The sequence below is a fragment of the Diceros bicornis genome, chromosome 8 (genome assembly GCF_020826845.1).
Source record: "Diceros bicornis minor isolate mBicDic1 chromosome 8, mDicBic1.mat.cur, whole genome shotgun sequence".
Taxonomy (NCBI): domain Eukaryota; kingdom Metazoa; phylum Chordata; class Mammalia; order Perissodactyla; family Rhinocerotidae; genus Diceros; species Diceros bicornis.
In genome coordinates, this window is record NC_080747.1 from 38202947 (window position 1) to 38454077 (window position 251131).

General features: G+C 36.2%; 1 protein-coding gene across 1 annotated transcript; it reads right to left on the reverse strand.

Moving 5' to 3' along the window:
- Positions 1–106532: 106532 nt before the first annotated feature.
- Positions 106533–234681, reverse strand: LOC131409587 (cytochrome c oxidase subunit 7B2, mitochondrial). Its single transcript, XM_058546995.1, has 3 exons — positions 234644–234681; positions 190440–190495; positions 106533–106940 (listed from the first exon to the last, which is right to left on the reverse strand). The coding sequence occupies exon 3, from the start codon at positions 106879–106881 to the stop codon at positions 106636–106638; it is 246 nt and encodes an 81-aa protein (XP_058402978.1). The 5' UTR covers positions 106882–106940; positions 190440–190495; positions 234644–234681; the 3' UTR covers positions 106533–106635.
- Between the last annotated feature and the right edge of the window lie 16450 nt (positions 234682–251131).

Sequence of the window (251131 nt, forward strand, 5' to 3'; positions counted from 1 at the left end):
GACCTACACCCACTAGATGCCAACAGCACTCCCTGCCCCAATTGGTGATAACCAAAAATGTCTGCAGACATTGCCAAATGTCTCCTGGAGAAAAAAAATCACTCCCACCTGAGAATTACTGTTCTAGATATTCCCAATTCTCCAGGCTTCCAGCATCACCTTTCCCTTGATTATCCAAATCAATATCCTCAGCTCCCATTCGATTAAATGCAGGGTTTGCTTGGTAGTGGGGCTTGAAGTTGCTCCTGATTCCATGCATGCAGCAGTCTGAGCCTCCACTGTTACCTCTCCTGTGATTGCCCCAGCTCCTATGCTTGTTGACATGAACTCTCTTTTCTTTCAGTCTTCCCAATGTGCCAGTAAACCTAAGGTTGATATGTTTGACCGATTTTATAGAGCATTGATATATAAGAGAATAATTACATCAAAGGGCAAGAAACAATTTTACATTCAACATCAATCATCACTGTGTCTGCAAAATTATGGACTGTTCCCTCCATCAGGAATTTCTCCACATATCATTCTCTATGATTCTTCTAACATTCTGTTATTGATAAGTGCCTCACCTTCAGGCCTTCCTCACATCTTGCTTAAGTTCCCTCATTTCGGACTATGCCCAGAGGGATCATGCCATGTTCAACCAAAAAAGATCCATCTGGACCTATCAGGGTGTTTTTCTAAATATTAGAATTAATCAACCAGGAAACGAATTGTGGCCCTGCTCTAAATGTTTAAGTAGCATCTCTCCCTAAAGAATGCTCTACCTCAGCTCTTCACTTTACTCTTTTCTTCTCCTCTTCCAGGTCTCATTTTAAATATCATCTCCAGAGAAGCCTTTCTTGACTCCCTGACTATACAACAAAGTAATTCCCCAACTAGGCTATTCTCTTTCCTAGCAGCCAGTTCTTTTCCTTCATTGCTCTTATCAGAATCTGTAACTACATATACATATGTGTCTAGTTCTTTATTTATATGTTTTTATTAATCTCTAAGCTCTGTAGGGGAAGGCACACATTTGTTCTTTTCAATTATGCCCAGTGTCTAGTGTTTAATAAATGTGTTTTTATTTATTTATTTTATTTTATTTTTGGTGAGGAAGATTGGCCCTGAGCTAACATCTGTTGCCAATCTTCCTCTTTTTGCTTGAGGAAGATTGTCCCTGAGCTAATATCTGAGCCACTCTTTCTCTATTTTGTATATGGGATGCTGCCACAGCGTGGCTTGATGAGCAGTGTGTAGGTCCATGCCCGAGATCCGAACCCGCACACCCCAGGCCGCCAAAGCGGAGCAGGCGAACTTAACCACTAAGCCATCAGGCAGGCCCCAAATACATTATTTTTTAAATTTGAGAAATGAATAAATAAATGCTATAGAAGTTTGCAGTGGGAAAGAAGGGTGCTGTAAAATATACTCAAAGACTAAATATAGGCTTTAGTGACAGAATTAGTGGGTTCAGAATATGAATCAAATGAAGATATTTCTAAAGTGACCCGGAGCAGGGAAGATAAAACAACCATCCAAAAGGATTTTAATAGCACTACAGGTACCATCCTGCAAAGAATGTGATGAAAAATCTGCTACAAGCTCTTTTCCTTGTAATTAAGTACTAGGTTGGGTGATCCTTTTTAGCTCCAGTGAAATATACAAGGGAGATTTCTATAATGATCTATTTAAAGAATCAATAATAATTCTTTAAGAAAGACTAATGATTGGAAATATAAACAATAACTCCATCTTGCATAGAATCTCTCTGAAGCCAGTATTTACAATCTCTCAAAATGTGAGTGAATATCAAGGGAGAAAAGAGAAGAAAGAAGGGAAAAGGTAGCCTCTGGACTTGTCCAGCAGGGGAATTAGGCTAGGCAGAAGCCTGAGGCTCCCCCAGGGCCAGAAGAGATGACAGATAAATATGCAAAATGGCTGCTGTTCAAATACCCCGTCAACAGTCTCCCTTTGCACCTAGGACATTTGCCGATAGCTCTGCCAACATAAATCAATAGATCAAAGCTAAATTCATTCCAAAAGAAGCATTTAATTTCAACACCAAAAATAATGTCTTCTCTAAAGATAAATTTTCCTTCAGGAGCCCCCACATATATACCTAAAACAACACACACACACACACACGTACATGTAACATACACACACATACACTTTAACTCAGCAGTAGCTAAACAGTGCCAGCTCAATTTAAGCTTAGAAACAGACTGCTGGATTTTTAAGGATTTTGTGGGATTTTGAGTGTTTTACACACACCCTCGCCTTATTTTAAAAATGAGGAGAAATTGGGGCTCTAAAACTTGGAATCACATGTCCAAGGTCACTCACCAAGACAAAAGACATGCTAAAGAGAAGTAGAATCCCAAGCTTCCAAGGCCTCATGCATCATTTTCCTACAACCCCGGCCCCATTTTCCACAAAGCTTGCGGAGAAACATATGGTTGGCACTGAATTAATCGACTGCTTTTTTCTGTACACGTGTTACTACCCCATGCTAACTAGTGCTGTACTAGATGAGGATACTGGAACTAAAAAAGGGATCTATTACCTGCTAGTGGGCACATAGCTATCATGGCGGCAGAGTTAGAGTGGTGAGCACAGGTCTCTGAATAAAAACCCACATTGTTCCCAATATAAAATTATAAGGGATAAAATAAATAAAATGTTAAGGACTATGTTCAAAAAATTCTATTATTTCCTGTTCAAGATGTTATCCTGCTTTATTCTCAAAACTCCCCTGAGAAAAGAAGAAATACATAAAATTAAATCCACAGCAGTGAGGAAAGTAAAAGGATGTGTTACCACGGAACAAGGGTTTGCTGGATGGGCCCATTTGAAAATGAAAGCCCAAAGAGCTGACATCTGCAATCCCACACATTGGAAAGAGGCTTCCAAGCTGAGAGTCGAATAACTGGGATCCTGCTAAGGTAAGAGCTACTGGGGTCTAGGAGAAGGAGTGAGCTTGGGACAGAACACCAGGTAATTAACCAAAGGATAACAAAGTTCTGAAGAAAAATGCACATTAGAACTTGGAAATGTGCATCTACTCAATCTAGCTTCAAATGCAGTGACACTGAATATAGAGGTGTTTTTAGACATTGAAGAATTCAAAAACGGGTTAATGACAGGAAAAGACCGTGAGGGCTTTTCTGGGCTGATGTTAATGCTTTATATCTTGAATGGGGTGGTCATTACATTGATGTGTCGTTGACTGTAAAATTCACTGAATGCTATATTTAAGATTTTCACACTTACATATATGTAAAAGCTTCCAGAAAAAAAGAGATTATACTTTGTATGATATATATAGTATAATATGTATATGTAGCAACTACATATAAGTATATATTTTATAACCTTTTTATGCATTTGTCATTTATTGTGACTACCTGTCCATGTCAATAAATACACTAATATAATATCAAAAACTGTCATGTCTTTCATTTATTCATCTGATTAAAATCTGAATCATTCTTTTAAGTCCAAAGTAAATGGTACTATTTTTTAAGTGTAAAAAATTAAATGGAAATATATACAGTATAGCAAATTGCCAAATTAGCGATATTTTGTGTGAATTCTCTTTGAGATATGTTGATCTCAATATTCCTGAGAAATAAAATAAATCCAATGAAATGATTGCAAGGAAATTTAATTTTACATTTTTTTCTTTCTGGGTAAGTCATTTATCTTTAAGATAGGAATAGCGTCATGACTCATAAATTATTAGCTAATAGTGGAAAGTCAGCTTTTATGAACTGAAGACAATTAGGACTTCTGTACAAAGAGTGCAGAACATTCTCAGACCAGAGTTTCCAGGTAGAAACACAAGTTGGAATAAAGTAATGTATTTTTAAGTAAATTAATTGAGACATTTTCTTTTCTTCCTAGACCTAGAAAAGTTCTATTCATCCTTCAAGATACCGCTTAAATGCTATCCTTGGAGCACCGATCCTGCACATCGACACATGTTCCTCCTCTCCATCCTACTTGGGATAATATCAATCAACACCACTGCTGCATGCCTAATGACTGAGTTCTTACCTTTATTTATTTATTTTTTTGTGAAGAAGAGCGGCCCTGAGCTAACATCTGATGCCAATCTTTCTCATTTTTCTGAGGAAGATTGGCCCTGAGCTAACATCCGTGCCCATCTTCCTCTACTTCATATGGGAAGCCGCCACAGCACGGCTGGACAAGCAGTGCGTCTGTGTGTGCCCAGGATCCTAACCGGCGAACCCTGGGCTGCCGCAGCGGAGCGCGTGCACTTAATCGCTTGCGCCACCGGGCCAGCCCCCTTCTTACCGTTATTTTAAAGATTTGTTTTAATTGTATGTATCCATCTCTCCTTATTAAAGATGCAATCAGTGAAAGATATTGGCTTACATAGGCAAATTTTTGGGGTTCAGGAATGTCTACCTTATCCTCCAATATCCTCTCTCATTTCTTCAGATTATGATTTGCTTGATTTTCCACAATTACTAAAAATAATTAACACAAACATCTTCAGAATTGAATTTAAATTATGTCAAATCTTTTCCAATTATAATGCAATAAAAAACAATAAAAATTTAAAAATTATGTCAAAATCTTTCCTAAGAACAGGTGTGGGCAAAGAGAAGATGGGGGAAAAAACCTGGAGTGAACGTAGCACCTGTTGTGGATGAGAAGAAACCTGAACTGAGAACGTCCCTTAGAAAGCAGACTGAGGCTAGCAAAGCATTTAGGAAGGAAGGAAACGAGTGTTTACTGAGTACCTACTATACATATGTCAGGGAGACGTCTTCATAAACCTTTATTTTACAGATGCTGAAACAGGCCCAGAAAAGGCCAGAAACTTACTAAAGTTCTCCCAGGTACCTAGATGTTAACAGATACCTCTAAACTTATCTCTAAAGCCCATCTTTTTTTTTTCACATGTTTGCCTTGCTTTGTTGGCAAGTGATATCCAGGATAAGAAAATAATTCACAGCTGAAATGTATAAATGTAAAATATATGATTAAAAAGAACTTTATTTGAATCATTTGTTGTTGTTTTTCAAAAAGTGCCTCAAAATATTCTGTAGTGATTTTAAGTAGCCTTTTTTCTTGAAATATATTAATACAGTTACACAGTCAGGATGATGCTGGGGACAAATTTGGCACATAGAGAATATGTTTATTATTTACAGAGATCAAGTAGGGATAAGACATCTGCACACTACCTAAAAGTATTTATCAGGGAAAAAAAACAACTGGGTCACTTTTGCAATGTTACGCACTCCCAGATACATCTGTGCAATCCACACATACCCCAACTCATAAGAGCCAGCTGCTTTAAGGAACCATTGTCGTTGGTAGCTTTGTAACTTAAACTCAGTGTTTTGTGGCACAAAGAAGTTTGAAAAACACTGCCATAAAAACACATTCTAGAAGTCCTATCTTCAATTTAATTTTGTTTATTTCAAAGAAACCACCTTTAACAGCCTGCTGCTAGTAAATCTTCCAAGGAAAGCTAATTTAGGTTTCAGAAAGAGAAAACAACCATTCAGAACCATTTTTCATTTGTCTCAAGAGGCATGTCCATGATGTTGATTTGTTCCTGTGGTGAGAACACTAATAGAAGGTAATTCCAAGAAGTAATTCTGGCCATGGGTTGAGTAATGGCCACCTCTTAGAACTTCAGCCTCCTTATTTTTGAAAAAAGAATAATAGTGTCTACCCCAAACAGTGGGCTTGTGAAGATTAAACAAATTACATAAGAGAATGTGAAGTAACTGGAGGTACTTCAGGTACAAAGGCGTTGCTCGATCGACCGGAGGTGAGGTTGAAGCGGAAGCTGACACAATTTAAGGGCGTGTTCTCCAGAGGAAAGTATGGGAGGTCTGAGGAAAAGCCAAACTAGTTCTTTTAAAGCAATTTTAGAGACATTTAATCAGCTTAATACATAGACGGTGAATCACTCATAACCCAGTACTGATGAAGAAGCGCACAAAATGATAAGGCTCAGATGCTTAAGATGTTATAAGATATAAAAATGTTATAGTTCATATTCAAAGTATGATTTCTGTCATTCTCTATTTTTTAAAATTTTTAATTATACCTCATGTAGTATCTCTAGCATCCTGAACCATATTTGCTTTTATCCCAAGCCATCAGGCTTGGAACCTCAAGAATTTCTGATTTATATATTTCTCTTTTACCTATTCCCACAACCAACCCGTTGCACATTTATATGTCGCAAATCCCTCCAGTCTGTTCCGTTCCCTCTGTTACCAGCCTAGCTCAGGCTCTCATTCGTATCACCTGGATTACTATGACGTCTCCTGAGAGTTTGCCTTTTACTGTCTCTCAATTGTCCAACTCGTGTCATGGTGTCACAGTAATCTTCAAATAGTACAACAGCAATCACATCACTCTCTTGCTCAAAGACCTTCAGTGCCTTCCAGTTTCCAAATAAATCAATTTCCGATTTTTCACTATGGCATATAAGGCTTTCCAAAGTGTAACTTGAATTTGTCTTTCTGGCCTTACCTTCAACCATTCCTACGCAAACGTTATATATGCTGGTTCTATACTATGACTTTGAACCTGCATTCTCATTTTAATTCTCACAATAGCACTGTGATCAGGTAATTAGCATTCCAATTTATAGAAGTATAAAATAATATTATTTATGAGTTTACTTAATATTATTTATATGTTAACTTCATATTTTTATATTCTTATTGTATATCTTTATATTTTTATAGTTAACATTAACTTGATCAAATCCCACGTAGAAAACCATTGCTATGATTCAGATTTAGATTTAGATTTTTCTAACACCAAAGTCCTTGGGATTTCCAATAAACTTAAGTACCCAATTCTACCAAGTCATGATTCCCTGACAAGACATCCTAACTGGATTCTAGGACTTGGCTTCCAATTTTTTTTGGCTAATGAATAAAAGCATCCCTCTTACACACTTTTCGCGTATGTTTAGGGCCATGTGATTTATTTGTTAAGATCCTTTGGGTTGCAAATAACAGACATTGGCACTGGACAACCTACGCAAAACAGAGATTTATTGGAAGGATATTGGGGTCACTCAGAATTAAAGCAAACGCTGAGTCTTCAAGGACCATAATGACAAAAACTAGGGCAGCTCCAGCAATCTCAGCAGCTTCTACCATCTCGTGAGTCAGTTTCAACCATCTCCGTCTTTGCGTGTCTCTGCAATTTTTCAAAAACCTGAAAGGTAGACTCTGTCCTAGGTTGGGTCATAAGGCAGAACCTTGGATCATTTAGCCATATCCAGAGGACAGGAGTTTTAGCATAGATATGGCCTGTTTTGAGCCAAGTAGTCGCCCAAATTTGTGTCTAATTACAGATGTTGGCTCTGCAAAGAGGTAATGCAGTCAATACCATTTATCTGTTTTGCATCTACTCATTATAAACTTTTAAAGGAGCTTTATATAGGAAAATCTGTGGGATCTTAACATACATTTTCTCACTCTGACTGGTATAAATATACTAAAAATAATTATAAGACTGAGTTCATCCCTACAAAGAACAAATAAAAACAAATGACATTGAAATCACTGAAGAAAATCCAATTCATCCATTCAGTCAGTCAGTAAAAAAAAAAATGGGTGCCTAAGGTTTGTCTTAGGGATATATTGATGTATATATTAAAAAAATAGTACCAAATTCATCAAAGCGGGAAATATGAATCAGTGAGCTGATCTTCGCACCAGTCTAGATTGTTAAAGGGAAACAGGAAACTGGGTCCAGCTGATACTGAAATCCTTCCTGTAGCAAGAATGCAAACATTCTCCATGCCGTGTGTGTGTGTGTGTGTGTGTGTGTGTGTGTGTGTGTGAGCCTGCATGCTTAGATTTGAATTTGCAGTGGAACACATCTGCCAGACTATAGCATGGGAAGGATCCAGTCAAGACAAATTTAGTGTTCATGAGAATGTAGCTCAGCAACATCAGAAAGGGAGGTGGTTGGGATCACTTGAATAAATGGTTCAGAAAGACACAAATTTCTGGGGACCTTCTGGAGCTTCAGATGACTATCAGCCCCCACAAGCAAGACAGAATCACTTGAGGCAAAGGGACAGGCAAGTTAGCCTCTGGAGGCTAGGAATTGCAGTCAAGAACTATGTCTGAGTTCCTCAGCACTTCTCAGCAATCCATAAAGAGGCTTGAATCAAGGATACAGAAAGGTCACCCAGAGAACCACAGAAATATTTGGGGGAGAGGACCCACTAAGGAAGATAAGAATTTTACTAATCAACAGGTAGTATCAGGGAGTTAGTATAGTAATGCATATGTGACCTCATTTGTAACCAATGCTGATGAAGTTAGAGGCACACCCATAGATAGCTTAGACCCCAATAAAAACTCCACTGCTGTCCATCTTCTCTGCTCCCATTCTTAGTGTGTTCTCTGATGGTATTACTCTCTAAACTCTGGCCAAGAAAAGGTATTTGTCTATTAAGTTCACTTCATCAGCCACCTTCTCCATAGCTTTGCTCCAAAACTCACCACCAAGATATAAACAAACAAATTATTTCAATTACAATCACAGTTCAGCCCAGGCACTATTCGAGGAGACATTGTGTACTAGCAACCTCATTTGTAGTTTCTTTTCCTTTATTTTCTTTTTTAAAATTTACTCTGTCTTGGGTTCATCGTGATTTATTTGTTTTATTCTCTCCCCTGCAGGGTGAACTCGTTCAGGACACAGTCTGTCTTGTTCATATTTACATCAAATTAAATGAAATTGAATGTTTGCATGTATACAGGCCTGATGTAGTAAGGCCATTTTTCTGGAAGGATGATTCAAAAACCTGGCAAAAAATGTCTTATTTTCAGGATACCAAGAAAAGAAGAAGCCATAAAGACTATTCCTGTGTGTGTTTCCTGTGTCAGAGAAAACCAGGAGGTTACTAGAGGAACTCCCCAGGAAAATCAATGTGGATGGACATAATACTTTGAAACATATGTGCTTATAACAGGACATATTTTGGAAAATGGAAAATCTTTCAAAAAATATCTTTATTGAAAGAATAAAATAAAAGTTATGGGACTATTATAGGACAAAATTGAAACTTTGTTAAGGAAAACTCCAAATAATGTGATCAAGAAATAATATTGAAGAGAGAGCTCTTTGGCCCAGACTGATGAGCAGTGAGTGAAAAGACAGGCCACAGAGTGGGAAAAGATATTTTGAATACTTGAATCATTCAAAGTACTTGTATCCAAAATATGTAAATAACTCTTACAAATCAATAACAAATGACAATGCAATTTAAAAAATGGGTAAAAGACACTAACAGGCACTTCACAAGAAGAATTGAGTCTCCATTGTGGCTGCTGCAATAAAGCAACCTCATATTGGCCTTTTCTCTTTTTTTGTCTCACTGTTTCCATTTTCTCATCCTCTTTTCTGGGACCACTTCCCAAATAATCAAGTTATTGTCTCCGGCTTTGCTGTTAGGAAAATCAAACTAATGCAGAATGAGATCAAGAGTAAAAACCAGCAAGTAGAGGATGGCTCTTCTGCTGAGATAAAAGAGACAGAGAAAAACATGGTGTGGTAGGCTTAAAAATAGCCCCAAAAGATATCCATGTCAAATTCTTGGAACCTGTGAATGTTACCTTATTTGGAAAAAGAGTCTTTTCAGGTGTGATTAAGTTAAGGATGTTGAGACGAGATGATAATTCTGGATTATCAAGGTAGGCTCTAAATCCATCACAAATATCCCCATGAGAGAAAGGCAGAGGGAAATTTGACACAGACACACAGAGAAGAAAGTAATATGAAGACAGAGGCAGAGATTGGAGTGTTGTAGCCGCAAGCCAAAGAAGCTTGTAACCGCTAGAACTAGAAGGGAGTATGGCCCTACTGACACTTTGATTTAAGACTTCCGGCCTCCAGAACTGTGAGAGAATAAATTTCTCTTGTTTTAAGTCACCAAGTTTGTAGAAATTTATATCGCAGCCCTGGGAAAATAGTATCCATTAATTGACCCCTTTATTATTACATAATGTCATTCTTTATCTCTGATAACTTTCCTTGCCCTGAAGTCTGCTCTTTGGAATTATTACAGCTACTATTGGTTTCTTTTGATTAGTGTTAGGATGGTATCTTTTTCTCTATCTCTTTACTTTTAATCTATACGTGTCTTTAAGGTTTCTTGTCAACAACATATACTTGCGTCTTTTTTTTTTTTTTTGGTGAGGAAGATTAGCCCTGAGCTAACATCTGTTGCCAATAATCCTGTTTTTGCTGAGGAAGATTGGCCCTGGGCTAACATCCGTGCCCATCTTCCTCTACTTTATATGTGGGACCCCTGCTACAGCATGGTCTGATAAGCGGTGCATAGATCCATGCCCGAGATCCGAACCTGCAAATCCCGGGCCGCCGAAGCAGAGCGAGCTAACTTAACCACTACACCACTGGGCCAGCCCCATGGGGTTCTGTTTTTCAATTGACTCTGACAATCTCTTTCTCTTAATTGGTGTCTTTGGACCATTGATGTGTATAGTCGGATTTATATCTACCATATTTGTTACTGTTTTATATTTTTTGCCATTATTCTTTGTTCCTTTTTGTTTTCCACAAATTTTCTGCCTTTTGTGGTTTTAACTGAGTATTTTACATGATTCCATTTTCTCTCCTTTCTTATCATATGAATTATACTTATTTTTTTTAATGATCACCTTGAAGTTTGCAATATACATTTACAACTAATCCAAGCTGACTTTCAAATAACATTATACCACTTCATGGGTAATGCAAATACCTTATAATAACAAAATAATCCTAATTCCTCCCTCTCAATCTTTGCACCATTGCTGTCATTCGTTTCATTTGTACATAAGCACATATAAACATATATACATACACACACATAAGCATATATAATTGAATATACTGTTGCTATTGCTATTTTGAAAAAAAGTATTGTGTGTTTGATCAATTAATAAGAAAAACAAGTTTTTATTTTACCTTCAGGTATTTCTTCCCCAATGCTTTTCTTTTTTTTATGTAGATCTTAGTTTCTGACCTATATCATTATTCTTATCTCCAAAGAACTTCTATTAACATGTTGTGCAAAGCAGATCTACTAGCAACAAACTTCCTCAATTTTTGTTTGTCTGAGTCTTTATTTCTCCTTCACTTTTGAAGAGTAATGTTGTAGAGTACAGAATTCTTAGTTGGTATTTTTTTCTCTTCATGCTTTAAATAGTTCACTTTACTCTCTTCTTGCTTGCATGGTTTCAGAAGAGAAGTCAAATGTAATTCTTATCTTTGCTCTCCTATAGGTAGGGTGTTTTTTTCCCCAGCTTCATTCAAAATTTTTTTTTTATCTATGATTTTCTGAAGTTTAAGTATGATAGGAGTAAATATAGTTTTTTGACATTTTTCCTGCTTGGTGTTCTCTGAACTTTCTGCATCTACAATTTGGCATCTTACTTTAATTTGTGAGAAATTCTAGTCATTGTTGTTTCAAATATTGCCTCTGTGCCTTTCTCTCTTTCTTCTCTTCTAGTATTCCCATTATATGTATGTTATACCTTTTATATTTGTTCCGCAGTTCTTGGATATGGGGTTCTGTGTTTATCAGTCTTTTTTCTTTTTCCTTTTCAGTTTTAGAAGTTTCTATTGATATATCCTCAAGCTCAGCCATATCCAGTCTACTTATGAAACCGTAAAAGTCATTCTTTATTTTTGTTACAGTGTTTTTGATATATAGCATTTCTTTTTGATTCTTTCTTAGAATTCCATCTTTCTGCTTCCGTTACCCATCTGTTTTTGCATGTTTAATGGCTTCCATTAAAGCCTTTAGTATATTAATCATAGTTTTTCTAAATTCATGATCTGGTAATGCCAACATTTCTGTTACATTTGAATCTGGTTCTGACGCTTGTTAGTCTCTTCAAAGTGTGTTTTTGACTGTTAATATGCTTCACAATTTTTTGTTGAAAGGTGGACATGATGTACCATGTAAAAGAAACTGCAGTGAATAGGCCTTTAGTAATGTGTTGGTAAGGTATGAGAGGAAGAGAGCATTCTATAGTCTTACGATTAGGTGACAGTCTTTTGTTGAGTCTGTGCCTCTGAACTGTGAATTTCAGCAGTGCTTCTCAGTCTCCTCTTCCCTTCAGTGGGAGAGGATGGCTTACGGAGACTGGAATTGGATATTTTTCTTTCTCCTCATGGAAGATAGAGGAAGCTAGAGTTGAGTATTTCCCTTCCTCCCAGGTAGGTTAGGTTCTGATTAAACCCCAACAGGTTAAGCTATGGTGTGTTGGAAAACTGGAGCTGGTATGTCTAGTTAGGAATACAAAGATTATAACCTGCTGAATGAGGAGGCACAAGCCACCTACACAGCGTCAGCAGGTAGCTCCCTAGGCATCAGAGCTCCCACTTTAGGAAAATGAAAACCCCAGGGTTGTTTGGTTGAAGGAGTATTTCAATACACTCACGCAAAGGAAGTAAAGTCACAAGGTTTATTACTTACAAATCGCAGAACTGGGGCAAAATAAGCCAGGGGAAGGGAAATATTCCAAAATGGTTCCTTTTCCCTTCTCCCTGCTAGAAGCTTGAGGAAATTTTTTTCTGCTATTCACTACGAGGACCTGTAGAGTTCCCAGAGGTAAAACTCACAAAAGTATGGGGATTCCCTACGACCTGGTCCCTTGGAGATTTTCTCTCTCGGTCTTGTCCACACCGAGCCTCCAGCAATTCATTAATTACGGTTCAGGTTTCCCTACCCTGATACTGGTTCCTGCAGAGGTTTTAGCTTACAGGTTTCTACTCTGGCAAGTTGTGATTCTCTGTACTGCCTGTCAGTCTCTCCATTTTTAGTCACAGAGGTTTGTCCTGTTACCTCACTTCTCTGAGGGATCTAAGGACAGCTGATTTTTCAGTTTGTTCAGCTTTCTACTTCTTGTTAGGAGGGAGTGACAATTTCTATGGCAGACCAAACCAATTATGTTTCTTTTTTAATCAGCATCCTCAAGTCTCTCAAACTCTTATCTTTCCTTTCTAACCTGCCTTTCCAATTATCACCAATTAATTAAATCACACATTGAACAAAAGTTACTAAATTGGAAGCACCTCTTCAAGTTGAAGGAAATCAGACAGTAACCAAGATATATATTGTGCCTGCTTTCATGATTTTGCAGCCAGAGAAAGAAATCATCAATGAATTCCTTCCATTTCTATTACCTGGCTGTTAAATCTAGTTACTAAATCATTTGGTCTCAGATTGGATTATATATTTTTCAGGTGGAATATGGTATCATGTAAGGAAAATTTTAAGTTTTTAATGAAAATTATTTTCAGCGCTACATGAAACAAAAACGAAGTTAAGACTGTTTTGGTCCTTGGCAGTAATTTAAAGAATGAATTTCAACAAGTTTTCAACAGTTCCAAATAGGAAATACATAAGCAATAGAAGGACAATGCACTGGGGAGAGATAATTTAAGAAAGCTAGATTTCAGTACCAGCATAGCATATTTTCTTTTAAATAGAAAGTCACTACTTCAAGTTAAATCTAAGTTTCAAGCAAAACAGTCTACGATATTTATTATTTATGTACTGAGAGGTAGGTAGAACACACAGGTAATTTTAGATTTGGCTGGGGTAACGAATGTGAAATTACCATAGGTCTGTCTTTCATAGTAGAATGACAGACCCGATCCTCTGATAAGAAGCACTACTAATATTTGTCTAGAGGTTCTGCACAGAGACTAATTTCGAATGTTTAAATCTGCCTACTAGATGAGAAGTTTGCAACAAGAGAAGCAGTTTTAGCCTTTTCAGAAATTATAATAAGCTGAAAATATTGTAATACATTTGAGTATTTTCACAATTAATTTTCAAGATTACTTCTCTTTTACTTATTTTCCAAGTGAAACACCTTCTATAATTCGTTAGGAACATTGTACATTTGTCTTAACAAAAACTTAGGTGGTAAAAGTATTCATCACATGCATTTAAATAATTACTGCTCCTAGCCTATGTGACAGATCTTTCCCATAGTCAGTTTTTTCCACTACAGGAATATCTGTTTTAATATGTTCCCCTCCTATCATATCAGGCATTCAGGACTTTCGCATCCAATTATAATTTAAGTAAAGTTCCCACATTTTTTATTATGAAATTAGTAATTAATTCTCATATTTAATAAAAATAAAATAAAACTGCTTGTGGTTTTGAGAACACATTGGTAAATTGAATTAATAAACAGTATATTATGGAATAAAAACTATGACAAAAGTTAAGCAAGTGTATGCTTCATCTGTGACTTCCAATGTCCTCACATGTGCACACGGCTCTATGCAAATAACAAGCCTCTCTCTTAATCAATCTTTCCAAATGTAAAAAGGACATCATCATTTGCTAACTTACTTAACCATCATTTAATGAATACTTAACATGTATTCAATAGTTTCCAGGTACTGAGGATTTAATGGCAAATTTGGCAAATCAGATTCAAGCTGTTTCCCATATGGGTCCTTTGCATTTATGGTCCTCATAGAACAGGAAGGCAATTCCTCTGGTCTTCATTTGTCAACCACCTCATCATTCAGTTCTTAGTTAAAATATATACCCTTAGGCCCTCTGTGATCATCCTATTGAATGCTCCGTTACTGCACCCCCATCATTTTCTATCACAAAATTGTGTTTGATTTGCTTAATTACTTTCTGAAATTATTTTATTTACATTTTTGGTTACTTTTTTCTTGCTTTTCTACCCAAGTAGAATGAAAGTCCCATTGAGTAGACCCTTGCAGCATCTCCAGTAAGGTGAACAGTATCTTATACATGGTAGATTTTTCAATAAATGTTTCTTGATTGAATTAATTAATTAATCAATAAGAAAATAGTAAAAGTTCCTGCCATTGTGTAGTTAACCTCTGTTAGAGCCTCCCATTCTAGTGGAACGATTATTATACAGGGGCTGTCTTCAGATGCTGTGTCATCAAAAACCAGAGAAAAGAGAACCAACTGAACCCCATTTGCTGAACACAGTTTCACTTATCAGATAGACTTCAAGCCACTTGCTTTTCTGACCAATATCTCCATAAGTGACTCTACAAAGAAAAATAGCTATGTACAGTTATTCTCCAGCCCTCATTTTTCTAAGGTTCTTTCTTCCATTAAATAAGATTCTTCATTCATTCTCTTAAATAATGTGAGTTTGCGTATGTGGGATGGGGGAGAGGGGAGATTAACAGGTGGTAATTATGGAATGACTGTAGCTGTCAGGCTTGAGTTGTGCTCCATTTTATCTCCCTCTAAATTGTGGCCCATTTTTCTCTCCCACCTCTGGTGTTGAGGATGGAGTCAATTTTTCCCAAAGATCTTGCATATGTGATAAAGCAATGAATACCAAATTTAAAAATGCAAAGTATTTGTTTAACAGGTACCCCACAAGGTCTAGTATATCCCTGGAAGAATTAATCAAACTATTATTACCAAAATAAGCTCACAAATTTTTGAAAAAAATCAAAGAAATGAGTTTTTATATTCTGTTCTATTTGCAAGTTCATGTACATTAGTGAAATGTCATCTTAAGAAGAATAAAAATAGGCTAATTGCAACTTTACATTGCCACTTTCAGTCCTGGAATTTTTATGGTTCTTTAATGTCTTCTGTAATTGCTTAATTTCTCCATGCGTCAGTAGTCATGGCTAATGCATGTCATATAGCTGTTGGGAACGGAGTGACCTGAAAACTGCCCAAGTCATTGAATGAATAGCAACTTTGTAAAGACAATTAAATATCGGAGAAATTCTCTCAGGGAGGGTCGAGTTAAGGTGTTCAAGAGTGTCCTTGTAAGTTTAACCATAATTGCCATTCCAATGTCACCTAACTTTAAATATAGCAAGATATAGAAGCTCTGTCCTGTGTATGTATTATTTAGATATTTTTGCCAGAACCTTCTTTATAAATATAATATGCTCAGTTTTGGAGTGTTAGCTTTGGTTCTGTTGATGATTATTTACATGATGGTTTTCTTATCTGTAAAATGAGTAGGTTGCACAAGATCATCATGAAGTTCCAACATTCTGCCAGACCACGTATTGCTAAAACACGTCTATCATGTTATTCCCCTGTTCAAGAAGCTATGGAGACAGATAGGAGGAGTCTGCATTTGTAGCAGAGGAAGAGTGAGCCATAGCAGGAAATCGATAGAGAATGCCTAAAACTGAAAAATCAAGAAATAATAATACTTGTTTGTAAACTAGAGATGTGGAGGAAAATACCAAAACTATCAGCCCAAAGAGATGGCAGAAGGAGAGATGAGGAGAAAGAAAGAGAGACTATAGATTTGTTTTTGTAACAAACCACGAGAGCTTTTTGATTCTTGAAATTATCTATGTATAACTTTGAAAAAACAAAACTAAAAAACAGATAGAATCCTTGAGGGAAAAATGTTAGTGGAATTATGGGTATTTACCTCTGCTTCTGTATACATTTTATATATCTCACATTTTCTACAATGATCGTATATCTCTTTTATAATTTGGGGGAAAAAATTAAAAATGTATTGGTTGATGAGAAAAAGAAAAAAAAGAAGTTATGCTGGCTCCCAAATACCTGCTACTATAAGTAAAATTCCTCTGTTTGTATTTCAAGGCTCTCCATTTTCTGGAGTTGCTCTCTGTCATGTTAACTGTCACTCCTCTAATACACACACACAGTGTACCAGAGAGATGGCTCAGGATTTAAATGTGTCTTCAGGAACTATAACTGAGTGCCACACCAGTGCTACTCAAAATGTGGTCAGTGTACCATAACTGGTCCATGAACGATTTCTTACAGGCTGAGACAATATAAGTGCAGGAACAGAAGAGTATTTAGAAACTTCTCTGGCAACTTGACATTGTCATGACACCGAGCACATGATCAATGCATTTGTCTTTTTGAACAGTTCTAGTATTTCTGAACTGGCACAGTGAGTAACATATAGCAGGATCTGTATGCTGGTCCTACTCAGCAAGACCACATTACAGTATTCAGTTACTTAGTTTGACAACTGTAAACAAAAATTGTATGAATATATTAGAATATCTAAACATTTATTTATATTTGTAACTTATTTTTAGAATAATTTTCATTTTTAATCAAGCCTGGTTTTAAATTTACAGTTTAACATTATTAGCTCAATTTAGGTGCAAAATTTCTACTATTTATTTTTAACCTTAATTTAATTATGGTGATGAAAGCAAGCTTCACTGGACATTTTTGTCAAGAAAACATACACCTTTTTAAAATGCTGCAGTAGGTATAAACTAAATTATGTTCATGAAAGGGATTCTGGAGAAATGAAAACAAAAAGAGTTTATATTATAGTAAATCCTGTTTAGTAGTCACGATCGATGATGAAGTGTTAAAACTCCAGTGTGTTCTAGCTAATGTACTGGCTAATGGGGCAATGGAACCAATGAAATTTAAATACCTTTTAAATTCAAAACATAAAGAAATGTTCAAAACTAAAAGTATCCTATAAAAAGAAAGGGTATTGAGTTATAGCTGATGGAAGTAAATGTTTAATATTTTATGCATAACCATTAGTGCTTTGTGGGCTTATTATAAGAAGCACTATGAGCTGCTAACACTAAAACTGTATGTATACATAACTGCTGAGTTTTTAGCACAAGACCACTTCATAGGCATTAGATTGAAAAATAGTGGGTGGAGTTGCAGCCAAGAAGATAGATCAAGGACCACTTTTCAATGAGACCACACATTAACTCCAGAAACAAACTAATGTTTTGGAATACCAACTCATAGAAGAAATAGAGCTAGTAAAGTGTTTTTCATTGCAACTTAAAGAATCCAGAGAAATTCTCATCATGGCAATACTTTCAGTATATTTGAAATTTGCACATGAACATTTTTTAGCTTCAATGCTAAAAAACACAACTAAACATGAAGCGTATGACATTATTCAGTATGGAGTTCAACTTCTGTGTACAAGTATGTTTTGGTGGCACACTTACAAAGGCTAGAAAGCATTCTGGAGTAATTACCCAGATTTAGGAGCTAGTTCCAGAATATTAACCCCCACACTCCTTACTTCTCTGGAATGTTTTGATACTAAAAAACAGAAAGCTAGGTGTACTAAATAATGTGTGTAGTGATATAGGAAAAATTGTGAATCACTAAAAACTGAAGTGTCAAATCTGAGATTATTCTCTTTATGAGGAGATAATTTGAAAGCTGATCTCAACTATTGTTACATGTTGAAGTACAATGGCTATCAAAGAGAAAACTTCTGTTGAGAATATTTGGATTGCAGAATAAAATCTAGTATTTATGCAATACAAGAAGCCAGTTTGGTCTCAACATTTCAAAGTCATGAATTGAGCATTCAGACTAGTTACTTGCTTGGCACCTTTGGTATTTTTTATGATCTTAATACATCCATGCAAAGGAGAGATGCAACATGTTTTTCAACAGCAGATAAGACTTAAAGGTACAAACACTAGGGAGAAGCTTGAAAGAAGGAAACCTCTACAGAACAATATGATGTGGTCGAGAATTTACTAACAATTATTATGTAGGTAGGTAGTGATCTTGATAATTTTTTCTGTGAAAAGTTGTCAGCAAGCACCTTATAAATTTGGTGGGATGATTTAAATTATTTTTCCATCAAAAGAATATTCACTTATCAGATATTAATGGAATGCAAAACCAATTTCTTTCATTATAAGTTAAATTAAGTTTAGCAATAACTTGCAGGACAAATTGTCTACACTAGTTACTGATGAAGCATTGAAGATAAATTTTGAAAATACGGCATCCTGGATTAAAGTCAAAAATGAATAAACTAATGTTACCACAATAAACAAACAAACAAACAAAAATGAATATCTTGAGCTTGCTGAAATTGCTTTAAAATCACTTCTTTACTATCAACATATCATTGTGAGACTGATTTCTCTACGATGAATTTATAAAAAATTTAAATAGTTTAGATATGTTTTTCCCCATGAATAGTGTTGTTGTCAATAGAACCTGTACTAGATAAATTAACAAGCAAGGAACAAGTTCATTTGTTATATTGAAAGCTTTATATTTTGATGTGTAGGATGTCTCTTCAACATGTGAAGTAGGTATTCAATATGCAGAATCACTATTTACTCATAACTTTTTCATTTCTATTATAGAACTACAGCAAGTTCAAGCAAAATAGTGATTATATGAATCACAGTACGCAAACTTGCAATGAACAATATGTACAGTTTTTCTTTTCTCCTCTAATATTTGTTCTGATTATATTTATTAAATGTAATGTTTTCTTCTGTTGAGTCTAATAATAAAAAAATTGGCTTTTTTGGTCTTTTTTTAAAATTTCATTTTCCTGGTTATTCATTATATTGAATTTTACAAAAGGTTTGCAACAGAATAGAGATTTTTAAAAAACTGATTTTTTGCTCTAGATAGTTGAGACACAGTGTCCCATACCTCTGTTTTTGCCATGAATGATACAACGCTGGAACATGATAAATGTCAGCAAATACTTGTGGATAAGATAGATTTCTATCAATAAATTGGGTTACATTTTCTGAAGGGAATAATTTTTCCCAGTGGATAGCTATGTCTATAGAGAGATTCTTTTCATCCACAAGTTTCCAGGGGGAGAAATCACTAAAGTACACAGCAGTAATCTCACCATTCTTTTGTCACTGCTCTATTTTAATGCTACTGCAGTATCAGGCCATTCCATTCTAGAGAAAGCACCTAAGGCAAGCCACAGAATCAGCCCTCAAGTGGGTAGAAAGAAAAGTATTAGGTAATCTATTAATGGGAACATGAACAAGTATACCTGGCCAATAATATCTTACAAATTTTAGGCTTGGACGTGTGTAAGCCTTGGGCTCTTTAAGATATTTTATCAAAATGAAAATATCCCTGGAAACTTATTTTATCATTGTTTTATCATTTAGGTAACTGGAAGGAAAAAGGGGAGAAAGGGGAAGAAGCCTTTCAGAGAGAAGATTCACCATCCTCACAATTTCTCTGTGAAAGTATATAACTGCTCACAGGGTCATGAGGCCCAATCTCGGCTTCTAATTTTCCATGTGTCATGGAATGTGTTATGGACTTCTTGCTTCTGTTAATAGCTGGTTAAAGTACTTGTGTGGACCTTCCAGCTGGAAACAAAATAAAACTAAACTGTCAGCATAAAATTACACACACACATACATGTACATATGCATATATATATATTTAAAATAAATTAACATTTATATATAATATATATAATTCTCCAAATGATTCTCTCTTTGTTCTCTAAATGATCTAAACATGTATTACATATAATACATATCAACATATTATAAATATATACATATATTGTAGTTATATTAAAGCATTGAAGAGCTGAAAATAAAATATCTCATTTAACCTTCATAGAAATCTGGTAAAGCAGGGATTATCAATCCTTTAGAGATGAGCAAATAAGAGAAAAAAATCAAAACAGAAATAAAGCTTTTTTAACGTTGATATTTTAAATAGGACCTACTTTAACGCCTCATTTGAGCATGAAAGCAAAAACATAGGAGTTATGGTTGTTTGTTATGCCTCAAAATGGGAAATAACCCAGTTCTGCTAACAATAGAATAGAGGCATAAATTGTGACATATTTGTCAATGTTACATTATACGGCAATGAGAATGACCCATTTCTACTTTCAACAATATGACTAAATCATGCAAAAATAATATTAAACAAAAAAACAAAAATACATATATTTGGATTCCATAGTTACGAATTAAATAGAGGCAAACAAAACTATATTTTTAGAGATTCGTATAGAATTGGTATGAGTATTTTATAATTTTATTTTATTTATTTTTTCCCCCAAAGCCCCAGTAAATAGTTGTATGTCATAGCTGCACATCCTTCTAGTTGCTGTATGTGGGACACAGCCTCAGCATGGCCAGAGAAGCGGTGCGTTGGTGCGCACCCGGGATCCGAACCCGGGCCGCCAGCAGTGGATCGCACGCACTTAACCGCTAAGCCATGGGGCCGGCCCAGTATAAGTATTTTAAAAAGAGAAGAAGTTATTGCCACAGCCAGGATAGTGGTTACCCCTAGGGTGAGGAAGGAGGCTGTAACAGAGAACACTGTCACCAATGTTCTTGTCTGTCACATGGGTATTTGTTACACAGCTATGTGCCTTAAAACAATTTATTAAACTTTATTGATAAGTTTTTCACAGTTTTGTGTTTCACTTCCTTCTAAAAAAAGAGTACTATATATAAAGAAAGAAAGTCAGTTTTTCCAAGTTTTGGAAGAAAAATAGACCTTTCTAAAGTATTTTTTATATATCATGCATGGTAGTAAACACTTTATATATATACGATTTCATTCTCATAGAAATATAGTGAGCTAAAGAGTATTGTATTGACTTTAACAATAAGAAAATAAGAGGAAAAACAAAAGACAGCATACGAAATTTTTGTTAAAAAATATAAAAAATCTCCATATTAGTTGTGAATTGAGGCAAATATAAGAAAGAAAGAGGCATAGTTACTTGTTCCAATGCTACCTATGTATTTGGACCAGTCACCACTAAATACAATATTGATTTAATTTCCCTACCTGTAACATATGGTATCGATTGTGAAAAATAAGCAATCAAATACAAGTAATTTATTTTAAATTTCTTATACCCTTTTATGAGTGCCTTAAACCTAAATGAAACTTAGTCATATATTTATTTATTTTTGTTTAGATTTTAAAATAACTGTACACTTTATACCAACAAATTATTCATTCTATATTTCATATTAGTTTCTGACATGAAGATAAAATTCACTTTCCTTCATAGGAATTTTTCACCTTTTTACTTGAAGAATTGATTTCTCTCCCACTGGTTTGTGGTATTTTCTTACAATAAATTGGAAGCCTTGTTCATGTGCAAACTGTTCTTATCCAAATTTCAGGTTGCTAGTACTCATGAATTTAATTTAGCTTTGTTAAAGTTAAGAGAAAATCTTTTGTTCCCGTTACTTTGCAATCTAACTGAAAAGAATTTATTCCTGGGTTATTTGAGAGCTGGGTAACTTTTGCCTTGCCAGAATATAATAACGGTATAAATTTTCCAGTTTTTGTAATGTCCTACAATATACTTGATCTCACAAGCGGTTGTTTGTCTATTTCCACCCCCAATCACGTTGCCATACTGGAAATTGTAGCACCAAGGCAGACATAGTAAAAGATATCAATGTGTGAATAAATCCCATAAAGCTAGGCTCTTGTAATAGGAGATTTGCTTGTAGCAGTCTGGTCAGCAGGGCTGAAAGCTTCTAAGAAAGGGAATGAGATCCACAATGATAGCATGTATAATTCATCATAAATTCTGAAATGTGAATGAGCATGATGTCGTGTCAAACTGCACAGAGATTAGTACCCCTCTGCACAAAGCAAGCAAACTTTCTCTTATCTACGAACCTTATAAACCATTATGCAGATAAAACAATACCATAGAATGTCTGAAAAGTAGCAGAGTGTGATGTGATCAGAATATTCTCAAAAAAATTTTAAAAAGCAAAACCCCCGCTGCCTTTTGTGCTTGAAGATTTGATGTTAAGAAACTAGCCAGGCTGAGTTTTTGTTTGACCAAAGGTAAACAAAAGAATACACATGAAAGGGCAAAACGAAACATTAAACCAAGGCTTCTGCATTTAATTATCAGTCTCATCCAGGACTACAAAGTCAACGTATTTCTATGGAAGTCCATGAGAGAAATGGCAAAAACAAACTAAAGCAGTTGATTGTCCTTGATCTCCTCTTTAATACCTACAGCTCTCAATATTGGGGAGTTAGAGAAAACTTTTGCTTTAGACATTTTTTTTTTTGTGAAATCAGTCTTAAGGAAATCACTTTCTGGTCAAGTTCAGGTAAGAACTTGAAGTGATTAGGTAAATTCTTTTGCATAAAATTTTTAATAAAAGTCAGTTCTTTTGCATAAAATCTTTAATCAAAGTCCTTAATGTCTTCTCCACACTTGGCTTGTATCAGAGATTCTATAAAGGACAATTGAGTATGCTCATTTCCTCCCTGAAGTGGACAAGGTAGGTGCCATTACTGTTCTATAGAATTCTTACCTTGCTTTTCCAATTGCAAGAATCAAGAATATACTTTTTCTCTAAATCATCTAAAATGTGGTTTGTTTTACAGTGACTGTCATTTGGGTATATGCATAATTGAATGACACAATGGTTTTCAATAACCGATCAAGAAAATTCATTAGGGGATAGAATGCGGTCTCCTATTTTTTTAAATTGGGTATTAATGTGAATCACTATAGCCAAATTCTGTTTCTTTAGTGTAATTAATAGAACTTGCCAATATGGCCTATTATCATGTCAAGATTAATGCAAAAGAGCAACCTGAGCATGTTAGGACAATTTAGATACAGGAAAGTATTCCTATCAGAAGCCCAGGAGAGTTTAGAGGGAGAGAAGACATAGGAGCCTCTTTCCTCAGCAAGCAAATCCTTTTTAGACAAATCTTATGTCTTGGGAAACTATATAGGTTAACATCCTCCCTCGTCTCCTCTACTACTCACTCCTATGTAGTCTAATAACTGAAGGATATTATTTGGTGATGTGTAAAATGCTTATTTATATCTTTTAAAAATTTTTCTTATAATATCAATGAAAGGCTTTCAATTAATCCAGCCAGTTGGATAGAGTGGGGGAAAATTCATTGTACTCGAGTGATTGCCATATAATAAACCCATTCTGGATCCTCATCCGTTGACATTGCCGGAGCCAAAATGTTAAATTATTTTAGACAATGCAAAAATAAAGTGTTTTTGCAATATTTAGAAAGGAATGTATCTGCTGCAAAGCCTAAGAGAGTTTATAAAATTTACACAAAACCTTTATTGAAAAATAATTGGAAGACATTCAGGGCATGCTAAAAAAAATTCCAATTTTCTATCCTTTTTAATTCTGACACTGTTAGCTTTCTTTGTCTGTAACATGGAAATTTAAACACAATAGTTTTTGCCAAATGTTTGACAATATAGAATCTTGTTATATTATTATAGGCCCTTATTCCCATTCTATGAAAATAATCTAGAATTTCTATTAAATGATTAAAATCTTTTTTATTCTCTTCTTGTTCATTTAATAATTTCAAGGATCATCCAAAACTAGTTTACACATCAATCCCTACTTTGCTGTAAATGAACACAAATTTAATATCTACAGTTTATCACATCATTGAGCCACAGTTTTCTGAGAAAATGCACAAGGCCCTATGTCAAGTAAATAGCAGCCTTTTCAAATCTGTAAGCAATTAACTCATTGCTGTATATTCTATGGGCCCCCTGACTGGGAATAAAACTAAAAACATGCAGATAAATCTACATTTCTTGATCAGGAAACAATGTGAATTTGCTGATTAATCAAATACATACATATATTCCTATGTCAAGCAAAAAATCAGATGCACTCTTGCAAACCGTGGGTCCCTTGAGCATACTTAGAATACATCAAAAATCCAGTTTATGATTTTCTTTATTGACATAATTGGTGACCTATCAAACTATGTAATATGTAGGTCAGTATTAGAAGAAATTATCCAAAACAAAATCCAGAAAGAGGAGGAGAAAACTCTTTATTTTAATGATAAAGTGGAAAGAATAACTGATATACTTTTAATCCTTTACTTCTCTGAACTAAATCACTTAAATTTCTCTTATCTGGCAGAATAGATGGAAATGTTTGGTATAGCGATTACTCCAATATCCTTAGATTCGATTTCTGAGCACATTTAGCTATTTTCTTTTTCTTATTTCTCTTCTTGACAGAGCGGGAAGCTGTGCTTTTCCCTAAAGACAATCCACGTACAACCACCTCTCTTGTGGCCCACTTTGGTCCTTACCCATCTGAATTTGAAATGCTATCACAAGGTTTCTTCTAAATCACCAAAAGTTAACAGGCTATTTTCTCTCTGCATTTCTACTTGCCACTTTGTACTTTGACGCTGCAATACCAATTCAGACTTTCTCTTCTCTCTCTGTGCCTAATATAAAAGGTTTCTCTGTCAGCAAAATTGGTACCACTGTTTTTATCTTAATTTTTAATATAATGAATCATTTAGATTTGATTTATCATTTTAATTTTGAAAGAAAATAACCTATTTGCCATTTACCACCTAAGAATAGTTTTTGGTAGTTTGTATCACCACTGAATGTTCATGTAAAAGAGGGATTATTTTAAGTTATATTTCTGTCAATATGAAAAAAGAAAATATTTACCAGAGGCAATAGTTTGGGAGAGTCGAATCTCTAAATGCATTTGCATGTGAATTGAGAGTTTTGTAATTACAGTTCCAAGACCATAATGTAATTGGGGAATATTTCATAGAAATTAATATTTCCATTTTAAGTTAATTTAGTTACATGGCCCATTGGCAAAATAATTACATTGGTATTACATGTGTAGCAAGACACAAAGTTTCTTAAATTTTAAAATAAAATACTAGTAACTCAAAAGTTTGATTGTATTTTGGTACATTTCCAATAAAAAATTAAAAGTAGAAACAAAAGAGAGACAAAAATGAAAATAGCAAATTAGATAAAGATATTTAGAGGTTCCAATTTCTTAAAAACATTGTTATCGTCAGTAAATACTTAATAAAACAAATTCAAACACTTTATGATTGAATTTAAAGCCCTTTTCCTGTTTTCCTACTGAATTGTCTTAGTAGTGTGGTTATGTTTGTACTTTTTCCCCACATTTCATGATATTTGATTACATTCTAATCCACAAATTGGGTCACATTTGGCCTTTTCCCTCTCTTTAAATCATACCACAGCCATTTTTCTATGTGGGTCTTTGGCCCTTGGGAAGACGTGAAAATGAGAGGTAGGGTGAATTATCTCCTTATTTATCTGTTAAAGATTTTATTTTGTATTTAATGCAAGGTAAGGACAATGCGACGGTGCTAATGGTCACGGTTAACTGTTGCCAATTCTTGCTGGTATGACACAGATCGTGCTCTATTTCCTCTTTTCAATGCCAACTTTGTAGAAAAAGCAACCTACACAGACTATCTTCACTCTTCTACCAGTTCAATTCTAAACTCTTTAGATCTACCATCGACCTTCACTACTGTGTTAAAATTGCTTTCACAATATCTAATTAATAAAATATAGTTGTATATTTCCATCCCATCCTCCTAGATTTTTCTAAATAATTTAGTCTTCACTAATCAAATTCTTGAAACCATTTCTATCTTTAGCTCTATTTTGTTTTATTTTCCCAATAAACAGGAGCTCTTTTTGCTGGTATCTCTTTTTGTTGTTGTTACTATTGTTATCTTTCTACATCATAAAAACTGACATTTTCTAAAGTCTGTTTCTCAAGCTACGTTCCCCCCCTGGACTAATCCAATCAGTCTTACAGCTTGAATTAATATTTTATAAGCAATGGAAATTTATTTTTCACAGTTCTGCAGGTTGGGAAGTCCAAGATCAAGGCACTGGCAGATATGGTGTCTGGTGAGAGTCTGCTTCCCGGTTCATAGTCAGCCATCTTTTTGCTGTGTCTTCACACAGCAGAAGGGGTGAAGAAGCTCTCTGAGGTCTCTTTTACAAGGGCACTAATTCCATTCATGAGGACTCATTAGGTCACCCTCATGGCCTCAACGTCTCCCAAAGGCCCCATTTCCCAAAACCATCATACTGGGGGCTAGGATTTCAACATATGTATTTTGGAAGGGACACAAACATTGTCTATAGCAGTAAAGATGATAGCTTAATTTTCTTAACTTCCTCATCACGTTTAGGATATAGTGCCTTCAATATATTGAGTGAATGAACTGAATTTAATCTTTCAACTTTCTCACTATTTTATTTGGAGACTTCAGAAAAGTCGGTCTCATAAAACAATCTGTAATGTAGTTGTGGAGAATGAAAGAAGTTGGACAGCAGATGTGATCTACTTTTGAGATAACTGGAGAAGAAGGCAAAGACGTGAACCAAACTGAGATTGAGAAGTAACTATTTACTCCAGTCACTGGAGAATTCAGTTTGTAGTCTATCCAAACCAAGAAAAAAATCGGGTGGAACTAGAAAGGAGCCTGAACACTCTAGGTAGATAGGTGGCAACAATCGGACCTCTGTGATGTAATCGAATCCTTAGGATCAAAACTTTCCTACAAAAAACTTATTTGCCAGTATTAGTTGATTATATGTCCTGGTTTGCCTTGGGATAGTCTATGTTTTCACTGTTGTCCTTGAATAATTATTATTGACCCTCTCCTTTAACTCTCAAAAATGTACAAGTTGGAATGACGAATTTTATGATCATCTTCACTAGAATACACAAGGCTGGGTAGTTTATTTGATCTATATCTCTATGGTTACCAATCTGTGACCTTATAAATTCACACACTTGTCACATTTCTAGCAAAGTGGCCAACATGAGCGGCCTAGTAATTATGAATTAATGGAGGGTAAGAATCACTATATTCCTTCCTTGGCTGTACCTAATAGTACTTGCACATTATTGGCCTTTCCTCAGGATTTATTGAATTGGACTCATGTTCTAGGCGGCTGTCATTAGAGGCTCCCATTAAGAGAGTCCCTGATATCAGGGGCTCTGCATTAAGTCACACATCTAATACTCTCTCAGAAGATTTTGCTTTTTATCGAATTGAAGAGAGCTTTGTAGAGAAAGAATTTGGATGCCTAATTGAAAGTAGATATGCCATCTGACTCACAACACTATTTATTTTGGAGAAAAAAAATGTTCAAGGTACCATTGCTTTTTCCAACAAAGTCACATTTAACACCTTTCAAACTAACTCCCGCCCAAGAAGAGCTCGTTTGAAATATAATAACCAGAATTTACATGATACCTGCCAGAGATTTTTGTTATTTAATTATTTGGAGACTGAAGATTCAACTCATTAAATTGAAGCTGCAAAGCAAAGACAGGATTAAATTATAGAAGAATAGGATTGGTCAGATTCTACTATCTTTCTCCTCCCTTTGAGTAATTTTCAATATTATCAAAAGATGAAAATAAAAGAAGAGATCTATTTGCTTCACTTTCAACTCTTTATCGCCCACCCATTTCTAAACAAGAAAAAAAGAGGCAGCAGCTCTTTCCCTTACACCAACCACCACTTTTAAGATCTCACTAAATAAAAATAAATAGATGTCTTCATTGAGTGTACAAAATTACAGCTACTCTGCCACCAAATCCATTAACCTCTCCAAGGGGACTCTCTTGATGCCGACATTGATAATGCCCGTTAGGCTTACGTGCTGGGAAGAAGACAAATGAAGATGAAAACAGAGAAATGATAGAAGCGGAAGAGAAAATTTGGCATCTGCCTTCTCATCTGCAGCGCTGGGATTTCCTAGACAATAAACACACCATCAGTCATGTCAACTGATTCACACTACACCAATCCCCAGCTAAAGGATAGGCAACCATAGATGAGGGGAAGTACAGCATAACATCAGACATGTTAGAGAGAAGGCTGGGCAGAAGTGCTCACTTAAATATGCAGTCCTGAATGTACAGCCACTGTTGCAGTAGCCAATTCCAAAATGAAATCTGGTTACCATATGTCTACCAGTGTTTGAAATTCACTATACAGTAAAAAATGATTCCCCATGTAGGTCCAGGAGATAAGACAGGATTCAAAAACTGAAAGATTGTAGCAAAGGGCTAAAAATGGACAGCTCAGGGGACAGAATCAGAATTCTGATTTAAAAATATTTCTTGCGACTTTTCTTTAATTACATTTACTCACACATGTTTTGCCCCTACCGCTTTATGCAGAGCATTGGCATGTGGAGGAACGAAAGAATGAAATGTTATCTAAAAGCACTTATGCTATATTATATGAGTTTAATTCTTTGGCAGAATAAATGAGATGTTTAGATGTCTTCTGCTTCTCCCCTAGCCCCAACACACACCCTCTCCTGAATCCCTGCCTATTTGGTTTCAATCTGCACTTGAAGATAGGGTAACTGTGCTATCCTCTTCCTTTTCTCACCCTCCTACTTTTTACTCGAGGTGGCTGAGACGGTGTGGAAATTTGTACTCCATCAAGAATTATGAATATCTGGAATAGACATACCAGCCTATGTCTCAGATGGTGGCTAGAGTGATATTCTGCTAGAATTCAAGACTGGCATCTAACCTAATCAGCTGGTACTCATGCTGGATGCCGTATTACATATTTTGAATATTACCAGTGGCGAGTGGAGTGTATCTACTTCAAATTATTAAAGAACTATTAACACTAAGCATTTCTTAGTTCAGAACTTCCCTATACCCTATTCCTTCCCCGACCCAAGATCACAAAAATTATCTCCAATATATTCTTCAAGTACTTATAAAGCTTTACCTCATAAATTTAGATCCTTGATCCATTTCAAGTTAATGTTTTTATAAGTTTGTATGGTGCCATGTATCAATGTTCTTTTTTTGTTGGTTTTTGCATATTGATACTTTGATATTCAACTTTTCCAGCACCAGTTGCTGAAAAGACTCTCCTACATTGAATTACCTTGGCGACTTGGCCAAAAATCAGTGTGAGTCTCTATTCTGTTCCATTGATCTCTATGTCTATCTTTATGCCAGTATCAACACTGGCTTAACTAATGTAGCTTTAAAGTAAGTTTTGAAATCACTTTGTTCTACTTTCAGAAAATTTTTTTGGATCTTCTAGGTCCATTGCCATTTAAATTTTCAGATCAAGTCGATAAATTTTTAATAATTTTTTAAAGTTTAAAATAGTTTTAGATTTATGGAAAAATTGCAGATACTACAGAGCATTTCCATGTACCTCATATGTAGTTTTCCCTGTTATTAACAACTTACATTATTATGGTACATTTGTCTCAACTAATGAACCAGTATTGATGTATTATTATTAATTAAAATCCATCCTTCATTCGGATTTCTTCAGTTTTTCCCTAATATACTTTTTCTGCTCCAGGATGTCATCCAGGTTACCATATTACATTTAGTTATCTCCTTAGGCTCCTCTTGCCATGACAATTTCTCAGACTTTCCTTGTTTTTGATGGCCTTGACAGTTTTGAGCAGTACTGGTCAGGCATTTTGTAGAATGCCCCTTAACTGTGATTTACCTGATGATTTCTTATGATAAGACTGGGGTTATGGGTTTGGAGGAGTGAAATCACTGGAGTGAAGTGTCATTCTCATCACACCATATCAAGGATACATACTATCAACATGACATCCTTATTGATGTTAACTTTAATCACCTGGCTGAGGTAATGTTTGTTAGATTTCTTTTTGTTTTGTGAGGAAGATCAGCCTTGACCTAACATCATGTCAATCCTCCTCTTTTTGCTAAGAAAGACTGGCCCTGGGCTAACATTCGTGCCCATCTTCCTCTACTTTATATGAGACGCCACCACAGCACGGCCTGACAAGCAGTGCATCTGTGTGCACCTGGGATCCGAACCCAGGCCACCAGCAGTGGAGCTCGAGCACTTAACCGCTACGCCACAGAGCCAGCCCCTGTTAGATTTCTTTATTGTAAATTTTCTCTTTTCTCCCCCTTTCTATCCTATACTCTTAGAAGGAAGTTACTATGTGAAGACTACATTAAAGGAGTGGGGACTTATACTCCACGGCATTGAGTGGAATATCTAGATAAATTATTGGGAATTTTTCTGCATAGGAGATTTGTCTATTCTCCCCCATATATTTATTTATTCAGTCAGCTCTTTTTATCAGTTTGGACTCACGGATGTTATCTTATATTTGGGGCTGCAATCCATTACCACTTTATTTTATTGCTCAAATTGTTCCAGGTTTGGCCTTTAGAAACTCTTTTGGTTTACTCCTGTGTCCTTTGACATATTCTCATCATTTTTGTTGTTGTTTTAGTTTTGAGCACTTTTGAAACAAAATTATATGTAAATTTGTATGGAGCACTACAAGTTTGTCTCTTTTAGAAAGCATATAGCAGGATCTTGCTTTTTCTTTTCCTTTTTTTTTTAATTGTATATGACAATCTCTTACTTTTGATTGGAGTACTTAGTTCACTCAATGTAATTAGTGATATGGTTCAGTTTATATCTGTCATTTGCTATTTGATTTTTATATGTCTCTTATCTTTTTGTGTCCCTATGATTCTTCTTTACTTCCTCTTCTGTTGTAAACAAATATTTTTATGCTATTTTAATTACTCTGCTGTTTTTTATCTATATTTTTGAGCTTTTCCTAGCAGTTCTTTTAGCTATAATATGCATCTTTAACTTATCATAATCTACTTCTGGTTAATACTGATTTAATTTTGGTAAAATATAACAATTTTGAACCAGATTAGCTTCATTGCCTCACCCTGATTTTATGCTAATATTATATATATATATATATATATACATATATATATATATAAACTATAAATTGTATATTATGTTATCTCTACCTACACATTACATTTACCTGCATTATTACAATATTCTAGTGCTCCTTAGCTTTTTGCTACAATCACAAGTTACCATCTGGGGTTCTTTCTTTTTACCCTAAAGGATTAATTTTTTTTGTAGTGAATATCTGCTAATAAAAAAATTATTGTCATTGCTTATCTGACAATGTCTTTATTTTGCCTTCATTTTTGAAAGATTATTTTGCTGGGTAAAGAATCTTGATGGACAAAATTTCTTTGTGAATGGTATCCTGCTGATTTCTTGACTTCATTGTTTCTAATGAGGAAAAATCATAACATTGTTCCCGTGTGTGATGAGTTGTTTTTCACTTGTAGCTTAAGTGATATTTTCTCAATCTTTGACTTTTACCACTTTGATTATGATGAGCAGAGGTTGTGCTCAAACATCTCAAACCCATAAGACTTCCACCCTCTGCCAGTGGAGCAGTGTGTGCGTTGAGAGATGCATTCAAAGTTGTAGCCCATTCTTTTTTTTTTTTTTGAGGAAGATCATCCCTGAGCTAACATCCATGCCAATCCTTCTCTTTTTGCTGAGGAAGACCAGCCCTGAGCTAACATCTATTGCCAATTCTCCATCCTTTTTTTTTTCCCTTTTTCTCCCCAAAGCCCCAGTAGATGGTTGTATGTCATAGTTGCACATCCTTCTAGTTGCTGTATATGTGACGCCACCTCAGCATGGCTGGACAAGCGGTGCGTTGTTGTGCACCCAGGATCCGAACCCAGGCCGCCAGTAGCAGAGCGTTCGCACTTAACCGCTAAGCCACAGGGCCGGCCCTGTAACCTATTCTTAATCTCCCTTGTCTTTCACATTTTGCCAGGATTTCTAGAGTCTTCTTCATACAAGCAGGTTTAGCAAAGTCAGTAGTCACACAAGAAGGTTTAGTAGTCACACAAGGTTTAGAAGTGAGAGATGTTCTTACTCCTATGGTTCTTTCATATTTATGTTCTCTCCAATAAATTTCTGGCTTGCCAATTGCCACAAACCAGAATGCAACCTTGGTCTAGCATAGCTGCAGAGTTTCCCTGCGATTCCAGGCCAAATTTGCCAATTAAGGTCAGCAAACTGCAAGTTTTCACTCTCCACCCAGAATTGTGGTTGACATCTCTGCTAGAAGAGCTTCTTATTTTTTAGGTAAAGTTATAGTTCTTCCATATTGAGCTGGGTGTACGTTGAGAGGAGGCAGAGAAGGGGAGCACCTCTAGGCAATAAGACCATTATCTCCCTTCATTCTTATTTGGAGCTTTTGTAATTTTTTAAATAAACATCCTTAACTCGTGATATGCCTTTAGTCAATAGTCAATGGCCTTAAATTGTTGTTTTTGACCATTTTATCCTAAAGGCTAAATAATAAAGACCTTTGCTGCGCTTGTTTATACTTGTTTTATGCAGAAGGGAATCACCTAGCCCCTCTGGAACCAATATCGGAAGCCTTATCATTATTAAATCATTAAACGGTGTTCAGTGAAACTGCTGATAAAAACAAAATGTAATATCTAGTCATGAGGGAAGGGGGAGTGATCCAGGTGTCTAAGCCCTAAATGAAAATTGAATATTGCTGTGAACCTGTTGAAGACATATGCTTGTTCTCCATAGACCCCATGCTTAATACCTGTAGATTAATAAAAGTTTATGGCTCTTCTATGAGCCTGATTAGATCTGCAATTAAGAATTTATTTATTTTAATTTATTAGTTGCAGATAAAAATGAACTTGTTTTTTCTTTTCTTGTGCATTTGTAGACACTGAAAGTTTAAATAAGATTTTCTAAATTCTCCAAAGTCATAACTCCTAAAAACCTACCAAAATACTCCTTACTTTGCTTCAGATCTTTGGGATTGCTATGGCTCATGATATGGTAGAAATATCATATTTTTTCTGCTAGCCACAAACACAAAAAATCTTTGACATTATATTTCACAGACATAAATCAAGGACAAGGCCCTTATCTGCATCACTGTTATTTTTGAAGAATGAATGATATACTAAGGTAGCAATATATCATGGTGACCTCTTCTTTGCTCTTATGTATATTTCATGATCCTGCCCTAATTGGAAAACTACATAGTTGGGGCAAATTGAGGAAAAAAAATGTATAATAGACAGATAAAATAGAATAGAGATTATAATAGAGCAGTCTATATGTATTCTGTCCTGTATAATCTCAGCCTTACTAAGTAACTCCATTAGCAATTTGGAGATCTACGGTACATTGGGGAAAATGGCATAATTTAACTGAATAGGGGAAGGAAAATTTTCTTTGACATTTTCTAAGGGTTATCTCCTATTATATTAAGAAAGTGCGGCAACATTTTATTGGAGCCAGCAAAAGAGATAAATTTTTTGCTTGAAACCCCAATCTCTGGTCCAGGAAAGGTCTTTATTATTTAGCCTTCAGGAAAATGAAACTGACAGATTGCAACAGTCAGTAGATACTGACTCTTTTTTATGTTCCCCTACTTTTCCGATTCCCAGTAGAATAGAGAACTGATTAAACTTTGACTTCAGAATGTGAAATCAAGAAGCTTCATAACCATGTGAGTGCCTTTAGTGTGCCCAAGTGTTGCCATGGAGATCAGAATTTGTTGAACTTGACATTATAATCTGCAGTAGCGTCTCTAAAAATAGTTAAATAGATGTAGTGTCAGAAAGCTGATAATTCCAGTTATATATCTTGAATCCCATCATTCACCCTGATTTTTCTATCTTCTTAAATTTACTTTGCTGTTTCTGTTTATTGCTATAGTATACATCAGAGAAGATATATATATGACAATCACCTTAAATTGTCTATGTTAATAGGCTAGCAAATAATCTTTTTATGGGTATCACCATTCAATTCAGGGGATTGTAAACCAGAAATTCCTGGCATCAAAATATCTATAATTTAACTACAAAACCAGCAATAGGTCAGGTAAAAGTTAGGGACTCTCTTTAATTAAGACTTATTCATGCTTGAAGGCATTTCTTTTTTTCTTTCTTTTTCCTTCTCAAGGTCAATTCAATCCTCAAAGCATGCTCTATTTTCTATATTATTTCTGGAGGTTTCAGTTGGAGAACTTTAGCATCCCAGCGCCTCTGAGATTAATTTTGACAAGCGCTTCCAGGCACACCCTCCCAAGGTCATTGGGTCAGTCAGACAAGCAGCTAAGGAGTATACAAGAGTTGTAGACTTGACCCTGGGATAAACCACCACAGTACACTTGGCTATGAAGCTACTCATTAAGAATCTTTAACTTCCACCCTAATCAAAATCATGACTCCTCTTCTTTATAGCTTTTTTTTGTGCTAAACTCTTGCTGTATTCAGATAAAAAAGTTTTAACATAATGTGCTTCTTTTGAAGGTGCTCGGGTTGAGCAGGGCACCAGTATAGCACGCTTTGATTTTCAAAAGAAAAGACATATTTAAAAGCCATTTCTAATTGGCTGACCATGACTGTCCGTTGGTCTATTTCTGTATCCAGCTCTCTGTTCTCACAGTGTAACTGTGTCATATTATTTTTCTTCACATGATTACCCTTCATTTTTATTTCCTGCCCAGATTTGTGAGTTCTGAATCCTTACGGTTTACTTTCTCCTTTAGTGAAAAATATATCAGGAAGAACAAGAAACTTCTCTATTTCTTACTGTTTTCTATATCTGCCCATTTCTGAATGGAAAGAGAGGAAGTCACATTTCAAATACATGTGCAGCTATAGAGCACAAGCATCCCAGGCCATAGTATTTTAAGGCTTTAAAATATTTTCAGTGACATTTTACTTAGATTCAAGTCCATTTAGTTCATAATTTGCATTACATATCTTCAAAAAAATTTACTAAAATTTGGATGCACGTGGTGCTTAAAGCTTCAATGATTAATTTGGTAGTTCTGTCATATATTGGTATGTTTGAATTTTCAATGTTGATTACTTAATGACAAAGACGAGGGTGTGGAGTTATGGGAAGAGAGGAAGAGTGATTTAAACGGATCTTACTAAAATCTTAAATGCTGCTCTTTCACTCCAGCAACTTCTGAAAGACCTGGACGTTCCAGGGCATAGCCAGTTAAGATTTTCAGAAGCATAGGCAGTGATTTTAGCTGAATTGGCAGAAATTTCCCCTGAAACATTGGAATAGCTCCTAATTTGCCTCGTACACATGGATATTTTTTATGTTAACATTGGAAAATATTCTGACTGCTGATTGCCTGGAGCTGTGTGTTGCAATTGATGCTGAGACTCCACTAGGAAGCGCGCTCCACGGGCTCTCTCTCACAGTGTGGTCCCTGTGCAGCAGAGTGGGGATCAGCTGGGCACTTGTTGGAAATGCAGTTCTCAGATGCATCTTCAGCCCTACTGAATCAGAAACCATGAGACTGGGGCCTAGCAATCTGTGTCTTAACAAGTTTTCCAGGAGTCTCATGTATGCTAATCTTCAAGAACCACTGCTCTAACCCATTAATTATTTCTGCTCTGTGTGTGTGGTGATGAACCAAAAGTCATTACCTTTCTAGATTGGAAGAAATAAAAATAGTGACACAGTAAAGAATCTCCAAGCCACTAAAGTTTTAAAAATTATGAAATGTTTTACCCTCATGAACTTTGCATTGTGATTGTCAGTGAATTTAAAATGAAAGAAAAAGCTAAAGTAATTTCTGGTGAACAACTGTGGTAAGAACGTTTACTCTTGTCTGCACTGAGTCTCTTCTTTTTCAGAACAAGCCCTCCTTACTCCGTGATTCTATTTAGGCTGTCATGTCAGGGCCTGGCAATTATAAAAAAATTAGTACCAGGAACAGAGTATCCAGAGACAGATGATGAAATATGGCAACTTGAGTGGGTATGGAGACCCATTTTCCTGGCTGAAATTTAACAAATCCTTCTCATAGCAAAAACCCCGCTTAATGTTTTATCTATTATATAAGATTCAAACCCTGTGTCTATTACTGCTAGAACTTCAGGGGACTTGGCAGAAATCTGTGAGTCTTAGAGTGTGCTGTGAACTTTTTGTGGACATCAATAAGATTTTAGAAGACTAGATTATTTTATCTAAAGTGGGAAATTTTAAAACAGAGAGAGTAGGGGCAGTCCCGGTGGCGCAGCAGTTAAGCGCGCGCGCTCTGCTTCGGCGGCCTGGAGTTCGCAGGTACAGATTCCAGGCATGCACCAACGCACTGCTTGTCAAGCCATGCTGTGGCGGCGCCCCATATAAAGTAGAGGAAGATGGGCACAGATGTTAGCCCAGGGCCAATCTTCCTCAGCAAAAAGAGGAGGATTGGCAACAGATGTTAGCTCAGGGCTAATCTTCCTCACACACACATACACAAAAACAGAAAGAGTAGCATACAGCCTTGCTGTCTTCCTATAGTTAGTAGTGGCTGATGGTGGGGAGTCAGACATTCATGTGTTTTGTGGGAATAATGGTGAAATTTCCATTCCCAATAAAGGTTAGTATAAGCAAAGTCCAGTAAGTGGGAATGTATAGGAGATAATAGTGGAAACCAGGGCCTTTGCTTACAAGGCTCATTTCCCAGATGTCTGCATGCTTCACTCTCTCCTCTCCTCACATCGACTCAAATGCCAGCTCCCCAGTCAGGGCCACTGAGACTGTCCCATTGAAAATTTCCATCAGCCCTCAAACCTCCCATCACTCCTGATCCCACTTAGTCTGCTCTATCGTAATAGATATCACCTATCCCCTTCTAACTCACAATAAAATTTACTTGCTAATTGTGTTTATTAGTTTTTGTGTATGTTTCTCAGATAAAATGTAAGCTCTCTTATGGCAGGGACTTTTGTCTATTTTATTTATTTATGTATCCCCTGTGCCTAGAACAGAACATGGCACCCAATTGGTGTTCAATAAGTAGTTGTTGAATGAATGAATAAATCTGTATCCATTAATTACATGACCATCAAATTGCTTTGCAATAACTTTGGAACTCTGAGTCTATAAAAAGTACCTTCTTTAAAAATGTATTTAACTCATATACATTGTATATACACTGTGTCTGATACAGGGATATGCACTGTAGGAAATAAAAAAAGTTACTAAGAAAGGGGGTGCTACGGACTGAATTTTGTCCCCCCAAATTCGTATGTTGTCCTAACCCCCACTACCTCAGATTGTGACTTTATTTGAAGATGGGGGTCTTTAAAGAGGTAACTAAGTTAGAGTGAGGTCATTTGGGTAGGTCCTAATCCAATAAGACTGGTGGCCTTATAAGAAGAGGAAATTAGGGCACAGACATGCATAGAGGGAAGACAACGTCAGGACACAGAAAGAAGATGGCCATCTATAAGCCAAGGAGAGAGGCTTAGAACAAATCCCTCCTTTAGGGCTCTCAGAAGAAATCCACCCTCCCAACACCTTGTCTAGACTTCATATTTCTGAGAAAACAATTTTCTGTTGTTTAAACCAGCCTGTCTGCAGTACTTCATTATGGTAGTCCTAGCAAACTAATACAGTGAGTTTACATACAGCATTAGAATCAGGGAAGATTGATATATCTGCCCAGCAAAGAATGTATTTTACTTTTTTCACACTACGATGTTAGGGGAAGAACTTCTATTGAGAGCCCTCCTGTGTGTGGATTTTTTTTTTTTTTTTTTTTTTTTTTTTTGTGAGGAGATCAGCCCTGAGCTAACATCCGCCAATCCTCCTCTTTTTTTTTTTTTTGCTGAGGAAGACGGCCCTGGGCTAACATCGGTGCCTATCTTCCTCCACTTTATATGGGACGCCGCCACAGCATGGCTTACCAAGCAGTACTTCGGTGCGCGCCCGGGATCCGAACCAGCGAACCCCGGGCCACCGCAGCGGATCGCGCGCACTTAACCGCTTGCGCCACCGGGCCGGCCCCTGTGTGTGGATTTTTGTCTCTAAAATCTGTGCTCATGTTCTGCTGCTCTCAGGCCTATACTTTTCTAAAGGAAATCCTAAATCACCCATAAGAGGAAAATTTTAGCGGGAACTAAGTGTTCAGAAGTTGAATTATGAACTGGCTTTGACCTTCCCCATATGCATTCAAACTCTGCTTGTACCTACAGAGAGTAGATGTTATGAGTTGACTAGGACAGTGCTAATTGTAATTGCATTTGTTAATCATAATAAGAGCAATCCATAAGGATGATGGTATAATAATTACAACATGCACACATAAAACATAGTGGTATTGGGCTAATAGTTAACCTACTTTCATGGTTCAATTATCAAGGAGAGTAAAAGAAAAAGAATGAGTGGGCTGTACATACTGAGAGTGTCTGCAGACTGTTTACATGTATCTGCATTTATATGAGATGAAACTGGCTGAAGATTCAGTGGATTAGTTAACAATTGAGCATAGAGTCTTTGCCTTAACAAAACCAAAAAGCACTCTTGCTGATTTGATATGATTTTCTCACTCACTATGTCTTAGATATAGCAACTGAATAAAATGGACAGCATCTCTGCTAGAGCAAAGACCTTTGGCAATAGAAAGGATTTTTCACCTCAGCTGCACCAAATCAGCTCATATGTACATTAAACATCTTCATCTCAAGCTCAAATATATCTCAACCTTCTCTGACAACAATTGATCAAGAAAAAATAGCAAAAGGAGAGATCTAGTCAAGAGTCCTGGATTTCAACAAGGGAATCTTAAGAAAGTTACTTAGAGATACTTCATCCATATCCACACTGAAGTTAAAATGTCCCTCTGCTTAGCACAGCACAGAGATGGCCACTCTAAACAGGTATTTTGTGACTATAAACTGTGGTACAGAAAGGTGTGCACATGTGTCTGTATGCATCCGTGTGGATAACTGAATATTTATTCTCTCGAAAATTAGATTTCTCTGTCCAGTAGTGTGTATGAACTTAAGTTTTCCTTTCTAGGTTCTCTCAGTTATAAAACTATTTCTCTTTTGTTTCGCATAAACTCTTGCTTTGTCTGTTCAATTGTCCACTTGCTTTAACCCTCCATGATTTCCTTCTTTAGCTCTGGCTTTTTGTTCAATTGATACACGACTTGTTCATTGCTTGATGCATTCCTGGTAACTCACCCCCTCAGCTTAGCATCACCCTACTCCCACCATTATTGGCAATTATTAGCCCTGTAGGAAACCTTGTTAGATAAAATAAGTCTCCATCATTCTCCTACCTATCTCCCAGGCCTTCAAAAAATTTATCTTTCAAAATAGACACCAATATATGATCTTTCCATCATTATTTATATTAGCTAAATAGAAAGGAAGTTAGGTCATTAGGTAGGTAGGTAAGTAGATAGATGGATAAAATCGCATACGAAATACATATATAATACAAATCAGAAAATATATTTTATATTTCTATAATATATGTGTTGAACATCCACATTCTTGTAATTTCTGTACTGAGGGTTTATCAAGAACTAGAAGAATAGATCAAGTAAGGGATTCAGAAATAATCTGAACTCAACAAACTATGTTCTCCAAAAGTTTGCCTCCATTTAGAAAAGACAAAGGCAAATGATAGTGGCTCCAAAGGATTCATTTGTGTTTATGCTGGCAATGCACTTTTAAGAGTAGTAGTCAGAGTTTATCATTGACCCGTTATTAAGCTAATCCACACAGACCAATTGGGATCGATATTGCTCTATGCATCACCATCTTGAGTGCTGTCGTGTAACGTCCTGCCAAAGTGAGGAAATTAAAAAAGGGAGAGGGGAAAGCAATGAGCCAGGGTAGGAATTTTAAATAAACAATTAAATAATCTCTTACTCGATAGTGTGAAAACTACAAATATGGAAGAGGATCACTATCTTATTTTTTGATTCTTCCCTTCAATAAATCTGTACTGTAACAAGGAGAGAAATAAATCTATAGCTGCCAATAATCTGCAGAGGACTCAAGTAAAGTGCTTTTTTAAAAACCCATTGCTAATTGCTTATAAATCACCTAAAATCCTATAGGATTTTCCTTTCCTTTATTTCTTACTACATTTGCAATATTTTATACATCTTATTTTCCAAGTCTAAACTTGTGATATTACCTATTTTCATTTCATGTTCTCTATCTATAACCAGGATACACTGTTATTAGTTGATCTCACCCATCCCAGTGGCTTTCAATACTATCTATATACTGATGAATCCAAAATTTACATCACCAGCCCCTACCATTCCTTGAGACACAAATTTTAATTACTTATTGAGCATCTGTATTTAGATGTTGAACAGGCACCACAAACTTAACATGCCCTGAACTGAACTATTGATTTCACCTCATACTTGCTCTATTTCCATAGTATCCTTTATATCAGAAAATGGCATCACTATTCCCTTAATCACTCAGATCAAAAATATCTTTCGCTCACACAGCAAATCCAGTTCACAGTGAACCCTACTGATCCTGTTGATTCTACTTTCAAAATGTGTCCACCTCAACAGCTACTCCCTAGTTCAAGTTAAAATAATTCCTGACCTCCTAATGGGTCTCCCTGCTTCCACTCTTTCCCCTTCTATAGTCTCTTCTCTAAACAGCATCCACAGGAAGCTTTTTAAAATGAAAGTCAAATTATGTACTACCCCACTAGTAGGCCTGCATTAGCCTCCCATCACATTCAAACTCACAGCTAGAGACCTTACAACAGTCATCAGAGTCCTATATAATCTGGCCCCTTGATCCCTCTCCAGTTTCACCTTTATCCCTCGTATTCACTGTGCTCCAATCACACTGGCCTCTTTGCTTTTCCTTGGACACTGCATGCTTCTGCCCAGGATCTTTGCCTTTGTGGTTTCTACTGCCCGGAACATTTTTTCTCCAGTATCAGCATGCTTCATTCAGTTACTTCTGGTTTTGTAAATGCCACTCCCTCACAGAGGCCTTTCTCAACCACCCCATCTAAAATACAGGCATACCTCAGAGATACTGAGGGTTCAGTTCCAAACCACTGCAATAAACTAAAAATCACAATAACGTGAGTCACACAAAGTTTTTGGCTTCGCAGTACATATAAAAGTTATGTTTACACTATACTGTAGTCTACTAAGTATACAATAGCATTATGTCTAAAAAAACAATGTACATACCTTAATTAGAAAAAACTTTATTGCTAAAATTGCTAACCAATGTCTAAGTCTTCAGCAAGTCATAATCTTCTCGTGGTGGAGAGTCTTGTAAAAAATGCAATATCTGTGAAGCACAATAAAGTGAAGCACAATAAAGTGAGGTATGCCTGTAGAGCTCTGCTACTCTTTAGCCTTATTTTAAAATATAGTGTGTTAATAAAAAATTTGAGGTATAGTAAGGCCAACAGATCAGGAGACGATTGCCAGTGAAAAGACAGTTTATTACTCATAGTTTCCAAGAGAAGAGGGCACACCACACCATGGAGGGCCACACAGAGAAGCACCAGGGTTGTTCAGAAGATAGAAGGAAAGGGTAAGGGAACTGTGGGCAAGAACCTTTATTGTGGTTCCCTCAGGAAGGAACAGGTGAGGCAGATTAAGCAGGCTTGGGATTGGCTAGTTTGAATAATTTTAGCAGTCTCTGGGGCATAGGGGCTGTATCTAGCTGCCCTGGGGTGGTTAGGGCAGGTGGATAGTGGTCCAGAGTGAGAACCCTACTGAGGAATTGGTTGAGGGTAGGGGCTTTGGATTGGTTAGTTTGCATTTAAAAAGCGTGCTCAATGGCAAGTTGTTTACCATCTCTAGAAATTGGCTAACCCTGGGAGGGGCAGTCTCTCCAAAGTCAGCAAGTCCCAGATGTCAAAACATCAGAATACAGAAAATAAAAGACATGATTAATACAATCCTCATACTCAGCTTTATTTTCTTCATATCACCTCTCACTATCCTTACATTATGGATCATTTTATTTGTTTGTTCTATATCTATTCTTCCATAATATAAGCTTTGTTAAAGACTTGTCTGTTTTATTCATTGCCGTATTCCTAGTACCAGAACAGTGCCAGACACAGAGTAAATGCTGAATAAGTCATTTTTTAATTACTTGATAAATGAATGAATGAAAGTTGTACATTAGTGTTTCTCAACTAGGGACAATTTTGCCTCCCAGGGACATCTGGCAATGTCTGGAAATATTTTTAATTGTCACACTGGAGGCAGAGGAATGCTACTGGTATATAGTGGGTAGAGGCCAGGTATGTTGCTAAACATGCTATAATGCAAAGATAGCCCCTCAAAACAGAATTATTCACCCAAAATTTCATTAGCGCCAAGGATGAAAAATTTCTACTGCAGTTAAACCATATTGCTTTGATTGGGTTCTAAAATGTACACCTTTTTTTAAACATAGTAATAATTGTCAATAGTTAATGATTCTGGTCATAAGCATGATTAATTTAGAACCAAACTCTCTCACTCAAATATAATTTTTTAATGTATCTTCATTAAATACATAAACATAATCATCAACTGCTGTTATTACTTATTATATTTCAACAAAAGTTAAACCATGAAAAGCAATTTATTTACTTGTCAAATTTTTTCTTATTTATATCCTACATCACTGAATGCAAAAACAAAAAAATGAGTTATAAAACAGGATACTTTACAATAGCCCTTATGATAAAACTCATAGTAATAAATGATTATGATTCCATGAAAATAGAAAATATAGATTAGAAAATAAAAATGCCAAGGTCACAGTAATTTTTTAAATTGATAATGCGGTCTTGATTTAACAGTGATAATATGTAATACTCATTGAATCTGCCATATTCTAGGAACCTTGATAAGTGTTTTACATGCCTTATTCTCACATATTTAAAAATACTTGTGATCCATTTATTGTGTATGAGACCCTATTCTAGGCTCTGGGATGACACCAGTGAGTAAAATCAGACTACACCATTGATTCTCTCAGATAGCAAGTAAAATGAATAATGTAACACATGGAAGATAATTGGTTTGAGGGTGATGATCCTCAGGCCCACTTTTTAATAGAGGTACTATTATTATGTCCACTTTAGATTTAAGGAAATGAAGGTTTAGAGAAGATAATTGACTTGCCTAAACTCACACAGATAGTAAGTGGGGGAATGAGGATGCAAGTATGAATCCAAAGTCCATGTTTTTTTTTTTTTTTTTATTGGTTTATAACATTGTAAAAATTTCTGGTGTACATCATTGTACTTCTATTTCTGCATAGATTACATCATGTTCACCACCAAAATACTAATTACAACCCATCACCATACACATGTACCCAATTATCCCTTTCACCCTCCTCCCTCCCCCCTTCCCCTCTGGTAACCACCAATCCAATCTCTGTCCCTATGTGTTTATTTATTGTTGTTATTATCTACTACTTAATGAAGGAAATCATACGGTATTTGACCTTCTCCTTCTGACATATTTCACTTTGCATTATACCCTCAATGTCCATCCATGTTGTCACAAATGCCTGGATTTCATCGTTTCTTATGGCTGAGTAGTATTCCATTGTGTATATATACCACAGCTTCTTTATCCATTCGTCCCTTGATGGGCACTTAGGTTGCTTCCAAGTCTTGTCTATTGTGAATAACGCTGCAATGAACACAGGGGTGCATGTACCTTTGCAAATTGGTGTTTTCAAGTTCTTTGGATAAATACCCAACAGTGGAATAGCTGGATCATATGGTAGTTCTATCCTTGATTTTTTGAGGAATCTCCATACTGTTTTCCATAGTGGCTGCACCAGTTTGCACCCCCACCAGCAGTGTATGAGAGTTCCCTTCTCTCCACATCCTCTCCAACACATGTTGTTTCCTGTCTTGTTAATTATAGCCATTCTGACGGGCGTGAGGTGATATCTCATTGTAGTTTTGATTTGCATTTCCCTGATAGTTAGGGATTTTGAACATCTTTTAATGTGTCTGTTGGCCATCTGTATAACTTCTTTGGAGAAATGTCTGTTTAGGTCTTTGGCCCATTTTTTAATTGGGTTGGTAGTTTTTTTGTTGTTGAGATGCATGAGTTCTTTATATATTTTGGAGATTAAGCCCTTATCATAAGTATGGTTTGCAAATATCTTCTCCCAATTGTTAGGTTGTCTTTTCGTTTTGTTGATGGTTTCCTTTGCTGTGCAGAAGCTTTTTAGTTTGATGTAGTCCCATTTGTTTATTTTTTCTATTGTTTCTCTTGCCCGGTCAGATGTGGTGTTTGAAAAGATGTTGCTAAGACCGATGTCGAAGAGCGTACTGCCTATGTTTTCTTCTAGAAGTTTCATAGTTTCAGGTCTTACATTCAAGTCTTTAATCCATTTGGAGTTAATTTTTGTGCATGGTGTAAGGCAAGGGTCTACTTTCATTTTTTTGCATGTGGCTATCCAGTTTTCCCAACGCCATTTGTTGAAGAGACTTTCTTTTCCCCATTGTATGTTCTTGGCTCTTTTGTCAAAGATTAGCTGTCCATAGATGTGTGGGTTTATTTCTGGGCTTTCGATTCTATGCCATTGATCTGTGTGTTTGTTGTTGTGCCAGTACCATGCTGTTTTGGTTACTATAGCTTTGTAGTATATTTTGAAATCAGGGAGTGTGATACCTCCAGCTTTGTTCTTTTTTCTCAGGATTCCTTTAGCTATTCGGGGTCTTTTGTTGTTCCATATAAATTTTAGGATCCTTTGTTCTATTTCTGTGAAAAATGTTGTTCGAACTTTGATAGGGATTGCATTGAATCTATAGATGGCTTTAGGAAGTATGGACATCTTAACTATGTTAATTCTTCCAATCCAAGAGCACGGAATATCTTTCCATTTCTTTGTGTCTTCTTCAATTTCTTTCAGAAATGTTTTATAGTTTTCGGTGTACAGATCTTTCACCTATTTGGTTAAGTTTATTCCTAGGTATTTTATTCTTTTTGTTGCAATTGTAAATGAGATGGTATTCTTAATTTCTCTTTCTGCTACTTCGTTGTTAGTATACAGAAATGCAACTGATTTTTGTATGTTGATTTTGTATCCTGCAACTTTACCATATTCGTTTATTACTTCTAAAAGTTTTCTGGTGGATTCTTTAGGGTTTTCTATATATAAAATCATGTCATCTGCAAATAGTGACAGTTTCACTTCTTCCTTTCCAGTTTGGATCCCTTTTATTTCTTTCTCTTGCCTGATTGCTCTGGCTAGGACTTCCAGTACTATGTTAAATAGGAGTGGTGACAGTGGGCATCCTTGTCTGGTTCCTGTTCTTAGAGGGATAGCTTTCAGTTTTTCACCATTGAGGATGATATTAGCTGTGGGTTTCTCATACATGGTCTTTATTACGTTGAGGTACTTTCCTTCTATCCCCATTTTATTCAGAGTTTTTATCATAAATGGATGCTGTATCTTGTCAAATGCTTTCTCTGCAGCTATTGAGATGATCATGTGATTTTTATTCTTCATGCTATTAATGTGGTGTATTACGTTGATTGATTTGCGAATGTTAAACCATCCCTGCATACCTGGAATAAATCCCACTTGATCATGGTGTATAATCTTTTTAACGTATTGTTGTATGCGATTTGCTAGTACTTTGTTGAGGATTTTCGCATCGATGTTCATCAGTGATATTGGCCTGTAATTTTCTTTTTTTGTGTTGTCCTTGTCTGGTTTTGGTATCAGGGTAATGTCAGCTTCGTAGAATGAGTTAGGGAGCTTCCCCCACTCCTCAATTTTTTGGAAGAGTTTGAGAAGGACAGGTATTAAGTCTTCTTTGAATGTTTGGTAGAATTCACCAGGGAAGGCGTCTGGTCCTGGACTTTTATTTTTGGGGACGTTTTTGATTACTGTTTCAATCTCCTTACTGGTGATTGGTCTATTCAAATTCTCTACTTCTTCTTGATCCAGTTTTGGAAGGTTGTATGATTCTAAGAATTTATCCATTTCTTCCAGATTGTCGAATTGGTTGGCATATAGCCTTTCATAGTATTCTCTTATAGTCTTTTGTATTTCTGAGGTGTCTGTTGTAACCTCTCCTGTTTCATTTCTGATTTTACTTATTTGTGCCTTCTCTCTTTTTTTCTTGGTGAGTCTAGCTAAAGGTTTGTCAATTTTGTTGATCTTTTCAAAGAACCAGCTCTTGGTTTTATTAATTTTTTCTATTTTGTTGGTCTCTATTTCATTAATTTCTGCTCTGATTTTTATTATTTCCCTTCTTCTACTGATTTTGGGCTTTGTTTGTTCTTCTTTTTCCAGTTCCTTTAGGTGCATTGTTAGATTGTTTATTTGAGATTTTTCTTGTTTGTTGAGATAGGCCTGTATCGCTATAAACTTCCCTCTTAGAACCGCTTTTGCTGTATCCCATAAATTCTGGCATGTCGTATTTTCATTTTCATTTATCTCCAGGTATTTTTTGATTTCTTCTTTGATTTCTTCGTTAACCCAGTCGTTGTTCAGTAGCATTTTGTTTAATGTCCATGTATTTGTGGCTTTTCTTATTTTCTTCCTATAGTTGATTTCTAGTTTCATACCGTTGTGGTCAGAAAAGATGCTTGGTATTATTTCAATCTTCTTAAATTTATGGAGACTTGTTTTGTGGCCTAATATGTGATCAATCCTGGAGAATGTTCCATGTGCATTTGAAAAGAACGTGTATTCTTCGGTTTTTGGATGGAATGCTCTGTATATATCTACTAGGTCCATCTGTTCTAGTGTGTCGTTTAAGGCCAATGTTTCCTTATTGATCTTCTGTTTGGATGATCTATCCGTTGGTGTAAGTGGAGTGTTAAAGTCCCCTACTATTATTGTGTTACTGTCTATTTCTGTTTTTATGTCTGTTAATAATTGCTTTATATACTGAGGTGCACCTACATTGGGTGCGTAAATATTTACAAGTGTTATATCCTCTTGTTGGATTGTTCCCTTGATCATTATGTAATGCCCTTCTTTGTCTCTTTTTACAGTTTTTGTTTTAAAGTCTATTTTGTCTGATATGAGTAATGCTATCCCAGCTTTCTTTTCATTGCCATTTGCATGGAGTATCTTTTTCCATCCCTTCACTTTCAGTTTGTGAGTGTCTTTAGGTCTGAAGTGTGTCTCTTGTATGCAGCATATATATGGGTCTTGTTTTTTTATCCAGTCAGCCACCCTATGCCTTTTAATTGGAGCATTTAGTCCATTGACATTTAAAGTAGCTATTGATAAGTATGTACTTACTGCCATTTTTTAAATTTTTTTTTTCTCAGTGTTGTAGTAGTCCTTCTCTGTTCCTTACTTGTTCTATACAGAATTGATGGTCACTTTAGTTTGACCTCTGTCTGAAAGCTGTACTCTTTAACTCCCCTCCTCCCTCCTTTTATGTTTTTGATATCATATCTAACCTCTATTTTGTGCATTTGTATCCATTATGTTCTAATCATGGAAATAGATAATTTTTCCTATTTGTAGTCTTCTCTTTTCCCCTTAAATCAGTCCCTTTAACATTTCTTGTAGCACTGGTTTCTTGGTGACAAACTCCTTTAATTTTTGCTTATCCGGGAAAATTTTGATCTCTCCTTCCATTTTGAATGATAACCTTGCTGGGTAGAGTATTCTTGGCTGTAAGTTTTTTTCTTTTAGTACTTTAAATATATCGTGCCATTCCTTTCTAGCCTGTAAGGTTTCTGCTGAGAAGTCAGCTGATAGCCTTATGAAGTTTCCTTTGTATGTAACTTGACATTCTCTTGCGGCTTTTAGGATTCTCTCTTTATCTTTAATTCCGGACATTTTGATTATGATGTGTCTTGGTGTGGGCCTCTTTGAGTTTATCTTGTTTGGGGCTCTCTGTGCTTCCTGTACCTGGATGTCTGTTTCCTTCCTTAGGTTAGGGAAGTTTTCATCTATTATTTCTTGAAATAGATTCTCTGCCCCCTTGTCTCGCTCTTCTCCTTCCGGGACACCTATAACACGGATGTTAGTGTGCTTGATGTTGTCCCAGAGGTCCCTTAGACTGCCCTCACTCTTTTTAACTCTTTTCTCTTTTACTTGTTCACCTTGGGTAATTTATTCTAGTCTTTCGTCCAGCTCACAGATCCGTTCTTCTGTATCCTCTACTCTGCTTTTGAGTCCCTCTAATGAATTTTTCATTTCCAGTATTGTATTCTTCATTTCTGATTGGTTCTTTTTTATATCTTCCATTTCTTTGTTGACATTCTCACTGAGTTCATCTATTCTTCTCCCCAGATCAGGGAGCATCCTTAACACTCTTAGTTTGAACTCTCTGTCAGGTAGGTTGCTCATTTCTGTTTCACTTAGTTCCTTTTCTGGGGTTTTGTCCTGTTCCCTTACTTGGAATGTATTCTTTTGCCTCCTCATTTTGCCTCTTTCCCTGTGCTTGTGTCTACGTATTAGGTAGGTCAGCTACGTCTCCTGCTCTTGGATAGGTGACCTTATGTAAGTGATGCCTTAGGAGATTTCCAGTGTGCTTCCCTCAGTTCTCAATGTTCCAGGGGTGACCCCTATGTCGGCTACGTGTGTCCTTCTATTGTGGCCTATTAGCTCTCCCTATAGGCGCCCAGGGAGGCTGAGTTATGCTCCTGGCCAGCTGTTGTAATGCTCAGCTGCTTGTAGTTGTTGTGGGCCCTTCAGTCTCTTTATCAGGTGTGGGGAGCCCCAGCACAGTTGGCTGCAAGTTCTAATACCACATTTGTGTTGCAGTATTTCTTTTAAGTGAGTAGGCCCCCAGTGTGGCAGGTTGTTAGGCTCAGGGCCTTACAATTGCTGTAAGCCTCTAGCCTATTAGGTCTCCTGTCAGCTCTCTGAGGATTGCAGCTGGGTGGCGCTGGCCTCAGGCACAGGAGCACCCAATTGTTTCAGGCTTTGGAAGGTGGGGCAAACCTCCTATGTGGGTCTTTGAGAAGCACAAGTCTTCTGCAGCTGACAAGCCCTGTTGCCCACAGGTCCACACACATAGTCAACACAGTCCTGCCCCGTGTGAGCGCCCCGACCCCCAAGCGGACCCAGTCTCACCACGGCGGGAGCCCCACACACTCCGTCACCGCCCCACACTCTCCACCTGCTCCTTGTGCACACCCTGCCCTGCTCAAGTTGGCTCAGTTGCCAGGCTGCAGAGAATCCAGTCACCAATCTATGTAGGCCCACACGTTGCCTGAGGGCTTGTTGTTGGGTGGAGCCAGTCTCTAGGGTGGGCTGCCTGCCCTGGTTGAACTGGATTAAATCGGTGCTCTAGCGGGTGGGGTGGGGCAGACCCTGGGCTAGCAGGCCTCAGGGAGAACTCCAATGGCGTCTGTGTCAGCACGCTCACACCAGGCCACAACAATGGCTGCCGCCAATGTCTCAGTCCCTGGAGAGGTCTCACCCCTCACCGAGATGCACTCAGGGCCTATTAGGTGAGTCTCTTGTCACCAAAGCACTGTGCACCTTTCTGTCTGGTGATTTTAGGATGCTTTCTGGAACGGGTGAGTTTGTGCGTGGGCCCTTTAAGAGCCAGTTTTAGTTTCTTTGTGAACCGGGTTTTCTGGGGGTGCTCCCCAATGTTTTAGCAGCAGGCACAGTCAGATATTATGCCGCTGGTCTTGATTGTGCCGGGTCCACAAAATGCCTACAGCGGGGGCGCTCCTGGCTCAGGGCCCCGCGCCTCCAGGGAGGCTGTGTACCTGTGAGCTGCTCCCGGCGGCTGTGAAGCTGGCGGCTTGTGAAGGCGGCGTTTTTCCTCTCCAGAAGGGAGTCTCTGCCTCTTCTACCCCAGTTAGGATTGTCCATTGTTGCAGGAGTTCCTCTTATCCAGTTTTCAGTTCTGTCTCAGGGGTAATTTTTCCACGAGTAGTTGTATATTGGCTGGGTCCACGGGAGGAGGTGAGTTCAGAGTCTGCCTACGCCGCCATCGTGACTCCGCCTCCACAAGTCCATGTTTTTGAGTCCTATTCTCTATGGTCCTCTACTCCAGATGTATATGGGAAGGGGCTTTCTTCCATTCAGTAATTTAGAACCCCAGTTTCTTTAGTATGGTGGCTCTGCCCTCCCCTAAGTCCTCAAAGAGCCATGAATCCAGCAGGTGAGAGGGGAAGGATTCTGAAGGTTTAAGTACATGACGTTTTTAGGGTCATGTCTGGTAAGTTGTGTAAATCACTTCTGCTCACATTCCATTGGCTATGGCTCAGTCACGTATGTGTATCTAACTGCAAGGAAGTTTGTGTGCCCAGGAAAAAGAAGATATGGATTTGGTGACAGCTAGCAATTTTTGCTACAGATCCTCCTTCTTAACACAAATTATCCATTTGCATTTTTCTTTCAAGTCTTAGAAGACACGTACATCAGTCCATGGGGCTGTTATAAGAAAAACACCATAGACTGAGTAGCTTATAAACAATATAAATTTATTTCCCACCATTCTCGGGGCTGGGAGGTCCAAGATCAAAGCACCGGCAGATTTGACGTCTGGTGAGAGCCTGCTTCTGAGTTCATAAACAGCCATCTTCTTGCTGTGTCCTCACATGGCAGATGGGACAAGGGAGCTTTTGGGGATCTCTTTTATAAGGGCACTAATCTCATTCATGAGGGATCTTCCCTCATGACCTAATCATCTCCCAAAGGCCCCACTTCTAAGTATCATCACATTGGGGATTAGGTTTCAACATATGAATTTTGGGGAGACACAGTCAGTCAGTCTATGGCAACACGCATTCCTATCTTAAGGTAATCAACCCAAAGCCCCACCGAGTTACTGATTCCATCTTGAAGTCTAGGATCTTTAGATAATGTGCTATCTTCTTCTTTAGGTCCTAATATAATTCCTTGTGGTGTGGCAACATATAAACTGAAATGACAAACTTGCTGCAGGTAATATAAACAAGCCAATATATGATAATGGAGAAGGGACAAGATATACTCAATAAAAATTCCTAATCAAAAAAGTGAAAAGGGGGTGGGCCTGCCCTGGTGGCATAGTGGTTAATTTCATATGCTCTGCTTTGGTGGCCCGGGGTTCATGGGTTCAGATCCCAGGTGCAGACCTATGCACTGCTTATCAGCCTTGCTGTGGCAGGCATCCCACATATAAAGTAGAGGAAGATAGGCACGGATGTTAGCCCATGACCAATCTTCCTCAGCAAAAAGAGGAAGATTGGCAACAGATGTTAGCTCAGGGCTTATCTTCTTCACCAAAAAAAAAAGGGGGGGGAATGGGAAATACACAGCAGTCACTGATCCATAGCAATGATGGAATCCTGCTGGGCAGGCATTTTGAAGAATCCTCCTCTGCTCTTTGCTTAGACCTGGATTTGGTTATCTTGAAGGAACCACCTTGTCCGTTGTACTCTGTAGCTCTTGGCTCTGCCCGCTGGGAAGTGTAGGGGAGTTTGCTCTTTTTAGAGGATGGGGACTGCATAGTTTTTTCAGGCTACTTCTGCTTATGGCAAGTTGGAAGTGTGAGCTAAGAATTGGTTGACAGTCACAAGTTATTTTTGGCTAAGCTCATGGTTTCCTCAGCATTATAGTTCTGTCAAAAACCTAGACTACAGCAATATAGTTCCATTAAAAACCTCACCTATTTTTTTTCAGCCAGTTACATGGTAAGAAACCACACCCAAAAGTTTTTCCTAGATTAGTTCTCAAGTCTTCCTTGTCCCTCTCCCAAAAAAGCTCAATTCCTACCACCTTGAGGGCAGCTGAAATAATAGGCTTGGAGTGAAGGACAATTCTCTTTATCTTACGTTGTCCTATGAGTGAATCATATCTTTTAACCTGAGAAGTCGAGATGGTCCTTGTGCCCTCCATGCCTTTTCAGTCTTACTTCCTATTATTTGAAATCCAGAAACTAATGATCAGCTTTTACAATCACGTGAAATTACTGCCTTGCATTCTCTGATTAAAAGCTAGTCATTTATCGTTTCCAGAAAGAGGTAACCCAAATATCCTAACATTCTGGCCCTTTCCAACAACTTTCCTAAGAGCTACCGGCTGAGTAAGCATTTAATCTACCTTCCAAGTTATCACAGGTGACAGTTTTATCAAATCTTTTGCTATGGTAAACAGAGATCTCCATCTTTATAGCCTTCTATATCCGCTACCCACAACCAGACTGCTAAGCCAATGCCACAAATTTTAGTGTTTCCTTATAGTAGCACCCCACTTCTGATAAAAATTTCCGTATTGGTTGGGGTAATATAGCTACTGTAAGAAATAACCACCAAATTCCAGTGGCTTAACAGAGAGTAAAATTATTTCTCAATCACATAGCAGTTCTACTATACATACCTTCTTTGTTGCTTTCCTCTACATGATAAATCAGGGACTCAGGTTACTTCCATTTTATGGCTCTGCCATCTCCTAGATCTTGAAGTTAGTTCTCTGCATCAAGCTGCTGGATAGGGAAGGAGTATGAACAATGTGTGTGGGAGGACAAAGAGATCAGCTTTATAACTATTTTAATTTTTGATAGCGGCATGAATCAGGATTGTTGTGATTATCATTTTTATGTAGGTTCTCTTCTTATTAATTTCTTGAATTACATTTAATCCTATTTGTTATTGTTTTTACTTTTGTGTTTACTATTGTGTTTTCCTTTTGATAAATAACAAGTCTTGGGCTGCAAGTTTTGCCTCCTAATAACATGAAGTGGCACATCAAAAACCATGGTCATTTAGTCTTAAAGGAAATAATCTGCCCAACTCTGGACTTTCCAGTGTGTTTCTCATTTCCCTGTGCCATACTCCAACCTTGGCCCGTACTGGCCCTTACTTCCGAAAATTTTTTTACATTTATTTTTACTACAGTTGGCGACTCACCTATGTACTTAGTGCCCAGCTTTTCTTATCCTAGACTTTTCTTTCTTCTTGTACTACATAAAATTTTGTGACTCACCTCTACCTTCTCTCACTTTTTGTCCTCTGTATATATTTTTTTAACTTTGTTGACTTTATGTCAGGGATGTCTGCTCAAAGTGAGTCCATCTCATTATGAAACATAAGAGACGTTAGGGGCCGGCCCTGTGGATTAGTGGCTAAGTGCGCACGTTCCGCTACTGGTGGCCCAGGTTCAGATCCCGGGCGCGCACCAAGGCATCCCTTGTCTGGCCATGCTGAGGCCGCATCCCCCATGCAGCAACTAGAAGGATGTGCAGCTGTGACATGCAGCTATCTACTGGGGCTTAGGGGAGAAAAAGGGGAAAAAAAGGGTGGAGGATTGGCAACAGATGTTAGCTCAGGGCCGGTCTTCCTCAGCATAAAGAGGAGGATTGTCATGGATGTTAGCTCAGGGCTGATCTTCCTCACCAAAAAAAAAAAAAAAAAATATGATAGACCTTCAAACCACTCACTTTTGATCAATAGCCCTTTTATAATAATTCCTATCCTCTTTCATTTGGCAATTTCTGAGTGTATCTGATTTAGCAAGAAAGCATCGATTTGCATCATCCCAGCTATATAAGAACATAAGCTTTTATAATATATGTAAATGGAACTTAAAGAAATTGGTAATCGGAAAGCTAAAGAATATCATTCAGGTAGAAACAAACCTGAATATCAACCTACTCTTCTATGCCTTTGAACCATAAGTCACATTTCAGATCTCATGATACTCTAATGGTGATGTTGTGAAAACTAATATCTTAGAGGAATTACATACTCATGAGTAAGTTGCCTCCCCTTCCAATGATCTGGAGGAGCATTTCCAGCGTCCTTTAGTGCCTATCATCTTCACTGGAGTGTTCAGAGCAATAAATCTTTTCAGAAATGCAACTGGATCAGATCCAGTCCCCAAAATGTCAGCTTTGAAAGAATACAGGCTGTAAGCACACTTAGAGATTTCAGAGGTCCTGTAGTCCACCTCCTTTATCTTACAGACATGACCTAGAGCCTTGCTACTCAAAGTGTGGCCCACAGACAACAGCATCTGGAAACTGTTAAAAATGCAGAATCACAGGCACCACTTGATACCTATTCAACAAGAATCTGCATTTTCACAAGATCCTGGATGATGTATAGGCATAATAATGTTTAAGAAACACTGGCCTAATAGAGCCTATAGACAGACCAGTCCTAGGTACAGCAGCTGGTGTCAGAGACTAGCCAGGACCCAGTTTTTATATCTCTGTCCAAAACATCTCCCATCACAGTACACTGACCCCAGTGAGGGCTCCTTGGTCTTCACTTTCTACCACAGTGGGTTTATGCAACCTCTGCAATTACTGGTAGGCTCCGCGATGTGAGGCCGCATCTTTTCAGAGAAACTGAAACGATGTGCCTGAGCAAATCATGGCTAGGTACATCATAAACCAGCTAGAAAGGAAGCACTGGACTCCATATAACTCCTGAATATAAGATTTTAAATGGTCAGAAAGTCCAGGATACATAACTCTTTCAATAAGATGAGTTCTGTTTGTAAGGCCTTAATTGATGAAACCAAAAGAATTAACGGCTGGATACGAGCAAAGAGCAGGCAGTGCCTTGAGGGAAAACTCCAGATGAGGGACAATGTAAATTACAGAGGTCCAGGGTTTCTACCAGAAAAAGATATGCGTCAAAAATAGACTCTAGGTAACAATAGGTTAAAAAGAAATAGGCATTCATAGACAAGTTCAATGGATGAATTGACATTCAAGTCTAATTTTAGAGTTAGATTGAAGAAAACTAAGAACTGTTCCTGCTCTCTGAGATGTTCGAAGTAAATCACACATGCACAAAAAGAAACAAAAAACATGTATTTAGCTGCAGTACCAGAGTTCAGAATGACCTCTTTTTTGAGACAGTGGTAATTGACTCTACTCTACTTTGATTTGGAGACACACATTGGTGGTCCTAGGTTGCAGACTTGAGATGCCACTAAGGATGGTTTTCTTTCTTTCTTTTATTTTGATATGTTTATATATTGTAATATGATTGCCAATGTAGCGATATTTCTCACAGTACATAATTATAGTACAATACTACTGTGTATATTCATTATATTGTGCTTTAGATATCTATGGCTTGTTTACTACTGGCTACAGGTTTGTACCCTTAAACACCATCAGTCTTATCTCCTCTCCCATCCCCTGGTAACCTCCATTTTACTTTCTGTTTTTTACAGGTTTCATTTTTTTAGACTCCATATATAAGTGATATCATACAGTACTTGTCTTTCTCTGTCTGACTTCTCTCGCTTAGCATAATATGCTCAAGGTCCATCCATGTTGTTATCAATGAAAAGATATCCTCCTATCTCATGGCTGAATAATACTCCATATGTACCACATCTTTTTTATCCATTCATCCATTGATGGGCATTTGGGTTGTTTTCATATCTTTGCTATTGTGAATAATGCTGTGATAAACAAGCGAGGGCACATACCTAGTAGAAATGCTATTTTTACATCCTTTGGGTATATACCCAGAAGTAGAATTGCTGGATCATATGATAGAACTATTTTTTAATTTTTTTTTTATAATTTTATTTATTTATTTTTTCCCCCAAAGCCCCAGCAGATAGTTGTATGTCATAGCTGCACATCCTTCTAGTTGCTGTCTGTGGGACGTGGCCTCAGCATGGCTGGAGAAGCGGTGCGTCGGTGCACGTCCGGGATCTGAACCCAGGCCGCCAGCAGCGGAGCGCACGCACTTAGCCGTTAAGCCACGGGGCCGGCCCCTCTCATTTGTTTTAAAGAACACAAAACTCACAAACTTTACAATGCAACTTAAGTTTTCACTCAATTGTTTATTTCAAATGTAGATTTTCTTTCATTATAGCTAAACACTTGAAAATTGTTTACAATTACTTCCTTTATAATTTCAAACCTCAAATGATTGCTTTTTGTCTCCCAAATGTATTTCGAAATTGGCTATGTGTTGACGTGTTGAGTGAGTCAGAGTACTGTAGCATAATTGACTAGACCTTTGCACAAATACGTGATTTTTGTAATTAGAAATTTAATTCCACTTTCACCTTGTCATTATCCAGCTACTGCAATACACTTTTATCATTTTATAACCTTTTTCTCAGGGGATGTGGCCACCATCTCAAAATTCTATCTCATGGTTTTTTTTAACTGCTAAAATGTCATTGTTTTCCTTTCTCTTTCATGTTAAATTCTAATTGTTGCTATTTCTTTCTTTTTAAAAAATATGTATTGAAGAACACTTGTCCTAAGCCTGGCAATTCTGTGCTCCGTCTACATAATTTAGATTCTGGAAATCTATTAGTGATTGCCCTGGTATTCTCTTTTTCATGTGCGCTAGCTCCCCTTTGATCATTGCTCTTGAAAACCTTAGCCCCTCCAATTACGCCACTCTCTTTGTGGAACAAAGTCATTTTGCACATTTCAGACTATCTGTGGTTTTTCTATCAGAGCATAGAGTACCTGACTTATGCCTTCTTCCATCCTTATTGACAATTTTTTTCACATCACGAAAGACGCAACATCTTTTTATGTGCCTGGTTTCAATATAAAATTCAGGAAAAGGACATAGTTTAAACCCTCTCTTAAGTTTTAGTGCCATGATCTGAGTAGTTTGTGTCTTTGGGAGCACTGCTCAGGGATCTACCTGATTCCAAAAACATCTTCTTGGTACCTTAAAGGGATGTCAATTTGAGCCCCAAAATACCATACTGTGGTCATGTATTATTGTAGCAATTACTTTCACTTTCAGAATATAAGAAAACAATTTCATGTCAAAGTGCAAGAATATTTTAAGAGAAACTAAACACATGATACACGAAGCATTGGCTTTGGGTAAGACTCAAACCCACATAATTAGATAAATTGCAAAATCTGCATTCTATTGTTTGCACCAGAGGATTGGAAGTTTTCTAATCATCATATATCTTTAGGTAAACGAGACCCAACTGCCCTCAGCAAATGGACAGATGCAATTTTCCAACATTAGTTTGAGAATTTGAAGAGTAAATAGCCATGTCTTATTCACTTTTATATTAGTTCCTAGCAGAGTGCCCAACACACAAATTCAAGCCAACATTACTTATGTCTTTAAATTAAATAATGGTCTCATAACTTAGATGATGTGGTTTTTTACAGATATTAATTATATTTAGAATTTTGTGCTACAGTTGCTTCATGTAATTCCCAGTTGTTTTTAACATGATAAATTCATTGTACAAGAAAGATAGCAATGGAAAGAGAGCAATATGGACCAGATGTTTTGCTAAATAGTTCTTGACTTGACAAAGAAGTGCATGACAAGTGAGATCTTAAAAACATGAAATTACTTGTACACGACTTTAAAAAATTACATTCAACTGAAAGTTCAGCCTTCAGCCAAAATTTTAAAGTATTTTTTTTGAAACTAAAATTTTTTGTTATTTTACATTAATCCTATTTAATAAGTCGTTACAATATTATTATCTTTCTTTTTGGTCACTCGACTATATTTTTACTTAAATATATTTTTAATTTCGCATAAGATACCTGTTTTAATAGTCGAGCATGCTTGCAAAGTTCTAAGCCTCAGTGAATTTTCTCAGTGATTTATTTTATTTATTTATTTATTTTTTGTGAGGAAGATCAGCCCTGAGCTAACATCCATGCCAATCCTCCTCCTTTTTTCCCCTCTTTTTCTCCCCAAAGCCCCAGTAGATAGTTGTATGTCATAGTTGCATATCTTGCTAGTTGTTGTATGTGCGACACGGCCTCAGCCTGTCTGGACAAGCAGTGCATTGGTGCATGCCTGGGATCCGAACCCGGGCTGCCAGTAGCGGAGCACACACACTTAATTGCTAAGCTATGGGGCCGGCCCCCTCTCAGTGATTTTTAAAACACTTCAGAAGAATGGAGATCTTTCATTTCAGCAGTTTGAATGATGCAGCATAACAGTCTCCATGGGAGAGTTAAAGAAGCACTGAACTGTGAAGCATGAACTCAGATGGTTAGATTTGAAAATCAGAAGGGCTCATATTTGAAATGTGTAATATCTACTCATATTCTAGTTCAAATAGAAATGTAGAAAGTCTGAAATTTTTAGACGTTTATTAATTAAATGACATACTACACAAATATCCATTGAATGACTCTTGATGCTAAGGCTTTTTACAATATTCGTTACTTAATAATCTCAAAACTGGGAAGAAACTATAGTTCAAATAGGTTAAGTAATTTCATCAAAGGCACTTAGCCAATGATAACAAACTTGAGACATAATTGTAGATTTGATTCAAAAATATAGCTCTTTCTACTGCGTCATGCTATCTCTCAATTAGGACATAAGCAATTGTCATAAGTTCTGCCTTTTCAACTCTATGTAAAGAGCCCTGGACTGAACTCAGGAAGCATGAGCTGCAGTGAGGGCTCTGCCAGAATTTGTTTGACCTTGAGCAAGTTACTTAACATCTTACAGTTTCCTCATCTGAAAAATGAGAGCCTGAACTAAAGACTTTTAAGATCTTTCCACATCCAACAGTATGTATTGTAGGATTTAGGAGGTAAGGTAACAATAAATAATGGTAGAAGAAAAAAGAATACTTTAAAATGAAATTAAAAATAAACTGTTTTCAGGAAAAACCATAAATATTTAATTCTATTCATTAATCCAGAGCAAAACTCAAAAATACACCTTTTAAGCATTTTAATAATTTTATTTAATGCATGTTTATAATTCAAGGAATTCACAATTATTCTAAAAAAAATTAAACACAGTATCTTCATGACCTCAACTTATTCATTTCCTCAGTTGGTGTAAAGCATGTTGGCAGGTTCCCTAAAAGTATAATGACAAACTGAATTCTTCCTCTATTAGGCTTTTCCTGGAATGCATATGTACTTTTGTCCTCAAGAAGTAACCCTGGGATTGCAAAGGGACCATTGTGCTGGTTACCAGAATCATTCGTGTCAGATGTGCACATTACTATAATTATGATTTGTGTAGTAATAATTTGGTCTTGCCCAAAAAGAGTTCTAGCCTTTGTCCTGGGCTCCTGGGAGACAACCTCTTAAACTCTTGGAATTTCCCAAGTGATGGGAATGTTTTTGTTACTTATGGTGGGCCCCTCAGACCACACATGATAGTTTATGCTAACAAGGTAACTCATGACCTGAAGTAAAGCAGCACTTATATATCCTATCTATGATCCTGCCTTAAATTAATTTTTCAATTGATTGATCATCAATGATCAAGAATGTATAAAATAAGAAAGTCTCTACTCTACAGAAATCCATCCATCCCCAAAAAATTAAAAAAGAAATCCACCATAATTCCAACACTTAGAGAAAAGCACTTTTAATATTTGGATAGAGAGAGACAGAGAAAGAGACAGACAAAGGGATTGACTTGAATATTTGAATTTGAGTATAGAATATATCTCAGTGTTTTAATGGATATACTAAACTTATAATACATTAATGAGCTCATGCTTTGAATGCTATATGCAAGGCAATTCATTAGGCACCTGGGGCTTTTGAAGACGAATAAAATGCAGTACTTTATTTTGAGAAACAAATCAAATCTCATATCAAAGATATTTTTAAAACACATTTGATTCATTTAATAAATTTTATTGATCATCTACTATGTGTTTCATCCATTTTATCACTGCAGATAGAGCAATAAACATGACAGACAGACATGATCCTCACACTAACACTTTATTTTATTGGAGGAGACCAACAAGAAATATACAAATAAACAAGAATGCATGGTGGTTAATACCATGAAGAAAAAAGTAATAAAGATAAACAGTAACATGAAAGAGAATGACTGGCTTGCTACTCTAGATTGGATGATGAGGAAATGTGCGTATGAGGGTTATTTTTATGTTGGGTTCTGATTGATAAGTAGCTAGCAGCCGGACCAAGGATTGGGGAGGAATATTCCAGGCAGAAAAAATAGCTAGGTAGGAGCAAGCTTAACATCTTTGATAAAAAGGAAATCAATAGGCTAGAGTATTATCAACCAGTGGAAGAACCTGTGAGATAAAGTCTGAGAAGGAAGAGAACCAGAGCAAGCAGAGAGTTTGGTTTTTAAGTGTGATGGGAAGCCATTGAAGGGCATGAGGATATGGTGTCTTAATATCTTTTGAAATTGTCCCACAGTTCTTTGGTGTTCTGTTCTGTTTTTGTTGTTTTTTTTCTTTCTTCTCTTTGCATTTCAGTTTGGGAAGTTTCTCGTTACCTAGCTTTAAGCTCACTAATTCTTTCCTCAACTGTATCCAGTCTACTGATGAGCCCATTAAGAAGTAGAATTTATTTCTTTTACTGTGGTTTTGATTTACAGCATTTCCCTTCAGTTCTTTGTTAGGATTTCCATATCTCTGCTTATAATACCCATCTGTTCTTACCTGCTGTCTGATTTTCCCATGAGAGCCATTAACGTATTAATCACAGATATTTTAAATTCACAGTCTGAAACACAAACATCTATGTTATATCCAATGCTGGTTCTGATGGCTGCTTTGTCTCTTCATGTTTTTTCTTGTCTTTTGCAGTCCTTGTGATTGTTGTTGTTGTTGTTAAAAGCCAGACACATAGTATCAGGTAATAGGAACCAAGACAAAAAGGCCTTTATGTTAGTCTGGCTAGAGGTTGGGTTACCTTTAATGTCTGCTGTAGCTAGAGGTGCCAGAGGCTTCAAATTCCTGTAGTGTCTTTGTTTTTGTCTCCCCTATTATCTTTCAGCTTTCCTAAATAATTCTCCTTAAAGAGAGTCTGAAATTTGCAGTTGTTTTATCTGTAATCTACTGTTATTTTCTAGAAGCCCTGTTGGTGTAGTTGTAATGTGTGGGGAAGGGGAAGAATTCTCCAGTCTTATGATTAAATCTCAAGCTTTTAGTAGGCCTGTGATATCGGGCCATGATCTTCACAAGTGTTTCTGACCTCCCCACCCCGCCCCTCCTTAGTTGATACTGGAAGGCTAGAGGAAGCTAGAGTGTGAGGAATGCCCCTCCTCCAAGGCTCAGGCAAAGTTTTTTCCTCTGGAGAGTAGATTGTTATTATGGAGAATGCTCTGGAGGTATTTCACAATGATTGCTCTTCTCATTCCCTTAGCAGACCCAGCAGGGGATCTTTCCCAGCTCTTCAACATGAGAGCTTGGTGAAGTTCCTAGAGGTAAAACACATGAAAGTGGGGGAAAGGTCTCCTAAGACTGCAGCTCCCATGAGTTTCTCACTCTCTTGCTAGTCCATACTCAGCCTCCAGCAAGTCATCAAAATTACCATTTAAGTGTTCCTACCAGTTTATGGCTCAAGTGGCTTCTGCTCCGGGTAAGCAGACTTCGTCTGTGACTCTCTGGACTTACCTGTCCACTCATATTTTGGGGTAGTGATTTGCCTTGCAACCTCAGTCCTCTGATGGGTCCAAGAAAAATCATTGAGTTTCCATTCGCTCAGCTATTTCTTATTACAAGGACAGGAGTGACCACTTCCAAGCTATTTACATTTTGGAATTGAAATTGGAAGTCAAGAAGATTTCTTTTAAAGATGGTATTGACTGAAGGATTTAGTCTATTTAAAAAAAGGCAGACAGGGCAGACTCCAGAGAAAGTGATTCGTTGTATCTGCTTCTCACATTCTAAAAACCCTAGCTAAACTAGAAGCATTTTGCAGACAGAGAAACTGAGATTCAGGAGGATATTTCTTCAAGACCTAAATACCAAAATTCACACCCTCAGCATTTACTACTTTATTTCAACTTTCTGCTCTTCTTCTTCCCACTGTTCCTCTTGCTTCTTCCCTACAGCTAGAGTGGGCTGGCATTTCTAGATGTGACCTGGATACTTGGATATTTCCTGTCTTGGTTAAATGGTATCAATATCATCAATCTTCAGGCTCCAATTCAAAGAATCATCATCATCACTTCCCTAAAATCCCACCCAGAATTTGTCACCAAGCCCTTTTGTTACAGGTTGACTCCATTTTTAATGCTTGACCACTGTTTGTTTTCAAGCCCCATCTTTTCCCTTCTCTTGCCCCACAGCTTGGAAAGCCAATAAGAAAATCCTCACCCACCTTCCCTTGGCATCAACAGAAATTTGAACTATGCCAACCCAGCCCAGACAGGAACCCCTACTCTAGCCCTACCCTTTAACCACAATGAAAACAAAAATCCCTCCATTTGCTCAAGCTCTTGTGCCTGCCCTACTCTCACCACAATGATAGTCTCATTATATGAGCAAGCAATAAACCCTTCATAACTTCTTGGTACATGTGTGATATCACTAGTCTAGACATATTAACCAATTTTGTTGGGGGTAGAGATAGGCAACGACAAAACACATTTCCTTTTTTTTTTTAAAAAAAATCTTTCTTATATCATTTGATATCTCCTCTCGGCTCTTTTAAAGCAAAACTCGTCAATGCTCCAGTTCCTCTACTCCCTTGTCTCTTGAACACAATTCATAATACTTTCACTCCCACCTCCTCACAAATCTCTTCTTGCAAAGGTCAGCAAAGATTTTATCATTATTTAATCCAAAGGTCAATTCTTAGATTTCTTGCTTGAATTATCAGCAGTGTTTGGTTGGATGATTACTCTTTCCACTTTGAAATATTTTCTTCTCTTGGCTTTTAAGACAGCATAATCTCTAAATTTCTTCCTACTTCATTGCTCCTTCTTATGAGTCTCTTTAATTTGTTTCTCCTCATCTTCCTAAACTCTTAGTGTTAGAATGCTCCAGGGTTCAGTCCTTAGACCTCTTCTCCTCTCTGTCAAGACTACTCCATTGGTGATCTCACCTATGAACTGAGAACTGCCAAATTTCTATTTTAAGACTTGACCTCTCTCCTAAACTCCAAATTTGTAGGATTAAACTTCCAACTCAACATCTCTGCTTAGATGTCTTAATATTCATTTCAAATTTAACCACATCTAAAACTGAACCTCTGATATTCTTTCCCCCTAATTTTCTCCATCTGCAGCTTCCCTATCTCATTTAATAGTCACTCTATATTTCCCTAAAGACGTCCTTACATCCTCTTTATCTCTCATATCTCAGATCCAATTGTCAGAAAATTCTGTTGTCTCTATCTTCAGAATATTTCCAGAAACTGATAAATTCTTACTACCTCCATTGCTACTACACAAGTCCAAAGATCACTATGTGAAACTGGATTATTGCAATACTCTTCTAACTAGTTTCTCTTTCTGCTGTTGACCCTACAGTCTATCAACATAGCTGTCAGAATGATTCTGTTACAATATAAAGCAGATAGTGTCTCTCCACTGCTTAAGAACCTCCAATGGTTTTCCATCTCAGTCAAGAGCAAAAGCCAAAATTCATACAAGAAACTACAAAGTTCTAAATAACCTGGCATCCTGTTGACCACCTGACCTAATACCCTACTATCCTCCCCATTGCCTCCTCCACCCTAGCGTGCTGAGCCCCTTGCTATTCCTGGCACACTTCTACGCTTTGGTCCTTCCATTGGCATTATTCTCTGCCAGGAATGATTTTGCCCAGATAACTGCATGGTTTGAACACTCATTTCCTTCAAATTTATCTAAAATATTACTTTCTCAGTGAAACTATCCCAAATCATCTTATTTAACCTCTTCCTTCCACCAGACATTTCCTGTCCCCCTTCATTATTTTTTTCTCCAGAGTACTTGTCACTCTCTAACATATATATAAAAAACATATATATTATGTAAATATTAAAAATCATATATAATTTATATATTATATAAAATATATATAAATATTTAATTAATGTGTTTATTTTCTGTCTCATACCAATAGACTATAACCTCCACAAGGGTAAAAATGTTTTTTTAGTTTTATTTTCTGCTGTATCCATAATACGTAGACCAGTGCCTGACTTCTAGCAAGCACTCAGCAAGTATTTGTTGAATCACTGAGTCTCCCTATTCCTTCCAATTCTTATTGCTATTGTCCTGACTTAGACCCTCATCAATTCATTCTTCGCCTTTTGCAGTCATTTTATGACTTGTCTCCCTGTGTTGTTTCAGACTCCTAAAATTCATCATTTTCTAAAGTGATCTTTCTGAAGCATATCTCTTAGTTTCCTGCTGAAAAACCCTCATTGACTCTCCACTGTCAAAGATAGTTTTTTCCAAATACTGAAGTACAACAGCATCACTTGATTCTTCAACTCATAGATTCTGAGGTCTCATCCAAGACCTTTTAAATAAGAATCTTTAGAATGAGGCCCTGGTACCTAAATTTTTTTAAAATAAAATAAAATGTGAGGCACAGCACATTTCAAGGATCACAAGCTCAGAAGTCTTAGGAAAGCCTCCAAAATAATTCAGAAATTTGACCTTGACTTACCTTACCAACTTCTCTCTCTTCTCTCTTCTACTTTATCCACCCCATGCATGAAAATGTGTAGATAGCTAAGTAATGTGCGGTGTTGGATCACAGGGAGAGATTGATATATATGGGAAAGGAACTATATAAGCTGGTTAAGAAAAACAACAGGAAAGGGAGGTTTGTTTTTCTGGGAAAGGAAAATCATCCATGATCTTTAATATTTAATTTGTCTAACTAAATTACTAACTCTAAAGGGATAGTTAGGTGAAAAAAGTTCCACTTGGTGAAAAAGCATGTTCCCATTACAAATTATGATTGTGGTCAATATCAAGGATTGGTTAAAATCAGTTTATTTTAAAACTACACAAAAAAGATTTCTCTAATGAGAGAGTTTTATTATTTGATATGATTCATCACTCTTAACCAATAACCAACAAATAAATTTTAGATTATGAAAAGAAAAAATGACAAGGTATATGATCAGTTTTTATTGCTTCTATTCTTAAATTATGTAACACTGTTAAACCGTTTAGTAAGAAAAATTTAAAGCTTAGTTCTAAGATATGAAAATCTACATATTTCTAAATTTGAAGCTTCCTATAGCAAATATGAAAGCATTTAAAAAGAGGTTCATAACCAGACGAAACTAGATGACATTAGTAGGCTTAAACATGGGGGAGGGGTTAGAATTATTCAATTATATTGTATTATGTATAATATAATTATACAATTCTATTATAGAATTATTAAAGTTATAATACAATATTACTATTAAGTGTAAAGGTAAGATATTCACTATAAGACTCAAGGCACGTCTAATGAACTGAGTGTATTTTATTTCTCTGGAAAGTCATGTCTACTTCCCTCCATATGAAATACTACTTCACTGCAGGAAACATTTTGCTCCCTGCATGGATTTTGTACTTTGCTTCTTGTTACTTGTGATTTCATCAATTTATACATTTAAATTTTAATCGCATTCTCAAGAGACCATTTATTTCCCCGTTAGTATTCCCTCTGTAATCTGGGCACTCCATCAGCACAAGAATCACCAACTCTACTTATAGTGCTATGGCTCAGACAATCAGGCTTCCTCTAACAATGCTTTAAAAAAATTATTTGCTTATAGTACCCACCCAGCCGTCATATTTTAACTTGACTATGCCAGAATCCCTGGAAGAGTCCTTTCCATATCACATGTGCCCATATATTATCTAACCAGAAATAATTAAACAACTTGCAAACCACTGATCCAAGACAATCTTATCCACAGCCTGGGCCATCCGTTAGATTTCTTTCCTAGGAATTTGAAATTTGAATACTGAACAAATGAGACATTAGTTAGCAAAACAGGAAAAAAAGCAGACACAGTAAGTATAGATAAGTAAAAATTAAGTCAGAGAAACTAGAGTGAAGGTCCACAAAATCCAGGTGCCCAGCCTAACCCAATTCTTGAATTTCTAAGGCCTAGTTTTTCAGCCTTTGTGGATTTCTATGAGATTTTTTTATCCTTTCCCTTTATTTGAGCAAGTTGAGTGGATTTCTGTTCCTATTTAACCAAAGAGATCAACCAAAGGATCCCCAAAACTCTGAAAATATCACCTATTCAATTCCCCTGTTGTGTTTGTACATATAATTTGCGTGAATTTTTTTGTTTTACATTTTTGTATATTTTGTGTGATTTTCTATATTTTTCAAAAATAAAATTCATTATATTTAAGCCAAGCAGAAATAGTAAACAATACAATCAATGTAATAAATAATAAAGTCATTTTGCAGTTTATTTTTTGTTGTTTTGTCTTTTTCTTAAAAAGAAAACCTTATGGTATCATTTGGTGCATTTTTCTTAAAATACTAAAATATTTTTAAAAGGTCTGAATTTCTCCCTACCTTGTGAGTGAAAGGCTTCTTTTATATGCCAATTCCTCTGTGCTTTATCTCTTGAGTAATCTATGTCTGGAAATAGCCTAAATGCAAAGCCTACACCACCCTTAACAGGCACCAGCTCATAGCCTAAAACTGAAGGCACCATACTTAGAAAAATAGTAAGTTATTCCATAAGGAGATGTCTTATAATCAAATCCTGAAGTCAAACATCTGCTGATGTCTTAAAGCCTTGAGCAGCTCCTCCTAAAACAAGAATATTCCAAAGCAGATCTTTCAGTGGCATAGAAACTGAATTAGTCTGACTTATTTTAAAATTATCATTTCAATAACTTGATTAGAAATATGTTCTCAGGGCCGGCCCGTGGCTTAGCGGTTAAGAGCGCGTGCTCCGCTACTGGTGGCCCGGGTTCAGATCCGGGCGTGCACCGACGCACTGCTCGTCTGGCCATGCTGAGGCCGCGGCCTACATACAGCAACTAGAAGGATGTGCAACTATGACATACAACTGTCTACTGGGGCTTTGGGAAAAAAAAGGAGGAGGATTGGCAATAGATATTAGCTCAGAGCTGGTCTTCCTCAGCAAAAAAAGAGGAGGATTAGCATGGATGTTAGCTCAGGGCTGATCTTCCTCACAAAAAGAAAAAAATTTGAAAAAAAAAGAAAAGAAATATGTTCTCACACCCAGCAAGTTTATCTAAACAATGCCAAAGGTAAAACGTAAGGTAATCAATGTAATTGTCTGCATGATGCCAAATCTCTGGATATTTAAAGTTAGGTATAGAAAACATCTAATTAAATAACCAACATTGTCATTTTCTATTCAGAGTGTTATATAAAAAACATTTCCATGCACACTGAGATTGTAAAAAAACTTAGTATAAATGTAGAGATAATTCTGCTGCTTAGCTCTTTTACTCATATGTGTATTGTTTCAATTATCACTCTAAGAAAAGTAGTTCTCAGTGTGTGGTCCCTGGACCAGCTGAATCAATAGTGCCTAGGAACTAGTTCAAAATAAAAAATTCTGGGGGCCGGCCCCAGGGCTTAGCGGTTAAGTGCGTGAGCTCCACTACTTGCAGCCCAGGTTTGGATCCCTGGCGTGCACGGACGCACCGCTTCTCCAGCCATGCTGAGGCAGCATCCCACATTCAGAAACTAGAAGGATATGCAACTATGACATGCAACCATCTACTGGGGCTTTGGGGGAAAATAAAGGAGGAGGATTGGCAATAGATGTTAGCTCAGAGTTGGTCTTCCTCAGCAAAAAGAAGAGGATTAGCACGGGTGTTAGCACAGGGCTGATCTTCCTCACAAAAAAAAAAAAAAATTTCTGTTTCTACCCCAAACTTAATGAATTAGAAACTACGGGAGCAGAGTCCAGAAATCTTTAACAAGCTTTCCAGTGATTGTAAGGCAGCTAACATTTGAGGAACATTGCTCTAGGAAAAAGATTGCTAAGTAATGTGCATCATAGCAAGATGTAGAAAAGCAAGTAATTTACAACATAATATTTGGTCATACTAAAAGATACTGTCACCACCTCCTCACAAAAAAGTCATTTATTAGAAGTTCATTTGAAGGCAACATGGTTTTAGATTGAGTGCTGATTCAATGTAGAATTCAAAGGGGTGCCCTTCACATCATAATGTGAATGACTGGTCCCTCCTGCAGGTGTGTATGGCACAGTCTCAATGACAAAGCGCTGTGGTTCTGGTGCTAGTAGCACGTCATGAACTCCATTTTTCATCTCTCTGTCTTCACAAGGCACAGCATAAAAACAAGAAAACAAAAAAAACCTATGATAAATAATTGTGACATGACGTCATATCATGAACTTATTATTGCTTCAAAATTTTATTGTTAAGCCTCTTTCATTTGAATCCATATACCTTAATTTGTGTTCAGATCTTCTCTTAGGTATAGGTATGCTCTGTATGTGTCTGTGTGTGTTCCTTATACGTGAATTTACTAAAAGTTCTTTTCTTTTTCTAAACATTTGTTAAGATCTGAAAAAACTGCTTCATGTGACTCTTTATTGTTTCTCTTTTGGGAGTATTTTAAAATAAAAATCAACTTGAGGGAGTGGCTATCTGAGTATATTATAACCATCTAGCATTCAAAACCAGCCTTGGAATTTCTACTTTCTCTCAAAAACAGTTTGGTAAGGACAGGATTTGGCTGCAGTCTCCAGCACTCCATATGTTTGATTTAGAATATTTTCCATGTTGTCACTATTTTTTCACAGATGCACAGATGAAAGGCAAAGTGGATTAAGCTGCCATAAAATACTAAGCTGTATTTTACAACAACAGCACAATGACTACCAATGAATCTCTGCTAAAAATTGTCATGGGGAGGGCCTTCCTTTTTGCCTTACTATTTAAGTAACATAGAAAGAAAGGATTGGAAGCAATTCAAAGAAGTCATTCAGTATCTCATCCTGTCTCTAATAAAGTTTATGCTTTGATCTACCCAAACAGAAAGTTAATTTACCTTTTTGCTTTGAAGTGCACAAAAAATAAAACTTGCTAACAGTGCAGTTTAAAAGTCTTTAATTTGCTTTGACACCTATTGATTACCTATGCCAGGTATGTACAAAGGAACATAAGTCATGGTCCTTGCCTTTAAAGATCTCATAATGGTCTTAAAGCACACTTAGCTAAGAACAACCAATGTCAAATGCTTTATACATTAAAGAAGGTTTCATAACATTCCTGTGAGATAGGTATTATTATCCTCATTTCATAGAAGAGGAAATTGATTTTTCCTGAGGTATATAACTAAGTTTACAGAGTTAAGATTTACATCGAAGCATTGTCATTCTAAAGCCCATTCTCATTCCACTACACCACGTTGTCACTTAACTGGTGCCATCATTCTTCCTGGTTTTCACCGCAGTGAAAGTGAACAGTAAGTTGGGTCTGGACACCACCATGAGGCAGAAACAGTTCTTGGGTATGTATGACTCTCCTAATGTGACTTCTGGAGGCATACAATATGAACATTCATTGAAAATTTATACAGTTATATAGTTCAAACATGATCTAATCCAGGCCACTTCCTGAACCCACAGCAGACATTGCTAATAAACCCCAGCTTAATTAACTAGATGAGAGGAGTCCTTTCACAATGTACATATATATATATATATATATAATATATATATATAATATATATATTAAGTGTCTCTAACAATTTTTGTATTGATTACATTTTGAAATAATAATATTTTGGAAATATTGAATTAACTCAAATCTATTACTAAAATTATTTTCACTCTTTTTATTTTTTTAAAAATATAGCCACTGAAATATTAAAAACTACATGTGTGGTTCACATTATATTTCTGGTGGACAGTGCTGCTCTAGGATAATTTCAGTTAAATTTGTTGATGAATTTGTCCTTAAGAATAATGCCCTGGATTATTAGTCATTTTAGAATATTGCCCCGAACAGAGAGCATCAATTATTATACTTTCTCCCACCCCCAGAAGAACTTAGAAAGACAAAATTTTGGCTGTCCTGGAAGAGACAAAGAGAGAAAAATACTTCTCTTTTTTTCCCTTAAGAGCATCTAGTGAGAGAAATACACAGAATTTCTCCATTAAAAGTATCTCAATTTCTAAGTTAGAAATATCAGAACTATCAGCACTACTGTGAGATTGAAACATGGATCTAAGGTAAGAAAGATACTTTCTCCTTATGTTACAATAAATTATGTGCCATAGCTTTTCTGTTCTGAGTTACTCTGGGTTTTAGTTTCCATATCTCAAACACAGAACAGGTCATTAAGCTCTTCCCATCTAGACCTCCAGCATTCTACGGACACCGTGACCTTCTTCTTTTCCATGTCTTTAGACAGAGAAATAATCACACTGTGTGTGGTAGAGAAAATCACTTTCCTTCAAAAGTTTTAATCTTACATCCTCGTAGAAAGTTCAACTTTCTATGCTCACACATTGGCTGTGTCACATCTAAATATATTGTGTAGGCAGATTATGGTAAAACAAAATTAGCAGACCACTGGCCATGATCTAATTATTTTCATCATTCAGAAAAGGTTTCCTTCAGTTTCATTAACATTTTATTCTCCTTCTCATAGAACTAGTCTCTATTTTGTAACTGATTCCTTTGGTATCACTTCAATCAAGTGATTTTTGCATCTCTGATTCTATCTGTGGATTCTATGCCTTCTTGAGTTTCATAAAATGATATGACTTTTGTGACTTGGGTGGTGAGAAACACAATGTTCTGATCCTGCGCCCAAGTTAAATAGTATAGAAAATGACTCTCTCCTAAAGAGGAATGCTTTTCTTCACAAATCTGATGATAACTTTCATTGCTATTAATATAAAGTCAATACTCATTTTAGATAAACAAATAGAAATGGCTTTTCCTTGAAATTAGAAATGCTTGAGAAAATCTGATATTAATTGATGTCTATGGTCTTCTAACGTATACCTGAAAAATATGCCAGAATCTAATATCTTGTCTGAATTTCATAAGGTTTGGGTAAAGGTTTTGATTTTAATTTCTTTATAGTACTTAATTTTCCAGAAAACCTTACATTTTTAAACTGATATCTCATATTGAAAACTGTACCAAAATTGACATGACTCAGCTGCAATTCAACAAAGTAAGATGCTATCCAAAAACTTCCTTCTTAGGAAGATTACAAAAGATATATGACTCTCCATTAAACTAAACTGTTTTTCTTCTGGCAAGAGTTTACACTGGCTCGTTCCATGAGCTTGCTTATTTATGTTTTATTTATAAACTCTAATGTAGATATTATTCTAATGATGTTTGATTTTTAGACATTGACATCTTTCCATTAAAATATTAAATTAGGTAATTATTAATATTTCATAATAAGAGAGGTGATACAGGAATGATCTGTAATTCTTGTAGAGAATAATACAATTTTGGAGGCACTGTTCTACCTTGAAGGTATGTTAAAGAATTATATTATATTGGGATTACACAAAAGCTGTCTCTATATAAATTTGAGAATCAAGTTGGAGACTGAGTGGTTTAAGAATAATCTCGAGGGGCCTGCCCGGTGGCGCAAGTGTTTAAGTGTGCGCGCTCTGCTGTGGCAGCCCGGGGTTCGCGGGTTCAGATCCGGGGCACGCACCGACACACTGCTTGTTGAACCATACTCTGGTGGTGTCCCATATAAAGTTGAGGAAGTTGGGCACGATGGTAGCTCAGCGTCAGTCTTCCTCAGAAAAAAGAGGAGGACTGGCATCAGAGTTAGCTCAGGGCTGATCTTCCTCACAAAAAAAAAAGAAAGAAGACTCTCGAAGAGCAATATTCTAAATCTCTCTTCTATTGCCCTCACATCTCACAGTTGGGTTTTTAATTTCAGAAAAATGAGAAAATATAATGTTGTGTCCAAGTAAAAACAACCAACTGAACAGTATTTTAATCAAGCGGGTTGACTGAATTGTCTAGTTTTATATGGAATAAATACAACAAGGAGTTTTTGATTAAAGCTTCTAAATAAAATAATTTATACTAACCATCTTTACTCCAATATTCACCAGTTCAGATCTATTGATTCTGCCCCTAATCTTCTGCTGAAATTATTCACAATAAGACCACCAAGTCACCAATGCTCTCCTAATATTGAATGTCAATTTACAGTGCTGCATTTATTGAGGCCGTTCACACATGGCCTCATTAATAGCTTAATTTAATTTAAACCCTCCTTCCTTTTTGTGTGTGTAAATGCTTTTGTGATGGTTTTGCTTGTACCTCTGCATTTGTTCATCTGCAAATTTCTTTGGGCATCCTGTCTTAATGTTTTAAATAAAGAGCCTTTATTGAAGGGAATATTTGCAGAAGTGTTAGAAGGGTTAAGATAGTAAACAAGAGAAATAGAGCACCCAACAACTCACAAGAGAAGGCAGCCACTACTGCCCCTCAGCCTGAAGGGACAAAGGGAAGATACAGTGTTCCTGGAGCCCAGAGAGAACCGGAGTCATGGAGGATGGGCCAACTGGTGGCTGCTCTCATTATATTCAGCAAGTGCTAGAGAAGCAGTACCAAGTAGAGAGGAGCTAGGAGAAGGAACAATCTCAATCTGTCTCTGATTTCTCTCTGATAATCTCAATGCTTCTCTTTGGTCAAACTTGACTGGAAGTCAGCTCAGAAAGATCTTAGGGGATACAGCCTCTGGAAGGTCAGCCTCCTGGGGACCAGGGCTGAGCAAAGATGTCAGAGAAGGTATCTAGGTTGAGGGTGAGGGCAGACAGAAAGCCAAGGATTTCTGGTTAAAGTTGGCAGAATCTCACACACACACACACACACACACACACACACACACACAAAGAAAACTCTATTCAATTATCCTTGGAAATAAAGTAATTCCAAATTACAAACTATGAAGAAAATCTACTAACATTTTGTATTGCCAAACTTTTTTAATCTGACAGGTAAAGAATGGTATTTCATGTTAATGCACATTTTGTAGCAAGGTTAGCCAATTACACTTAATTTTTTCTCTGTAATGTGTTTACTTTGTCCACTTTTTTAAAAGAGTTATTGGTATCCTGACTTACTTATAAAAGCATCTTATAATTAAATAAATTAACTCTTTGTCAATTATGTTGGAAAAACTTCATCCTGCCACTGACGAGAAGCACCAACTACTAGTGTTTTCTGATGTATTCTTTTGAGACCGAGTTAGCATGAGAGACTCCATATCTAACCCTGCCCTCAGCAGCTTATTCTCACAATGTGCTTTTTGAGAAACGTTTAGAACTACACTAATCAGTAACCAGTCAGTAACCAGCTGAGAGAATGACTTAGCAAAAGATTTAAGTCCTCTACCCAAACTGTTCCTTCTCTCCCTGGTAAGAAAATAAGTAATGTCTTAGATTCCTCAGGCATGTCGTATTCATCAGATCCCAAACGTTTGTCTACAGAGAGACACCCAACTCTCCGTGGTCATCTAACACCTGGCACTCCTGAGCCCCCTCCCCAACACTTTGCCTTACATAAGTTGTTTCCAAATCAATTCCCTTTTAAGATTTTTTTTGTGGTGATAGCCCACCATCTTCTGATCAGCTGGCTCATCACTTAAATAAAAGTTTTCTCTCCACCACTGTGCCTCTTGATGGATTGGCTTTGTCTTGCGGTGAGCAGATCAAGCCCTTGCTTGGTAGCACTTTCAGAAATTTTTTGTCCATATACAGCCATATATTCGTATACCTTTTTGTATAGGGGAAGTATACCGTTTAACATACATGGAAGCTTACCTTACAAACTCTTCAGTATTTACTTACACCATTTAAAAAAATATTTTTTTTCATTTATAGTATATTTTTAGAGGTTTTTTTTGTCCTTTTCAATATATCTAACTCACTCTTTTTAAAGACCAATAGCATTGCGTTGTATGTATACAATATTTTGTGGAAAAAAATCCCTTACTTCTGATAGTTCCCACTCTTTTGATATTACAATTAATGTTATACATTGCACATACATTTTTTAACGTATACCAGCACACTTGTAGGAAATTATTGGGTTGAAAGATATGTGCAGTTTGAATCTCGATAGTTATTATCAGGTGGTTAATCAAAGAAAAAGTGCCAATTTACATTCCATTAATAGTAATATATTAATAGTAATAGTTGAGTAACACTGTGTTAATCAAACATTTTAACTTTTGCCAACACAATAGACCAAAAATGGAATGTCATCATAGTGTTAATTTGCATATCTTTGATTCTGAGTGAAGTTAGGCATTTTTCAAATTTTTATAAGGTATTTGCATTTCTTTTTTCTATTACTATCTGTACATAACTTTTTCTGATTTTATGTATATTTGTGGGGGCCGGGCCCATGGCTTAGAGGTTAAGTGCGCGCGTTTCACTACTGGCGGCCCAGGTTCGGATCCCAGGCACGCACCGACGCACCGCTTGTCCAGCCATGCTGAGGCCGTGTCCCACATACAGCAACTAGAAGGATGTGCAACTGTGACATACAACTATCTACTGGGGCTTTGGGGAAAAAAAAAAGGAGGAGGATTGGCAATAGATGTTAGCTCAGAGCCAGTCTTCCTTTGCAAAAAGAGGAGGATTAGCATGGATGTTAGCTCAGGGCTGATCTTCCTCACAAAAAAATAAATAAATAAATATGTATATTTGTGTATAGGTGTGTGTATTTATATAAAACTCACCTTATTGATTTTATTTACATCTTTTATATTTCATAATTTTTGTTCACTTGATCTTTCTTGGTGTGAGAAATGTAGACAGATCAAAGGAACAGAACAGAGAGACCAGAAATAGAAGCAAATGCATTTGGGAATTTAGCAAATAGCTAAATGTGGCATTTCACTTCAATAGGGAAAAGATGGATTTTTTTTTGTTAAAGGTTTAGAATGACTGCTAGCCACTTAGAACAAATAAAGCTGTATCCCAACAGCATTCTTTTCATCAAAATATCTTTTAAAGAGATCAAAGTAGAAAATATAAAAATTAATAGCATAGGAAATAGAAACAAATAAGTACATTTATTTATTATCTTAGAGCAGAAAATGACTTTCTTCATGAGACACACATCCCAGAAACTATGGAGGAAAATACTGTTAAAGTTGCATATACCATAATTATTAAATATCAGTACAGAAAAAATATTATAAAAAAGTAAAAATGGCAAATGATAAACTAAGAATAGGGCTATGTTTCTTAAAGATATAAAGCATTTGTACACATTAAAAGAATAACTCAACAACCCAATGGAAAAATGGATAGATTATATAAAGAAGAAATAACATCAGTTTATAAACCTCTGTTATAATCAATCAAAATGCAATTTAAAACAAAAATTTGATACCATCTTTACCTTCCAGGTCAACAACAGAAGTGAAAATATTTATTATTAATAGAACATTTTCATACACTGGTGAAGGGAACGTAAATTAACTCAACATCTTTGGAGAACAATTTGGCAATAACAAAATTTAAAAGGCACTTTTTTTGGTTTAGAAATTTACTTCTTGGAATTTATTCTTATATGTGCATGTGTACAAAAATATATATACTATATACTGCTGTCAGTATATAGTTAAGTGAGGAAAGTAAAGCACTGCACAATATGTAGGGAATGTTCCTATTTGTGTTGAAATTTGGAACCCAGACCTAGACTGGGACGGAAAATTCTTTTTATTGCACATATGTTCAAATGCTACCATTTGAATTTGTTATTTAATTAATAACAGCACAAGATTTTTACTATCTAGTATCCTGGCATTTAATATTATGGTGGGGTTTTACCAATCTCAGATGGACTGGTTATCTAGGAATATTGAAATTTTAACCTGCACTACATCACACTTCTCATGAGATTTATGTACAGCAAACAATGACAAATGGGAGAAAGAAGCTTTTAGCAAAAGCTATCATTGGCCCTAAATCTCAAAGCTTGTAACCATGTTAAGTTGGGACCTTTGAAGCTTGGCCTGTCACTTTCTCTGTTTCACTTAAACTCTCCTCCCACAGACACCTCCTCAATCTAAAGCATGTTTTCAATGTTATGACGTTCTAATTTCATGGCAGGAAGAGGCAGAAGATATGCAAAAAAGAAAAGAAAAGTAGGCTCCAGGGCTGTTGAGATGGTCAAGTTACTGAGCTGGAAGAGTAGAGGAGGCATGAGAGAGAAATTCAAATGGAACTAGCCATTTAACCCACAGATTAACTTCACTCACTCACTGTCACAGCCTGTTCAGTGTCTGATATCCCATAAACAGATTTCTCCGTCAGGAGGAGAATGTGAGGGTGGAACCTTGAGATTTTCCTTTCCCCTAGAAATTATAAAGCTGACAACTCTTAAGTATGTATTGCAAACTCAGTCCTATATTCAGAGGCCCAGAGTATATTTCTAACTCAACTAAAGCTCTTAATTTGGATATCCCACCATTATCTCAAAATTAACTTGTCCCAAACTGAATCTACAATTTTCTCCTAAATCCACTCCTCTTACTATGATAATTCCTCTCCTGGTTAGGAGACCACCTGTAACTTACACACTTAAGGGCAAAATGTCACGATGTTCCCCCAAGCATTGTTGAACTGAGGCAAGAGGAACCCCTGCACTGAGCCACACACTTTAGACAACCCTGGATATTGTACACACTCACATGCATGGAGGTGCTTGTGCGCGTGCACACACACGCACACATACAGGCTATTAACAAAGACATAGGCACCTCTGTCACTCTAGATCTGACACTCAAACTGGCACAAGGTGAACCTGTATCACTAATATCTTTTCTCTTGACTAGTACCCTTCAGTCTCCATGAAAATAGTTCTCATATCTCTTGCTCTATATTCTTGAAACAAAAGGGAACTATTTCTGAATGATGGGAAGGTATAGAGATTGTGTCACTACTGACATCAGAGAGGGACTTTGGTGTGGAGGAATGATAAGGATTTAAGCTGTGGATGTGCTTAGGTAAATGAGAAGACAAATTAATGAACTTGTCAAATGCTCCTTCAGCTAGCATGAATACAATGCATTCTTGCAATAATAAAATGTCATTCTCATTCATGCTAACCATCCATTTTCTTGTTCTCTCTATGTTCCAATTTGTAATTCCAGAGGTAATCAAGAATTAGCATTGATACCTGCTCAACACAAGGTTGACATGAGGGAAGTCATATTGTAGAAAAGAACCCCTATTGTAATTTTGAATGACCTCTGACTAACTAACCCAGCTGGATAGGCACCGTCCAGAAAATCTAACTGCTTTGTGGATTTTATGACCCCTGCTTGTGCATGTACCTCCCAGCTGCGATAAGATGATAACTTTGTTCTTTTGAGTTCCTTATGAACGTGATGAACCCTGAACAGAGAGTCTATGCTGATAGTCATCATCAATGAAAATTGAAAGATCTGGTGTGGCAACTCCCAGTCTGTCACACCAGAGGGTCAACATTCCTTACCCCCAGCCTATACAACTGCTGTAAGATTTTGTGCCCCCTTAAGATGGTTCTTTTGCACATTAGTCAGCCATCTTCCCTCTTGCTAGCAACCTGTAATAAAAAGTCCTTTCTCTCCTACCTCCCTGCCTCTTGACTATTGGCATGACTTGTAGCTGGCAGATGACCCCCCCTTGAGTGGGAACAGTATAATATTACCAACTGCTCAATGGGGAATGTAGAACATTTAGCAATACTAACAATTCATATTGATTTTAAATTTGTATATATAAAATTCTAGAGGAAACATACATGAAGTATGCCAATTCTTTACACTGGCAACCAGATGGATGTTAAATGCTAGAACTGTATTTTAAAGTATGATATTCATTGCAATTTGCATTTCTCATCTTAATTTTAATAGATAGTTTGGATTGCTTTGGAAGGAAAATCTTTCCTAAAAATATGAAAAGTAATTTTTTTAAGTTTACCCAAATTCACCATTTTATTGAAAACATATTAAATTATATATACTTTGAGCACTGTTACATTTTAGCTTTTTAATCACTCAAGCCATTGTCTTTACAAAAAATTGCTGACCAGAACATTCAGACATGTACAATAATAATTAACTTTAGCTACCTTTGATATTTTCCCAACATTGTTGTATAAAAATCATAGATTAACACTATAGTTAATCTGTCATTATGGAATTATATTTTTCAAGATAGAGAATAGAACATGTTTTAATTAATGAGTCGTTAACTTTATTTATAATTTTTAAGTATTCACTGTACGTTGGCCTACATTGACTTGTGCACTGGGACCTTGAAATGTGAGAGGCCAGCTTGCTCTTTCTAACCCTTTCTTATTCCCTCACCTCTCACATCCAGCTCCTCACCAGGTCCTGCTAGTCCAGCTCCTAAGTGCTTCTTGAATCTTTCCCCTCTCTGATATTTTGTTGACCGTGCCCTCTGGATGGATTTAACCTGGATGATTACAATAGTATTCTAACTGGTCTCATTTCCTCTATTCTCACTCTCATTAAATCTATTTTCCACAACACCAAAAGAGTAGCTTTTCTACATATCAAACAAGTGATGTCACTGCCTTGCTTTAAATACTTAAATACCTTGAGGACATTATGCTGAGTGAGATAAGTCAGACAGAGAAAGAAAAATACTGTATGATATCACTTATATGTGGAATCTAAAAAAGCCAAACTTCTAAAAATGGAGAGTAAGATGGTGGTTACCAGGGGCTGGGGGGTGGACAAATTGGGGATATGTTGTTTAAGGGTGCAAACTTACAATTCGTAGATAAGTAACTCCCAGAGATCTAATGCACAGCATAGTGATTATAATCAACAATACTGTGTTATATACTTAAAAGGTGCTAAGAGACTAGATCTTAATTGTTCCCACCATAAAAAGAAACAATAATTATATGACATGATAGAGGTGTTAGCTAACATTATGGTGGCAATCATACTGCAATATACAAATGTATTAAATCAACAAGCCCTACACCTTAAATGAACACAATGTTATATGTCAATTATAACTCAATAAAAATAAATTTAAAAAGTAAATGAATAAAATAGAGCTGGTAAACATTTAGAAAAGAACACTGTGATTATGTAAAAATTATGTAAAACTAAGCCAATTCCCACTTTGGTAGTTGTGGTGGTGGTTGTTGTGGTGGTAGTTGATAGAATTAACAGGCTGAAAATATCTCGATCACTCTATGTATTTGGGTAAGGCTTTCAATAAAATCATAAAATCTCAAAGATGAATACATACATATGTACATACAGACACAGCCTTGAAATGACTTATGGATAAAATCTGAACTTGTTATCACACCATTCAAGGACACTGTATAACTTCTATGTTTAATCTTCTGTCATTTTCTCACATACCCTACTCCTGGTCATACTAAATTTTTTTTTTTAATAGGCTTTATTTTTTTAGAGAAGTTTTAATTTTGCAGCAAAATTGAGTAGACAATTCCCATATACTCCCTGACCTCACACATGTGTAGCCTCCCTAGCTATCAATATCCTCCACCAGTGTGGTACATTTGTTACAACTGATCAACCTACATTGACACATCATCACCCAAAGTCCATAATTTACTTTAAGTTTCACTCTTGGTGTTGTACATTCTATGGGTTTTGACAAATGTATAATAATATATATCCACCATTATTATATCATACAGAGTAGTTTCACTACCCTAAAAATCCTCTGTTCTCTGCCTATTCATCACTCCCTCTTATCTAATCCCTGGCAACCAGCAATCATTTTACTGTCTCCATCGTTTTGCCTTTCCAGAATGTCATATAGTTGGAATCATACAGGACGTAGCCTTTTCTGATTGGCCTCTTTCACACAGTAATATGCATTTAAGATTGCTCCATGTCTTTTCATGGCTTAATAGCTTACTTCTTTTTAGTGCTGAATAACATTTCATTTTATGGATGTATCATAGTTTATTTATCCATTCACCTACTGAAGACAGCCAGCCCTGATGGTCCAGTGGTTAAGATTCAGCACTTTCACTGCCACGGTACAGGGTCATTTCCTGGTCAGGGAACAACACCACCCGTCTGTCGGTTGTCATACTGTTGTGGCTGCATGTTGCTGTAATGCTGAAAGCTATGCCACCAATATTTTCAAATACCAGCAGGGTCACCCATGGTGGACAGTTTTCAGCAGAGTTTCCAGACTAGGACAGACTAGGAAGAAGGACCTGGCAGCCACTTCTGAAAAAATTGGCCATGAAAACCCTATGAATAGCAACACAACGTTGCCTGATGTAGCACCAGAAGGTGAAAGGATGCGTTAAAAGACGGGGCAGGGTTCCACTCTGCTATACACAGGGTCACTAGAAGTCAGAATCGATTTGATGACACTAACCACTCAAACTGAAGGACATCTTGGTTGCTCCCAAGTTTTTGCAATTATAAATAAAGCTGCTGTAAACATTTATATGCAAACTTTTGTGTGGACATAAGTTTTCAACTCATTTGGGTAAATACCAAAGGAGTGTGATTGCTGGATATTATGGTAAGAAGATGTATAGTGTGAGGCACCTCCACAAGCATGGGCCCCCTGGAGTTTTCAAATTTCATACCTGCCCACACTGAGCCTCTAGCAATTCATTGATTATAGTTTGGTTTTCTGCTCTAGTAAATTGTGATTCTCTGTATTGGCCTGTCTGTCTCTCCAAATTTGGGGCAGCAATTTGTCCTGTGACCTCAATTCTCTGATGGACCTAAGAAGAGTTGTGGATTTTCAGTTTGTTCAGCTTTTTACTTGTCTTTAGGACAGAGTGACAACTTCCAACCTCCTTAGATGCTGGACCAGAAACCTCCAAATGCTGTTAATTTTCTTAATGTGTCCTAGTATCTCTCTTACCTCAATGCCTTTGCACAAGTTGCTCTATCCAGCTAGGCTTCTGTGCACTTGTTGTTATCATCTACACTAATCTACACTGTGTGGCAAGGATTTATTTTTGTTCATTTCACTTGAATATGGAAGCTATATACCCAGTGTCTACACAAGGCATCACGATGCTATTGTTTAACAGGAAACATACAACCAATCCAAATTAGCTTAAGCTAAAAAAGGAAATCTGTTGGCTCATTTAATAAGAAAATACATGTGGTGGTTCTTGCTTCAGGCTTGATTGGATCCAAAGTTTCAAATGTTATTAGAAAGTTACTATCTTCTCATTCACAAACAGACTGTATCCAAATCTTAACAAATATGGGAGCTCTGGGTTTACTGTTTCCTTATACTGAATATTTCTGCCACAAAAATGTTATGATCCCTTCTCTACCAACATCTATATTAATCACTTGAAAAGTTCTAGAGTTGTTACTGTTCCTAACAGTGAGGGCTATTCTTACAGGTCAGCTTGGACTATGTTCTTTCTCCTGTAGCCAGTAGTCTCACACATAGAGGAGAGGAACTTGCCCAAAGGAAGGAATACAGACAAGATATAAAGGTCACAGATAAATTCCATGGTTTGTAACCTAGTAGAGTCTCAAAAAATGTTCATATGATGAATTTTGAAAATCAGAAGAGACAACTGAAATTATCCCTAACTTAATTATTTTTTTACATTTATTTTTTGCACATAGAGTTCAAATTCATTGAAAATTTATTAATTCTCATACTAGTTTGAGTTGTCCACAATAGCCTCTAACAAATATATATACATTAGCAATTAAGAAAATGGAATGTAAATTAACAACAGCTGTGCCTTGCAACAATTGTTTCCTTTTTCCCAAAGTTTTCTTTAATATGATTCTTATATTGTTTTTACAATTAAAAGTCAAAAAAAGGAAGAACTCTTGCCAAAAAGAGAATAACTTTAAAACATTCTGAATGTTTTCTATAGCAATAGAAACAACTATACCACCTGCTATTTAAAGAAACACTAACTTTTGCAACCGTACCTGCCTTGAATGTGAATTAATAACATTTCCATTATGTGTGATAACTTGACAAGAACTGCTTGTATTTGTCCAACTCAGTTCTGAAGAGTTTAGACCATTTTTGACAGCACCAGCTAATAAATACAACATCGCGTTGAGGGAGTGTTGTAGATACGATTATTTTCAGCAATACAGAAAAACTAAAGCAAAGGGAGAATTCCTGATCTGCCTTATTTACTTATCAATAGCAGAAAAGACTGAAAGAAGGACAAGATCTCATCACCAGCTGTGTATGCAGTCCTCTGCTTACTCATAATTCCCTGACGCATTCATTCACCAAGTATTTACGGAGTGACAGCCTCTCAGCAGGCACTGTACTGGATATTGCACTTCTTTGCATTCTTTGCAATTGTCTTCCAATTATTTCCCCTATGCTAAGAATCTAACTATTACAATTCTTGCTACATGTTTCTTTTCTTTATGCTTCTATTGTGTTTATGATTTATTTTTAAAATTTTGGCAACATGCATATCCATACGTAGATGATGACAATATCCACAGAAAACTTAAAAGTTGACTGGCCATTACAGGACTGTGTTACACTACTAAATTTCCAAAACAAAACTAGTGATATAATAAGTATTTTTGATAGGGAACACAATTTGATTTGTTACAAAATGCTAAAATGCAACCGTTACATATCACGATTGCAAAAGTCAGCAAAGGATCCAAGCAGATAATTCATGAAAGAAAAAACAAAAATGGCCAAACAAAATGTAAAAGCTTCAACTTTGTTAATGATTAAAGAAAAACCAAGTAAAACAAGATGCAATTTCTATCTATAATCTTGGCATTTGAAAAAAATGTTAATACCCTATCATTGGCCCCATATATAGTTCTGATGGATACATTTTTTATAAAGCAATTTCGCAAATGAATTGTGAAATTTAATATTTGTATAGCTTTTGACTCAGAAATGTTACTTTTAAGATAAATCCCAAGGAAATAATTAGGGATGGGGGTAAAGATTTATGTAACGAGTTCTCGCTGTAGCATTATTTATAATAGTGATAAAAGAGAAAACACTTAAATTGTAACCATGAAGGAATAGGAAATTATATTATGATATACTTAGGCAAAAAGTGGAGAATTTTGTTTCCTTCAAAATTTATTTATGAGAATTATTATTCACATGGAAAATTTTCACCATACAATGTTGTGATCAAAGTCAGATTCAAAAGCTTACTAGAGCTGTAGATACAGGAGTAAAAAGAGAGAGAGTTTTGAAAAAAAAACCCAACAAAATGTCATTTTTATTGATGATGAGACCATTGTTGATGGTTACTTCCTTCTTTATATGTTTCTGAGTATTACAAACTTTTTGGAGTGATTATATATTTGTTTTAAAAATAACATACAATAAAATTTATTTTAAAAAGTAACTTGTGGCTTCTGGTTCAGGACAGCTGACTAAATACAAATACTTTTCTTCTCTATGTCTAGATCCTCATAAAGACATAATAAAGAGTAAAAAGTATAAATGAATATAATAAACAAAGTGAGACAAGGGCTTTACACAGATAGAAGACATCAAATATGAAGAAACAGAGACGGACACCCATCCTAGAATTTAAGAAAGAGAAGGACCCTGAAATGGAGAGAGCTGACCTTCCAGATACAACACCTCTGTGTTAGTTTTAAAAAGTGCTGACATTTACCCCTCCCCCTATGCAGTGCAGACCCACACGAAGTGGTGAGGAAGAGGGAGGAGGATTTCCTTCTAATGAAACTGAAGTGGCACTCTGTGGGCAAACTGGGACAGTGGGGATTTACCTCAAAAGCAAAATTTTTCAAATTCTACTGTTCAGAAAAGTACCAGTTTCCTACCCCATTAATTATTCAAAATGAAGCCTACCAGTTGACAGGCCCTATCCATACATCTCGAATTGCCAATCATTTTCAATATGAAAGAATAATCAAGAATTGCTAGAAATTAAAGAAAAATCTGCAGCAAGAGAAAGATCAGGACAAACAAATTTGAAAAGGTTATCACAGTGGAAATATCAATTATCAGGGAATTGAAGAAAACTTAAACAAAAAAGAATTTTAACCCTAATGCACAGAGGTTTGAAAGATTTTTAATCCTTAGAATGAGAACAGGTGGCACAGAAAGGAATTGCTAAATATTCATCAGTCATACCAAGACATCCCTAGACAATGGCTGAAAGGGATTAATCAAGAAATATCAATTTAAGTTTATGATGTAGAGATATAAGAAGAAATAAAAACAGAAAAACAATTAGAAAACTTTAAAATGGTTCTAACGAAAGGGAGACTGAAGATAGAACGAGGTGGTATGGGAGACTATTATTTTTCTTTTAAGCCTTTCTACACAGCTTGAGTTGTTAAAACCATGTACTTACATTATTTTGTTACAAATAAAAAAATAATGTTAAAAATAGGGAAAACTGTGTTTTAAAATGTTACTTTTCAAAATAACAAGATTTCCAAATAAAAGTCAGGTTTCTAAATTCACACTTGCTTTAAATCTCACTCCAGTTCTGAGTAGTGAAAATAGAAATGGAAAATCATCTCTCAAGTATTAACAGGAATGGTTTATTTTGTTGTTGTCATTGAAAGTCTATAGTCAAATATGTACTGTATGTGAATTAAATAGTGAGAGGAAACTTCAGGATTTCAGTGGTTTAGATAAGCTATGCCCGTGAACGAAATTTTCCAAGCATTTTGCTAAATATCTCCTATGCCATCATAAAGAGGCGATGTCAACAAAAATTAAAACCTGCTTTAAAAATGTTGATGCTTTTCAATTAATTCCCCTCTGTCTTTTCTACCCATGACCAATTTGCATCAAAGCCATGTGTTCATACTGTAAGGCACTGGTGATTCTTTGGTCACAAGCTGCCTTCTGCAGGCTTTAGACTAATAATGCTCCTCAGCCCAATGCCAGGAATTCCCTCCTGAGATCAGGTTTTTTGAAAGCCAGCATTCTTCAACCAATTCAGACTACAAAACAGCTTTGGGCAAGTGGGTCCAGCTTTGAACTGTCTAGTGAAAAGGCGCTACAACATGCCTTTCCCAACCCAACTTGGCAGAGCGCTTGGTAGATTCAAGTATATGAAAGGAAACCAGTTGACTAGAGCATTATTAACAGAGAGGAGAATAATGTCTCAAAAACAAATCAACTAATGCACCACTCTGGAATACTTCTCTGATGTTGTGATTCCAAAAGACTGCCCAAGGGAAAAAAGCTCATCGGAAAAGATCAAAGAAAATGATTGATTAAATGACAACATCAAAATTGAAAATTCACCTGTCAAAAATAGCCTGAACAAATTTAAAAGGCAAACAATAAAAGAAGAAAACAGTTGCAGCATACATGACTGAAAAGAACTGGTACTTGACTATATGAAGAAATCTTACAATTTAATATGACAAGAATGTCAGTCAAAAAAACAGATGAAGGAAAATAATAGACAATATTATACACACATACACACATTCACATACAAAACGATCTTCTTTTAAAATGTCTGATTCTAATAATAATCAAAGAAAGGAAAACATAAAAAAGACACGGCATTTTTTACCTCTCAGTTTTCAATTTTGCTTTTTAAAAATGAGATTACTAAGTTGGACTAAAGTATGCTGAACTCCATATAATGCCAAAACTGCTATATACAACGGGCGGAAACTGGCAAAATTTTTCTAAAAAGCATTTTGATAATATATATCAAAAGTTTAAAAATGTTTATACCTAGCAATTTCTCTCATAGGACTCTACTTCAAAATATCAAAAGTGCAAATTCAAGGTTTGTGTATAAGGCTGCTTAATACAGTATCATTTCTGATAGTAACAAAGGAGGAATTTATATGCCTAACAGAAGAGAAATGACTTCAATAGATTCTGGATAGGTGACTCTCAAATCATGCAAGCTCTCCAAGCATGATAAAATTCATTTAGATAACAAACGTCCTACTTCATAAGATGGATAAACGTATCAAATAAATACACACAAAGCCCTTAGAAAAGGGCCTGGCACACAATAATAATAATCAGGATCCATTGGAAGGTCCACACACTGCAATTTTTTTGGCTCTTAAGTTTCATTTAATATATATGTTCCCACCCACTCCCTCTTTTTCTTTCTTTGCCATTTATTTGCAGAGGAAACTTACTATTTGTCCAAAAGAGTTTCCCAGTTTTGATTTTGCTAACTCCAGCCCCATGGTGTTTTCCAAAATGTTCCTTTATCTCCTTATTTCTTGTAAATTGGTAGTTAGACTTATATTCAACTTTGTTTTTATGGACAAGAGTAATTTGTAGATGGTATTTGTACTTTCACTGGTAGGCATATAATGTCTGATTTTCCCTTTCTTTCTGATATAAGTAGTCATTAACTATTGTTGCTAGATCTCCTCTTTCATTTGAATGGCAATATTCTAATTTTGTCACTTTGTTACTTATTAACTAGAATAATACGAAAAGAAACTTTTCCTCACCATTTGTTTATCCTTTGTTAGAGTTCATATAGAATAGGCAGGATGAATGCTAGATTCTTTTTTTTTTTTTTTTTTTTTTTTATTGATGTTTTAATGGTTTCTAACATTGTGAAATTTTGGGTTGTACATTTTTGTTTGTCCATCACCCCATATATGACTCCCTTCACCCCTTGTGCCCACCCCCCACCCCCACTTCCCAGGTAACCACAGTCCAGTTTTCTCTGTCCATGTGTTGGTTTATATTCCACATATGAGTGAGATCATACAGTGTTTGTCTTTCTCTTTCTGGCTTATTTCACTTAACATAAGACGCTCCAGGCCCATCCATGTTGTTGCAAATGGGACGATTTTGTCTTTTTTTATGGCTGAGTAGTATTCCATTGTATATATATACCACATTTTCTTAATCCAATCGTCAGTTGAGGGACACTTAGGTTGCTTCCACTTCTTGGCTATGGTGAATAATGCTGCAATGAACATAGGGGTGAATAAGCCTCTTTGGATTGTTGATTTCAGGTGCGTTGGATAGATTCCCAGTAATGGGATGGCTGGATCATAGGGCATCTCTATTTTTAATTCTTTGAGGAATCTCCATACCGTTTTCCATAGAGGCTGCACCAATTTGCATTCCCACCAGCTGTGTATGAGGGTTCCTGTTTCTCCACATCCTCTCCAACATTTGTTGTTTTTTATCTTGGTGATTATAGCCATTCTAACGGGCGTGAGGTGGTATCTTAGTGTTGTTTTGATTTGCATTTCCCTGATGATTAGTGATGTTGAGCATCTTTTCATGTGCCTATTGGCCATCTGTATATCTTCCTTGGAGAAGTGTCTGTTCATTTCCTCTGCCCATTTTTTGATCGGGTTGTTTGTTTTTTTGTTGTTCAATTGTGTGAGTTCTTTATATATTATGGAGATCAACCCCTTGTCAGATGTATGTTTTGCAAATATTCTCTCCCAGCTGGTTGGTTGTTTGTTCATCTTGATTCTGGTTTCATTTGTCTTATAAAAGCTCTTTAGTCTGATAAAGTCCCACTTGTTTATTTTTTCTTTAGTTTCCCTAGTCTGGGTAGGCATGTCATCCGAAAAGATTCCTTTAAAACCAATGTCAAATAGTGTGTTGCCTATATTTTCTTCTATGAGTTTTATAGTTTCAGGTCTCACCTTCAGGTCTTTGATCCATTTTGAGTTAATTTTTGTGAATGGCGATAGCACATGGTCCACTTTCATTCTTTTGCATGTGGCTGTCCAGTTTTCCCAACACCATTTATTGAAGAGACTTTCCTTTCTCCATTGCATGTTCTTAGCACCTTTGTCGAAAATTAGCTGTCCGTATATGTGTGGTTTTATTTCTGGGCTTTCAATTCTGTTCCATTGATCTGTGTGTCTGTTTTTGTACCAGTACCATGCTGTTTTGATTACTATTGCTTTGTAGTATGTTTTGAAGTCAGGAATTGTGATGTCTCCTGCTTTGTTCATTTTCTTTAGGATTTCTTTAGCTATTTGGGGTCTTTTGTTGCCCCATATAAATTTTAGTATTCTTTTTTCTATTTCTGTGAAGAGTGTCATTGAGATTCTGATTGGGATTGCATTGAATCTGTAGATTGCTTTAGGTAATATAGACATTTTAACTATGTTTATTCTTCCAATCCACGTGCATGGGATATCTTTCCATTTCTTTATGTCATCGTGGATTTCCCTCAATAATGTCTTGTAGTTCTCATTGTATAGGTCCTTCACCTCCTTGGTAAGATTTATTCCTAGGTATTTTATTCTTTTTGATGCAATTGTAAATGGTATTATCTTTTTGAGCTCTCTTTCTGTTAGTTCATTATTAGCATATAGAAATGCAACTGATTTTTGTAGATTGATTTTGTACCCTGCAACTTTGCTGTAGTTGTTGATTGTTTCTAACAGTTTTCCAACAGATTCTTTAGGGTTTTCTATATATACAATCATGTCATCTGCAAATAGTGAGAGTTTCACTTCTTCGTTACCTATTTGGATTCCTTTTATTCCTTTTTCTTGCCTAATTGCTCTGGCCAAAACCTCCAGTACTATGTTGAACAGGAGTGGTGAGAGTGGGCAGCCCTGCCTCGTTCCTGTTCTCAGAGGAATGGCTTTCAGTCTTTCCCCGTTGAGTATGATGTTAGCTGTGGGTTTGTCATATATGGCCTTTATTATGTTGAGGTACTTTCCTTCTATTCCCATTTTATTGAGAGTTTTTATCATAAATGGATGTTGTATCTTGTCAAATGCCTTCTCTGCGTCTATTGAGACGATCATGTGGTTTTTATTCTTTGTTTTGTTGATGTGATGTATCACGTTGATTGATTTGCGGATGTTGAACCATCCCTGCGTCTCTGGTATAAATCCCACTTGATCATGGTGTATGATCTTTTTAATATATTGTTGTATTCGGTTTGCCAATATTTTGTTGAGGATTTTTGCATCAATGTTCATCAGCGATATTGGCCTGTAATTTTCTTTCTTTGTATTGTCTTTGTCTGGTTTTGGTATCAGGGTGATGTTGGCCTCATAGAATGATTCAGGAAGTGTTCCATCTTCCTCTATTTTTTGGAATAGTTTGAGGAGGATGGGTATTAAATCTTCTTTGAATGTTTGGTAAAATTCACTGGAGAAGCCATCTGGTCCTGGACTTTTATTTTTTGGGAGGTTTTTGATTACTATTTCAATCTCTTTACTTGTGATTGGTCTATTTAGATTCTCCATTTCTTCTTGGTTCAATTTTGGGAGGTTGTATAAGTCTAAGAATTTATCCATTTCTTCTAGATTGTCCAATTTGTTGGCATATAATTTCTCATAGTATTCTCTTATAATCCTCTGTATTTCCATGGTATCTGTTGTAATTTCTCCTCTTTCATTTCTAATTTTATTTACTTGAGCCTTTTCTCTTTTTTTCTTAGTTAGCCTGGCTAAGGGTTTGTCTATTTTGTTTATCTTCTCGAAGAACCAACTCTTTGTTTCATTAATCCTTTCTACTGTTTTTTTGGTCTCAATATCATTTATTTCTGCTCTGATTTTTATTATTTCTCTCCTTCTGCTGGCTTTGGGCTTTGTTTGTTCTTCTTTTTCTAGTTCTGTTAGGTGTAATTTAAGGTTGCCTATTAGGGCTTTTTCTTGTTTGTTAAGGTGGGCTTGTATCGCTATGAGTTTCCCTCTCAGGACTGCTTTTGCTGCATCCCATATGGTTTGATATGGCATGTTATCATTTTCGTTTGGTTCCAGATAGTTTTTGATTTCTCCTTTAATTTCATCAATGATCCATTGGTTGTTCAGTAGCATGTTGTTTAATCTCCACATTTTTGTCACATTCCCAGTTTTTTTTTCCTGGTTCATTTCCAGTTTCATAGCCTTATGGTCTGAAAAGATGCTTGTTATGATTTCAATCTTCTTAAATTTATTGAGGCTTGCTTTGTTTCCCAACATATGGTCTATCCTAGAGAATGTTCCATGTGCGCTTGAGAAGAATGTGTAGTCAGCTGTTTTTGGGTGGAGTGCTCTGTATATGTCTACTAGGTCCATCTCGTCCAGTTTTTCATTTAAGTCTAATATTTCTTTATTAACTTTTTGTCTGGATGATCTATCCATTGCTGTAAGTGGGGTGTTAAGATCCCCTACTATTATTGTGTTGTTGTTGATTTCTCCTTTTAGGTTTGTTAATAGTTGTTTTATGTACATTGGTGCTCCTATGTTGGGTGCATATATATTTATAAGTGATATGTCTTCTTGATGGAGTGTCCCTTTTATCATTATATATTTCCCTTCTTTGTCTTTCTTAACCTGTTTTATCTTGAAGTCTACTTTGTCTGATATGAGTATGGCAACACCTGCTTTCTTTTGTTTGCCATTAGCTTGGAGTATTGTCTTCCATCCTTTCACTCTGACCCTGTGCTTGTCTTTAGTGCTAAGATGTGTTTCCTGAAGGCAGCATATTGTTGGGTCTTGCTTTTTAATCCATCCTGCCACTCTGTATCTTTTGATTGGAGAGTTCAATCCATTTACATTTAGGGTAATTATTGAAATATGAGGGCTGAATTTTGCTGTTTTGTCACTTATTTTCTGGTTCTTTTGCATTTCCTTTGTTTCTTGTCCCATTTGTTTTGGACTGCCAATTCAGTTCGGTTGTTCTGTCTTATGATTCTTCTAGTTTTCTCTTTGTTTATCATATGTGGTTTTAATTTGATTATTTGTTTAGTGGTTACCTTGAGGTTTGGGCAAAAAATCTTCTGTATGAGATAGTCCATTATCTGATAGCCTCCTATTTCCTTATACTAAGTCAATTCAGTCACTTTCCTCTTCCCCTTCTAAGTTGCTCTTGTTATACCTTATTCTATCTTGTGTTGTGGCTGTGTGTTTACAGTGATGAGGTTAAATTTATTTTTGGTGAATTTCTTCCTTTGATCTTTGAGTTTAGTATTTAAGTGGTTGCTAACCTATTCCGGTAAAGATCTACTATTTCTCTGATTTTGTCTACCTACTTTTCTCCTTACTCCAAGCTTTGTGTTCCCTTTCTCTTCTTGTTTTCAGGCCTGAGGGCCTTCTTGAGTATTTCTTGTAGTGGGGGTCTCATGGCCATGAACTCCCTTAGCTTTTGTTTATCTGGGAGAGTTACTATTTCTCCATCATATTTGAAGGATATTTTTGCTGGATAGAGTATTCTTGGCTGAAAGTTTTTGTCTTTTAGTATTTTGAATATATCATTCCAGTCTCTTCTAGCCTGAAAAGTTTCTGTTGAGAAATCCGCTGAGAGCCTGATGGGAGTTCCTTTGTACGTTATTTTTTGTTTTTGTCTAGCTGCCCTTAATATTGTTTCTTTGTCGTTGACCCTGGCTAGCCTTACCACTAGGTGTCGTGGTGAAGGCTTTTGTCTGTTAATATATATAGGCGTCCTGTTGGCTTCGCTTACTGGTATTTCCTGCTCCTTCCCCAGATTTGGGAAATTTTCAGCTATTATTTCCTTGAATAGGCTCTCTGTTCCTCTTTCCCTCTCCTCTCCCTCAGGAATACCTATAATTCTTATGTTACATTTTCTAATAGAGTCCGATATTTCTCGGAGTCTTTCTTGATTCTTTTTAGTCTTAGTTCTCTCTCTTCTTCCATCTGGAGTATATCTGTATTCCTATCCTCTAAAGTACTAATTCTTTACTCCATATTGTCAGCTCTGTTCTTTAAAGATTCCAGATTCTCCTTTATCTCCTCCATTGTGTTCTTCATCTCCATCAGCACTGATAGGTTTTTCTTTACGATTTCAATCTCTTTTGTGAAGAAACTCCTAATCTCATTTAATTGTTTGTCTGTGTTGTCTCGTATTTCGTTGAGTGTTTTTATGACAGCTATTTTGAAATCTCTGTCATTTAGTTTATGGATTTCTGTGTCTTCGGGGTTGATTTCTGGGTGCTTGTCATTTTGTTTCTGGTCTGGTGATTTCATATATTTTTGCATTGTGGTTCCTGTGTTGGTTTTGATTTTCCTCATCCTGGAAGTCTCTGGTTGCAATTTCCACCTGCCGCCACTGTCTGGTGGTAAAGGGCTGTGTAGTCTAAGCCCCCTGCGCTCTGCCCCAGTTTTTCTGCTGCGATCCGCAGTTTTGTTTTGTTTTGTTTTGTTTTTTTTCCCCACTGCGATCCACGGGTCCAGTCCAGTTTGATCAGGTCTGCCTTGGATCGCTAGATCTGGTCGAGCTGCAGACTCCGGGTTGCGGGGAGGGGGGAGCTCTCTCTTTTGCCCTCTGGGTCCCTGACGTGGGAGGCTTCTCGTTTGCCCCTCTTTATCCGCTCTCTGGGGTGCTCAGATGTTGATGGTAGCCCTGTGGCTCCTCTGAGCCCTCTGTGCGGGAGTTTCCCACTGGCTGAGAGAGCCCGAAGAGCTACAGTTTCCCGCCGAGGGCCGCCCCTCCCCCCTCTCTGGGAGCCGCGCGGACCGGATCGCTGATCTGATGGGGAGGGAGTGGAGTTCTCCTTACCTCTCCCCACTTCCTCTGGGGGCCCAGCACGTTCCGCTCTCAGATGTGCGGCAGTGTGGATCCCTGTGCTCTAGCTTTTCACTGTCTAGGATTCCGTTGTTGGTCTGTGGCTGTTGCTTTTATTGTATCTTGTGGGGGAAGAATTCACGGGAAAGCTCACTCCGCCATGATGCTGACGTCACTTCTAGATTCTTTTTATATATATATATATATATTCCAATTTTTGAAATATAGATCTTCCTCTATTTCCAATGGGGTTACATCCCAATAAACCCCTCATAGGTTGAAAATATTGAGAGTCAAAAATTCATTTAATACACCTAACCTACTGAACATCATAGCTTAGCCTGGCCTACCTTAAACAAGCTCAGAACACTTACATTAACCTATGGTTGAGCAAAATCATCTAACAGCCTATTTTATAACTAAGTTTGAATGTCTCATGTAATTTATTAAATACTGTACTGAAAATGAAAAGCAGAATGGTTGATGGGTACAGAATGGTTCTAAGTGTATGGGTTGTTTACCCTTGTGATGGCGTGGCTGAGAGCTAGGGCTCGCTGTCACTGCCCAGCATCATGAGGGAGTATCTTAACGCATATTGCTAGCCCAGGAAAAGATCAAAATTTAAAATGCAAATTATGGTTTCTACTGAATGCATATCGCTTTCGCATCATCTTAAGTCGAAAAATCGTTAAGTTGAATCATCTTAAGTCAGGGACCATCTATAATGAGATGGTCTTCTAATATTCTTCAAAGGGAGCAGTGGATTCCATTTTAGAGATTTTCTAATCCCCACAGATGGATACTTATCATGCTATCACAGATACCAACCAGCACAAGCCTGCTGGGTGTCCCCACTGGAGGTCTGGGTGCCAGTTCTGCAGGACTCCAAGCCCAAAGATGCCAGCACCAGCCAAGCAGTGCCCCTTCTTCAGAGGCCTAAGGACCAGTTCTGCCGACCCTCTCTTTATGCTTCCAAGTTCTAACAACTGCAAATTTTTCCCTTTGCTTCCCTGGTCAAAGGCGATTGTTGTTTCCTGTAGTTACTACCTATGTGATACCTTACTGTTTCCATTTTCTTCTAGTTATATGATTTCATTTCTTAAATATTTAAATCTCAGAACAGTTTGGAATCAGTCTTGTGAATAGTCCCATAAATGGAATCAGTTTTATCTATTTTTCCTATGATTAACCCATTAGTCCAACACTACTTATTAAAAAGTCCAGGTTTTCATCGATATTGTTAGTTTTTCCAAATAAGTTGTATAATCAAAACGTCAAGCTCCAGACAAAAGCAATTAGTACACCATAAAGGCAGTATTTATATCAATGGGAAACAAATTCTTGTTGTTGGAGTGAAGAAATGTTGCTGTTGCGACACCAAGGAACCAGAAGTAAAACAGAGAAAGGCTAGCATCCTTTATTTCCTCTTCTGAGTGCCAGTCTTGCGATAGTGGCCCCAGCAGGCAGAGACTAACAGAGCCAGTGCCCAAACAGAAATGTAGTTAACAGAGGCCCAGATTGCAAATCTAGTCAATTACACATGGGTGGGTTTTGAAGCTGAGAAACAAGAGTTTAGTAACTATCTATTTACAGTCTCTTGCTATTACAAAAGAGCATTGCCATAAATAGCATTCTGCATATACCTTTTCATATATTTGCTAGTGCATTTTGAGATAGCTTCCTAGAAATCAGATTGCTGGGTCAAAGGATAAATACAGAATATTGTCAAATTTTCCTCCAGAGAGATATACCATTTTGCTTTCCCAACAGCAATGTTTGACAGTGCCTGTTTTCCCTCAGCCTCATCAACATCTAGTCAAACCTTGGGATTTTTGCCAATCTTCTTGGTGAGAAACAGTATCTCAGTTTAGCTTTAATTAGCACATTTCTCTTATTATGGAGAGTTGTGAATATTTTCATATATATAAGAGCTATTTGCATTTCTTTTTCTGTGAACTATCCCTTCACATCTCTTTTGCCCATTGGTCTTTTACCTCTCTACCTTCAGAAGGCTTTTATATATTAGGGATAGTAGCACTTTAAACTGACATAATTTTCAAACACTTTTTCTGATTGGTCATTGTGTTTTTTACTTTGCTTATTGGATTTTTTGCAATGCAAATGTTATTTCTTAATATAGTTAAATTTATCAATATTTTTCTTATTGTGCCTGAATTTTGACTCATAATTAGGAAATTTTCCTTGCTCTCATGTTACAAATAAGTTCCCCCATGTTTTTTTCTTGTTTTATAATTTCACTTTTTGTATTTGAGCTCTAAACCAATTGGAATTTATCCTATCTACAGTGTCAAAAATGGATGAAATTTTATCTATTTTCCTTATGGTTAACTAGTATCCCAACAGTACTTATTAAAAGGTCATCTTCCCCTCATGGTATAAATGCTGCCTTTATCATATATTAAATTTCCATGTGCAATAAGGTCTATTTATGGATTCCCTATTCTATAATACTAGTCTAGCTTCCATCTGTACACAATAGCATAGTGCTTTAGAAATAGAGACTCTGGAAAATGTTTTAATAACCAAGCGAGTCAGCCACTACTTCTGAAATTTTCACATGTCCTGATTATTATTTGCTCTGCTAAATGAATTTTATAACTAACTTGCCAAGCTCCAAAGAAAAATAGTTTATTAATATTTTCTTGGAAAAGTTTTAATGTTATAAATTATCTCAGGGAAGATTAAATTTTATATGATATTGAGTCTCCCTGTCCAAGAACATAGTATGTGTTTTCATTTTTTCATACAGACACACAGGTACATTTGTTAGACATAAGTTTACATATAGGTATTCTATGTGTTTATTTATTTTCTCTTTTGTAAATGGAATCATCTCATGTATATCATCTTTTTGAATGTTAATTTTATGATTTTATAATCCAAGACCACCCTGTCATCTGCAAATAGAAGTTAACTCTTCCTTTCCAGTTCTTATGCCTCTAATTGTGTTTTTCTTGACTACTTTTATAAGCTAACACCTGCAATAAAGATGTTAAATACAAATGGAAACAGAGAATATATTTGCCTTGTGCCTGACATTAATCAGAAAGCCTCTAATGTTTTCCCATTAGGTAAGATACAGACTTTAGGGCCAAGGTGTGTATGTGTGTGTGTGTGTGCACACGCAAATCAGATTTTTATTTTGTCTTTAAAGCATAATAAACTTTAACATTATTAAATATCTTCAAGAATCTATGAACATGAGCATATGATTTATCTCCTTAGCTCTATTAATAGCATGGGTTATATAAATGCGTTTGTTAATATTTAACTATCATTGCATTTTGCATTCCTGGAAGAAATCTACATGATCATTAAGTATTATTTCAATACTGATATTGAGGTTGAATTGTAATTTTATTTTTGGTACAATTCTAATGTTTGGGTCAATAATATACTTATTTCATTCTTGAATTTGATTTTCCTTCTTTTCTCTGTTCTAGAATAGTCTAAATAGACTGGAGATTTTTCTTATCTTCAAATTTTGGCAAAATTCTCATCTGGGCCCATTCAGGGTCCCTTTTTTTTTGTTAATTGGAATAATTTCTTTACTTCTCTTATTTATTCTATGGTAATTTGTCTGTTTAGACTTTATGTCTTTTGAGACAAATTTATTTTGATAAATTATATTTTTCTAGAAAATTATTCATTTCATCTAGATTTTCAAATACATTTGCATAGAGGTATGCAGAATAATCTGGGTTTTTTTCTTCACAATTTGAAGGAAACTGCCATTTCTAAATTTCTGTTCCCTCCCCACACATTTTTTTTTTAATTAATATGGTTGACTAGTGGTTGCTTATTGTATTGATCATTTCAAACAAGTGAGTTCTCTTTTGGATTAATTTATTAGCTCTTGACGATGTTTTGTTACATTTCAGTTTGGGAGTTGATTTAATTTTTCTGCTTTGTTTGGTTTTTCTAGTTCTTTCTCAAGTTTCTTTTTCTTATACCAAGCAGTTAGGTGTTTAATTCATTTTTTATTTTTACAGTCATAGGTATTTAATCTATAAACTTTCTTCTAATACCTAATTTAGCCATATCTCATCAATTTTGATATGTTGTGTTCTCATAAATCTTTATTTTCAAGATCTGAAATTTTGGTTTCTATTTCCTCTTTGACCCAAGAATTGTGTGATAGTTAATTTTATGTGTCAACTTGACTGGGCCATGAATTGCCCAGATATTTCAAGCATTATTCTGGGTGTGTCTGTGAGGGTGTTTTAGGATGAGATTAATATTTGAATTGGTCCAGTCAGTTGAAGGCCTGAAAGAATTAAAAAGCTGACTCTCCTGCAAATAAAAGAGGATTCCTCTTGCTGACTGTTTGAGCTGGGACATTGGTCTTTTCTGGTCCTCAGGCTCGAACTGAAATATCTTCTTTTCTTGGGTCTTGAGCCTGCTGGCTTTCAGACTGGAACTTACACCATTGGCTCTCCTGGTTCTCAGGCCTTTGGACTTGAACTGGAACTACATCTCAGCTCTCCTGGGTCTCCAGCTTACCAACTCACCCTTCAGATCTTGGGACTTGTCAGTCTCCATAATCACACGAGCCAACCTGTTCTTTATAGTAAATCTCTCTCTCTCTCTCTCTCTCTCTCTCTATATATATATATATATATATATATACACACACACACACATATACATAAAATATTCCATAATAACATTTTTTAAAAATTCCAGGTGAAAGAGGCTTTCTGCTTTATAATTTAGGAAGTTTTTTAGTTTTATTTTTCTTGCTGAGGAAGACTCGCTCTATGCTAACATCCATTGCCAATCTTCCTCTTTTTTTTTGCTTGAGGAAGATTTGCCCTGAGCTAACATCTGTGCCAATCTTCCTCTATTTTGTATGTGGGTTGCTGCCACAGCATGGCTTGATGAGTGGTATAGGTCTGTGCCTGGGATCTGAACCCAAGAACCTGGGCCACTGAAGCGGAACATGTGGAACTTGAACCACTCAGTCACCGGGCTCACCCTGAGGAAGTTTTTTGGTTTTAAATGCAATGTGGTCATAGTATTTATATTATTTCAATCACACACAAACACACACACACACACAAACACACACTCTTACTGTTTCTATAACCACACAATTTTGGGAGAAAGGGGGAACTTGATCTGTTTTGGCTTCAAAGATGTGTAAACTTCCTTCCTGTTATTAATGTTTCTTATTTGTCCTTGTGTCTCTTGTGGCTTCTGTTTCATGAAAGTTGTTGCTCTAGTGTGCAACCTATTTCTCTGAACTATTTGCCTAAACTGAACTGCTAGATCAGAGAGATATAACTTCTATTTTCTTGAGACTGCATTTCAGACCTCTCTCTTTAGCTTTGCCTTACTGTATCTAACTAATCATAGACAAGTTTGTAGCTCTGAAGAGAGATTGGCTTAGTGACAGGTAGCTTTACAAAATGGTCAGTTCCAACTAATGGAAATAAAATGTGGCACTCATTTGGGACTAATTCATAAAGGAGGATGCTTTCTGCTATTTTGCCACTCTCTTTCCCACGGCCAGTTCAAGTTCTAATAATTCTGTTCCACAAACTAATTAATGATCTTGTATTATGAGGAGATTCATAACACAATCCAATAAATTATTAATTTTGAATGAGTAAAGAACACAAAACATTTGTCTTAGTGTGTTCAAGCTGCTATAACAAAACACCATAGACTGAGTGGCTTATAAACAACTGAAATGTATTTCTCACAGTTCTGGAGGCCGGGAAGTCCAAGGTCAGGATGCCAGCAGATCCAGCATCTGGTGAGAGCCCGTTTCCAGGTTCATAGATGGTGGTCTTCTTACTCTGTCCTCACATGGCAGAAATGGAAAGTGAGCTCTCTGGGATCTCTTTTATAAAGGCACTAATCCCATTCACGAGGGCTCTACCACCATGACCTAATCACCTTCTGAAGGCCCCATATCCAAATACAATCACGTTGGAGATTAAGTTTCAACATGAATTTTGGAGGGACACAAACATTCAGTCTATAGCAACATTCTACTAGATAAATGACTATATAAATAAGTAACATATAAGTAAAGACCAAGCAAATAATCTTGCTTAAAAATTTTATGTGATATATCAGAAAAAGTAGTTGTGAGGAATGTAAAATTCTTCTTCAGTTGTTCTGGAAACTTCCTTTTAAGTGTTATTAATAGCATTTTTATTTCATTTTATAGAAGCAAACATCCCAAATTTCCTCATTTCTTAGGTAACAACTCAAGAATGACTATTTTGAAATTGTATAACATTTAGCAAATAAAGAAAACTCTATTTTTTTCCTATTGGTTAGATTCTTTAATTGTCCAAATTTCAATGCAGTTTGTTCCATCAAGATGAAGTAAAATGATTATTTTTTTTTAATTTTACAAAATGATTCTCACTCCCGTTAAATCATTCTATGTTGTTGCATTAGGAAAATAACCAGCATAGTTCAAATTTATTTGTATTCCAGATATAATACTTTGGAAATATGTTGCAAATTGAATTTTCACTCATACATGAACTAGGTAGTTTCTTACTTACAGCAATTAGTTTATGAATACCTTTTTTGAAAGAAGTGTGAAGTCAGGAGTCTTATCCCATTCCATTGGGGTAACTGCTTCCATTGCTTATTCAGTACTCTTAGGGACTAATTTATACAGTTACTAGAACTGCAAAAATTTTCTTGGTGCCACAATTTAGAGAATTTATGAGGTAAACAAACTTGGGCAGGGTGGTGTATGACACTAACCACCATTCTTATAACATCAGGTGACACGCTAATAACATAATGTCTTGAGTACTACAGTAGCAACAGTTAAAAACTCAAGTTCACACATTATTTAGTAGGTAGGGGAGGTAGCTATATAGAGAAAAAGAAAGAAATTGGAGTGAATTTAGGGTTTTTCCTAGTATATGCCCCTCATACATATTAGCATTTAAATGTGTTTCATTGAGAGAGAAAATGGTGCATGACCAAATATAACGCACTTGAAAGTATGACATAACTGCAAGCCTATCTTAACCCGAGGTAAGCAAAATTTTAAAAATATAGTTCTTTAACATACTTGAGGTAAATATAAATTCTCATATGGCTTGTGAATTCTCAGTTATTTGCTTAAAAACAGCTTGAGAAATTCTATAATAAATGTAATTATGTATGCTTAAAATATTTTTATGAATGCCTATGACTTTTTAACCCACAAAATATCCATGTTCCTATTGCTTTATTTCCCTGTATTTTGAAAAATCAAATTCTGAATACATCCATAGAAGTTTGTTTTACATCCATCATTCAGCATGTGTTGCAGCAGAAAAAGTTTAAAAGTTGCTTAATTTTAATATTGTTTCCATGGTAACATAGTGGAGTCACATCATATATGTATTTAACTTAATCAGATTCAACTATATAGGCTTGGAGACAAAGAGAGAGACAGGAACAGAGGAAAGGCAAACAGAGAGAGGAGTGGGGAGAAACTAAGAGACTGAGACATAGATACAGAATGACAGGGACAAAAAAGAAAGAAAAAAGAATTCACATAGGGCAGAACATTCCATGTACTGTTCTGCTCAATAAGTCTATATGATCTTGAGTGGCTTCTGGGTTTTACCTTTGCTCTCACAAAAGGGTGTATCCTCATGCTACTGTACAATTGTATTTGTCATGTATATGTCTTGGTAAATGTATATTACTCTATACATGCTATATATGACTGAAAACTACATTAAATGAGTACTTAATTTTATGTGTAATTCAAGATAATTTTGAAAATATGATTTTTATATTACAGTCTTATGTTAGAGCCAATTTCTACAATATGATGGAGACCCTCTCCCACCCCATTCATGTGAACCAAGCTCCAAACAACAATCTTAAAAATGAATTTTTGGAGATCATCTGAATTTTGAACTGGGGATAACCTTTGTATTATCAAAGTTAAATCACAGTCAGAGCTCTTGATATTAGAGAACATGGCATTCATATTTAGTCTCTCGTCACCAGCAACAATACGTCCCTCACTCATTTATTCATTTTACCAGAAAAAAAATTGTAATTGCCTTTTAAGCATTTGACTTAACTCATTTATCTGCAAACAAATTCTATAAATCAGGAATTATTTCCTTCAACTCTATAATAAGAAAATGGGAGAGATGAGCCAGATAGCTAAGGGGCAGAGCTAGGGTCTGAATATAGATCTTTCTGAATTCAAAGTCCATACTGTTTTAGGAAGTTGCTTTTAATGTAAAAATCTAGAAAAAACAATATTTTAGAAGAGTGACAGGATATTGTTTTCAAAACTGTATTTTTATTCCTATAGTTAGCACCATACTTACCATTTAAATGTTCTCATTTATGAAGTAGTTTTAAAACTCTCCTGCATGTGCTATCTAATAAAATATCTATATACTTCTTTGTTGTTGTTGTTATATTTGTCAGACAGCCATCAGTTATGGTTGTGTGACTGATTGGAAGATCTTTCATTTCAAGAAAATACGAAATGTTTCCATGGAGATCAGCTTGAGATAGCCCAGTGACGAACTTCTTAGCTATAATTTCACATTGGTTTCTATGGTTTCCAGATAGGGGAAGAAAATGAAGTTGCAGATTTTTTTTTGTAGCATAAAAGGTTATTGGAAAATAAGAGATACTGCTCAAATTAATGTCATCCCCCCAGGAAAGCAATTGCTGTTACTGCAAAACATGAAAGATTTTATGATGTATGTCGTACTTCTATGCACTTTCCTATACTTGTAACAGGTGAGGAACTATCATGATACTTAAACAATTTCCAAAATTAGCAGCAACTAATCTTCAAAGGCATGAATTCATTCTTGAAATCTGTTTTAACAATGCCTACTAATAACTGGCTTGCAATCTCCACTTCATTTTTCTTACATCACATCCTTAAAGATGTCACACAGTGCATCTGTTAAATCAGTTAAGGACGCAAGGGAAAACTCTGACACAGGGATACTTCTTTATTCATTGTTTATACCTGAGACCAGAATTTATATAGTTTGGGGGAAGGTTCTTGTTATTGCTGATAATGTATCTATAAAGTTGTGTCATGAAGCAAGAACTAACAAATACTGGTCGTCATATTTAAATCCCCTTAAAGTGGCAGCACACAAATTAGACTGATCAAATACACACCAGCCATTCGGCCCTCTTCTCCAGCCTGACTCTTTTACTCGCCAATCTTCCCAGCAGTCAGCATGCAGCCACACTATTTAGTTGTCAACCTACCATCATCACTTGAAATAAGATCAGGGTTGTCTTTTCTTAGAAACCATGTGAAATTCCTAATGGTGCAGCAGACCAAAAGCAAGAGGTGTGGATTCTATTTCTATTTCATTTCTAAGTGACTTTCAGGTCACTTAACCAAACCATGGCTAATCATGGGTAAGCGTCTATTCAATAGGATATATGACCAGTTTATGGACATTACAGGATTATTGTAAATTTCAAATGAGAGAAACATTCAATCCTTTAACAACTTTAACAGCAGACAGATATAGAAAATTTTAATTATTCATTCTTCACTTATTATTCATACTTACTCACAGCCCAGTAGCAAAATGTGTCCCTGGTAGTACAGTTTATCCAAATAAAGGGAGACGATGTGTCAAAATGAGGTTCCCCTTCTCTGCTGACAGCAAACAAATGTATTCAATAACTGCCAAGTAATATTTTCCTCTGAATAATAATATATAATAATATAATTTTCTAAGAAGTGTGTGAGACAATGTAAGAATTACGTTGTGGCTGGTAATTTGATAAATGAACTCAAAAGTTAGTTTTAAGACACATGAAGAACAACAAAATGGCTTGCCTCAGAAGTTTTACATATGATCGATACAATACCCAGTGAGAAAGGTCAGAAACAGCGAAATATTCAATACCTAAATTTTGTTATAAAAACACCAGTGGCCACAAGTTTTAATACCATAATAACTTAAACATATATATGTAAATATACATTCCTTAAAATAATCGTACTCTTAAAAATATATATGTGTATGTACGTGTGTATATCTATATAGATATATGTACATGTATATATTTACGCCTATATCTATATAGATATAGATATACACACATATGCATTCTCTCTCTTTTCACACACACACATGCTTACTTACATATACATATATAAACCCAAAGAGGTAGGCTTTAATCCTCATTTCAAATCAGAAAATATTCAGGGTGAAGATACGGAAGAAAGTAATTGTCGTTTTAAAATATTTATTACATGCCACACACATTCCTTATCCTTTATTCCTTGTTGATATACTCTCTTGATAACGTTTTTCACTCCCATGGTTTCCACAATAATCTGTGATGGCTCCCTATCTCTACAGCTCCAGCTTGAATCCTTCTGCAGAACTTCCAACCTGTATACCCAAAGAAAGGCTCCTAGACAGTCTAACCTTGGAAGTAAAAGACCAGGTTCTAAAGCTTGACTCCTGGCTCCATTGTTTACAAGTTGTGTATTTACAAGTTTCATGTCACTCTGAACCTAGAGTTTATAGGTGTGTAAACCTATGGCTCCATGGTGAGTTTCCTATTACCACCTGACTGATAAAGAAAGAATTTGGATATGGTTCTGCAAAATATGCTAGCCATACCTGAAAGCAGACAGCTTCAACAATACGGTTTAATTTCAAGTTGGCCATGAAGAAGAAGGGAAATCTTCCTGGTGGGCAGTACATTAAGTAGCATACATGGTTGTTAATTTTGCCTGGAAGGAGAAATGGCCAGAGGTACAATTCTACACTAAGTCATGGGTATCAGCTAATGGCTTGGCTGGCTGGTCAGGGAATTAGAAGGAACACTACTGGAAAATTGGTGACAACAAATCTGCAAATGGATTATGTGAACAGACTTTTCTAAATGGGTACAGAGTGGGAAGGTATTCAGGTCCCATATAAATACTCACCAAAATGATACTCAGCAGAGAAGCATCTTAGTAATCAGGTGGACAAGATGATCCATTCTTATGGCTATCATTCTCTTTCTCAGCCACTCTGTGCTTTCACAATGACTCAGAGACAAAGTGGTCATGACAGCAGGGATGGAGATTATGTGTGGGTTCAACAACATGGACCTGCACTCATCAAGGCTACTCCGACTATAGACACTGCTGAGTGCCTAATCTACTAAATGGACAGACTAACACTGTATCTCCATTTGGCACCATTCCTTAGAGGAAGGGAGGGAATCAGTTAGCCATCACTATCAGGGTGATTTCATTGGACCACTTCCATCATGGAAAAGGCAGCACTTTGTTCTCACTTGAATACACACTTACTAACAATATAGATTTACCTTCTTTCCCTGTGACTTTTCTGTGAATACCATCATCCATGAACTTGCAAAAAGCCTTATTTAGCACCACAGTATACAACGCAGCACTGATTCTGACCAAGAAACTTACTTCATAGCATAGGCTCATACTTATGGGAGTCACTGATTTTACCATGTTTCCCATCACTGATAGATTGGTGCAATGGTCTTTTGAAGAGTAAGTTACAACAACAGCTGTATAATACCACCTTGCCAGGCTGAGGTAACGTCTTCCAGGATGTTGGATACTCTCTAAATAATGGCCATTTTCCCTGAGCTGGGATTTACAGGTCTGGGAATCAAGAGGTAGAGATGGGAGTGGCTCCTCCACAATTATCCCTAGCAAACCACTAGAGAAATATTCATTTCCTGTTCCCATAACTTTGAGTTTTGCTGGTCTAGAAGTTTTAGACTTCCTCTAGGAATCACAGCAATGGTTCTATTAAACTGGAAGATGAGAGTGCCACCCTGTTATGGGTAAAGAAACTTTGTGTCCTCTTTTGGGGATAGGATTAATGCGTTAGTTTTTGAGGAAAAGTTGTATTACGTTAGGTGAAAGTATATTTTTGCTATTGTCTTTGTTTGAAATATAGGTATGGTTAGGAAATATACGCACTGATGTCAAGTTGACAAGGGGTGGATTACTGTGACTTTATAAGTGTCACCTTAGCTAGGCTTGAACTACTTTTTCCAGAATTCCTGTCCTTCTACGGTTTCAGGTTAGGGCTGGCCACAAGAGAGAAATGCATGAGACAGGGATAGTGGACACAAGACAGCAATCATTTTACACTTACAAGGTTGGCATAGAACACCAGGCGCTGCGGCAGCTTGCGTATGGTGTTGCTGATCTTCTGTTGACTTTATTGATATGGAATAGCACCTAGGTCTTTAGCTAGTTAAACTCCTACCAGTTCTTCTTTAGCTTTTTTGAGTCCTGTTCCAGGTGAATGTGCACTTCCACAGTGAAGGGCACCAACTTCTCCCATAAGTCATCATGTCATCTTAGAGACAGTGAGAAACAGGCACAGGTTCCAGTCCATATTCATGATTCCAGTGCATCCTTCCCAATTCCAGGAGGTCCTTGCTCTCCTCTACTTCACATTCAACTTTCTTCCTTTACTGAGCATGAGATACAGAGCAATAGCCTTGTGAAGACTTCTCCACTATCACAATTGCATGGGAATTAGAACTAATTCCCATAACTAATCCTATATTCTATACTCCTCATACTGGTTCTGTCTCTCCCATTAAACATGACTGATACAATTAGTATGGAGAATACATAAAAAAACTTCTACAAATGAGTAAGACAAACAACTGAATAGAAAAATGGCAAAAGAAACAAACAGAAAAGTCACACACACACATAAAAACCCAAAAAGCTAACATAGGCTGTTCGACCTCATCAGTAATCAGAGAAACACAAAGTAAAATATGAGCTACTATTTTACACTCATCACAGTAGCAAATATTAAACTGTATGAAAACTCTAAGAGGGAGTTTGGATGGGGAACATGAGGAAGTTGTACATATTGCTGTTGAGACTGTAAACTATTTAACCACTTTGGGAATAATTTAGCAATACTGATAAAGCTGAAAATGGGCATTTCTTAAGACCTACCAACTCTACCTAGGAATGACCCTACAGGAACTCTCACATAGTAAAAATGGAGAGGAATATGTAAGGTCCTTTATCTAGAGAATAATGGTATTAATATATTTTTGAGCTTGAGGAACAGTACACTTACCTTGAAGTTACTCATCCACAATCAACTGTGATAGGCAGCCCTTAAGATAGCCCCCAATGACCCGTCTTGAGGTAATCATGCCCTTGTATAATCCTCTCCCCTTTTATACGGCCTTGATTTAGTGTCTTATTTCTAATGAATAAAATATGGTGGAGGTGATGAAATGCTACTTGCAAGACTAGGTTATAAAAAGACTGTGGCTTCTGTCCTGGTCACCCTCTCTTACTGTTACATTGTGGGCTGCCCTATGGAGAAACACACACAACAAGGAACTGATGTCTCCAGCCCATATCCAGCTAGGTCTGGAGGCCAGTAAACAGCCATATGAGTGAGTTTGGACATGGATCATCCCCTAGTTGTGACTTGAGATGATTACAGCCCTGTCTGACACTTTGATTGCAGAAGTGTGAGATCCTGAGCCAGAGGCATCCAGCTAAGTCATGCTCAGATTCTTGACCCACAGAAACTGTGAGATAATAAATGTTTGTTGTTTTAAGACACTGAGTTTTAGAGTAATTTGTAAAATAGCAATAGACAACTAATACAGCTTCTAATAATACACCTAAACTAATAATCATTGCAAACCCACAGTAGTAAACAAATTCATTATTTTCAGACTAATAGGGACTCTGAATTAGCTAAAGTCACCCATTAATTCATTAATTCAATCAATAATTACTAACAGCCTAATCTATCAGGCCCTTTTGTACGGATACAGTCATGAGAAAAACAGTGCCCAGCCTATGCTTTTACGGAGTTTTGCACACAGACAATAAACAATAAAACATTTCTTACGTCACATGACGGTAACTGGTACCGAGAAAATTACAGCAGGGAAGCAGGATAGACAAAGCCTGGTCTAAGTAGGAGTTGTAATTTTAAAAATGATCAGATTATGAATATGTTTTAAGGAAAGATTCAATGGGATTTGCCAGACAATTAAATTAACTTGTAAAGTACATATGTGTGTATATCTACTGAAGGATACCTACTGTAAATCATTAAGCCAGAAGAATACACGCTTTGTTAATTCTACTTTCAAATATTTATTATTCATAATCCCCTGTAATCTATACCCACTGCTACTGCCTTGCTTCCAGGCACTATAAAGACTATTCTCAATGACTTTTTAAGGTTTCAAATGTATTTTATTTCTCAATTATGTTAAATTTTAATGAGCAGCAGAGCCCTTAAATGACAAGTCGATTTTGAAACAATTCTGTATTACAGTAACTGTGATAGTTACTCATCATTCCACTCTTTTGGGGTGACTCTGCCAACAGGGGATAGGTTCCATTCTATTCCAATCTTTGTGGTTGTAAACACCCATGCAATAATACAGAAAATTGTTCCCCTGGCTAGCACAGTATTACCATGTTTGTCATGAAAATCTGGTGAGTGTTTTGCATGACTCTGTCTTGCCCTAATTTGCTGAATGCTTCGAATCCTGAGACAACTTAGTACATTTCTGGCCAAGGGAAACATCATGAAGGTGTGATACGACTGCAGTTGATTGCAGCTGCTGGTCTATTTTCTTGCAAAGAGACCTGGAAAAACAAAAGATGGGCAATGATATCTGATCTACATTCAGTTCCTCCCTCTTTGTCACCCACACCATCCCTTGGATTGTGACAAGGCATGTGAGTTTTGAAATCATGATGTCTGGGTTTGAGTCTTAGCTCTCCCACTGATTAGCTGTACAAACTTGAGCAGTTATTTAACCTCTCTTTGCCTTATATTTTTCAATGGCAAACTGAGACAATAATGTCTAGCTCCAAGGGGTGTTGTGAGATTACATGTGATAATCTATAACAACAACAACAACAAAAGTAAACAGACAATAAGTGTTGGCTTTTCTATTCTTCACAAACAGCCAATGGCTACTTCCTAGACAGACTCTAAACTCACTAGCATGCCTGATAAAATGGCTAAAATTCCCAACATCTCCCACTAGACCAATGGCCTGCCTATGTCTACTAAACTCTGGTTTCAGTCAGAATGACAAAGCATTCACAGCATATGTCATACCTCCTTGTCCCCTTGCTCTTTTTCTCCCTCCCTTTTAACTCCCTCTCTCTCCTCCCCTCTTCTCCCTCTCTACCTGTAATTCCTGCCGTGCACCTTCCTACAGGTAAAATTCTACTTGGCTTTTAAATCCCAGTCCAAAAGTCACTGCTTCTGTGAAGTCTTCTCCAAACCTCCCTTGGCTGAATGAGCCCCCTCTTCTCCAGGCTACTATACTTCTTACAACCGTTCTTTCAGAGTATTTAACATGATGCATTGGATTTATGATTTTTTAAAATAGATTTTGCTTTCTTAGAGCAGTCTTAGGTTCATAGCAACACTGAGTAGAAAGTACAGAGAGTCCCCATATACACTCTGACCCCACACATGTATAGCTTCTCCCTCCTGCACCAGAGTATAGTATTACATTTGTTACAAACAATGAGTCTACATAACAGTCTCTTATCAGATATGTCTTTTGCAAATATTTTCTCCCAGCCTGTGGCTTGTCTTGTCATTCTCTTGAAGAATTATATTCTCCTCCAATAGACTGCAAGGTCTTCATGAGCAAGGGATATAACTTTGCATACACAGTAGCTGACACAAAAGCATAGAGAGAACTTTTTTGAACCAATCTGAAATATAAATGAACACTGATGCCCTCATAAGAAGTCAAAATGAACACCGAGAATAAGTCAAAAAATCAGATGTACATGTTATAAAAGTCCTAATAATTTTTTTAAACAGATAGTTACACCGAACAAGAGATCTAGAAGCAGAAACATATGGAGGAGTTCTGTCAGTTTCTCTTTTTTGTGCAAGCTGTCAAACAGTGCTCAGTCTCTAACAATGACGTGTTAACTATGGCCCCAGTGTAGGCAACATGCATACAAAGGGCCTGAGGTCAGTACTTGTAAACTTGTAATTGTTCACTGAGATTTGCCAACTCAAATGACTTTACTCCCAACTTAGAAAATAAGACCCTAAGGTTCTCTTTTACCAGATGGTGAAGTGGTACTCTTCATGATTATGACAAAGAGGGCCAAAACAGAACCAAATGCAGTTCTTCTGAGGATCCAAATATTCAAAGATTTTTTTTCCTGTTAGTTAGGAATCTCTCTACCAAAAGGCACTTAGGCTGAAGGTGAAATGGGTCAGAGTGTAACAGGTGCAGCCTTAATCCAATACAAAAGCACTTTGTGCCACTCATTGCTTTCAGTCTTTAGGAAGGCACATAATGAGAGAATAACTTGTGATAACAGGGATCTCTTGTGGGTCATTGAGTCATGCTTGTTGCTTTATGACAAACTGATGTCACTATTCCTATCTTCACGATGTTAAGTTGAAACTCAGATATGTTGTCTCCAGTGATGTTGATCACATCCCTTTGTAGTTTAGTCCATCCTTTGGCTATTCCCATATCTGTGAAGCTTTTCTTTTCCATCTAGCCTGAATTTTCTTGCACCAATGTGTCCATTACTAAGAATTTTCTTTTAGGAACTCCTTCTGTAGTTTGTAGTTGGCATTTCATCCTATAATAAACAAACTGGCATCTTTTCATTCCTTTTTTGTTTTTCCTTGTCAGCATCAGCTACATCTGTCTCAGTTGCTTTCACATCTACCTTATATCTATTTTTGTTTACACAACACATGTAAGAGCTAGGAACCCATTGATCAGAGAAATTTTCCAAATTGCTAAACTCCACAGGACTTACTTCTACAATAAATTTTGTGTTATCGAAGAGCCCTGAGCCTATTACCCAAAGAACTGAAGCTAAAGATTCTAATATCCATATGAAAGCATAAAAAAAGGGAAATTCAATAATATAATGCAGGTAAAGAAAATGCTTCTCAAAGTAGATACTTTCTGATGAAAACAGACTGCAAAGAGATGGAAGAAGACAGATTTTTCTGGGTAATAACAAAGCAGAGGTTCTCTCATGCCTGTGGCAATAAAAGAAAAGAAATATTCTGAATAAATATAAATAGTTAAAGAGAGTGAAGTATCCTATGAGGATGAAAAGGAAAGATTGATTGTGTCATCTATTTTACACAGTAATGTGGAAGCTCACTTCAAGAAGAATAACTAATACTGGATCTCAATCTAACTGCGATAAGGATGTATATAGATTTGCAGCTTCACTGGTAACAATAATAATTTCAAATTACTAAAGGCCATAAAGAGAAGTAAAGCAATAATGCAGGAAGGAAACTAATATTTATTGAATATATGCCTGTTTACCAGACATTGTGCCAGAATTTTGCACATCTGCAAAAACGGTGTGAGATAGCGATTATTTATTTCCATTTTACACACAAGAACAACTGACAGGACAACATGTGAACTCAAGTCCTCTTATCCTAAACCCAGCGCATTTTTCATCTATATCATGTTTTCTTAAAGTGTATTCAATTCTGAGTATTGGAAATAAATAAAACAAAAAACCCCAGCGTGGCTACCAGAGATGGCCCTTTAATTGAAAATGGTTCACTTCCATTTACTATATATTTATTGAGTGGCTACTGATGTGTCAAGACCCCGGCTGGGTGCCAGTGGCACTGTGCCTAGTCTCAAGAAGCTTATGGTGAAGTGAGGGAATGAACAGAGCCACTGTTATAAGGGAGGAGACAGGCTAGAGGTGAGCACAGGGTGCCCTTAGTCCACAAAGATGTACACTTCAACCTGCAGTTCTAACAACCGTTTTAGAGGAAATAACACTTAGGCTAGATCTTGAAGGATGATTAAGAAATATAAAAAATAAAGCTGGGGGAAAAAAACATAAATGAAGAAGCAAAAGCAAAAGCACAGAGGGCTCAAATAGTATGGGGGCAGGGCAATCTGGTGAGTTCAACAACACTAGCTAGTAAGTGTGTAAGCAGCAAATGCCCACAGATGAGCCTGAGGGATGAGGAAAGGATAAGAGCACATTGAGGACTTTCTAGGCTTTGCTATGGCATTTGGACTCAATTCTATGGGTATTTCCCACTGCTGGTTTTGCTGTGAGTTAACAATGAGAATTCTTTTTTTTTTTTTTTTTTTTTGCAGGTAAGGATTCGCCCTAAGCTAACGTCTGTTGCCAATCTTTCCTCTTTTTTTTCTCTTCTCCCCAAAGTCCCCCAAAGTATGGTTGTATACCCTAGTTGCAAGTCCTTCTAGTTCTTCTAGGTGAGCCACTGCTACAGGACGGCAATTGACAGACGGGTGGTGTGGTTCCGCAACCAGGAAGCAAACCCGGGCCGCTAAAGCAGCGAGGGCACCTAACTTTAACCACTAGGCCATCAGGGCTGACGCAACAATGAGAATTCTTAATTCCGCGTTTTCACTTTCACAAAAATACAAAGAAATATAAGAAAATAATACGGGACCTGGATGATGTAGCTTATCAGTTTCTAGTGCCTGTGTTTATCTTTGTTCTGCATTTTGGTTGCACTAGTGTACAACATGTATTTGTCCTGGGCTAACGTGAAAAGAATGGAAGTGGCTTTTATATTTAAATGGAGTGTGTACGCCAGGGACAAAGCGAAGAATTAGACAAATGGAGTCATGTCACAGCTCACTATACAGCACAGGCATTTGAAAATAAAAAACTTATGGCCACTGCAAGTAGTGTTATAGTTTCGGGACAATATTAACTGTCATATTGAATTAATATTGCAAATTAGAATTTTCTTTGTTGTATAGTTGGTTCATTTTTAATTTAAAAATATGTTTTAATTTCATAGTTGCATTAAGCTTTAAACATAAAGAGGATGAATTTGGTTTTATGTTTACACATATATAAGTGGTTTTATAATAAAATAATTTAAGATGGTACAAGTGATACGAAATAATTGTTTCTCCTTTAAAAACATTTCATACATCATCCAAGTTTGAGAAACAGTCTTATAGGTGAGGTCTTATAGGTGAAGAGAAACTACTGATCGGTTTAATCAGGAAAAAGTTGGGGTAGGGAAAAATCTGGTGGAAAAAGCACTTTACAAAGATAATTGTTAGGTGAAGAATGGGTGGGAAGACGGCAACAGTGGCAGAAAAGTCAAAAGGTTAAGTAAATGTTTATTTCAATGGTTCATGAAAAAGATGAGGATCTGAATTAAGTACTAACAACGGAGACAAAAAGGAGATAGAATTGAGAAATATTAGGAAAATAAAATCAGACTGATTGAAAAATAAGTTACTCTAAGCAAATTAAGTAATCCATTCACTTAGCTTCTGGGTTAAAATTTTGGCCAAAAACTGTCTCAATTTCTGATAAAAATCATCAGACATTGACACTGTAGCTTGTAGCTGACCCAGGGAATTAGAGTGTGGGTGATCTAGGTACAGAATGCAGGGAGGTCAAAGCAGACATAATGGAGGTGCTCTAGGAATAGGTAGGTCTCGACAAACTGAGTAGAAGAAGCGAGACGGATCCTAAAAGGATTTACTATATGGTCTTGAGGAAAAAAATCAACTTCATCTAAGTATAGCCTAACATGAACCAATAAATGATCTGCTTAGCTTTGATATAAGACTTTCTATCTAATTTCTGGAAGAAAATTGGAAACTATATCCTACTTCTCAAATATGCCCAGATATTACTATTTAAGTATGTCACAGGGAGATGATGTTCAAGAAGGAATTAAGGGAATACCAGGGTTTCCCAATCTGGACTCTACTGATATTTTGGTCCAAGTAGTTCTTCATTGTGGGGGGAAGTCCTGAGCATTGCAGGGAGTTTAGTAGCATCCTTGCCTCTATACACTACATGCCAGAAGTACCTCCCTCCCCTCAGCTGTGACACCAAAAATAGATCTCCAGACGTTGCCAAATGTCACCTGGGGAGCAAAATCATCCCCAGTTGAGAACCGCTGTTGTATACAGAGCAAAGTGTCTCCTGTCATTTCTCCCACAATCTTCTAAATGACATTGTTCTATTCAATACAGAAGGCTTAAATTCTAAGAAAATACATTCTCCCATTCCCTACCATGGGATGCATACAGGTTGCCATCAACATTTTTTCCTGAACTGATCTTAATTTTTTAAAAAATATTGTGCAGTACAACTTAGATGAATCACTTAATCTATCTATCTGGGCATCTGCTTCCTCATTCATAAAATAAAAAAAGTGGAACCAATTTGGCTTTTCCCACACCTGTCTGATCCTAAGAGTCATCTGGAATCTTTGTTACCAAATGTAGATTCCTGGGCTCTGATTTCCTGATTGTAACCGAGTATCCAAGGGAGTAGCCTCAGAATCTGTATTTTTTAAACAAGTTCTCAGGAGAGTCTTGTGATCAGAGAAGTTTATGGAACACTGAATCAGATAATCTCTAAGGTCCTTTCCAACCCTAACACTCTAGATGTTTCCTAAGAGAAAAACATTTTAGGAAGACCATTTATTCTTTTAGGCCACTGAAAGAGTGCAGTAGTAATTGAATTCACCACCACTGTAATTTAGAAAGCAGTACCTGAGTGACCTAAAAGAGTTACAGGGACTCCTTGCGAAGAAGTTAGTCAACAGAAACACTTGGCAGCATTTAAAAGCATTAAAAGTACCAGTAATCCTGGTGTTTTGCTGTATAATCAATTATACACTTTCAAAGCTAAGGCTCCTAGACTACATTACTCAATTGTTAACACCTTCATTTCTACCCGCTTTTACTTCTACTCTTCTTTTTACAGCTTCAGAATATCGATGCAAAATAAGAAACAATAAAAAGGCAATCTTCTTGAAATGAAAATGCACATAACCTGCAGTGTCTTCCCTTCATTTATGTATTTCTCAGAAGACTGTGCTGCTCAAGGAGGGATTAAGTGTATACAGTGCAAAGTGTCTCCCATCACGACTCCTTAAACCTTCAGCCTTTTCGTCACAGGAAATATGGGAACCCTGCAAGAAGCAATGCTGCTGGTGGAAACGCTGAACGATGGCTCTATTTCATATGTAATGGCACCATCTCCTGAGATACTGAAGTGATGGATGATACAGCCATTTGCTTAAGGCTGTGTATTATGCCACTTTATTAAGCCGAAAAAGTTACACAAATGGATGTTACCCGAACAAATAAAAAGGCAGATCACAATACTGAATTATTATGCCAGGAGCGAGAAATAACAGAGTGGACAACTTATGGGTTGATGTCCTAAAATGGCAAATGTTGCCTGAAGAGAAGAGGGATATAAGGTATGTACTCTCCCTCACATTCTTCCCACAGTCAAAGTCTAAATGAACAGGCCATTTCTATCCTATATAGGATGCTGAAAATATTCAATAATGTTCATCTTGAGAATAATCATAGATTTCATTCAGGCAATTCCTTTTATAGACCTGATCACATTAATGCTGTTCGCTCATTAAATACCCATTGTGTTTTCTTTAGTCGCAAAGTGCTTTCAAATATACTCACAAAACAATAACAGAGAGGTTGAGAGCTTTTCTCCATGCCGTACTGTAAGTCAGTGGCATTATTATGCAATAATTCTTATTTTGTTCCCTACTAAACTTTAGTAAGTCCAGAAAATTTCCTCAAAGTCGATGACCATGTTATTTTTACATTACAATCCATCTCAAACATTAGAAATAGGTGACCCTGTTATTTCAGGCAATGTATTAAGTGTTAGAAAGTGGGTTGATGTGGTTATGCTCAAAAGATTTTATATTAACTGCATTCCATGGCTCATAGATGGTAGTATAGTCAGGTGCTGCTAGAAGAGTCTATTTCAGCAGATCAGGTAAGTCAAACATCTGGATAAATGCACAGCATTTCTCCAAACTAATCTTGGAAAAGAAAGAGATCATGGTTATAATAAATTCTAGAAACTTTAAAAATTTTATCCAGAAAGTGATATGGAGTCATGGAAGGTATTAAGAATGTGAATTACATGGTCAATTTTGCAGCTTAGACATTACTCAGGTATGAGTGTGGGGAAGGGTTTGCAGGGGAATACTGCAAATGTTCCAATGAGTAATGATAAGGACTTGAACTTGGACACTTCACCCAATTAAGGTCTCAGAATGTGCCAGTTCCTTATACCTGCAGTCATCATATTTCTGCATCTAATCCTTAGCTTTGCAGAGCCAGACCACAATTCTTTTGCAGAGGCACCTAAAAGTGACAGCCTCTGAGGATCCACCTCACGCCAATGGAACTCTCAGAACTTGATGTATAAACTAGAATGTGGGAATTTATTTTATTAACTTTAAAAGAAGGATATTCCATTTCAGTGACTGCAATACACAATTTATCTCCTAGCTTTACTAGCTTGACACTGATTCCAATCATAAAGTGACTTTATATCAGTATTTCCCAAAAGCTGGTAAATGACTATTTCACTAGTTCTGTTTGATGTTAGTGGGTGTTACGTAATAAAAGGGCTGCAATGTCATCTAAGTTTGGGAAATATGCAGGTAACAAAGTCAAATTCCTCTTTACTGAAGTATTTTCCAAACTTCTATTGTGCTAACGTACAGCGATTCTCTGAGTCGGATGGCATGTGGTGCTTTCCAAACTTAGCTGAACATGCCGTGCTTTTTCTCCCCTGGAGTATATCTCCATATTAGTGTTTTCCAGAACACACTTTGGAGAACACCGAAGGATGTTTCTGTGTTCTCAATGCTGTTACATCATTGTACTCATTTCCAATGGTTTAATAGTTCCAGGAGGCATTTCACAAACTATATCATTTTCTTGTGGGGACTTTTAACATATGACTCAAGGAGTGGAGAGTGTGTGGTAGGCCCAGGGTGTCTTAACAACCCTCATAGTAGCAATTAACTCTAGACTTCATTATGTGGTTCTGACTTCTGCAGTTTTAATATTTGTGTAGATGTTTCTCTCCTCTCCACATCTACCTTTACTCATTAAATGCTCTATGAATAGAAAGATCACATGATTTTGCAGCCGCCATTCGAGTTGCATCAATGACTCCTCATTGCATAATTTAAAACTTTCATCTAAATCTTGAAATGAAAATACACAAGCCATTCCTGACTTTAATCTAAGTATGTCACTGATATATTTACATAAAAGTAAAGGAAAAAATTAAAATGTTTAACTTTTAGCTATTAAAGACAGTTTAATTTTGAAAGACACATTTACCAAGTGTTTCCATTTTTCATGAAAATTGTTTTCAGTTGCTAACCAGAAATTAGGCCAGTAAAGGTCTACTCCAGACGTTAATTTTGATCAAATTCCAAATGCAGATTGGAATATTTAGCGCTGCAAAAATAATCCTTTCCTCCTTGCTTCTGAAATCTCCAGTTTTTTTTTCTGACTTGGACTATCTCTGTCTTCCTAAACTCTGCTCAAAACATATCTGTAAATAAAACCTTTATGAGTCAGGCTTCTGTTATTGCCATCATCTGGGCAACTTATGGAGCATTTGCAGAGAAATTCCCTTTGAGGAGCAGAGCACTTCATTGCCCTGAGGTAGTAACTGTGATCACTCTGCAAGTTGTTTTACCAGGCCAGTTCTGTCTTTCAGTATAATTTTTTTTTCTTTCACTTTCATACAAGTTTGGAAACTTTTCGAAAACTTAAAAAGATGTTAGCATTTTACCTTCTTTTTCCCTTCCATTTAGGACTTATTATTTGGAAGTGAGAAAGACTTTGGTCAGAGGGGCTGACTTTGGTATACTGATATTTTTTCCTTGTAGATGCCTTAGAAACAGTGAGACAGGATGTACTTTCCTAAACCTTGGGGCAGGGTGCCTGCTTTAGTAAACTGCTATTTCATTTTAGTTTTTATTTTAAGTTCCTGAGGGAAGGACACTAAAGAAGAAAGCAAGTCTGAAAGAGGTTAGCCATCTAAACATATACCACAGAAATTCAGAACACAGATTCTTGTTTTGAAATCCTAAGATTTCCAATTAGAATTCTAGTTTCAAAGAGGTTACTTTCAGTTTCTCTTTCTTTAATCTAATGGAATCTAACATTTCATAGATTAAAAGGGCATTCTTAAACTAAATTACCATAATTTAATCATTTGAACATTTGTTAATTGGAAAAGTAAGATTTCTCTGCAAACAGGCCATAATTTTGATTACACATACAATTTATACAGCTTAGAACCACTGCTGATGATGGAACTGTGGGCTTCTTTATATAGATAATGTATTTTATCATATTCATCGAATCTAAATCAGAAGATCTGAAAGACCCAGACATCACTTTAAATTGCCCTTTAATGTCTGTAGTATTTAATGTTTGTAGTAATCTTTTGGTCACTGGCCATTCATGACTTGATATTATAAATATATGTTGAGGAAGAAGGTGGGCAGGAATAGAAGGATGGGGAGCAGACAGTAAATATATAGATCCAGCTATTCCTTTATAGGATTCACATGCTAATTGAGGGAGAGGCAGAGAACCAAACTCATGTACGTATTTTTCTAATGCAAGCTAGTAATAAAAGTGGCACAGAGATCTAAGTGTAGAAACAGATGAGGGACCTGAATCTTTTGCCCTCCTCTAGAATCAGGACATGACTGAGAATGGAAAATGAACAGCTTCCTAAGAGCAGGAGGATGCTGTTACCAGAAAAAGGTGGAATATATAATGAATGGACAAAAAAAAAAGTTGTCCACTATACTAGAAGAAAAATTTGATCCAATTATAGGTCCATTGGGACTGGGGGTGGAAACACAGAGATTCACTCATTAAATGACAGGGCCCAGTGGACTAGATCCTCTCTAGTTTCTTCTATCTATTTCCAGAACTGAAGATGCCCTTTCAAGTTTTTTGCATAATGAAAATATCTTCTAGAAAACCCTAAATAGCATTGTGATTATTTTGCTGCTTAAACATGATTCAACTGAGCTCCAATTATGTGACTGCAGCCTGCTAAACACTGGAGTTACAAAAATGGATAAGAACAATCCATTCTTTCCAGGAATGCTCATTAGTGGGAGAGACAGACAGATAATCATAAGGTTTCAATGTGAAAAGTGTTATAACAGATGTGATCAGGAAGCTATGTCACCAAAAATAAGAGGTACCTTTCCCATCCAAAGAGCTCCTGAAGAGCTTCCTGGAGTAACAGATTAATGAGCTAGATTCTTAAATAGGCTCAACCAGATGAAAAGGAATGAGGGTGAAAAGGTTTACTAAAGGCTTTTCTCCAACTCTCAAGGCTAAAAGTTAGTTATCAAACACTTCCTCTTTAAAAGTGACCTTCAACTCCAATCACATATAAATCAAGAGACTCTCCTTTAATGTCAAATTCATAACAACAGCACATGTAACAGTGGCACAGAAGCATCATATTGGAATAAAGCTCCTTCTGGCTTTTTGCCAACTCTATAATACATTTTCATCTTGATTGAACATCATATTATAATCACCAGAAAAATTTGCTGTTAATGTTACTAAGAAATAATAGCAGATAAGCTTCAGAGACTTCTTTGAGAATAAATGTAGGCAATTTATAAGACTAGATAGACACCAAATAATCAGAGTTAAGATAGTTAGCATACAATTGTGTTTAGAATTAATAATGTCCAAGGTGGAGCCATTTTCTGCATTTATTTTAAAGTTCATGATGTTGCACTATCATCTATAAATTTATAATTTACATTAAAGAGCCAGGAAGAATAACTAAGGAAATCTTGGAATTAATACTGGAAAAATAAATCATAGCCATGCTTCATAAGCACATGCTTCAGGTAGGACTGGATTTAAGCTAGATTATGAAGGTGTTCCCTTAAGTATTCTTACAACCATTGTCACATGTTATCTAAGAGCCTACAAATGATAACTGCCAAAATATTGACAAAGTCCAAAACTATTGATACAACATATATCCAGCAGCTAGGTGATGCTGGGAATTCCCTACATAAAACATTCATTTATTTGACTGCAGAAAATAGTCCCAGAACAAAAAAATAATACTTTAAGCCAAAACAGCAATTTATACCATGCAAACTGTACACAGTGTGAGAAAGTGTAGAAGGACACTACCCCACGGAAAAAGGAATCCAGTTTCAAACTACTATTTAATAAACCCCGGGCATTTCCTGAGCTTCCATTCATTCTTCTCGCACTCCATCCAGTTTCCACTCCATCATTCTATATAAATAGGTATTACAAAGGTCTCTGTCCTGAAAATGGATACATTAAAATCACTTTTCCTTTCAGCTACAGTAACCAATAAAGCATCCCTCCTCTGGATTCCTTCCCTTCCATTAGCTTCTATGATATTCTCTTAGTTTTCTTCCTATTTCTATGGCTATTTCTTCTTTAAAAACTCGTCTTCCTCTAACAGGTCCTTAATGTAGGAGTTCTTCATGGCTCAGGCATAGGTTTCCTTTTGTTTTCACTTTACATGCTCTCTCTTTCTAGGTATTCCTAGCCATACTAATAAACTTAATTATCATGGGTGATTAGATGACTCCCAAATTATATCTCGACATATAAACCCTCTTCTTAGTTTCAGGGCAATACGTTAAACTGTCTTCTCAACATATCTCCTAAGACATTCAAATTCTAAGATATTCACAAGATAATTCAATAATTTGACATCTGCAAAATCAACAGGCCTAAGTGTACAACCACACTCTTCCACTTCTAAACTTCGTCCTTACCAATGTTCCCCAACCCAGTAAATAACACCTCCACCCATACAGTTGAGCAAGTTAAACTCAGCAATCATTCTTGATACCCTCAGCTTCCTTGAAACCTTTAATACACCACTGGATTCCTTTAATTTTTCATCCTAAAAATATCTCAAATCTCTTAACTTCTCTCTATCCAAACTCTTTCCATCATAGCTCAACTTCTTTTCATATGCTTTCCTTCAATGGTGTTCCCACAACACCTCTGCCATCCCCCATTCCCTATGTATTCTCCCAACGGCTTACAAGTGATCTTTTTCTGTTTGAGGGTTTTTTGTTGTTGTTTTTCCCCCAGTTTTATTGACGTATAATTGACGTATAACATTGTGTAAATTTAAAGTGTACAATATGATACGTATACTTTGTGTAATGATTACCACAATAAAGTTTGTTAACACATCCATCACCTCACATAGTTACCATTTTGTGTGTGTGTGTGTAGTGAGAGCATATAAGATCTACTCTCTCAGCAAATTTCAAGTATACGATATAGCATTGTTAACTATAGTCACCAAGCTATATATTAGAGCCCCAGAACTTACCTTACAATTGGAAGTTTGTACCCTTTGACCAACATCTCATTTCCCCCACTCCCTGTCACTGGCAACCACCAATCTATTCTCTGTTTCTATAAGTTTAGGGCTTTTTGATTCCACATATAACTGAGATAATGGAGTATGTGTCTTTCTTTGTCTCACATTTCACTTGGCATAATGCCCTCCAGGTTCATCCATGTTTTCTCAAATGGCAGGATTTCCTTATTCGTCATGGCTGAATAATATTCTATTGTCTGTGTATGTATGTAATACATACATATATTACACATACAGATATTTTCTTTATCTATTAATTTGTCAACAGACACAGGTTGTTTCCATGTGCAATCTCTTCTTTCCCTGTGATATCACTTCAAGATACTAGTTTTGTTTCCTTTGGATACATACCCAGAAGTGGGATTACTGGATCATATGGTAGTTCTATTTTTAATTTTTTGAGGAACCTCTATACTATTTTCCATAACAGGTATACCAATCTACATTCCCACCAACAGTGTACAAGGGTTCCCTTTTCTCCATATCTTCCCCAAAACTTATCTCTTGCTTTTTTGATAATAGCCATCCTAAAAGGTATGAGGTAATATCTCATTCTGGTTTTGATTTGCATTTTCCTGATAATTAGTGATGCTGAACAACTTTTCATGTATCTGTTGGCCATTTGTATGTCTTCTTTGGAGAAGTGTCTATTCAGGTCCTTTGCCCATTTTTTTTTTTTTTTTTGCTACTGAGTTTATAAGTTCTTTATATATTTTGGACATTAGCTGTTTATCAGATATACGGTTTGCAAATATTTTGTTCCATTCCATAGGTTGCCTTTTCATTTTGTTGATTGTGTTTTTGCTGTGCAGAAACTTTTTACTTTGGTGTAGTCTCACTTTATTTTTGCTTTTGTAGCCTGTGCTTTTGGTGTCAAAATTAAAAAATCATTGCCAAAACCAATGTCTAGGAACTCTTCCCCTATGTTTTCTTCCAGGAGTTTTACGGTTTTGGGTCTTACATTTAAGTCTTTAATCCACTTCAAGTTAATTTTCATGAGTGGTGTAAGATAAGGGTCTAGTTTCCTTCATTAGCATGTGAATATCCAGTTTTCCCAATACCGTTTATTGAAGAGAATGTTCTTTCCCCATTGTGTGTTCTTGGTGCCCTTGTCAAGATTAGTTGACCATATATGTGTGAGTTTATATCCAGGCTCTCAGTTCCATTGGTCTATGTGTCTATTTTTATGCCAGTATCATACTGTTTTGATGACTACAGCTTTTTAATACAGTTTGAAATCAGGAATTGTGATGCCTCCAGCTTTGTTCTTTTTTCTCAAGACTGCTTTGGCTAATTATGCTCTTTTGTGGTTCCATAAGAATTTTAGGATTGTTTTTTCTGTTTCTGTTTCTGTTTTTTCTGTTTCTGTTTCTGTATTTGGTAGGGATTGCACAGAATCACTTTAGTAGTATGGACATTTTAACAATATTAATTCTTCCAGTCCATAAACATGGGATATCTTTCCATTTATTTGTGTCTTCCTCAATTTCTTTCATCAGTGTCTCATAGTTTTAGTGTACAAGTCTTTCACTTCCTTGGTTCAATTTATTCCTAAATATTTATTGTTTTCAATGATATTGTAAATGGGATTGTTTTATTTCTTTTTTCAGATAGTTCATTATTAGTGGATAGAAATGCAACTGATTTTGGAATGTTGATTTTGTATCCTGCAACTTTACTGAATTTGTTTATTAGTTCTAAGTTTTTCGTGGTCTTCAGAGTTTTCTATATATAAGATCATGTCATCTGCAAACAGAGACAATGCTACTTCTTCCTTTCCAATTTGTCTCCTTTCTTTTTTTCTTCCCCAATTGCTCTGACTAGGACTTCCACTACTATGTTGAGTGGAATTGATAAGAGTGAGCACCCTTGTATTTTTCACGATCATAGAGCAAAAGATTTCAACCTTTACCATTGAATATAATGCTAGCTATGGGCTCATCATATATGGCCTTTATTACATTGAGGCCTTCGATACCCAATTTGTTGAGTTTTTATCATAAAGAATGTTGAATTTTGTCAAATGTTTTTTCTGCATCTATTGAGATGATCATATGATTTTTATCCTTCATTCTGTTAATGTTATGTATCACATTTATTGATTTGTGTATGTTGGACTCTCCTTCACAAGTGATCTTCTAAAAGCAGAAATATGACCGTATCACATCCACACTGAAAAACCTTTGTTATACCGTTTGTGTAATGATTGACTTTAAAAATATTTAAATATAAATAGTCTGATATACATATAAATAAATTAATCTCAGTTTACAGCCTAGGGGTTGTTAGCATTTGAAGTACACTAATCAGAAATCCACACTTTAGGAATGGCTATAGATGCACCTGACTCATATCTATATAAATATAAATCAGAGGGTTTGTTAATTAGCCTAAAGAATGTTGGAAATAATTTTTCATTGATGAGTTGTATTCAAGATACCTGGTTGACTAGAAAGGTTACATCAGGCCTAATTCTACGTTAATGAAGAATGAGAATCATCTGGCAAGCACAGCAGCTGATATACTGGCTTTAGATCTAGAGTTCTATTGGTTCTGAGTTTATCTATTGTACGCAGAATTCTGTCTAACTAAACTATCTGATTGGCTGTTCCTGCCTTTAAAAAAAATATCGGGACTGGCCCAGTGGCGCAGTGGTTAAGTGCGCGTGCTCCGCTGCCGCGGCCCGGGGTTCGCCAGTTCAGATCCCGGGCATGCACAGATGCACTGCTTTTCAGGCCATGCTGTGGAGGAATCCCATATAAAGTAGAGGAAGATGGGCATGGATGTTAGCCCAGGGCCAGTCTCCTCAGCAAAAAGAGGAGGATTGGCATCAGATGTTAGCTCAGGGCTGATCTTCCTCACAAAAAAATAAAAAAATAAATAAAAAGAATATCATCGGCTTTGTTTTAATGTAAGAAGTGTGCCAAAGTGCCTAAGGACAGTTCCTGAACCTATGTTCTCATGTCTTCTTTCTACACTCAATTCCATATATTTGAGAGAATAAAGTTTAAGAATTTCTTTCATTATGATAGCATCTATGTGCACAACCTACTCAAACTGTTAGTGAGCACAAATATTTACCAAAAGAACCTGACTGGTTGAAAGGCCAAATTATTTTAGGTCAGGACAGCACCACTCAATAGCTTCTCATTGCTTTTAAGATAAAGACCAATGTCTTTTATATGTCTGTCCCAATCTGCTTGGGCTGCCATAAAAAAAAAAAAAAAAACACAGACTACATGGCTTAAACAACAGAATTTTATTTTCTCACAGCTCTGGAGGATAGAAAGTCCAAGATTAAGGTTCAGCAGGTCCAGAGGACTCTCTTCCTGGCTTGCAGACAGCCACCTTCTTGCTGTGTCCTCACATGGCAGAGAAAGAGGAAGCTTTGGAATCTTCTTTTTCTTCTTATAAGGGCACCAGCCCTATCAGATTAGAGCCCCATTCTTATGACCTGATTTAACCTTTATCACCTCCTCACAGGCCCTATCTCCAAAAACAGTCACAGTGGGTGTTAGGGCTTCCACATATGTATTTTGGGAAAACACAAACATTTAGACCATAACAACAGCCAAAAGGCTTATATGATCACTGACCATTTAATCAGCAACATCTCCCACAAAACTTCTATTAACTTTCTTCATTCCAGTTACATGTGGCCTTCTTTCAGTTTCTGGAACCCCTATTTCTTCTCTTCACTGAATTTGCGGTTCTTTCTCCTCTTACTTCAGGCAGTCAATTCTAACTCATCCCTCTGTTATCAGCTCAAACTGTTCTCAGAGAGATCTTTATATTCTCTCATTTATTTCAACTACTTAAAAGCAACAATTTTATTGAGGCCTACATATGAATTTGTTTATTGCTGGCGGTGGAGTGCATGGTATGCCATTTAGTGAACGTTTGTACGTCTACTTTAGAATCCACTTCTTATATCAATCTTATTCTCTTTTAACTTCTATCAAAAAATGTGGAAGTTAATTATTATCTTCATTTTAGAGCTGATGAAAATGAGATTTTATCCATGCTGTTATTTGTAAATTTGAGAATTTATTGAAATAGCGTTAAAAAAACAGACACATTCTCTGCCCTTGCGGAGCTTACACAGGTCAGTGGAGGAGCAAGTCATTAGACAACCAAATTCATATATAATTACAATGTGATAATTCTATAAAAAATGCCAAGAATTATAAAAATGGGAATAAAATTAAAGTGGTTTTATAATTGGTGGGTAGGAAAGATCTCTCTGAGGAAAAGACATTTAGAAAAAGACCAGACAATGACCAAAAATGTTCCAGTAGAAAAGGGGGAAGGAAATTCTAAGAAGCTCAAAACACATGGAGGCCCTGAGGTGGAAATTGAAAGAATCCAGTGTGACTGGAACACTGTGAACAGGAGGAAAGCTAGCACCACGTGTGTTAGGAAAGGCTTGCAGGAGCCAGTAATGCAGAACCTTGCAGGCCTCCAAGGGATTTTGGATTTTATTTGTAAGTACAATACTTTATTGTAATTTCTTTATATCACCATTTCCTATAATATTCTACAAAAACTAGGGTAATATTTATTCAATCAGAATTCAGTGAAAATTTGCCTATAGCAATTAAGATAATCTAGTCTAGATATACTACTCTCTAATGTTCTAAACTGAGTGTCATAGAGCATAGAAAATCTAGAGAAGTGGTCAGGTGGCATGGCCCTTGGAGAGAGTCCGTCTCCCTCTCTTTCACAGTTAGCCATTATCTCAGCCATATATTTGGCACTAGTTGGATAATAGTCAATTCATATCTCTGCATCCCAGAAAGTGCTTAAACGTGTAGATAGTCAGTGTGTGTTTTTTATTAATGAAAGTTTTATATATTTCCATCTCCAGACGTGCAGGTAACAAAGCTGACATTAAATGGAGAAAAGAACAAAGAGGCATTCTACCTCAGCAAAAAAAAGAGTAAATTGAAAGAATAGCTGTGTATGAGTCCAGATCTCTTTCCTAGAGTGTTGTTGATTAAGATTTCTGTTTGTAGGGGCTGGCCCAGTGGCGCAAGTGGTTAAGTGCATGCGCTCCGCTCTGGTGGCCCAGGGTTCGCAGATTCGGATCCCAGGCATGCACCGATGCACCGCTTGTCAAGCCATGCTGTGGCGGCATCCCATATAAAGTAGAGGAAGATGGGCACGGATGTTAGCCCAGGGCCGATCTTCCTCAGCAAAAAGAGGAGGATTGGCATCGGATGTTAGTTTAGGGCTGGTCTTCCTCACCGAAAAAAAAAAAAAAAGATTTCTATTTGTAGTAATGTGGCAGGATACACAGAAGTATATATATTCTCAAAGCAGAGGCTTAGTGATGGAGGAATCCAGTCAAACAAACACAGGAGTTTAGCCAGCATTTATTCTGAGATCTTTTCCCCAAAAAGTGAACTTGAACTTCAGGTTTCATGGTTTCACTGTGTGTGGAAACTTGTAACCACAGCCCAAACCTGTCCAAGGTGAGAAATCTATCTTCTTACAACTGAGATTCCAAAGAGTTATCTCTTCAGGGAAAGAGGGGACCAGAAGTAATCCACTCTGCAAAAAACTGCAAGAAAACCAACTCTCTCAAACCTTGAAACTGTCTAGAGGGCATTGGTTTAAAATGGCGATTAAGATTTTGGAACCACACACTTGGCCCTCCTGCAGGTTTACAGCCCAGTTTCACACTGTCTTGGTAGTCTGAAAGCCCTCAAACTGAGAACATAATTTAGAGATCCTAGACTCACAGAGTTAAATGTAAATCCTCTCTGGAAGAACACACTTCTATCCCAGGTCTCAGGATTTTCACAACTAAAAGTTTAAGGAAAATGAGCAGCTCACAGACAAAATACCAAACACAAAGGAAACAAGGCACCATGGGCAAGAGCCAGAGAAATAATAGAAGAAATCGACTCACAAGTACTGCAGATAATGGAATTATCAGAGTCTGTCTCCAAGATAAACATAATTATTACATTTAAACAATTTTTTTAAAAAATCTTAAAATATATTCTGCGAACAAGAAACTATGACTTGAAGAAAAAATGACTAAGAGGATTTGAAAAGGAGACAAAAAGTTTCTAAAAATATAAATAATTAAAATTAAAAATTCAATGAATGGGTTGAATGGCAATTAGTCACAACTAAAGAGAGAATTAGTGAACAAGAAGATAATCTGAGGAATTATTCAAAATTCAGCAGAGAGAAACAAAGAAAAAAATATGAAAAAAGGTTTTAAATGTTTTCAGATGCCTAGAAGAGAACTCAGAATCACACTGGTGAGTGTACATGGCAGAAAATTACAGTAAAATATGCCTTCCAATTAGGCTTCCTAGGGATTTCCTCCTTCTTTTGACCCTTAAAACCACTCTGGCCCTTAATTTTTCAGCCACTTGAGCTGACTGCAAATCAAACACCAGAAAACTTCTTGCAAGGTAGGTAAGTTACCTACATAGCAAGCTAGCTGTTCTCTTAGCGGGGTCTCAGCTTTTCCTCAATCAGAGCCTCTTTAAGTGAGTAGAAAAAGCTTTAAAAGGGATGCTATGCCAGCAGAAGCCAGAGCTCCCCAAGAAGTAGTGCCTTGCTTCTATGTGTACAACCTGCTTGTCAGCAGAACCAGTGGCAGGGGGCCACCTAAATGGTAGCATCTGGAGTGCAATATAATTTCCTGCTGTTTGCCTGGGGCCAAGATATCCATTAAAGAGCTGGCACAGCTTCCAGAGGCACATTAGAAATGGCCTTTACTAAATACACAGTCTCCTCTTCCTTCCACATATAGATTATACTGCTTTAATTGTTCCATCATTCCTACTGTGTTCTACTGGTCCCAGGACAGGAGAGAGAGCCGAACTGTTCCTGTATGTGTTATGGTACCACTGTTTCTTGCTGAGGAAGTATGAGTAGAATGAAGGCTGAGAACTCATTTTCCAGAGACTATTAGTTCCTTTTAGTTTTTACGTCTGAAATTTGAATGTTTGGACTCAATATCCTAAGCTGTTTGAAACTCAAAGGTTCATTGCTTTGCCCCAGGGAAATATGGATCTCTGCTGGCCCACATGATGAATTGCTTTTTGTTATGCCCTTCTCAGACCTTTGGAAGTATTAGGGATTAAAAATCAAGAAAGCCCAGGAGAAATCAGAAATTCTAACTATAGGTCAGAAGTTGTAGAGAGGAGTGAATTATAAATAAGAGACCTAAAAATTCCATCATCCATTAAGGCACCTTACTGATCTCTTTAATCAAGACTGTCATCTATTTGTCTATTGTCTATGTTTTTTTAAACCACCTTGGTGAGACTGCAAATAACCATATGAACAGTATGATCCTGGATGCAGGATCCAGGAAATTCTAGTCTCAGCTCTGCAGCTATATTAACTCTGTGACCTTGAGTAAGCTGCAAACTTTCCTTGCTTCATTTTCTTCACATATAAATAAGAATAATAACTATTGTAGTCTAAGGAGAAATGGCTTATAAGAGGTTTAATGAAAGTAGGAATAGGTGACGATAGAATACAGTGCCTAGCAGAGGAGAACAAAAGGCCTCTTGGCTCTATAATTGCATATACTAAACTTTATTAACAATGCCTGCCCTCTGATTTTTTCTCACTTACTCATAAACTTATTGAGAACCGGGACTCTTTTATTCATATTTGAATTCTCAGTACCTATGGAGTATCTTGCATATAAAAGTTCTCAATAAATGTTTGTTGAGTGAATGAATTCTGATAAGAGTTAATTCAAGATAGGTATCCAGCTATTGGGCCATACTGGAGAAGACAAGGAAATGGGGGAGTAAGAGTAGAATTACACATCACAGTTTTCACATGTCATATCAGTAAAAGGGAAACATAGAGATAGATATAGATATAGATATAGATATAGATATAGATATAGATATAGATATAGATATAGATATAGATATAGATATAGACATAGATAATTGCTTATTTCTATAAAGGGTATAAAACTTCATGAACTTAGAGGGCAAGACATTTCCCATTTCCCCATTTTTTCACGTGTGTGATCTTTACGTTAGATGGTGTTAGAGCAGACCCAAGGATATAATCCTATTCCTACCAATGGTGACCCAGGTGGTCTAGTTGGTCTTAAAATTTTCTCTGATATATTTTCCAGAAGACTACATTTAAATCTTTATGCACAAAATAAGGCCTTTCATCCTGATTCTGACCATTTATATCAGAGTTCATGAACATGATTATAATTCAGCCAAATTTAGCTCTTATTTAACCAGACTTTACATGCACATACATAATTATTTCCCCACCCCTGCCAAGTCATGTGAACTTAAGAGACAAGAGATCCAGCACAAGGCAGGTATGGAGTATATGTTCTATATGATTTCTTAAGTAGAAAATCAAAGTTTCAAGCATATGGATTAAGGATAAAACCACTAGAGAATTAAAATATTATTTGCATTTGAAGTTGCAGCCAAATATGTGTGTGTGTGTGTGTGTGTGTGTGTATATATATATATAAGCATATATGCATATACACATATACACTTACACACAAAATAGACACATGGCTAATGACTTCAGCAACAAATTGATTCTCTATCCAGGTTTTACTTAAGTGAACATTTGAATCTTTTCCTGTAGCCTGAATATACTTTGGCTACATGAAGAAGGTAATTCAAACTCTTGCAGCATATTGGGAAGACAGAAAACAGTTTGAAATTAAAAATATGGCCAATGACAACACACTCAAGTCAGCCTCACTCAGGGAGTGGGCAACCACCTACATGGCTGATTTGAGGTAAACTGAAAAATTACCTCTCCAAACTGTTTCCCTCTGGAACTGCTACCATGCCAGAATTCTTTAGCATTTTTGCTTACTATTTAGGATCTTTAAGTATATATATTAATGCAGTGAGTATTACTTAATTCCCTCTTTACTTAGATGCTATCAATTTAATAACACATATTTATATATTTAAAAAGAAAATACTGCCACATTAAATGTATACATTGATTGTCAGATAAATTCAGATTTCAGAAATGCTGACGTGCAAAACATTCTGAACAATAAAATGCATTTTTTCACTTAAAGAAATGCCAAGGAACAGAATTGTCAGCTACTTTAGGTGTTTAAGTGGAGTGATCACAATCCAGTACCTGATCTTCACCCTCACAGAAATTCCTTTTTTTTCAACAACTTATACAGGTTGTTTAGGGTTCAGATGTTCAGATCATACGGTCCAAACTCACACTCTTGGACACCAGGATGACCTACTGCTAGTGCCTACGTAATGCAAAATTTAGGGTACCTATTACCTATAAGTAGAGACTCTAGGAAACAAAATTACCTAAGACATTTATGTGGCGACCTTTAAATAGTTTTTTTTTTTTTTTTAATTTGGATTGTTGAGTCTAGAGCACAGGGCATGGACTTAAATGTCCACAGAAGCTAGAAAAATAATGGAAAAGTGGCAAAGGGGCTGAAGGTTTTCATAAGAATCAGGTATAAATTTTTTTCACAAACAAAAATATGTGTATTCTCTGTTTTCTTGAAACACATGAAATATGATGTCTATTTTTAAGCTGATTTGATTTTCCATTCTAGAAAAAGACATGAGCACAGAGAAATATTTCTCTGCTATTACAAAGAGAACTCATGGTGTAATCATGATAAAAAAATGAGAACTGACACTACATGCTAGTACTGGGGAGAAACAGGCTATGTTGGAAACCAGGGTGAATTAATTAAATTGTTCTTTCCACAAAAGGCAATTGTACTTAACTGTTGCCTCGTTGGAACTTGAGCTGAGTTTACAAATCCAATTTTTTAAGAGAAGTTGAACATTTGGATTATGAAGGTGAAATATCCTGATTTTTAAGAGTAGATAGTTCCTAAAAATAAGGTATATTCAGTCTATGGACTGCCATTTTAAGGCTCTTGTCTAGAGGAATGTTGCTGTGGTCTGAATGTTTGTGTCTCCCCAAAATTCATATGTTGAAATCCTAACCCCCAAAGGTAGTGGTATTAGGAAATGGAGCCTTTGGGAGGTGGAGGAGCCTTAAATCATGAAGGTGGAGGCCTTATGAAGGGATTAGCGCCCTGTAAAGGAGGCTCCAGAGAGATCTCTAGCCCCTTTCACTATGTGAGCACACAGCAAGAGGGTAGCAGATCTGCAACCCAGAAGAGGGCCCTCACCTCAGATTTCCAACCTCCAGAACTGTTGTTTATAAGCTAATCAGTGTGTAGTATTTTGTTATAGTAGCCCGAACAGCCTAAGATAGCTGTTTCAGCCAGACAATGACTAAACTTAATTTCATGATCCAGAGAAGGCTATGCCTCCTACAGTAACTGGACACACGTGCCCTCCTAATTCCCTCATTCTGTTGTTCTCTTTGGGCTGACCTGGATTTTTGCTCTCAGGCTCTGGTTTTTCAGAAATCTATGGACAGCCCATTAACAATTTCTTTCTAAAAAGTCAGATACAGAATTGGTCAGGTTATGCCGTTTGTGGTTACTTTTCAGTCAAGAGGTTCACCCTTTTAATGATTTCAATAGCTCAAACAGCTGTTATTTCCTTCTTGGAAGGTGCTTCCCATTTTTGCAAGTGATTCTCTTTGAAAACGCCACCTTCCTTACTTGCCTTGGCTAGCAATACATTTATAATTCACTATCTTAGGACCTGGTTCTTCTATCAATGGCTACTTTCGATGATTCTGTGCTGGATTTTAAATTTGCCTGACCTGGTCCTCAAATTCAGAGAAATTATGCTGACTCCCTGTCTGACCATACTCAGTACGGCTCCAGTGCTCTAGTTTTATTAATTTTTCATGTATATCACGAACTTTCCACTCTCAATCTTTTGTGGATAGTATTACTACTTTGGCACCAAGTGGAGTACTCGACTTTAAAGGGAAGGTAATGTCTGCCTTATCCTTTTTCCATTGGTAGACTGTTGTCCATTTCCCCTAATTCCATATGTAAAGCATCATTTGTTCATATTGATGGCTATATAGAGTTTACCCATTGTTTCTCTTTTCTCCTTCTCTGTTAGACACCCTACTTCTCTTTCCTATCTCCAACCATTTTGAAAACTCAATTTTTACCTCTCAACCTCTCCTCCCCTCAAATTTTATTGTTGGTGGGTAAAACTCATAGCTGATAATAAGCCCTCTTGGGAGTGGTGAAGGGACAATTTTTCCTAGGGCTGATCCTGACTCCAAAAGGGAAAACAATTAAATGGATCAGAAATTCGACTAAATATAAAATTTACATTTTCACTACTCAATTACCACAGCAAGTCATTCACTCAGAAACATAAGGCACTATATAAGAAGACAGCTTATGTTTACTTTGAAATATAAATAAAGATGTATCATTTAATTCTCAAATACATAATTGATGTTTCTGTATATTTGAAATAAAACTAGGTTTCTGTAAATTTTAATATTCTGTTTTTTTACCTCAACTACATAATTACCTCAACTCTAGACATTATACGTGATGCTGCTTGATACTTAAAAATAAACTGCAAATATACACGTTTGCTAGTCAGATTCTTTAGTATTATTTAAGATAATGACTAAGAAAAGGGAAGTTATATTCTTTATAGGAAGGTAAAAATATGACTTCCAATATGTTATAAAAAGCATATCTCATGAGATTGTATTTTTCAAACCAGAGTATCACGATTTCTAGAGCCAAATTTAAGTGTTATAGTCAATATTGTAAAAGAATCATCTCTATTCAGTTTGGTGTTCTAATGCAATTGAAAAAAGTCATTGTACTTTAGGGTGACTTTAAATATTTCATCATGGAAAGCATAATGCCCAGTTTTTAGAATTTTACATTTCTCCGAAGTATATTACACATTACTGTGCACTAATTTTATAAGCATAATCCTTTACTGTTCAGTGATAAATACGTTGTTTAAATGCCTTTATCTAATTGGGTCATATTGCATTGAACAGCCCCCTGCATTATGTATGTATGTATAATACGAAGCTTCTGAATAATGTCTTTTTCTCCACATACAAAGGAAAATCTGTTACGGCAGCAAGATAAATAGAGAGCCAAAACCTTCCATTATTAATGATGTCTGCAAGAAGAGTAGATGGGCTTCAATGAGGCAAAAGTAAGACAAATAAGAATAGAACTTTAGAGGTAGATTTTGGTTCAACATGAAGAAGATTATAAATATTAAAGCTATCTTACAAAGAAACAGGACTCCTTGGTAGGTAGTAAGATTCTCATTATCTGAGGTGTTCAAAGAGGCCGGATGGTGGTGGAAAATTCAAATACTAGACAGGACAATGGCCAACATTATTTCCAAGTCCCCGTCAAAAGGTGAAATATCAATAATTGGCAATTTTAGAAAAGATAGCAGAATATTTATTTAAATTGAAGAATATCTATCTAAACATATATTTATTGTATATTAGGAATTTTCCGGTGCCTTGGAGATAAAACAGTGAATAAGATTTATTTCCCGACTTCACAAAGCTTATAGTCCATTGGAGAAAACTGACAACAGATTATTACATACAAGTTGAAAAGCATACGCCCTTGGTCTATAAGAGTATGGGGCAGTGAAGAATCATTTAGCAGACAGACAAAGCCCATGCTTGCAGCATCAGGAAAGCAGAGGACCCAAAAATAGATGCTTTAAAAGGAATTTGCACATGATATAAAACAGCGATGTAGTCATGATGGCACAAACATAACTTTTGGGACTTATTTTACCATTTCCTGCTAAGGCGTTTCGACTAGATCCTGATGGCCATGAGGGGCCACTAAATAATTTTAAGGTGGAGAGTAGTCTGATGATATATATGTTACAGAAAGATAACTGTGTGTACAACGCGAAAAGGGGCAGACCCAGAAGCAAGATGAGCTCCGCTGTAATAAACTCAGTGGGAAATGATTAAGAGTTTAAGGTAGTGGCAACAGGAATGCAGAGAAGGGGAGAAGATCAATAAATATTAGCTTCTCCTGAATGTGGTGACTGATTAGATACAGAGAAGAAAGACAAAAGAGAAATTAATAATGTCTCTTGGATTTCGGCTCTTTTCTTAGTCATTTTATTTCAGCAGGTGGAAACAAAGCAATTGAACTTCTCCATGCACCCCGGAGGAGCTCAGTAAAGATCGTGAACATTGCCCATTACTCATACCCTATAAAAGCGGGATAGGATCTCCAAGAATTCTATGCCACATAACCAGGGTTTCTCTTGATCGCCGTAGAATAGCTAGTTTAAAGTTAAGCACTATAGACTGGTTTCCTTCTTTTAACCTACGTGTTAAAGCAAATAATCTGCAGCAGATGGCAATAAGGCGGTCCTACTCAACATGATTTTTAAGTCAACATCCCAATTTCCTCTTACCATTTATGGCCTTCTACTGGATGCATATTAAATACAAACATTTTAAAGGTACAGAGGGACTGCTGCATCATCCAGAGTGAATATGATGGATGTGTGTGTTAGTAAGCTTAGGCCATGGAAAAAAACTAGTCCTGTATGGAACTAAGGATACTAAACTCTTAAAAATTTTCTGGCTCTGAGAATTATTATTATTATTATTATTTTTAAATTTACTCTATAGGATAAAAACATGAATCTTTAATATAATTACCCTACTATTGTTAGACCCTTGTTCCTGTGCACAAGGAAATCCATCTCTTAGGCTGAAAGACAAGGTCATGTAGTAACTTGCTTAATGTCTACCTGATTGAAAATCAAAAATTTTCAGGAAATCTCTGTTTGATGTGTCAAAATACACTGATTTGGAAGTGATCTTTTCCTGAAATTCATCTTCATGCATGGTAAGAACAAAGCATGAGGAAACAGTCTAGTAACCTAGAAGGCTATGCAGAGTTTTTATGGTTGAAGAAGGTATGTGTCTCAGTCAGCTTGGACTGCTATAACAAAATACCATAAACTGGATGGCTTAAATAACACTCACTTATTTCTCACAGTTCTGGAGGCTGAAAAGTCCAAGATCAAGGTGCTGGCCAATTTGGTTCCTGGTAAGAACCCTCTTCCTGGCTTGCAGACTGCTGCCTTCTCATTGTGTCCTCACATGTCAGAGAGCACGCTCTGGTCTCTCTTCCTCTTCTTATAAGGATTAATCCCATCATAGAGACCCCATCCTCATGACCTCATCTAAACAAAATTACCTCCCAAAGGCCCCACCTCCAAATACCATCACATTTGGGGTTAAGGCTTCAACATATGAATTTTGGGGGAACACGAACATTCAGTCCATTCTGCCCCTGGCTCCTCAAAGTTCATGTCCTTCTCACATGCAATATACATTCATTCCACTCCCACAGCCCCAGAAGTCTTAACTCATTCCTGCATCAACTCTAAAGTCCAAAGACCAAAGTTTCATCTAAATCAGATATGGGTGAGACTGGAGGTATGATTTATCCTCAGGCAAAATTCCTCTCCAGCCGAGAACCTGTGAAATCAGACAAGCTATGTGCTTCCAAAATACAATTGTAGGACAGACATAGGATAGACATTCTCATTTCAAAAGAGAGAAACAGGAAATAAGGAAAGGGTGATGGGTCCCAAGAAAGTCTAAAACCTAGCAAGGAGAATTCCATCAGATCTTAAGGCTCAAGAATAATCCTCTTTGGTTTGATCCTCTGCCCTCCAGGCCTACCGGGGTGGTAGTGCTGTCTCCATGGCTCTGCTCCAAGGTTCTGCAGGGTGGTCCTGGTCCCAAGGCTTCAGGTGGAGGCCAATCAGTCTGTCGAAACTGAGGTAGTGGTCTATCTCTGAATTGCCTTTGTGGGCATTTTTCCCTCTTCTTGAAGAATAATGCATATTCCCAGCTGAGTAATTCTATCATCCCATCCTGTCAAACCCAAGGAGTGTGATAATCTCCTTCATTTCATCCCATCTCCGTATTCTTCAGTTCAATTTCACAGTGTTTCTGTATGTATGATCCCATAAGCTCCTTATCAAGTAACAGTCTAGCCCACCTTTGGTGTTCTCTTCAGGACATGCTTTCTCAGTTCTTGCCATAAGAATAGCCTGAGAATTTTCCAAATCTTCAAGTTCCGGTTCGTATTGCTTAATAATTCCTTCTTCAATTCATCTCTCTCTCCTTGCATTTTACCAAGTCGTTCCTCAACACTTTGCTTAGAAATCTCTTCAGCTAAATACCCAATTTCATCACTCACAAGTTCTATCTTCCACAACACACTAGAACACAGTTCAGGCAAGTTCTTTGCCACTTTTTGACAAGGATCCCCTTTCCTCCAGTCTCCAAAACATATTCCTCATTTCCATCAGAGACCTCACCAGAATCACTCTTAACATCCTTATTTCTGGTATGCACCTCAAAACTCTTCCAGCCTCTACCCACGACCCACTTCCAAAGCTGCTTCCACATGTTTAGCTATTTGTTACAGCAGCACCCTACTCCTAATATCTAAATCTTAGTCAGCTTAGGCTGATGTAACAAAAAACCCTAGACCGAGTGGCAGATATTTATTTCTTAACCACAGATATTTATTTCTTACAGTTCTAGAGACTGAGAAGTCCAAGATCAAGATGCTGGCCAATTTGGTGCCTGGTGAGAGCCCTCTTCTTGACTTGCAGACTACTGCCTTCTCACTGTGTCCTCACACGTTGGAGAAAGAGCAAGATCTGGTCTCTTCTTCTTATAAGGACACTCATCCTTCATGCGAGCCCCACCCTCATGATCTCATATAAATGTAATTACCTCCCAAAGGCTCCACCTCCAAATATGATCACATTGGGGATTAAGGCTTCAACATATAAATTTGGGGGGGGGGGGACATAAACATTCAGTCTATAAAAGCATATATGCGAGTATCCAGAAAGACCTCAATATATTCATTTAACAAATATTTATTGTGCATACATATGAAAGGTATCGTGGATATAGAAATGATCAAAAGAGAGAAAAATTTCTACAGTCTTATAGCATGCATTCTAATGGAGGAGGAAGAAACAACCAATAAAATAAGTCCTATAAAGTAACAGAAATGGTCAATGCTATGGAGAAAAACAAGGGAGATGGGCATAGGGACTACAGAGAGTGTGTGTAATTTGGCACTGGGTGTTAAAGCAAGACTTCACTGAAAAGATGATATTTAAGCAAAGACTTAAAGGAGGTGAGACAGTAAACCACATGGTTAACTGGAGAAAAAGCGTTCATGATAGAGGCAAAAGCAAGAATAAAATCTTCAGAGCACAGTGATCTTCATGTATTTCAGAAACAACATTCAGGTTACCAGAGGGGAAGGGGGGAGGGAAGAGGGTGAAAGGGACAATTTGGCACAAGTGTGTGGTGATGGGTTGTGACTGGTGTTTGGGTGGTGAACATGATGTAGTCTGTGCAGAGATAGAAGTGTGGTGATGTGCATCTGAAATTTATACAATGTTATAGACCAATGTAACTGCAGTAAACAGAAAATTAAAAAAAGAAAGAAGGAAAGAGAAAGGAAGGAAGGAAGGAAGGAAGAGAGAGAGAGAGAGAGACAGAGAGACAGAGAGAGACAGAGAGAGACAGAGAGAAAGAGAGAAAGAGAGAAAGAAAGAAAGAAAGAAAGAAAGAAAGAAAGAGAAAGAAAGAGAGAAAGAAAGAGAGAAAGAAAGAAAGAGAAAGAAAGAAAGAAAGAAAGAGAGAGAAAGAGAGAGAGAGAGAGAGAGAGAGAAAGGAAAGAAAGAAAGAAAGAAAGAAAGAAAGAAAGAAAGAAAGAAAGAAAGAAAGAAAGAAAGAAAGAAAGAAAGAAAGAAAGAAAGAAAGAAAGAAAGAAAGAAAGAAAGAAAGAAAGAAAGAAAGAAAGAAAGAAAGAAAGAAAGAAAGAAAGAAAGAAAGAAAGAAAAACACACACACACACAAAAGAAACATTCAGTGTGGCTGGATGGAAGTAAACAACAGAGAGAGTAGGTAGAATTTAGAGAGGAGATAAGAGACGAGATCAGGTAGGGACTTATAAGCCATTTAAAGGACTTTGGTTTACCTCTGAATGAGATGGGGAGCTAATGAAGAGTAATGAGCAAAAAAATGACAATTTCAATGATCATTTCAAAATATGACTGCTGTGTGAAAAGAGGCTATGGAGGAGTAAGGGTGCAGGCAGGGAGATTCTTTTAAATCCAGGCAATAAATAATTGCAGCTTAGACTAGGATAGTAGCAGTAGAAGTGATAAGAAGTGGCAAGATTATGGATATATTTTCAAAGTAGAACTAAGAGGATTTTCTGATGGTAATGTGGGGATAATGATACAGAGAAGAATCAAGGATGATTCCATGGCCTGAGCAAGTGAAAGGGTGGCATCCATGGGGAAGAGGCCAGGAGTATGTTGAGGAAAGGGGAGGAATTTGGATATGCTCGGTTTGAGATGTCTGCTAGTCATCTAATTAAAAACGTTGAGCAGGGGCCGGTGTAGTGGTTAAGTTTGCGCACTCCACTTTGGTGGTCCGAGGTTCATGGGTTCAGATGCTGGGCGTGGACCTACACACCACTCATCAAGCCATGCAGTGTTGGCATCCCACATACAAAAGTAGAGGAAGACTGGCACAAACAGCTCAGGGACAATCTTCCTCAAGGAAAAAGAGGAAGATTGGCAACAGATATTAGCTCAGGGTCAATCTTCCTCACCAAAAACAATAAATAAATAAAAATAAAAATGTTGAGTAAACATTGGAAATGTAGATTGGGAGTACAAGGAAAGATTGAGCTATAGATAGAAATTAGGGAGTCTTGAGCACATAGACTGTACTTTAGTCAGCTCTGCAGCAGTAACAACCCCATTCCCCAAATTTCACTGGGTTAAAACAATAAATATTTATTTCTCATTCACATTACTTCTTGGTAGCTATATGAGCTTTATGCTGTACTCCTGTTTCTGTCTTCTTACTCTAGCATCCTGGCTGAAAGAATCTCTCTCTGGGATATGCTATTCTTGTTGCTTATTAAAAAAACAAGAAAGCAAAAGTGTTGACACATAAAGCTTCTGCTTAGAACAGGCATACTGTTACTTCCACTCACATTTCATTGGCCTAACCCAGTCAATCACATGATCAAGCCAGAGAAAGGAGTAGTGATGTGTACTGCACCTACAGGGAGGCACCGTTCAATGCTAGTCACACTGCAAGAGAAGAGAATGTGAGATCTTGTTACAGGGACACAAGGAATGAATGATGGAGTGCAGTGGTATAATCTATTACAGTTTATATAATTGTATTCAAAACCCCAAGATTAGATGAGATCATCAAATAAGAAAGTAAAGCAAAAGAAGAGAATTTATCAAGGATTGAGCCCTGGATCATTGTATCATTAGAAGGGTGACTAGATGAGGAAAAACTGATAAAGGAAACTGAAAAGAAGCTACCAGTGAAATAGAAAAGCAGATCAGCGTGGTCAACTGGAAGCCAAGTATAGAACGAATTTCAAGAAGAGAGTTATTATTTGTATCAAATGCCAATGATAAATTAACGTGAACTGACAAATGACCACTGGATTTAGCAACATGGGAGTCTTTGGACTTAAGGAAATTTCAGTGGAGTAAAAGGGAGAAATAGGCTGAATGCAATGGTTTTAAGAAAAAAATGGAAGAAGTACAATCGGATATAGTTAACATAGATAATTCACGAGGAATTTGAGGAATTCGAGGAATTCTGCTTTTAACAAAGAGCAGATAAACAGGTCCATAGCTGAAAGGGAAAGTGAGCTAGAGAAAGTGTGTATGTGTGTGTGTGTTTTAAATAATGGAGAATAATAGCATTTACAGCCTCTAATTGGGAATGATCCAGTGGAGAGAGAGGAAAACTAAAGCAGAAGAGAAAGAAGAAAATTGCTAGAACAAGTTCCTTGACTAGACAAGAAGAGAGGGATCCTGGGTATAAAAGAAGTTGCAGGCCTCAGAGTGGTACTTAGAGAATTTATTTGTATTATAAGAATGAAGATAGAGTACATGGGTACAGATGCTGGCAGGTAGACAGCTTCAGTTTTCTCAAGAAATGCATAGGGCTGTAAATGAAGAAGCAGTAGACTAGGAACAGCAGAATTTCATGGTAGAGCAGGGCTTTAGTTCCTGGTTCAGTCCTTAACTAGCCATATGACTTAAAGCAAATTACCAAACTTCTCCATGCCTCGATTTCTTCAACGGTAAATAGAGATAATACTAGTGCCAACTACATATAGTTGAAAAGGATTAAATGACATGTATTTGTCTTCCCCCGGTGAAATATAAACTCCAGGGGGAAATTAATTTCCACTTTTCTTTTCTTTTTACATTATATCCCTAGTGTTTAAGTGTCCAAGACTTACTACGCACATACCAAATAATGAATAAATAACACCTGAAAAGTACTTACACGGTACCTGGCATATAGTGACCTTCTATTATTACTACCAGTTACTAATTTTAACGACATCTTCAGTGATCTGGAGTGAAATGATCCCTTCCTTGACAAAGACAAAGGACATTTCTCTGGTGTTGAAGTGCGTGTGAGGTAGGGGGAGTGGGGGTATGAGAGATGTGATCTGAAAATCAAATTCTGTAATAGTTACTTTGAAAAATTCCAGATCCTTTCTCAGCAGCATCCATGAACAAGACTAGAACCTTTCCTATCACTATCACTTCTGTTAACACTTCTCCTAAAGGGAATTACAATATCTCCTATTGTTATCAATTTTCCTTTCCCAATACACAGTAACCATGACAATAACAGGCATTTGGCAAACTGGATTATTTTCTGAATTCTCTATGCTATCAGTGTTTTCTTCTGGTCATATTGCAGTTATAGGTAAACACATGCAGATCTTGAATTTCATTATTTTTCATGATTACCCAACGAAAATATTCGTTGTCTAGTAGAACAAGAAAAATAAACACTATATATCAAATTCAATTATGAGTGACCTGCTTAAACAGCTTCCCACTGTTACATTCAAAAAATGTGTGGGGGACTGGCCCCGTGGCTTAGCAGTTAAGTGCGTGCGCTCCGCTACTGGTGGCCTGGGTTTGGATCCCAGGCGCGCACTGACGCACCGCTTCTCCCGCCATGCTGAGGCCGCGTCCCACACACAGCAACTAGAAGGATGTGCAACTATGACATACAATTATCTACTGGGACTTTGGGGAAAAAAAGGAGGAGGACTGGCAATAGATGTTAGCTTAGGGACGGTCTTCCTCAGCAAAAAGAGGAGGATTGGCACGGATCTTAGCTCAGGGCTGATCTTCCTCAAAAAAAAAAAAAAAAGTGCATTTGATGCTAATGTGTGAGAGGAAGCACATAGAATCAGTAGACCTTTTTAAATATAGCTTATGTCTTGCATATTTAATCACATCAGCTGATGATCCATTGAATAATTTGATATATCAATTAGCTTCATCAGCATTAGAATATTTGCTAGTATTTTTAGCATCTGTTAATTCAGCTAGTAGAATAACCAATGAAACTAAATTTTCACTGTAGTAACTCAATAGTTCCTCTGCCTAGTTTAATCAATTGTGAGACTCCCATTCTTTTCAAGTAACAATATTTTATGTAGTATGCACGTGTTCTTATTCAATAAAACACTGAATTTTTATAATTGCATACATTCAAAAGTACAATGTCAAACACATATTAGATGTTACTCTTGCATTGTAGATACTGGAAATATTTACATTCATTGATATAATTCTTTTGACAAAGAGCATGGCTTTTACCAAAAAGAGCTTAGAAGTTATTTACCTAACAATCCACAAATGTTCATTGAATAACTGATGCTACTAGTTACAATTCATTTAAAACTTATATGTCAGAGACTACGATTAGAAATTTACTTACATTATCACATCGAATTCTCACATTAGCCAAAGAGGCAATGTTATTACCAAATCACAAATAAAAATTTAACAAGCTTGATTATATTCAATGACTTACCTATGGTTATACGGCTAGAATCTGGCAAATCCAGTAACCGACTTGAGCTGTGACTAATGTCGAAGCCCTTGTTCTAAGCCTGTGACTATCATGTTCTGTGTTATCAAGTCCCCAACTAAAGAGCAGGTTATGAGACATAGAAATGAATTACACAGTCCCTGCCCCACAGTCTACTTGAGGGACATATATTATAAAACCAAAAATTTCAGAATATAATAAATTACTTTAAGAAAAAAAGTATAGAATGATGCAGGCATATTATCTCTGTCTGGCAGAATTTGGTTCTCTAAGAACTTAAAACATCAGGTCTGTGATTACATACACTTGAAACATAAAACAACCCTAATTATCATGGCTTTTTTGTTTGTTTTCAGTTTGGTATGCCTATATTTCTATGTGCCATACAAAGACCCACTTTTGCTCCCATTTTTAATCTATTTGAATAACTGCAAAAATCTTTGTTTATACATTATACCATAAGCAACATTTGGCCTTGGTCCATACTCATCATCTTCAAATTACTGAAATTTAAACAGGGCATTACTTAACAACACTGTATCATTTTCATGATGTAAAGTCAATGTCTTCATTTATTACACTTAAGAAACCATTAAATTTATTTAAAATATGAAAATATTTTTATTATAATTATCCCTGCACAGGGGATTTCATAGCTGGCGATGGATTTCAATAGGAAAGACATAGGATGACTGTTATCATTTTGACACTAGAAAAAATCACCTTAATAGCAGCCAGCCATGCTTATCAATAGCTTGAATCATATGTTCAACCGTATCGTGAGGGGGAGAGATTTACTATCAGAAAGTGAGCAGGAGGCACACAGCATATACACTGAGAAAGCAACAGTAGAAGCTACTACAGTCCAGTCCTTGGATGCCACATATTTAATATACTACTTTCTTCTGATAGTGGACTCCACCGCCCACCCCCAATCACAGGAGTGGACACATGACCCAAGCTAAGCCAACCACATTCTCTTCTCCAGAAAGTTTAGTCTTAGGGGAAAAGAAACCCAAGCACATTCAGAAACCAAAATTAGAGCTGAGTTTCTGATGACAGTACCTTAAAGGTTCAGTCTGCATCACCTACTGTAGACAAAACCAGACATGCCCTGGTTTCTAACCATCTCAAGGCTAGGTTTCCAAACCTTCTCTTCAATCCTTTCCCACATATTCTGTTGGACTTAGTTCTTTGCTCACTACTAAAATGATTATAAATTATAACCTGATATCACAAGTGGGGTATAGGAAAAGACTAGGGAACACACAGGCATGGGTCCATTGCATTGCTTGTTCCACTGTGAAGTGAGTTAGAAGATGACAGATGATTTGTGTGGAATATTTTGACAATATTTAGAACATTCATTAAACCTATGAGTAACGAATCTGACAGAAACATAACAGGTAGGAAAACAAAACCAAATTCAAAATAAGTATTTTGGAGATTGGAGATTGGAGATTGTTGACCTTAGTAAAATGGAAAAAGCCCAATGTAGTTCACCTATAACTAGGTAGCTGGTTGATCTCTTAGAAATGTCATTTCATATTAGGGCGCTGATGCTTATCAATGATTTAGGAAAACTAGGCACTGGCAGTGGCAGTAGCCAGGTCAGTCTTGGTGAGAGCAAATCCATATTGTTGAACACAGCATCACTTCCATACTAACTCTATTTTTCCACTTTGGAAATAAGCCCACTGAATAAACTCTGGGTTGACTAAGGAAGGAGAATGACTACATCTACAAAGTGGCTCATCCTATTTACCTGTTTACTTAGAGTTTTCTTTGAAGCAAGGTCTTGCTAATAAAAACTCACACATGCTGGGCCTATTTCATGAGGTCAATTCACTTTTTTGTTTTTTTTTTTGCAAATGATATGAACCAAATTCAAATTAGCTTAAGCAAAAGAAAAAAGGAATTTACAAATTCACTTAACTAGAAAGGTTAGGAGCGGTACCTACATCAGACATCATTGTCAGGTCTCTGAATCTGTCAGCTTTGATTCTCTCTGTGGTGTCCTCATTCTTTTCTACTAAAAGTGGGAGTCCTCTCTTTGGCAGAGGACATGATTGAGACAATAACCATGAACTTATCTTCTATTTCCAGTGTCTGTATATAATACTTCATCAAAAGTTTCTAATTCACTCATCTTAGGTTATATGCTCATCCCAGTCACAGCCAGACCTCAGTTATGGTACAACCCTCCTGCACAACCCAATTACCTTGGTGACGAGCAGTCCCTTCAGAATCTCATGGAGTAGGAGAGGGGAAAGTACAAAAAAGAGGATACTGATATTAGCAAAACTGATACTCAGAAGACAAAAACTGAACTGTGTATTAGGAAAAAATATTATTTTGTAAAATATAAAGTACTATACAAATTTAGCCTTAGATAATAAAGGCTGAAAAGGCTTAGAGAAATAAAAGATGCTATGTGAATCAAGTGAATGATCTACTTCTTTATTATTAAAAACCAACTGAAGTAGAATTCTCAACCCCAGGATCTATGTCAGCCACAGAAGGATCAGTTCTGTCATGACAGGTTTTAATTCTCATAACTCAATGGGTGTCTTACCAGTAAGTGTTGACTATTTAGCTTTATCTTTACTGTCATCTAGAAGAGCTGCTCACACACAGTATTATGTTTGTAAAATATTAAAGATCATCAATTATTAGCTCCTTGATCCTGATAGGATTATCATCTTTCAATTCACATAATTTATTTTCTTATTCATTTTTTTAGCTAAAAATGTTTATTAAGGAGAACCATTTAAGCAGTAATATAATACATTTAAGGCACTTGAAAAATATTTGGCATCAAATTGCAAGGAAAAAGAAATGTAAAAAGTATCCCAATAAACTTTCAGAATATATTTCAATACTCTGGGTTTTAAAAATATATTTCAATAGCATTAAAAATCATCAGATAAGGGGGGCTGGCCTGGTGGTGTAGCAGTTAAGTTCGTGCACTCCACTTCGGTGCCCTGGGGTTCACTGGTTCGGATCCTGGGCGCAGACCTACTCACCGCTCATTAAGGCACGCTGAGGCAGCATCTACCTTCTAGTTGTACAACTAGAAGGATGTACAACTATGACATACAACTATCTGCTGGGGCTTTGGGGAGGAAAAAAAGGAAAAAAAATGGAGGAATATTGGCAACAGATGTTAGCTCAGGGCCAATCTTCCTCAATAAAAAAAAAAATCATCACATAAGGCATAGACTTTATCCCTTGATGTCTCATTGCTTGTGCAGTTGTTGTCTGATTCCCTCACATGCACATTAAATGAGTAGATGATACTCTGTTAAGGAAAGTTACATCATCATTGGTGTGCAACATACTGCCAGAGGTTTAGACCTAACACAATACTGCTTTCCTGAGAAATATCTACTCTTGTTAGGAAATGAATGCGAAAGAATTCCAGAAAATCTAATCCAGCAATTTGTGTGGAAATTCCTCAACCGTTATCTTTTCAAAAATCAGATTTCTTTTTCTCATTCCTATGCCAAAGTCCTTTTGCTCTCACTTCATGACCACATTCTACCCAAATTAACAGCAATGACATGCATGTTAAGATATTAATCAAAGAGAAAGTAAAAAAGAGATCTTTCATGGGGGGGGATCTTCTTCACCTAACCACACAGATGGAGTAGAAGAGGGGCTACCCCTAAGGGACGAGCCTGCTACCACACTGCAATCCTGCTCAGTAGGAAACATGGCTCTTCTACTATCTGCCAACCTGATTAATACTTCCTCCTCTAGGAATAAAGAAGGGAGACCAAAAAACAAATTTCATCTTATACCTATCTTTCAGCATTGGTGAGAAGAATAGAAATAATGTATGTAAAGTGCCTACCAAAGTGAGGGACACACAGTCAACATTTAGTAGAAGGAAGCAATTAGATCTTTATGAAATTCAAAATAGTTCTTTCTAGTTTTATGTTCATGGTTAAAAGGAAATACACATTCCTTGGAGAAAAATGAAAAAGTGCAAGTGAACAAAACGAGTAAAGCTGAAAACGTATTCCTACCAACTGGACTACTTAGTCATAACCACTGGTAAAACTTTGGTATGTATCTCATTGTTTGTGTTCTTTGTAGCCTACATTTTGCACCTAAATATATTATGAACATCTCCTCATGTCAATATCAACATCATTTTAACACTTATGTACCCACATAGTACATCCTTGTACAAATGCAACATACTTTATTTGACCACTCTCCCATTATTGAGCACTAATATTGATCCCATTATTTCCCCCTAACAAGTGACATTGTCATAGGCATAAACGTAGCTAAATAATAGTGTGTTTGCTTATTTTGGGGGAATAAATCCTCTAATTGTAATTGGTAGCTATAATTACAATTATTTTTCTCATCTATAATAGCCACTTGTTCAACATCTGTCTTCCATTTTAGACTGGCAAGGAAATTTTTAAGAAGTTCAGATATATTTTATCTTCTCCCCTCTTACTGAGATAACCCGGCTTTGTAATTCTTTGCCTCAGAGCCTACGGCCTGGTAGAAAGTGGAAGCGGCTGAAGAAACCTGTCTTTTATAAAAAGCCTAAAACCACTGAGGAGATTATGTCAGATATCCTGGGGTGGAAAGCAAAAGTATGGATGCCTAGTTGGAGAAAGAGATGTCTGTAGGTCCCTTTGGTAGTACAGACCATAGTTAGTCCCCAAGGAGGCGGCTAGACCTTGGAGAGTATGGTAGCAGGATAGAATATCTAAGAAACTTGAATCATAGCAAAGAACCCACACTCCACATGTAGGATAATAGAGAAAGCTCCTGGACTTCAAGTGTCTGCTGTGGGTTGGAAAAGATGATGATACTAACAACCACGACAGAGAGAACAGTCAGGGGCCTTCTTCCATCTTCTAATCATTGCAAATTCTCCTTGTGTGATTTTAGGAGGGAATGGGAGACCAATAAAGACTGATAAGGAATTTCCTAGCAGAAAGCCTGGCACATCGCAGGCACTCAATATTTATTGAACTGAATTAGAAAGTAAAAACACAATGGGAACACTGGTAAAGTATTGAGGGGTCATATTAACTGTAGCAGGGGGGATACTGAAGAGACTCTATTGAGAGACATCATCTAAGATGAGAATCCTAGGAGGCAGTGTCTGGCAGAGCCTTGATATATGAAGACCGCAGCACCTGCTCAGCAGGACTTCATTAAGCTGCAAGGACGCTAGAGGTGAATTCTGAAATTATTCTCACACCCTGCCTTGGCTCTACTTCCTCTGTGTTCTCCTTATTTTCTTTCCTGGGGCTTCAGTCTACTCTAGTTTTAGTGGTTTCTACATATCCAGGTCCTGATCACCCCTATAATCCCACCACTTGAAGTGTGTCTTCTCCCTCACTCCATTTCTCTTGGATGGCTTTTAGTCTTGATGTATGTGGCCTGTGATCCCCAATTTTTTTCTTTATCTCTCTCTTCTTTTTTTTTTTTTTCATTGTGGTAAGACCATCTCACATAAGACATACCTTCTTAACAAATCTTTAAGTGTACCATACAATATTGTTAAATCTGATACCAGCTCTTCACCCTATGGCTATCTTACTTGTAGCTTAGGACTTCAGGGAACAAGGCTTTCAACAAATTGAGCTGGGTACCTATACTTGGAAAGAATATTTCCAGACTGAGAAAATAGCATGAGTAAAAGCCCAGGAAAGAAAAGCAAAGGGAAAAGTTGTAGAATAGCATTGTAGAACAAAGTATCAGATAGGAGAGAAGCCCCAACTTCCATAGTCTAACATGATGGATATCATTAGTCACTTAAATTCAGTCCAATTATATTTAAATCACTAAAAATGGAACCAAACAACAATGGATATTACATAACACTTAAAAACTGAATTGAAAAATAAATTTTATTTCTATGACAAACAATAAAAACATTATACGTATAATGGGATAATACAAGGCAAAGTTGCCTTTTGAGAGTTTTGATTACATTAATATGTCCTTGAAAAGACTTATCTTGTTAAAACCATGCTATTTTTTAATATCTAGAAGTCATTTCTCAGTTAAAAAAATCTATATCAAGGGAAATAGATATTTTATAAGAGTCAGAAATCTAAAATAAGAAGTTAGAAATTTAAAAAGAATTTCTAGCCAGCATGCTTTGACCTAAATGATAATTTTTAGGATTCTTAGAACCACCAGGATTAATAAAACACCTGATGCTTGTCATGTAAGAAAGAAAAAAAATATATATATATACATATGTGTGTGTATATATACACACAGGTATATATTAAAAATAAATAAATCTTACTAAAAAAGTCACAAAAGGAGAAATATAATTAAAGCAAAACTAATAGTAAAGTCATATTGTTCCAGGTGAATAACACGCTGCAGAAAAAAACCCAGAAATTCATATAAAACATGATTTTATCTATCTTAGTATAAAGCAGAAAACTGTGTTGACCTAAGTCAGCCCATCAACGATCCATGGAACAAAGTTTTTTATCCTCAGGATTGGAGAGAGACTTGTGTGTGGAGGCCACCATTTCTAACAAGCACTATGCTGACTCAGCTAGTTTCCCAAAATATCTGCTTGTTCTACTTTCTGCTTTGGGCCCTAAGTCACCACTGGTGTGTTCTAACTCACTATTTGGTTTCTAAACTTCACAAAGTTTTTTACTGGAAAGCAAAATTAAGTTGAGGTTTAGTTAGAAAAACTTTACAGGACTCCATTTCACGGCCTGTGAATCCAATCAACGCTTAAAAATTAGGAGGTTGATTAGCTAGTGTATGGATTATCGAGACCATTTACTTCTCTTCCTCTGATTGCCTCTCCTTTGACTATTCAATCGTCTACCTGCATTTCTACCAGATGAGAAAGACCCCAGTATACGAAAGTCCAAAATAAACAAGTAAACAGGCTACTGAATCATAGAACATAACAAATCAATACTGTGCCTCTCCAACTTGTTATGTTAGTGCTGGTTAAAAACAACCATTACAAAGAAAACTATCTCAAAACAGAAAATAGATTCAAAAATTGTATTCTCTAGGACTGTTGAAATTTTGTATTGAATGAAAAGTTCCTTTTGAGTTATCTGTTAATTTCATTGATCTACCACTGTTTACCATTACTATAGAAATCCTAGAATGAGCTATTTTTGGTGGGCATGTTACTGTTCATGGCAATAATGTCATGATTCTGGAACACTGGAGACAACCATATAAAATGAAATAAGATTATACGATTCATTCAACCCAAGGGAAAAAAATATGAATTGTCATCTAAATGAACCACTAAAGCTTCAGTCATCAGTCTTTCCTCTAAACATCAAGCTGAGCAAGGCAATATTAGTAGGTTTTCAGTGTTTTATTTTTTTCCCTCTGTAAACCCTGAAGTGGTTTCTGTAAACTGGTCAGAGGTACACTCTTTGGGGAATTACTTTTATAGATCCAATTAAAGTGTATCTTACTGGCATTCTGAAAGTTTGGGTTTAGCAAACATTTCCAGTGTAGGTGACACTCCTTGGAATTTTAAAAACAACATGAGAAAAGTGAGACCCTCTCTGAAATTGCCACTTAGTAACTAAAGGTTATTGTACATTTTTCATAAAAAAACTATTTTTGTATGTTTGTTTTAAAAAAAGACAACAAAAACTATATTGGTTTAGACAGTGACACATCTTAAAATCAAGTATACTTTATCTGAAAAGGTATAATGTCTATAATTTTTATATCTGTCATCTAAGTACATCTTTATACCACAATGTATGCTTATAATCAAGAAACATAGGGAAATTTGAGGCAGAAATGGAGTAAAGCAATTTTTCTGCCCTAGGTGTGTTCTTCGTGATTCTACTAACTTACTCAGCAAATGTTTATTAAGCCCTGGCCTAAGGCTAGGCTCTGTGAATGATTCACAGTTTGTACCCTAAATGTATGGGTTCTATTTCATTCAGAAGGGGGCAGCTAAATAGTTCCTGAAGAGCCAGACTCCTGAGTCTTTTATTCATACATATAACATTTACAGTGTTTTGAGTGACTTTTTTTTTCCTGAGGAAGATTAGCCGTGAGCTAACATCTGTGCCAGTCTTCCTCTCTTTTTTATGTGTGGGTCACCACCACAGCATGGCTGATGAGTGGTGTAGGTCCATGCCTGGGATCCAAACCAACAAACTCAGGCCACTGAACTGGAGTGTGCTGAACTTAAACACTAGACCACAGGACCGGCCCCTTGAGTGACATTTTTTGATCAATAAGTTTGGTCACTTCATTTTCAAAACTCAAATTTATGTATATAGGTAATTTGTTACTTTATTACTGTTATGTTTGTCTTATTGTTGCTCCTTTTTCATCGTTACTACTACTATCCCAGTTCAAGACCATGCATCTCAGACAAAGACAATCAGAATCACCCCAAACTATACTCCCTGCCTTAGTATCACACCTTCCAATACATTCTAATTATTTTCAGCCCATATCTGTTCTAGTTACCTACATCTTCCTGGCACTTCCAAGCTCAGCCTCTTACTATTCCTGAGACAAATCTGTTCAAAAAAAGCAATAAATTAACAGTTTCACTGGGGTCTGCTGAGGTAAACACTACCATATGACCTCTGCGCACATGCCTGACCATCATTTGGAACCATCTATTAACTCCCTGCTCTGTTGATAAAACACCTGTTTCTTATTGCTTATGAATCAAACCCTAGCCTATTCTCACTTTTCTGATTTTTTTCTCCAAAACTTCCTCAGTGAGAATGGAATTCCATTGCGAACTTCAGTCCATTTCACGGGGGTACTTCGTTTTAGCCTCGGTAAACACCTGAAGTCCAGTACAATGTACTCACTAATTACCCAGGTTTTTGAGTAAAAATAGTATCAAGAAATACATATGACACTTTATAATTCTAATGTTAACAAAATAACATTATTTTGAACAAAAGTGATGGATTTTAAATAGATTTGTAGGTGAATCATGACTCTTGTCTCTTTCACTTCACATTGGATAGGACTGTATATTGAATGACCTTGGGCGCTTCCTATGGACTGCTTTACAATTAGTTAGCTAAGACCAAGGGCTCTCCTTCTTCCAAACTAAACTCCCAAAGATATCTGGAGCCTTCAAGATCTCAAAGTGCTGGACAGCTGGTTTTCTAACGCTCAACTAAATGGCTAGCGCCTAAGCCCAAACTGTATATTTCTTCCCATGCAAGGCTGTTCTCACATTTGCCCTATTTAAAGAAAATAATAGGTATTGGGGTCCCTCTCCTGGAATCCAAACCCATAGAGCACACAGCTGCACTCTCATCCAAGCATTCCTTTCCACAGGATGCTGAAAGAACAGGGGACCGCTGTATCTGCTGACCCTCCAGCTTGTAACCAATGATGCTTATTGGTATCCACCCAAGTCTTTACTAGACACTATAAGAAAAAATATGGTATTATAATTAACAGCTATTCTCAATTCTGCCTTTAGCATATACTGGTTAAATGAGATAACATAGTTCAAATGGGTACACAGCCAAAGAGCATCTCAAATTCTCCAAATAGTTCAGTTATCACAAAGACCCAATGACACATGCCTGATTAACTTACAGAGTAGGTTTCAACATCTGTAGTAAGAATCCCTATTGTGGGGCTGGCCCTGTGGCTTAGCGGTTAAGTATGCACGCTCCACTACTGGCAGCCCGGGTTTGGATCGCAGGCGCACACCGACGCACCGCTTCTCCAGCCCTGCTGAGGCCAGGTCCCACATAGAGCAACTAGAAGGATGTGCAACTATGACATACAACTATCTACTGGGGCTTTGGGGGAAAAAAAGGAGCAGGATTGGCAATAGATGTTAGCTCAGAGCCGGTCTTCCTCAGCAAAAAGAGGAGGATTAGCCCAGATGTTAGCTCAGGGTTGATCTTCCTCACAAAAAAAAAAAAAAAAAAGAATCCCTATTGTATCCTTAATAGATCAGGGATTTCTTAGAATGACAAATACTTTGCTTTTAATCTTCCAGATTCTCAATCAGATTGCCTGAGATCTTGACCTTCAGATGCTTAGACAAGAATCTAGTAAGGGGTCTACATTGACCCAAAGGAGATGTCACTGAAATTACTTCTACTTGAATCAAGTATTTTTGCAAGATATTCTCAAAATCAATTACTCCCATTTCAGAATCTGGGAAGCCAAGGAGAATATGATTCATTAGGCATTGGCAATCTGCAATAGTATCGCATAACCCAAATGAAGCATTTGGCATTGAGGTCACCCAAATCAGACCTTAAATGCTTTCTCTAATATTCATTGCTCTCCCATATATCAGTGAGTTAGATTCACCTTGGAAGTCTAGTTTTGTGAATTTTCTAATCATCACCACCCCATCTGACACAGTAGATTGAGAATGAGTACGTGTGAGAAGGTTGAAGAAAAAGCCAGCCCCCAAATTAAGTACCTAGTACTCTTCATGCCTCAGAGTTTCCCGTTTGTTTTCTTAACACAGAAATATCGGGGCCTTTGCCAGAAAGATCAATGGGCTTATACAAAATTTCCTTCAAGAAGCTCTAAATGTATCCTTTGTAGGCATAAGTCTTTAGAGCTTAGAGAAGATGTATTTACTCTCAGGAAAGGGAGCTCCAGACACAATGTCAATAGAGTAGAGACAGCCCTTTCCTGGAGATAGTTCTTTCCTACTATAAGAGACCTTTTGATAGATGACAACCAGCACAAAAGGCATCTCAGTAATGAGATTCAGTCTGAGGTGGTTTCCACTTGTGTAATTAGAACAAACTAGGCAAGTACGTCAGTGTGAAGTGCCAGTGATTAGGTGAGGAGCAGAATCCCAGGAGCCCAAACGATTGTTGGGGTTATATTAAGTAGTTTTGGCTGCATGTTACATGGGCAGGTCTACTATTAAAAGAGATATGCAGAACTAGACAAGGGAATTAGGTTAAATGTGTATGAAACATCTTGGAAGGTGTCCTTCAACATGACAAGAACTTGCTTATTTAGCTAGTTTCTATGGATTCTTTCATGCAACATCAAACGAACATTGGTTTTATGGAAATGCTGATGTTGAGAAAATCATGCATAATAGAAAATTCTGCAGAATTTTTTTTAAAATGCCATTTTTTTGGCACACGACTCTAATTATAAGTCAGGTAATCACCACCACCACCCCCAGTAACATTACTGTCATTTCATATAAGTTACCCAAGCAACAAAGAATTAATTATAGTACTGTAATCTATTTAGGGAGTCCTACTTTGAGTTAGTTATCCAAAGGTTAGCCACAAGAGTTTCTAACCACAGGAGAGGTTGAAAACTGGGCTTTCACATTTGCAAAGTGTCTCATGGTTGGGTTATTTTGTAGACAACCTGTAGAAAAGGAAATTGGAGGCATGGGGGACTTGCTTAAATTATCCCCACAACTATCTGTAGTGAAGTTACTGGGACCTCCAAGATTGATGAGCTGAAAACTTAGTCCTATAACACTGGGAAGGGAGTGTACCTGAGGGGAATTCTGGTAAGCCTTACAAATAGGCTTCCTGAGCTAGAAGGTACTTGGAGAAGTCCATTTTCCACTCCCACATGCATGGCAAGGATTACCTTCAGATGGTTTTCAATCACCTAAATAAAGAAGATTCTGTAAAGCAACGAGTATCTGTGGCAAACAACTATTTCATTATGTTCTGTCTTAGAGAAGCCAAATCATCCGTTTTGCTCTTAAAATTAAGGAATTGCTCAGATGTCATATAGGGGTTCTTTTCAGCCTTGTGATTCTATGGATTCTAGCATTAAATAATCTTGGCAAAGTCCCTGAGGTCAGGTCTCTGAGTAGTTTTGGGTTGTGCTGATAATTTCTTCATTCTCAACTTCTTGCATCCCCAGAAAAAAGCACAAATTAAGCCAGAGATTCATTGGGAAAAAAAAGTCATGTTGCCCTCTGGAAGAAGGTTGCCAGATAAAATATTTGGGATATACTTCTACTAAAAAAATTATTCACTGTTTATCTAAAATTCACATTTAATTGAGAGTCCTGTATTTTTATTTGTTAAATTTGGCAATTCTACTCTAGTATAAACTGATCCTAATCTCAATTAGAACTGCAGAATTTTAGCTTTGGTAGGGAATTTAGAATTACTCTAACTCAAGTTTCTGTTCAGTTATAATATGAACAATGAGACCATGACCTTTACTTGAGCACTTCTAGGAATGGAAGTTTTATTATTTCTGAGCCAGCCAATCAAATTTTCCCTTACTGTAAATTTCTAGCACGTCCCATCTTTCACTGTACTATATCTGCTTCAGGGATCTTTTTATACTGATTCTAATACGCTATGTGGAGTTAACAGATTCTGCGTTTCAACCACTTCCTACTTACTGGAGAAGATGGAATTTAAATAAGATCACAGTGTGTCTGACTTCTTGCTTTCATATGTTAACATCATGAGATCTTTACCTAGCTAAGATACTGTCCAACCTTTCTTATTATAGATAAAATTTCTTGCCTCTTGTATTGAGCACTTTTCTCACACTGTAGCTCATTTTGGGCTCTGTTTGCTATTCCTTCTGTGGTTAACTGATCCTCCTTTCATCTTTTTTTCTGGATCCTTTATTAAAAATCTGAGTTTAGGGGGCCAGACCGGTGGCCTAGTGGTTAAGTTCGCACACTCCGCTTCAGTGGCCTGCAGTTCACGGGTTTGGATCCCGCGTGTGGACCTACACACCACTTATCAAGCCACGCTGTGGCAGGCGTCCCACATACAAAGTAGAGGAAGATGGCCACAGGTGTTAGTCCAGGGCCAATCTTCCTCAGCAAAAAGAGGAGGACTGGCAACAGATGTTAGCTCAGGGCTAATCTTCCTCAACAAAAAAAGAAAAAAAATTTGAGTTTAATTAGTGCTCCCTGTCTGGTTATCACAATCCAGTTACCATGCTTCTGGACTTCTCCATCAAAAATTTTATTTTATTAGAGTCAACATTTTTAAGATTCTCATCTGTCTTAAGCCAATGTATCTTTAAGAATCTAAGATCACACAATCAGATGTTTTCATTTTCTCCCACTTCTCTCCCCCAAATATGTCTAGTGCTTACAAATATAGTACACGTCTTTATTCTCAGATAACTTGGACATTTTCTCTCTCTGGTCCCAGTGCTTTCATATCACCACTGTTCTTGCTCATTAGCCAAAATTAAGCCTGATTTACTTGATTGCTTTTTCTACGTTCCATCAGATAAAGTTGTACACGAAGTCAAATATTTATTATAGTTTACACACCCTTTCATGTTTTAAAAATCAGAATGGGACTTTCTAAAGCTATCTTCCCTACTTAATCTTGCCTTGTGCTACTTTTGAGGTTTCTCTTAGGAAAATATCATCAATATACTCCTTCCAAAATTATTCAAAATACTACACGCTAATTAAACAATGTACTAGAAAAACTATTTATGTGTGTGTGAGACTATGTTACAGGTTGCAAAGTTCTTTCACATCTATTATCTTATTTCATTTGCATTACAATGCTGCAAGGTAAATACATCAAAAATTCTTATTCCTTTTTTTACAGATGGAAATACTAAAAGTGAGACTGTTGAAATGCAAGGTTACAGGGTTAACAAATGCGAGATATAGGGGTGGAACCCAGATTTTAAAAAATTTCAAGTCTAATTTTTTAATGATTTCATTTTTGTCCTGTTTTGTTCTCTATTTATCTTCACGCAATGTCCTCCTTTCCCCTCATATTTTCAGCCACTTTGTAGATTTTCATAGATCAATATAATCTTTTACATACTGTTATTCCTTTCTGCTATTGATGTTGTTTTAAAAAAATAAAACAAAAAGAATACCCTTCCAGATCTTCCTTCATGTAATCTCTAAATATTTGAAGGGATGGGAAGATACAAGCCCTTTACTAGATGTCTTGAATAACCTTATAATTTGATCACCTGGGTCCAGGTCTTTTTCTTCTTCTTCCTTTATCTTTTTAATTTTTGGCAGAGCATGTATGCCTAATCAATATGGACAGGTGTGCACACACATGCACACACATGCACATATCATATACCTCATGTGACATTCCATGTGATGAAAAAGAAAAAAGAAAAGAAATACCCTTCCATGTCTTCATGTAACCATTATGAGTTAGTTTTGTTTTTTGTTCTTTTTGATAAATGTGGATCTAAACTGTATGGCTTCCCTATTTTCAGTATTGAATCAGGATAGCATTCTGTCCAATTATTATAATAAACATTTATATATGAGTTAGGGCAGCCTAATGACTACAACAAATATACTCCAAAATACAGAATGAGTACAACGCATTAGAAATTTATTTCTTGCTCATTTAAAAGCATTAGGCATGGGGCCGGCCCCATGACGTAGAGGTTAAGTTTGGCACACTCAGCTTCGGCGGCCTGGGTTTGCAGGTTCGGATCCCAGGCACAGACATACACCACTCGTCAAGCAATGTTGTGGTGGTGACCCACATACAAAATAGAGGAAGACTGGCACAGATGTTAGTTCAGAGCTAATCTTCTTCAAGCAAAAATTAAAAAAAAAGAAGATTGGCAACAGATGTTAGCTCAGAGCGAATCTTCCTCACAAAAAGAAAAGCATTAGGCAGGTGAACAGTGAGACTGACCTCATGCAAAATGAAGTCTCAATACCAGGCCACTGAAAGGTGCAATGAGCATGGAAACACATACATGAAAAGTTTTATTTCATTTTCAGGCCTGTAAGTAGCATGTACCACTTTTGCTCCCATTCCTTTGCTGGCACTCAGTTACATGGCCATGCCTATTTGCAAAAAAGCTTGGTAAATGTCTGCCAGTATGACAAGAAAGAAGATTAAAACACGGATTTGGTTCAGCAACCAGCAATCTCCATCACAACATAATTAGCTAAATCTAAATTTTTGAGGTTAATTTGATGATACCTCTTTAGTCATATGACTAACTTTTTTTTAAACACTTCATACTTGCCTAACTCTTTGTCAGTCATTGGATACCGAACTTGTAGCATTGTAGATTTCAGCACTAGACTTCTATTTTGTTTTCTCCAGTTCACTGGAGAAGTTACTTTGTGCAAGGTAATATATGATTCTTTCCTTTTGGTGGATCAACCTGGGAAAAGTGATCTGTAATGTGTCTCTTTAAGTGTATCCTTCCTGGATGCAATCATCTTCCTAGGAGAATTACTAAATCCGTAGTTGACTGGGGTGCAAACCATAAGAGAGTTATAAAACAAAATGTTTCCTTTAGGAAATGAACTAAGCCTATAGCTATTTTTTAAAAGTATCTTAGAAAAGCTTTCTTCTTTAAAGACATGTGTTTGTAAAGTAAGAGTCATAACTCATACTAATGATAAGGTTCTTGGCAATGAATGGTTTCATAGACTGTATTGCAAGATTCATCACTTTTTATGTCTATTACTGATGAGCTGGCTGCCACTGGACACTCTTGTTGAAGAGATATCAGCATTACTTATGATTTCCTACAGTAGTTATAATATTTTACATGTTAAGGAATTTGTATGTGTTGGTAAAATAATTCTAAGGATTACATCATTTTTTCATTTCATTAGTATATTCTAGGAAATTAGATTTGGCTTAAGAAAATGTCATTCAGAAGCACACAAATTATTCAGATAATAAATAAAAATTACCTCCAGTTGGCGTTGAAGTTAGATTCTTCCTTTAAATTATGGAGTTATTATTAATTAATGTTATAAAATAAGTACACAAATCTATAAGACTATTAAATTCACATTGCATTAGCTCTACTTAGATAGAACTCACAATATAGTCATATTCATCTTTGTGGCCTGCAATTTGATAATTAGCAATCCTACTTGTTGATAATTCTAATATAGCCTTTCCCTTTTTATATCGTGCATTTTGTGCATCTCAGATCTACCTTCCCTCTGTCTCTCCTCAGTGCTAACCAAGAAAATTCCAGAGCTTGGCCTTGGAAGTTAAAGGCTGCCCTAACTGCTAGTAAAGAAATCTCTGCAAATTAAGGAAGAGAATATGTCTGCCTTTACCTACAACTGCAGAAATGCAGATTCAATTCTGCTCAAGTGGGGAATTAAGAACTTACGAATCTTACTTTCTTGTTCAGGTTAGGGGAAATACATAATCCTTTTATTTTCTATTATTGAAACTGTGCTTTGGGGGCCGGGTCCATGGAATAGTGGTTAAGTTCAGTGTGCTCCACTTAGGCAGCCTGGGTTCACAGGTTCCGATCCCAGGCGTGGACCTACATCACTTATCAGCCACACTGTGGCAGCGACCCACACACAAAGTGGAGGAAGACTGGCCCAGGCGTTAGCTCAGGGCTGATCTTCCCCAGCAAAACAAACAAACAAACAAAACAACTGTCCTTTGAAGTGTTAGTTCAACAAAGTATCCTTATAATATCAAGACTCCTGAGAATGTCGCCATGCCCTGTGAAACCAAGCTTTCACCTCTAAAATGTCTGTAATACAGATTAGTTGTTTTAGTAGACAAACAACACTTTGTTTCCCTGGTAATAATATTTAAATTGACATTTCTGTTTTGGAAAGGTACCAAATAAATATTTGTAAGCTTTGTCATACCACAAGATCAGTGACACTTTCCTCTTCTTTCTCACACATGGGAATAAAGTGAGACTCATGACTGTTAGATTTTTGACATAAATAAAAAGTCTGAGAATCTATCTCACTGAAAATAAAAACTCAATGACATCAAGAAAAATGGATATGTAGGCTCTCCTTATATCATCTCCACTAATGTCAGCAAGCCTCAGTCAGTCCACCGGACAATAAAATATATATATATAAATATACACTGAATACAAGACGGGGATTATATCCTGCAATTACAACAGCACATAAAATTGCTGTATTCATGAATACATGTGAAAGAAACAAAGTGTAGCCTCACGCATATTGGGTTTCTTTGCCATCATTAATATATGCTTCATCCTCTCTGGCCTCCAGTTTTTTGCTTAGGTTGTTCACTTGCCTAGAATGCCCTCTCTTTTTTCTATTCCTTTTTCTGTCTTCTATACTTTAATGGCCATCTAAAATGCCACCGCTTTCCAAAAAATTCCACCCTTCCTTAAACCTAAACTGAAGTAATCATTGAATTCTCAAAGCAATTAGAAATCTTAAAATGATCTAATCTGGATTATAATTATTTAACAGTTATATTTGTTACTATATTATAATCGCCTTGAAACCATGATTGGTGTCTGAATTTTTTAAATTTTCTCCAATTCCTAGCAAAGTACCTTGTACACAGTAGGAATTCAATCACATGTTGAAAATATTATTTAATTTCAAAAAAAATTTAATTTCAAAATAACATCCTGCTTGCATTTGGATGTTTTTCCACCCACAAAAAAATAATCTGCTGCATAATAGTAAAGAAATCACAAAGTCTCGTAGTTTTCACTTAAAGCATAATATTACATATCTCACTGATTTGTCCTCACTGCAATGCTGGTTGTGTGTGGACGAGAACCAGACCTATGTAAGGGGCATGCAGGCAGTAAGCAGTCGCCGTGCTGTCACAACTTATTGATTAAGATTCTACTTTGAATGCCTTGTAGCTTGTTTGTGAGCCTCTGACAATTTTTTAAAAGTGGGAATTAGATTCAGGATTTTGCTTCATTTTGCCTTTTAGTTTTAGTGTATGGCAAGAAAGAGTGATTCAATCTTAGCTCAGTGTTTTCAGGCAGCAGCTCATGAGTGGGAAGTTAAAAGAAAAGACAGACAAGAAGAAAGGGCATAGAAGGGAAGCAAGTGAATTTTAAACCTCAATTATACAAATTAAGTGGTTAACTGATAACATGTTACCGTTCTTTGCTCAAGGCTATTTTGTCTGACCTGTGTTATGGATGGATGTTAGGAAGAATTAGAAAGGAGCTAACATTTATTAAATGATTACCAAGAGCCAGGTACTTGGCTAAGTGATTTGCAAGAATTATTTTATTCCATTCAAACAACAATTTGTGACATAGGGAGAATCATTATCCCCTTTCTGTTGATGAGGAAGTTGAGGCTCTGGGGATTTAAGTACAGCTACAAGGTCAATAGTCAATCCAGCGTTCACATCTCAGCTCATCAACCACCCCACCCCCCCAAGTCTATAATCTCTCCACTTTAACACGCTGAATAAACTCAAGTATGATCTTAATATTGACATTTTCATTGTACTTTTTTTTTCTTACTTCTTTCTGACATTCTTTAATTGAGTAACTTAAATTCACTATCTAACTACAAGCTCTAAACGTTCTGAATAATTACATAATCAAGGCATAATCCTAGGTCACAGGGTAAATAGCACTTTCTTAAATACTTTCCCCTCTTGAGGAAACACGATCAAGTTAAAGCAAAAATAGCACAAAGAGGCTTAGAGTCTGGTTGCCAAATCAGGCTCAATGAAATTTAAAGAAAACCAGGAGATGGGGGAAAAGCCTCAAACTAGGGCAGCTGAAAGAAGGCCAGATTCTCTAATCATCTCAGTAGATTAGAATTTTGCTATTGAGAAGAGTCGGAGGGTCACCCTATTGAGACTCTCTTCAAACACATTTTCTCTCCCAGCTTCAAACTTGCTTTGCATATGAGATGTTTGAATAACTCTTTGAACCTACGCATTTCTCAGCAGAACATAGAAAAAGAACTGATTAGAAATTTAAATTTCAGAAACATTCAAAATTGCAAAAGAGAAATTTCTTCCCAAAATACTGTGCAGTGGCTTCCAGTGAGTCTTATTACGCCCCTTACAAAGGGTAACTGCACTGACATCCACACGGAATGGACTGTTTGAAAACATCCAGAATGGTTGGACAAGTGAGAATGAGTAAAGAGAAAAATTACATGTCAATTCTCAATTATGCAATGTCCCTGTATGCACTCAGTAACCTTTATTGAATTAACTGTCTTATTAATCTTTTGCATATCCAGCAAAAGGTAGGAAGGGTCAGTTTGTTAATGTTTTTCATTGGAGGTCCACTATGTTCAGAGTATTGCAATGAACTTTGTAAAGAATACATGAACATAGAAGACAGACTTCTAGACTTTTAAGCATCTTTAAATGTAATGAAAGAACAAGTTCACAGAAATGTGTTCATTGCTATGATCAGTGCCCTTTGACATGGCACACAAACGCGTTATCATCTGTATGAAATGTCCCAGAGGGCATATCCGTCTTATCTGTGCTACAAACACACAGCCTCTGTTCTGTGCTAACCACTTCAGACATGTCAATGTTACAGACAGCACACACTTTGTTTTAATTACTCATTTGGCTTTCTTCCCCAAATACTGTAAGTTTCAAGAATGAAACGACCATTATTTCTACCTCTTAATGTATATATGGTGCTTTACATATTATAGATGCTCAATAACAATCTTTGAATGAATGACTGAATAAATGAATAGAATGTTTCCTTCTGAGTCACTGAGGCATGTTCGCAATCACCTCAAATTTTGCCCTTTTTAAAACAAAGCCTTTTCTTTTACCCATGTTAGCTGCTCTGAGCTGACAAGTGATAGAGTTTCTTACATAATACACATTATTAAATGACTACTTCTCAAAGAAAAATTGTAAAATGAGGGTAAATTTGATTTGGAGAACTTCCCAATCCTTCTTTATTCATCAAAAGCCTGTTTTGTGGTACCACTTCAGGGTCACACCTCGTTTATTCTTTTTACATATGTGTATTAAACACCTGTTTAAGGGCTGGAAGTAGAATAGCAAACTAACACCTCATTCTCAGTGAATTTACAGTCTAGAGGTAGAGAAATAAATAAGAGCAATGAATGAAAATTACAAACCATGGATAAATGCTCAAGTAAAGCAGAGTAGTGAGAGAAAATTTTGACCTAATCCCATATAAGGATGAGGATGCTCAGGGCCAAATTCCAGACCTTTCAATTAACTGTCCTCATTCCAACTGGCAACTGCACCATTTCCTCAAGGTTGACTGCTAGGTATTCAGACTGAAATAACCCTCTATCTAATCTGATGACTTGCTTTTGCTAACAAATAATAGCACTCAGGCAATGTATCTCAAGATGTAGTCCAACCCAAGGTAAAAATTAAAAATTTAGATTCAATAGACCATCACAGGAAGTCAACAAGAATTACTACAGTTGAAGTCTGGGAATCTGAATTTTCAAAGGTTCTTCAGCAGGTTTTATGCATGCTAAAGTTAGATCCACTACCTCGTGCTGACCTTGCTCACACCTCTGAGTTTCATACTTGGTTGTTTTAGCTGAAACTCTTCTGCTCTGAATTCAACTCAAATATGGATTTTTAATTAATTATTTTTTAACAAGGTGTCATATAAATTCAATAGGAAATCATGAGTTGAAAGCCATGAGAGGCACTTTGAAAGACGCAACAGAGAGAATTCAGTCACTCTCATCAAAGAAAACAATATTAGATAGCATAGATAATTCCTTCTGACAGAAATTACTTTTCCAGAAGAAAACATGAACTCTATTTGGCAGCAACATTCTTTCAAGTTTTCAGTGAATCTTAAAGTAACCTTAATACATTTGACTTTATGTGTTACAGCCTATGCATGAACTGACATAAATTATGACACATAATAAGCAAAGAAGGGTGATCACATGTAGCAGAATTTTTAGGGATACAAGAACTGGATTTGGAATATGCAGCCCTGCTGGTAACTCTACCATGTACTTTTTTATATTAAGTAGATCATTTAAGATCTCTGAGCATCAAGTTCCCTAATCTTTGATAGTTGGACAACAGTACCTATCCTACACTTGTAGGAAGGAGAATCAAATTGAATAAAGAGCATAAACTGTATAAACCTAAGTTTTATTTAAATACATAAGTTGAATAATAATCATTGTCACAAATATTTACAATCAATGTCAAATACTTGGGATTATAACGGAATACTGAGGGAGTCTCTGTTCATTAACTATATTATAAACTAAGCCTAGGAAACAGAAATCATGTCATATGTGTCTCTCACATTGCCAAAATAGCTACCAAGTGTTTAATACACTTTAAGTACTCAATTTCTTCAATTGCTTTAAGTAGAAAATATGGGACCTTCTGTTTCTCAAGAAGAGGTCACTAACATGAACTGGATCCCTTCCACAAAACCAAGATGGGATATGACTCAAAAGTAAGAAGGTTTCTGGATGTTGAACCATCCCTGCAACCCTCGAATAAATACATAAATCAATCAATGTGATACACCACATTAACAAAATGAAGAATAAAAATCACACGATCATCTCAGACACAGAGAAAGCATTTGACAAGATCCAACATCCATTTATGATATAAACTCTCAATAAAATGGATATAGAAGGAAAGTACCTCAAGATAATAAAGGCCATTTATGACAAACCCACAGCTGACATCATACTCAAAGGTGAAAAACTGAAAGCCATTTCTCTAAGGACAGGAACAGACAAAGATGCCCACTGTCACCACTCCTATCCAACATAGTATTGGAAATTTTAGCCAGCGCAATCATGCAAAAAAAGAAATAAAAGGTGTCCAAATTGGAAAGGAAGAAGTAAAACTGTCACTATTTGTGGATGATATGATTCTACCTATAGAAAATCCTAAAGAATCCACCAAAAAGCTTTTAGAAATAATTAACAAATAAAGTTGCAGGGTACAAAATCAACATACAAAAATCATTTACATTTCTATACACTAATAATGGACTAGCAGAAAGAGAAATCAAGAATACAATCCCACTTACAATTGCAGCACAAAGAATAAAATACTAGGAATAAATTTAACCAAGGAGGTGAAAGACCTATATACTGAAAACTACAAGACATTATTGAAAGAAATTGAAGAAGACATAAGGAAATGGAAAGATACTCCATGCTCATGAATTGGAAGAATAAACATAGTTAAAATGTCCATATTACCTAAAGCAATCTACAGATTCAATGCAATCCCAATCAGAATCGCAATGGCATTCTTCATGGAAATAGAACAAAGAATCTGAAAATTTATATGGAACAACAAAAGACCCCGAATAGCCAAAGTAATCCTGAGAAAAAAGAACAAAGCTGGAAGCATCACACTCCCTGAATTCAAAATATACTACAAAGCTATAGTAATCAAAACAGCATGGTACTGGCAGAAAAACACACACACAGATCAATGAAACAGAATTGAGAGCCCAGAAGTAAAACCACACATCTATGGATAGCTAATCTTTGACAAAGGAGCCAAGAACATACAATGGAGAAAGGAAAGTCTCTTCGATAAATGGTGTTGGGAAAACTGGACAGCCACATGCAAAAGAATGAAAGTAGATCATTGTCTTACACCATACACAAAATTTAACTCAAAGTGGATTAAAGACTTGCATGTATGACTTGAAACCATAAAACTCCTAGAAGGAAATATAGGCAGTATGCTCTTTGACATGAGTCTTAGCAGTATCTTTTTGAATACCATGTCTCCTCAGGCAAGGGAAATAAAAGAAAAAATACACAAATGAGACTACATCAAACTAGAAAAGCTTCTGCATAGCAAAGGAAACCATCAACAAAATGAAAGGATTACCCACCAACTAGGAGAAAATATTTGCAAATCATATATCCAACAAGCGGTTAATTTCCAAAATATATAAAGAACTCATACAACTCAACAACCATAAAATGAAAAACTTGATCAAAAAATGGGCAGAGGATATGCACAGACATTTTTCTAAAGAAGATATACAGATGGCCAATAGTCACATCAAAAGATGTTCAACAACACTAATTATTAGGGAAATACAAATCAAAATTACAATGAGATTTCACCTCACTTCTGTCAGAATGTCTATTACTAAAAATTCAAGAAATAACAAGTGATGTAGAGGATGTGGAGAAAATGGAATCCTCATACACCACTGGTAGGAATGCAAACTGGTGCAGCCACTATGGAAACCTGTATGGAGATTTCTCAAAAAATTAAAAATAGAAACACCATATGGTCCAGCTATTCCACTGCTGGGTATTTATCCAAAGAACATGAAAACACTAATTTGAAAAGATATATGCACCTCTTATGTTCGACACATTATTCACAATAGCCAAGACTTGAAAACAATCCAAGTGTCCATCAATGGATGAATGGATAAAGATGTGGTATATATATAAAATGGAATACTAATAAGCCATAAAAGGAAAAAACTGCCATTTGTGACAACACGGATGGACCCTGAGGGTATTATGCTAAGCGAAATAAGTCAGAACAAAGACAAATATTTATGATTTCACTCATATGTGGAAGAAAAAACAAACAAACACATGGATAAGGAGAACAGTTTGGTGGCTACCAGAGGCGGAGAGGGCGGAGGGAGGGCAAAAGCGGTAAAGGGGCACATATTTATGGTGATGGATGTAAACTAGACTTTTGGTGGTGAACATAATGCAATCTATACAGAAACTGAAATATAACAACATACACCTGAAATGTACACAATGTTATAAACCAATGTGACGTCAATAAAATAAAAAAAAGTGAGAAGGTTTGACTCAAAGAGCCTAGAATATAACATTAAAAACTATGAGAAACCCCCAGGGAGACAAAAGATAACATGAAGGGGGTGCAGGTGGGGAAAGGGCTATAGGGCACAAGGTAGGAAAGAAGTATCTACTTGCATATTTTTTTCTCCCTCACATTACCTAAATGAGTTTTTGCCCACCCATTGTAACAGGCAGGAAAAAACAGCACCATAACAAATTGGCACAGAAATAGAAACATTAACTAGATAAAAAAACCAATAAACAAACTGAAATTTTATTAAAAGAACTGCCTTCCCTTACCAAAATATAAAAAAGGCCTAGATGTTTTCACAAGTGTACAAAGTTTTCAAAAACCAGATAATATCTATTTCATATAAATTCCTACAGAAAAAGAAATGACACTACCCAACTTATTTCATGGCCCTAGTAAAACACAAACTCTAAAAGTGAATAAAGAGAGTGTTCATGAATACAGACATAAATTATTAGAATACATTAATATATTAAAAAATAACAGCTTAGAGATGAAAAGAGCTAAAGAGAACCTGACTCCTATCTTTGCAAAACAAAAACAAAAATTAGACAAACAGAATATTATCAATTTTCTTTAACCCATCAGACAACTGAACCCTCAATAGAAACAACTAATTCAAAATTTGGAGAGAAATGGGTGCCCGTAGTGAGAAACAAGAACAGCAGTTGCATACCTGGTACAGATACCACTGTATGCCGTATAAACTGGTAAGACGAGTCAGCTAGAAATATTTAACAAATTTCTAAAGACTGATTGTAGGCCAGTGTTAGAGTGTGAAACCTCTGAAGGCCTACAGACATAGAGGTGTTCCATGCTTTTACAGGCTTTTGTTCCAGGAAACTTACCTGATCCTTACTGAGAAGATCAGGGAAAATCCTGAAAGAGCTTTGTCCATGGCACTAGCTAGAAGAGAACAGCAGCCACTTTCAAATTCTATCCAGACAAATCATCATTATTTTTCCTACTGAAAAAAGTCTTAATCTGTAGAGAGAAGATTAAAACAACAACAACAAAAACCTGTAGCCTGAGTGAACTGGTGGAAATCCTCTACAGTTGGTGGAGAGAACCACAGCCAACACCAAAACTCCATCACATGCCTTATGTCTCCTCAGCAACGAAAGCCTTAATCTACAGGAGGAAAGGCAATAAAACTAAAGCCTCAAGCACTGGTGGAAAGACACTGAAGCTGGGGGAGAGCAACAGGATTAAAAAAAAAGAAAGCTCTATCTCTGGAGTCTGGGATGAGACAAGAATATGTTCTATCTTCAGGATTACATCTGGAGAAGGGGCAGGAAGAATTGTGAAGATTCCACCTCAGAGAATTAGGTTTACAGTGTCAGCCCAAGACAGGCTTAATAAAAACATGAGAAAATCACCAGTTCCCCTAATACTCACCACCATGGTAATAAGGATAGTGTAAAAGAACACTGGAATACAGCACAACTCTTGACTAGATTAACACAAACCCCACACTACAGGCTTAGCAGAAGGAAAAGCATGTTAAATTCTAGGCATAGCAAAGGAAAAAAAAACAAAAAACCTTTTTTCTGCATCTACTTTTCTGTATAGCTTATTAGGCTTCCAAAAAAAAAAATCAGAAGGCAAAGAAAAAAAAGTTTAAAGAGAGAAAACAATCATTAGAACAAGATTCAGATCAGATATGACATATACATTGGGAATAACAGGGAATTTTAAATAATTATTAATATGTCCAAGGCTATAATGGAAAATATAGAAAACATGCAATATCAGATAGGTTATTTGAGAAGAGAAATGGAAATTATAAGAAAGAATCAAATGGAAATGCAAGGAATCGGGCACACTAAAAAAAAAAAGAAAGAAAAAAAGCCTTTGCCTGGCTTATCGGTAGACTTCCACAGCCAAAGAATCTGTGGGATTAAAGATACGTCAATAGAAATTACCTTAACTTAAAAGCAAAGAGAAAAAAGAATGAAAATATAAAACAAATCAAAACAAAAAAACCCACCACAACAAAACACAACTGTGACATAAGTGCTGTGACACAATATCAAACGGACTAATACATGTGTAGGTGGAATCCCTGAAGAAAAAGTGAGAATGAGGTAGAGAAAATATTTAAAGAACTAATGGCTGAGAAATTCCCAAAATTAGTGAAAGACACCAAATTACAGATCTAAAATCTTTGAAGGACACCAACAAAGAAAAATTTAAAAAAATGTACTTTTTCAAACTGCTAAAAACAAAAGACAAAGAGAAAATCTTGAAGACAGCCAGAGAAATAAAACACGATCCACAGGAATATGGATAAGAATTATAACAGACTTCCCATTAGAAACCATGCTAGCAAGAAAACAAGAGAGTGATATCTTTAAAGTGTTAAAAGAAAACTAAACAAGCCGACAAAAACTTGTCAATGAAAAAATTCTATAACAGACAAAAATACCCTTCAAAAATGAAAGTAGGGAGGGGAGAAAGGCTTTCTCAATCTAACAAAAACTGATATTCATTGCCAGCAGACCTCTACGAGAAATGTTAAAGGAAGTTCTTAAAGTAGAAGAAATATGATATGGGTCAGAAACCTGAATTTACACAAAGATATGAAGAGCATTGGAAAAGAAATAAAAAATAGTAAAATTTTCATCATATTTTTATTTGCTTTTAAAGATGACTACTTAAATCAATGATAGTAACAATATAGTGTGTGTTTAATAGCATATACACAAGTGAAATGTATGATAAAAAATGGCACAAGCAATGGGAGGGAGGAACTGGGAATAGACTGTTATAAGGTCCTCACACTGCACGTGAAGGGGCATAATGTATTTAAGGTAGACACAGATTATTATTAAATGTAAACTGTAGATGCTAGAGCCAAAAAAAACAAAAAAGAAAGAAAGAGAGAAAGAAGGTGGAAGGGAGGGAGGGAGGAGAAATAAATAATAGGACATAAAATGAAGCAAAGAACAAATGTAATGAATACAAAACAGCATAACGGTAGATTTTAATCCAATTATATGGAGAATCATTTGAAACATGAATAGTTGAAACAAACCAGTTAAATGACAGAGATTATCAGATTGGATTAAAAAGCAAGACCCACTGTACGTTGTCTAAAGAAAGCCACTTTAAATATAAAGTCTTAAATAAGCTAAAACTAAAAGGATGGAGAAATGTATACCAAGAAAACAAAAAATTTAAAAAAAGCTGTTATAGCCTTATTTAAAAAGACTACTTTTGTCAAAGTAGTCTTCCAAACAAAGAAGATTATCTGATATAAAAAAGAGATATTACATAATTAGAAAGGGATCAATTCTCTGAGAAGATGAGATATGCAAGAACCTAACAAAAAATTTCAAGGGGCCGGCCCCGTGGCTTAGCAGTTAAGTGCTGGCGCTCCATTACTTGCGGCCCAGGTTTGGATCCCGGGGCACAACGATGCACCGCTTGTCTGGCCATGCTGAGGCGGCGTCCCACATACGGCAACTAAAAGGATGTGCAACTATGACATACAACTATCTACTGGGGTTTTGGGGAGAAAAAGGGGAAAAAATGGAGGAGGATTGGCAATAGATGTTAGCTCAGGGCCGGTCTTCCTCAGCAAAAAGAGGAGGATTGGCATGGATGTTAGCTCAGGGCTGATCTTCCCCACACACACACACACAAAATTCAAAATATATCAGGCAAAGACTGATAGAACTGAAAGGAGAAAATTACAAATCCACAATGATAGTTAGAAATTTCAACACTCTTCTCTCAGTAATAGGTAGAAAAATTAAGCAGGGAATCTTTAAGTATATAAATAACTTGAATAGCACTATGAACCACATTGCTCTAATTAACATTTATAAAATAATCCACCCAACAACAGTAGAATACACATTTTTCTCAAGTGCACAAGAAACATTCAAAAAAATACACCATGTCCCGGGCCAAATATTAAACTTTAACAAATTTTTCAAAATATAAATAAAACAAGGTACATTTTCAGACCATAAGGGAATTAAACTTAAAACTAATAACAAAAGGATATCTGGAAAATCCCTAAATGTTTGAAAATTAAACAGCTCATTTCTAAATAATTCATGAACCAGACAAGAATTCTAAAGGGAATTTTTTTAAATGATCAACTAAAACATAATAAAAATACCACATATGAAAATATGTGGGATGTAGCTAAAGCACTGATTAGAGGGAAATTTATAGCATTAAATGCTTATATTAAAAAAGATGTAAAATCAGCCACCTAAGCTTCCACCTTAAGAAACTAAAGAAAGAAGAGCAAATTAAATACAAAGCCAGCAGAAGAAAGGAAAATATAAAGATTAGAGCAGAAATTAATGAAATTAAAGCAGAAAACAACAGGGAAAAATCAAAGGCCCATATATAGGTTCTTTGGAAAATTAGTAAAATTGATAAACCTGTTGCAAGACTGACAAAGAAAAAAGGGAGAAGACACACATTACCAATATCAAAAATGAAGGAGGTAACATCACTACTGATACCACACATATCCGGAAACAACAAGGAAATACTACAAAACTCTATACACAGAAATCCAACAGCTTCAACAAAATCGACCAATTCCTTAAAATACATAAACTATCAAACTCACTAAAGGAAAAACAGATAACATAAATAATACCATATCTATTAAAGAAATTAAATTTATAGGGAAATAATCCTCCAAAAAGAAAACTTCAGGCACACCCAGAAAGTTCCACTGCTAAATTAAGAAATAATAGCGATTATATACAATCTCTTCTAGAAAATAAAAGAAGAGGGAACACTTTCCTCTTCAATCTATGAAGCCAGCATTATTCTAATACCAAAACAAGATAAAGATATTTCAAGAAAATAAAATTATAGACCAATATCCCTCATAAACATAGATGCAACAATGATCAACAAATATTTGTGAATAAAATCCAGCAATATATAAAATGGATAACACATTATAACATTCCATGAATTCAAGGCTGATTCAATACTCAAATATCAATCACTGTAGTTCACTATGTTAACAGACTCAATAAGTAAAAGCATATGACCATGTCAATAGATACCAAAAAAGTATTCAACCAAATTCAACATCATCCATGATTTAAAAAAAAAAAAGCTTTCAGCAAACTAGGAATAGAAGGGGAATTTCCTTAACTTAATGAAACAAATATATGAAAAACTTGCAGTTAACCTAATATAAAACGATGAGAGACTGAATTATTTCTTCCTAAAATCAGAAAAAAGACAAGCATGTCTTCTCTCATCACTCTCATTCCTTGTTTTACTAGAAGCCCTAGCCAGTACAATAAGATAAGAAAAAAAAATAAAAGGCATACAGATGGCAAAGGGACAAATAATACTTCCTTAATTCATAAATGACATGAATATCTATGGAGAAAATCCCCAAAGAATCTAAAAGGAAGAATCCTGGTCCTATTGAGTGAATTGAGCAAAGTTGCAGGATAAAGTCAATATACAAAAGTGAATTGAATATCTGTATAGCATTAATGAACAAATGAAATTTTAAAAAGAAAATCCCATTTGTTATGTGTGTATATATATATATATGTACATATATATACACACACACACACACATACACACATAGAGAGAGAGAGATTTTAAGCAATTGGCTCACATGATTGTAGAGGCTGGCAAGTCCAAGATTTGCAGGGTAAGTTGGCAGGTTGGAGATTCAGGCAAGAGTTAATGTTGCAGCTCAAGTCCGAAGGCAATCTGAAGGCATATTTCCTTCTTTCTTTGAGGATCTCAGTTTGTTTTTCTCTTAAGGACTTCAGTTGATTAAATGAACGCACATTATGAAGGGTAATCTGTTTTAGTCAAAGTCTAATGATTTAAATGTTAATATCATATAAAAAATACCCTCACAGCAACATTCAGACTGGTGTTTTATTAAGTATCTAGGTACCATGGCTTAGCTACGTTAACACAAGAAATAAATCATCACAATATGTATGCTGAAAACTACAAAACACCAATGAAAGATATCAAAGAAGCTCTAAATAAATGGAGAACTATACCACATACTTATTGGAAGACTCAATATTAATAAATAAGTTCTACCAAAATTGATCTACAAATTGAATGCAATCGCAACCAAAATCACAGAAAGCATTGTAGATTTTGCCAAGCTAATTCCAAAATTCACATAAAAAGATAAAGGAACTAGACTAACTAAACATTCCTGAAGGAAAACAAGGTTAGAAGAATCACACTCCCCACTTCAAGACTTACTATAAAGCTAAAGTAATTAAGACAGTATGGTATTGGTGAAAGGATAAACACAAATTAGTGGAGTAGAATAAAAAGCCTATAAATAGACCCATATGAACATAATCAATTGATTTCTTATAAAGGTGCAAAGGCAAATTAATGAAAAAAGGATAGTCACAGTCTTTTCAACAAACATTGCGGGAAGAGCTGGACATCCTCATTTCAGAAAAATGAACCTCAACATACATCTCATATCTTATGTGAGAATTAGCTCATAATGAGTCATAGATGTAAATTCAAAACATAAAACAATAAAATTTCTAGGAAAAAACAAGGAAAAGAAAAGAAAATCTATAAGACTTCTGGTTTGGTAACAAGCAGTTTTATATGACACCAAAAGTAATATACATAAAAGAAAAACACTTGGTAATTAGGACTTCATCAAAATTTAAAATGTGCTTTTGCAAAGGACACTGTTAATAGAATTAAAAGACAAGTTACATACTGGAAAAAATATTTCACATAGCTGAAAAAATATTTGAATGCAGAATATATGAAAACCTCTTAAAATTCAATATAATAAGGAAGAAATTGCACAATAAAAAAGAAGCAAAAAGATCTAAACAGATACTTCACCAAAGTAGTTTTACAGGTGGTAAATAAGCATATAAAAAATTCTCATCATTCTTAGACATTAGGAAATACAAACTAAACCACAACAGGTATTACTATACACCTATTAGAATGGCTAAAATTAAAACAAATGAACAAACCCTGAAAAATCAAAATCTGGTGAAGATGTGAAGCAACAGGAACTTGCATTCACTGATGGTGGGAATTCAAAATGATACAGCCACTTTGGAAAACAGTTTGGCAGGTTCTTAAGGTTTAACATATACATACCATAGGATCTAGCAAGTGTTAGACTAAATAACAGAAAATCACTATGGATAGGAGAGACTTGAACAACTCTATTAATCAACTTGATCTCACTGACATTCATGGAACACTTCACCCAATCATTCAATTAGATAGATCATATGTTGGACCATAAAACCAGTCACAGTAAATTTAAAAGGCTTGCATTACAAAGATTATGTTCTATGACCACAACACAATTACCTTAAAATTATAGCAAAAAAGTGACACATTACTGGGTTAAAAAAAAAAATCACAAGTTGAAGAATGACATATCAAAATTTTTGAGATGCACCTAAAGAAGTTTAGAAGAAAATTTTATCTTAAATGGTATAAAATCAATGACATGCTTGTACTTTCAAAAGTTGAAAATGATTGCTAATTAAGTCCAAAGTAAGTAGATGCATAGAAGTAATAAAAGTAAGGGAGGAATACATAAAATAGGAAAATAGAAGACAAAATAAATGAAATAAAAAACTGGTTCATTGAAAAGATCAATAACATTGTAAAATGTCTAGCTAGATTGGTCAAGAAAATAGAAGACACAAACTACTAATAACAGAAACAAAATTGAAGTAGCACTACAGATATTAAGAGAATATTATTAATAACTTTATACCAATAAATTCAACAATTTAGATAAAATGGAAATATTCCCTATGAAACACAAGTTATCAACACTGATTCAAGAAGAGATAGTAAAACTAAGCAGTCTTATATATGCTAGAGAAATTTTAATGCATTTTAACTATAAACTAATTTTTATGCATTTTAACTATAAACCCCCCCACAAAGACTATTCTATGACAAATTGCTTTACAGATAATTTTACCAAACATATAGGAAATAAATAATACCAATCCTGCAAAAACAATTTTACAAAGAGAGGAGAGAATACATCACAACTTATTCCTTGAGTCCAGCATTACCCTGAAACCAAAATTAGACTTACAATTTTTTGGAGAAGAAAACTACATAAAAATCAACACTAAAACACTTAACAATATATTAATGAACCAAATCCAAAAATGTATAAAAAGGAAAATAAATCATTTGTAAGTGGATATTACCTCACAATCGGAGGTTGCTTTTAATTTGAAAACCAACCAATGTAATGCACAATAACAGAATAAAGTATAAAAATAAAATTCATGTCAATAAATGAAGAAAAAGCTATCAGATTCGGTGAGCCCCAGAATCTGAGCATAAATTCTACACATAAAATCTTTGGTTAATGGATAAATTTCAGGCTCAGGTAAGAAGCCCGGGAGGTACAAGGAAAAAGAATAAGGACGAAGGAGGAGGAGGAAAAGAAGAGGAGGAGGAGGAGGAGGGGGCGTGGGGAAGTAGCAACAGCAGCTGGAAGCTGAAAAAAAATCAGTAGAAACATCAGCTGCTGAACATCGCAGAAGAAATAGATTTCACAATTTGCGTCCAGACAGGTTAACGTGTGAGGAAAAGGAGAAGGACAAAATAATAATAATAATAGAAAGAATAAAGCAGTTTCTGAGTTGCTAAAACATATTATGTATGATGTCGACTTTTCCATCAAAAATTACTAGACAAGCAACAAAGTAAAAATAAAAGCAAAAAATTGTGATCCTTTTTCATGAAATAATCAATTAATAGAATCTGACTCTGAATGGGCACTGAAGCTGGATATACTAGGCAAAGAATTCAAAACAGCTAATAAAAATATGTTCAAAGAAAGGGAAACATTCAAAACTTAAAGGAAAATACAATCCAATGTGTGAACAAATAGGGAATCGTAGCAGAGAAACAGAAACTATAAAAAAGAATGAAATGGAAAGTTTGGAACTGAAAAGTATAACTGAAAAGTAAAATCTACTAAACAGTATCAACATCAGTTTTAAGATGGAAGAAGGAAGAATCAATGAATTTGAAAACAGAACAATGGAATGAATAAAGACGGAAGAAAAATGAATAAAGGCTCAAAGATTTGTGGGATAATATCAAATGATTCATGTACACATCACTGGAGTTCTAAGAGCAGAGACAAAAGTGAAAGAAAACAATATTTGAAGAAATAACGACTATAATCTGCCCAAATTTAGTATAAAGGAAAAAAAGAGAAAAAAAAATCACCTTGCAGATCCTAGTTTAACAAATACCAAGGAGAATAAATATAAAGAAAATTACACTCAGGTACTTCATAGTGAACTTCTGAAAGCTACAGATAAAGAGAAAATCTTGGAAGCAGGGAAAAAAATAACACATCATATAGATGTTAACAATGATACAATCAGTGAAGGATTTTTATATCACAAACGGAGGCCAGAAGTCAACAGATGGCATGTCCAAAGTACGGGACAAAAAAAAAAAAAAAATTCAGCTAAGAATCAATCTATATCCAGTGAAACTACCCTTCAAAAATAAAGCCGAAATAAAAATATTTTTTTAAAAAATGAGTTATTAGCAGCAGATCTGCCCTAAAAGAAATGCTAAAGGAAGTCTGGAAGATTAAAGAGAAATGATACCAAATAGCAACTCGGATACTTAAGAAGAAGTGCAAACTGTATATATATGTGCACGTACATGTATATTTGTGTATACATATATCTGTGTGTATGTGTATATATGCATGCATGTATGTATGTACATATACACACTTTCTTCTTTTAATTTCTTTCAAAACACAGAACATACACCCTGCATGATCCCATTTATATGACATTCTAGAAGAAGCAAACCTAATCTTTAGTGACAGAAAACAGATCACTGGTTGCCTGGGTTGGGGATCAAAGGCAGAAATTGACTACAATGGGTCACAAGACAACTTTCTAGGGTGATTGAAATTTTCTACATCCTGATTGTGGTGAGGAGCACACAGATGGATACATTTGTCAAAATTCATCAAACTATCTTTAACATGGATGCATTTTGCCATATATAAATTATACTTTATTAAATTTGATTAAGAAAGACATAAAGCAAAAAACTAATGAATTTGACAAAATAGAAAGAAGAATTTCTGTTCAGTGAAGAATACTGTGAGCAAAGTTAAAATAAAGATTAAAGACTAGAAGGGATGTGTGCAATGTCTGAAACTAACAAAGTATTAATCTAGAATGTTCAAGAGACTCCTGAAAATCAACAAGGAAAAGACAGGAAACCCAAGAGAAAGAGTGGACAAAGGCTGCATCTATGAAAAAGAGGCTCATCTTCACTACTAAAATAACACAAATTTCAAATTGCCAGTTTTCAAATTGACAAAAATCAGCAAGTTGGATAGTACCAAATGTTAGAAAGTGTAAGGGTGAAATTAAGCTGCCACATTTTGCTGCTAGGCCTGTAAACTGATTCAGCCTTTCTGCAAAGCAATCAAGAAGTACTTAGTGAAATTATATGTGCATGTGACCTAGAAAACCCTCTTCTGGTAATACAAAGTGTCAATCATAGGAGATAAGACGAGTACAATGCGGTATGTGCATGAGATGGAACTCAAGGCAACAATCTGAAGAATAAAATTAGATGAACAGAGTAGAATTAATAAATCATAAGAAAAAAGTGCTGAATAGAAAACCTATTAAACAGAATAAGATGAATCAAAATGATTTACATAAACTAAAAACAAATGAACACATACATATGCAGAGTAATGCTATATAATTTTCAAAGATAGCCTAAATGTCTAATATGAGTAGGAAGGGACAGGAATGCCAGTAGATGAGGAATCAAGTAAAAGAGATAATTATGAAAAAATAAAAGGAGAGAGGCCTTGCACAGATTGATATCAGAGAAGTATAATTAAGTCTCTGCACACAAAGTAAAAATGTATTTGTGTATGTTCATGCTTCTCAACACTTTCATATTGTTTTGTCCATATCCTTATATCTGAGCTATAACTCCCTTCTCAAATGATAGCCTAGACTTTGAAGACACCACCAGTATTCTAAGCATGTGTTTTGGATTACTATCTTTCTGCATATCAAAATGGATACAGCGTTCGTTGGGGAACATCAAAGGATCATTTTATCAGAACTTTTTCTTTATAAAGAGAATATATTTATTTTTCATGGTGTGTGACATACTGCCAAGACTCATCTTGTTTTAAATTGAAAAATATGTCAAGTTTCGTGATTCAGTTTAGTTGAACATTATAAGGTAATAACGTCTCTCATTTCATAACAATCACTTGGTGACGGTGAAGTAAGGTATCTTACGTTGTCTAAGAATAATCCATTTACAAATCCCTTGAACATCTATTTTCTACCTCAGCTTACACCGAGTTTTACTCTTTTCCAAAAACTGTTGATACTTTTATTTCAGGTAAAATTCTATTAGTGACAGTTGACGAAAGAGTGTCATCATGAAGCTGTCTCTAGCAGATGAGAGAAGGCAAACAAGAATAACTATAAGGAAAGCAATGTGTCCTAAACGACACTCCATCCTTTAGAGGATAACAAAATTATTAAAGAAGGGGTTCAGAGAAGCTTTGTGGAAGAAATAACATTTGAGCTGGACCTTGAAGTTAGGGAGATTTCAAAAATTGTGAGATGGCGGGGCAGATATTCCAAGTAAAGAGAACAAAGGGCAGAAGGAAAATAACGAGTAGGTAAAGGAACTGCACCATTTCTGTTGACACAATACATTGTACCATATGCGGAGCCACACACTCTAAGACAGCATAAGTTGAAGGGCATATCATAGATAAAGAATTTGAACTTTATTAATACAGTTTGGGTAAAAGGTAATGGCATATCAGAAACAGTTTGGGATATTAATCAGTCGCATGGGAAGAGCATGGAGAAGAAATGAAATAGGGAAATTGGTTAGAAAGTTATGACAATTGTCCTATCAAGAGATAATGAGAGTCTGAAATAGAGGAGATGCTAGACAAATGGAGAGAAGAGGAACAAATGCGTATGGGGAAGATTTTCTAGGAAACAGAAAGAAATTATGTGAGAGAGATCAGAAATAAGAAGTTAAAATGAATGATTTTTTTGGTCTAGGTGACTGGTAGTATACTTTATTCATTAATAAGAAGAGGGAAAAGGAGGAATATTGGGTGTGAAATAATCATAAATATATATATTGGTCTCTGCTCCAGGTTCCTGCTAATATTTGGTCTTTGACTCCAGTTCCTAACACAGAGCTCCTAAATCCTTTGGAATTGTGGATTGATAGGAGTGTCTGACACAGAGCTCCTAACTCCCTTGGAATTTCCTGGGTGACATAACATCTTTTGTTTAAATAAGGTGACCCTCAGCGGCTCCTGGATGGGGGCTGGTCACCAGAAAGATCAAGCCATGATTAGAAGTTTGGAAATTTCAACCCCACCCCCATTCTCTGAAGAGGAGAGAGAGGCTGGAAATTGAGTTAATAACTGATCATGCCCACATGATGAAGTTTCCATAAAAATCCCAAAATACAGGGTTCAGAGAGCATTCAGGCTGGTGAACACATCCAACATGCAGGGAGGGTGGCACACCCCAACTCCACGGTCACCGAAGCTCCTATACTTGGGACCCCTCCAGACCTCGCTTTAGGTATCTCTTAATCTGGCTGTTCATTCGTATTCTTTAAAATATCCTTTATAATAAATCAGCAATAGTAAGTAAACTGTTTTCCTGGGTTCTAGGAGCCACTCCAGTAAATTATCAAACATGAGGAGGGTATCATGGGAACCTCTGATTTGTAGCCAACTCAGACAGAAGTCGTAGGTAACCTAGGGACCTACTACTTGGATCTGGCTCCTGAAGTGGGGGAAGTCTTGTGGGACTGAGACCTTAACCTGTGCAGTCTGTGCTAACTCCGGTTAGTGTTAGGATTGAATTGAATTGTAGGACATCACACTGATGTTAGAGAATTGGTTAGTGTGGGGGAAAAACTCACATATTTGGTGGCCAGAGCAGCAGAATAGTGCAAAGGAAACAGGAGAGTTTTTCCTTTCCAGACATCAGGTTTAGAAGATAAGAAAATGTATTCTGGACATAATGAGTTTGAAGCATCTCAGATATCTTTAAAGGGAAATGTTCAAAGTGCAATTGTATTAGTTAAGGTAATACCAGCTGCTGTAATGGAAAAACCTTGAAGTCTAAGTGGCTTAAGACAATAAATGTTTATTTCTTGCTTGTGTAAAGCCTAGTAAGAATGTAGGAGGAGGGAGGGTCTCTGCGCCACAGGAAGTTAGGAGTCTTGTCTGAAAAGTTTCCACCGTCTTTCACATATGGCTTCAATATTTCTCTGGGCATTGGGAGGCATATTCTTAAAGTAGAATTCAAAAGAAAAGATGACATTCCAAAGAAGAAAGTACAGAAAAAGCAGAGTCAAAATACAGGTTCCTAGAGATCATACACTTTTTGAATTAAGATTTAGAAGAAGTACAACTCAGAACTCAGTGTCACTAAACCTAAGGGAAAGGTTTCATGAAAGAAGAGCCAATAAATAGTATCAAATCAGGAAGAGTGAACAAGCAAGATGAACAGAGAGAAAAATTGATGGGAATTGATGACTATGAGACTATTACGTCACTTTATAATCATGTGACTTTAATAGTTCTGAGAACAAAAACCATATGAGAAAGGATAAATAAATAAGTGAATTGTGAGAAACTCCAGTCTATGTAGATATTAATCTTTATAGATAACAGCAATTTAAGAAAAAAGAAAGGAGTGTGCCCAAGAATGTGAATGTTGAAGACATGATGAGTTACAGGGAGTGTTTTTCGTTTGGCAAACTGGAATTTCATGAAAATATTTTAAGTTTGAAGACAAAAATCCAGTTCAAAAGAAGAGTATAAAGATGTAGCTATAAATTGTAGGGCTGATAAGCAAGGTCACAGAAAAGGTGAAGGAGGAAAGAGTTAGGAGAATAACTGGAGTAAAATGCTTAAGAAATCCAGAAAAAGTAATCAAACAGACGACAACAAAATCCTCACAAAAAATACGTGAATTCTTTAGGAAGAAAACATTAAAATCATTGAAAGATAAAAAATAAGATAAAATATGGAAAGATATACATATTCTTGGGTGGAAACACTCAACATCATAAAGATGACAATTCTCTCTAAGTCAAACTATAATGTAATATGATCCCAATTTAAAAATGCCAACAGGTTTTGTTTTGTTTTGTTTTGGAGAACTAGACATGCTGATTCTAGAGTTCAGACGGTAAAACAAACAAGCACAAAAAGCTGGGAAATTTTTTTTAAAAGGCAAAAAAAGAAATATGGGAACAATATCTCTCTCAAATGTTAAAACATATCTTCAGCTACAACAACTAAATCAGTGTAGTGCTAAGCATGAATATATGATGTCAATAGCATAAAAAACTCTGGAAATAAACAACACATTTGGAGGTTGTGTATATGATAAAGGTGGCATTGCACATTCACGTAAAAAAGATGGATTTTTCAATAAAAGATATAAGACAACTAGGTTGCCAATTTGATTGCTTTTGACCCATCCTTCTTTCATGGTATTTTATTTTAATTATTCTCCCAACTCTTTTCTTCTTCACCTTGACTGTGACTTTGCCTCATCAGTCCAACAGGATAAACTCTCCATAAATCAAAGATTTAAGTATATAACATGAATGTGCATAAAATTACTAAAAGAAATCATGGAAATGTTTAAAATAATCTCACCCAGAAGCCATTCTGTCCACCAAAAGCAGACAAGAAAAAACTTAACTTCATTAAAAAGTTCATGAATGGCGAAATCCTACAGGAATAATATCGAAAGACAGGCAAATTGAGAAAAATAATGGTAACTAATATCACAGGCAAAGTGCAAGTCTCCAAATCTTTCAAAAAATAATCCCTTAATATGAACAGACATTCCTCCAAAGAAGATATACAGATGGCCAACAGGCACATGAAAAGATGTTCAACATCACTAATCATTAGGGAAATACAAATCAAAACTACAATGAGATATCACCTTATACCAATTAGAATGACTATAATCACAAGACACAAAATAACAAATGTTAGAGAAGATGTGAAGAAAAGGGAACCCTTGTACACTGCTGGTGGAAATGCAAACTGGTGCAGCCACTATGGAAAACAGTATGGAGATGTTTCAAAAAATTAAAAATAGAAATACCATATGATCCAGCTATCCCACTTCTGAGTATTTATCCAAATATCTTGAAATCAACAATCCAAAGAGATTCATGCACCCCTATGTTCAATGCAGCATTATTTACAATAGCCAAGATGTGGAAGCAACCCAAATGCCTTTCTACAGATGAATGGATAAAGAAGATGTGGTATATATATACAATGGAATACTAGTCAGCCATAAAAAGGACAAAACCATCCCATTTGCAACAACATAGATGGACCCTGAGGGTATGATGTTAAGAGAAATAAGCCAGACAGAGAAAGACAGATACTACATGATCTCACTCATATGTGGAAGATAAACAAACACATGGAAAAAGAGAACAGATTAGCAGTTACCAGAGGGGAAGGGGGTTGGGGGGTGGGCAAAGGGGGTGGGGGGGCACATATGTATGGTGACGGATAAAAATTAGACTATTGGTAGGGCCAGCCCAGTGGCATAGCGGTTAAGTTGCCGCACTTCGCTTTGGCGGCCCAGGGTTCACCAGTTCAGATCCTGGGTGCAGACCTACTCACTGTTCATCAAGCCATGCTGAGGCAGCATCCCACATAGAAGAACTAGAAGGACAATTAGGATATGCAACTCTGTCCTGTGGCTTTGGGGAGAAAAAAGAAAAAGAAAAGAGGAAGATTGGCAACAGATGTTAGCTCAGGGCCAATCTTCCTCAAAAAAAACCCAACAAGTAGACCCAGGGTGGATCCTGAGAGACACTCTCTCAGGAGGAAGGAAACCAGAGTGTGGGCATTCCCTCTGCAAGATAATCACCAGGGACTAAAAGAACCTCTCACCAGTAATATATTAAAAAAAAAAAAAAATTAGACTATTGGTGGTGAGCAGAAGGCAGTCTATACAGAAACTGATAAATAATAATGTACACCCAAAATTATACAATGTTATAAACCTTTATGACTTCAATAAAATAATTGGAAAAAAATAATCCCTCAAAAGAAAAATGGCCAAGTATACAAACCGATAATTCATAAAAATGTAAATATGAATGGTTCTTAAACATGAAAATATTCTCAATCATAATAAGAGAAATAAAAGTATACTGAAAACATCATTTTATCTAATAGATTGGTAAAAACTTAAAAATTTGATAACACACTGTGCTGATGAGGACGGTGTAAGGAAATGAGTCTTCTCACATATTGCTGGTAGGAATGTGTATGACAGTATAACTTTAATAAAGGAAAATTTGGAAGTATCTATCCAAATTACAAAAGCACATATTTTTTTACCTTCAGGTATACTTGCACACAGACACAACTATATGCACAAAACTATTTGTTGCAACATTGTTTATAACAGCAAAGTTAGCAAACCAAATATTCCTCTAGTTTGTAAACATCCTATGATGAAAATGGACAACTTTCAAAATCAAAAAAATGAAATAACCGTTTTGAGATACACAGACACATCTCACATACACACACATCCTCACTCAGGCTAAGGGGAACCACTGGAGAATGGTGGTGGAAGAAAGGTCTGATGGTTGCATTTGGAGACAAGTAAGCCTGCCTAGTCCTCTGAGTGAATTTAGAAATAGTGAAAGAAACGGCTTTCACTGGATAAAACTGACTACATAGGCTGTAGCTTCTTAAAGAAAACCCAGCTATCAACCCAGCCATCAACCCAGCCTTAAATGCGTTAGGTAATATAAGTCCATTTATATCTTAGGGCACAAGTTTTTTCAAGAGCCTTTGAAAATGTGTAAGGTATAAAAAATATAAATATATCAACACTAAAGTATGAAAACTACATAATTAAAATGAATGATTTTTAAGTAAATATCTATAAAATTTTGTATGTCAATTAGAAAACAATTTAACTCACTTCATATTTAGATACAGTAACATTTAATTGGGATATATTCATTTTAACATGTTGGCTTCAGTGCACATCCAGGTTTCCAAAGAGGTCTCAAAGATCTTTAAAAGGCTCTGAGATTTAGCTCAATGAAAGGTCTTATTTTAAGAAATATAGACACTTTAAAAACAATAATAAAGTGGAAACAGCCCAAGTGTCCATCAACAGTGAATGAATAAACAAAATGCAGTGTGTATACACAGTGGAATATTATTCAGCCATAAGACAGGATGAAGTTCTGAGACATGCTACAATATGGATGAACCTTGAAAACTGTATGCTAAGTGAAATAAGCCAGATACAAAAGGACAAATATTGTACGATTTTACTTATATGAAATATCTAGAATAGGCAAATCCATAAAAACACAAAGTAGATTAGAGATTACCAGGGTCTTAGGGGAGAGGGAAATGGAGAGTTACTGCTTAATGGGTAGAGTTTCTCTTTGGAGTGATGAAAAAGTTTTGGAAATAGATATAGTAGTGATGGTTGCACTACATTATAAATGAAATTAATACCAGTGAATTGTACACTAAAAAATGGCTAAAATGGAAAATTTTGTCATATATATTTTACCACAATAAACAATGTTTCAAAAAGAGTGTACAAAAAGTGGTTTATAACAACTGACTGCCATTCTAAAGTTAATTAATTTGTACTTATCCAGTTGATGAACTCATTTCTTTTCTACCTGATTCTAAAGCATCCTAGACTGCTTCTGACAGTCTGTATCTCAAGCACTTCATTTCTAAGAGAGTTCAATTAAGTTTCAATTTTATTTACTCCAGTTTTAGAACAGGCTTAACTAACAACAATAATAAAAAAATATATATTCCACTTGATAATAAAATAGAACCATTTTGTTGACTTTTGCTCTGAACACTCACACTCACACAGCCATAAACAGACAAACTCATGTTAATTTCACAAATGTATTAATTTTATTAGGCTGTTATAGAAATTAAATTATATAAAATATGTAACAATGAGATTTTATATATGAGTATGTGTGTATGCTTATACCATTACACTCAACGCCCAGCACTGAATAAGTATTTAGTACTGCACTGCTGTGGTTTATGTAGAACATAAACTATAGATAGAGCTCTGTTTAGATCTACATTCACTTCAAAAAATAGGAGGCAGAATCAGGATAAATTTTAAATACTTTATTTTAGACTATGTCAATCTCCTAAATCCTCCTTTACATTCTTTCTCAAGACTATCTAATAAATACTATGATGAAAGTGTCGATCTCTCCATTATAAATTCAACTATTGGAAAACACTTAACAACTGAGATTTGAAACATTCTTTTCTTCAATAAAACCATTAACTGAACATTTTAGTTATCTAGAATTTTCTGTATTCCATTAGTGACATAAAATGGCAAATCATACACACAAAAAGCTGATATTAGAGAGTTGCATGACAAATGCCTATACCTTCTTCATTTTTATCCCTCTATAGTACTATAGAACGAGAAATCTGCTACAGAGTAGAAGTTTCCAAATGCAAAGAAAGATCCAGTTATGACTGATATTAAGAGAGAAAAGATAAGGATAGCATTAGTAGAAGATTTTCAACAACAACTAAGTCACAAAGGACATTCAGCTCAACTTTTATCAAAGAGCCAATTAATTAGAATACCGTTCTCTAGGCATTCTGTTTAACCAAGTTTTTCCATACTGCAATTTAGTTACAGAGACTATCTGCACGACATTTTCCAAACATGCTATTTCCTAATAGGTCATCATTTCAGTAGTGCCCACTATTGGTCATTTGGTTACCATTCTTTACTGATACTTGAAGGCAACTGTGAATTTAGTAGCCAACCTTAGCTAGAAAAAGATTTGAAATTCTTTAAATTGTTTCTGGGTTCCAATTCATACTTCATTAACCTGCTCAGGACACTGTAATATAACAAAATGCCAGAGACTGGGTTGCTTAAATAACAGAAATTTATTTCTTACAGTTCTGAAAGCTGGAAAGTCCAAGATCAAACTGCTAGAAGATTTGGTTCCTGGTGAGAGCTCGCTTCCTGGCTTGCAGTGTGTGCTAGCTCACTGTGTCCTCACATAGAGCTCTACTCTCTTCCTCTTCTTCTACTAATTGTAATTCTTATACTTTTAATACTAATCTCATTACTGGGGGCTCCACTCTCATGACCTCATCCAAACTTAAGTACCTCCCAAAGGCCCTACTTCCTAATACCATCACATTGGAGGTTAGGATTTCAACATATGAATTTGGAGGGAATACAAACATTCAGTCCATAACCCATACTTTGCAATTATATTGAATTTGAAGCCAAGATAGACCTTAAACACATTTCTAAGTATCATCTCATTATAACAATTGTCACTCTGCATAATTTTATTGAATATTTTAGAATGTTCTCATATACTGGTGTACATCAGATTCACCTAGGGAAAGCTGTGCAACACAGAAAAGAGATCTAACCCAAACATACAAGTATAGATATAAATGAATGAAAATAACTAACTTGGTTTTTCTATAGATGAAAATTATTGGTAGAAAAAAAACTCTTCCTATATAAATAATCTAATGAGGATATTGAAAAGTTAAAAAAAAATCTCTTTAAATCAAACTCCTTTGCAAATTCATAACTAACTCTTAATTATTATATGTCCCTGATCTCTTTTGGAAATCTAATGCAATCTTCAAGTCATATTCATCAAATATTAATGGCTCACTATAATCATACATTTGTTTATAAAAATCAAGACTATATGATTTTGGGAATTGGATTCATCATCAGGATGAGATGGTGCTCTCAGAAAAGTAATGACAATTAAATATCCATGAAGGATTTTTCTGTAACATTTTGCTTTATGTGTTCCTATACTGCCTCATGCTGTTCGTTGCCACATTTCAGAAATACCAAAGAGCAAGGTAAGGTATGGAGAAGGACAATAGTAATAATAAATCATAGAATAGATTTATGAATGAAGAGAGATACGAGAAGACTGAGGTCAAAATAACTGAAATTATTCTCAACAAAGAAGACATGGGTAAGGGGAACATGGGTATTTAATGAATCCTGGAGGCCTAGAATATAAATCTGGAAAACAGCATATTCTTTGCAAGTACATTACTATGTTTCACAGATGAAACAAAGCAGCCTGCTAACTACAAGCAAAATAGCTTCCAGAAAAATTTAGTTGAATTTACACATTCTAGATCAGCATGAAATTATGAAGGAAAGTTAAAAGGTATTTAGGTGACATCCATATTCTATGTCTTTGACATCATGTGAAATAATTATGCTGCCTCAGAGGTAGCACTTTCAAAGTAAAAAAAAAAATCATCATGAATGAACTACTTATATGTCTTACAATGGAAATAATTTAGATCATTTGTAATATTATACATTATTATTACATATTGTAATACTATAAGTGATCTAATGTATTTCAGATTTAAAAATATATAAAATACAAACAATACATAACATATACATTTCAGAAAACCACTCTCAGTCAAATTTCGTTAGATGAAGTAATTAGTATTCCTCATTAGATGAAGAGTGCAGATGCAATACAGTCATAGAAGCCAAAATATCTGTTATCTATGTTAACTGTTCTCTGTTTTCTCAGGCAGATTGGACTTGTGCCATAGAGAGTATCTATAATTCTCTACCAGACCCTGGTGGTCACGCATCAAAGCATAACTTGGTCCATTAATCCTGGGTAGAGTAGAAGTGTGGAGCATTTTGTGATTGCACAAACATGTCCTCATGCCTTATTGGTATTCATAGCTTCTCTCAAGTGTGTGCTAGACTTGAGATGGTCAATCCTTATTACTCAAACCTGGATCATTGGCAGCTTTCCTCTCATTCATCTTCTGGGAAAACCCTGCGTCACAGTGAGAAGAAATGGTAATGTGCTCAAATTTCCTACTATAGCTTATCCCAAGACCTGAGAATTCGGAATCCGGCCCAATCCCAGAAATTTTACTTCACATTGATTTTGCCTTTCCTGGGGCTTTTCCTTTCACTTCAAATCTATACCAAAAAAAAAAATCACCTCAAGATCAATGGCACTGAAATCAATGCCAATGTCCTTGGACCCTCTTTCTGAACCAGGTTCTGTGAGCACTTATTGCCTTTTCAAAATATCAACTGATTATAATTTTTATGCTTTATTTTGATACCATTTTCTCATTTTAATTCGAGTCTCTGTGATTTTATAAATAGTGTCCTTATTATGGTCTGCTTCTGGCTTTCCTCACAGACTTTGCCGAGAGTCCCGGAGTAGAGCAGCCTATTTCTGTGCTCTCTTGAGGAGGCTTGTTCCCTAGCCCTCCCTCATTGTGAGTTTGTTCCGGGCTGTTGGCTGCCTGATGTTTTGATGTCTTTCTCCCTTAACTAACTCTTGCCTTTCAACCACTGAGCTTCAGTTCCTTGTTTATTGCCTTCCTTGTCACAGCTCTTGGCTTACTGCTTCAGTCTGTGTCAATAGAATCCTTGGCAACGTCCTGTGTCATTTCTTGCCCCTCCTTCTCCACAGATTGCTTTTCACCAATTTGACTTTTCAAAGACAGCCTGTCAGTAGTTCAAAGTGTGGATTTTATCTCTGGTCTCCTAGACTGTGCTCATTTTAATTATTAGTAAGAGGCAGCAAGGCTGACACATAAAAGTAAGTGAACACCTACACTGTGTCATTGTAGAGGCACAAGGAATTAGTGCTGTCCAGGGTGCCTGAAATCCCAGATGAGAGAGTCATTTCTCTGATTTTAAAACTTTTAATATTTTTAGGAGATCTTGATCAAATTGCAGATACTCTCTTAAATTTACCCTTAGATTTTTCTACATATACCTACTGTGGTGCTTACCATACTATATATTCTACTGTGTGCTTACCATACTATATATTCTATCTTATGTTCTAGTGTATATTATAATTAATTTTATGTTTCTGAGTCTGCACGAGACCGTAAGCCGTCTGCATAAGAATGGTGTTCCAGTCCTTATATGCTAGTGTCTAGAGTAGTACATGGTGACAGTAGGTCTAAATACATGGTTGTTGAGTTAACAAATATAAAATATAGGTAGAGAGGTGAGAAACTTACACCATTAACTTTTAATGCATTCATTTTGACCGTGATACTAATGAGTATCAGTTAGGGAACTGAGTCAGCTGACGCAACAGAAAACCCACATAACAACTGCTTAATCATGACACAGTGAATTTTTCTCACATAATGAGAAGTCAAAGGAAGGAAACTGCTGGTATCAATTTGGAAGTTCAAGGATGTCAAGGCTAAAATCACAGTAACATTCCCGGCCTTTCAAGATTGCAAGGTGGCTGCTCTAGTTCTAGTCATCATGTATACCTTTCAGGAATGAGGAAGAAAGAAAGGGCCCAAAAGAAGATGAGGAAACATCTATATCAAGACAGCAGAACTTTCCCAGAAGTTCCATCAGACTTCTCTTATATTTCACTGGACAGAATTATGGCAGATTGTCTCCCATAACAACAAAGAGGATGAGAAAATGAGAGGCTTGTAGGTTTTTTTTCTTTTTGCTTTTCTTTTGCCTGCAACAATATTGGGACTCTGTACATAAGAAGGAGAGGAGAATGAATATTGAGTAAGCCACAATAACTCTCTGTCACAGAGGCGTAGTTTGGTGCCCAGAGGAGTATATGACTGCCGGGAGAAAGTCAGTGTAAATGGAAGAGAACATATAAAGTCAGCAGATGGCTGCCTCACCATCCCACCCAGTAATGGCTGACGGGAGTCAGGCACTTTGATCTACCAGTTGTAAAGCCTGACTGAGGCATGGGCTTAATGGGACTCCTAACACAGTATCTTTCTATTTTCATTCAGCATCTTCATGGGCTTCATAAATAAAGTTTCCCCAAGCCTTATTGCTTTATTTATTTATACCCAGCACTGTGATACACTGAGTAATATAACATAATTCTTGGCCTCACGCTGCCCACTTTAAACTGAACCTTGCAATGACAGAAGTGAGCATAGGGTCTTACAATGGTCCACTGAAAAGGCACTTATCTCAGACTGAGTGTGTGCTTGTGGAGTGCGAGTTTAGTCACGGAAGGACCGTCACAGAAGGAAAAAGTGGAGCTCATCAAACAGGTGAGGAAGGGGGTTACTGGCATAGAGAGTTAGCGCATAAAGGCACAGGGAGGCAAAGAAAGCAAAAAGCATTCTGAGATTTGGAATTTTTTCAGTGGCACAAAGCACAGAATTCAAAGCGTGAGGACAATGGTAGTGAGACAAATTAGAAGAGAGGTAAGCAAGAACCAAAGAGTCTTTTTGGAAAATGAGACACTGAATGATTTCAAGCTAAATTAATTCTATACTTCAGGAAAATTATCCTGGTCCCACTGGGGACAGTTTATTGGAGACAGGTAACTTTGGAGACAGGGAATTCAGTCAAAGGACTATTCCAATTGTTTAAGTGAAAAATATGAGGCCCTAACCCAAAACAAATCAGAAGATTTGGAAAAACAGGGACTGATTGCACAGACGTTAAACAAGTCAAAGTTAAAGAACACATTCACCAAATGCTATGCGTGTGTGCCTGTGTGTGTGTGTGTGTGTGTGTGTGTGTGTGGTGGGCAGGAAAGGGTAACAATTGTAGAGACGGGGCAGAAATGAGGGTAGAAAACTAAGACAACCCCCACTTCTCTCATTTATTGATTCACTAACGATGATTGAGCCAATTTTCCTAAGGACAGTGTGTGTTCAGGGGTAACGCACTACCTTAGTAAGACATAATACCATACACACCTGTTCATATTAATGCCTACACACCTGACCCCAGCACAACATGAGGCAACTTGAACAAGAAAACAGTCACTCAGCCATTGAGGAACCTTGGTTGAACAGCCTACTTCCTAGAGCAAATCTCGAGGACCAAAGGAATAATATGAAACACCGGATTTTATTAAGCAAAGAACAGGCCTGTTCACACCATGTTTCCATGGTGAGTTACTTAGCAGCCTTCAAAACGACTTATTAACAAAAGGAGAAACTTATTACATTGGCCTCGAAGCAATTAAAGAATAAAATCTGGTATCTAAAATATCAGGAAAAAATTCTTAAACCATAAGGAAAATGATATGGGCTTCACAAAGCCAATCCAAGCAATTAGATACTTAAATAAAATAGCAATGCACATAGGAATAGATTATGGCCCAAGGTCCAGAGAAAAACAACAGAAACAGTGAGTTGAAAGCATGCAACAGTTTCTAAAATTAGCATTCTATTATCCTATCTTTATATTATGCATAAAGGTGCCTTAAGGTTCACTAACCCAATAGTCCTTGTCACTGCTCTTACCAACTCAACCATGCTAATGACAAAAAAATCCCTTAATGCACTGCCTGGTTTGAAAAAATTGTATAGAAAAATAAATGCCCAAAGCAATTCTGATTTCCACACAAGAATTAAAGGATGCATTTCCTCTTTTTCAAAAGATTGGTTTTCTTTATGTTTGTGCATTGGGAGATTAGAATCTTGGCTTTTGCGTTTATCAGGTTACTTAGCTTCTCTAAGCCACATCAATAATATAAATATAATAGCACCTCATTCACAGAATTGTTGTGAGAAGCAAATGCTCATGAGGCACCCACCCCAAATCTGGCATATAGTAAGTCTAAAATACATATTAATATAAAGGATGAATTAACATCCTGCGAAGTAGTGATTTGCATTCCTCTTTTACAGGAGGAGAGATTGAGGCTCTGAGAGGGTCAATGACTTGTCCAAGGTCACGAGGCTAGTAAATATGAGGACCAGGATTCAAACACAGGTCTACTATGGTAGACAGTAGATTGCTCTAGTTTTTTTTATTCTACGTTTTAGAAGATACCCTCCCAACAAGCCAGGACTTAATGTAAATACTGTGATAAGCTTCTGGCTTCAGAATTAAATGAGAGAAGAAGCATAGAGAAGAAAATGAAAACAGAAGCAGTCTACAGCAAACAACTCAGTACTACAGCCCTGTAAATGATCAAGTTTAGAAGATAGAACCTATGAGAAATAGTTAAAATAATCAAGAAAATTTATTCTGGAGAAGAGACAGTAGGGGGAAATATAATTGCAATTATCAAATATACAGAAATGTAGTTTAGAATATTATGCACTCTTTCACTTTGCAAGGATGGTTTAATTGTTCCCAAAGGACTAAAAATTAAATGTAAGGAAAAATGACAGTTATAAAATAGGTACCCCACTGCCAATTTTGAATGATAATTTATGGGGGTGGGGGTGATTTCGGGGGATACAGGAGAGCTCTATTTATGATTCATGGATGAATTATCATGTTTATATTTGCAAGTTCTACAGCTGTAGGAGGGTTGCTGGATTGTAAGACTATCTCAAAACTTGGATTATTTTTTCACACCATGGATATTTCAAAAACAAAATGTAATAACTGAATTCTCATGTTTAATTATTAAAATGGCCATAAGTTTACCACAGAGAAACTTTTCACAGCAATTTGCCACTTAAAGTTATTACCAGAAAGAATTTGATTGTCCTGTAAAAGTTTATCTCAGTATATAATTTAACACTTACTCAATGATACATTAAGGTCATTATCTTGAACTGAAGAAGTTTAGGGATAGTCCCAAGTTCTACTTTCAAGCTGACCACTGACACTAGAAATAACCACGGATAAGGGCAAGAAATAAATTGAACGCGTATTTCTAGATAGTTACACACCACACTGATCAAGCCAATCTAGCATAAAAAGAAGGCCCATCACCATATAATAGCAAAATGCGATTTTAAAAGTGTCTAAATTTCTCATAAACATATGATTATACAATCACACCAGGGGGCGCTCTTAACACTGAAATAATGGATGACATCTTAAAACATGTGGTGGCCTCAGCTGGCCAAAATGAAAGATTTTTCTAAGCATGTAGTACTTGCAACAAGCGTTTATCTCTAGAAAATGTTTTCTGGCAATACACACGTTTTCTTTTGCATCCAACTGTTTGTGTTGTTAAGACTATCAAGTCAGTCTATCAAGTAAAACATTTTCTGCTGATGGGCAATATCTTATTTTGGAAACATTTGTCTGCTTAGACTGGCATCTGTCTCTTATTCTGTCTGTGGTTAGGCTAATTCTCAATAATAAACAGAGTGTTGAAGAGTACACATAACTTTAAAAAATGGTTTCATTGTCAATTTTATTTTATTTTTTATGAAATTTCCTACCAGACCTTTAACTTTTTTCCCCCCACAAAAAAGGAGTTATCTAAAATTGACAGTCATAGTGAAATTCTAATCTGGGCAGTATAGGACTTTTCCATATTTTCTCATTACCTGGGAGGAACTCAGAAGCCCGGACGCTCTCCTCAGAAAGTTCGAGATTCAGATTCCTAAAAATAGGATTAGATAATTAGTGTGAGGCTTCAAGGAAATAGAAAAAGGCAAAAAGGTAAATGTGGGCTATATTACTCATAGAAAATTGCCATATATTACTTCATCAACAGTAAATATTTTTATACAAAAGACACCTGATTTAATGAACTTTAAGAAACAACTTAAAGTTGAAAGGAAAGAATCACAAAGTATGTGAAAGGAAGAGGACACAGCTACCTGTCTTTCTATAGAGAAGGAGTTTGTAAACTTTTCTCAACCCATGTAGTTGAAATCATCCCCTCTTTTCTATCAGCTGCCTCTATGAGTCACCGTCTCCTTGTGCCCAAGCCCAACAGGTAGAGTTCCGGCCAAGGTTCACCTAGTGTGTATGCAAGGTATGCAGCCACCTATTTGATGTGAGTTTAGGGAAAGAGGAATGAATCTCTGTACTGTTTGTGCCCTAAATCAAATTCACCAGCATACTAATGTCTCAAATCCTGTTTATAGGAACAAATTTTTCATTCCCTAACAAAAGCAAGGGTTTAAATAAAAACACACTTGGAGAAAATGATATATGTATTTACTACTTTAGACCAAAGTGTATGTGAACAATGGGACGTCCCACCTACTCAGAAGTAGATTTTAACACAGTTTTCAAGGATGTAGGGAGAAGGAAGAAAAAAAGAACATAGGATGAAAAGAGGACAGGCCACAGAGGAGAAAACCCTGCAGGAAGAGTATGTTAGGAGAGGAGTCAAGTCACTAGTTTTACCTGCATTATTCCATCTTGATCTTTGGAGTGCAACAGGTACTGAGAGGTTCATCAAGGCAAATGCAGCCTTGTTTGGCGACAGGCAACATCTGACATAAACCAATCCAGTATATGGGAAAGCTGCATGGGTTCAATCAATAGCAAAGTCAGAGAGCAGTGGTGTTGGGGTTCCACGTGGTCCATCCTGTTAGAAGCAGGACCCGAGCCAGTTGCTAGAAAATGGAGATAGAGTTTACTCTCCACTAGGACTGGAATGGTTGCCAGAGAGCCACCAAGTGACCTATATTTTAGATCGAGTCTTAGAGCCACCTGAAGATAAGGATACTAACCAAGAAATGGCAATTTTAAAAAAAGACTTGATAAATTGGGTGTTGAGTATGAGAGAACAGGAAGAGTCAAGGATGACATAAAGGTTTTTGATCTGAGCAACTAAAGGATAGACCTGCCATTTAGCGGAACTGAGAAACTATGGGAAAAGCAGGTTACGGGGGAAATTATTTTGACTTCGGATATGTGAGTGTTGAGAGGCCCATTAGATACACCCAAGGGGAGCAATATAAAGTAAGTAGTTGGTTATATCAGTGTGGAGTTTAGAGGAGAAGATCAAGGTCTAAATATAACACTGAGGGTTTTCCACTCACTGACAGTATTAAAAGCTATGAGATACAAGAGGAACTGAGTGCAGACAGAGAAGAGAGAGGACAGAGACCAGCCCTGGGGTGGGCAGACTCTTAGCTGGCTCCATCATCCTTGTCTCCTGCTGGTCATGCCCTTATATGGTTCTCATTCCCTAGAACGTGGGAAGGCTGTGTAACTTGTTTCTAACCAATAGAATATGTGACAGGATGTATATGAATTGCACTGTGTGATTATATCACATTACATAAAATTATAGCACCCATCTTTCTGAAGGTTTTCCCTTGCCAGCTGACTTTTGTGAAGCAAACAGCCGTGCTGGGGAATCCACTTGGCAAAGAACCAAGGGCAGCCTCTAGAAACCGAACGCAGCCTCTAGCTGCCATCTTGGAAATTCTCCAGCCTACAGCCAACAAGAAAATGAAGCGCTCACTCCTAGAGCCTCAAGAAAATTCTACCAACATACTGAGTAAGCTTGGAAATAAATCTTCCTCTAGTGAAGCATTCAGATGCTACCCAAGCTCCAGCTGACACCCTGACTACAGACTTACAGAAGACCTAGTTAAGCTGTACCCAGACTTTTGATCCAAAGAAACTATGAGGTAATAAATGTGTATTGTTTTAAACCACTGAGTTTGTGGTAATTTGTTGTGCACCAATGGAAAACTAATGCAAGCCCTGAGTTACTACAACAGTGAGAGGCCAGGGTGATACGAAAGAGCAGCAAAAAAAGACCAAAGAAGAGATGCTAGTGAGGTAGGAGGAAAACCAAGAGAAAAGTATTTCTCCAAGGGGCTTACCACCAGTTTCCTCAGAGAAACCTGAAACAGAGATAAAGAGAAGAGGGAAAGTTGAGTCGGCTGACCTGCTAGAGGCTCATAGGTAATCACCATTGGAAGGGACATGAGAAGCCAGGTGGAGCCACCTTCATGGCAACCTTATGGTCCACTACTTTATCCCTTCCTAGTCTCCTAGGTAAATGGTAAGAGGCAGTGATTCTGCAAGGGAATCAGTAGAAACCAGAACGTTCAGTTTTTTTCTGCTCTAGATGGTCATTCACTAGCAATACTAGCCCTTGCATTGAAAGATTTACAGCTGTTTTTTAGCAATGATGAATTTCCCTGCTGATTATTTTTTGTGAGGAGGGGTCCTTATAATCTAGCCAGCTCAGAGGTAATCACCATTGAAAGAGACTTGAGAAGCCAGGTTGAGCCACCTCCATTTCTAGTCTCCTTCCAAGGAGAAAGTGGTATGAGGCACCACTAAGTAAATGACAGTCAGCCTTATAGGCTCCCAAGAAGACCAATTAGTGCCAGAGTTGTGCTACTTCACTGTTCATAAGACTTTGAAAGTTGGTATTTCAAAACTGGCTAACACTTACCACTAATCAAAGTCAGCTCATTTTAATGACTAAGTAGATAACATAACCCATTTCTAAACTTTTCATTGTTTTTAGACATGCTTAGACTGGCTTTTATTTTTTTAAAAAAAATCAATACAACCAAATCTAATGAGCATGTATTATGCGCAAGGCCCTGAATTAACTAGGTAGAGCTCAGTGAAAGAAGGTGTCCTCTTGCCTTTTTGTACAGCTATAATATATATCAAACTCACACCATATATAAAGCACTGTCACACAATCAAATACTACATTATGCCCTAACTTGATTAGTATTCAGCTTTTATCTAGATTATCTACAGTGGGCATCCTATTTTCCTATAATGCTTTGAAAGCAATTTCTTCTCTATTCCCTCATTTGATGAAGATATATTGCGCACTTACTTAGTTACATAGAGGGACAAATTGGATAAAAAATAGACAAGTATTCAAAGTTCCTGTTCTGTAAGAATGATATTATCCAAAATGTGTCCCTTTTCTTTTACGTCCTCAATATATTTGATCTATGCATATGTGTGTGCGTGTATGTGTGTGTGTGTACGTATATATATTTATTTATTCATTTATCTACATTTACTTTGCCTAACCTACATACATAGTGTGTATGTATGTTATATATTTATAGTATATTTATATACTCTGCCTAATCTAGCAATAAAACTCTGTCCTTGTACCATCAGCTTTTCCCCAGATTTTGCTCCATAATCAAGGCTAAAATATTAAATCAATTGCTCCTATGTTTCAGTTTGTTCAGAAGTATAACAGTCTTCATTAACCTCAATAACATCCTTGACACTGGGAGGCAAAGGGAAGTATAAGATGAGCTCATGCTATGGAGGAGTTTTCACCTTATTTTATTACCGACAGCTTTCCTATTCTCCTTTTTCTGCCTCTCTTCACTGACTGTAAGCTTTTCCATAGCAGAAACTCCTATTAGCTTTTCACTGATATACATTTTGGCACATAGTAAGTGCTCAGTAAGCATTATTTGACTGATTAGCTACATTCCAAAATGATTGAGGTGGCTTGCATGAAAATGGAAATATACATTTATACAAACAAATGTAAATACACTGTTAGATAAACATAAATAAACTACAGCTAAATAAAAAGGGCCTACGTAATGTTTAGCCCATAGTTTTCACTCAACAATTTGTTTAATGAACTGAAGATAATAGCTATTTTTTAAAATATGCCATATAACTATATTTGAAAATTAAACCCAGCCCTGTGCTTTCTCACAGCTTTTACAAAGACAGAAATAGAGACTGTGTAACCTTATTTCCAACAAAAAGAAGTATTTCATTTTATCAAAGGAAAAACTTTTTTCCTGGTTGATAAATTCTGAGAAGAATTTATTGCAAGGATCATTAGATTAAAGCCAAAATCAGAGCACATGTCTCCCTTAATGGTCTCAAGGAAGATGAATAAATTGACTTAGAATTGCTAAAATTAAGGTGTTGGATGGAATAAGACATACAGCTCCTTCCAGGATTTATCCTGTGAATCTACCAAGTATCACCCTTTCTGTTATTGATGCATATACACATCAATAATTATTATTTATTAGGACAAGATGGTGAGCGTTTTCAAGACTAGGGAAAAAAAAACCAGGCTGCTAAATGAACATAAATTTCTTGTACTTTCCAAAATGCACAAGGTATTCACACAGTATAGCTATCTCACATGAAAAAACATACCTCATTGATATTAATATCTAATTTTCACTCTTCTAAAGGGTAAGATTTTACTTCATTTTAATGTGAAGTATCACATTAAGTTATATAAGTGAACACAATTTCAGCCTATAAAGCGTTGCAAAAAATGTAAATTAATGACTAACATTGTAAAGAATTATAGTTATTTACCAGAGTTATATTAGTGAGAACAAATTGCTACTCTACATAGGCCAAATACCTTGTCTGCCAATACTATAACAAGCTGCTAAAGTCACAATCCCCGATGAATGCAATCATTAGGTCACCAGGCTTTGTACCGTGTATCCATGCCCCCACAGAACTAAGACTCACTGGACCTGGGCTAGGCATCTAGTCCAAGGGCAGTGAATCCATTAGGTTGGCTTGTGACATTAGATGAGGACTGGTTCAATTAAAAAGAATTACTGGGGACAATCTATTTCTTTTTCTCTGGATTTGAACTAAGAAATGCCAAGAAAATTAAGAAGTGACAGAATTAAAGGTGACACAGGCATAAAGAAAAAAGTAATACAAATTATTTGGGAATACAGGCGTAGAGCTGTCATCAGAGGTGTTTGGGTCCATGATAGAATCCAAAAAGGCAGGTGGCCCCCAAGAGCACTGGCTTTGCAGTTCAATACAAATCCATCTGTATTCTGATAAGAAAACACCTTTATCCTTTCTTTCCAGTTTTAGTGAGATACAATTGATATATACCACTAAGTGAGTTTAAGCTGTACGACGTGATGATTTGATATATACATATTGCAAAATGGTTACCACAACAAGGCCAGTTAACACAACCATCACCTGACACAGTTGGTATTTTTTGTGTGTAGTGAGTACATTTGAGCTCTACTCTCTCACCAATTTTCAAACACATGATAAAGCATTGTTCAACCATATGATACAGTATGGTTAACTATAGTCATCATGCTCTATATTAGATCCCCAGGACTTATTCATCGTATAATTGAAAGTTTATACCCTTTGACCACCATCATCCATGCACCCCTTCTCCGCCCCCTGCAACCACCAATCTACTCTCTGTTTCTAGAGGTCAGTTTTTTTAGATTCCACATATAAGTGAGATCATACAGTATTTGTCTATCTCTGTCTGACTTATTTCACTTAGCATAATGCCTTCAAGGTCCATCCATGTTGTTTCAAATGGCAAGATTTCTTTCTTTATTATGGCTGAATAATATTTTATATATATACATACCACATTTTCATCATCCATTCATCCATCACCAGAAACTTAGGTTGCTTCCATTTCTTGGCTATTGTAAATAATGCTGCAATGAACATGAGAGTGCAGATATCTCTCCTTATGGAAATGATTTCATTTAGGATATACACCTAGAAATGGAATTGCTGGATTATATGTAGTTCTGTTTTTAATTTTTTGAGGACACTATATGATTTTCCATAGTGGCTGCACCAATTTACATTCCCACTAACAGTGCACAAGGGTTCCCTTCTTTCCACGCCCTCCCCAGCACTTTTATCTCTTGTCTTTTTGATAACAGCCATCCTAACAGTTGAGGGGATATCTCATTGTGGTTTTGATTGCATTTCCCTGATGATTAGTGATGCTGAGCACCTCTTCATGGACTGTCGGCCGTTTGTATACCTTCTTTAGTAAAACATCTATTCAGGTCCTCTACCAATTGTTTAATCCAATTGTTTGTTTTTTTGCTATCAAATTGGATAAGTTTCACATATTTTGAATATTAATGCCTTATTAAATATATGATTTGCAAATATTTTCTCCCATTCCATAGGTTGCGTTTAATTTGATCGATTGTTTCCTTTGCTGTACAGAAGCTATTTAGTTTGATGTAGTCCCACTTTATTTTTGCTTTTGTTTTTAGCATCATAGACAAAAAAATCATTGCCAAGACCAATGTCAAGGAGCTTTTTTCCCTAAGTTTTCTTCCAGGAGTTTTATGGTTTCTGGTCTGACATTTAAGTCTTTGAATCATTTCAAATTAATTTTTGTGAGTGGTATAAGATGGGGGTCCAATTTCATTCTTTTCCATGTGAATATCCAGTTTTTCCAACACCATTTATTGAATAGTCTATCATTTCCCCATTGAGTATTCTTGGCCCCCTTGTCAAATATTAGTTGACCATATACGTGTGAGTTTATTTGTGGGCTCTCCACTCAGTTCCATTGGTCTATGTGTCTGTTTTTACACCAGGGCTATACTTCTTGATTATTATAGCTTTTTAATATAATTTGAAATCAGGAAGTGTGACGCTTTGTTCTTTCTCAAGATGGCGTTAGCCTTTTGGGGTCTTTTCTGGTTCCATACAAATTTTAAGATTATTTTTCTATTTCTGTGAAAAATGCCATTGAAATTTTGATAGGAATTGCATTGAATCTATTGATGGCTTTGGATAGTCTGGATAGTTTAACAATATTAACTCTTCCAACCCATGAACATGAGATATCATTCCATGCATTTATGTCTTCTTCAATTTCCTTCATCAATGTCTTACAGTTTTCAGCATACATGTCTTTCACCTTCTTGGTTAAATTTATTCCTAAATACTTTATTGTTTTTGATGATATTGTAAATTGGATTGTTTTCTTTATTTCTTTTTCAGATAATTCATTATTAGTGTATAGAAACACAACTGATTTTCGTATGTTGATCTTGTATCCTGAAGCTTTACTTAATTTGTTTATTAGGTCTAAGAGTTTTCTGGTGGCATCTTTAGGGTTTTCTTTACATAAGATCATGTCATCTGCAAACAGAGACACTTTTACTTCTTCTTTTCTGATTTGGATGCCTTTTATTTTTTTTCTTGTCTAATTGCTCTGGCTAGGACTTCTAGTACTATGTTGAATACGATGCTGAGAGTGTGCACCCATGTATTGTTTGTGATCTTAGAGGAAAAGCTTTCAACCTTTCACCGTTAAGTTTGATGTTAGCTATGGGCTTGTTATAAAAGGTTTTAATTACATTGAGGTACATTCCTTCTATACCCTATTTGTTGAGAGTTTTTATCATAAAAGAATGTGTATTCTGCTGCTGTTGGATGGAATGTTCTGCATATGTCTGTTAGGTCCCTTTGTTCTATAGTGTTGCTCAAATTCACTATTTCCTTATTGATTCTCTGTCTGAATGGTCTATCCATTGTTGAGAGTGGGGTATTAAAGTTCTCTACTGTTATTGTATTGCTGTTTGTTTCTTCTTTTAGTTCAGTTGGTATTTGTTTCACATATTTAGGTGATCTGATATTGGGTGCATAAATATTTACAACTGTTACATCTTTTTGATGAACTGATTCCCTTATCATTATATAATGACCTTCTTTATCTCTTGAAAACAGCTTTATCTTCAGATAACCTGAATAAGTATTAGTTGCTGGAAACCAGAAAAGATAAACTAGAGCAATTTTATATCTAAGGTAATGCAAACTACTTTAAAAGTATTCTTAGACATTCATAGAATTTCAGTTTCACTTACCCTGATAACAAAACTAATTCCAAATCAGGCATGAAAGAAGAGGAATGGAGTGAATTTTTTTTTCTTTTTTTTGGTGAGGAAGATCTGCCCTGAGCTAACACCCGTTGTCAACCTTACTCTTTTTGCTGAGGAAGATTAACCCTGAGCTAACATCTGTGCCCATCCTCCTCTATTTGTACATGGGATGCCATCACAGCATGGCTTGATGAGCAGCGTGTCAGTCCACACCCAGGATCCAAACCTGTGAACCCTGGGCTGCTGAAGTGGAGCACACGAACCCAACCACTACACCACGGGGCCAGCCTCTGGAGTCAATGAATTTTAATAGTATTTTTAAAACCTTTTATTTTGAACTAATTTCAGCATACAAAACATTTGGAAAATAAGTAACAGAGTTCTGTTATATCCTTCACTCTTTTCCCCTAATGTTCACATCTTACATAACAAAAGTACAAATTACTGAGAAGAGAAAATTAACGGTGACAAGTGACAAGATTACAATGCGGTTATATATTTTTTTGCTAAGAATATCACAAAAACAGTGTTGTGACTTTCTCAGTACATCATACCAAGAAGTTCATGATATCTATAATACGTCATATTACTAATGATGTTTACACTAATTATTCGATTAAGTTGGTGTTAGCTGGGTTTCTCCACAGGTTCATTTTTGTAGTTGATAAGTATCTTGGGCAGATACTTTGAGACTGTGCAAATCATGTTTCTCCTCAATATCTCCCCAACTAATTTTAGAGGGTTTTGTCTGCAACATGTATTACTGTGTTGTTTGCCTAATGGTGATTCTCTATTTCTCTATTTTATTCTATATTTATTAGTTGAAATTCTACTGTGAGGAAGAGCTATCTCTTCTCCCTCATGTATTTATTTATTTATGGAATTACTTATTGATATCAGTAGGAACTCATGGATATTTTCTTTTATTCTGTGTGTTAAAATTCAATACTATTATTATTTATTTGTTGCTCTGTTTGCTCTAGCTTCAGCCATTAGTTGTCTTCTACGTTCTTTTGACAAGCCATCATCCTTTTTTTTTTTTTTCAGCATTTTCTTACTTACCTTCTGGGACCACAAAATGTTGCAGACTCATCTTGTATTTTTCCTGTCCTAACCCTGGAACCAACCACTTCTCTAGGGAGCCCTGGTTCCTTTTTATTGGAGAATGGTATTTGGGACCAAGATCTAGATGCTAGGCATACTCACTGTTAATGGAGCATAACTGCTTCTGAACCTCTTAGCATACATAGCTAGGTTATATATGTATGCATATGAACCCACACACACGCAGTTGATCTGATTGTATTTGCAAATTCACCTACTCATTAAAATTTATGTGTAATCCCCAAATCAACACTTGCATCACTTTTACAGTGCTCAGACATGTGCAGAACAGTGAAAAAACTGAGCCATCCACCATGCATGTTTTCAGCTGAGGTAAAACAAAGCAATGCTTCTGCCTTCTTGTTTCAGCTTTCATAGTGTAAACACGTGTCCTTCTGGTGGTCTATTTAGTACTATGTTTTTTGCAGTTCTGTGCTTTTTCTTGATGATTTTGTTGTTTAAAATGGCTCCAAAGGGTAATGCTAAAGTGCCATCTAGTGTTTCTAAGCACAAGAAGGCTGTGATGTTCCTTAAGGAGAAAACGTGTGTTAGATAAGCATTGTTCAAGCATGAGTTGTAGTGTTTTGGGTCATGAGTTTAATGTTAAAGAATCAACAATAGATATTAAATAAAGTGTCTTTAGACAGAACTCACATAAAACAAGGCTACACATTAATCGGTTGGTGAAAATATTGTGAACAGAGGCTCACAGGAACCTAATCTTGTATTTCCCCTAGGAGCAATGGTTTGGCATTCTTTAGCTCAGTGTTTATGGTGACTTCATAGATCATAGCTATTGTGAATAACAAAAATGTACTGTATTTTTTTATCTGTCTATTTGTATACATATTAAAAACAGTAAGTTTATATTGATACTTTTGATTCCAATCCAACACCACAGGATTTGTTTTAGCCTTTCTCTCTTTCCTTATTTGTAATTCTTTCTGCAACAGTGAGAAACCCAGCTCTCATTATCTAAAATCTATTTATTTCTTCAATTCTAGTATATATATAAAAATTCTAGTATATATAACGTGTGTATAAAATACATGCTTTGCCAACCCAATCCTGTTAGAAATACCTTTACTATTTAGATTACAGCATTTATGTACAATTTCTTTTTCTTTGTCTTCAGCCATATAGTATCCAGTTAAGATTTTGTTTTCCACGGTAATTTTGGTTAATTTTCTTCCCTACTCTCTTCAGTGTGGTTATATTATTCACTTGTAATATAGTTAGGTTTATTTTTTCATTTGTCCTCTACTTTGGCCTTCCCCCCCTCCTCACTTGTCTTAATTGTATATTTGTTATATTAGGGATATATAAAATATTATTCTAATTCCAAGAGTCAGAGTTATACAAAAAGATGATATACCCATAGAAGTGTCATTATGGTATATTTTAATTCAATTGAATTTGTGTTATTTACGAATTGTGAATTTACATGTTTTTCATTTCAGTTCTAGAACCTAGGTTTGTTATATGTAATTCTATTTAACTATAGGGTTTTTTTTGTTGTTTGTTTTTTGGTAAAGAAGATTAGCCCTGAGCTAACATCCGTTGCCAATCCTCCTCATTTTGCTAAGAAAGATTGCCCCTGAGGTAACATTTGTGCCCATCTTCCTCTATTTTGTATATGGGATGCTGCCACAGCATAGCTTGATGAGCGGTGCTTGGTCCGTGCCCGGGATCTGAACCTGTATACCCCAGGCTGCCAAAGTGAAGTGTGAGAACGTAACCACTATGCTACCGGCCCGGCCCCTAACTATAGGTTTTTATACAGGTGAAATGAGAAAATTTAAAAGCAAAAGAATCAAATATCTTACTTTTAAATAATTCAAGTCAACTCTGCTTCTTTAAAACTATTTTTTAACCATATCAATCACAGAAGCAAGATATAGTGAGTAGAGTGTAGGGTGATTATTTTTAAATTAGACTACTAATTAATTTTCTAGTTCCTCTCAATCATTTGGAACTAATATAGTATAATCTATGTTAACATGCACAGTAATGTGTATCAACATACAGCTTTTCTGGGTTTTCACATTTACTTTAGGTAACTGGCCATCTAACATTGAGTTAAAAAAAATACCATTGAATTTAGTAAAACCTCTGCAACAGAATAATTCTGTGAAGGTATTTCCCTTCACAGATTATATGAAAGGAAATCTTAGTACAAATCTCATGAAAGTTCTTATAGTACAGTAGTCAAGATAGCTGGCAGACTTTAGAATATGAATAGATAAATTCTACAGTTGCTCTATCCAAGACAGTAGCCACAGCCATATGTGGCCATTGAAATTTAAATTTAAATTAGTTAAAATAAAATAACTTCATTTGACAGGGCAGACATTTCCATCACTGCAGAAAGTTCTATTGGACAGCAATGTTGGATAGTATAAGTTCCATGAGGCTACTGGCTATTTTTCCTGTGCCAGCTCAAGGCATAATGGTGAAAGGAATGAATAAATGGAAGATAGTATCAGGAACAAAATCTGGCATCATGTAGCAAGAGATTTTTATTACAGAATTTTTGCAATATAAGACATTGGGAATAACTTGTATATCCAATAAAATGCAGTCATCAAAATAATAATATATTCTTATAATGGAATATTATAAAGCCATTAAAATAGGTGTTTAGAAAAAATTAATGACTTGGAAAGATAGTCATGTTCAGTGAAATAAGCCATAGTAACATTTTAATGGGAAATAATTATGAAACTATAAACACCAAGAGTTAGAGATGAATCTAGATATCAGATTATATTTTATTTTTCATTTTGTCAATTTGTACTTCCTAAAGTTTGTATAAATGTGTCTCACTTTTGTCACACAAAAAAACAGATTTTTTGTTTCTTAAAGCTCATACATTTAACCTATAAAGCCCAGATCTAGGATTGAGTCCTAAAGAAATTAATGAAATATTATGTATCAAAAATAATTATTTAATTTTTATTTCATTATAAAGAAAGAAATCAAAGATTTCTGTATAAGAATGTTGATTTATTCCTAATCAAAAATGAAGAGAGAATAGTGTAAGAGGAGAATAACAAAATATATGATAAACATCACAGAAAAAACGTAACGAAGGTGTTAAACCATGCTTTTGAACAATATTAAATGCATGGCAGGTTGGTCATAGATGTTATGCTACTCTGATTTATGGGTTAAATGAGAAAAAATAAGCTAAAAATTACATAGACAATACAATCCTAAGTTTGTTGAACTTATTTATATAATGTAGAGGCAACAGACAGGTGTTTAGGCAATTAAATACATGGACGCAGAGACACACATAATTAACTGTTTACAATGGATTTCTCTGGGTGTTGGGTGACAATTTTTTTCTTCATACTTTTTCTTATGATTTTAAAATATTCATAGTTAAGTCTGGTTTTGCTCTATAATCAGAAAAATAAAACATTATGTCAAAATAAAAGAGCCCCAAGTTCTGAACTATCTGCTTCATCCAAGTTCCTACAGATCAGTGAGGAACGAATGCCAGGCAGAGGGTGTGACTATGGGACCAGGATTGGACAGAATTTCCTTCCAAAGCCCTTGACTCACATCACCTAACTCAGCTGTGCTCTGCTCCACAGACTCACCTCAGCTCAGCACTGGGGGACTGGGACCCTGACTTTCACTGCCTAGGATTGTCTTACATGCATGGACTCAACTATTTGTCACATTGTTCATATGTTCTATTTCTCAACGGCAAAGTCCAGTTTCCACTCCTTTCGTGTCCTTCCGTGGTGCCTCATCCAGCACTGGATATAGCTTTTTCAAAAAAAGGACATTAAAAAGTTGAACAGGATATTCTCCCTTGAATAGAAAGTGCAAAATTTTTCATCCCAGCAAGCACTCTTTTCATAGAAAGGGTGAAATTAATAGTTGAAGACCAAAACTATTCCTAAGGGAAAAGAGATTTTTTGAGTAATTGAGAAAAATCTTGAGGCAAAGCTATTAAGAGAATTTTTTTCCCCATCCAAAGTCATCATAGCTGAAGTTTTTATTTTTTTTAAAGAGGCAAGTATCAGTAAGGTATATTTGCAGTGGAAGAAAATCGCAACTAAAGTAACTTCAGAATTTCAGAGACAGGTGAAATGGTGACTAGGAAGAGAAATAGTTGGAACGATGGCAATGCTGTTTGATAGAACTGTGTAATGAAGGCAGAAAGTCTTAACCTTATAAAGGCTGAATTCAAGCAATCACAGGTGGAAAGCTTAAAAACGCCGTCAAAATTATACCAGTTCTTACACGTGGACATGACAAGTGCAGAACAGAATAGAGAAGAGAAGTGCATGATGACGAGGCAGGTGGCCTACTGGTTAAGGACACAGAAACTGAAGACTGACGGCCACAGTCGAAGTCTCACTTCAGCCATCACTAGCTAACTCTCAACAAGTTACTTAACCTTTCTATACCTCAGATTTCCCTATTGTAAAATGAGGATAATAACAATACTTACCCCATACGGCTCTTAGGAGAATAAAATTATACCACATAGTAAGTTTAATAAGGACGAGTTCATTTGTATTGTGAGGTGGAGAACAACTATTTCAGTGGAATCCATTTTATTCGGTTTACAAACATCATAAAAAGCTGAATTTCTATTTAAAATTTAAACATCAGTTTCAATTGGGGTCCTGAATGCTGGGTTCTTCTACCTCGAAGTGAACTGTGGGCACATCATTTTCTTTTCTAAGCCCCAGTGTGTCATGAGGAGGTGCATTGAATAAGTTTTACATTCTCTTGCTGCTTTCAAATTCCTATGATCTATATAGCTGGGAGAAAAAAGTTTTAATACGGCTGCTTACAAAATATTTTCACAGTAGGAACTGAAATAGTGCAGCATTTCAACATATTTATGTAACAGCTAAATTAAACAAGAAGCGAGTACAATTTCCCAGTGGGAGAGCTACAGAAGTAAAAACTGATCAAAACAAAGAGTTTTCACAATGTACGCAGTACTAAAGTTGCAGCGAACAAAACAAAAGTCCTGAAAAACCAGTCCTGGTCTTGGAAAGAGCAGAGGGAATAAAACAATAAGCAAAGGTTTGTTTTTTTTTTTTTCTTTTTTCTCTTCCTTCATAGTTTCATAGAGAGATGGAAGAAATACTAATATCAGATAAAATGAATGGACACAGGTACATCTTCTCACCTCATAATCTAATTTATCTAGTATTAATTAACTTAGATAATTTAACTATTAGAAGCTGGCAGAGATCTTGAAGAATTTTTTTAAATTTCATTTTAAATCTCATGTCTGCCCTCTAGGAGTATATATATATATATACACACACACACATATATCACAGAATAAGATATATATGTTATATATAATCAGGTACATAAAAATATGGTATTTTTATATACTATAGAATAAGATATATACACACAGTTAAAGATGAATGGTAAAATGTATTCAAACACAAAAATAAATGGCTTAACTCCGGGATCATAAATTCAAATGATTATCAGGTCCAAGAAGGCCAAGTAAACAAGTGCAATGGGCAAAGCAGATGCTGAGGCAAACAGAAGCTCGCTTTCTCGGAAAAGCTGCCCACCAAGTGCCCGTGGACTGCTGCCATTTGGGGATGAATGGAGGCCCAGGGTTCCCAGAGCTTCTAATTTTCTAAACAGAAACAAGAATCTAGACATTTATGTAAAATCTCTATTTTTTTCCAGCATTGGAAACTAATTCAAACATTTTAAAATGCCGTGTAAATCAAATAGACACATCTCTGAGGCACATGCAGCCTGTGAGCTGCTAGTTTACAATCTTTGGTTTATTAAGTGCTGTATAAAAATATCTGCTGACACTTTATGATGCTTCAGACGTTTAGCATGCTATAACATTTTTTTCTCATGAAAACCTGAGCTATTATATCAATTTTTACAATTTTGTGGGGAAATTGAGGATCAGGGAAGCTAAGTAATGTCTACACAGTCACATATCCCGTAAGCAGAAGATGTGGTTTCAAAACCAGGTTTATCCAACTCCAATGCCCATACCCTTTCTAATATACAATTCTTTTTATCAAAAAAGGATGTGTGAAAAAAGGGAACTTAATGTTAGATCTGGGAGGGTAGGTAAGATGTGGGCAACCAAAGGGGAGATATGAAATGGTCTCAGAGGCAATATGTGAACCCTAGGAGGAAGGAATGAGTACAGCATTTTTAGAGTATAGCTTGGAAACTGCCTGGTGACAGTAGACATTTCATATTGGGAAACCCAGGGAAAATGGATTATAATACATAAATAATATTTAATTTAACATTCACCACAGAACAGAACATTAAAAGCTAACAAACTTAAAGAAATTGCTTTTATTTATTCATGTTAATCTCCAGTGTCAAGCAATGATCAACAACATCCTTTATTGTCTTTACTATTTTCTTAAGAGAAACAGATTTCAATGACAATTAAAAAAGGTGAAAATCATGTTGACACATGTACATGAGCAAAGTTATCTAATGCACTGCCCTGCTAATTCAGACATCCAAAAGCAATCCCAAAATATACTTATCCCATATTTCAAATAAAAATTAGTGTCCTTTTTAGATGAATTATCCACAAAATTACATTCCTTAATTTCACCTGAAGATTACTCAGTCTCCCTACAAAATGCCTTGTCTGACATCTCAGAGAAAGAATCTCCTCTTCAAAGGAGTTAAAAACCTGCCTTGATCACTGTGAAGAAACTAGTCTACATTCTTAAACAAATAATTTGCTTAGTTTTAAGCCCACAAAAAGAAGACTCTGATTGCTTTAAAAATCCAAATTGCATTTTTAACATTAAAACAACCTTCCCTTTGCCAGAAAATTATAAACAACATAAAACATGAGTAAGGAGGTCATTTATCTTGGAACTAGCACTGGAGAAATGGTCCAGTGTTGCTAGAACTTCTGATAGTTATTTTCTTCAAAAGAAGCTGGGTGTTTTTAATGTAAAGTATCCTAATTTTTTAAATTTTGGTTCAGTTTAAAAAAATAATTTATAAGCAAAAAAAATCTGCAGACCTCCACAGTTTGTAACCTCTGGATAAGGACTACAATAGAGAGCAAAACACAGGACCTGCCCACAAAGCCATAAAGTCGAGTGAAAGATACAGAGATGTTTGTAGGCAGTTAAAATATTGAAATACTAAAATTATAAAAGATGATTTGAGAACAAGAGATTGGTGGGATCACCCTCCTAGACTTAAGGAAGAGGGAAAGTTTCCCAAGGCCACCAACCAGTACACTGAGACCTAAAGGAAATGTAGGAATTAGCCAGGGTTGGGGGCAGAGTGGGGTAGAATTGCAGCAATGTTCCAACAGAAGAAACGGCTGACATAAAGGTGGGGAGGAAAGAGATGGCTAACTACATGTGGGAACCAGAATCGTCACTTTTTAACTTTCCTTACCACACCCCTTCCCCACAATTTCCCAACAAAGTGAAGAAAGTATTGTAGCATCACTTATATTTTAAGATATTTTAATAGACTAACTCAAGCAGCATGTGAATTTCAGACATTTGTCAGTCATGAAAAGATTAGCTCTATATGAAATACATTTTAAATATTAGAGAGAAGAAAGAGGAAATATATAGAGATTATTCTAGGGTTTTAAAAATACCGCATATCAAAGTTAAACCTGATCTAATTATTTGGTTTGGTGTAGGTTGGCACACCCCAGAGGAATATCTAAGAATTTCCTGGGGGCAGGAAACTTTTTCAAACAATACAGCTCTGCTTCCCTCAATTCCTGAAGATTCTGATGGGTGCCGTGTGTGTGTAGGGCAGGGTGGACCGCTTTCATAAAGCCATTTTACAGACATCATTGAGTATTTCTTACCACAACCTTAAGAGATGATTTATGTGTTTCTGCTCAAAGAGTGTGTGCGTGATTTTCCTCTGATTATTCTTCTAGTAGCTAGCAGAGCTAGAACCTCAAACTTAGATCTGCTGACTTAGGGTGGAAAAAATACTCTTTCAAGATAGTGTGTGGTCTTTAACATGCATTGTGGGTGATTGTGATGAGGAATGCACGGTTAGATGAACAAGCCTTCACCCCTGGGTTGAGATTGTTGAAACCTCTGTCTCTCACCACAAATGTGGTCTCTTCCTGACAGTGAGGTTGTTTCCACCTTAACCTCCAGACCCCAGCCCTTCCGGGCCTCCTGCTTCCTCTTACTGCCTTAGTCACAGGTACAGCCTGTTCCATTTCTCCTATCCTGACTCAACCGCTCCTTCCACTCCCTCTTTTTTGACTCGCAGCTTCCTATCATGAGAAGCACAGATTTTAGAAGTCAGAGATCTGTGTTCACATTCTGAATCTGACATTTACAAGCTCTGTGATCCTGGAGAAGGCATTTAACATCTCTAAGCTCTAGTTTCCTCATCTGGAAAATGGTGCTGGGGGGGAGAAATAAGTGAAAAACTGAACTAAATGTAACCTAAGAGGTCTGTCTGATAGCTATTGCTATTATATTTTATGTGTTAATGACATTTTTGTACACTCAATTCCCTTATCTGACTTTTGGGAATACATATCTTTGTTTCTTATTTCTATCTCAAGAAGGCAATTCTTCACAAATTACATCACTGAGCAATTCCATAGCATAGAGTTAAGGAAATGAACTCAGGTCAGAACGTCAGAGTCTGAGTTCACATCCTACTTCTTCCTAGCTGTGTAACCGTGGACGATTTAGTGACTCACTCTGCCTAAAATGGGGATGGCAATGCTACCTACCTTATATGGCTTTGGTGTTAATTTAATTAAATAGGCATTAAATAAAGGAGAAAGCACTTAGAAAATTATAAGAGCTCAATAAATTTTGCTATTATTAGGAGTGGTATTATCATTTCCTTCTTCATTGAAACCACAGTCAATTGTGCTGGTCAAATTATCAGGGACTGAAATTGATGTCCAGGGGGTAAATGGATTAAAATACTATGGACCCTAAAGAGAAAACTATGTTTGCTTTCAGATTACAATTTATTTTGTGTCTCGAATCAAATTAAAGCAAAGTTTCTCTTAGTCTATGAACTTCAGCTTATCCATCTATTTTTTTTAAAAAAAGCATGGACATTTGGCTCAGATTTCTGTGAAAACTAAATTCAATGCATAATTTACAACATGTAACTAAAACCCAACATTTGATTTTATGTTTTATTCAAGTAAGAGCAAGCAACATAGCTGAGAGGGGAGGAAAGCCAGAATTTGCTTAAATTTGTGATACTTTTAAGATTCACAAAATATACTAAAGGCAAAGCTGAGGTGTTCTTCTTTGCAGTGAAGATACAAGAAGATCCCAAAGGAATGAAGTGGCGAGTAGAATTTCACCCCTGAAATCTTCACTGGGGCTATACTTTTTCAGTTGCAACATTTAATGTGCAAAACTGAAAAACAAATGACAAGCTGAAACTGATCGGGTCCTCATGTTATATTCCATTTCTGTCACTACCAAAGAACATATGGCCAATCATTTTATTCTTTTGTGTATGTTTTTTTGTTCCAAGAGCAAAATGTATTCTTAGCTATATTAATCATATTTCAAAATCAAGTTTATGTTTTGATATGTAGGTTTTATATAGTCTCTGAAGTATTCTAAAAGCACACAGTACTTTTTTGTCTATGTAGACGTTGAAATGATGCTTTAAAAATATCAGGAAAATCGTAAACTTGGCCAAATACCTGCAAACCTAGCAGATGATTTCGGAAATTTCTCTCAACATTGATATTTTTGTAAGACTGACAAATGCAAGTCTATGCTGGTTGCTTCTCTTCTGTTATGTGTTGGTTTGTATACAGACATAACCATAGTACCGTTTAACCAAAGTACTCCCTAACTGATATATCTGTGGTTACCAGCTGGTCTCCTAAGTATTCTCTGAAAACTACAGGCTCATTCCCACCTCCCAATACTGCTTATTAAAAATACTTCAAATATCCCCTTTGCTTCCAGGACTACGGCTGGGAATTAAGGCTGCCAAACTTATCTAGAACATGTACTTGCCTGTGGGTAACTGCTACACTGTATATAGAGGTATCTTCTGCACAAGCCTGTGTTTCTAACCATTCATTATTAATTCTTCTTTTTAATTTTTCTCTCTGTTTTGCTTTTTTAATGGGCATTTTGTAGATTTTCAGGAGAAGTCATGGAACAAAATAATTACTAAACAAGGAAATTAAAGAAAGTCATTTTAAATTCAACAGCAAGGGCAAAATTAAATTAGATTTCACTGTTTCTCTGAGAGAATGCACTGCCCACTCAGGTACTGCCTAATGTCTTCCGGAGCCACCTTCCACCTTTCACTTTTTTGTTGTTTCACTCTGTTCTCAGTTGTCCTTGAAAAGAGCTCAGAGTTGTTCATTTTTTCAATCCCCCATATCATAGCTCAATTCTAGGTCCTGAACAATTGGTGCTCATTTTTAACTGCCGAGATGACAGTTTTCCCCACCTCCAATCCACACTATAAACATCCTCTAGATTAAATTTCCTAAATGCCACTTTCACCATGTCACAGTGTTGCTCAGGGCCCTTCTGTGGTTCTAGTGACCATGGGAAAAAGCCCATACTCCTTTGCTGACAGATTGCAAGGCCCAGGAAATAGTATCCCATCTTAGTTATCAATCTAACTGCCTATCACTTCCCAACTTCCTGTTTCTCCCATCAGAATAAATCCCTTTTCATCCCCCATGTGCCACTGCATATTCTGCCTCAGTGATTTTCCTGATGTTCACCTCTTCTTTTTTCCCCATCTCTTCAGCTGTCCAAATCCAATCTATCCTCCAGGGCCAACTGAAGTGTCATAAATCCTATAAAAAATTTCAACTGCTCCAGCCCACAAGTCATACTGTTCTCTGAATTTACACTAAACTTACCATCTGACTGTATAATTCAGTGAAGTTTATATGCTGTGCTGCATTGTTTCTCCTTTGGAACTACTGCTAGTCCAAGTAGATCATAAACTGCCTGAAGTCATGGAATATTCCCTATTCTGTCTTTCCCTTGTATTACCCATTGTGCTTTTTTCATTGCTGGAAACACACTGGATATACAAGGACAGAAAGTGGACTCAATATGATAATCTTTAAAAAAAAAAAAAAAAGGTTTACAAAATGCAATTCTACTAATTGTACTATTACCTAAGGATAGATGGATGATTGTCTAAGAGACGTGAATGGGGCACATTCATGTGCTGTGAAAAAGGGTTAGTAGAGATCAAACTTTTACAAACCAATTAAGAGGTTAAATTACTGGATGGTGATATTTAAATAATCTTTTGGTGACTCTCTTTATAAAGAGAAGAGGATCACCTGATTTTCGGAGTTTCAAACACAGGTTTCTGTCTTGTTCTTTTAACAAGAAAGCTGTTTAATTTTCTAAAATAGGAATTGAAAAAAAACAAACAGGTAGGGGAGAGCAAAGTAGACATGCTTGCTGGCTGTGAGAGGATACCCATAGTAACCCAGAACAGTCCACCAGAGCACAGAAGAAATCAGAAGGGTGTCCACAGAGGAAGTCTCCTGTGACGAGTGTCAGAGTCTGAACTGGGGGAGGAGTGCATCCTCATGGGAGAGCAAACTGGAGTGAGGTGTCAGTTGGGAAAGCATCCAAGCAAGAGGGAGAAGCCCAGCATCAGCACTCAGAACAAGCAGAGGGAGAAGTGATCCCTGTGGAAAGGTGCCTGACATGAGATGTCAGTACCTAAGCAAGATGAGGAGGGCATCCATGCATGGGTGTGGCCTAGCATGAGGCAGCAGAGCTCGAGTAGGGTGAGAAGAATCTTCATGCATGTAGGCTGGTCCAGCAGGGTGAATCAAGAGCTCAAATGGAATGAGGAGGACATTTATAAGTGAGAGAAGCCTAGCACTGGATGTCATAGTCGTAACAGGGTGAGGAGGTCATTCCCACATAGAATGACTTAGGATAGGGTATAAGATCCTGAGTGGAGTGAAGAGGACATCCACACATGGGGAGTCAGAGTTGGAACAGGGTGAGAAGGGCATGTGTGTGGGGGAGGAGTTGGAAGGGAAGATGGGAGACTGGTATATTAAAAATAATATACTTCCTAGGAGAAACCTAGAAGACACGTTTCTCAGAATCAGAGATGAGAATTACACATTGCAAAAGGAGAAAACTAGAATTAATCCTGTGGTTTTGGACTGGTATTGGTTGAACTAATGAGAACTCACGGCTTTCACTATATAGAGAGAAAAATTGACATGAGTGTGTGTGTGTGTGTGTGTGTGCGCGCGTGTGTTATACATATCTATATTCCCTAGATCTATCCACTGTAAGGCCTGGAAGCAGTGACACACCAGAAGCAATCAATACATCTAGCTCCCCGGTCTTAGCTTCTACCATTCTCTGCTCAAAGGAATCAGGCTACTTAAAGAAATGGCCAATTCTAGGCCTGAGGCAGAGAAAGTACAAGATAAGCTACAAATATCTGATATTAACATCCAAAATACATAAGGAACTCACACAACTTGATACCAAAAAACGAAATAACCCAATTTAAAAAAATGGGCAAAGGACCTGAATAGACATTTTTCCAAAGAAGGCATACGAATGGCCAACAGGCATATGAAAAAGTGCTCAGCATCACTAATCATCACGGAAACGCAAATCAAAACCATGCTGAGATCACTTCATACCTGTTAGGATGGCTTTTATCAAAAAGTCAAAAGATAAGTGTTGGTGAGAATGTGAAGCAAAGGGAACCCTTGTGCATGCACTGTTGGTGGGAATGCAATTTGGTGCATTTTGGAAAACAGTATGGAGGTTCCTCAAAAAGTTAAAAATAGAACCACCATTTGATCCAGCAATTCCACTTCTAGGTATAAATCCAAAAGAAATGAACAGTATCTCAAAGAGATACCTGCACTCTCATGTTCACTACAGCATTACTTACAATAACCAAGACATGAAAACAATCTATGTGTCCATCAAGGGATGAACGGATAAAGAAAATTTGGTGTATATATATATATATATATATATATATATATATATACACATATATATAATTTTATTTATCCATTCATATACATTTATATCTATATATATTTTTATACATAAAATATATATTATTCAGTCATAAAAAAGAAGGAAATTCTGCAATTTGCAACAATATAGTTGAACCTGGAGGACATTATGCTAAGTGAAATAAGCTAGACACAGAAAGAGAAATATTGCATGATCTCATTTATATGTGGAATCTAAAAAAGTCAAATACATAGAAACACAATGTAGAAGAGTTGTTACCAGGGTCTGGGGGGTGAGAGAAATGGGGAGATGTTGGCCAAAGGGTACAGACTTGCAGTTTTAAGATGAGTAAGTTCTGAGGATCTAATGTACAGAATGGTGACTGTGGTTAATAATAATGTATTGTATACTTGAAATTTGCTAAGACAGTAGATCTTAAGTCATCTCACAGCACACACAAAAAAGTTAATTGTGAGGTGACAGATATGTTAATTAGCTTGACTGTGGCAATCACTTCACCATGTATACTTATACCAAATCATCACATTGTACACCTTAAATATATACAATTTTTATTTGTCAATCATACGTCAATAAAGCTGGGAGAAAATTTTTTAAAGATAAGCCACAAAGTAAAGAAATGCTCAAATAATGGGACATACTCTAAGAACAGAGAAGCCAGCTTACGTGGGCTACTGCTTGCCAAATTGGGAACAATTTGAGCATAAAAATAAAATAGAAAACCTTTAGTTTATATATATAAAAATTAACAAATTTAACAAAAGATTTATGAGGACCAGAATATTTACATAGTTTCAAAGTACCTTCCCACAAAACATTTATTAATTACAATAGGGAAAAGAATTGCTTTATAATGGAGGAATCTAGCAGACACCATCTTAATAAAGTAATCAAAGTGAATATCATCAGTAATGGAGCAAATTGAAATCATGCACCATGTGATAGGATGCAATGAAAAGAAGAAAGCATTCCTTCTGTGGTTTCCTGACCAAGATGCCTAATCTGACTGTAATCATGGGGAAACATCAGTCAAATTCATATTGATGGAACATTCTACAAAATAGCCTGCATCTTTGAAAGTGTCACGGTCATGAAAACCAAAGAAAAAATTGTGGAAATGTTCCAGACTAAAGAAGTCAAAAGAGACAAAACAATCAAATGCAATATGTGATTTTGAGCTGGATCTTTTCACTATAAAAGATATATTTGGGACAACTAGCAAAACTTGAATGGAATCTGAGATTTCTCTTTAAGTACCAAAATTGGTTTCTTGGTTTTGATGGTGGTATCATGATTATGTGTGAGAATGTCCTTGTTTCTAGGGTTTAAATAGTAAAGTATTTGGGAATGATAGGGAGTTAAATTAGTAACTTACAAATGGTTCAGGGGAAAAAAACATTCTTTGTACTATGCTTCCAATTTTTCTATAATTTTGGGATTCCATAGGAAAATTATTAACAATAGATACTTTGAAAATCATTAAAATGTGTAAAATATGTTAATGTAAAATCACACATATATAAAATAAACTAGAGCAGGGAAGGTTGATACAAGTACCAAAAAGGAGCTAGCGTTATCTATGCTGAAAATATATCCGCCATTGTTTGTACTATGAAGAGCTGTTACACCTAATTAGTGCTGAATGCAACTGATGATATAAGTAAAACTTTGGTTGTTCGAAATCTACTTTTTAAAAATCATCTCAGATAGGCAGTTAGTCTGAGTAATAGCTGGCTGAAGTTCAAATGTGGTGGACTGACTTTGTCCTTGCTAACCAGAAGAGTCATAAAAAAAATTTTAAATAAATAAAATACTACCTTAAAAATAGACATTATTAATTTAAGAAGAAACACTAGAAAAGATGGAGTAGTTCAAAAATTTGAGCCAGCAACCAGACACATTTCTTAATAGATTCCACTCCTACTACACAGATAGTTTCTCTCCACTCATTCCAGTCTCATGGGCTTATTGATCAAGAGAGATTCTGAAGAAGTGGCTGGTGCAATTGATTGAAAGCTATACAGAAAAATTTTACCGCAAGTTCTGGAATTTTAGATGCATGTATCCCAGGATAGCAAAAATATCTCTCTGACAACTGAAGCTCTCTTCTTTCTAAACCCTGTATGTTATAAATATCACCTATGTGAGAATTGAGATCTTATCGCAAATCTCTCTAAAAGGAAGAATGGATTCCAGCTTGCTTGGCTTTTATTCACCACTACTCCTGCCACAACTCAAAGACAAAAGAGACTAAGAGATGACAGAGATTGATTTCTTTCCTCAACTCCACCTGTATGTGGTCTACATGACACTATAAACTCTGCCAATAGATACATAAATCTGATAAACTACCCTGAACCTTAAACCATTTTAATGGGTCCAATTGAACCTGGGCTATAATTCAATTTTTGGTTTAGTAAATTTTTACATTAATATCTCAAGAGGAGTCCTGACAAAGATGGAGAGCCTGGGGCTGCTACTTCCTCTGCTTTTACAGTACAGCTTGAACAGGACATCTCGCAAGCTGAAGTTTTTCCAACGTAGCATGCAGATTTGCAAAGGCCCCAAAGATATTAGGTAGAGCCTAAAAGAAAGTAATCCTTTGAATGCCGTTTGATATAGTGGCCTGCAGAGTACAGTTAGAATCAAATAGCAGACCTTTGTCATTTTCTTGAATAGTACTTAATGGTTGTTAACCTTTTTCTGCCTGCAACCATCATTGTTACTGTACACCTGTACTAGTCCGCACTACCTGCGATGAATTTTTCAATGGGGAAGAGATATTTAATGAATATCCTTTACTTGAGCTCTTGGATAACTTAATTTGAAGGTTATAATTTTATATAAAATAAGGCCAGATTCCTCTTATTTTTGATAGACAGTGGGAAATAAAATCTCCACCTTAAACTTTTGATTTAAAAAAAAATCACGGTGCATTATACTTTCATACTCAAGGCTAGTACCAATCCTGAGTATACTCAAATTGACACCACATCTAGATTAAATTTTTTAATTCTAGAAAGAAATGTTTAACCATATGAAGGACATTATCAATTGCTTTCAAGTCTTTTAACAATTCCAATAGTTTATTTTCTTCATGCTTTCTTAAAATTACTTCATAGATTTGATATTTTGGTATATGTCTTTGTCATTTGACTTAATTTAAAAAATAATCTCTCTAATTTCATCCTTTCAGAATCCCCTATCTTTCCACATTATTTTTTCACTAAAATTTTCTCTAAAATTAACTCTTAACTACCAACTGATATAGTATTAAACACTTAATTACACTGTCTAAATATCAATTTAAAATTCATGTCAGGGTCTGTCTTCGTCCATGTGGGCTGCTACAACAGAACACCATTAACTGGGTGGCTTATAAACAACAAACATTTATTTCTCACAGTTCTGGAGGCTGGAAGTTCAAGATCAGGGTGCCAGCATAGTTGGGTGAGGGCTCTCTTCTAGGTCACAGACTTCTTATTGTATCCTCACATGGTGAAAGGGTGTAGGGAGCTCTGTGGGTTCTCTTTTATAAAAGCATCAATCACATTCATGAAGGTTCCACTCTCGTTACCTAAGCATTCCCAAAGGCCCCACCTCATAATACCGTCACATTGGGCATTAGGATTTCAACATATGCATGTGGAGGGGACACATTGAGACCACAATAGGGCCTCAAAATTTAAATCTATTTCAGAATGAATTTCCAGCACTGTCTTTTTTCTTTTCCGTATATCTTCCTGGAACAGGATCATCATAGCCAGCATGGAGAGTTTTTCAATTCTTGTCCTTACTTTACAAGTGTCTAGTATAGCATGATATTTTCAGTGTTATACAGTAGAAGTCAGAAGAGCTGGGTTTGAGTCTTCATTTTTATAACATATTATTGGATAAGTTTATATAATATCTTGTCCTCAATTGCTTCTAAGTATTGCCATTACCATTTTAGAAATTGAGAAACCTGAAGCTCCAAGAGGTTCAATAACTTGCTCAAGGTCAGACAGCTAACAAAAAAAGAGTCATGATCCAAAACTATATCTGCCTGTTCCAAATATCTGTGTATGGAGTGTTTTTAAATTTTCCATTCTATAACAACATCCTTAATTATTCTGCTTAATAGAAGACTCTAATCCACGTAATCTCAATTTTTGAAGTAACAGAATACATTCTGTTCAGCTATGCCTCCTGGTTTGATATCAGATACTATGATAAATATAAAGATGAATAAGATACAACCCTTTCCTTCAACAAATTTACAATCTAGCATAAAAACAGCAAGATTTGGCCTGATTATTCGGGAAAGAGCTTGCCATTTTTTTTCACTTATCTCAACATTTAAATTTTTCTCTGGAGGTGGAACCTGTAATATATGAGAAAGTAATGAATTGTTAGAAAAATCTGGTTTTGGATCACATGCTATCATCATAGGCCCAGTCACAGAGAAATAGCGCACAAAGGTTACCTAAGTGAGGCTTTTCCTATAAATTAGATTTCCAGGTCAAGAGATTTCTTTTCCATGTTGGAATAAACGTTTTGAATCAACTATTGGAAATTTCACCATGCAGACATCTCAGCATTTATAAGCCCGTGATGACATAAGATTTTCAAAGAATAGAAGTGAAAGGTAAGGATTTGGGGACAAAGGAACTGATAACCTAGAATGAGAATCTGCACTTGTCCCAGTGGCCACAGAGAAATCGCCAAAGACATTCGACTTCAGTAAATCTAGAAGTATTAACTAGTGTAAGTTGCAGGGACTGGCTTAAAAATGACTCATGTGCTGAATTCTTTGTTAAATGACGCATTATAAAAAAAAATTTACTCCACAATGATATGAAGAAAACAACTACAGAGACTATAAAAAAATTAATTCTCAGAAGAAATATAGTTATTGGTCCTTGGTGTCAATTTATAATTATATTAATTATAATTATTCACATATTCGTATACTGTGATGAATATAAGCTCAGAAACGCAGTTTATTTTAAAAGAATCCAATGCAGATGGTAAATTTAGTTACTGCAAAGGAGCCCTGATTTATAAATAAAAATGCCAAGATACAAATTAAAACAAAAACGAAATAGAAAAAATAACTAAAGATAAGTTTTCTCAAACAGGAACAAGCAGTATTCCAGAATCTATTTTTAGCCTTTCAGATAATAAATTGGTGAAACCAAAAGTTCAATATGAGGAAATGCCTTTTCACAGATTTAAGGAACACTTGATTAAAGGAAAAAGAAAACACGTATGTGTACATGAAGGAGTCCACCTACTGGACAGAACTGTTAATTCGTGTGGGAAAAAAATCACCAACAGGTGTTTTATACTCTAGGCAGAAATCTTCTCAGCAATATGAAAATATAATTGGATTTTCTTTTAACAATTAGCATTACTATTCTAAAAAGAAGCTGGAACCATTAAGTGTGCCTCACATCTAGAAGGGCTTAATACAAATCTACCGGAAGGGAGGAAGGGAGGAAGGGAATGAATCCCATCTCTTTTTCCTAATCTTCCTGTTCCATTTTATTCATTTTTTCCTGAGAAGCATTTCAGGGTATAGACTTTCAGGTTCATTTTCCACAGAAAGATACTATGTCCTCCTAGCCTAAAGGTATTAGCTAAAAAAAGCAAATACACTCATTTAAGAAGCAAAGCTTCATTCTAGTCCTAGCCAGTTTGACATGTGTGAGAAAACGGAGAAAGGTTGCCTTATGTCCTTCATCTGCACACTGTCTGCTACCCAGGGCTCAGAGGTTTCATCTAAGATCATGTACTTCAAACTATGAAGTCAATATCCCATGGAGATATAAGACAATCAGGTCTTATTCGACAACTCATACCAAGCAGGCAAGCCATCTTACTGTCTGACTTTTCCCCTATCGCCTCACAGCAAAAGAGTTAGCCTCTGCACCCTGCAGGCAGCTTGGATAATGAAAACAAAGGCAGGACTTGGCCTAGTCCAGGGATTCCTTTGCCACCTGGATGTGCCTCACTCCTATCTGGAGCTATTAATCAGGCTGGAACCAGTAGGCTGCAAACCCCTGCTGCAGGCATCGATGCCCAAAACGGAAGGCCCGCTTGTTGTGCTGATACCACCCTTAATGACTCAAACATCTGGAAAACAACATGTCACAGTGAAGATCAGAACTTCCCTGATAAGCAGTAACTCACATGCTGCGTACTGTGCATTAGGAGCACAATGGGAGTAGCAAAGTGGAGTCCCCTAGAAAGTGCCACAAGAACTCAGTGCTTTCCTTGGAGGCAAAGACTCCAGGTATCTCAAAGGGGTGCCTTCAGGTAATAAACACTGCATTCCACCAAGACTTCAGTGAATTCCTTCAGGATTATAGGAAATAAGCTGCATTTAAATCCTGGTCTATTTCTAGCTTGTTAATGCCAATTTAAGTATTTTTTTTAAATAATAGATTTGTTTCAAATCACAAAAGTAATACATAAGTCAAGTAACAGCAATGGACAAGTTACTATATTTCTAAAGATGACAGATTACTATATTTATTCTTGAATAATTATATTACAATGCTATATCTTCCCTATTTGTCTCTTATTTTTACTTCCTCCAATTCCCAATTCTGTCTCTTCCCCTAATCCTCCACCCTAGATACCACTGATGCCACAAAGCAAGCATGAAAAGATATCTTTAAGGTAAGTGGGCAGCTACTTATCTGTACTTTCTAGTGTTCCTATAATGATCATGTAACAATTAATTAAACAAACCCAGGGAGAGAGACCCATTTGGTAGAACTAGTTAAACCACCCTTATAAAAAGTTCCCACATTTTCATCACTCACTATGTTCATTATCTGCATTCTCTCTGGCTAGGACTTAACATCTTCCTTGTTAGGTCTGTCCTTGGATATAGAAGTGTGTTTCTATTAGACACCTGCCACCCGCTCCCTGGACTTAGATTCTGTCACAAACAGTCCTAGCATTCAACTCTTCCCCATCTCCACCAGACCTGACACCACAGTACCACTTCACTCTTCTTCACATCAGGGACTCTCTCACACACTTGAACTCTCTTGTTTCCACTGATTGAATTGTGTTTTCCAATGTTGCTCTGGTGTGTCTGAGCCGGCTACCACGGGCATTACCTCTCAGAGACAGCGAGACTAGATAGGTACGACAAAAAGAACAAATGTACATTCTAGCACAGGATAATGGTAACATGGAAAGAGTGAAGTCTAATTTCATGTGAGAGGAATGCCTCTGAGTAGTAATTCAAACTGAGGATAGAAAGTTAAATTCCCTCATTTTTTTTATTAAGGTTATTCAGGCAGGAACAAAGGGCTCTGAACACAAATAGTATTCAATAAATATTGTTGGCTTACCCCAACTATATAAAAACACACACACATACCCACACATACTAAAATAAAACCAATAGGAAATACATTAAAATGTTAAGAGGCTGGCCCAGTGGTGTAGCCTTTAAGTTCTCGCGCTCTGCTTTGGTGGTCCGAGGTTCGCAGGTTCAGGTCCCTGGTGCAGAACGATGCACTGCTTGCCAAGCCATGCTGTGGCGGCGTCCCATATAAAGTAGAGGAAGATGCGCATGGATGTTAGCCCAGGGTCAGTCTTCCTCAGCAAAATGCAGAGGATTGGCAATGGATGTTAGCTCAGGGCTAATCTTCCTCAAAAAAAAAAAAAAAAAACACGTTAACATGGTTGTTTCTGAGAAGAGGAATTTTGAAAAATTACTTTTCTGCTTTTTTCTACAATTGCTGTTTTTCCAATGTTTCCTCATTAATCTAGTCCGTGTTACTTTTATTATGAGGGAAAAACATGATTCATACAAAGGAATAAATGCCAGAAGCATGAATGCTAGGAAATTTACCTAAACATTGAAACCTCTAACCTGAACAGCCAACTGAGCCCAGTTCCAGAAATAATGGATCTAGCTGAAGGCAGTAGAACAGCTGACTTAAGCCCCTACTAAGTAGAATCTGGAATGAGTCCTGAAGCTTTATATTACTCTGGTGTGCCTGAGTAGAAAAGTAGCCTAAGTCCAGGCTTTCCTTAGTACATGCCAAGTTTTCATAATCACAAGGATTTGGCTTCTGTTCTAGTACAGATTAGCTGCTAAAAGCTGGGTCTGGCAACTGCCTGGGAACTATAATGGATCTGAATACGGATATGCTCTCTTTGCCTATCCCAACAGAAAGGGTGCTACCCCAAAGCAAATGGAGCCCCTAGGACATTAATGATGCCTTACTCATTCCTTCCCTAAATATTTACTCACTGTCTACCCTATGCTAGGACATTTTAGACTCCGGGCATATAAAAGAGGACAAATCAGACCATGTCTCTTCCCACGTAGATCTTACATTCTACTGGGAGACATAGGCAATAAACTAAGACATAAAGAGTAATAAAGCAGGGGAATAGTGCTACTTCGAGCAGACAGGCAGTGAAGTTTTCTCGGAAAAGCTGATGCTTAAACAGAGACTGAAAGAAGTAAAAGAGCAAAACATGTGGACATTTGGATGAAGATCCTTCGGGATAGAGGGAATAGAAAGGGAAAAGACTCTGAGAGAGAGTCCTTCCAGCATTGACTACAAGGCAGCTGGGGAATAGTGAGTAAGGATAGAAATTAGTCTGGAGTCAGATGATGTAAGGCCTTTGGGCCATAGTAAGGATTTTTCATTTTATTGAGTGTGATAGGAAATCATTATAGAGTTTTATTCAGAGGATAACAGCATATTTACATTTTAAATAGGTCTTTCTGGCCATGCATGAAGTATAGCTAAATGGAGGAAAGAGTAGGCACAAGTGTTAGGAGGATACAGTTAAGAGTCCAGGCTAGAGATGATACTGGCTTGAATAAAAATGATGACAAAGAAATGGAGAGAGGTGGTCAGCTGAAGAATAAATTTCAAAAGTGTAGAGGCAACAGTTTTGCTGATGTGGGATGTGAAATGAAGAGTGACGTCAGGGGTGATGCCAAAATTTTTTAATTTTTATTTTTATTTATTTATTTTTTTGGTGAGGAAGATTGGCCCTGAGCTAACATCTGTTGCCAATATTCCTCTTTTTGCTGAGGAATATTAGCCCTGAGCTAACATCTGTACACATCTTCCTCTATTTTGTATGTGGGATGCTGCCACAGCATAGCTTGATGAGTGGTGCGTAGGTCCATGCCTGGGATCCGAACCTGAGAACCCCGGGCCGCCAAAGCAGAGCGCATGAACTTAACCACTACCCCACCGCGACGGCCCCCCAAAATTTTTTACCTGAGCAACTAGATGTTACCATATACTTGAAGTGGAATACTATGAGAGAAACAGATTTGGTAGGGAAAAAATCAAGAACTCAAGTTTGGATATGTTAGGTTTAGGCAGACAGTTGGATATGGGTCTGAAGTTCCGGGGAAAGATTCAGGCCAGAGATAGACCCTGGGGAACTTTCAGTGTAAGGATGGTAATTAAATATCACCTGAGAGGGCCGGCCCCGTGGCTTAGTGGTTAAGTGCACACGCTGCGCTGCTGGCGGCCCAGGTTCGGATCCCAGGAGCGCACCGACGCACCGCTTCTCCGGCCACGATGAGGCCGCGTCCCACATACAGCAACTGGAAGGATGTGCAACTATGACATGCAGCTATCTGCTGGGGCTTTGGGGGGCAAAAAAATTAAAAAAAAACATAAATTAAAAAAAAAAAAATCACCTGAGAGTGAACACATCTAAAGAAGAGAAGAAGTCTAGGGACAGAGTCCTAGGACACTTAACATTTAAGGTCAGAAAGAGGAAGAGGATCCAGCAGAGAGGACTGAAAGGGAGGAGCAATGAGACAAAGAGGAGATCAGAAGAAAGATGCCCCCAAAACCAGGCGAACAAAATGTCTAAGAGAATGCACTTTGAATACCACAACCGTGTAAAATTTCCTCATCTTGTCTCTGATCTCAGAGCCCTGGAGAAAAGACATTAGCTTACATCAAATCTAAGTTTTCCACATCCCTTTGAAATCTATGTAGTAGACTAGCAAACATTGGGCCATTCCATTATGGGTTTGTTTGTTTAGCCCTCAGCCCACTCTTGCTTCTTTCCCTTCTCCTCCAGCCTGTGTCACTAGGGAATGACACTGGATTCAGCACAAACTGAAGAGACCACAGATTTTTCAGGGTAACACATACTGAAAGCCAAGCTTGACTGTGAGCACTGTAAAACCAAATTAAATTGCAGGCATGCTATTCTGATGCAGTGAAGAGCAAATGAGTCTCAGATGCAAGTAGGTTTCTTTTGTTCCAGTTCTATACAATAAACCTCTTACGTATTCATTTATTTCCTTGCTCTTTGACCCTATTCAGTTAAATTTATTTTTAGCTATTGCTGTGCATCCTTCAGGAGAGGCAAATACTAAGGACTATAATCGCATACAACCCAAAGGTTCCAAAGAATAGCCTACTTAACGCATCAGTGTCAAATGAAAGTACTCTCAGGAGAGTCAAGCACTCCCTTTTGCTAACTTCAGTACCCTGGGAGTCTTCCTGACTTGGATATTAAATGCAGGGACTATCGGCATTACTGTTATAGATTATAGTATAGACTAAAAAGAAAAGAAAGGCAGTATCACACATTGATTATTGGACTTCACTGATATTTTTGATAATGTTAGTGGGACAAGTCCATCAGGAATGTCACATGAATTAACACAAGTAGACAGTATAAGTGGACATCTTTTAAATCACTGTCATGTATCTTTATTTCTATTATCCATGATGGAATTTATGACGCTTCTTACAAGAGGTGTTTACTGGCTTGATCGTGACACAAGAACTGAAGCACACAAGGACATGCATTCCTTGTATCTGAGTTTCTTTGGGAACTTGCCGTCAGTTTATATGGAAGGTAGAGCTTAGTGCACTTGAAGAGGTGATTTACTCAACGGTGCCTGACTCCTTCACCCCAAACCTCGGGCTTCTTCCCCCACATCAATTTCTATTATCAGAAAAAATGACTCATGAGAAGGAGAGAAAATCAAAGTAGCCCCCACATCTTTGGAAAATAAGGACCAGAATAGGTCATTGTACCCCAGAGCACTAGCTATTTTGGTAAAATTTTCTGTTGCTGTCACGGAAATAATTTTTTTATGGACAAATAAGGTTGAGGAATGTCTAAAGTTTATTTTTCTGAATTTTGTTGTATTTTCAACGTGTCATCAAAAATATTTACTTTCTTACCTAAATTTATATACATAGTTTTGTATTTTCTAAAGAAGTTCCCCCCAAATTATATAAACTCCAGGCTGCACCAAACCCTCACCTCCCTGAGGTAGAAATTATTCATTAAAATCACATAGCTGGGAAATGATGAAAAGTGGACTTAAAGCTAGGACTGTTTGGTCTCAAAGAGTTATTTCTACAGCACCATCACCACCTTCACCATTTAAACCTCAGTGTGAATGGATTTCATCTCCTCCTGAGAATAAATAATTTTGGAGAGGAGAGAAAATCGATGAGGCTTCTAAAGAAGGGGATATTATTAGGCACACAAAGAAGAGGCTAGAGACACTTAAAGATAAACCATTCCTACTTCACAATTTTGCCTATTGTGCGGTTGGCCTGCCATTATAGGACTGTCTAAAAAGAATTATTTATCGAGCATACACGAGTATGAGCTTTTATTTTGTCCTCGCACTTGCATTTCTATAAATTTGACTATGGTTTCACAATTGGCACGCCCATGAGATTGTCTGATGGGGAAAAAGAAAAATCTGCAGTACATTCTTTGTTTATGGAAATCTCTATCTCAGAGGTACCAATCTACTTTTATTTTTGGATGCCTTGTATTATTGTGGTGGTTGTGCTATTAGTGGTAAAGTACCCAGTGGCAACTTCATGACTTGCACACTCAATAAATGCAATAAATAATTAAAGCTATCATTAAGCATGCTAATAAATCTACAGGACTGTTTCCTAAAACAATTACACCAGTAACGTACAAAGGTTACAATAGGCAGATAGGCAAGCCAATCACACTTGAGATTTGATCAGTTTTCTGGAAGATTCACAGTTACTCTGCTATTAAAGCTAGTGAGACAATCTTCCTCTGGGGACTATTTTCCTGGTTCATTTTGTACCATGCTAGCACTAACAAAAAAAATAGACTAAAAGCACAGGTTCTATAATAGGAGTAAACCTCAACACACCTAATACACAGTTATGGACAATTGAATATTGTATTTTTTGCCAATAGCAAGCAACAGGCACCTTTTGCTTTTATTAATGCAGTTCAGCTGATATGAGTAGACAGAACCGAAAGAGAGGGAGAATGTGCTTTATCATCTGTAGCCGAATTTCAATTTTCTCTTTCAAGTACAGTTGAATGCATTTTCTTTGCAACCCAAAGACAGAAGATCTTGATTACTGTTGCAAGAATAATCTCAGCCTTTGTGAGAAGAAGATAGGGAAAATAAATAGTCTCTCTGGATGATGTGTCAGCTTGTGAACTTACAAAACAAGATATATTCTTGGAGGTAGGGAAATTAAATTAAGGTGAAACGGTAGACCCATTAAAATGACAATTGAAGGCTTATTTTGTAGGCCATGGCTGGCTTCCCAATTGTCCTTTGTCCTTAGCCTCACCCCAGGGACACAGACAACAGAACTAGAAACAAACAGGGTCGAGACAGGGGCGACTACTGGAAATACAGGTCACTCAGGCTGCAGGCCCTGTCATGAACTGCTAGCTCTTTTGTAAAATTAAGGTTCCAACTCCCTTCTCCCCTGCCTTCCCCTACCACCACTCTTGTTTCAGGTCTTTAGACAGAAAAGGAGTTGATCTCTCTCCAGATTTCAATGCAACACCAAGTCAGTTGGATTCTTTCTCCCGATAACAGGAGAATGCTAAGCATTCACCCTCTTGAGTATTAGGAATAGTTGTATTTCTCTGTGTCATCTTTACTTTATCTCCACTCACTAGACAAACATCACTTGGGCTTCTGCTAAGAAACAGTAGTAATTTGCCCCCCGTAGTACCAGAAGACACTGCTTTAGGAACCAGCCCATTATTATGCCCTCTCAAGTATTCTGTTTTTTTAAGCACCCTTCAGGAGAACCCCTACAGCTGCCAACTCAGCCCTGCTCTCCCATCACCACCCACACTCCTACCCCACCTCCCTCTCCACTGCTCAAACTAAATAGCTTTTAATTTCACATTTTCACATTCACAATTTATCTGACAGATCATTCTGCAATAATGGGTGAGTGGTTTAATGTGCAAATTTACATGGATATAAGAGTTCAGGCCTCTTCATTTCACACCCACCTCACCCTGGGTAATACTTTAAACCAGAAGATTAATGAGGATTTCTCAGACCTCATTTTCTTTTACCTCACATCAAAATTTGCTATAGCTAACCACAAGTAGTGTAAGCCCTGACAGCTGGCTTTTCTCTTTTTTGTAATGCCAGTGCCTGGCTTAAGCTTTGATTGTGAGGGATCGACTTCAAAGAGGCATCCACTTCAAAGATGGCTAGCTCCAGTAAACATGTTGCCAGCCACAGGACTAGATCAAGAGCCAGACCCAGGCTCCTTTGTTTCCGAGATCTTTGTTGATTTCAACAACTGACCATTTCCGCCGCTTGTTTTTTTCTCTTCCTGCACTTTGAATCCCCTCTCTCATGTTTTAAATTCACTAAAAAAGTATGAGCCCTCAAAACCTTAGGTCCCCACCCTTGAACCCAATAAAAACAGAACCCCAGGCCTGCCCTCTCTCTCAGTCTCTGTCCCTGTGACCTTGCTGTGTGCTCCAGTTGTGCCATGTAATTTCTAAGACTTGTAAATAATAAACCTTTTTTTCCAAAGTTTTCTTATGGTTATTGCTGAGAGCATCTTGCAATCATAATAAGAAGCACAAGGGCTGGTCCAGCCACAACAATGGTTATCGATAGACTGAGACCAGCATACAACATCACATTAACTTGACATCACTATTTTTTCAGCTTCCCTAACTATATTGGCTATGCTCTCTGACCTTCCCCTCTCTGCTTCCCTTCCTAACCCTCTACAAGCTGTTCCTCTAATATCTACTCTTTGGACTTATAACTCAGAAGGCTTACTCACTCTCATCACCTTTAGGTTGGCGAATTCTAAACCTTTGTCTCTTGCCTAGAATTCCAATAACATACGTTTAATATCAGTATAGGAATTTTTCTCCTGGATATAGTCATTGGCCAACATCCAAATATGCATAAAGATTAATTTGCCACTTTCCCTTCCAAATTTATATTCTTTTTTCCAATTCCTGTGAATTACCTCTTTCCTTCCATTCAGAAATTAAGTCTAGAAGAATTGTTGATTCTTCTTTTGAATTCTCTGTTCCAAAGGCCAAAATTAAAATAGATGTTCTCATTAATTATTGCTTAGATTATTCCAGTATTTCCCTAATTGGCCTTCCTGACTCAAGTCTCTCTCCATTCAACTTACCAATAACCAATTTCCCTAAAATATTGTTTTTCATTCTTTCACTTTCGTTTAAAAACTATGTTGATTCTACGTTGCCCACAGAATCTAACTTAAACTCTTTGGTCTAACCTTATAGGCTTATTGCTGACAGCATATCTCCTTCTGTTCTCTAATCATAGAAGTCATCAACGAATCACAGAATACCATAAAATTACTATACTGTAAAATTATGAAGAAGCTGTTCATTATTTCTTGTTTATCACTGCATTTCACTATACTTGGAGAAAAAAGTTAAACATGTGTTCAAAAAATGGCCTTAGTTCATATTATTTTCCATACCTGATATGCTGTCTTCTTTCTTTGCTTCTTATAAAAAGCAAGGTCCAACTCATGTACTATGTCCTCCACTAAATATTATCAACACTCCAACCTGTATTGATCCTTCTCCTTTTTCTACTACTAGGGTTTTACAATATCCTATATTGTACTTCATCTGAAGTAGCTTTGTCTTTCCAGCTAGACAGTACAGTACCCTGTCTATTTTAAAACTATCATAGTATTAGATAGGAAATAAAAAGAATTTGAATCCTTACAACTAGAATCTAAAAGACAAGTCAAGAAAGGCAGTGAATAAGAGATTATCTCTCAACTGTTGGGTTTAGCTACTAGTAGAGAATAAAGTCTCAATGTCTTAGTAGGCATAAAATCCACTTTGATAAAGCTCTGAAGAGAATGGAAATCTAAGTGCACTTCAAGTCAATACGCACATCTGTGTATGCGTGTGTGTATGTGATATCTGACATATGTGTATGTGTGTTTGGGGGTACTCTCACCACGGAGGGAAAGTGAGTTGTGAGCTAAATAGTGGCCTTCCACGAGGAAAATGTAGACTCCTCTCTGTAGATTTCAAGTTATCATAGACACCAGCCAAGTAAAATTTCAGCCACAAATTCATTTCCTAAGTGAAATAAGTGAATTTAAAGTAATTCCCATTTTCATGATTCTTTCTGCAACATGGACACAGGCATTTTTAAGATCTTAAAATAATAAGCATAATAATTATTACAATAGCTATCATTTGTGGAGTATTTTCTATGCCCCAGGTATGGCATTAACATCTTTAACCAGCAGAAATGACAAAAATTCACGTAATGGATGTGTGGGGAAATAAAACATTCTTCGATTTCTCATTATTCCTATAAAAAGTCCAAGCCTCCTGCAACATGGAAATGTATTCATGATAAAGTTAGAGAATCTGCTTTGATCCAAAAGGATAATAAAACTTATCTCCCACAAAGCCAAAAGGTTACATCTTGGGATAGGTACCCAGCTACTGGGTGAAAGTACTGGGGAGACTCTTCCTAGGTATTTACATTTCAAGGAGGAACGAGACCCAGGACTTAGAGACATCTCTAGGTCTGAGACACACAGGGGATCTGTATGACTTCTGGGGAGACTTTATTACACACCAAAGTGTTACAGTTAGGAATCAGGCCCAACATTCATCCAAGGAAACTCTTGCAAGGAGGAAGGAAGAAGGCTGCCTCCTCACCCCTTCATAAGCAGAGAAAAAGTGGTTTTTTACATTCTTCACCTATAGACAATTTGGCTACTTGAGTAGAACAACTGACTTGGCTCTTACTGTGTCACCACAAATGTAAGGCCAGGGACAGGAGTGGTAGTGCTTTAATTATTAAGAAAAATCTGTCACTGATACAAAGCACCTCATGTGTGCATTCAGAATAAAATTAATAAAAATGAATACTAAAAACCCACAACCCAACATGATGTGAACTTTATAATCTCAGCAGTTCTGAAAACTCAGGTGTTCAACATATAACTCACTGTATTTCTACATCTCACTGTAATTTCTGCCTCTGGTAACTGAGCCTAATACAAAACTTCAATCTTGGTTTTTAAATTTAGACTTTCCTGTGATATCTCACTCTGGTTTCAGAAAAAGTATATGTAACATTGAGGTGTCAAGGGTGGTATGCATATGGTCCTTGCTCATTTTTATTCAGATATCTTGTGGCAATATAACTTGTCATATATTCCCTCCACATAGATATTAAACACAGATTGCTATTGGAGCATGTATTGAAATGGTGATGTCCTTGCTGAATTGATTCTCACTTCAGTTATGAGGCATAATCAAGCATCTGAAATTTTAGTTGAATCACCCTATTGTCCTTATCATTGGCTTCCCATATTGATGGAGTTGGAGGTGAAAAAGGTCGATGATTAGCACTCCTACTCAAGGTCCAAACAATTAAGAGATACAAAGGAGTTGGCTTACTGAGAGATCAAAACATTACCTCTGTGTCTGATTAAAGCAGATAGAGGAAAGTGCAGTTCATCTATTAATGTGTTTTCTAGTACTGAATCCAAAATTAGGCAGACTTTTCCATTCAGTTTCAGGGAGACAGTACGGGAACAGTCCTTCTACCCCTATAAAATGGAGAGCATGCAGCTTCCTGAGGACAGCTCAATCCCAAGAACAAGGGGAGAAGAAGGGGCTCCCAGTTTCTTCTTCTCAATTCAACAATCAAATAACTTCCTGAACTACTACTTAGGTAGAAGTTAGGTTGAGAGGCCAGACATGTTATGACAATGGATCTTACACATAAAAGGAAACATCAGAGTGGGGAGGAAGCATTCTATAATCCCTCCTATACACCAATATTCTCCAGCATTCTATTCTCCTAAACCACTGGGCTTAATCATCAAGCTCAGCCAAGGAAGTGGCTTCCTCCCTGGGAAAGGAAACTGCAGCCTATCAAGACATCTTGCTCCCACCTTTACGAGTCACCTACCCCACCTATGACTTTGGGTATCCTTCTGGGACCACTGTTGGCAGTTGAAATGTTTGAGCCCAGAATCCTTCAAAATAGGTAAAAAACACATTGATTAAATTAAATCTGTAGTCATTCTAGATCTAAAGCTAAAAATTTATTCCTAATTCTATTTCTTATCCCAAATTATGACCAGGATATTGTCCACCATTTCTATCAGAGATCCCGCAATTAGATCAAATAGCTTAAATTCTAAGATTAAAATTCTAACAATATAGAAATACCACAAATTTGAAAATAATCTCCTTAAATTATTAAATTCCCAAGGAGAAATTAAAGTCCAAAGATAAATCACCTTGAAAGTTCAAATACAAAAAAACATTAAGGGTCAAAGGAATTAAAGTTTATAGTCAAATTCTCACGTCCTTGTGAACTACAGCTTGAAGACGTTAAAATCAGACTGCTTAGATGCAAGTCCAAAACTCATCCTGATTAATTTCCCCTACTTCCTCTCAGTCAGAGGCATTCCCAATGCTTGGAATGGGTATAGTTCCTTCAGGGATTCAGAAATTGTATCACGTCAAAGACAAGTTTTTACTAGCTACATTTTAAAGAGTCTGAAGGATAGTCATCCGGAAAAAGACGAAGTTGAATCTATATTATTCTCCGTGACCACGGATAAACTCAAAAGGAATCAGAGATTTAAATGTAAAAAGGAAAGAAGAATGCCACCATGAAAGTACTAAAAGAAAACACACAAATTCCTTTATAAACCTGAAGTGAGAAACACATTTCTAAATATGACTCAAAACCCACAGAAGAAAATACTGATATATTTTACTACATTAAAAAAATAAGCAGGGTCAAAAGACAGATGACCCCAAAAAAATATTTGAAATTCACATCACAGGCAAAAGGTCCATTTCCTTCATATAAAAAGAGCACCTAGATACTGAATGGAAATAAAACACTAAAATCTCCCTAGAAAATGGACAAAGAACATTGAGAGCCAGTGCACAGAAAAAGAAATTCAAATGGGCCTTAAACAAATGGAAAGATAGTCAACTTATTCATATCTCATTATTAAATAATAAATACAAATTAAAACAATACTGAAATAACATTTTTCACCTATTAGACTGGCAAAAATCTAAACATTTCATAATACTCTGTTGATGAGGCTCTGATGAAGCAGAACTGTCATGTCGTAAGCAGAATGCAAAATGGTAAAAGACTTATGGAATTTGGCACTATATAAACTACACTACATATGCATTTATCTTTTGATCCAGCAATTCAACTTCTAAGAATTTATACTACAGATACTCCTGCCAAAAATGACAAATATATAAGTTTATTTATTACCACACTATTAGTAATTGCAAAAGAAAGGAAATCACCCAAGTGTCCATCAAGAGGTGACTATTTAAATAAACTATGATATATTCACATAATAAAATATTAATACTACCTAGCTGTAAAAAAGAATGAGAAGCTTTCTACATACTGATATGGAAATAAATATAACTGATATGCAGTTAAGTAAAAAAAATAAGGTGCAGAACAGTGTATAAAGTTTGCTTTCTTTTGTAGCAAAAGGGAAAAATTAAGAATATATATTCATATGCATATGCATTTGCATTTAAAAAAATGGCACAGGAGGCATACACGGTATAAGACTTACTAAATAGTTTACCTGCCTAGTCTGACTCTAGGCAGACTGCCTTGGTCTGTCTCTGCCACCTACAAATTAATTAACCTCTTTGAGCTTATCTACCAAATGGGAAATATAAGAATTCTTACCTCATAGGGTTGATACACGAAATAATAGTTAACTTTTGCAAAGTATATAGGACAGTATTGGGCACTTAATAAGTATTACAGAAGCGTTTGTTAAACAAACAACTAAATAATTAAAACCTGTAGGGGACAGAATAGAAGTAAGCTTTGTCAATCTATACTTTTTTATATCACTTTAGTTTTTGAACTATTAGTGTTTGAGTTTTGGATGTATGGTTCCAAAAAAATAGTAAAAGAATATATAAACTTAACAAAACTGGCCCCACACATGAAATTTAAACTCAAGCCATTCCCAGATCCTAGAACATTTATCCCAAAACACATTGTGTTCTTAGAAACTAGAATTGAATGGCATCTAAAGGAAGAATGGGACAGGGAAATATTCTCGGTTTCAGCTTCACCAAGATGCTTGTTAGTTTTTGTGAGTACATAGATTCCAGAAAACCTCTGTCAATACATTAATTCTGACACTATGCATTCACCAAATCTGGGAGCAAAACACACTTAGCACATTGGTGCCTCTCAAAGAATGACATTTGAAACATTTCTGCCTTTCAGAAAAGTTTAAAAATTTGCAGTCAACGTCACCAGATTTTACTTGAAGTAAAATTTTTTCCTCTGCCACATGTTCTAAAAACCTCTTCATTTCCATTCCCTCCTTGAGCCCCCAGTTTCTGGGGCTCTGGTACTGCTGGAAGTGGACTCTATCTTACAAAACAGGGCCTACTATTTCCAGTAAGCAGATATTCTCAATCCTATACCACAGTGGCTCTTTCCACCACCTCTTCATACGGAATTGCTAAACTGGTGAAACCTGCCTCTTAGGGAGAGTTTCTCTCTTATCCCATTTGTTTTGGCTGGAAAATCACTCTCAACAGATTCCTGAACTAAAGCTGCAATGGATGCTTCTGAAGCCTGAGCCCCTAGAGGCCCAGTGAGAACTAATGCCTCTTCCATGTGCTCCTTTTGGCACTGTCTTTCATCACTGAATTGTTCAGACCTTGAATAGCATTTTTCTCTGCTACATATTTTTCTGCTGCAATGAAACACCTCTCTAGTTTTTATTTTCTTCTATCCTTCTACACCTTTCAGAAAATTTTAGTTAATTTTTTAAATATTTAATCTGCTTCAGAAGTTGAGTTTCTAACTGCTTAACCCGCTTATTAATTTGGTCTCTTCTCCAAAACATATAGGATTATTGCTGTTTGTGGAAAATAAATACTTGTCTTCCATCTTATCTTTTCCAGACATAGTAGTTTTTTTTTTAATATATTCCTCTATTCTTAAATTCCAGAATCTTCTCTACCACTAATTATGAAATCACTAAATTGTGAGTTTACTAAAATCATCTACCATTTAAAGAAATTTTTTCTCTCCCACTTCCCCAGATGGATAATTCCACACAGGAAACTTTTCTCCCATCAGACCAACATCTAGTCCATCCAAGCTTGGACTTAACTCATCTTCTTGCCTGGCTCCTTTCTATAAGCCGCATCTTGCCGAGCCTTGCCCTGAGTCCTCATTCATAGACATATTCCTTCAAGGCACAAACTGTACCTCTATACAAACCTACAATGGCTATTTTATCTTGAAAATCACCTAATGATACTTTGTGTGTTCTACAGATCTGCCTAGTCTTCCCCAGTCTTTAAGATGCTGTTCTAATTGCCTTTTACATCATCCCTTATCTGTGACCTCTCAGTAGTTTCCCAACTCTCTTTGAAAGAGTCATTTCTTTTGAGATTTTGCCTCTTTCTCTTCTTGATTAATTTGGGAGCCCAGTCCCTATTTCAATCTAGTAACAACTAAATGACCTCTCCCTTTTCCAATACTCTGTTGTACAGCATTTAGATCCCCATGAATCTCCATTTCCTCTTATAGACATCTACTTGAACTTCAAATTGTTATTTTCTATGTCACCTTTGTCAAGCCTGTCCTCTAATTTCTCAAGTTTTCTCCTAAGCAAAATCAAGTATTAGAACAAGAGCATTCCAAGCAAAGCCTTTTTTTATTTGCTTTCTCGGCCACTGTTTTTGCAATAATCTTATTGAGTTGTTTCTCATCATCAATTTAAGAAGGTATATGCTCTTTACAGTAAGGGACCCCATTCCTCCCTAATTTGATATCCATCAACCTTCTATGGATGGAGTCAAAGTTTGAATCTCAGTGATCAAAAGTCATGGTCAGGGTGTATGGAATGATCAAATTCAGAGCCACCTGAGATCAAAAGGTAGGAGCAACTTTTAAACCTACAGACAAGACACACGAACTCTTCGATTTGTCCCTCCCACGTTCCCTCTCTCGACTCTGAAGGGAAGTCAAAACAATATGACAGAGGATCAGAATTGAGCAGACTTTCTATGCCACCAACTTAGGCCTGGCACTAAATATTTCCTGCAGGTGCAAACACTTTGAGACCTAAAGGCTGGTACAAGGCTACTTAAAAAAAATCAGGTCTGCAGAGTTCAAGGTCAAGCAGCAGTAACTATTTAGGTAGGACGCATTTAATAAGGATGTCTCAGCACTCCTGGTCAGATTTTGCTTGCTGAGCCCCTCAAAGCTTGCCTGTCTTTGCTTACAGCCCAAAGCAGGCAGGCTTGCCCCTACTGACAGAACCATAGAATGTTTTGCTTATATAAAAACAGCCACTCTCCTGTGGGCAAAACCACCATAAGCTGCAACAACCCACTACAGCTGGAAATACGTGCTCAGTGCCTAGGTCAACACTATCAAAGCTGAACACCTCCCACTTTACCCATGTCAGAAGCATGCCAGAAGTTTTACTCTATAAACACTCTACAACATAGAATTCCTCTCATTTTCCTTTTCTGTTTATTCCCACTCTGTCTCCTAGATGTTGGGATGTGAGGAGGATCCAATAAGTAGCATCTCTCTTTTCCCTTGAGAGACATAAAAGAAAAGTAAAACAGTAGGAAAACCAAAATATCTCCTTATAACTTCTAGAGAAGATATTGAAGACCGTGGCTTATTACTGCAGGCTTACTGACACTGAACCCCAAAACTGACAGACTTACCACAGTGTCACAGCATCCACGGAAGATGGCGCAGAGTCAAATGTGTGACCTGTCAATTTGCAGCCTGGAGGGGTGGAGTAAAATGAGCACTTCCTGTGGGCGGCTCATCTCTAAGAGGAAAAGAAGGGGCAGGTCATACGCACACACGCTGACTTTCTCTTTCCAAATTGACTGATCGGATAACCATTTGCCACCGCCGCAGGAAGAAGTAAAGAGACGAGCATTAGGCATGTGGATCTATTATAGGGCCCTCCATAGTGAAGGAAACAAGAGCATTGGGAATAAGTGTTCCCGCTCTCCAGCCTAATGCAGCCTCTTTCGTGTTGGGAGCTTTCTCTTCCGGGTCACAGCGATCTTTTGGCAACCTCACTGGCTCTTTCAGTTATATATTCATCCCACTTGGTCGCAAGGGAACTTTGAGATTGCTTGTAACCGCAAAGTGAGCTGCAAGTCTCTTGTAGTGTATGTGATCTTTTCTAAGCATGCCAGGTTGTTAATTACGGTAACCACACAATATATTTTCCAAACTAGGACCCTCTAAAGTGAGAGGGGGAAATAAGATTAATTAATTTATAAATTTTTTGAGATTTTTAAGAGTGCAATTCAAAATTCATTTTGTAAAATGAAATTACTTCTAAAAATTAAAATAACTATATTCAAGTAAAAACTTTTAAAATGTCTTTATATTGATAATATGAACGTTAAAAATACAGAATGGTAATTCTTGGCACGGGATGTAGTTTAAGTTGTGTTTCAGCCTTAATTGTCTATAATACTGGGTCACTAATAGTTATCTGAAGATTTTTAATATGGTATTTTTAATATGGTTTTTAATATGATATTTTTAATATGGTGTTTTTAATTTGGTATTATTGGTTTTTTTTAATGTGGTAGTTTTGTTTTTAAATTTTTTTAATTGCCTACAGTCTTTTCAAATATGTATTTTATGGTTGATATATGGGAAATTTTGACACATTCAATTTACTCTTTACTGTAGATTATAATATTTTAAATTAATAAAATAAGCTCAGAGAAATTATACTAAACAGAAAATATCATTTCTATTTTTTAATATTGAATATGTAAATTTTTCAGCACAAATATTTTCACATATACTGTATTTTTGCCTCTATACAGAGTACCAATCTTCAGCAAACATTTGTATGAAGATTGACACAGACTTCATAAAATGTTTTCCATTATTTAAGATTCTTTTGAAGGTTTTGCCAAAATTAGATGCTGCAAATTGGAAAACATTTTTCATTTTATTTCTCTAAGAATGTGAATTTATTCAATTGTAATAGGAGCTCCATCAACAGATTCTTCATATAGGTTACAATATTCCAAGGTACAATTCTAGAATTTCAAAATAAAATTTTATATTATACATCATTTAAAATCCAATTGAATTTGTTTAGGTTGTTCTTTGATTTTGTAGGGGTAAATTTAAATATCTTCCTGTGTCACAAGTTTTTTTTTCAATGACCGCAATCTGGAAAATCTTCAAAATCCGAATTTTATTAGCACAGCAATTTTTGAATTGTTTGATTAAAAATTTCTAAATGGTTTTTAACACAATGCAACAAAATTTTATAGATTTTGATTATAAAAAGCTCAGTACCTTTTTAGACCATTTAATTTCATTTAGAAAGTGTATTTTAAAGAATCAAATATTTCTAAAATCCTACTTCGAAGCAACAAAGAGAGAAAAGGTGCTATTATGTTTGAGTCTTTTTTGGTACTCAATTCTAGTTTTATCACAAAAGTTTTGTAGTTTGATTCATCAAACTGTTATCTATAACAATATTTGTGAATCTTGACAGTTACATCTTATATGTCAATTGCAGTTTGGATGTATTTATGAGTTATATGCACACCACAGCCAATTCCAAGGATATAGTTAATCCATAGGTGTCTCAATTTAATAAGAATTTTTATTTTTCACTATGACCTTGTGCTCTGCCCAATTTAAATTCATATTATACTGTGAATAATATTATTTTAAATATAATTCTTTTAACTAAATATAAAATAACGTTTACAATGATAGCAAATCTTCTACTTTTTTTTTCTTTAGAAGAACTCAGAGCTCTCATGAAACAGAGCCCCCTTTTTTTTTTTTGCAGGGAAAGATTCACCCTGAGCTAACATCTGTTGCCACTCTTTCTCTTTTTTTTCCTCCCCAAAGCCCCAGTGCATGGTTTTATATCCTAGTTGTAAGTCCTTCTAGTTCTTCTGTGTGAGCCGCTGCCACAGCATGGCAACTGACAGACAGGTGGTGTTGTCCTGTGACCAGGAAACAAACCAAGGCCACTGAAGTGGTGAGCACCAAACTTTAACTGCTAGGCCATCAAGACTGGCTCCAAATCTTTTACTTTTGCAGAATGTAGTTTCAAGTTTTACTTTGATTCCATGAATTGGACAGAAAAAAATAAAACATTAGAAGTTATTTAACTAGTTTTCTATTTGAAGTGTCTGATAACAGTGATATAAAACTGCATCATGTAATAGCCAACATGTCTCAACATTCACACACTAGAAAACTTGGGATTAAAAATAAGAAAAATTAATTAGATAAATAGTTGTTTATTCTAAAGGAAAACTTCTATTTCACAGTGTTATGTATACATGTACCTTCTGTGGCCATGTGTTAATTTCTTATTTTCCAGTACAGTCTTCTTATTTATTTATTTATTTATTTATTTATTTATTTATTTTTTGTTTGTTTGTTTATTGCAGTAACATTGGTTTATAACATTGTAAAAATTTCAGGTGTACATCATTGTACTTCTATTTCTGCATGGACTACATCATGTTCACCACCAAAATACTAATTACAACCCATCACCACACACATGTACCAAATTATCCCTTTCACCCTCCTCTCTCCCCCCTTCCCCTCTGGTAACCACCAATCCAATCTCTGTCCCTATGTGTTTGTTTATTGTTGTTATTATCTACTACTTAATGAAGGAAATCATACGGTATTTGACCTTCTCCCTCTGACTTATTTCACTTTGCATTATACCCTCAATGTCCATCCATGTTGTCACAAATGCCTGGATTTCATCGTTTCTTATGGCTGAGTATTCCATTGTGTATACTGCCAGTACAGTCTTCTTAAAACAACTACCAACTTTTGAAGTAGATACTGATGATTCTTCTGCAGGTCTATGTCTAGTTTTCGTAATGATAGCACTAATGTTCTCATGGTAGATGATAAATATTGACACGTTTTGTGCATTTTACATGTTATCTATCAACTTTCTTGAATATAGAAATTTTGTATTTAAAATTTCATTAAGCACGCACTTTCCTTTTTTTAAGCTCATTGCTCCTGAAAAGGTTCGTTGCAAAATTAAAAGAACTTTTACTAAATAATAAAATACTTATATATTTATAATACACAGTAAATGACAGAACTGTAAAAAGAACATTCAGACTACTATATATGAGCTCAAGAACAGCATGAGTTAACCTCAGTTGCCCAGGCAGATTTTGTGTACCTTTGTCTATAATGTTCCACTGAGCCCACCTTTTGGCATCTTAGGCCTGAAGGCCTCCTATGTCTCAAAGGCCTGTACATGGACCAGGTCACAGTTGAATGGTACCCCAAGTGGACAGCAAGAGGAACAGCATCAGATACTTTGCCCACCACCACCTAAGACCAGAAGGAGTTAGCTTTCCTAGCTGTCCTGAGCTATTAGTGTCCCAGACCACCTTGCTTTATTAATGAATGTCTTACATAACATTCTTAATAGAAAAATGTTGGTTATGTTGGGTCTGGAATGATCAGTACCAGAGACAATCTGTTGTTCATTGTCTTTTAGGTTTGACCAACATGTTAACATCAGTGTTTTGTTTACTACACATGTTTCACACATTTCTAAATGAGAGCATGGCAGAAGCCATAAGTATAAGGTCGAGATCTAACAAACCCACCCTCACTTATTTTATTGCAAACATGAATACTAATTTTTCAACAAAAATTGAAAATCTGGGATAAATACTATGTTGGACAAGGTGCCAGGAAATAGGGTATACGTCCTTTTGTGTGGTGTGCTTCTGTGAGCCTGACACCTTCAGAACTCTCCAGATAGGGAGTGGAAACAAGATCTTCTCTAACCGAACCACATATATTTTGTTTACTTCCTCCCATGTGTAGTTACTTCTAACTACATATATTTTGTTCTGTTCACTCACAGAGCTTAATCTCAGAAGTGAGAAGGGGCACACTGTGCGTGCATCTCTTCTTTTCCCATAACTCTATCTCCTCGATTTCTGAATACCAACCGCTCCACCCCACTCCTCAGTTTAGATCCCACTCAGAAACCCAAGTTAGGGGGAAGGTGTGATCAGAACTCTCCAAAGAAGATTTTGTCAATTGTCAGATTGATTCTCTTTTTTTGCAATGGAATATGAGGGAAAATTAAACTAGAGAGCTAGGAGGAAAGCAGGAGGGGTAAGCGATGAGAGGCACATGGTATAGATAGATCTCAGGGAGACATTTATGGAAATTTTTGGAGTTAGGGGTCTGGAAGTAACTGTGGAATATGGGGAAATGGATGGCACATAAAAGGAGATTTTAAGGAGTATTTGTTTGTATTATATGTGTTTAAGAAATCCAAGTGAAAAATTAATTCAGACTTGGAAATTAGTTTTTAATTACTGTGCTATGATTCTACGACCACCATACTGTAACCCTATGATTTCATTAGGATAAAATTAGAACAACCAATGGAATTTAGGAGAAAGTTTCATAAAATAATATTTCCTGGTCAAGTAATGGTTCAAGTGTAAAATAAATATCTAGCTATACTAGCATTTATAAGATGAGTTTAATCTACAATACCAGGCTACACAGCCCTACAGCTTGACTATCCACATGATTTTGTAAGAGACTCTACTTCATGCTTCCTGGCAAGTTTTTGTTTTTATTTTTTTTTAATGGTTTGCAGGTCATTTGACAGAACTGACATCTTCTTTTATTTAGAGATGAACTGCTTGTTTATACAGACTGGCTAAATTTGTGAAACTGCGCATCAAAAAACAATTTACAATTTTCCTTGTTTCAAATTGCCACTTAATTGACTCAATTTCCAGCCCACTCTCAGATCTGGAGTCAATTAGTTAAATAAAGGGACAGTTAGGGGATGGTGTAATATCAGCAGAGGAATATAATATCTTCGCTATCACAATTTCGAAGTTCAGAGTCCCTTTACTTAATTGTGCTTCTATTTTCAGCTAGGGTTTAGGAAGAAGCTGCTCTGGTCTGGTAATTCTTTTCCCTGGAACCTGAAAGACTTCTAATTTTTATACCCTGCTGAGAAAAACATATGTGACCCAGTTCTCTCACAATCTTGTTTCATGTCTTATAAATGTAAAGATAAATATCTTCTATGGATTTTGTTGAAGGATAAATTATTCTTCTTCTCTATAGTCTTTTCTGGATTGGTGTTTGACTATTAGGTAGTGGCAGTGCACACAACAGCACACCAATGACACAGGTCAAAGGAAACTAACAGCTTGGGTTATTTTTCATAGGCTGAAATTTTGTACTGATTATAAAGCTAATTATTCAAATACCATGGTTGGTTGTTTGTTTTTTGATATCTCAGTGTGAAGAATCTAGGGCCAACATATCTAAATTCCACAGAGATTCTCAATTGCCAAAAAGGCATGAAATGTTGGCATTCACTAAATAGGCCACTGACTAATGCTAATATACGTGACAGATTAAAGATGGCTACAGTCCTTTGATACTCTTCCCATTGAGAGGTAAGGTCCGTGTCCTCTCTCCCTGAATCTGAGTGGACTCTGTACCTACTTTGACCTATAGAATACAGCACAAGTCCCATATTTGTGCCATTTTGTAGAAAGGGCATTAATAGACTTGCCACTTCCACTTCCTATATCTTGAAATACTTGCTCTGGGGAAAGCTAGCTGCGCTGTAAGAAATCTGATTTATGAGACCGCTATGCCATGAGAAAGCCCAAGGTAGTCACACAAAGACAGAAATCCTCAAATAGTAGCCATGATTGTAGCCCTCTTCATCCAGGCATCAGGCCTGTGAATCACAAAACATTCCTATGACTCTATCCTCACCTATTATTTGACTGCAACTGCATAAGAGACTCCAAGTGAGAACCACTCAGATGAGCCAACAGAACAATGAGAAAAAACAGAACAAAACAAATTGTTGTTTTAAGCCACCAAATTTGGGGGAAGTTTGTTAAGCAGCAGTAGATAACTGGGGTAACACTCAACATTTATTGAGCACTTAACCATGTGCCAAGTACTTTTCAAAACATATTTGCATGAATTGACTCATTTAAATATCAAAACCACCCTTGAGATAAGTAATTATCCTTATATGACTGATGAGGAAACTGAGCAGCAGTGAGATTAAATCATATGCCTAAAGTCACACACTATTAAGTGTTATAGGTGAATCTAGAGCCCGTGGTGCACCACTATGCTAATCTACCTCTAGGTAGTAAGTAAGGCACTATATTGTCATCTCACATATATCAGTTTATAGTCTCCCATTTACAATATTGTGTGTGTGTGTGTGTGTGTGTTTGCCTGCTTAATAATTTATGCCAACATCCATTAAACTCATCAAATATATTTTCAGCTTCATCATAATCAGATTGCACAATGTACGTAAACTATTGACACTATTAAAAAAGATTAAATTTCAAAGTAAAATCAATACCAATGATAAGAAAAAATATATCTATGACATATACATATGATTCAATTACTTATATAGTACCACATATGCTTCTTCCCTCAAAAGAGAAAAACAAAGAATTACTAACTCTTGAATAAGAATCGCTTGTGTATAATCTCCCTCGATACAATATTACCAGCACACATCATGTTGTCTTAAGAGTAACACAGAAACATTGAAAGTAAAATAAAATACTAGACCACATGTAGTCTGTTCTTGAAGTGTTATAGCCAGAAGTAGTTTGGAATTACCAAAGAGGAAGGCATGTTAGTACAAGGGATATACAAATCACTTTTTAAATTACAAGTGTGAATTTTGCTTTTATACACCTTACACCTTCAGTGTTTCTACCCTTACTCTATTTTTATAACTTCCACAGCTTCTCTTCTATCTTTAAATTTTTTTACATAATAATACAAAGATCAATTTGTACTCTAAGGAAGCCACTTCTTGCCAATCAGGCTTCTGGTAGGAGAAATGGCTGATTACGTTTTATATTTATATCCACGAATCCAACAAGACTCCATGCAAGTAGCAAGATCAGCAGCAACAATTTGATTGTGTCACCAGCAATATCAGACTAAACATTTATGTTTCTGTGCAAACAATTTGGAAATAAGAACAACAACAACAAGCTTAAATATACATCACATTATATTAATTGAAGAAAACTTCTCATTCTGTCCTCTCCAATATCTAAACTTATTTGCTGTGGCCCAAGATTAACTTTTAATTGTAGAAAATTTGAAAATTGATCTAGAAATAGTGGAATGGCATCCTTGCTTTGTAAAAAGTATTTCATTTTATTCTACTCCTGGCCAACATGAAAAACCATTCTGGAACTTCTTTCAAAATATTCCTTACAACTGTTTCTAGTTTTTGTCACCCTCTTACCTCCTTGATCCCATCTTTTTCTTCTTACCTTCCCTGTAGGAATGAGGTTGGTACATGCTAGCATGCCGTAAACAATGCACTAATATACTATTACTGAAATAAGGTTTTCATAGAACAACACTGTAATGCCAGTGTTCTACTTCTGAAACCAGTGTAACCAATTCTATCCCACAATTACTTATCAGAACATTTATTTCAAAACAATTTGTATTTTCTGAGTAAGGCATGTCTCATAAGTCAAAACATGATTATTGTCAAAGAATCACAAATTTATTTGAGCACCTAAATAGCAAAGAAAAATTCTCAGAGAGTATAAAGAAAAGAGGCATTTTTAACCATGATATGAGTGTGAAGCTCTATATATCTTCTCTTACCAAGTGGCAGGTGAGGGAAAGATAGTCAAGAAGAGTAAAGTTATATTTATTACTTAACAAAGACATGCAATCTTACAACAGCCTTAAAATGTACACATTTGTATGCCCCTCCAATTGCTCTCAAGTATGTGATGTCAACATTATGATTATAGAGCCGTGGTAATACCTGTAGTTGAGAGCATTAAAAATGGTTACTTTGGTCAGAGTCCATCTCTTTTAAATAATTAAATATTATTTTATCAAAATGTATAAATAAAGTGAAAGCTATTGTTGGCATACTGTCCTCTTTGGCAATCAACTAAATTCAAATTATCCAGTAAACTAAACCCACAAATTGCCAATCACTGTGCTAGGGTCCTCAGTTTGTCATCAGACAATGGGCATATTTATTTTAACCTTGTTAAACTTACAAGATAAAATTGTGAACTTATGATCAGGGAGCATAGCCTATTTGTCCTTTATCCAAATAAAAGACAGTTACCAAATAATCATTATTTCATATAAAAGATAATACAAAAGAGATATAGGAATAGTGAGAAAATGCCATGAATTAATTCTACTAAGAATCAGAAATTGCCTCAGTGAGTGGCAATATTAGTGCTGTGATTTATTGGAGGTTATCAGTAAGACAAGAGCAGGAGAAAAGCAATTGAGGCACAAAATATTTTGTTCGCAAAGGCACCAAGGTATAGTCATGCAGAATATATTCAGAGAATTTCCTATCGTCCTGGGTGGCTAGATCATAGAAAATAGGTGCAAGGAGAGGATGAAGGTGACGTTAGAATTGGATTGTGTTGGGCCCCGAATGCCATATTAAGGAATTCATATTTTATCCCAAAGTAATGGAAAACCGACAGAGACTCTAAAGCAAGCGTGAAATGAACAGAAATATTCTGACATCAGCATGTGGAATAGGTGGGGCTGGAGAGACGAGATCAAGGAGCCAGAAATAAGGCCACCACTTGAGCAGAAATGCAAGGAGTAATTATGTAATGGAAAATGGATTACATATCACTCAACCTTTATGATGAATGCCAGCATTTTAGATCTGCTCTTTGAGGGATGTATTTGAATAATTCAGTTAGCACAGTCTCTACAGGGCATTTTCAGTTCTATGTACGGTTTATTCTTAGAGTGGCCAGAAGGTATTATTCTACTCACAATGCAACCTTTTCCAAAATAAAGAGGAATAGCTTTTTCCCCTCACATTTGCTTTTCTGCCAAAAGAAACATTAGACCTAGTTTTACTTATGAGTGAAGAATATATTGTTCTCATTTATGGAGGAATATTATATATTACATGATGTATTGGTTAGAAAATTATGTACTTGAAAATACACAAAAATAGAATGATGCCTTTACCCTTTCCGTTTTGCATGCAGCAGAGGAAGGGATTTTTGTTCTCTTCTCTCCATGGCACTGGTAGAAACACCATAAACTGTGAGGGAAGGAGTTCTGACACCACACTACATTATGTTTACACTAAGAAGAGAGTTGGCTAAACGCAGGAAACCGAAGTCAAGGAAGAAATAGAAATGTATCACAATGTTGGAGTAACATGTCAATTGAGATATCTCTCTCTGTTAAGAGTACACGATATATATCAATCTGTTTGGTTTTCAACTGATAAATGCACATTGGGCAACGTGACAATTATATTATTCCACATGCAGACATATGGATCTTAATAAACGATGCCTGTGCTTAGCATTTATCTTAATGCTAATGATATAGATTTATGAATCTGCTTGCCTAGTCTACTGAGTTGATGAATGTTACCCTGAAGAGTTTTCAAATGAGAACATAATCTAAACCAATGTTAAATAGATGACATTATTTTGCATTCTCTGGAATAAAATGTAAGGGATAGCATTTAAGAACTCACATGACGGAAGCATATTTGACATCAAGAAAACATACTAGAATATAATAGTCAGAATTTTATGGAATTTTTCTTGTGAGAGAAATTAATTATCAGAATGCACAGAGGATGGAAATACAGAGTAGATAACATTGTAAACAAGCTCACAATTACTGAACCACCTCAGGGTTTATTTTCATAACCAAGCAGCCAGCGTTGAGCTTCTACTTCCATTTAGTCAGAAAGAAAATTAACGTTTAACTTTTATATTCCAAAAGTGAGCTAAGAAGATTAAAACAAATGAAATGACTATAATTTAAGCGATTGATATAATCCAGGTTGAAAAGTCATAATTCCTTTATGTGTTCCATTAACTTATTTTTCCCACCTCTCTGTTTATGGTTATGCTTGAGAATAGTTTTGTTGGCTCGATTTTGACCTCCACTTTCTTCTACATTAGCTGCACTTCTCTATTATCAGTATCAAACTAAAAGGCAAGCACTTTCTAACTAGTGTTCAGTTCAATTGAAAACAGGATCTGGTGATCAATGAGACCTTCAGAAATTAAAAAAGAAAAAAAAGCATAGCACAAATCACTACACAATAAAGGGGCTACATACTTTAAATATTAAGATTTTAATTAAAACATTCTCACAAGAGTAGGGAATCACCTTAGTCAGTTTGGGCTGCTATAACAGAATATCGTAGACTGGGTGGCTTAACCAACGGAAATTTATTTCTCAGTAAGTTCTGGAGGCTGGAAATCCAAGATCAGGGTGCCAGCATGGTTGGGTTCTTCCAGGTTGCAGACTGTCAACCTCTCATTGTATCTTCACATGACAGAGAGCAGAGAGGAAGCAAGCTCTTGCAACTCTTACAAGAGCACTAATCACATTCATGAGGGCTCCACACTCATGAGCTCATCTAATCCTATCTCCCAAAGGCCCCATCTCCTAATACCATCACATGGGGGGTAGGGTTCCAACATATGCATTTTGGGGAGACACAAACATTCAGTCCATAGCAGGAATCATATTTAAATGAAGAAATACAATTAAATATGGAGGGGATTTACTCAATTAATATCTCATAAAGTTAACAAAAAATAATACTACATATACTATGTATTTTATTGGTGTGTATTCATATAGGAGTATGTACGTGTATTCGTGTGTGTCTGTGTGGTCAACTTTTTTCTCTCAGGTACATTCTCTTTTTTTAAAAGGTATAATCAAAAGCCTGAATTTTTCTTCAGAAAGCAATTGTTTCAGAACAAGGAGGGTTACATTCAAATGTTTCATGGTACATTATAAAATATGAAAAACAAAAACAAAACTTTCATTAAATATCATCAGAGTGTTCAAAGTGCTTCATCTCATCAAAATAATTATAGCTAATATTCTGAGCTACACATTAATAAGCATCAGCTCATGTATTTTTATTAGAAGTTAGCTTCGTTCAGTTTATCAGAAATTTACTTTGGTCTCCAAAGTTAGGATTAACTCATAGGTTGCTATACTTTATTAATTTTGACTCATCAGCAAAAATATATATGTACATTTGGTATCCCATTATTAATCAAAACCACATAGTGAAAGATTTTTATGTGCCACATCAGATATCACGGGCCCTATAACTTTTTTTCATCCATGTCACCCACAGAGAAGTTTCCCAACCATCAAAATTTAGTAAAACTGCAATTTGGCTGATAGTACTGGTTATGCAGGGAACCAGAGGTAAGTGAGACAAGGAATACTCATGACAGAGCAGGGCTTCAAAAGTGAAATAGCATATCAGAAACAATATTGTGACCAATTTGAAGGAAGGATATTTCTAAACAGAAAAAAACGTTCTTAAACCAAAAAAAATTCCAAACATATTTATGTTTATTGTTTTAAATTTAAATAGAAAAAATGCATTAGATAGATACAATGTTGTGTATTAATGATTCCAGAATGTAGCTCCAACACATTTATCTTAAAATGTAAGTATCTGTGACTAAATTTTATAGAAATTTAAATCTTTACTATTTTAAATGCTCAAGTGGGAAATTGAGACCTGAATTATTCCACAGTGTGGTGCCCAGGTATAAATTTTGTTTTAAGAATCAAAGGAAGGTTATTACCATGACTAATAAGTTTAGCTTTGAGAAGCAAGGGAAGTTTGCTTAAAGAGATAGCATTAAAAAAATTATTTCCTAATGAATTATTTTAAAATACTAAGTCAACATTTGATAATATTTCTTTTTTCAAAACAAATTTGCAAAAACAAAATCATGATGACTATGTGCCCCTCACTACAATACATGGTGGTAATACTCTTACATAGAATAAAATTGTCAGTTTCAGGGGGTCACATGTGACTGCTATAAGCTCAAGAAATGTGTCCTTTATAAGAAAACTATATTCTCATGAAATCAAAACACCTGTATCTCTTACCAAATTTTGAACGGTTTTAAATATCACACTTTATTATTTGCTACTCTGATTGAGCAAGAATAATGAAACTCAAAGGATAACAAATTTAGTTTTTATGATATGATGAAATATGCATTATTATTTTTATTTCATAATAAGGAATATTTTCAGTTGTACAATTAAACAAACCATTTGAAATTATTTAGAAGGCAGGCAGATAAGCCTTTGATCCTCATTTTGTGCAGCACTTCAATTGAAATACCAAACAGAATACTTTATTTCTTCTTCAGTTCTCAACATTTTTAGCATAAAATTGTTAAGGAGTTTTCATCATGAAGGATACTAGCGGAGAATTTAACCGCCTGTTTACTATGGCCGTTGAATGTCTTGCAGCATAGAGAATGGCTTTGCATGAAAACTAGATTTTGATTTATTTTACAGTGAAAATCGCTTAAAATCATAAAGCCTTACCTCATAAACCAACAATAATTTGTATGGATCTTGAAAAATAAAAGCTCTGATTTATTGTATATTTGACCCAAGAAACAGTCTACATAATCAGGAAAATGACAACAACCATGCTCCACTCTGTCAGCCAACATCTGCAAAAACGGAATGCAGACTACCATTCACAAGTACGAAAGACTGAAAAAGAATGTCAGTCAAAGGTTAGCCGCAATAATATTTATTTTCTATCATTATAGTTGCTTTTCCTTCCTCTAAAGGGGAGTGTTCTCTATCGACCATGTTATCACAGATTAAAGCCAGCTTTAATATCTGATTCCAATGACACATGATATACAGAAGGAAAAAAACACCTAACTCTGGTTGTCAGTAAAGGCTACTCTGGTCAACCCCTGATCTAATGGAAATATAGATGACAGATGGTGATTCAGCTTAAAATGGTGAAATAAAAGCATTTATAATTTACTCCTCTCCTATGAAATCTCTCCAAAAATAACATGAATAATAAAAAATTGGGAAAAACAAAATGAAAACTGTATCTGTAACTACAAGTAATTAACAACAAACTATGATAAAGAGCTTCAAATAGTGAGACATTTGCACTAATAGGAGAAAGGAAACAGACTGACACATACCTTGGACAGGATATAGAATTCACTAAGTGTCACGGTCCTGAGACATCCTCCAAAGACTATTTGAAGCTGCCATGAGATGGCCGTGGATAGGCAAGGGAAAAACAAAATTTGTCTTCATAGAATTCCAGTTACATATTCCCAAATGGTAGAGTATGGGGGTAAAGAACAAATTGCTGATAGGCTATTATATGATAGTTGTGAAACAGCCTGCTGGATAAGAGAGACTACTAACACTATAGTGGGAAGGGAGAGGCAGAGGCAGTGGTAATCACTAGGACATTAACAATACAGAGCAAGTTACAGAGTTTTACACTGTGAGCCAAATAGACTCCCTGAAAGTCAAAAATAGGGAAAAAGTATGGTCCTTGGGAAGAAGATAAAACAGACTTGGGGAGATGGGCTTGAAATCTTAAATTTAAATAGCTGCTGTGGGCCGATCTGATTCATTCTCCCACCACTTCCCACACTGTAGGTGAGTAAATAGCTGGCTTCATTCAGTGATTAATAGAAAAAAACCAGCCTGTAACATAGGCAAAGGAGGCAAAAACACAATGAAAAAGCAGACGAGGTTCATATCAGAGAAAAATTCTTTTTCAGGAAACAGAGGAAAAGTTTATATAAATCATTCTCTGTAGTCTCAAATAAATTACAGACATGATCTCATTAATAAAGTGAGAGGCTCAAAAAAAAGATATGTTTCCATAAAAGAGATTATATAAACAGCAAAAAGAAATGAAAAAATGAAATGGCACAGACCAAGAAAGCAATAGAAAAGAATAAAAGCATTATGCAGTTGAAAATTAGAGATTTAGAATGGAATAAACACATTTAAAATAGAATAAACATAACTGAAAACTCATGTGGGTTATGGTTGACAAAAGTTGACAACAAATTTAAAAATACAAAAGTGATTATAGAGACTATTATAAATAGTTATAGAGACAAAGATTTAACATAATTAGCATTCTGAAAGAAAAAATTATTTAGACACATAATAGGAAAAAACTTGCCTGAAGTAAAGATTGAAATCGGAGATAAAAAGACATAGAGTCTCCAAAAGCTCTTGCTTTAATTAAATTTCAACAATTTCTTCTCTTTTACCCTAGTTTTTTTATCTTAAATTGAGTTAAAGGCAAATTTAATTTTTTTATTATTTAACAAGATTCATATATGATATATTTGGCTTCTAAATTTATTTTTGTCTTTTAATCAATCAGTCAGTCTACTCTTCTATACAAACATATCTATACAAAAGTATCTGGCATAATATTCATGAAATATTAACAAATTCTCAGTGGTGGGATTTTGAGATTGTTTTTAAATTTCTGCAATATGTATCTTTAATAATCATGTATCATTTTTACAAATAACAATGAAGTCACTGGGATTAAAAAAATGTAAGGCAAAGATTAACTGACAGAAAACAAAAATGTGACATCTCAATTCTTGTACTACCTCTAGATTCGTGTCCCCCCATTCCAGGGCTCATACAGCAATCAGGTGATTTCTTTAAAACAGAAACATAGAATGTTCGTTTTCATCTTATTATCCTGCAAGATTTTCAATAAATTGCCGCTAATCCAGGATCAAATCCAATTTCTTTAGTAATTTACACAAAACTCTCTTATCCAGCCCCAGCAGGTCTTTCCAACATCAATAACTCTCACCTCCCTGCATTCCCCCTTCCCTCCCACTACCATGAACTATCTTGTAGTAAGAGTTCTCCTCGAAGTTCCAAATCTATATCTCTTTTCATGTCGCAGTTGATGGTAAAATGTGCTTTTGTTGTTTGTTTGTGGGAGTAGGCAAAGGGGCTAGAATTGCAAATTATTCTACAAAATTCAGTTCAATATCATCTCTGTGAAGCCTACACTACCATCACTCTTTTTTCCTTCCCATCAACAAAGTTATAAAATTATGTGCATCCTTTTTCCACCCTCTATATCAGTGTCATATAGAGCAACAATAGAGCCTGATGCAAAAGGAAAAATTATTAATATCCATCCCATCTTTATTTAAAATTTGGGTATTTTGTTCATCATGGATTTTTGCATGAATTTTGATTTTTTAAAATATTCTTTAAAAATATTACTTATCTTGATTATTGAGGTTTTTGGCACCCCTTTATATTTTTGTGGCCAAGGTGAGTGCTCACTCATATAACCCTAGTCTGGGCCCCGCTCTTTACTACTGAAGCACTTATGACACTCCATAGTTACTTGTCTACACATCTATCATCACTACCAGACTGTGACCACCTGTAAAGAAAATAACCAGTTTCGTTTATTTACATATGTCTAAAAATCAGCACAGTATCCAACATTGAGCAGGAACCCATTTAGTAAAGATGAATAAAACCAGAAAAGAGAAATAACCAAAATTCTTTAGTCTTTAAAGAATAAAATCTCCCATGGGGAAGAAAATATCTAATCTAAATGCAGAGCTATTGTTTTCTTTTTTTAAGATAAAGAAACCTTAGTTTGAGGCAAGTCATGAACTTAAAATAATTAAGCAGTGGAACTAAAATCAAGTGTTTTTCCCCATAAACATTTATTTGTGGTACAAATTATTGAGTGTATCTATTCCAAGAATATGCTTGTATTTAGTCTACTATGAGAATCAGAGAATATTAAAATTGAAAGAAATCTTAGATATTATTTAATCTCCCCTTCCTCTTATAAATAAGTGACAAGCCTAGAGAGGTTAGGGGACTCATCTAAAACCACAATAGGGTCAGAACTCAAAATCAGTTCACCAGTTTCTCCATTTGGTGCTTTTCCACTGGAGGTTATTCACACATCTAGAAGAGGGGACCATTGGAAAACAAGAGAGTGGACAGTGGGGATTTTTTTCTAGGCCAGGCAGAATTGACCAGTTCATGGGTACAATAAACCACAAACAAATTTTTTTATGTATTGCTTGAAACATGGTCACTGCTAAGGTGAGGTGAGTGAAAAATGACCTTTCAAAGTTCATTCCAGCCCTGTGCTTTTATCTTTGTCACTAACTTCTCTATGATTCATTTCCATTTGTAAAAGAGAGTGATTCTACTCTCTGCCTACTCTAATTCAAGATATGTGAGGTCCAATTAAAAATATATATTAT

Coding starts and splice junctions, on each gene's coding strand:
- LOC131409587 (XM_058546995.1), bottom strand. CDS start 106,881: ATGATGTTTCCCTTGGCCAGAAATGTACTAAGTTGTCTCAGGATTCGA.